Genomic DNA, 280583 nt, shown 5'->3' on the forward strand with positions numbered 1-280583 from the left:
ACAGATCATCTTGTTAGCATTCGACAATCAGGAGAACTGGTAGGTCTAGCAAGAACTGGTAGGTCCTGAGCTTTAAAGGAGATCCGCAAGGGATATCTTTGCATTACTAGGAAGTTCAGAGCTTGAATGTCTGCTTTGTCTGTGTTATTAAAAATCCCACAAGTTTTGCAAAGGTGAGGTAGCTATCCTACATATTGAAGACATTCATAAAGACCTTGGTAATCATGTTTTGTCTCTATAAACAGCAAGTTTGTTTCTGAGTCACGTTTACTGCTTTTTATCCTAAACTGATTTCACCAGAAATCTACATCAGCACGAGCAAAGTGAATTTCTGTGCATGTAAGAAGTGGTTTCATGCTTGCGCTCCTTTTTTAGGCAAGAGCAAGTGACTTCTGTTTACTGGGAAACATAGTTGTCTGTGTTCTCGTTCGCTTGTGCTGCTGGAAGAGCGCAATGGAACTGGAAGCAGGGGAATTTTCAGCTGGCACTGCTCCTGCGAAGGCAGCTCCCACTTGTCCCTGCGGTAGAGAAGGACTGGCTAGAATAGGCTGCACATGGAGTTCCTCAAGAGCAGGAGCTTGCTGCCTCTGCTGCAAATTAAAATACCCTCTGTTCTCCACCCGGGCATCAGCACAGCGCAGGCCTGCCGGCGGAGCGATGGAGCTTTGGCCTCCCTCGGCATACGCAGGAGCGTGGTGAAGACTCGAAAGACCTGTGAGTTAGTTCCTCTTCAGGAGCCCGTGACGTGGCCTGGCGTATTCAGTGCGTAACCGTGGTCTGCATGACAGCGGGAGACCCACCTGGAGAAAAGTAAGAGAGGGCGAGCAGGCAGACAGTGGGGATCAACACCTGTCCAAAAGGAAAAAAAACCCAACAATTTGCCAAATTCTGCCCTGAGCGTACCTATGACCTGGTACTTGAAGTTCAAACCCATGATGCTAAAATCACTTAAGATTTGACCTTCTTGTTATATTGTGTTCTTTGTGTGGTGGAAATACGAAAACAACAGATAGTGCAGAGTAACTGGCTCACGAGACCCGTTCGTAGCCTTTTAGGTCTTGTTCAGTAACACACAAAGCCCTGGAGACTGAGGGGTGGAAAGGACCGAGGAGCGAGGCGATGCAAGCTGGCTCGCTCTGAGGGGAGGAAGGTTGGTAAGCACGAGCAGGAAGCGCGGCTGGCGCGGGCAGAGCCATTGCAAGGAAGACAACAGGTATGGCACAGGGACCACCAACGCAGCAGACAAAGGAAAGAAAATACCGCAGGAATAAAAGTGGAAAGGATGTTTTTGTAGCTACTGAGTTAGAAATCGATCTAAAAAGGCACACGGCTTCCCATAACTTCAGTTACCGACTTCTTGGCCGGAGGGGGTGGGGGGAATGCGCCTGCTACCTCAGAGACGAGCTAAATCCCCCCGCAAACCCAAGAGGAGACGCTGCCAGGAGTCGGGAAACACGAGGCGGCCAAACGCCCCTTCCCACGCTGCCCGCCCCGGGGGCGCTCGGGGAGAGCCCCCCGCACTGCCGGCAAGGTGTCGGGGCGGCCTCCCGGGCCTCGGCCGCCTCCGCCGGCGAGATATGCTCCCTCCCGCGGGAGGAGGCGGCGGCGGCGGCCGCGCAGGACCGCTGAGGCCCCGGCCGCAGCGCCCCCCTCGGCTCGGCTCGGCTCGGCTCGGCCCGGCTCGGCTCGGCTCGGCTCGGCCGGGCTGGCTTCCCCCTGCCGGGAGAGAAGGCGGCCTGGGGCAGGGCTGCGGCGGGAGCCCCCCCTCCGCCGCCCGGGGCATTCCCGCGCTCCGCCCTCAGCCCCCCCCGCCGCCCCGCTCCCCGTGCGGCCACCGGCTCAGCCGGCGTCTGGCCCGCCGCGGCCGCTAGGTGTCGCCGGCGCCCGGGCCTCCCCCGCGGCCCCTCCTGCGCCCCCGGCTGCCGGCGGGGCCGTCTCATCGCCAGGCTCCGCGCTGCAAGCGGGCGGAGGCGGCAGCCCGCAGCGGGGACGCGCAGCCCGGCTCTGCTCGCCCCTTCCCCGCGCAGCCCCCGCGGCCCGGCTCGGCTGACGCGAGGCCGCTCGGGCCGCTCTCGGTACCGCCGGCGGCCGGCTCCCGAGCACGGCCTGCGGCCGCTTTCCAGCGGCGGGGAGCCGCGGCAAGGCGAAGGCTGCGGCAGCGGCGGGGGGAGCAGCCATGTTGGAGCGGGGAATAAAGTGACTTTCCTCGGGGAGGGAGCGCGGCCGGCGGCCCGGCGGAGGCTCTCGGGGCAGCGAGGGGAGGGGGGGCTCGTCTCCCGGCGGCCGGACACCGCTCCTGGGCGGAGGAGGAGGGGAAGGCAAAGGGGGAGAGGAACCGCCCCGGTCCCGCGGAGCTCCGGCGCTGCTGGTGAGTTGCGACTGCTCATTGTCTCCCGGTCCCGGGGTGCGGGTCCGGCTCGCCGGGTTGGGGCCCGGCCCGCGGGGGCCGCAGCGGGCCCTCGGCCTGCGTGTGCGTGGGACGTCGCGGGGGGGGGGGGGGGGGAGGCGAAGACGCGGCCCTGGGGGAAGGGGGACGGTGGTGGGAGCCGGGGTGGGGCGGGGGGGGTGTCCCGGGAGAGGGCCGAGGGGCTGCTCGGGGAGCCCGCCGCGGCGGGGGCCGACGCCGGCAGGGCCGCTCCGCGCCTCCGGGCAGGGCCGGGCCGGGCCGGGGAGGGCTGCGGGGGATTTCCGCTGCCCGTTGGCGGCTGGGAGCGGCTCGGCGGGGCTGAGCCCCGGCTGCGGCGGGAGCCGAGGGAAGCCGGGCCTGAGGGGGGAGCCGGGGCTTGCAGCCCGTGGGCACCGCGGGGTTCTGTGGCGATCCCGTGTTCCCAGCCGCCCTCTCCCCGCCGCCCCCGCCGCTGCAGCCGAGGCTGCTGTCGCCTGACAGCCCTTCTCCTCGCAGCCTCCGCGCCTATGACACATTCGCTCCTATTGCAGGTCTCCCCCCCCCCGCACACCCAGAATATCTGGGCTTGCTGCGCCTGGCGTAGGGGTTTTTGTGCCCGGAGCCTGGAGTTCGTAGGTGACAGCACACGGGAGCGTTTGCTGACCCTGAACTTCTGCGAACTCCTCCCTCCCCTTCCTCTCTCGGATGTGTAATGGCTTAGGGCCGGTGAGGGCAAGATGGTTCTTCTCTCGCAAGGACGGGGGAAATTGGGTGCCGTTAGGTGTGTTTGATGTTTCATGGAAATTTACTGCGCCCGCCGGTTCCAGGACCGTGTTGAGAGGAGCGGAGTAGCTGCTGCGTTAGGGTGCTGACCTTGATCCCCTTTGTCTCCGTCTTCTGCAACAATTTCGGTGGCTGGCTGGAGTGGTGTTCAACTCCTCGCTGTCTTTGGCACCTGGCTAACGGCGGGTAGCAGTGTTACGGGTGTTCTGAGGGAAACAGGGTTGAGGTGTATCATAATCCAAACTAAATAATTCAGAAACCATCTGTTTCCTTGTGTTTTTTTAATTTCGGTGTATATATGTGTTTTTCTCTTTTTGTAATTTAACAGAAGATCAATAGGAATTTTTCTTGCAGCTATCATGGCATAGCTATGAGGAGAGGAAGCCTGGCTTGACATTCCCCCCCCCTTTTAATTGTATTAATTGAGCAGGAAGCAGGTGACCAAAGGTTAAATACTCAGAAGATGTGGGGCAGAAGAAAACATTTATGGAATTAGACTTAGTACCAAATTCAGGTTTGTTTTCGTATTAGAACTGGGTAAAAGTGAAGTAGGCAGTCTGGTATTTTATGTGCTGAAGATGTTAAATAAATTGCCATATTACTTTGTTCTAGGAATTCTGTATCCTCATACACAGGTCTTGTTATTTATATCTGCACTTTAATAAGTGATGTGAGAAAGACTTGTTTTGAATAATTAACACAAAGTAACAGATATGAAAACATGAAATCGTATGTTTGAAATGCACACTGAAAAATTTCCTTAAAAATTATGTATACTTGAAAGAACAAACTGAATTTACTTCTCCAACATAGAGAAACCATTATAATGTTAACTTGGCATTAAAAGGGCCACTTAATTTTGAAAGATGAAAGTGTCTTTTCTGATGGCGTTATTTAAATACTGCTTTGACAATAATAAGCCTGGCTTACAAAAATCTTTAGTAAGGATAACGCAGTGAAGTTCATACCTTGTGTTTGCATACTGTGTGGTGCAGCCGGTGTTTACCTGGGATGGAGCTCTACACAAATCAGTAGGTGGGGTCTGCCTACATCCATTCCGAAGAGTTTGCAAATTGGAGCCTGTGTTGTCTGAAGCAAATTACAGTTTGAAAGTGGAGACTCATTTATTTTAAGCTTGGCTAAGGATGCAGTGCATTAATTGATCATTTTAATATGTAAAATGCCACTAACATGTAGTAAAATACTTGATTTAGAATTGCAAATATAATTAGATTGAGAATAGCTGAAAACCAGAACAGGGCTGTGTTTTCCCCCTGAATGGCTCTGGCTTCAATTTCTGCCTACCACTACAGAGTGAAAATATGATACAGCTTCTGACATGGAAATGAAGATGTCCTGTGTGCCTGTGTTATTGTTACGATGTGAAGCTCTTACAGGAAAACTATGCAGAATTTTTTGAATGGCTTACTAACATGTAAACTCTTCTATTTTCTTAAATGACTACCTGCTGCCAGAAGAAACAAAAAGAAGGTTTCACTACTCTTAATAAGTTTTGTTCAATACAGTATATTCGAGTAGACCAACCTAAAAAGTGCGATCAGGAAAGGCTTTGTTGGGGACTGATTTAACAAACAGTCTGCATTAAAACCTTTCCGGGAATCTGCTCTTTACCTTCTTTTCACATTTAATAGAAGCCCTTGATATTTCATGTACTTTTCAGCTTTTATGTGTTGGACAAGAAATCTAATCAGCTGGTTTTTAAAAAGGCATATATACTAGTTGTGTCCTTAATGAATGCGTAACTTGGTGCGATGTGAAAATGGACAACATGAAGGCTAAAAATCAAACTCAATAATAATAAAGCTTTTCTACCGTAAACTCACTAGATGTTGCTTATAGTTCTAATGTTATGAGTATTTTAGGTTCTTAGCTGCATGCTTTTTAATGCTTTTTTATTTTTACAGCAAGCTCTGAATATGTGTCTGCTGAGGCAGCTGGACACCACTGTAATCAGTGGCACCTCAGAATTTGGTATAAAACACTGCTCCACAACTTTACCTTGTAAAATGCTTTTAAAATGCCAAATGTTTGCTTGACGGTTATGCTTCACATCTAAAGAACAAACTAAGCCAGTGTACCGCTAGTGATCATTGTCTTTTTTGCAATGCACGTACTTGTGTCAATGACTTTTTCCTTCTCAGTGTAAGAACTGCAGGGTTTTTTTGTGCCTGTTCATGTGCTGATGTAGATCATATATTACCTGGATGTTAGAGATAAAAGCATTTTATATTTAAATATTTTGATCACTAGACAGTATGAAGTCTTAAGATCAGGGGTTTTTTAAATAAACTTAGCAAATGTTTTCTGCTCTGCTGTGTATACGTTTTGTGGCCTAGTAACGTTTTTCCCCATTAAGCGGGGAAGAACAGATACTGCTTTGTCTAGAAATACTGGATTCCCAGAAATGCCAGCTAATGGCGTGGGATGCTTTTTTTTTCCTATGTGTTTTATGAAGAGTTGTGAGTTACTTTTGACAGCTTTCTCTGAAGTTAGTGCTTTTTTGACTTAATGAGTAGGTACAATTCTGTATCCAACACAAATCCATACATGCGAATTCTTAACTAACCTGATGGATGGCAGTTCTTCCAGAGTTGTTGGTTTCCTGAACTGCTTTTAGTGGTGATGTCAACTCTGGGGTTCACATCTGCAAGCAGCAGCTTAAACCTCAAGCATTGAGCCACGGATGTCGATAGTCACAAGGAATAAACAAAACTTGAATTTGAGCTAGTTTGCTGACTTGGAGCACAAGGGGGGGGGAGGGGCGGGGGAGGAGGAGTTCTCCAGTTCTGTGATCCAGTTATATGGAAATCAATAACATTAATGCATAGATCAGGTAATTTACATCAGACCAGCTTTTGATACATCAGTCCTCAGATAATCAGGCTTTTGCCACCTCTTGGAGATCGTTATACTCTATTTCTGACAGTATTATAAAATACCATAGACTCACTGATACTGGAAATCATCATAACTCTGTGTTTTCCTGGCATATTTTGGCTTTTGTGGTCTAGCACCTGTTTTTAAAGGATTAGAAATTTCTTTCAGTAGGGAGCATCAGATTATCACAGGGTGCTGTGTACAAGCACAAAGGTTGTAAGGAGAGAAAAAAGAAATGTGTGAGTAGCATCGTTAAAAATGCAGCAGCAGGAATAACTGTCAAATCACATTTTCATTTTTCATGTGGTAGGGCAGAATTAGACATAGTGATTTTAAGGAAAAGGAAAATAGCAACTATGTAACATTTTAAAATAAATGCTCAAAGGCTTCTGTGAATTTCAGGACAGTTTTCTGCTTGCTTACTTCTGTAATACCTGGAAAATACGGTAAGCTGGAGAACAGTTTTATCCTAGGTTTTGATGATGGCTTTTTTTCCCTTATTTTTTAATTTCTCTGCTCAGGAACAATGAGTTGTGCGTATATAATGATGAACGAGACTGTGTTATTATACCAGAACAAAGAAACTGTATGTCTTTCATTTGCACTCCTAGCTACAGTTCATGCCTGTCTTTATATTTTAGGTTGGACTCGCTAGGTATCTTGCGTAAGTGAATGTTACTCTGTGCCCTCTAATCATATTTCATTTAATTATAATTCTACCTCATAATTGTACTCCTTTCTCTGACTGCTTCTGTTTTCAAGGCTTGGTAGAGTTGCATGATAGTCTCTGATTTTTAACATCTGCACTTGGTCAGCTTCACTAAGGATGCTTGCATGCTTTCGGTTTGTGTTTAAGTTGGCAGGATCACGACTTTCTGTGCTCAGTGGACTAGGGCGTTTTGCAGGCATGTAGCTGTACTGATACGCTTGTATCATAGTGAACTGCCATAACCTGCAGAGTCTTCTTTTAGAAATGTCTCTTTCCAAGTATTTCCGACTTCATACTCTTACCTTACTCATATGGAAGTATCATGATTTGTTTGCATTTTGTTCAGGTACGTGCAAGATATTTTATACAGCAATCGTTAAAGGTAGCATCTAATGAGGTTTACAGTAATGGGTGCTGTTTAGTGTTCACTGAGGTAAAGATCTTTGGGAAACAGGGATTACCAAGAATTATCAAAGAACATTATTTATCAGCAAACCCATTGTCCTGTAATTGGGAGAAAACTGAGTTAAAAAGTTACAGTGGCCTGTAGGACTAAAGAAGCCAGTTTACAGAAATGTGAAGAAGTTGAATTAAGTGAATATGATTGATAAGGGAAGCCAAAGACAGTGATGAGGAAAACCCATGCTGTCACAGACTATGACAATAAGGCAGAGTCTGTTTTAGGAGGAAAACAAATTTGTACAAAGCCATTAGCCTGTTACAAATGCTAAAGCAAATGTTAGGATTTAATGATTTTCAGAAGAGGTTGATGGTCATTAAATACTGCTATATACGGAAGTAAAACCAGGTGATAGTCATATGTGATGCTCTGAAACGCTTGCTAGGAGAACCTGAGGGTGTTAAGCAGCAGCCTCTGAAGTTGTGTGGCAAGAATTGTAGAAGTTGATAGGGCGCTTTCTGGAGCGTTAGTGCTGATCACGTTTTTCAGTGTATCTCAGAACATTGGGAAGTTGCGTAATTTTAGCACAACTTAAGGCTTCTTTCAGTGGTTTTAGAAGTTATGCATAGTAATGGATATTGCTTGAACATGAGTTTAGAGGGAATAACTGTTGTTCAGCATATATTTATAGAAGACTGATCTTGTGAAATTAACTTCTTGTTCTCTTGATAAGATGGAAAACTGTATGGTATAACAACGTTGATGTTGCAGACAGGCTTCTCTGAAACCTTTTACTCGTTTGTTATGTGACATTTTATTTAAGGAACTAAAATGATGAGATCAAGTGTCTGCATATGAAATGATTTAAAACCTGGCGGGTAATGCGAATCAAGTCATTAACTATAAATAGTTGCCATTACGTAACTGCATGTGATGAGGGCTCCTCATCGTCGAAGCACGATCGTGAAGGAGCAGTGGGAAACCTGCTCAGTGCCTGCTCTTGGGCATTGCCACTAATGAAGTGAAAGCCAGTGAAAATTGCTGGTTGTTTTTGTAGCTCACAGAAAATTGGGAAGACAATAGAGACTGCAAAATGGGTCATTAGCGCAGGGTGGATGCTTGGAAAAATGGCAGTTTCTGGATTGTTTACTTGATGTGGTGTTTTATATCAGGCTTTAAAAGACTGAATGCAGTATATTAACTTATTAAATACATAAGTGAAATTTTGTAACTCAATGAAATTATAAGCAGCTATTAATATTAGCTTCGTTTGGGAATTTATTATGTAAAGCTTTAGAATAGGTTTTCACGTATGATACAGAACAGATTATGTTTTGATCTGCATTCAGTTTTAAAAGATATTAATAACATAATATTATACAATAGGAGATGAATCAGTTATGAAGTAATAGATTACATTTTATTATATTTCCACCAGTTTTCTGTGTATCTTGAAGCAAAGTTGAATTTCTAAATGTAGAATTCATAAACATTCTGTGTAGGCCAAAGAAAGTTGTGGTCATATGTATGTTTAACTGGGGGAAATGAAAAGCCATTTTTTTAGTCTGACCTTAGTTTATTGCCAGAGCAGCTTCTTCTCCTCTTTCTCTCTTCGTCAAGATCTGGTTGTCATAAGCAGCAGTAGAGTATTTACATGTGCAAGAGGCTTGTTTCCTTCTTAAGTACTATTCAGTCTTAAAGCTCTGTCATAAATGTCTTGCTAAATTGTTTAAGTGTCTGCTTGTAAAATGTGAAACTATTTCATAATTTGCCTTATTTATGCTTGCTCTAAAACTAAATATAAAACTTTAATCTTCCTGTGGGAGACTAAGCTTGGGCTGGTGCTGCCTGTGAATAACTTTGTTGCTCCACAAACAGTTTAAACTGACGTAACTTTGGGACTGTTGCTTAAAGCTGTGGTTGCTTTCCCCTTTGCTGGCTGCTGCTCTCATCCCCATGCTCCTGCCTTTGTACCAGCTTTTGTGACCGTTGGACTATGTCAAGGAACTGATGAGGGTTAAAACAGGTATTTGGGTTCAACTTCACTTTTGTTTTTACACGTAAATAATAGTCACTTTCTACAGAATCAGTGGAAAAACAACAGTTTGTATTTATTTATTTTTTTAAAATATCCTGAGCAGATGGGAGGGGAAACTTCCTGTCGTACAGAGAGGAAAGGAGGTCCTCAGCTGCTAAATATAACAGACATATGTGCTGAATTGAAGTCTTTTAATAATGATGTGCAAAACAGCAGCTCGGAAACTTATTTTGGTACTGAACAAGAAGGGACAGTGGGGAAATAATTACTGATAAATCTTATTAAATATATTCTTAATTTTAAATATGAGTACATCTTTGAGGTGGGAGTTACGAAAATAGTATTTTTGGGGTGGAAATTGTTAGTGTTGGAGGAAAGAAATCTAAGGAAGCTGAAAATATTTTTTTCCTTGAAAATAATATTTTAAAACTGAACTAAATAAGCTGAAATTGAGCTATGGTGGGAGTTTATTTTTTTTTTTAGTAGACAACAATTAAAAAAAAATCAGTTAATAACTGTAGTGGTCATATGTTAAAGGGGTCCAGTAGGGGAGTTGTGCAGGGTCCTTGTTTTTTCTGAAGAGGTGGTCACCTCAGGAGAGACAAGATGAGATCTTTGGCTTTATTGAAGCTACAGTTTGGATGTAAATCGCTGAAATTTACACCCAGTGTTCTAGAGAATGATGTCATGTACAATGCTCAGATAAAGGAATTTCAGAGGTAATTCCAGAAGTTTAAGATTCTACCTAATATTTCATTACCTTTCTCAATATGTTTCAGTAAGCTATGGCAAAGCAGCAAAATATTTTGAAGCTTATGCTACTTACCTTCAGGATTAAACAAGATAAACAGCTTACAGTGTTCCCATTTGCACAAGTCACAGTATTTTTAAACCTTCTGCTTATAATTCTAGGTTGTTTGTCAGGGAATGCAGTTAACCTAAATGTTTTATTGTACCTTGTTTCTGATTCATCTCAATATAATTCTCAAAAGCAAAATGCTTGATCCATAAGCCAAAAAAATACCTTTAAAATATGCTTACACAGAAGAAGGCCTCTTGTTATTAAGCACACTCCTTCTCTTTCTGGACAGCACAGGAGAAACAACATGGTGGTGTATAGTAATTAGTTTGCTCAGTAGGTGTATGCTTTTCTTCTGGAGTTATACAACTTCACTATTTCAGGAACAATACCAAGTAGATTATGTGTTCTGAAGGTATGGAGTTGATACACTTTGGTAGTAAGCTTGGTTACTGCATTTTAAAATGTGTTTGGTTATATTTTGTGTATAAAATCCAAAGTGTTGAGTGTTGTTAACAGTGTTCTGAACCTGCTTCCTTTAAAATGGACTTTTTTTTTTCTTTTGGTGGTCTTACATAATAGGAGTTGTGGTTTCCTGGTATTTTTGAATATTTCTGGTAGTGGAAGAAGTAGGCATTAGTTGAAGGATTTAAGTCCTAAGTTGTTTGTCATTGTTAAAAATTATTTTGGGGATGACTGGATTGCTAGTGAGGATTTGCACTTGTAGCGGCATCTTAACAAAATACCTACATTCTTTTTAATCATCTTTTTCTAGGAGTGGGTAGGTAAAACCTGGATTTTTTTTCAACAAAGAAGTTATTTGTGTCTGAAATACGAATTGTGCCAGGTTGACTGATTTGGGTTTTGCTTTTTTTTTTTTTAAGATGCTCATCTCTAATCAGTAGAGAGAAACAGGTTCAGAGAATAATCCAAGGACATTAATACAGAGCTGCCTCTCTTTCCACACTTACCTTGCAGGGAGCCCATCACAGTCATTGTTTTTGTATTACAACATTACAGTTTGAGCTGAATTAAGAGCTTGCTTCAGAATAATTTTTGCTGCATCAGTAAACTGAATCGGTTTCCACTGCTATCTGGAAAGTACTGGGGGGAAGGGAAAGGGCAGGAATTGCATGGTTGACAGTGAAGAAGGAAGAGAGGGTGGCTGAGGGAGGGAGCCAAGCATTTTCTTACCGGTTGTGAGAAACTGTTACTTGACCCCAGAACCGGTATGAAACTTTCTCCTAAGTGCCTTAGGTCCCTAAAGATGAACAGTGGGAACCCCCCCCACCCCGCAGTTTATGTGATTGGGTCTGTATTATGTAAGCAAGAAAATGTGCAGAGTTTTCTTTATTCCTCCCTTCCACTTGCAGCTGTTTAGCATGAATTAAAATTTCAGTCATGTGAGTAGTAGTGATAGTTTATTTTAATATTGAAATAGGTTGTTGAATGATGTTTTTATTTTGTGTCTCGTGGCAGTTTCAGAAGCAAGGACAAATAAAAATTACCTGTGTTTTTGTGTTATGAGAACCTGGTTCTTAGAATATATATGCTCCATGATAAAATAAGCCTAGTGAAGGTTTGAGCATATGCTACACCTACAGTTGATGTTTATTATTGACTTTTTTACATTACACGGCATGAAGTTTGTTGTAAATTTACATCTTTACGTGATTGGATTTTCATATCTGCTCTTGGTAACTGAAATTGTATCAGAGTTTGTTTTTTGGTTTTGCTTAGAAGATAGGATAAAAAGTCCGTGTTTTACTTGTGTATGGAGAATTACTTGCTTGGGTTGGTTGACATTATTTGCCAAGTTTTATGCTAGTTTAGATAACCTGTTGAAGATGTTAGTTTAGGATATAACTGCAACAGGTTTTGTGTAGTGACACTGGCCGTTTTTATGGAAAGTAGTGCATCACTAAAGTAGTGTGCAGGGATGGATTATGTCGATTTTTCATTGCTTAACTTGAGACTTGTTTAAGATACTAATATTCAGGGTGCGAGTGCTGAGGGTGTTTTGAAAATCAGCCTTAACGGTGTCAGCTGCAGAGATGTGTGAACAGAAGTAGTACTCTGACAGTGTCTGAAAACCTACTGGTATAGATTCTGGTAAACATTTCTAAGAAACAACTGGAGGAGAAGCGAAGATGGTGTATCTGTAAAAAACTGATGAGCCAGCTTTATGCTAACACAGTAGGGTAGCTTTCCCTTTTCTATGACTTGGTAGTATCATCCTCTCAGTCCTTTTATACCAGTGTAAATGAATCTGTCCTGGACTATTTAACCTACATTAATGCCATACGTCTCAGTCTAGATAGTTAATTGCACTGGTGCCTTGTCTGTCCGTACGTCAGGCAGAGCGCATATGTAACCTCACTGCTTCCAGACAGGCCTGAGACACAGACTTGGGAAGCAGTCCTGTTGACTATTTCCTACAGCGAATATTCTCTCTTAACTTTATTGGGTATACAGAGCTTCCAGGAGTAGACTATCAAAAAAGAAAAAAAGCTCTTTGTCACTCGAGGAGGAAAAAAACCTCAAACCTCTGATAAAGCACAGGAAGCAAAATTGTTGACAGAGAAAATTCCTTTTCCGTATAGTCACTTTTATGAGAAGAGCCACACCCCACAGGTAATATATTTAACTGCTAGTGGATTCTAGCGACGTAATAGAATTTTTTTCCCTTGTATTCAGAGGTTTAAAAGGGATAAAGAAAATTATGTGGGTTAATATCCTTTCAAAGTTATTTGTGGTAGTTGCCACGTTATTTGTGTTATCTTCTAGTTTAAACATATTTATCTCTGTCGCATATGTTTACAGTGGTCCTTTCATCTTGGTTAACTCTTGACAAAGCTCCTTCCACAGTGTGCACGAGCCTTGCTTTTTCTCCTTGGTAGTAATATTATTACAGTTAGATTGAGTTGTCATGGCTCCTTGTGATAACGGCTAGGAAGCTTTTTGATTAAGCAGCCTGAAATACAGAAGACCTGCACCCTGCCTTACAGCATAGAGGCGAACTTTTGTTTTTAATAGTAATGTGTGTTTGTTCTCCTTGGATGAGTAGCTTTGCTGTGTTTTTGAACCAAACATAGAGTTAGCAGTGGTTTTGTTGTTAGCCAAAGGGGCAAATTTGGGTGCCAGAAGTGAGGGAAGGAGCATGTAGCTAGGACCAAAGGAGAGCTTTACAGGTAGGGCATGGTATTCTGCCACACTACATCCGGAATCGGGTATTACTGGAGTCTGTTCTTGTGAAATATTGGGAATCTGATGGGTTTTTTGTTTTTCTTTCGTTTTTAAGCCAGAGGAAGGCCTGGGGGTTGTCTTAGGGCTTTGCTGTCTGTGCTGTCAACAATATTTTGATCTATAAAGTCAGACATCTGTGTTTATGTAGTGAAACACTGTGTATGTAAATCTGCTCTTAGATCCCTGTACTGCAGGTTTTGAGAGATGCTGTGTACAATATTATTCAATATACATGCGGATTATGTGTTCTAAGGATAATTAAACGTTTTGAACTGTAGTGGGCCATAGGGATGTATCCAGGTATCCTTTTTTTTTTTTAATTCCAGTCATGAAATGCTGTACATTAAATAATGTAGAAAATGCTAGAGGTGATTACTGGATGGTGCTGTTCATTGCTCTCAAACACACACTCTGCAGCATCAAAAGTTTCATGACAGAGGAGATTGTATTGAAGCTAAGAAATGTTTTGGGTGTCCTTATGTGTTGTCTTGTAGTGATAGTAGTTTAATCTTATCCATAGTTCCGACACAATTTTTTATTGACCAGTCTTTCTATGGAACACAGTTTGCTGCTCCTCTGTACCCGTGAGTGGAGTGCTGGTCTCAGAATCATGCTATGAAATGCCTTGTACTACCTTTTTACTACGTTTGTTTTTTGGGGTTTTTTTTTAGATGCCTTGAAGTTTTAAGTGTATGAAAGATACCGGGAATTCCATTAATAACGTTTACACTTCTACAGGCAAAAAGCAGCTTTTCTCCTTCATTTCCAGTGTAGTTTTGTTATCTTTTTTGTCCATCAGTGTTTTGGGAAGTGCTGTGTTTCCTAAAAAATGTCGGTAGGGAACATCACAAGAGGCATGCTATGTTGTTGAACATTTTTATAAGCTTGAATATTTGCAGCTTATCTGATTTTTGTCCTTGTCTTTTTTAGTAATTTAGATGCTTCCAGAAGTGATTAATACTGAATTTGAATTTTAGGCTTTTTTTAAATTGAATTTTAGAGATATATATATATATATATATATATATAAATTTGTTTTTTTTAGGAGCCCTTAGAATAATTTTTATCTGCCTTGCTCATCAGATGGCAAAGCTGATGTTTTTGGTGTTACTTCAAGTATCCAAGACCACTGAGTGGCAAAGTTAGGCATAGGATCTTATTCTCAGCCTAGGTTTTCCTTGCTCTTTTCTCTTTCGTACATATGTCGTGCAGATATTTGTTTACTCAAGTAGTTCCATGAGATTAGCTGTAAGAATTTGAGTTGCTGTAATAAAGATTGAAACTTGTAGCTTCTGATCTCTGAAGTTTTGGCTTATTTCTTTGTTTGATTTATTTTGATTCATTTTGAATGGATACTGATGTTTCAGTATACAATAGTACAATACTTAGGGCTATCCATTTTTCTACGGTATGACACAATGTATAACATGGGCTTTAATTTTTTTCATAGATGCTGTTTGGAGCTCTGCTGGTGTGTATACTTTTAATAGTATTGATTAAGGATGGAGTCTTCCTCTGAAAATTATGTATTTAAGTTTAAAATTGATTATTTGTATTTCTTCCACCTTACATAATTTCCTAGAATGCGAAAGCTATGTTTGAAAACAATAGAGGATGGCCCTGTAGAATGACGTAATTCTGTGATGTTCGGAAACAGGACTTAGAAGACAGCCTATCTGTTATATTGAAGTTCTTTTAAATGTTGGGTTTTGTTTTAGAAGTGGTATGCAATCTAACTCTAAATTCAAATAAAAAAGAGAAAACATAATCTATATTAAATGTTACTTCAATTCACAGAAAATAGAGAGGCAGCTGATGGGTAGAAGGACTTTAGGACCTTGTAGAAAATGGAAGGTATTTAGGATTGTAATAAGCATTAGGAGGCTTTCTGTAGCGTAGGCCTTTGTATATTTTGTTTAAGAGATCTGGAAGTAACGTTAATAAGCGTGACCTATTTTTAGATTTAGTTTGTCTTTTGGACTATTGAAAATCCTGCTTACAATGTATTTGGAACCGTTTTTACTTGAAAGATGCAGTGAAAGTTTCAGATCTTTCTTTAGTGAAACATTCATATATTGAGAGGAGGAAATGAAAATCGCAATTTTCTGGCTGGGTGAAATTTGTGTATAGCAAATGAGATGTAAAGAAATGCAACCACATTTTATTCACACATGCAAGAGCATGTTCTGTAAGCAATTTCTGCAGTTGCCTGTGTTGCGCACTTCATGATTAGTTAATGTACATTAGGCATGTTATAAATGCATGTCTGGCATATCAGAATATGATTTATACTCTGTAAATCATAAATACTTTATTCAGTATTTTCACTGCTCATTACACAGAATTGTCTAGCAGCACTTCAGAGAGTAAATGAATTCTCTTAAGACCTAAATGCTGTCATCAGCAATAGCTACGTGTTTACATTCTTGACTGCATGGGCTGTACATGGACCACTTTTTGAAATAATCCACTGTGCGAATAAAGAATACTCAGGCCTTTGTCATGCTGAAGTAGAAGCTTAATACAAACACTAAATCAATTAAAAATACTGTTCTTTTCTGATAGTGAAACTGTCTTTCAAATTTAGACATCCTGTCTCAAAACAGCAGTAGTCATTTAGTAGGGTTAAAAGAGAAAGTTGCTTTTTAACAGCTCTTTGTAATTATTCATAGTTGTTTATTTTAAAGGGGGAAATCAACTTTATATGAAATGGTGTACAAAATGCTAAAATTAATCTGATCTGTAGCATGTGATGCACTGTTTATCAAAATGAGGCACTGTGATTTAGGATCGTTTAATGAAAATAACTTCAAGGTGTTTTTAATTATACAGCCAGATCACCATAAATAATTTGAATTAAAAACAAAGTTTGAGGCTTTTTTACAAAAGGTTGTGCCTCTCTAGGAGTACAGGTAGCTGGGAGTGGCATTCCCGTCCCAGGGAGTGTAAGGCTGACAAGGGTCAGGGTATGGCGGGGACCGGGCTCTTCGTAGCCTGGCTGTGCCAGGGAGAGTGACGTGGCCACCATTGCTCCCCTTCTGGTGTCTCTAGCAGATGCATTCTTTAATGATGAAATCAGCTTGCTACCTCAGAGCTCAGAAGAGCATCTTAAATTGCTGCATGAATCCTCTTCTTTGTAAGAGCAATATTTGATAAATTCCCTTGTTCTCATTCTTGTCTGTATTCTCACTGACTTGGTCATTTGGTCTTCCTAGTCACGAGACATACACTATAGAAAAACGTAATGTTGGTACCAAGATAAAGGTTTCTGTCTTTCGGGAAGAGATTAGGTTGAGAATATTGTGAGCTACGGGGGAATGAACATTCTTTTGTAGGGTGAATATTTTGCCTTTTTGTGCCATATCTGTTTTAAGGATCAAAAGAAGTTGCAGTTTAAGAATAAAAAAGCTTTGAAGTGAATATGTATTTACTGTCACCTCCAAAAGTCATTACTGACTAGATTATATGTCAATATGGATGGGATCCTTTTGTGGTAAGATGTTTCCTTAGTTAACTCTACCTGTCCATATAAATGCTAGTAAATCTGTGTGTTTTTCTGACATTTGTTTTTCATTCATTGAGTTGTAATGCGAGGCACAATGAAAAATTTTGCTTTGATACTCTAAAAAGGGTTCTTGAACTGAGGATTTGTGCCTGGAATTATCCCCTCCTGCTCTACAGATCCAGTGGAAAAACTGGTTGTAAGCCAGCTCTGGTGGCACTGGTAAATATCTTTATATATAAAGTCTGGATAGATTCCTGTGTGTTCAGTACCAGACTGTTCTGAGGCTGAACCAGCTTGAGTAAATTCTTTTCTTCTGCTGTTGCACTGTACATAAGGTCGAAAATAAAGGCAGGCTTTTGAGAAAGTGAACTGGAAGTGGTCGTGCATAACACTAACTCCACTTGCTTTAGCCTTGGCCCCATGCTGTGTTTTCCATGCAACGTGGTGGTCATGAGGCTGGAGTAGAAAGATGGTCCTTTCCATCGCCTGGTGCTCCAGGACAGCTTTCCTGCTCTGCAGACTTTACAAAAGGAGGATTCCCACAATAGATCTGCAAACAGGGTGGTAAATGCATGGTGCTTTTCTCTCTGGGTGGTAGCTTAATTTAATGCCATTCAGAGGAGGTCATGATTAGTCATCTCTTTCTCTTACCTCTGTTATTTGCTGTGAAGCTATCTGCTGTATGTGCTCGTTGACCTAAGCATTAAAGTGTTGAACTGCTGTTCATCAAGCATGTATGTTCCAAAAAATCGCACATTTTCAGTTTGTCCTCCAAGATGGTCTGCAAAATATGTGTCATGTTTACATAATGAAAGGACATGGCTAGGTCTTTCAGTTGATTTGGTGACTAAATTAGGTAATTCTCACAGAGGATACTTTGACCCTGGTCATAAATTAAGTGATCACATGAAACCTCTTCATTCCAAGCCTAATTAATAAGAAACATTTATTCTATGCTTACCTCTGATATCCTCATCGTGTTTTACTAAGTGTCAGTAAGGATAACACATAATTAAAACATTTCGAACAGTTTCTCAAGTATCATAATAAATTGTGAAACAAACGATGTCAATTCTGTAAGTCATAACATAACAAGCTGCTTTTTGAGCTTATTGTGCTGTCTTAAGGAAATACATTCAATAAGATTTTATGCTGGTGGTTTGCAAAATGTGAACTGCAGTAGAAATGAAGTTTGAGAAGAAGTTTGAGTAGTAGATAGATGATAGTGTTTTGATAGTAGTAGAAAGACTTTGATCCTTATTTCTGCCATTATTTTATTGTGAAGACTTAGTGTTTGAGTATGAAGGGTTCAGCATAGTACTTAAAACTGGATACATTTTTGCTACATTTGAGAATGGAAAGTTTAGCAAAGCTTCTGGCTAGTATGAAAGGGAGTATCTGTTTTGATCTTTGCCTCCCCTTATTTTTTTTGATGTCCAGTTTGCCCTGTATTACTGTAGAGACGATGCATGATGTGGAGTATGTTTCAGGTATTCAGAAATAATCAGATCTGGCTTAAAAAGTGTACTTGGCCTGTGCTTATACCAACTGCATTGGGATGCCACATGTAAGTAGCTTAGTTTAATAGTCTTTAGATTCCAGTTTGCTTTTTCTCTCAAAAGCTCTGTTCTTTCTACCAAATAAAAGAGTTTAGTTTGACCTACTCTATTGTGATGTTTTACATCACCTTGCTGGGATACACGAGCCTTTAAAAGGCTAATTTTCTTTATATTGGAATTTCTAGTCAGCTAAAAGTCTCTTCTGCTTGGCTTTCTCACTTGTCTCTCATGCTGTTCTGTTTGAATGGTAAGCAAGAACTAACCTAGTATGGAAAAAAGCAGGACACCTGATTTACGTAACTGTTGTAATAGATTTGTGCAACATGCAGAGAGTATGCGTAGCATGAATAGGCTTAAAAAGTGTTGGTCCCAACCTTTCTTTCTTTTGTAAATCAGATTTCAATGTTTACCATACAAATTTAATGATATATTGATTTTTTTTTTCAAAGATATATTTTAATTTTATTAGCCCTGTAGATAGGATATTGTTTAATGGGATGATAGAGATTTTTATTGTGGGGTCTGGTTAGAGTGATGAGAAGTGTGGAAGATGGATGTGGGAAAAAGGACAACTCGCACAGAGTCAGGATGCCACAGGGATGTATGTCTGACATTCAGCGTGTGAACGCTGCTTTTTTTTCCCTCTGTCTAATGTAGGACAATTAGTAAATTTCATGCTAATTTAAAAATCTTTCAAATGCAAAATTTAGAGCTTTTCTAGCAGGTTGTCAGGTAGTTGTATATTTAGTCACTTCAACTCAGAAGTTAAATGTGCAAATATGTTAATTTGTTCCTTGTTGAAGGGAGAACGTGCTCTTCAGGCATCACTTTTATCAGGTGCAGTATAAATGTGTTGGCATGATTCCTGTTCTCTACATGAGTTTAAGAACTTGTAGGTGTGTTTGCGTGTTCAGGTTTTTGGTGGGGATTTTTTGTTATTGGGCTTTTTGTTTTGTTTTTGTTTTTTCATAATCTCTTAACATTTCGTGAAGCGCTTCAAGCTTATTCCGGGTACAGACTGATTCTTGGGAAGATAGTTAATCTGTACCTACAGAATTTATGTTGCATGTGGGAAGCATGTGATCTTTGTTAAGGAGCTGATTAGAGTTCATGGCAGCATGTCGCAGGGAATCAGGTGTTGGGAAAAGAGGTACCTCCATGCTTGGTTTGTTCTGGATTTGCCTTGGTAATGTTTGAATGCCTTGGCTTTTTTTCTGTCAAAATGTCATTACTTGGATCTTTCCCAATGTTTTTGTTCAAGTGATAGGAAACAGAAGGGAAGGAACTAATTGGTATGAGTCTGGAAAACATGCTCTGAATACACGTACAAGCATTTGTGCTTGCTTATCCAGATTTTCGGCATGTGAGATGTGTGACAGCAGAAGCATCGTTCTGGGAATGTAGTTAGAGCTCTTGGGGAGTCCAAAATGTATTTTCATCCTTAGTGCCGCTGAAGGAAAGTGTGGGTATTTCTCTTCTTATTCAGATTCTTTTAAATTCTTGCCTTATAATGAAGAGCTTGTCTCACGAATTCATTAGTAATTGCTACCTCCTACCATCCCTTTTGTCAGTGGGGGGTAGGATTTCCTCCTACACGCGGGAAAAAAGAAGAGAAAATTAGATAGTGATAGAGGCTAAAGTTAAAAGAAATTTGGGAAGAAATAGGCCTGGTTAATCTCTAATTCTGTAAGTCAGCTATTCTTTCATTAGATTTTAGGTGAAAAAAGCATTCTTTTCTTGATAGTGGTATCTTTAGGGCGCAGGGCAACACTGACATTGCTGGGCAAAGAATATTTCCACATAGGTCATCTGCTTGTACTTGAACTAGCTAGCGTGTATTGATGTTACACATTTGATTAAGGCATTTCTAAGTGGAAAGCGATCTGCAGTTCAGAAACAGTTGCCTCGTGATACCCTGGTTGCCTCATAGCAAGAGGCCAAGGCACTTTTAAAACTTAGTAAAAACCTAAGCTATGAAAGCTTATAATTCTGTTTGTGCTTCAGCATATCGTGAGGACAGTATAGGTAGCAACACTTCAGACAAAAACATGAGAGGAAGTAGTTTGTCACAACTCTAATGTGGTGGCTTGCGTGTCTATTTTGTTGTCTCAGCTTCTGTCTGGCAGTCACAGCAGCAGCGATACCTGAGCTGGCTATAATGTAATTGGTTTGTATACTGCTACCGACAGCAGCAGTTTGTTGGAATTAGTTACAAAAAATCTTTTAAAACTCTGTATGAAGTCTTGCAGTCACCTCCCTCCATGACTTGTAGCTTTTTATTCCCTGCAGGTTAAAAATAATTCCCTTTCGCTCTTCCACGTTCCACTTAACTTCAGTGTTCGGCGACTGGAATAAATGTTTTTCAACAATTCCTCTGTTTCTCAGTCTGTGATTGCAAGTGATCAGTGAATGCTTATTTCCACCTTGGCCCAAGAGTTTGGCTACACAATTTGAAAATACGATCTAAATAAGCAGAATAAAAATAGTCTGTGTCGTGCTGAAGTTGAGATGTTTGCTGAGGCTGTGTGAGGCAGGAGCATGTTTGGAAACAGTCTGGTTTGTTGGATTGTCATCACCTGTTGTCATGTAAAGAGTTTTCAAAACTAAAGTGAAAGTATTTCACTGTCAGTACTGAAATACGCAATAGCAAAATGTTTTATGGGAAATAATATTTGACACTCCTTGTAATATTCCTTTCCCTCTGGTGTTGTCATGCTGGTAGTTTTTTTTTCTCGTGGGGGTAGACAGCTTATACCTTCCTTACGTGTTCAGAGAAGTATGTGAGCTGAAGTGGTCACGATCTTTGTTTGAATCATCAATAAGAGTTATGTTATAAAATAGGTTATGTGGCATTACTGACACTTTATTCGACTGAACTAGAAAATTGCTTGCAACATCTTGCATTTAGACCAAGCCTTCTTTTTTTTTTCCCACATCTGGAAAGTCAGGTGGTTGACTTTCAGGAAGTCACTTTTGCCTTTTTTCTGCTTTATTTCTTTAATAGCTTGATTTCACCTGTTCCGCAGACAACAGACGTCCACAAGCATGATGACCGTTAGCACTAATTGACTTTCATATTGTTAATCTGATGCCAAGATTAAGATACAAGTTCATATGGAAAAGACAAATAATACTCATTAAAATAGAGAGGGGAAAAAAAAGCAATGTATTTTTAAGTGTGAAGAATATGAAGTTTATTTGTTTAGTTTCAGACAACTCCTAAGATTTTTAAGGTTGAGGGGTCACATTAATACATTTATGTTGATTCTCCAGGTAATATAATAGAGAAGTATTGATTCTTGGGGATCAGTACTTGGGGTGAATATTTTGATGGTTGATACAGAAATTGATTCAGTATTTCAGAATGCTGTTGATGTGCAAATTATAGAGTATAGCCTGAAAAGCTAAAGCAAATGTGATCTTTATTTTTCAAAGGACTTGATTGTGTATATCTTTGCTATGATCCCTGTTCATTTCTTCAGCTTTTTTTTTTCACTTGACTCAAGTTTGGGAACTTCAGAAAAATGGTGTGATTTCTTACGCATTTCTTACGTATCCTGAAAAGGATAGGATTTCCTACGTAATTCACTCAGCATCTCTCAACATTAAAAATAGATCTGTGAAATTCTTTCAATTTTTTGGCAATTCCTCATTGTAAACGTGCAATGTTGGATATTTTAATTTCTAATAAAAATTGCAGCTGATGTTTAAACACACTTTAGCCTAGCTTGAAAGTGGAAATTTTTAAAATCAATACTAGAAGAGGAAGAAATCAGTATTAAAAATATTTGTCAAGATTTCAGCCTTGTAGTAGGTCTTTTCTGATGCTTTCGGTAGAAGCCTCAGGCCCAAAGTACTATTTTTTTCTTTAGATTTCAAATCTTCATTGTAGCTTTGCTTATTTGGCTCTGTGTGTGTCTTTACATGCAGAAAGCTGACCTTCGGCAGAGCAGGAGAACTTATGTCTCGCTTTATGTAGTGCAATCAAGAATAAGCTGTGACACACATGAGTAAACTGAAGAGCAGAAATGCATCTTAAAGTACACTTATATAAAGAGAATATTTTCAAATTGGCTTAGTGCTGTGGATTCTGTAAAGGCACTCTCATATGGTCTTGTAAACACGTGCAGTTAAAAACCAAGATGGTCTTATCTTAAGCATGAGACTTTGGATTCTGTGGAGATCATGGAGGGTTGAGAGACTAAATCTGTTGTCAGTGCTTTTTATTATTTTGTGTGAAAGGTTTGCAGGTTATTTACTGGGGGTTTTTTGTTGTTTTTACTTCAGAGCCAGATTCAACTTGCATGCAGTTTGCAAGAGCTTTCACGTTTTCCTTGCTTAGTGCTTTTATTAAGAAAAAAAAAAAGAAGAGTGAAAAAAGGAGAGAGGAAGATAGACACATGCACAAAAGAATCCTTCTACCTCTAAGGCATACTCAGGATTCTGAAAATGCTTTTCTGAGTGGTGTCCATCATGATGGAAACTGGATCAGACCAGAAGCAACTGTAAAATGCATTTGCTTCCATCCATTGTTAGAATATCAAGATGTGAATTTCTAAATATGGCTTTAGTATTTGATTATACTATTATGTAAGATAAAATAATCATAGATTAGATAATGGGGAAAAAGATGCAAAAATGGATTTTGAAGTCACATTCATATGTTATGCTTTGATGCCAGGATTTTTGTTGCATTTGTAGTAAGGTAAACTGTCCTGATAATCATTAAGAAAAATGGGTATATTTCTGTAGTATTGACTTACTGACCACTTTTTACTGTCCCTTGTTGGTTTTGATGCTTGCCTATTGTGAAAGTGTTTCATGTTTCAGCTCCTTGAAAACTTTTCATCCCAGCATTGAATCCAAATTTGTCTACTGCACGACTTAAATGATCCCTACAGAGAACTGAAGATTGTGACATACATTTCCCTACAGCAAATCTTTCTTTGAAGATGAGTATATAAGTATATTGTTTACATTATTTTCTTTCCAGAAGTACTGTTTTTGATTACATACTTTTTAACAGTAGCCATGCAAATACAATGAAGGAAGTTGTGATTTTTTTCAAGTTCATGTTAATATTGTTCTTGCTAAATTTATTCACTTGGGGCAAACTGGTGAGACTATGCACCTTCAGCGATGGAAGCATCAAGTAGCTGGTTAATATGAGTGTCTGTATCTCTATGTATTTTTTCCATTCTATTAGATATCTATTCTTTAGCCATACCTGCTCTTACATGTAGTCAAATACTGCAAATGTTTTAAATAACTGTACCTTCAGTGATAATATGTTTATTCCCATGCGGTCTGTTTTTGTGTCTTGCTGTTCACTAAAGTGAAAATAGTTAAAAAAAAGTTAAGTATTGAGGAAACAAACAGAAAAATCAACACTAATCGCCATATAGCCTTTAACTGTAGCATATAGCATTTTCATAGTAAAGAAGAATCTCCCAAGAAATCAATTCTGTCATTAATATTTAGGCTTAAGGATGTTCTGTTGTACAGCTGCTAGTGTATTTCCCTTATTTTAAGAATTTTAAAAAGATTGTTACAGGTGAGTAGTTTATTGTATTGGAAATTTTAGTTGTGATTGCTTCAAAACCAGATATGAATATGCATTGTGACAACTCTGAATTATGTAAAATATCAAACCTTCTTGTCAAATTGGCTGAGTCACCTATTTCTCTCAACTTTCCTTATTTTTTGAAACAGCTATGCAGAGTACAAGATAATTAGAAATAATAGCACACTTCAGTATTTTCACTTGAATAGTTTCAGCTGCCTGAAATTTAAATTGGCCATCTAGGCTAAGGGGCTGAACACAGATGGCAGAGTAATGGCTGGCTAGTGATCTACTTCATAGTTGAAAGGACTGCCTTAGTTTTATGGGCAAGGAAATACAGTTTTAAAAACATGGACTAGAACAATTTAAATTTTTTGGAGCAAGCTGTATTCTGTACTACAGGAGCAGTAGAATACATGATATTAAAACTGAAGTAATAACTTTTCCGTGGTTTGTCTTTGCTTTAAGATAAATCTGATTTGATAAAAACAGTAAATTTTTTTGCAGCACATTGAAAATGTTAGCTAGACTATGTAAGTAAAGTTTGTGTACTGCTCTGTTTCTTATTGTGTGTAACAGTTGTCATTTTGTCATTTGTTTTTATGCTAGTGTCCTCACGTATATCATGGCATGTGTCTTTTGCTGTTTCTGAAAGGAGAGAAATTGTTGTTAAGTTTACCTGCGGGGGATGAGTTACAATTCATTCTGTTAAAGAACCATTTTGAATATTACCTCATTTCTGAATAAAATAAGATTTCTTTTGGGGGTTTGATGAATTGATAAATCTGTTCTTAGACTTTATTCTGTACTTCAGTTTCTCATGGCCTGACTTCTGGTTTCATCGTACTTTTGGTCTTTCCACCTTCTTTGAGGATGAGATAAGTAAAGAGAGTGCCAAAATAGAGCTTGCATAATATATTTGTCTCTGAGGAATTAGACCAATTCCTGTGGTATCATAAGCCATCATTCCTTTGACTAAATGTTCAAATGATTTTCAGATAGTAACGCTACATTGACTTAAGGCTTCCTGTGTCCAGTAAAAGAAACCAGAGATCTTTGAAGCTCTGAAGATCTTGTGTCTCAGTCCCTTTAAAGATTAAAACCTGCCATAGGCTCTTAAGGGTTCACTAACTGGATGTGGTGAATCATTAGCATATTTTATGATAGAGCAAAAGTGTGAGAAAGTGATGATAAATTTTCAGTCTTCTTGCATTATTTCCGTAAGAAGACTTTACAACTAAAAACTAGCCCAAACTTTGTCCTTTACTCTTGTGTATCCTTAGGAGTAATTTCTGAAGGAACAACCCCTTGAGACTAGATGCTTTACAGACATCTGGCTAATTTTGCTAGGTTAAGTAAAAAGTAATAATCGTGGCATTGAGTAAAGAGGAGAATGGTATCTTGTCTGAATGCTTCAATTCTTGCACCTGTGAAGACAAAGCCTTAGTTTCAAGATGGTCCTGTGGAATAATAGCTGTGTTTTTTAAACTTTTTTTTTCTCAAAAACAATTGATTGGGAAATATAAGGTGAAAATATTAACCTGTAACTGGACTTCTTGAAAACACTGGTTTCTTTGATGCCTGGAATAGGATTGTTTAGAGGGCCATAGGGTTTTTTGGTTGCTGTTTTGCTCTGGAAAGCTGTTTGTACGGCTAGGTTTTTCAGGCTCCTGTACCTCAGATCGCAGCTTCACCTCTAGCAATAGCGGATAGGTTCGTTACTCTCACTGTGGGATCACCCATCAGTACAAACTTGATCCAGATGAAGTATAAGCAAATAATAACACTTCTATTGACTTATTGGAACATGCGACAATGCTGCTTTTCAGCTGGGCGGTGGCTGTGTCAGGACAGCTGATCCTCTGTTCAGTGTAGGTTTGGAACAGAATTACACTTAGAAAATGTTTTCGACAGATTCGTGCAGAGAAGCCGTAGCGCTTTAGTACTCTGCATCATGTGAATGTGTGGGTTTTTCATCTAGTAATTAGGCAGCCTAATACCCAATTTGCTGTTTTGAGATGTAGAATAAGTCTCTGTCATTGTTTCCCTTTTTATCGGTGAGAGAACTTGTTGCATACAGCTTACTCCAGTCCTTTCTCTTGATTTGTTGAAGTACTTTGTGAGTCTCTTCTTTACTTCAGTTTCTCCTCTCTTGTCGTACCATAGTTTACATCTGATTGCCCATTGCAATTCCTTGCTGATGCCTCATTCTCCAGTGGCTCTAGTTGCTTTATCATGGAAACATCGATGTATTTTCAGCCTTAAAAATTGTTTTGTTGTAACTTTTAAAATTATATGTTCTGGAGTAACTTCCCTAACAAGAGCAAGCTTGTATGTACTACTTCTGACATGTAATTTGCTAACAGTATTTTTTTGTAGACATTTAAATATTGGTAGGACAGTAGCAATGAAAATAGCTGATACTTTTTTTTTTTTTCTGTAGGGCTGCATGGTGATAGAACATAATTTCTCTTCCGTAGCTCATACCCTTTAATGTAATTGAAGGCTGATAAGCTGAACAGACAATTGAAGCAGCTTTTATATAAATTATAATGTGAACAGCAAAATACAGGTTGAGCTGTTAAACAATAATGATCAAAATTAGTTTAGGGTTATGTTTTGATCTTTATAACCTGTGCAGTTCTTATATGTTGAGCTGGTTGCCTGCCACCATCAAAGATTTCTGTATGAGATATTGATACCAGTTTCTTTTATGTCTGTTTGGTTTTGGTAACAATATACCAAGATAATATGTATTTTTACTTGTTACTTCTCTGAAAATTGAAACTGATCTTTTTAGCAACTCCTCTTTAATTTAGAAAATTCAGTTTTTATTTTTGGAAATCACTTTTGCTTTCATTAACTTATGTTTTATATTTTTTGTGTAAAGCAAAAGTGAATGTGCTTCTACTGCAATTTTAGTCAGACAGAAGGCACTTCATGCCTACCGCATTTGCTGCCATCATCAAGTTTCTCCTACAGCTCTTTTCTCAATAAAGTTAATGAATTCAGAAGGGAAATTTTCATAATCACAGAACAATTTGTATCTGTTTCTTCTTTTTTCACGGCCTGTAACTACGTTTGGACTACATTTCTGAACAATTTTGTAAACGTCCATCATCTTACTGTGTTATGACAATGTTTTAGTTCTGTGGTGGATTCTATTCTCTACTTTCAGGTTTTCATAATTCCTTTGATGTCCTGAGCACTTCATCTGCATTTGCTTGGAGCCTCTCCTCTCCAGTAAGAATGCATTCATAGAGGTGGAAAGTATAGTTGTTGAGATAGTCTTAAGAATTCACAGAACTGACTATAGAAGTATGTGTAGTACCTCCTTAGAGCTGTTGAAGTTGTCTCGCTTGTGTTGTGTGTGCAGCACAGAAGATAAGGTGATCCTGAGGAAATTCCAAGCTAAGGAGTTACTGACTGGAGCAGAGGAAGGAAGGAAATTTAAAAAAAAACAACAACAGTGGTGGTTCTTTATTATGCAAAAGGCAAGTTTATGCATGCCTGACCAGGTAAAGGCAAGAGGAGAGTGTCAGCCTATAATCCTTCTTTGGCAAGGAATCAAAGTGTATGGTCACCATAGCATTATAGTGAAAGAAGAACCTGAGCTACTGGACTGCTGAGGCAGTGAAGATCATCTAGAAGAGCTAAGAAATCCCCAGATTATGTCAGAAGTGCTTATTTAAATACCATCTCCATGATACCCTGGTAAAAATCCCTTCAAAAAGTGTTCATTGTGGTCTCGACTAGGGACATACCTGGATCAGAGATGGACAGGAGAGGAATAGTGTCGTAAGTCTCACCAGCTGTGGGGAATAGGAGATACGAATATCCCAAAAGGCTGTTGGACCAATGAGATGGTCCCAATTGTTTGAAATTACAATTTGAAAAAAAAAAAAAGAGTCCATGAGAATAATCCAGTCAGCTGGTATCTGACTAGTATTTTTTAAGTGATCTTGTTTTAGTGACTCATTCTGATGCAAGAAAAGGTATTGTCTACGGTATTAGTGTTAGAGAAAGCACCTATGTTACATGTACCATGTTGGGAGAAAAAAGATGCAAGTTTATTATGCAGTATAAATATACAATATATGTTTAGGTGGGATAGCAGCTGGACTGCAATCCGACTGCTTGTTTTGTATGATTAACATCAGAAAAGGCAGGAATGAGAATGCTTCTGAACAGTTCACTTGAAGGAAGCATACACAGTTCAGTAGACAGAAATAAATCACTTTTCTGTTTCTCTTTTGTATGATGGCTATAACCAGGCCTTCGTTAAAATTACAGTTTCTTTACTACTACCAAAGTTTGCATATTCTTGTTGAACACAAACATAAAGTTATCTAATTGTGTGTGTATATCTTGTTTCTATGTGAAGTAAACCTGTAGTTTACTACAGTGAGTAGTAATAGTGAAAGCCTTTGCCATTCTGGTTTACCGTTCAGCTGATGAGAAGTTTCATTCTCAAGTCTTGTTATGAAGGTGTACTAAAAACATAGCATCCAGGGAGATAAAAAAAATCAAGGCTCACTTCGTGGCAACAGTCTGGCAGATTTTTATTCTGAAGTTTTTACCAGAATGTAGGAGTGAAATAATTGTGTAAGGAGAATCTTGAAGGGGATTTTTTTTCAGTTACTTCATTTAAAAATAAACTTTGTAAAAAGCAAATGTAGTTTGGGTTTCAGAATAAAAGCAATTGAAGAGCTCATTTTACTTACTTCACAGACAGATCTGGTTACCAGGTGTTGTGCCGAAACTTGCATTCAAGATGCACAACGTAAATTTCAGTATGACAGTACTTGATTATTTTGTGCTTTTACAAATTAATAAGGAGGCATAGCTGACTAGTCCTTGTGAAGATGTTCTTGGGTTCTGTTATATTAAACAGAAGTGTAGACTTATTTTAAAGAAAGCAAAGCAATAGGTCTGAGTTACAAGCACTGCAAGTGAAAACCAGAAGCTTCTTGGGCTGTTTAATTTCAGGCTTATGGATCGGTAGTTATCAAAAGGAAATAAACTGCAGTGAGAGGATTCTTTTGATTACGCTTCAGCATACTTGGGTATGTTGAAAAGTAGCATACTTGGGTGATAAAACAGATAGAAGCTTCCCTTAGAGTGCAGAAAAATTTATTTTAAAGAATATTTTGCCAAAAGGATACTGTTTTCCAGGACACTTGAACTGGGTAATTCAAGAAAAGCTCAAGTACTTGACATAGAAACAGTAGTTTGGTGAAAGAAAAGCATATCCTAAAATTTTAGAGAAATAGTCCTCAGGGTATATTGATCAAAGCGTAATCTTTTACTCTTTCAGATGACAGATGACATCAGTTGGACTTTGTATCTCAAAGGCTGAATGCATGTTAGAGCAGGGTTTTCCAGAGGAGGTTACGAAACAAAGATCCAAGTAGCTAGTGAGAAAAATAAAAAAATAAGCCAAATGAATTACTAAGATAACATCTGTTGCCCTTAAACTTTGCATACTAATTTTGAATGTTAGTACTGCTTTAACTTGCATTTTCTGATATGTGTATCTTCATCCCAGCACATAGATTGCAGAAGAAAAAAACATTATGGAAACCCAGTTACTGAAAGACTGTAATGGATGAGGTAGGAAGGAAGGAATTAGAGGAGCTTGGATGGCTCTTTCACTGTAGAGCAATAGGGGTCCCACATATGCACAAGGACAAGGGATCCTTGAGCAACTCGGTTCGGCCTGTAGCAATAGGACAAGGGGTGATGGTTTTAAACTGAAAGAGGGTAGATGCAGAGTAGATCTAAGGAAGAAATTTTTTATGGTGAGGGTGGTGAAACAGCAGAACAGGTTGCCAAGAGAGGTTGTAGATGCCCCATCCCTGGAAACATTGAAGGCCAGGCTGGACAGGGCTCTGAGCAACCTTATTCAGTTGAAGATGGTTCTGCTCATTGCAGGTGGATTGGACTCAGTGACCTTTAAAGGTCCCTTCCAACCCGAACTGTTCTGTGATTGTAACTCTTCTGGACTGTTTTCAAGGTTATCTCATCTGGTGACATATTAACAGATAGGGCTTTTTTTTTCCCTCCCCGGGAGTTTTACAGCAAAACTGTTTCAGTACTTCTCTAAATGAAAAAATTATTTTCAATACAGATCTACATTAGACTGCAATATTAAACGTTGCTGAAGTGAGATGTTTTAGGGAATGTTGAGTCTCTGTAGAGGCAGTGATTGAAATTTACCTTTTCCTAAAACATTTTCTGTTTGTGAGACAAATCTTACAGTTTGGCAGCTTTATCCAGGTCACTGACAGCAGTAGCAGTATCAGCCTCTGCAATGCAATTAAGATCCAGAATGGGAATTAGTTTCCTATGGAAGGGATTGGCCCACTGTTTAGTGCTTGACAGGATGAGCCTGCGTAAGCTTTTGTCTCTAACAGGAGACGAATGGTAGTGTTTGTCATTCAGAAGAAATTATTTTAAAGACAAACATAAAATTTCACTTCTTGCTTCTGCCAGAGAAACAAAAGAGAGCAAGTGGGTCTGCTCTGCTGAAGTATGTATTTGGGAACAGTGCTCTGTACACATTGTGTGATCCTTTCGTTGCTTCTGTACAGAGATTTGTGTAGTAAAATATCCGGCTGTCCTTGCTGCCTATAAGCTGTAGCTTCCAGGATCCTAGAGAAATTCTGCTTTGCCATGTGTCTGTGCCTGCTTTTGTCTACAGTATCAGGGTTGCTTGCCTGCTGTTAGTCACAGTTATATTACATTTTTTAATTCTGTTAAAAAAATTCTGCAGACTACTTGTGTTTCAGGTTTTGTTTGCTAATTATTCATGCCTGGTTTAATGTCATGGACTGATATTAATAGTTGTTACTTTCCCAGGTTTCCTATATACTAATGCTGTCTTACTGATCTGTGATTTACTTACAGATAAGTGTTTTTCCACTTTTATTGATTGTCATCTGTCTGCTCTTCACTGAGCCTAGCTGACATCTTGTCACTGTCACTGTCTCACTGGTTCTGTATAACCTTTGGTTTTGTTGTTGTTCCTTAATCTTCCACTGGTCTCTGTTCAAGGTCCAGAGAACTTGGATACCTTCAGGTGGAGAATTGGTTATACTAGCAGAAAGTAACGTAAAGTTCAAGTGGTGTCCTTTGTGCTAGACTGTTTGCTCGGTCTGGGAGGGGAGTGGCTGCTTAAACTGATTAACCTGACTGGCCCAAATTACACATTTGTTATCTAGTTGTTCTGCTTAGTTTCAGAATGTGGGAACCCTTTTCTGGACAGTCTCAGTTACCTGGAGGAAGAGCAATACGTAAGATTGTGTGTAAAAGACATACAGGGAAGAATTAGCTGCACAGGCAACGAAAAGGAACATCCAGTGATACAGAAAGACCTTCAGTCTCCAAATGTGTTAGTCTCCATGTAGGGTTCTTGTTTTTTAGCCAACAGTGACAGCTGTGACAGCTTGATGCATGGCAGTTGCCTTATTTTGTATGTTTAAATTAAGACATACTTCCCCTCCCCCCTCCCCCCGCTCCTTGAAAGTACCCTGAAAAATACCTTTTGTGTGGCTTGGCAGGATGACGTAATTTGGGAGTGGGATGTTGCTGCAGGAGAAGTATAGAGAGAGAAAAACAAGAATCTGCATGTGGTTATTGTGTGGTGAGAATTGTAATGGCCTGAACCTGTTGCAGAGGGTGAAGGCGTTTGTGCTGAGTGCTTTTACTTTATTTCATATCCATTTGTTCTTGTTGTCCCATGTCATCTTCCCTTAACAGCATTTGCTGTTGTCCTTTATTTTGTTCACAGATTGTGTTTATTTCAGATCTCAGCTTTTGTTTAGCTAGGCTAAATAAGCTTTAAGGCAAAACTGCAGTTTTCCAGGCTACTTCTCCTGTACACAACAGTTACGTGACACTGCTCCCAGTGAGGACAGTCTTACTTTGCATTTGGTGTGCACTAGTGATCGGTGCTCTACTTCCATAAAGGTTATTAAATTGGCTTTAGCAGGCTTATACTTTCCTCTCTGCCTTGTAGGGGCATATTGCCACCACCTTTTTGTTGCCAACATAACTATTTGCGAAGCCACTCGGCAAACATATGTCAGAACTCTTCTTTCTTTCCCAGGTTGTCAGCTAGATCATCAGTTGCATTAGGAGTTGTGTCTTTTGCCTATGTGTTTAGTATCCTTGGCAATGGATACTGAAATGATCCATGTGTGCATGACCAGTTGACTGTTAAATGGCAGCATGAACACTTCAGAGAGACGTAGCAACATTTGTCTGAATGTTGTAACAGAACAAATTGGTCCCATGCTGGGACATCTTGACTGCTATGTAAAAATTAATACAGCAGAAAAATTTCTAATTGACTTATTGTTCAGGTATTTTCTGTTAGTGAGAGAGAGAGGATCCTGTACCAATTACAGGACTGGAGAAGGGAAGACAAGACAATAATTTGTGAGGTTTTAGAAAATACTGAATCATAGCATTTTTTAAGTTTAGGTAAAAGACGTTCATTAATTCAAACAAATTTTTGAACCATAGTTCAAAGATTGTGTATTGCAAGAACAAGTTTATTTACTGCCTCTTTGGAATTATCTTTAAAATATCTCCGTGAGGTACTACACGTACTCAGCCTGAGTGAGAAACTTGTTTAGGCTGTTGTTTCTGTTAATAGATATGTTCTTAGTTGTAGCCATGGTATTCCATCTGTCTATTATTTCAGAAATAGTAATTGTACCACAGCTTATTATTGTCAGAAATACCTAGAAAAATACAGACTGATAAATCTTATCCATTAAATGTCTCCAAAGAGTTTGTTTTATCATACAATTTTTTTCTTAATGTCTTGTTTTGTGTCTCAATATAATACTGTCTGTATATCAGATCTTAAATGTGGCCTGTTACTTATAGGAAGAATACACAGTCGGTACTGTATAACATGATTTATATCATGCTGTTTACTTTTACTGTCTCTTCTTTGCTAATTGGAAGTTCTTCCTGTGTTGCTATATTGTGCTTTCTTCCAGAAAAAAACAACAAAACAAAACCTGCAACTGCTGTGAAACAGCTTTGTTTGCTTTTTTCTTTGTCTTCTGCATGCGCATAGAAGTGTAAGAGAAATGCATCCAAAGCTGTCTGTTTCTAAGCCTTTCCTGACTTTGATATTACCATATGCACAGACATACATGCATATAATAGTTATGGAAGGGTTTGGTTTTACTTTTGCCTTGTATGTTTTAATGTAAGGCCTTTCTGGGTTGTTTGGTGGGGTTTCTTTTGTGTTTGCACTGTACAGAACGTGTATTGAGGTTCAACAAATAATGAACCCAAAAATACGACATTTGGAGGAAAAATTGTGAGCTGTAAATTTACAGTGATTGTACCAGTTAATCATAGTATATATTTTTTTTTTTATGATGGCCTTTGTTTTGTCTGCAGTTTTAATAATTACAAAGCTTTTTTTCCTGGGTTGAGCTCTCTTATAGCTCTCACTTGGTGGTTAATTTCCAGGCAGGCCATGATAAGGTTTCCTCAGCAGCTTCCCTGTGTAATTAACTTCGGTTTTGAGAGAGGGAAGCCAAAACCTTTTTTTATTTTGTTTAGAAACTTGTACCACTGTTCTTTGTTTATCCAAATCAGGAGTGTCTTTAGTTTTTATCTTAGTTTATATTGCTGTGGTGTATTTGTTGTGTCTCTTGGTACTTGATTCAAGAATATCAAAATAGGTTTTCATTGCCTTAGGTCTTGGATTGTAAATAGAACTTTATTGTGAGCACAAGGAGCAAATGTTGAAGGCTCTGGGCGTGGAAGTTCAGGTGCTTACAAGACGGGTGGTGCTGGGCTGAGAGCTACTGGAGGTTCAGAGAAGGTTCTTCAGTATGAGATTCTTTGATCTGGTGCCTGAATTGGGGGGGGGGGGGAGCAAGCCTTTGATTTTTGAAAGTCCGTGCCTTTTATTGACAAAATTGCTTATGCTCTCAGAAGATTGCAGGTGCTCTTCAGTCTTAGAACTAACATTGTCTTCTTGAGCCTAGAAGAGGTTTTCCACTCCACTGTTTTCAAAAGACTGGCTCATTTGCAAGACTGAGGAAGATGGTCCCAGAAGTGACAACTGCAGTGTTGTAAATCTTTCCCTAAAATATTCTCAGGATTAGGGAGCACCAACCTTTGTGTGCACAACATTTTTTTTTTTTTTGAGAATTTTTTTTCTGAACGCTGTATTAGGGTTTTATGCTTATTAACCAAAGCTAGTAAAATTACAGATGTTGTTTTTGATTTCCAGTGCTAATTATAGCTTTTGAGATGGAAAGTTCCAGGGCTCGTTGACAGTATATATGCTACATTCATGTAACCTTCTGGTTTTTGCCTTCCCCTTCAAGAGGAAAAAGACTTTCAGTTTATGGGTCTGATAGCAAATGCAAGAAGCTTTGCCAGTCAGCTCGTTTGTTTTGTTGGCTTAAATGTCAGCCAATTTAACCAGACTCATACTGTGTTTTTTCAGTTGACTGTTGAGAGAACAGAACCTTTGATAATTAATGTGAAGCTATTCATCAGTAAAATCTATCTAATCTAGGGAGATCTATCAAATAGAATGCCTCTATTGATTTTTCTATTTGATATTGTTTGTATCTGTATGGAGAGAACACGTGTACATTTTGAAGAATGTAAACTTCCTGCAGTTACATAAGTAAAACTTTTTGAGTCCAAGAGAAAGAAGATAAGCATAGGATATGAAAAAAGGACTGCAAGATTTGACCCTTTTGGCAGTTTTGGTGTTTTTCTTTTAGATTCTGTACCAGTAGTATACTTAAATATGCCTGTGGTAAAACTTAAAGGATTATTTTTTTAAGAAAACCTTATTTTGATTTCTGTGCTGCATTACTCTTTAAAGGCAAAGGGATTGGGGGAAGAAGATAAGGAAAAGTATTCACAATCCAAATTAAATTAGGACAGGCTAATTTCCATATATTTTGTCTATTCGCAGAGGTTCTTCCAGTAGATGATCTAGATCAGGAGCTGAATATAGATGCTCTTATTCACTTTGGGAGGAGTCGCTTTGCCTGTATTAACTAGGAAAACTAGCCTCAGATAAGAAATTAATCAGTGTGAATGCTTTTCTACCTCCAGTTTTCAGTAATTATTTAGCTATGACTCTATAAATATGTAAAAAGGGGATTCACCTAAAAAGGTTTAATTTCATATTTAATTTTGTTGTATTCGTAAGGAAAAGGTGGTGAGGGTCCTCTTGCCCTGTTTTCACTGGGAGGTCAAACTGGGCTGTGAGATTTGACTTCATAATTATTTTTCTTTCATCAGTAACGAAAGCCTTGTTTGTCAGTTGTCGCTTATATCTGGGCGGTGTAATTTCTTTGACCGAATGCAGCATAAAAGATAATAACTTTTTGAGTTTTCTGTTCCTGACGAGAGTCTAGTTGGCTAGAGTCTTGCTTCTAAAGACAAAGCGTGGAAAAATGCAATAGAAAAGTTTTTCACTGATGTGAACAAATGTGAGTTGAAACAAAGAACAGATGCAATGAGTAAGATGTCATATTTATAATCCATTCTTGTAGAGTAGAATTGTAAGGAAATGCATCTGTATTAGATGTGAATTTTACAAGTGTAAACTGGTGGTTTATGATTTTAGCTAAATTATCCATATATTTCTCATTAATGTAATTAATAGTTTGCTCTGTACTTGATCTGCAAATGTTTGTGATCAATAGCTTTTTTCTTTTTTTTTAATTCAGATAGATTTGAGAACAGTTTAATAAACATAAACTCTATGGAAAGCTGGTTTTCTTTTTAGATTAAGAGGACAATATCCTTGACAGGTGTTTCCTGTTTCTGTTTTGAATTAATATTGTTTGCAGTACTCGAAGTTTTTCAGACCTCCCTTTCTGACACAAACTTGGATTATCACCTTCAGAAATACTTAATTTAGATGCATCTAAAACCATTAATGCAGCCAGACAAATGAGTGATGCAGGGTCTATTAAGTGCTTGAAAATATTTAACAGACCTGTAACTGGTGTAATTGAAGTGCTAGTGGAAGGTTAAATGATCATCTGTTCAGATTTGAATGACACAGTGAATGACACCATGGATTTTGAGAATCATTAACAGCTGTAATGCTAAGGACCATATGAGAGAGAATTTCATTATTCTTGCTACTCTTGTTTCTTGTTGTGTGGACTGTTTTTATTCTTCATTCGATAATACCTTGATTTTCCATCTTAGTTCCTGAGAAATGTAAGCCTCTAGACAGAATCTTCAGATCTCTGCAAAGCTCTGACACAGTGTACTTTTTTTGCAATTTTTTTAATGATCTTTACACAGGTTGGCCCACTGCTGTGTAAATACCCCTTTTTGGTTGTAGCGATTTTATGAAATCAGACTGAGTGTTCCATATGTGTTTACACCTCCTCCTATCCTAGAAGTTCATATGGAGTGCTGTTATCTGCTTTCTTGGATGTCTTAGCCTGTGGCTTTGGTTTGTTAACTCATCCTTAAGGGCCATGCTGTGTCCACGCAGTTGATCACGTGCTGCTCTGACATAGGGTTTCTGTTCCTGTCCTTTCCTCACACTTTAGCTGCAGTCTTCAGATAATGAGTTTTTCAGAACAGAATTGCCTTTAGATGTTTGCAAAACACCTACTGCCTTGTAAAACGGCTTGTAAAAACAGTCAAATAGCAACTTCAGTGTGTATCTTAAGTGGAAAAGTAATTTTAAAATGCTTATTCTCTGTGTAAATGCATCTTAATGCAATAGGACATCGGGAAACAGAAGAGTCAGCACTTAGTCTGATCCAAAGCTTATTGAAGGACAGGTTCCCATTGACTTCAAAGGGCTTTGAATCAGCAAAATCTTAGTGAGCTTTTGGTATTTGTGACCCTCCTGAAATAACCTGGCTAAAATGTAAGCTATTAAATAACTTCATTGTTTTTGGAAAATTTTAGCTAAATTTGTTTAAACTTAAAAAGATTAAACACAAAGCATATGTTAATTATGTGTAAAGATCTTATGCATTCCTTATTTCACTCTCAAGGTATCAAGGTACAAGAGACTTTGAGCTTTAAGGGAGTAGTGGGGTTTTTAGAGAATTTTGGCAGTCGACATAAGGCCTCTGATTTTTGGTGAATAGATGAGTGCAAAATCTAGTTGAGCTATTACTTGGTATCAGAATGCTTTAATGTCTGTCTGCGGTATATCCAGGGTGTTGTGGATGTCTGCATTTGCTATATGAGAAGTGGTCTACTGCAGACATTGTGGGAAGGACTGGTGTGATATAGGGAGAGACGGAACCCACTTATTTAAGTCTGATCTTAACTGGATGGTTTAAAAAGTGTGGAGTTTTTCAGAACTGTATCATAGAGATTGCTGTTAAATGACGTTGAGAGCAAAGCAGGAGTTGAAGACTGTTGAAGCAAATGGAGTTATGACAATGAATGTTGGAAAACACTTTTTCTGCAGATTTGAAGGAGAAAAATGTGTACAAAAGGTAAATTTTAGCATATTTTTAAAGGATTATCTTGTGTTGCTTTTAAAGACAAAAATATCAACTTTTCAGGGTTGGACTGGAGATCGTTTGGGAGAAGCAGCAGTTCTGTTAATATATTGTCACTTCCTTCATTCGTATCAGTAGAAGGATTGAACAAGTGTGTCTCTTCCAGCTTTTCTTGGTTGTATCAGATTGCTCGTCCTCATTCTGTCTGCAGAAGACTAGAATTTGCATTAGTTGCATTCAAGTGTATGCATTTATCTGCCATGACATCTAAAATATTTGATTTGGGTACAATTTATTCAAACTAGATAAATTTACAGAATAGAATAGTCAGGCCCTGGGCTCTGTTCTAAAGCTCAAAAATGTAAGTAACAGTGCATATTCTTCTCACGATTGCTAAGAATTTGGGGGAACCTCAAGAGTCTTGCTGCCTCTAATTAGCCACTAGATGTATATTACTAAGCAAGTAACTCTATTTTGGATTAAAATTTGGTTCACGGTTAAATGGAGAAAATAAGTATGTATCTGTTATGAACTGGTGAAAATGAGTATCAGACAATTTAATTTTGTTAAACTGAATTAAAAATAATTTTTCTGTGAAATTGCTGTCATTTTAGAGAGTCAGTGCTACGTTTGGATTGTATAGATCATATTTTCAAAGCTCTGTTCACTGAGATCCTGTCTGAAACTACAAAGATTTAACTGCAACTTGGTACAGAAGTGAGAATAAAGAAGTAAAAAAGATAGGACATTTCCAAGTGCTAGATACTGGCCACTCCTTCTCCTCCTTTTGTTTTTGTTTTTTTTTTTATGTATACATCCTTCACACATCTGAATTAAAAAGAGTACCGATGCTTTAAGCAAGGAAAATTTGGTTTCATATCCATAAGCATCTTTTCCTTTAAAAAAAACTGAATTACATTTCAATAGAAGTAAGCATTCATTCGCATATAGATTCCCACGGCTGATTCCTTTTTACTGTTAAATTCTTTCAAAATCAAGCCCCGAACTTAATTTAGGATCTTAGTAAAAATGGCGCTTCAGCACTCCATGAAAACCTCCTTTAACAGGAGGAATTCAGTAACTATAGTTAACAAAATATTTGCTTTTATATTAGCTTGAGATTTAGAATGTCTCTCAGATTTTCTAATCCATATATCTGTTAATTTAGATGTAATATTCTTCAGCAGTAGACTTTCTTTTTGATCAAAAAATTGTGTAGGCTTAAATATTTGCAAGATCAAAAGCCAGGAACAGCCTGTTTCTGTATAAAGGTGTCTGTTTTTTCAGTTACTGCCCAAGTGGAAAATTGGAAAGAAATTGTTGTGCTGTCAGGTAGCTTTAGGGCATTACATAGCTAAAAACTGCACAGGAAGATGCAGGTTTCAAGAAACACTGTAGGAGTATTGAGTAAAACCACATATAAATAATGTGTCCTTTCAATTTTTTTTTTTTTAAATGGTTTTGTAAGAGGAAACAGGCCATTGTTTTGGAAAAGTTAAACGCAGAAATAAAGCAGTTTCAAGTAAAGGTCTTTAAAGCAGGTCCTGAACAGGAAAAGTAAATGTTCCCCTTGGAATGTTCTCTGAATACAGTTTCTTAACAGTAAGAATATCCTGCTTTTGAGTGAGAGAGAGCAAAATTATTCATACTAAGGTGTGGCTTTATTGCACATACAGCAGCGCATTAAAATGGCCGTTTAGAAACTGCTGGCTTAATTATCTCCCGCAGTTACATTTTTATTTCCTCCATAGCTGTACCCAATGCCTAACTATTTCTGCTTATAGTAGCTGTTAAGATGTTACCCTGTTTTGTAAGGCACCTGTTTCCCCTTGGATGCAGTTGCCGCTTTGCCAGCGATTGTACAGTTCATCTCAGAGACTTTGGAACTCAAATCCCAAAGATCTCCTTTTATCCATCCTTATGTGTTACTTACTGTCCTGTGCAATCTAGTATTGTGATGGTTTACTCTGTGTATGCATTCTGCCACCAACAACCACTTCCAACTTGTTCCACTGATTTTTTTTTTCTCCTTTTTATTATGTAGCATCTAAATGAAGAGTAAGCTATATAGTTGAAATGTATGTGCTTGAAGGGACGATGTCAATATAAAAGTAATCATATTCACTGTTATTAAATGTAGATCTTTAGCGTACTACTTGTTGCATTTCTCTGTTTTTTTTTTTTTTAATTTTTGTATGTGAATTATGCATCTTGGAGTACAAAGAGGCTTATGCAGGAAAAAAATGTATGAGCAGCTCAGACTTGCAAGTATGCTGTGCTTGTGTTTGACACTGCCTATGTGATTCTTGGAGGCTATGAGCAGATGAACAAGTTATTGTGAAATAACATCTAGGGTGAATTGTCCATGTGGAGTAACAAAGGACAGAATTGTGCTTATTGTTGTGTAAGGGCAAAACATATGGCACACTGCAAAGTTCACTTACCAGCTTAGACTTGTGGCAGCATGTTTATCAGCCTGGACCTTTGTTGTTATTGCTTGTTTGCTTTCTGCTTTCCACGGAGAAACTGCCTCCTGCTTTGTTCCCAGTTCAGTCTTATTGCCTGACTGTAGAGAAACGTCCATTCTAGCTGTCGTTATCAGGCCCTGGCTGTCTATTTCCCTAGGTGGGATCGGGTTTGAGAATTAGCTTTTGTGTTTAAGGCTTTTGGTGTTGTCCCCTTCCTCCTTTTGTAAAAAGGGCAAAATATAGAGAAGTTCAGCAGCTTCTCATCTGTAAACAAATGGGCTGAAAGAGAGAAGGTTCCAGCCTGCTCCTTGGCAGTAGGTTTGGTGAAACAGGCTGTGGAGGAGGCAACAGAGCGCACACTCATAAAGTTTTCAGATGACTGTTTGGTTTACTATTGGATTGTAAAATTAGTGATCAAATTAGCTGTTTCGGTTTGTTGTTTTTTTAAAAAAAAACAAATAATATTATTTTCCCTAGGAGAAATGAAAATTACAGAAATGTATGGGCACCTACCTCTGAAGACATTGTTCTTCAGTCCAGTAATCTTGTTTTAAGGATATTGTTTGAAGGATAACTTGCATATTGACTAAATTTTCTGTAAGGCTTGCTGCATTTTTATGTGAAGTAATTAAATTTCATTTTCTGATGAACGAATTTTTTTTCACTTTTTGCTTTTTAATTTTTTTTTTTCAGGCTTCCTTAAGCCAGACTTAATATTGATAGAATGAAAAAGTTTAAGAGGAGACTTTCCTTAACCTTGCGTGGAAGCCAGACCATTGATGAATCGCTGTCTGAGCTAGCAGAACAAATGACAATTGAAGAAAACAGCAGTAAAGATAACGGTAAGCATGTCTTTCACTTTCCAGAAAATGTAAGAATTTTGTCAGGCCCTACTCACGTGAACGTGGTTGGATTTTATTTTGGTTTTCACAATTGCATGGACTTTGTACTAACCTTTTGTTTTGATTTACCTTGTGTTTGACTACCCTAGTTCTTTTAACAGATTAATATGTTGTTACATACTGGTTTGGTTTGCTTTGATATTGAACTGTTACACAACTATTTATGAGAAATTACCTAAACTGATACTTTAATGTGGTGTGCAGCAAGGATCGTAGATGCTCTTTCATTAAACAAACCCATTATTATATGATCTTAGTGGGTCCCACATCAACTTCGTATGGCTTCAAATGCAGTTTTTTCTCGAAATCGTTTTTCAGTAATATAATTGGTAATAATTGCTGAAGTATCGTAAATAAAACTGTTTGCCTTATCATTGGTGATGCAGTGCTCCAGTCTGAGAATTCTGTCACCTATTCATATCTCTGGAAACGTTCAGGATAACCAGCTTGCCTGTGTATTCTTATGCAAGTCTTTGGCTGATCTCATGAATGTACTGCCTGATGTAAAGTCCACATTAATGATGATACTGCCTTTGAACACAATCTGCAGTAATAATGATGTTGCTTCTGTTTCCTGGGCTGCAGCATTTAAGTCATATTTCATCTTCTATGCTGATTAGTGTTATTTCTTGCTCTGCTGACATCTAAGATTTTCTCAAGTTTCAAGTGATCTGATTTTTTTTTTCTTCCCCACTTTACACCAATAGATGATTCTGAATTTTCCCACTGAAAACTGACAGGGAGACTTACTGTGAAATTTGAGCAGAAGTAGAGGCAATGGAATTTGCCCTGCAGACTTCTAAAACCCTATCGAAGATCTGTTGCATACCAAGCTTCTGAAAGCTGAATTTACCTTTGGCAAAACAAAGCTATTGATATTTTCATTTTTACATGTAAACCCTGGTATATTCATTGCTATTGTCCTGTCTTCATCATGGGCCATGGCCAATAGTTTGGAACATGATGTTTGTTACAACTTCTTACGTGATTATACAATAAGTCTACTCTGAGACAATAATTGTAATATTTTTGCAATGATTTCTGCAAAGTACTTTGTGGGACACTGAGCAGTTGTCCCACGTGGCTTCACTTCTATTAGCCTTTGTTACTGATGCATATTTTCTTCAGATTTGTATATACTTCTGACAGATTGATTTCATTATGCAAATAAGTGGTAAGAATATTACTTTCACGCTGGGAGGTGAGCATGAAAAATTGTCACCAGCATCAGTGAATGTAGTGAACCGGGTCACTGAATTCATTCAGTTGAAAACTGGATCCAGGAAGAACAAAAAGATTATACTTTAAACTGGACCGTGTTCTGGGTGCCAGCTCAAGGGACAGAGGACACAATAACTTGTTTACAGAAGAAACCATGAATCTATTGGCAGTTTCTAATATTTATCTGAGAATTATTTCAAAGAGCAATACTTGGATACCTTCTGCGTGCTTGTCACCAAATTTTGACAAACAACTTCCCAGCAGATATTTAAAGTGATAAAAATACAAGAAAATATATCTAATTGCAAATTCATTATTTAGCTTTTAGTGCTCCTTTTATTTTGCTTTCCACATTATTTCATTGGCCAAAAGGAAGTTTATATGCTAATATGTGATACGATACATGCAGTGTTTACAACTGCGAAATGTTGTTAAAGCCTTAGTATCTTTGCATACACTGAGGTGTTGCTGATCCTTTTGAAAGAGGAAGAAGAATAAATATAAACAGTACTTTTGCTATGTGTAATCTTTAACTCATCATTGTTATGTCATTTTGAAAAGTTTTACTGATATTTGCTTCCTTTTTCTGATACTTTTAGGAGCAGATATTACTATCTGTCCTATCTTCAATGTTGCAGAGATGAACAGGGTACTACTTTGTGGATTTTTTGTTTTCTTTTTCCTTTCTAACCCTAGTTTTCTTAGAAAGTAGGGTTGGAAAATGCTTGCTACGTCAGCTGGTCCTACTTTTCTAAAGGAAGCTCTAACATTCCCACAGATCAAGATATTTTGGGAGGAGTAGTTTTCAGACAGACTGTAGGAATCAGGGTTTAGGCAACAACAATTGCTGGAAAAAACAGTCAGGAAACAAATTCTCTCTTTTGGTGAAGGACAGGTTTGGTAGAGAACATAGCCTGGAAAAAAATCCTTCAGTGGACATTATTTTAAAAAATGACTTAGAGGAGTGCTTAAATGAGAAAGGTTTGCCTTGGTGTCTTATAAAATCAGAGTGCTAAGAAGCCTATATAAACTGTAAATATCCAGCTGGGACACGTGAGAGGATGTAGCATCTTGAAGAATAGTTTACAAAGTGATATCTGCATTAAGATCTTGAAAGTACATCTTTTACTGCAGTGGTGCTGATCTCAGAAGGCATGAGTAACCATCTCCCTAGTTGTGCTTTTAAAAAGAATAAACAGCTCCTTTACCCTGTGGAACAGAGAAACACAAATGTGCCCAGTTTGCAGGCTTTGGATCTGTTCTTAAAGGAACTTAAAAAGCGCAGCCTAGTAAATCAAAGGCAAGCCAATATCTTGATCTACAGAGAATCAGTCAGGGATACAAAGACTCTTCAGAAACTGGTTCTTCATATGTGGTTTATTTGCAACCATCATGAACTTGAGAAATGAGAGTTGAAGGGCATTGCAACTGATCTTCTCATGCCAGAAGGCAAGGAGAGACCCTGAACGCCGAAGGCCTTTACAGCAGAATTTTCCTCCATTGTTGCTGTCCAGTTTTGTTTTATTTTTTCTTCCTAGCAAATTGCCTGTCTTGTCTCCTGTCATTCCATTCTGATGGCTGTGTTCACTGAAGGATATAATTTTATACATGCTAGCTTTTTTGCTTCCTGGAGAACGGCTGTGTTACTGGGCCATAGAAGTTGTAGAGGCTACATCCATAGAAAACCACATCTGTGCTGACCTAGGGTCCATGCTCATCTCTGATTTTTACATACGTGTCCTGTATAATCTGTATTATAAAGTTCCAGTTCAGCACTGCGATTCCAGATGTAGATCACATGCACATCGTGCCAGGGATCTTTCCTCCTGATCACCTCTTTGCAATAACTTGTCTCGTTCAGCCCCCTGCCAAATGTTTCCTCTCCCTGAACAATTGCCTCTGATTTGGAGTAACTGCTGCTCCAATCCCACCTTGTCATTAGCTCCAGATCCAAGTGGGTTGTTTGAAGGTTTACTTTTAAAGAACAGCACTCCTAATGCAGAACAAATTGTCCTACTTGTAGTTCACAGACGTGAAAATGGATACGTAACTTTGGATTTCTTTGCAGTGCATTGATACCACTGAATCAGCTAACTTTTTGTATGCAGTCTCATTTCATACGCAGCTTCCTTCATCGCGTGATGTCAGTACGATCTCAGTATGCAGCCCTCATCTGTCAGCAGCAAAATGCGATTAGCAGGGATCAGCCCATGTTGGTCAGTGCAGTAGCACAGAGCTGTTGCACTGAACGTAGAAGAACTGACAGTTTTGGGTTTTTTTGGAACACCATCAAATTATTTAGTGACCAGAAACCTATATATAATTAAATTTGCTTTACAAATTACAGTCATCATAATTGGTTTCTGAGTGAGGAAGCATCACCAAATCAGATGCATAAACCATAAAAACAGACGGACCAGTGAAATGCCTGATATAGATCTGAAGCCTTATGAGCTGTGGACTGTATGAAGTATACTTTGGACTATTCTTTTATCTAAGTAAGCTTTTTGTGGTCTCTAATGTTTCAACATATAAAACAAATTAGTTGGATTCATTGTTTATTTTTCAGTCTGTCTTGATTCAAGCACACTAACAATGTGGTGGCTTGCTTTTTTAGTTCTAAGTTCTACCTTAATATATGTATTCAGATTAATATTAAAAATACTAAATGGTAATTTGTAGCAGTTGACAACTAAATTTGCTCCTGAAATTTTTCATTGCCAATGACATACTAATGAAATTAGGCTAGAAGTAACATCTAAATCATGCATATTTAAAGCCCAATGAACTGTAAAATTTATGCAAATACTTTAAATGCATGCTCTCTAATGAAAGTGAAAAATGTGGCTGTATTGTCTAATATTATTAAATACATTATCACAAACTCCAAGCATGCTTTTAAGAATAATTACAAGATATGTTCAGAAATACGTCCACAGCTCTTGCATTAATGTATAAGTAACTTGGAAAGCCATTCTCTATTGCCAGGGGTTTTTTTATATATAGATATGTACACACATACCTACTAAACCAAAACAAGTGAGGTTCTGATAGAAATAGCTTCATGAATTTCTAGAATAATATTCATCTCCATTTGGTGTGCTTTAGCTCAGTGTTGTGATCATAGGGTCCAGTCTCACAAACACTTGCATAATTTTTTTGTAATTTTACAGGTGTGAGTAATAATGGAAGGATCAGCTACAGTAAAGTGCGTAAGTGTTTTTTAGGTTTAAGGCCTTACTGACTAGTTAATGCTGTGATAAGAGGAATGAATGTTTATAAAAATTGACACATTGCAGTGCACATCTGAATGCCTTTGTAGTTGTAGTCATTTCCTATCATCTTCAGTGCATCTGAGAAACTCCCATTCCATCTGCTATGTGTGATTCCTTGAGTATGGAAGGAAAACAGTGTGTTGCAATGTATTTTCAAGATAATGTTCTTCAATTGAAAATATGAGCACAGAGATACTTACTGTTAATAAATCAATAAAATTTCTCTGTTGATGCTGGAACAAAGTATCAATGTAAAAATACTGGGAAGGGGGTCAAAATCCCCAGAAGTGCTAGAGCTCACTCTGTAGCTACAGATTACTGCAAATAACTGGCAGCTGTCACAGCTAGATACTGTACCTTGTACTGTCCCTTACACCGTACTGGCAATGTTTTTGTTAGAGCCTGTATGTACCGTTCTGTGCTGTGTTTTTGTTATTACTGTTCAGTATGGCTTCTCCATCCCACGTACACTGCACAACATAGTGTTCTTTCTTCCCTTCTGTTTTAATTTGCTTCTTCCCGCAAAACCTGGAGGCTCTATTTGTGTATGGAAGTGCTTATAAAGTGAAATGAGCATGAAAAATCAGTGCATGAAAGTATGCTGCAGAGAGCCATAGTCTTGGGGGGGCAAGTTGTCCACTGAAAAGTGTTCTCCTTCACAAGCAGAACGTAGCTTTGGCAGGAGAACATGATGCTTGCGTGCAGAAGTAGGCTCTGTAAATACACCAAATTTCTGCTAGCATAGTCTTGCTGATGAATATGTAGAGATTTGTTCTTAAATAGCATTCAGATGTACTTGTTAAGTACAGAAAAGCAAAATACAAGTAACTAGCCAACACAGTTATTTCTGAAGGTAGGGCAAAAAGAAGCCAGATCCGCTGTTTCCTGATGTGGTTGGTAATGTGGCCTCACAGATGCTTGCAGTGGGGAGCCTACAGGGTGGTTGTGTTTGGGGACACAGGGATGGAGGCCAGGGATACTCATATCTTGGCTACAGTGCTGACTCAGGTTGATTTAAGTTATGCCTGAAACAGTGTTCTGAAGGATTTGGTGTAGTTAAGCCTTATAAAGCGAAGAACTGGTGGTGTGTCACGCGTATATGATTAGAGGTACGGGACTACCATGCTTATGTTCCAGTGTGTGTTCTGATGACCAAAAGTACTATATTGAGAATTAACTTTTTAAAAAGTATGAAATACATAAATCTCAAAGGCAGGTTTTTGGCTTTGAATATATTTTATTTGATTCTGATCTTATTTGTCTTGGTAGTTAAACTGAAGGCAAAACCTCATTGTATGTGAAGCCAACTTTGAAAGGCGTTTTGTAGTGGTCTTTTAGACATCTTGACCTCATTTTTTTGCTTTGTGTATTATCTCTTGGTTTTGTAGTTTAAACAGACACTTTGGAAAAGTTTCTGTCCTTTTTGTCCCAAATTAAAAAAAAAAAAGTTTAGAGGATGTTACAGTGCCATTTTAAACATTGAGTTACTAAATTTCTGGGAGAAACTTGAAGACTGTGTTTCTTTAGGTTTCTGTCGGCATATTTCTTCAAACATGCTACCAATATTTTTTTGCCCTGTGTCTTCCAAGTGAAGAATGTTTGCTCTGGTCATGACTGCTATACTGAAATGGATTAATTTTGAGCAATGGGAGGAATCCCTTGAGGTTCTGCAAAGTTTTACTATTGTAATAGTCAATAGTTTGAAGGTTTCATCTTATTATTTAATGAATAAATAGTTTTAAGTGGTATTGAGTGGTTGCTCTGTTTTTAGAGTGACTTGATGTATTCCTGGGTATCACATAACGAATCCAAGGAAACAACTCTATAAAATAATGTAGAAATACATAGTATTTTACACAGTGCTCCTCATGCAGCTTCCTGAGAGCACAGATAATAGCAAACTTATAGGTGCTTTGGGTTATTTAAATATTTCTTCTATGGGAGCCATTACCTGCAGTCACCTTATTTTACTGAGTGGGTCTGACAGAATTACAGCAGTGTAATTAAATATTGTACAGTGCAGCATGCCAGGTCTAAAGTGTCAGAAATTCACCTGCTTACATTCTACAATTTCTGAAGAAATAAAGGGCTTCTTGACAATAGCTTCTTCAGGAAAGCAGTTTGTTCAAAATATTTTGTATTGCAAGTCCAAAAAAAAAATCAGTCTTTATTGCCAATAGACATGCAAAAATTGAGTAATCATTAATAGAGCGTACATTCAGATATTAGATAAATGCGTGTGTAGTAGATGAGGCCAAAATACGATTAAGCTATATGACAGTAGCATTTGAGACAGTCGATGCAAATAATTTTAAAAGATTATTGTAATGCATCGCAAGCTTCATCATTGCAAGGCTGTTTAGAGAATGAATATTTAGTTTCATATATGTAGAGTTTTGACACTTCCCCATTCTCTATCAAAATGGAAAAGAAAACAAGCCTAAACAACTTTGGAAGTGTTCTGGAGCAAGGGTGAGGTCAAGGTGGGTGGAAAAGAAACTGTGTAGAGTCCTGTTGTGTAAAAACCAATAGCTGATGCTCAGGGTGTTTAGTGAGGTTTTGTTATAGTTGAGCCGGTCCAAAGTCAAGCTGCAGCTAAAAGTGGCGAGTGAGGTTCTGCCTCCACCCTTCTATCAGCACTTGCACTCTGCATGCCCTGCGATGATCTAGTTCAAAAACCTGAATCAAAATTACACTTCTTTTTTGCTAGAGGAGGACCTTGAGCCACCTTTTTGGTAGCAGCAGTGAATTGCGGCAGGCTTGCTGTCACACAGAAGTTCATACTTACTTAGAATATGCAGTGTGCCTGGGTTCAATCACCATTATATACCCAAATCAGAGAGATAAATGCTGTGTCTCCGCTATCTGTCTTACTTTGATCAGAGAAAACTCCTCTTCTGTACTTCATTAGTATGAAATCAAAATATATATTTATGTATTTGTGTGGTTTCCATGTCCAGAATGGGTAGTGGTTATTGAATAGTACTTTTCCTTGCAGACTTACTCAGCTCTATCAGAGATGCTTGATTTAGGGGAAAATGTCACCATGTATGACAAGTGATTTTGATTCTTTATTAAAGCTAGCTGAAGCAAATACCATTCCAAAATTTAGGCAGTGAAATCTGAAAGCCAGCTTGGTCTTTTTTTCATGTAATAGAGGTGCTCATGGGACATCAAAAAAGAAAAAGAGGTTGTTTAATAAGTGGTATTAGATATTCATAAAATGTGTTTTAAAATACATTTACATTCCTAATGCAAACACTTTCTGACTGACTTGTGACAGTATGTCAGTTGCTGAGGCCTTGCATAGAAATGCCAGGCAATTCTGCAGGCTCTCTGGAACTCAGATTAAGTAAATCCAGTTAAGTAAATCCAGCACAGGAAAGTAAGTGGTAGTGTGGCTCTTTGTTAAGATAAATGGACAAGCAGAAGAAACATTGGGAATTTATTGAAAAATTGCTCAACTTGGGAGTAATTTCAGGTCAGGGTTTGTGGTTAATTTAAATTGCAGTTAATGGAAAAAGAGGAGACATCTTTATAACCTCATATAATAGTTGGTTTTAACTAATTCCTCGGGAAGCCTTCTTGGTTATATAGGCTATTGTTCTACTCGACTCTGGCATTTGTCATAATTATGAAATAAAAAAATCAGTTCCACTTACATTCAAGCATAAATTTCTGTCACTTCACAATCAAATTATTTCAGTGGCTCATTGGAGTTATTTTCTGTTCTTGTATGTTTGTTGGCATTGGTGTTGGCGTTATTTCAAATTTAGCAAAGCAGTGGTACCTTACTGGGTACTGTATTTTCTTAAAATACATGTGTGTGTTCTAAAACAGATCAGCAACATGATCTAGCAACTCTTAGAAAATTAATAAGCCAGGCTGGCTGTATTTTAAACAATATTTTCTTTGCATGGTGCTGTTCTAGTTATTTTGTATTGTGCCAGTAATAACTGAAGTTTAAGTGATAGGATGTAACAAATACAAGAAAATGATCCAAATGAAATAAACCAGCAGCTCAGCACTTGCCAAACTTGAAAATCAAGTACTACAACAGTGCAGTCACCATGCATTGCCCAGTTTTAAACCTTACTGAAGATGCACACTTAGCAAGATAACATGGATGTGGCATTAAAAAAACAGTGTGTGTATATGTGTGTGTGTATGTTTGTGTGTATATATAAAAAATTTTTTTTAAAACAAGCAGAACACATTCATATTTCAAGAAGTGTTCAGGGACATTGAGAAGAAAACCATGTGTTCTTCCAGCATGCCAATATTTCTAAATATTCTCATTCAGAATGTTTCAGTTAACTTTTTTTGCATTTGAAGACTAGATATGCATGGTATCTTAGTAGGTTTAATAAGAGATTTAAGAATTGAGCTGACTTTCCTTGAAAGAGGAGTGAAAGATTAAGTGATTTGTAGCCAAAATAAGAATACTATGTAACAACAACTGACCAAACACAAGTGAGGAAGAACCACCAAGAAGTCTCTCTTCCAGCTCGCTTTCCATGTTTACAAATTTTATCGGTTTGGAGTTATAGATAACAGAGCAGAGTGAGGAAGGAGAGCTAGAGTTGTGTAATCATTGAGGCCCTCGCTGGTATGGCTGTGCCAGCAGGAGCCAACACGAGCCCAGGTGCTGCAGAAGTTTTGCACCGTAAGGAGGGCTGGAGTTCTGCCTGGCTGTTCTCTGGACTCCGAAGATGACAATTAAGGGCAAGTCTAAGATTAGAGCCCATGGTATAACAGCATTCCCCCAGAGTACTGTGCCGGTTTCTAGTTCAGAGACTTCCTGAACTAGGCAAGTTTCTGTGCAGTCAGTAATCATGAGCAGATTTCTCGTTCGGTCTCCCCTTTTAGTCTTGCAAGCGTCTGACAGTCGTGACATCCTGTGGTGAGGCGTTGCCACAGACCGCACAGTGTGAAGAACGGCTTCAGTGACCCTCACTCTTGTGCAGGAGAAGGTGGTGGGTGCAGCTCATTCCAGGGTGCCCTCTTCAGCCCTCCTGCAAGTCTGTGGGTTCTGTCATGCTTCTCCAGTTTTGACCTATTTGAGAGAGGAAGACCAGAACTGTGCATGATGCTCAAAATGCAGTAGATCCATACACTTGCGTAGTGGTGTAGTGATTTTCTGGAGGTTTTTCTACTCCCCCCGTAATTTCTATCATCCACTTTGGCTGTGGCTGAATATTAAACCAATAGCACCGTGAAAATACCTACTGTGCTACCTGAAAAACCTCCAACACGTTAGCTAAGCCTTGGAGTGGTTACTGAGTTATATTTACCAAATACAGTGACACTAACATAAGGAATGTTTGTGAGTTTTATACAGGGAAACATTTTTTTTTAAAGACAAGCCAAACCTATAATCACAGAGATAAAATTGTAAGAAGTAATTTATAGATGTATGTAGTAAAGCATTTTACAGTTTTGACTTCTCTCATTCAAGACCAGGCAGCTGCACTAAATTCACACCTTAAAAATTGCAGCGTTACGCTTTGATTGTAGTGATTCAACATATTAATAATCCTGAAAAAAATTCATTCTTTAGGATAATTAAATGAAATTGTAACTTTGGAAGAAGTACTTGGGGATCTTCGGACAGAAGGAGTTAAATACTTTTTTCAAAAGCACTTTCTTTAAAACTTGTATCTCGTAAATGCACAAAAATAACAGTCTTGTAAATTCATTTCCAGCAAAAGTTTGCTTCATCATTTTCAATATTTGTTCCAGCTCTTAGCTGTTACTGTCATGTTTGCAGGGAGGAGGTAGTGCAGAATGCAGAATTCATGTGAACATTTCTTTAAAGTTTCTAGCGTACAACAGTGCAAACTTAACTGTACAAGACAAAAATACTTTTCCAGACCATAAATCTGTATGTTATATTATCATAAAATGTCATATGATCCCTTCTTTTTGTAAATTAATGTGTACTAGAATTAAAAAAACCCCACATTTGTAAGCAAGTAGTATTAATACGTCTCTTGCTCAGAAGTATGCTAGTGATCTGAGAGTGTTTATAACCTTCATTTCATTCTCTGTCAGTGGTTATACCTGTCCTACTACATGACCTAAATTATTGCTGCTACATTTTATAATGGGCTCCATAATTTAGAACAGTGCTTACGACAGTGCAGGAAGGTAATAGTTTCCCATGATGGAAAAAGTTATTTCTATATAATTGGATCTTATTATGGCAACCATCTGTTTCTCACTTTTGTATAAATTTGCTGTTTGCTTATTAATGTTATCTGCGTTTATCCTTGTAATTGAGCTGAACTTTTTGTGTGTTCGGATATTTTAGTGATTTTGTTTGTCCACGTGTGTGCGTACACCCTGGTGTGGTTAATGGTGCTGGAAGCCCGGCAACTGCGGACGCGTAGCGGTGGGTGCGGGTGCGCGGGGGGCTGAGGCGATGCGCTGGCCCAGGCGTGGGCAGAGTTCTGCTTTGGCCACAGGGCCCAGCCCCATCCTGCTGCTGGCTACGCTGCTTCTCCGACCCTGGTGGAGATGCACCCCGGCATCTGCTGTTTCTCAGTAGGATGAAAAAAGTAATGTATGCTTTGATGCGGGATTTGCCTGTTTGTGTGGGAGAATAATCTTGCCGTGGGAGATCAATTTTCAGGCATCAGTCTGTCTCGGCACTTTGCTCAGGCTTCAAGTTACCCCCAAAAGCACAGGGCTATTGACACTAGTAACAGAGCTAAAAAATATTTGAGTGATTTTTAGCAGTAAACAAATAGCGGGGTTTTTTGTTTTGGTTTGGGTTTTTTTGGCGGTACATTTCCACACTAAAAAAGAGAACTTTCTTCCTAGGTTTGTTATCAGGACTTAAAAAAAAAAACAAGCCAAGACAAAAAGAACAAAAACCCAGCTGAAGGAGTTTTGCTTTGCTTGGTATAGCAAGGCTTGATCAAAGGCAGGAGAGTTATTTCCCAGATTTTCCCAGAAAGAAATATCTCTGGGTTTGCTCTATTTTTTTCCTTAGAAATTAGTTTTTGGAACAATTAAAATGAAGTAGAATTGTATGCTTAATATACATTACTTATTGCCTATATAATAGTAAAAGTGAAGTAGTAATTTCAAAGTTATGCAAATTAGCAACTAAACCCCACCGAGCAGCATAGTTACAACCGGTGATGACTGTCTCAACAGAACAAACTATTTACTCATCAGGTATTTGGATTTTCAGAGTTACAGTTCGTTTGTTCAGCACTGTGTGTAAACTCAGCATGAGGTTTTTAGTCTAGAAGCTAGATGATATTCAAACCAAAGATTAGTAAGAAAGATAGAAAGTAGAAAGCAAATTTTAATCTATAAAAAAAATCAAAGCAGTAGTTGTGCTGTATGTGAACCTGTGTGTTTTCTGTCATATGATAGTAGTAGATTTTATTCAAAAATTGATGAGGAAGGAATTACTGCCTGCTGCCCTAGGATAAATCTGCTTTTAAAAGCACAGAACAAGGAAACTGATACCACTCTTAAATTGAAAGGGATGATGCAGTGTGTTAGAAACAGAAGTAAGGATTTGGGATAGAGATTTGCAGAGTTTTGGAGGTGAAGACACCGATTGTACTCCAGAAACGTATACAGAGATATATCGTGTATTTGTCCTCATATTCACACACTTTGTTTATGCAGGATGCTAATTGAAAGATGTAGGCAGGATTGTAGCTGTGCTGTTATGTCCTTTCACATTCTGTTGTCTGCCTGAAGCGTTTTTACGGCTTTTTTTTTCCTGCAGCAGTGGAGTTGAAGTGACTTTTTTGTCTTAATGTATTATTCATGTTTATATGTAAACATCTATTGTGTAATTATTTTTTTAAAGTCACTGACCTGTCCTTGGGTAGTTCTGGCTGTGTACTTGTGTCCCTTTGCTTTAGGCCAATCATAATAATATAGGCAAAGGGGTTTTGTACATGTGGGGAGGCAGGGAGGTTCTTTTCAGGAGCCTATTTTCCTTAGGCTATTAGGTATTTCTTGCTGTTATATTCCTTCACCACTGAAATTCTGCTTTCCATAAAATAAGTTCTCCTAGTGATACTATTCTTCATATCTTACTTTGGAAGGGGAAGAGAGATTTTGGGGTCCCTGCATGTGAGAATATGAGTCGGCATCCAAGGTTGCTCGCTGTCCCCGTAGGCATGGGTGAAGCTCGGAGCAGGTCCTCGCTGCATTGCGCCCTGAGAGCAGTGGCTCCAGAAACGCCTCAGAGGTGCCACTTGGCTCAGCAGCCCTCGCACTGCACCTGCTCAGTGCGTGAGCTGCTGCCTTTGCTGTCTTCTGAATAATACCAAGTAACGCGTATCTGTAACGGTAATAAGAGTCAAGTGATGGGAAAATAAAATTACTTGAATCTGAAATGTTCATTGGGCACATGTCCTGGGCTTTTTCCTAGTATGGGGACGGTGCCTGTGCATAGCTGCTGGGTGGCTCTCACCTCTGGGTACTTTTTCTGTAGTGATAGGATTTCTTCTTTAATTTCTTGAATGAGTGACTTCATCGGTGGTTCTGGTAAGTCCAGTTTAGTGACAATCAATACAAGCTGCCAACCTATTCTGCATCTTGTCGGGGTAAAAAATCCTCTTTGCTTTTAGAACTAGGCTGCTTCTAGTACCATGGCAGTCCTTGAGTGATAGTTCACGTGTGCGGAGTCAGGCTCGCTGAGAGAACACAAACACTCAGTTTCTGTGCACAGTAGCGTATAAGATTTTAAAATTTCTAATATTTCATCCTTTTTAGAAAGTGTTTATCAATAATAATAATAATAATTTAAAAAAATATCTTGCAATCCTTGTTTTAAGTACAGCGAACTATCTGAGACACAATCCAATAGGAAGTCAAAATAACTCATTGAATACTCAATTATTCTGATATCCTTTGAGTTAATAACCTTAATTGTGGCATGACAGCTCTGGTCGGTATAGACAGGTACGTTTCCTTGTAAGGACTGCCGGTAGTGAAGCCTTGGTACTGGTGACCCTCAAGAATTTTGAAAGGGAGAATATTTGCAAAGGCTTGCGGTTGAATTTGCTCATCATGCGAGTGATCCAACAGCTGGTCTGTTTAAATTGTAGTAAAGATGAAACACAGTGCAATAAGACAAATCATTAGTTCAGAAGCAAAAAAATATACTGATATTAAAAGCTATGTTCCGGTTTTATTCACATTTCTAGACTGTATATTCAGGCCATTTACTGATCGAGCAGCAGAGGGACAGAATTTGATAAAATGAAATTTGGGTAATAATTAATGCCATATTTTGTATTAATTGATTAATAGAGAAATGGCAGTAATATTATGGTCTGCTGTTAGTATGAAAGAGAATCTTACCAGAGTGGTGATTTCCTGTCTAGTAACTGTTTTTTTTCTTTTTCTTTTTTTTTTTTTTTTTCCTTCTGGCATGTTCCTGACACTCCTACTTGCTTGTGGGAATGAATATTTTGATCCTTGTGAATTGTAGAGCCTATTGTGAAGAATGGCAGGCCTCCAACGTCTCACAGCATGCACTCATTTCTCCACCAATACACAGGATCTTTCAAGAAGCCCCCTTTACGGAGACCACATAGCGTCATAGGGGGCAGCCTCGGCTCTTTCATGGCAATGCCCCGAAATGGGAGCAGATTAGGTAATTTACTACATTGTTTGTTTAAGTTCATTTTTCTGTGAAGAATATTGTCTGTATTGATTCTTAGTGAGAGATACGGTTATTCTAATGCTTTAATACATCTCTGGGATTGTTGTAGTCTTTTTCTAGGGTTGTTAGAGAAACTTGTTTATAAGGTACTGAATGTCTCTTAAAATTTTCAGGAAGAAAGTGATTGCGTGAATACACAGAAGTCACCCATGAATTTTTGACAAGTTGCAAAGTTACAAAATATTCTTTCTGAATACTTTGCAAGAAACTTGTGTGTCTCATCACAGTTAAGCATTGGTGAGAACTACAATAAATTGAATATGATAAAAACAGAGGATGAAAATCCAATATGTGGAATTTAAAAAGAACTGGTGTATGATGTAGACTTTTCATTATTGCTTTTTTCAGTGATAAATTAAGGTCACTCGACTATAATTATATTCTTGTTGTGGTCGCGAGCTATATTTTTGGTTCTGTGGGGCAAATAAGTTACGAAATTTTTTTTTCTTCTCCTTCAAGTAATTTGACAGGTTGCTGCCTCCAGTCACCATTAATGTTTCACCCTGCTTTTATGTTATTTTAATTTATGCTTAATTAATTAATACTACAAAATGAGAGCACGTCACAGTTTAATTTGAAGTTTATGAATTTTTCAATCTTCTGCCCTTCTTTAGAAGTATGTGATAAACTGATCTTCAAGATTAAGCAATGAGTCTTCAGGATAGTAGTCAAGCCACTTATATCCTCCTTTGCTGTAATATCACTCATCATGTTCAAAACCTTGCCTTTTCACTGTTTGTGCTACCATTCAAACTGAAAAAAGATTTCTGTCCTCTGGAATGGAATTTAGCAGCTGTTGTTGTGACAGAAGAAAACAGGTTTTAGTGTGCACACTTTGACTACTATATCAATTCCTGATTTCATTCAAGTCATGTACACTTTATTTTTTTTTCTTTTTTGCCTAGCCAAGCTTTGCTAAAGTTGCCAAGAATCCAACAGGAAGACAAAGATTTTGGGTTTTTTTAAAAATAATTTTATACCTAATGAAATTTCTGGCTAGGAATATTTAGTCTTTTATGGATTATTTGTCAAATCAGATGTATATGAACTGTGTACAGGAACAGCAGAGATGTATAGTTCTATATGCTTGTTCTTGAATGTTGCCTTTAAAAACATTCTATAGCATTTTTAAATGTAAATTTACCAATAACTTGTTCCTTTTCAAAATTTCAGTATGAACTTCAAATCAGCTTTGCAAAAGGAAAATTTATAAACAGTTTTTTGTTTCTGTTAATGATTTTCCAATTTTCTCAAGGCTTTACTTTTCTACCTGAAAAAAATACTAATATGTAAGTATTGCAGAAGAATGCCATTAGTTTTATTTTTCTCAGGTGATCAAGTTTTGCAGGTAATCGAGTGTTTAAATAGCACTCACAATTTTAATATGTTAGTCTGTAGGAAGTGTTATAATAACATATTTTAAATAGCTATAGATTCATGTAGAATTTGTAATTTTGTTGAATTAGTATGGAATAGATTTACTGAGTGTATGTACGTGTATGTTAAACATCTTTTTCCTTTGGATCCAATGATACTATTAACGATGCCTTTTTCACTCATTTGATGAAAATTTAAGCACTTGTACTGTTATCTAGTGGTAGATATCACAATTACAAGCATGTACAAACATAATTACTAATGTTCTTTCTGCTCCTTCATCATATCTTTCCTCCTGTTGTTCTTGCGATACGATAATGGTTATTACTCATCAGGATACTGAGGATTTCTCCATTGGGTAACAGCAGAAATGAAATGGTCCAACATGCTACACTCCAGTAGACTTTTAACTTTCTTTGTTCTCTTCATTCTCTTTTCTTTCCACTTTCTCCTCTATTCCAATGGTGGAAAAATGCTGTCAGAGGGATATGCTTGAAATACCACAAAATGATGGTAGTTAAATTATGGTTGTCTAGTTAAAAAAACGATTTAAATGAGACTTGCCACAGGTGCATCTTCATGCTGCTTGCTTTTGAATGAGATTGTCAGTATAGAAATTGGTTGAGAAGCCTGGGAGGGTTTTGAAGTTTTGTTTGCTTTCTGAGCACTGAATATGAGTTCCTGCTGTTGTGGTAACGTGTAAAATCCTAAAATATATTTAAAAGAATATGTGCTTGGAAACATCTCTGTTAAACTTCAGGTTTTGTAAAATGTATTGTAAAGACAGAAGTTCTGAACTGATCTCCAGAAAGTGTGCCTTTGTTTAAAATTTTGTAGTAATTTTTGATTTAGTATTTAGTTATCATGATGGTTTAAAATAACAGATGATTCTCAGGCCAGATTGTGAATCAGCCATGCCACTGATGCATTTGAAGGCTAGCTGAGGGTTTTTTAGCTCGTGTATATTGATACAGCTTCTGAAGTCTTGCACCTCCAGAAAGGTTTAACTGCTGCAGTCCACGATGGAGCCAGAGCTAGTAAAACCCATTTTGGACCTAACCTGGCTGAATGCAGAGCCACGTTACTTGTCCTTGTTCCATATTTATATTACTGGGAACACTGCAGAGGCGCTTGGAATGTGCAAAGCCAACTGAAGCCGACCCTCCTGGTGAACCTCAGTAGCAGCTGGGTGAGAGTTGATCCCTGCTTTTGCCAGTTGTGTTGATATAGTGATGGAGAGGTTTTGTTTCTTTGTTGTAAATATTGGAATTGAGGGAATGATGTTTCCATACAGCTTTAATAGATTAGTAACGTTAACAACAAAGGCAATTTCTCACTATTGCCTTCCTCAATTTGAATTGTTATTAGTGAAACGAACCATAAAATTCAGCCACTTCATGGAAAAGTAATCTTTGGAAAAGTGCACCTTGGAAGGAATCCAATATGCAAGTCACATGATCATTGTTTGTAATCATTTGAAATAAGATGGAACGATCATGCAGTCTGACTCACTACTAACTAATCAGTGCATGTTATTTTAGCTCACTTGGAGGAGTTCTCATTTGCTGCACTGTAGGTTCCCTGTATTAATTTCTTCTGTGGTGCATTCCCCACAGCTGAAAAGAGGACAGCCTTTTCTTTTAAATGCACTTCCATGGTTTTCCTGTTATATTGTAGTCATCTACAGCTTTTCATTAAGTGGCCACACTAGATAATTAATTAGATATGTAGATTACATTAAAATAACCATCTGTGTAAGAGAATGGCTTGGGTATTCAGTGAAAGCAATTCAATGAATTATTGGACAACTAAAACCTCTGAAGACCATGAAGGCTGGCTTTGGTGCAGGTAAACTTGCCTGTAGAAAAGCTTGGTGAAACTAAGGAAATATTTGCGTGATTTTCGTCATTGCTTAATCAAATATTATCATCATGCACCTATGTAAAATGATTATAACAGCTAGGTTAATACCTTATTCCTGGGTTCATGTTATTAAAATAATGAACATAAGAGACTACTAATGTCTTTTTAACTGAATAAAATAAAAGGACACATTTATATGAGATGATAACACAGCCAAGAAATTTTTAAAAAGCTTAGAAGTATCCCTGTTTAGAATATAATTAAAACATCTGGAAACCCTTATAGTCAAGGAGCAGTTGGGTATTTAGCCCATCACAAATTCAGGCATGTGCTTAATGATAGATTTTTGGATGCTACAGCCAGTATCCTGCTTAAAGCCTTTGGGGTATGGGTGTTAAGCTTACCCAGACTTACCAGAATTAATCGTATCGCAGCAGTATTTGAAGTAGACTGACCATCATCTTGTTTAAGTCTGAGATACTGTATTTTTAGACTTGAGTGGTACAGACCTACTTTCTCTTCGCATTCCTGATTTATGAAGAGCGGAATCTCCTTACAGCTACGTTATCTGCCCCAAATATATGGATTTGTGTTACTACTTCTTGAAATAGGCCTTAGTGTGTATCATCGCATAGGTGGTGTTCTTGTGGAAGAGTTATCTTAGTCAGCTAGGATGCTCTTCGTAGTTCTGAACATTGCATTTCAAAGTGTCATTTTTTTATAGTAGTTTCGTAACAAGTACGCTTTTGTGAACTGAACGTTGTATTTCAAGATAAAAGTATGACAGTATCAATCACATGATTACTTTAAAAAGTGTCAGTCTTTTTTAAAAAGAGCTTATGTAATGGCTCCATGGCTTAAAACATAATACTTAGTTAATTTTGGCAGTTCTATTTTGTGAGGTTGCCTAGATAACTGTTTCTTGTCTAGCTTGTCTAAAGAAAATAGACTTTGGGGACCAGTTGATGAGCTGGTACTAACATGAGGATAAACAGATTGGGGAACAATTGTCAGTAGCCGTTACACTTATTTTTACAAACAGAATCTTGAGAGCTATAATTGCTAAAATGGTTTACATCTCCTCTCAAAAATATTTTAAAAGAGGATCTTTATTAAAGAACTGATATGATGAACGTGCTGTTTATCAGATACAATAATGCTGGCATAACAGCTTTGTTGCAAATAGTGTTTTCAATAATGCTTTTATATTATTAAAAATTATTTCCTACAGTTTGTTAGAGATTTTTTTTTTTAAATGACAGCTATGAAGTCGCTACAGAGAATAACATAGATTTCTTAGAGACTTGGCAAAAGAGAGTCACGTTTTGTCCACTTGGCTTAAGGTTGAGGCTGATCTTTAAGGGATCACTTTCTGAAAATCTTCGCCTCTGGCTCAAACTACCATGCCTTTAGAAGCACTGATGAGTATTTACCTTGTTAGAAACCAGAAGATTGCATCTTATTAGGCAAGGAGTGCAGCTTGTTTTTTTCTCATTCAGTCCAAATCTGAGCACGACTTGGAGGGAAAATTCTGATATAATGTGGGTTTTCAATCGAAATCCAATTTAGATCCACATTGCTGCTGGAAAATTTGCTCTGTGCATGAGATGCATGCTTAGTTTTTGTGTTTAACTACAGTACTTTGAGTTAAAATACGTGGTGCCAGTGCCTTAAGAGTTAATCTTTTTATATCCATTCTATTTTGCATAAAAGGAAATTCTTTGTGCTGAGGAAGATTTTGGTCCTTTGAAGTCTACATGATCTTATGTGAGCCAAACGAGACAAACATTTTGGAAGATGTGCTGATAACCAAACATTGGCCTAAAGGCTTTTTTTTCTAGAAAATCCAGCTTTCTGGCTTGTTGATAGTAATAAAATTTGCGTTTGCTCTTTTGGATTTTTAATTGATGTAATGCTGTGCAAATGATAAATATTTTCAGGTGTGTTGGTAGTAAGGCTGAATTGAGCTTTGTGTGTTTGCTAATATTAGCATTTTTTAGGAGTAGAGTTCTGAGATTTTGAGTTGTTCATCAGGTTCTCTTTTCTAACCTGTACAATATCATGCTTAATACTAAAGATCAGGGAAGTTGGTGTCTTTTGAAGCACCTCTTTTATGTGTGTAAGTGTTTAATCTCCATAGTAATTTGGAGTTCAATTATTTCGGAGGTGATGATGGAGCATTACTCATAGTGAATTGCTTGTATGACCAATTTCCCATTGTGTGTCCTTTTGCAAGTCATCTGGCTCTTTATGCTATTAATGACACCACCCTGATCTTCATTCAGTACGGCGTTTGTCTTCCAAAGTCTGGAAGATCCTGTGGTGCTGATGAGTAATGTATATGTATATGCATAATGTACATAAACTCTTTTGTGTGGATGAATCTCCAGAACTGTGTTAAAAGTACTGGTTTCAGTTGACATGGAGATCCTGCAACATCATACAACTCGGGCAGTCTGTAACCTGAATTGCTCCATAAGATCACAGATTTCACTTAATTGCTTCTAAATACCAGGTCCTCTGCTGACCGCTTGTGCATTGTAGGCCTCTGTTTAGGCAGTTAGAACACATCCCCTTCCTCCACACACACCCCCTAAGTGGTTTTTATACCCAAAGTTTCCATATTTCACATTTCTGAAAATAATGCCAATACCTTTCAGGATTTTTTTTAAGCTTTCTGAAGATACATTTAAGTGGCTAACATCAGGTAGCCTGATTTGAGTATCTTAGATATTCTTTGTGATGTTTTATATCAAAGAGCAGCAAAAAGAGAAGAGGTAGTGAGGGAGTTCAGGAACTGAAGCTGTGAGGGGAAGGTGGAATTATAGGAATTAAAATTGGGATTGGACTGTCTGTCTTTTGTTTTGGAAAATCGAGTTCTGCTGCAAACCAAATAAGAAAAGTAATTATAAAGTTTGTGTAGAAGTCCTATTAAATAATCCTGTTCATTTTGTGATTCCTGAGCCATAAAAAGTAGATCAAAGACTGCCATGACTGTGATGCGTCTTTGACTCTGCCATATAACCCAATGCACAGTAATGATACAGTTGTTTTCCATCTGTACAAGAGAGATGTTTGGTGGAATACTGATTAACTGTTTTCAATTCTTTGGATTATTTTTAAGATATTGTTCATGAAAATCTGAAAATGGGGTCCGATGGTGAGAGTGACCAAGCTTCTGGAACATCATCTGATGAAGTTCAGTCTCCCACAGGTGTTTGTCTCAGAAACCGGATACACAGACGAATCTCAATGGAGGTAATTTGCTTTTCATATAAGGATCATTTAAATTGACAAGAGAGTTTGGGGTGGCTTTAATTGTTTGTTATAACTGGGTGTCTTCTCAATTAACTGTAACCTCTCTGACACACATTTCTTGCAGAGAGCACTATTTTAATATTACTTAAATTTTCGTCTCCATTTGTCACACAGAAATCAGTTATCTTACATTGTTTATGAGCTGTTAATTTTGAAAATGAAGTATGTTCTGAAACTTGGATTTTTGGGAAGAATTTGAGTGTAGCATTTGCATATCTTTCTGTCACATTCTGTGTGATTCACTGAGTGTTTTTCCTTAAGAATGTTTTCTGATCTTTGTAAAACTAATACTATGGCAGCGGTGGTCCTGACTGCTTTAGCCTTTCCCTCTCTTCCTGTTTTTTAATGAACGGAACTTTACAGGATGGTAAACAAAAGGAGGAAAAGTACCTTATGAATAACTGTGCACATAATTTCCTTTATTTATGAGTCTCATTATGAATACTAGCCACCCTTGTGCTTGCTTTGTTGTCATTTCCCTGGATGAAGAAAAACAGAAGACTTCCCTGTTTCTTGAGTGTATAAAATTTACAGTTATAATGATGCCTTTGTTACAGAAGCATGTAAAATTTTGTAGTTACTGCTTTGTAGCATACATACCAATATGCATAGTTTGCGAGATTTTAAATCTTCATTCAAAGCCTGATATCAAATACAGAATTGGGGAAACAAATCTGGAAAAGTTACAGTAGGGTTTACGTGCCAAAAATTTTTTGTTTGTGAGGCGTTCCATTATGCTTGGAATTCCAAGACTCCAAGCATGTAATGCTGATATGATTCCAAGAACTTGTGAATTAGCTGTATTAATTACTTGTATAATTTCTTGCACCTGGGCAGTTTCTCTTCAAATTCCTGAATTTGTATGTTAATCTCAGGTTTGATCCTAAACACTTTTAAACCATTTACTTGGGAAAACTAAAGTGGGTATCAAGGACATTATTTAAAAGGATTATTTGCTTTTTGTTAGTTGTCTGTTTTCTCTGCATTTTGAAATGCGCATTTAGAACAGGAAAGAAATAAGGAAATTAATGATACGTAGTGAAATTAACAAACTGAAATGGAAATGTGTCAAGTCTTCCAGAGAGGGCTACGTAGTTACAAGGTTCTCTTTTAGATAGGGATTCAAGAAACTCGAAAGGAAATTACAGAAGAACTCAGGAATAGTCGTTAAGAAGTTCAGGAAATTCCTGTGCAACTTCTCAGAAGGTATCAGATGAAAGCATCTTTTCATTGGCCTCTTTGATTGTGAAGTAATTCTAATGTTACTGTTTAAGAGGCTTTGGGAAGCTTTTATTTGTTTTGTTTGTCCAATGTTAATTTTCTAATTTTTCTCCAAATTCCAAATTATTGTTTCTGACTGTTGAAATTAACATTATTTCTTCATTGACTGGCTCAGTCAATGAGAGCACTAACATTTTGGCAGCTATTCAAGTATATTCTGTGAGAGTTGTAACATTTCCCCAAATCGCTTCGTTATTCGTATGGTGACTTTTCTGGTAAGGTTTCAAGCCAATGTCTGCAAACACTCTCACTGCTGAATGGTGAGAATGCTGTCATTGAGTGGTATTTTTAGTGGACTCTACTTTACTTCTTAGAAGTGTTTTGTAGCAGAGTAGGTGGGGGTTTTACCTGTCTGTGCATTCCAGAGGAAAAAAAAATAGTAAGAAAATAAATAAAATAAAATAAATATCTAAATCTATCTAAATATATGAAATAATAAATAAATAATAAAATAATAGCTAAAGTATCTTTTGAATCAGAATCTTTTCAGTCATTTTTCTGGTGGGCCATTTTCTGTCAGTTTTGACAGATGGATAGAAATCTCAGATGCTAATTTTCTATTAATTTCTGTGAAAACAACTCTCACAGAGAGCATCAGGAGTGATTGCTAATGTGTCCACTGCTAGGAAAGATGCAAACTTTATTAAACAGTCCACATATGAGTCTAAAGACATGCATCCATAGAAAACCGGATTTTAATGGTTTTGCTGTTTGTGTAACAGGATCACTCGCTTCCTTGGCCTTTGAGGGAACCACATAAAGGTTTCCCCTTGTACCAAATCTTGCCTGCATGCGTTGAGTGATTTGTGCCTTGGAGCTGGATGGTTCAATAGTAGTAATTTGATTATATAAAGAGAAGGAAACAGTCTTTGTTGGGAAGTAAGTTTCTGTTACTTCAGTTTTATTTTGCTGGTTTGTGGGGATCTGTCATCTCTAGACATCATTGGGTAGCCTGAGGCCATATTCCCTTTATAGTCATTTAGGATGAGTTATAGCTGTATGTATGCTATGTACAGGTTGAAGTAAATTAGTATGTGTGTGATGTTATGTTTTTGCTGTAGCCTGCTGAAGTCATTAGCCAGATTCTACAATGGATTTCAAGTGTATTTGATTAAATACACAAAGTTGGATAAACTCAATATTAAGCAATATTCCTCATTCCTCTGCGTGAAGGTGAATGTGCCTGTCATGCTATCACTATATCCTTTTTTGTGTTTAGTTTGGTCAATATTCACTGTATTTCTAATATTTTTATACGTAATGTCTTTGTTACATATGTTTGTTTCTCTCGGCTGAATTGACAGGAGTCCTGATTTGTTTTGTAGGTAACTAATCGGGTAAAGCTGAAACCTTGGAACAGGCCTTTTTACTTGTAAGACCTTTGTGTATAGAACCAAATTTTTCATGCTCAGCTTGAACTTCCTTTAGAATTCTGAAAACTAGCAGCCCATCAAAAAAAACAACCAGTTTTTTTAAGATGCTTGCTAAAAACATGCATATTGTAATCAAAGTGCTAATTACCAATACTGAGTATTAGAATTCCTGGGATGTTTTGTACATTAGAATACACATTTTGCTTCTTAGTGTCCATTCCCACTGCATTGAATCATATAATAAAGCCACTTTCTCTGTAATCATTAAATAATTCAGCGCTACAAATAAAGTTGCAACGTTATCGAAGAGCAGGGAGATCCTCTTGTCCAGAGTATATGAAAGATTTTGTTGGGAAAGAAGACTTGATTTCACTAAAATTTTCATACAGACATATCCTGGAAGATAGAGACGTCCAAAATAGACAATGGAGATACAACCACAAAATGTGTTTGTTGTAGAAGAATCTCCATAGCAATAGCAAGCTGAAATTTCATAACCTTAAATTGACCTGGTTTAGGCAGGAACTCATCACACTGCAATATAACCTGAACATGAAGCATTTTGGTTACAAAGTGGTGATACTGCAATGAGAAACAATCCTGATGCGCAGTGAAAAAATCTGCTGGGGTGAAAACTTTCCATCCACAGTAGCAGCCATGGAGAATACCAGCTTTCCATCAGTCATCCCTCTCAAATGACATAAAATGTAGGGCAGCGTGACTGTTGCAGACGGGGACATGATACACATTTGCTTCTGAATTCGACAACACTGCAGTTGTGGGACTAGATTTTTTTTTTTTTTAACGATTGTTCATTGTTACTGTGTGCTTAGAAAACAAAGAGAACATACCAGAATTTCATTGTGTTGCCTAGATAAAGTTTATTTTGCCTGTAATCCACAGGCTACAAATGGTCCATAAAGCAGTTGCCCTTTTTTTTTTTTTTTTTAATTTCTCCTTCCTTCCCCTCATTCAGGCCCCATGCTGACAGTAGATGTGAACATCTATTGTGTGAGGAACTTGGCTTCAAACAGCTGTTAGGTTTTAATTAAAATGTCTACTAATCTCATACTAATATTAATGATTACTTAGTAGATCAGTGAAACTGTTTATCAAAACAGATGTATGGAATAATTTTTTTTTTCCAAGCACCAGAAGCAATATAGCCTAGGAAGGAATACATGCGTGTCTGTATTTTAAGTGTAGGTGCTTATATCATGTAATGAGAAACACTTCTTCAGATCATGGAGTTACAGCTTAAAGCATTTTCATGTTGATTTGCTGGAAAAGATGACATGGGCAGTAATACATTAATATAAATTCGTGTTTCAAGCCTAAGTGTTCACTGGGGGCCCTGTGCCTGTGCACTGGATAGTGAATGCTTCATTAAGAACTGTGGTGGATAAAAAATAGGGAGATACAGTCTGTGCAAATTGAAACATCTGTTTCCCTTTCCCAGAAGTCCCAGGTCTGTAAGCTGTCTTGGCATGTGAACTGGCGGAGGGCCATAACCCACTGTTCACCAGCCTGTTTCCCAGATATTTTATCCTGAGAAACAGTTCTTATCCATCTGACTGCCGCATTAGGGTCAGGGAGCATGTTCTGGATCAGGCTGGTCCTACCACACTGGTGTATGGGAGAATTCTCCCCTGGGAGGATTAGCTGCAAGGTTAGTGCTTTTGGCTGAACAGAAATACAAAGGCTGCGAAGTGATCCTGTAGTCATTTCTGTGTTGTACTGGTCACCATCCAAAGGAAAGAAAGTAGATGAGAAATAAGTTTTTGATGAGCTCCACACTTTACCAGGGGTGTGACTGCTTCAGGGGTCTTGACACAGCTCGAGTAACTGGATCTGCTGTTGGTCCAGCTGGACAAGCACACGTTCTCCAGAGAAAAACCCACAAAATGAATTGGTGTTTCAGCTGACGTAGTGTTAAGGTTTTCTGTTTGTAGGCTTCAAATTAGAATGTGGTTTGTAGGTCCCCATTCACGTGTGCAAATAGGGCACTCTTGGCTTTATTGTTGTAAGTTCTTGAGCAGCAGACTGGATGGCAGTACCGATCCCGGCTTTCGGTAAACAGCAGCACAGTATTTGCTCCCATCGTTAGTTTTGGAGACAGGAAGCGCTGTATCAAAGACAGCCTGAACTCTCAGCCTTACATCTCTTGCCGCTCAAGAGGCTCCCTTGGATCCCCAGCAGGCATTACTACACAGTGCCTTCTCTGTGCAAACCTTCTTCCTTCCCCCTTCCTTCTGTGCTTGGCAGCCATGTATATAACTTATTCTGTCTTATTTACTGGATCTTGTCTAATCTCCTTCTCTGCACCTCCCGAGAATGCATAGCTTTTCTTCTGATTGTCTCTTCTGCAAATCTCAGCATGTCGTCACCTACCGGAAGGTTTCAGTACTAGACAGAAAAAAAATGAAGCTGAATACAATCAAGACTTTTTGATTTTCAGTAGTCACTATATTCTCTCCATTCAGCCATACTTGGCAGCTGTCTCAACCTCTTGCAAGGTTGCACTAGAAAATATGCTGTTATTTTTGTAGACTCCTGCTTTCAAGTTCACATGAGCCTTGATGTTGTTGAAATCCCTTTTCTGAAAACACAAGTGCATCTTCTAAATTGCTCATATGGTTTTGACAAAACTGATGGAGCTCCTTTTGATCTAGTCTAGCAGACTTTCATTTCTTCTACAGAAGAAAACTGACACTGCAACAAGAAAAATAGTTCAGACAGACGACTTTAACCTGCCTTTCATTAGATTTTCTAGGGGTAACTGTTATCAGCAGTTGATGCTTTTCTGCCCTTCTGGCAGGAACCTGCGTAATCCTGATGCTGATGTTTCTGCATTCCACTTGCTGATGCTACTTCCCTTAGAGAAGTTACTGCATGAGGCAGTACCCTATCTATAAGTGTGGAATATCTGCTTTTTGGTTTTGCTTTTTCATAACTGGGTTTTCCTTTTAAGTTCCATTTAAAAGTAGTCTGCTATCATATTGGATGTGTTCAGCCATCTAAAAAACACATCTCTAGTAATTACTGGAATGCAGCAGATGAGAAGTCAGTACTTGGATGCAGTTTCACACCCTGCACTTCAGCCTTGCTGTCCTGTCCAGGAAGTTCAGATTTCCAGTTTCTGTATTCAAGAAGTTGGTTTATTTTAAATTAGCCAGATTCTCCGTGGGACTTTCCCTCTGGTAGTTGCAGCTTTGTGTTGATGTGAACGTTTCATGTTAGTAATTAACATTAGAGAGCTATTGTAAGGGTCCAAGCCTGCATTTTTTGCAGTGATACAGTCTGTTTTGTTTCTCATGGTATTTTTTCCAGTTCCTTTCACCTCCACCTCATTCTCCTTGTAAGCTGATCAACTTACGTTACCTTTTCCTGTTGGGCGGTTTCTCCTACTAGTCTGTTCCAGAAACTGATGAAAACATACAGAAAACTGTGTTTAAAAATCAGGAAGGTGTAATGATAAATGAAGGATAGCTTGCCTTATTAACATCTGTTACTGCCTAGCACTTATCACCGAGTTAAACAGCCATCAAACCCCAGTTTTCGGCAGGGTTTATGTTCAGAGGCTAATGCCACACAGTGTTATCTTACTATAGTTTAGGCAGAAAAACAAAATCAGACATGATTTTTTTATGGTTGTTGTTGTTTTTCTGATTCTTCCTTATACTCTGGTAAGTTCACTTCCTTACAAGCTCTCTGAGGAGGAATAAAATAATAACAAAACAAAACCACTCAAGAAGAATTCTGAAGTATTTCTGGCATAATTTGTCACAGATTTCTTAAGTATTTATGCACTTGATGAAACGAAAGTAATGTCTCACACTTGAGTTTAATTTCTTCTTTCTCAGATTTTTCAAAAGTGGTTTTATGTGTCACATGGGTTTGGTTTGGTTTCATTGGTTGTGAGCAGAATCTTCTGGAGTGCCGTTTCCTGCATACTGTATGTGTGCTGAACAGTTTCAGGCTTTCACCTTAAAACTGCTGAGAGATATGAAGTAAATAAAAAAACTGACTGGGTTTTTTGAAAAAGAGTGAAAAACCAGCTTTTATTCAGCTTGTCAGTAGTCTAAACAGCATATCCATGAAAGGAAAATTCTTGTTAAAAGTATTTGGAAGAAGAAATTGTTCAGAATTTGTTTTTTTTTTTTTTTACTGCTTACATGAAAAAATCCTGTCTGTTGACCTCTCATTCCAATTTTGTGGCTTCAAAATTACTAATTGTTACAAATATGACAAGAAGTCTTCTCTTTTCAGTAATAAATTTTTCCTTGTGCTAAAGTAAATAAAAGCAAAGGTGTCTGCTTGCAATTCTGGTTTCTGTGCTTTTAAGAAAATTATTGTATGTATTTTTATTTGAGAAGCCATAGCTACAGTAGATATTGGTGATAGCTTTCTTGAACTTCTGGCAGTGAAGTCCTTGCTTTTTTGATTGATGATAATAGATGTGCTGGGAAAAACGTGAGTCCTAGTCCCAAATTAGACACTAAACCTTAGAATTCTTAAGAACATCAATATTTCACTGATTACACTTGACTCCTCATTTTTTCCTAGCATCTCCACATTGAATATGACAAACTGTTTATGCTGAGGAGGGAGAAGAGAAAATGGAATATCTGTGGTCATTGGTATTTCTCCAGGGTGTGAGACAGCCTGTGGGCTCAATTTCGTGATAAAATCCCTGAAAATATTTTGTGTACTTGATTTGATTAGAATATTGAAAAAAACCCTCTTGATGTAATTGCTGAATGAATTCCATATCTTGAGTCATTTCTGTCCCAAATATAAGCCACCTGATTCAGTGCTCAAAATTGATGTTTTTTTGAACTGTGTTGCATTTCAGTAGACTGGCTGAACACCATCATGGATTTGTGGAGTGAGAGGTAGCAGTGATCCTTTGCAGATGGGTCTTAAGGTTGTGTTTTCATTACTGCTTCTAACAGAAGAAGGGATTCCTTGAAGACCCCTTCTTCAAATTTAACAGAATAGTAGTTGGTTCATTGTGATTTAATGTTTTCAGTAAAACAATAACAACAGCAGCAACAACAACATTCAAGTATGAAGGAAGAATGTAGTATTCAGGTATGAACCATTCTGCAGAAGGCAGAAAAAAATGCACTTTCTGCATCACAATGAAATTATAGTTACATCTGTCAGGTGAGAAGGGGAATGATGGTGGGTTTATATACCTAACAGGAAAACTGGTATAGGTAAATTATACCAACTGTTAAAATAGTGGTTTGGGTTACAGTAATTGAGACTTATTTATAAAGATGTTCAAATAGCATGCTGTGAGGGTGCTATAGGTTTCTTCTGATGGATGTGCATGCTGGTGTTTTGCTTCAGGACCTTGGAGGTCTACAGGACTGTAACCGAACAACAAAATTATCTACAAATATATTCTCTGATTTGGAGTGGGGGTTTTTTTCTATTTGCTTTTGCCTCTGGCAGTCTTGTTGTATGTTGTAATTCTGTAGATGATCCAGTTGGCTTCATCTGTGCGAACTCGTGTCATTTGACAAAAATGCACTGAGATTTGATAAAGGAACCTTCAGAAAAAACTCCACATGGTATTTGATACTAAAATGGTACAGTAAGTATATGCTTATAAGATTGTATAAATCTGCATTGGCATAAGCAAATGTTTTTCAATTAACTTGTTTGTGTCATGAAGTAGCATGTAATACACATTTTTATTTAAAATATGCAAAGAAAGAATACTATAAAAAGTGGAATTTTTTTTTTTAACAGTAAGCATGCCATGAAGCTGAACTGTGTTGCATAGAGGGCTATATGATGTAGCATTTTATATCTCTTTAAGCATTCTCCAGTGAACAAAAGCACGATGACTTATTAGTGAACAGCTGACATGTCTCGCTGGTATTTGCTGAAACTGGTGAGAAGACTAATTCAGACCGATGCTTACACAAGAGAGCGAAGTGTTTGCATTTATCTATAGTGGATTGTTTGGGCTGTCAGACTGATGTCTGTAGACTTAGAAGAACATTTCTTTTTCTTTGTGAGACTGTAACAAAATTTTACTGATGGAATTTAACAATGTTAAGTCTTAAAAGATAAGCTAAAATTTCAGGAAGAGGTGGGGAGCTTGTTATCTGCTGCAGTATAGTAAGTACGTACCTTAAGTAATGGTTGGTCTGGAAATGTAACTTATCAATAAACTGAAGAACCAAAGCAGCAGGGATTGATATTAGTTTGTCTCGGCCACTGACTACCTGCTCCTGACAGAGCCAGCTTTCTTCTCCTCTCAGCTCCTAAACTTGCATCAGCAGATAATTACTCACTTTGTTTTGAAGGGCTAGTTTTCTGCCAGTTGACTTTCTTCCACCACACCACTGCGTCGTTAGCCGAGAGCCCGTTCTCTTCCAAGAAGCGATCGGAACATCTGGCCACAGGCGATGAAATACCTGTTTTGGAGGTAGTTGGCTGTTGGATTAGCTAAAAGAAACATTCAAGGAATAGTGGACTGAGGCTGATGCTATCATCAGACTGAGGCTGATGCTATCATGCCTTTCCATTCCAGTTTTTCTGACTAGTCATTTGGTGCTACAGAATTGCCCTGGGGTTTTTTGCCTCCTGCTGCTTCACTGCCGGAAGCGCAGATCTTCTCTTGCCACAGTTGAGAGTGCAGTAGCAGCCTGAAACAGCCTAGCGGTTCAAAGATCGATGGCATTTGTAGCCTAGTAGATTTGGGAAAGATTTATTGTTGCTACTCCAGCAAGAAACAAACAGTCTGCAAATTGGCCCATTTGCTAAAGAATAAAAATAAAAGTAGTCATAGTTTTTCTGGTTTTGGTGGGATTAGAGAGGATTGGATTTGGGAATACCTCAACAGATCCTCCCCTAGGGCAATTTTCTGGTAATTTTTTAAAGATTGTATTTTTTATTATTGTTACTCTGTTTTGTGTAAAATATTAGTGTTTATTATCTAAATGTGCTATAGAAGTCAAAGACGTAATAACTTGAGTCATCAGAAGACAGACTAGAGAGGTGTGAATATTTCAGATTGCTTCTTTCTAGAGCTTTTTTAACCTGAGGACTTCAAACATTGTATATCTAAAAAGCATCTTTATTTCACTTCAGTGAAATGTACCTTAATGTGTAGTGCATCTTGGCAAAATATAAATGGTGAGTTAAGGAAAAACAGAAGTTCCTGATTTTAATGTCTGATTTAAAGTTCGAAAAGCGAAGTGTTGCTTTCACAGATAGGCATAGGTTCATTATGTGGAAAAACGTACTTTTTTTGACAGGGTTTAAGAGAAGTGGAAATAGATCTGTTGACCAGGAACGAGACTTTCTTGAAAGTGTCATGCTGTGACACGAAGGAATATTATATGGGCCAAGGCAAGCAATTAGAAAGAGGAGTAGCTGGTAAGCTTGTATTATGGAGAATAGGAGATCAGAGTAGGACAGGTAGAAAAGGAATAGAGTTGTTTGAGGGTCAGATGGGAAAAGCAGAATGCGGTAACAAAATGCTAGGACTAAACTCTTGTGAATGGTTTACTGTGGGTGACAAGTGAAGAAGCTTGTATTTGCAGCAGTATTTTGGGACATCCAAAAGGGGACCAGAAGTAAAGATCTGCAAAAAGGTTGAGGTGTTTGTTTTTCACTTCCAAGGATGTGTGAAAAATAGGCAGTGTTTTGGTTTTTTTACTTGGAAGACATGTTTGTTCACTTACAATGTCAAATTACTCGGCTCACGGGACCTGCAGGATTTAGGTTGAAACATCCGCCTCCTTGTGCCCAAGCATAAGTAGCTGGTAGTAGACAGAACATATACCTGAAGTTACAGCAACGCAGTTGGATACTAGCCAGACGAAAGAAGAGGCTCGACAAAGTGTAGCTCTTTGCAGAACATTTGCTGTAGCTGGCATTAGAAATAGATGGTAGAGTTGAGCATGAGTTGGGGTAGTTTATCTCCACAGAAAACAAAGTGATACTAGTGTCACAAGTGCTTACATGTTTATCTGCCATCAAGCAGAGTAGGACAAATGTGATTCTCATTTCAGGCAAATTACAAAAATAGTATGCATTGCTCAGCCAGTAATAAAGCAGGACTGAGAATAATCATTGCACATGAAGATAAAAAATGTGGTTTTAAGATGTAGGGGAGGGGGAAAATACCACGAGCATTCTGGCTACTCTAGCAAAGCAACTGGTGCCTGAATATGGTATCCAGAATATATTCTGGAACTGGATCAAAAACTAGCTCATTAAGCAACATACAGTTAACTGTAGGCATTTGAGCATTTAACAGTACTGTGTTTACTCAACACTGATATATTCTGTTGCAAGTTGACCCTAAAGATAACCATAAAAGACTCAAACTAGAAAATGTTACAAATCGACCTCATTTGGAAAAATAAATCATGACATACAAGAAAATACTATCTTTTTAATTTTCTAAAAGGTAGTTTGTTTTACCTGAAGTATTTTGTGGTCCTTGAAAGCTAAGGTTTTGCATTCCAGTAAACCTTTGCTTGTTAGAGTTACAAAGGAATGCACTCAGATTCCCTCTGCATAGTTGAGGGTCTATGTACACCACTTATACACCTGTTATGTTTAAAAAAGGATACATAACATAACATAGGGAGTTAACTGCAATTTACTACCTTTACAAATGAAATAAAAAATATTCATAAAGGGATGCAATATTAATTAGTATTAAAAATGGACATTTAACTCTGTAGTGTTGCCAAGCTCAGAATCTTAAGTGTCAAAAATTAAAGAGCATGGGGAAAATAATCAGTCCTGCCATTAATTTTGCATGCTTCCTTATTACTTCTTTAAAAAGCATTGTAGCAGAATCTTGTAACAGCCTGTGTTTTTAACAGCTTGCTAATAATTTCCATTATAAAAGGTTTCTTGGTTTTAGTTGTTTTCCATGGTTTAAGGGGTGGGGCTTTTTTCCTTTTCTTTTTGCTGAGAAATGCTAACGTGTCATTAGATGGAGTTGGTCGTTGAAATCAGTGTGGACAAAGTCCTCTGTCCCAGAAGTGTCTTTTTGATTGTTTCACAGAATTCCGCAGAGGTTTAAGAGAATTAGAAATTCTTAAAAATCACTGTTTCCTACTGTGGCTTATGCTCCAGCCTGGTGTCGTGCCAAAATAGCAGCAGGCTGTGGGGTTCAGGGAAGCAGGTTTTGCCGCTACCGAAGCAGCACTAGTGAGATTGCAGTGGGACGGCTGCGCTAGCAGCACGGGGAAGCAGAGATGGCGACTGCGTCGGACATGTGACTCCAGGCTTCGTACGCAAAGGCCAGCGCTCGGACTGGGCGTCCTCTCCATTAACACAGTTCAGCCCCAGTGGGGAGGTGGGTCGCTTCCCCGGGGCTCAACAGCCGACCCGCGCTGGCCAAAGGGCTATTCTGTACCATCTGGCGTGGTGCTCAGCAATAAAAGCTGGGGGGAAGGAGGAAAAGGGGGGACATATGTGGCTGTAGCATTTATCTTCCACTTCCCAAGCCACTACCCAGCTTTCCGGGAAGCTGCTGGACACCTGCCTGCCGATGGGAAGCGGTGAATCAGTTCCTTTCTCCACTCTGCTTGGGCACGCAGCTTTTGCTTTTGCTATTAATCTGTCATTACCTCCACCCACGAGTCTCCTCACCATCCTTCTGTCTCCTCGGCATCCCGCAGGAGCAGGGAGCGAGTGCACTGCTGGGTGCGGGCTCGGCTGCTCGCTGGCGTCAGCCCACAGCGGGGGAGGAAGTCTCTTGCTGCCGTCAGCTCAACAGGTTGCCTGAGCGTCAGCAGACTGCCCGGTCTTGAACACTCGAGGCCCAAAATTGATTGGTGTGTGGTAGGGTTCTTGCTTTTCTTTTTAACATAATCTCAGTTTAATTAGCTGGGTTTTTCAACTGTGTTAAACTCATGCAATTTTAGTTTCCAGTTTTTCTATTTAGCCACTAGGAAACTTGCTTATTTCTCTCGTGCGCGTCTGATGAACCCCGTTTCATGTTGCAGTATAGCATTTAATTATGATTGCTTTCTTTTCCCAAGAGGTGGTTGCTTCAATTATTGCAAAAACTGGGAGGAATTAAGGTGTTACAGGCAAACAGAACATAATAATTCTGCCTTTCAGGTATATGGGTTTGCAGTCTAAATGACTGACTTTAATTTTGCCTATTTTAGGCAGTTAGGTGAAGGATAACTGTAATATAAATAAGACTTTATATATGTGACTATATATGTAACTTTATATATGATCTTTCAAATATTGGTGTCATAGAAGGCTTCTAACTAGTAGTTAACAATTTTAGTACATGATTTTAAAAAAGATATCTTGCCTTGTTTGAAATTCAACACAGCCAAATATACCTGTGTATTGCAAACAGAGTAGTAGCATAGATCTATAGGAGGAAAAAAAAATCTATAAAGTACTTGCTGAAGTTTCCATGAATTCATAATTTTTTCCTCTCAGAAAAGAAACTTTTTTTCAGCTGTTCAGAGGTTGAGAATGGATAGTGTTTTGACTTTATTTACCACATGATGAAAATTTAAGCTTCCAGTTTAAATACTCATGTTTTGAGAGGGGGGAAAAAAAGAGTGATTGCTGTCATGTATTGTCATTGTATTACAAATGTAAGTAGAGAAATTATATTAAAACAGATATTACAATTCTGAAAATATTTTCTCCCTACTTTGCCCCTCAGGTTGTGATGTATGGTTTGGTTTGGTTTTTTTTTTTTAAAACAGACATTGCAGGGGGATGGGGATGGGAGTTATTGTTATATACTTAAAGTAGACTATTGTTTGTGGGTGTTTTCCCCAAACCGCAGTAGATTTTGGCCTTTGCATCAGTGAGTACTTGCATTCAAACAGTATCTGTACTGAGCACCGTGGAGCACCAAACGTAAGCTTGCAGCTGAAGCTCAGTTTAGAACCAAGGATGTCACATGGATCTCTGAAGTCAGTCATGGAGGATTTTACAATTGCCTATTGCAGAGCTTTTGAGAATGAAGGAAGGGGAATTCTGTAATAGAATTACAACTAGCTGCCATTGTAATATTTTCTGGAATGTAAAATACTGTTATCTCTAGTTTTTATGGTAGCTGGACTCCACAGTAATTCTTAGTAGCTGTAAAGCATCTTACGGGACTGTAAGTGGATGATCTTTAGGGTCCCTTCCAACCCAACCATTCTGTGATTCTGTGATGTTAGACTTGCTTTGTTTCTCTTCCTCTTCATTTGAAAAGGTACGTGTTTATTGATGGCAGGCACTGCGCACAGTTAATGGCATAGTTTTCAAGTTACCATGACAGCTTAAAGGCTGCCTTTGGTTCCTTCTGCCTACATACCCATCAACTTTATATGCTTGGAAATGCTTCTTCAAGGCTGTGGAGCTCAGTGTGAAGCACCACTTCAGCTGCCCCAAGGATGAGAGCTTTGGGAGGAGACAACATACAGATGGAGAACCTTGGAGTACCATCAACTCAGTATTTCATGAGGCCTTTGAGTTGTGGTCCATGATTTCGGTATCCCTGTGAACAGACTCTGAAAATACTTACTGTCAAGCAAGCACTGTGGGACATTAAGAAAAGAGCACTACAGTGGGTTTCTGTGTCACAGAGTTAATAGACGGGTGTAGGAGAAGGCTATTTCACTGCAGGGTATGTAGGATAATGATGATACCTGCTGTGTCCAGGAAGTTATACAGAAAAACTCAGCTCGGTACTGTTTTCTTCTGCTGTCTTGGAATTTGTCAAATTTCTGCTTTATTGTATGTTCTTGAGCAACGGAAGAAAGAAAATCAGGAGATTGCCCCACTGTTGTCTTGGATTACAATAGGAAAATGGAGTAGAGACTGATGCTGGTCCTTTTCCTGCCATCCGTGTCTTGTTCCAGTAGTTCCGCGGTTTCCTGCTGCGATGAGGTGACAAAGCTGCTTTCTTGAAGGCAACATGGAGCCCTTTCCTTTGTGCTCATCTGCACATTGATGAGCTACTTGAATTTTCTGAAGAATGCAATAAATTATAGGGTGATTTTATTTATTTATTTTTAATATTCTGAAGCCCTCTGCAGTAGGGGAGAGCCATTTCTCTTTTCAGCTGACTAGGTTCACTTAATTTTAGCTGCCTGTTACAAAAATGGCATTGGCAGAGCCTGTCGAAGGAGAATTCTTTAGTAGAAAATACTGTTCTACTGTAGGAATTGCTGCTAGCTCCCATTATAATTAATTAGTTCCTCTGCTCTCCCAAAAACCACAAAGGCAGTTTTAAAATTGGCAGTGTTTTGAAAAATTTGAAATACCAAAGTTGAAAATTAGTGAAGAAATTTGCAGCTGCCAAAACTGAGGCATCCATTTGTTTTCTTTTAGTTTAATTTCAAAATGTTGGTCAAAGCTGCCATTCTGTGAACAGTACTACTTCTGTTTAAAGACAAAGATAATTTAAAAATTCTGTACAGAATAAGAAATACAGACGCTGACTTTTATGCAAAGAAGCAGATGTTAGGCAGCAAAGTAGAAGCTAACAGACTTTGTGCTCTGTGCCTAAGGAGGTGTGAGGAGGGAAAGGAAAACAGGAAGGTCAGCTGCCAGAAGTTAAAGCTCTGTGGACATCTCTGCAAAATCTGCTGCCTGTATCCGCTGGTCGCAGTGCATAGCATATGTAGATCAATCAACTGGAGGATGTACGTTAGTGCTCCGGTCCTACCTGAAATTCAACTAATTGCCAAATTGCATACTTTTTTTTTTTTAATATATATATTTTTAACTGGTATTTTTTGCTTAGCTCTTGCTCCAGGTACGTGTATAGATCATGTGTGTAAGTGGTTCAAATACATTACCAGCACTGAAACCTTAGCAAGTTGTCCACCAAGATCTCGAGCCTGGAAAGTCTGATGATCCAGTTCTTTGGCAGCCTAAGCCAATTTAGCTGCCGGCTTCCCAGGCTTGCTCTGCTGCCTCTCTTGCCCTCTGTTCAGGCTGTGAGCTTGTCTGACCTTAGGCTGAACCTGTTGGGAGCACAAAGCTGGCAGCAAGCTGTGCCCTTCGCCCGAGATAGTTTGTCGATGATTTAGCATGTTGAAATAGTTCAAAGCTGCTGCAAAGACACGAGTAGAAACACATGGCGAAGCCTGGGGGGAACCGAATGGGGATGTAGCTGCCAGCGTGTAGGTTAGCTCGGGATGCCCAGGCTTCAGAGCTGGAGGTGATGGGCAGGATCAAATAGAGTAACATCAAGAAGAGCTTACTGCCCTCAGGTCAGTATTGATTAAATCTGAGGTCCACCAGCAGAAATCTGGAGTTTCCCTCTTCTGCTGAAGAAAAGTGTGAAAACAGTGGTGGTTCCAGAGATGTCTTTAACTTCAGGGTAGAATCCGTGGGAGTGAATTGTATTGTTTGATGCCGAGCATGATTTTCTGTGCTTGGATAAACTACATTTACTGAAAAACAGTTCCTGCTGTTTGGGAAATTACTTCCCATTTTTCATGAGTCTGGATTTGTCTCCCTTTTATCTCTGTGATGGTGACTGGCCACTTCAAGAGAATATTTGATATTTTATTTTCTGGCATGTTTGAGATTAAAGCCAAACTGAAAATAAAAAAATTATAAAAATATGCAGTTCCCCCCCCCCAATTTTTTTTTTTTTTCTTCACATGTGCTGGAAGGTGAAATCATTTTGTTTCCCTCTTGTTTAGAAACAATACATGTTGTTGCTGGAAAAACTTAGTGATGAAAAACAGAGTCTGATGTAGAGAAAACTGCTTTAGTATAATGGCACTTTGGTTTTCTAAAAATCCTATAGTAAAGAGTTTGTAGAAAAATGTATTAGCACTTCTAATAGTTTGGCTCTAATAATGAAGTGATTCTGTTTTGTAAGACTGGAAAAATGGAAACTGAAGTTTATAACTTTTAGTAGTCAAAGAAAGAGAGGGTGATACATTTTGAACCGTGGAAGTCTTGTTATTCTAATGTAATAACGATATGAAAAGAAATGTATTTACTAGCCTCTGAGTTCTCAGGTATGTATAAGTGTTCAAGTAAATGCAATAGATTTATCCACAATGTAATTAATTACAAGTTAATATTTCATTCCTCTTGTTAGAGTAATGAGTTTCTAAAGCACTGGATTTTTTAACCTAAGCAATTTGAAGTACTATTATAAGAGTATGTTTTAAAAACAATTTCTGTGAGATTATGTATCTTTCCTTCATATAAATATTTCAGTTTTAAATAGTACCACTGTAAAACCACTAACACTACAGGTGTTAAAAGATGTTTTAGGAAATTCCGAGTTATACTTCACCCTTCTCTTTTTAACGTTATTCACTGCAGGATTTGAACAAGCGCTTGTCCCTGCCTGCTGACATCAGGATACCCGATGGCTATCTTGAAAAGTTGCAGATTAACAGCCCACCGTTTGATCAGCCAATGAGTCGACGTTCTCGTAGAGCATCACTAGTAAGTGCAATGCATCTGCCTTGCTAAACCAGCCTCTCGGGTCTTCACAGTCCAGTTAATGCAGAAGTCTGTATACCATAGACGATTCAGCTTCATTGACGCCTTGGCTTTTGTGTCCTGAACTTCCGTGTGTACCTGTCAAAATCCATTGAAGAATTTCACTATTTCCTTCATTTTTCTTCTGTGAACATGGCCCTGTCATTTCTAAGTGAAGATCTTGACCCACTGAAATCGGTGGCTAAACTCAACTCCCAACAAAGCGCATACTTAAATCCTTTTTCTTTTTAGAGCAGGGGTAATCTGTTTGAGCAAATAGGCCACGTAGTCATAGGTGAAGGCTAGGCCTCTCATGGTAGGAAGGTCTTAAAGCAGCATAATATGAAGGCAGGTCCTCCTCACTCTTCTTTTTTGTATTTGATAAGAAATTTTCTTTCTCAGAATTGTCTTTGAGATGATAGATGTGGTTTTTTTTAAAGCATATGTGAATTCCTAAGAGAATGAATGAATAAATTTACATACACCTTTTTAGATTGAGTTATTTCAAAGAATAAGTCTTTTCCTTGGAGATGACAGAATGTGGATTCCTATACTGTAATTAAAGTGTAAATGCTAGAAATCTTGGATACACATATAATATATACGCATCCCTGAAATAGTCCAAAAAAAATTATTGTCGTATTTTTACAAAAATTGCTGTGTTTCAGCCGTAATTTGGTCTATCAGCTTCCTTAATGTTAATCGAGGTCTTAAAGAATTGCTAGACTATTACTGACTTCCTGTTACACTTCCTAAGTGTAACAAGATGTTACACTTACTTCAGATGTATTTTCATGCATATGTTCTGAAAATTATGAATCCAACTTTTCTTAGTATAGCTTCATATTATATTGTTGTCAAATCTTAATACAGTTGGCAGTATTTATGTTACACTGTGTTACAATGAAATAATATACAACTTTAATATCCATCAGATTGTAGGAGCAAATCAACATATTCTGGCTTGTGGACATAGGCTTGTGGACTTCCTGAGCAAATTCATGAGCGAGAAATTCTTTACAGAGAAAAACTGGATAGGTTTATGAAATCCACATTTTTCTTTGTTTTCTTGATTTAATGGCTTATTTTCTGAAAAGTAAATCTGAAAATACATGTAGTGAATTAGTTTTATTAACTGTGAAATATCTTTTATTCTTTGTGAATTAATAATGTCTATAGCAAAGCAATGGTTGAGTTTTATCATCTATTTTTCCCCTGAAAAATGCAATTTATTATGCTAGATTAAAGCTCTGATCTGCATGTCGCCTTCTACAAGAACAATATCAAAGCACTGGAAGTAATAATAATGTAGCAAGCTTAAATATTTGTGCCAGAATTTTGTAGCTCGTTAACCACTTAGTTACTGATGTAGTGCTGAACTGAGGAATAGACTTCCCCAAACCTTCTTTTTTCAGACGCTTGTGAAGTACCTTTGCAGTAGAACGTTTTCAGTGGAATACAGTATTGGAGGCTCCGAGGATTTTCGTGTATATCTAAGTCCTCTTACTCATTGAACGTTGAGCCCTGAGAGCAGTTGAAGTTCTCTCCTCTTTACCTTCTAGAAGACAAACAGAAAAACAGTGCCCTCTAATGAATATGGTGTGCGTATGGCATCAGCTTCCTGTCACAAGGTTGTTTTCTTTTGCCTTAGAAAAGTGCTTTCAGGGCTTAAAAGTCCAAAATCAAACCTGCTGGCAAGGCTGTGGTATGTAGACATGCATTTGCTGCATTGTCCTCTCATGATTTCAAGCCAACCTTTAAAATAAAGAAATTTAAGGACTCATTATTGTGAGATTGCCATTGAAAGCTTGCTAGCAGACTGTTAATTACGATATATGAATACTGTGCTCTGCTTCAAAGGCATGTCTCTTTTCAAGGCTTAGTAAGAATCAAAGGAAAAAGGCTATAAAAAGTATCAAGTGAGGACTTGTTATACTTCAGGTCTGATATTTTTCTTGGAAATACAAAAAAAAAATAGCTTTTAGGGTAATTGTATTTTGTGTATACATGTACAGTATTGCATGCACAGTAGCATAGGTGTAACTCTTATGCACCAGCCATTAGAAGTAAGAGACCATAAATACAGTGCATCAGTGTTTCTGTGCAAGTCAAGATAGACAGATGTGTATTGTAGAAAAAAATCAAATAATTCAGAGATTATTTTGAAGGAAATATGAAATTGATCTTACTTTGAAGAATGTAAAAATTAGTTTTTCTTAGGAGTGGTAGGCAACCAAAATGTGATTAAAAAAATTAAACACAGTGAAAGGCAGGTCTTGAAGAATATCTGTCCTCTGTATGTAGGAAATACTGTATGATTTTATTGTCTAAAGAACATATTATTAGTTTCAATTAAATATAGCAGGGTTTCTTGGAAATTGGACTTTCAAGTTGTATTCCAGACTGTCTGCCAATAACAAGGCCAATGGCTATGAGTTCTCCTTTAGTTTCTCCTGTAAACTAAGCAGCCTATCCTTTTAATTCTAATACCATCTAATGCTCACTTCAAGATATGTTTAAGTAGGTCAAAATGCACTTTGGGAACAACATTTATTTTACGAACATTGTAGCTGTGTCAATGGTATGTTTAAAATCTCACTGGAGTTATAACGGTTGTCAAATACCAACTTTGCTTTTATTTTGGGATAAATGGCTTGTGGCGTCAGTAAGCTCCTAAGTATGCTTGATGCTAAACTATTCTTACGCAGTTTTAAAACATTTCAATTCTAACACTGATTTAATAAAGCAGAATTACTCTTAATAGTATATGAACATAATTATGTGCCCATTTTTTCTCTTAGATATGTCAAATGTTTACAGACAAGATGTTACACTTACTTCAGATGTATTTTCATGCATATGTTCTGAAAATTATGAATCCAACTTTTCTTAGTATAGCTTCATATTATATTGTTGTCAAATCTTAATACAGTTGGCAGTATTTATGTTACACTGTGTTACAATGAATTAATATACAACTTTAATATCCATCAGATTGTAGGAGCAAATCAACATATTCTGGCTTGTGGACATAGGTGCTAAAGCCAGTCCAGTGTCAAAGTATCATTCCTCAAGAAGAAATAGCAAGTGGAGAGCTGTGTATGGAAGTGGAGTGAGTAGGTGATGCTAGGGAGAAAACCTGACTTTTTTGTCTTAGGGTCTGTTCAGTTGTCAGTAAAGCAAAACCCCACGAAGTCCATGGATTTTGGGTTTTGACAGGGTGCAGCCTATATGCACTTGGTAAATTGTTTTAAAAATTGACATGTTTCACATGTCTATTTTCAGCATTCTTTACACTGTAAGAACAACAGAAAACCTTGGTGTAATTGACAGTGGTCTTACATGAAAATAACTGTAAGAGGTAGCCGTATTAAATGTGAGAGTAGCAGTGGATTTGAACGGGAAAGAGTAACGATCTTGCAGTCTCCAGAAAAAGGTGTTACACAGGCAGGCAAACCCTCCCGCATTGCACTGCATGGCTAAGCTGGTGACGAAAAAAGGGAAGGTGAATAGATCCGAGTAAAATACACAAAGACTTGAAGTTATGAGCCATGAAACATAAATTGTGGAGACAAAACTGAAGCTTGTGGAGGAATGATGTTTAGGGATTTTACTGGCAGAATTTTAGACTGAAAAGCATTGAGAAGTCAGAATGGGAGAGGAAACCTCTTGACCATAGCAAATAGGTAAAGTTATTTTGAAAGAGGCAGCAGCATATGATTATCCTGACTGAGAGGAAGGATTGGAATAGTTAGAGATGACTTCTGTTCTTTGGGCTATAACAACCTCATTAGTAGTAATCAGATCAGAAGAGTGGAGAAGACCTAAGTAGGAGGTAGGATAAAGTGTAGTTTTTGTGTATCTCCCTATATAGTCCTTCCAGGAGACACAATAGACTGGCCATGAGGCTGAGCATTAGACTTGGATGCTGAGACACATGTATATCATAATATGCTACACTGTTTTTAAAATAGCGAAATTGTGCAGTGTTTGGTCAAGTACTATCAGGTTTTTTTCTGAAACAAAATTTAGCTTGCTGAATAATGATGTGTAAATAAAGTGTTCAGTTTTAGTGATCAATTTTCCATTTCTTTTCATTGCAGTCAGAAATTGGCTTTGGAAAAATGGAAACCTATATCAAGTTAGAAAAGCTTGGAGAGGTATGTATAGCTTTTTTTTGAAATTATTGCTGCTTTGATGACAATGTCTTGTGTGCAATTTTACATAAATGTTAACTGAAAATATCTATATCCTTCAAAATACCCATTGAATTTATCTTTTCAGTAAACCAAACATATTCAACATGTATGACAGCGTCACAACAACACAAATGTTCTATGCTTGTATATATAAAATAAGGACAAAAAAAAAAAAGGCAGGAGAACCATCACAGAGCTAGGGAAGAGCAACACCCCCCTAACAAATGATCTGTGACCTTCTTACAGAGGCTGGCTTTGTGTGCAGGCACACAAAATTATTCTGTCAATAATAAAACTAGTAAAGTGTGGTGTCCTCCTGCCGTGAGTTCAGTGTTAGGGAATGCTGATGCTGGAGAAGAAGCCAGCACTTGCAGGGAGCAGGCAGTAGCTGTGTGTGTTCTGGCCGAGCAGCCTGCACGCCTGGGCTGGGCAGCCGGTGAGGTACGTAGCGCTGGGTTTGCCTTTCCTGCTGGGAGGGCAGCCGTACAGCTTTCTGCCTCCACCCAGCCTTTGGCTTCCTGAGAAACAGTAGAATTTGGGAGGGGCCAGGTGTCAGTCCTGTCCAATTTGATTGATGTTGGCCGACAGGATCAAAAACAGACAGGGAGCACTGGAATGGGACGCGCCCAGCGTTGCAGACGGAGGCAGGGCTGGTCAGCATCTCTGCTGTGAATGTTGCAGCTAGTCCTCCGTTTGCAATGTTTTCATTTCCAAACGCATTTATTTTTCACTTTGCCTTTAGTACTTGTTAGGTATGTCACTAGACATGACGTAACACTGCATATCTTTGGAGGAATGTTAATCTAGTAGCTATCCAAGTCACAGTAGCCAGTGTGCATGATCTGACTTGCTTACAAAGCATAGTGGACAACACCAGGTATGTACTGTAACCTAGGGCAGTTTCTGAACTTTGTTGCTTCCTTTTTGCAGTTGCTGGGTTTAGTTGTAGCTACTTGCTGTTCTGTCAGAATTACTTGTCCTTACGTAACATGCCTTGAGAGTTCTGAATCTCTTATTGTCTAAGCAAAAAAAAAAAAAATTTGAGAAAGATAAGCTTCATAATATTCACTGTTCAACAGCCAGAATGAAACTTTGACAACTTCCCCCATGCCCTCCCCCCAAAATTCTCGTGTAAAATATGTAACAAAGACAAGAAGCTATCAAAAGGAGTTACATGTTTTCGTAAACGTAATGGAAGAGTATGTCTGCAGACTTTGGAAACTTAACTGCAGCATAGTGTGAAGATACCTGAGCTAGTTCTAGTCAGAGACTTTCAAGAGGGTAAATGATCCCAGCAGTGAACTTACTGAACTTAACGCTACCTGATCTGATTTCTTTGGTAGCTGTATGGTGTGTAGCTTTCCATGTAGTTTCCAGAGTCGTTAAGCGTATGCAACCCTTGTGTCTCCTGTGTGTTCAGACCTGTGCTTACAAAATATTTGTGTAGTTTTACATATATCAAAAGAAGACAGTGTAAAAACTATTCATACCCAAAATGAAACCTTTTAGAACCTCAGAAGTTTATATTTTCTTTTTTAACTTGACTTTCAATGAAGGAACAATTTGTAAGAGTTTCCTTCTTCTGTTTTGTAGGGTACTTACGCAACAGTTTATAAGGGGAGGAGTAAATTAACAGAGAACCTGGTAGCTCTGAAAGAAATCCGCCTGGAACATGAAGAGGGAGCACCATGCACGGCCATAAGAGAAGGTGATAACTTTTTTTTTTGCTTCTAGATTTCTTTTTGCCCAAAGTACTGTTGGTACTTGGAAATACATAGGCTACAGGAGAGATTAATGAAGTTGGTATTAGTTTTGATGAGGAAAATTTTAGTCTAGGCGTTTGAAGAGTTAGTGTTTCAAATTTATTTACTTTAGGGTGGGGTGGTTCTCAACTGCAGTATTAAAAATGGGTGATTTTATACTGAATTGGACTATCATTAGTGACTAACTGTCAGGGATTCAGAATACATTTTACTAAATGACTGCTACTGCCTGAAATGTGTAATTTAGGAAATACTTACAGTTTGTTACTCAAAATATGTGTTCGGTGTTTTGATTAAATACCTTTCTTAACTTTATGTGAGTATTATGTTCTTACAAATAGCTTTTTAATTTAAAAAAATAGCATGTATGTATGAACTTGCTAAAAATGCATTTACTGCTTGTGTGTTTTGGGTTTATTTTATACTTACAATTCTCTCTTGCAGTGTCATTATTAAAAGATCTGAAGCATGCAAATATTGTTACATTACATGATATTGTGCACACAGACAAGTCTTTGACTCTGGTTTTTGAATATCTGGTAAGTGCTTAAACAACTAGTGAGCTTCACATTCGATTTATTGTTTCTAAGTAACACAGATATAACAAGATTCTGTACTCTTCAAAAATACTGGGAGTGTTACAGTTTACTCCTACATTTAGAATCATTCAGCTGAAAGTGAGAAAAATGTATTCAGTTCTTAAATTGCTGTAAATTAGTAAGTACTGTTCTGATAATTTCAGAGTTTCATTAATAGCAGTTAGTGGTGATCTACCTGAGCAAACTGTCTACTTGTACCAAACTCATTAACTATAAAAAAAGGATAATCATGCTATTATTCAAAGGATACTTTTCTGTTATGATGCAACTCTCACAAGTTAGCTAAGGAAAGAAGTATATTTTGAAGTAAATAACACATTCCATCTTTTTGTAACAACCTTTTCAAGCAAGTGTCTGCAATTGCTTGTCTGTCTTGCTCGCCTCTTCCATTGTAGACTTTTCACTTTCTCACTGAAGCTTTACCTAGTGATATTTTTTGTTTAATATGCTGGAATATATAAGCGTAATAATAGGGTTGAAGAAAAACTCTTTACTTCCAGTGTAACTGGAGAATGTAGCAATTTCATAAAGTACTGTGGCGCATACAAGATGGAGGAGAAGGCAACAACAAATTATGTTGACTAAGATGATACAGCTAGCCAGAAAATGGTGATTTATATCCTCTGGAAAGCCAGTTTTCTCTGCATGTTCAGGCTTGTAGGGTTTTTATAATTGAAAAGCTTCTGCAGAAAACTCAGTTTTCTGAATAATTATTTGAGTTCTAACAATAAATGATATTCACGTAATCTGTTGTCCACAATTTTACTGAACAATTGATTGTGGTGTTTTGACAGGACAAGGATCTGAAGCAGTACATGGATGACTGTGGTAACATCATGAGTATGCACAATGTAAAGGTGAGTGTTTTCAGTGGCATTGACCATCTTCCAGCTTTCTCTGTTCTAAGAATTTCAGAGAACTTACTAATCAGGAACTATATGGTTTAGGGCTTTTAAAAAAAAAAAATGAAAAAATTGAGAAACTTAACTCAGTTTTTGACCTTTGGGCCTGGCTTAACTACATTTTATGTCAGGTGGAGTCTTTCTTTTTGGTTTTGATGGCTTTTAGGTGTTTAAAGCACTAAAAACAGGAGGTTATATCAATTTATATGTTTTCATTCTCTTTGAAGTTAAATATTTAAAATTAAAAACTTCCTAAAAAATAATACATTCATACCTCTTTTGACCTCTTCTTGTCCTTCCATTATTTTATACACGCTTATTACTTTAAATCTGTAGCTTGGTATATCCTCAAATAAAATTTATATACGCACACTGAGGACAATGTTGCCTCAATCATGAATGTGGGTCTGGTTGCCACTGCCTACCACACAAATAAGAAATTAATAATACATATTTAAGAATGAGTGAAGTTCATCTTTCCATTAGTAATAAAATGGAAATTATTGTCTTTTAAAGTTTAATTGTCTGTTGCTTTTAACTATGGCTGTGGGCAGGTCAAGTGACTCAGTTTCCGATCTGGCCTGCTGAAACTAACTGAAGTTCAAGTGTTACCTCTCTCATAGCAAGCAGGTTTCGATTTGGAAAACTGGAATAACTTTTTTTTGTTCTTTAATACTTACGGCTTTATAAACAAGATTCCAAACAGGAGACAGTACTGTTTTGAAGTGAGTGAATTTGTCTGAGGAGGCCTGAGTTACCAGTATCACCCTGCTGTGTTGCAGCCTGTGCTGGACTGTACCTTCAAAACCTATTCATTAGGCCTTATATAATTCATATAAAGGATGTTATTTATATGGTAGAGGTGATTGAGAAACTAATCTTGAAAAAAATTTAAGTTGTGATCCTAAAGAGCAAAGCCATGAGCTGCACGCATGGTAAGAAAATTGCTTTTATTCTTATACAGTAGCACATGGCACAAGTGAGGGTGACAACACAATATGCTAAATACTGTGAAGTGATGGGGTTTGTGTGCATTCCAGTAGCGATGTCAGCCTTGTTTGTTGGCTTAGTTGCATGTTGAGAAATCTGGTTTTAGTTGAATTGCGTATGGGGATCAGTCTAGGTCTTGGTTACTGTCTGGATAGCTTTTGCTTTTACTCTGTTGTCACATTGCATTAAGTGTCTCTAGGCAAAGACATCTGCCCTTAACCTAATCTTTGGCTTCCTTTGAGAGTCTGCAAAGGGAAATTCTTTAATTTATATCTGTTTCAGAGAGACAACAAAAAGCATAATTACGCTTGTGTTTTTAATTAACTACAAGTTAATAAGTAGTGCTTTAAGCTTAAAAAAAAAAAAAAAGTTGTAAGTGGGAAGCTGACTCCTGTAATAAGTTCAGTTGGAGAACAAGCAGAATCTGCCTGTGGTAATCCAAGCTAAGCAGGGAAACTGTTTTTCCTTGTTTGTCTATGCTTTAAGCTATACTTTAAGAGCAGACTTATGTGGTCAGTACCTTTGGCACTGGGAAACCAGAACAGCTGCTTCACTGTAGTAGCTGTAAGTGCTCACCTTACAATAACTGTGGGAGTTTGGGTCATCACTAACATTTGAGAGACCTCCCTGTCATCATTCCCCTCACATTCAATTCAGCTGATTTTAGTTTTTTGAGTTTTAACAAAATGAAGATGTATAATATAAAGATGTGTGTGATCTATGCAGGTATTATTGTTTCTAACAAGATTACAAGCTAATACATGTTGTCCCGTGCATTTCCAGAAGGATCCATGCCATCTGTGGTGAAGATCCACTATTTCTGTAGAACAATCTGCTTTGCCTTCTTGACTAATCCTTGCAGTCCCAGTGCACACTAAAAATGGCTACCCATTTCCACAGCAGTCCTGTTAACATTTCTTGGGACTGACTACCCCTGCAACAGCATGGGCATGAGTAGACAGAACAAAACTTGTTAATTCTGATTCTGCTCTTCGAAAAGAAGAGAGAAAAAGAAAAAAATCGATGTCAATTCCTTTTTTTTTTTATAGAACAGATAAATCCCACATAAGCAGACTGAGAACAGATGGATGTAAACTACACCTGCTGTGTATTTGTCCAGTTTAGGAAAAAGAATCTGGTGGTGTCACCTGGTACAAAAATAAACTGACGTGTTAGAAAATGATCATATAAAAACATACCAGGGTTCCTTCTCAAAAGTCCTGTTACATGCTGAATTTGTCACATTGGTTGACATTGCTTTCTGTAATGCTCTATATTTTTTCATTGCACATTTGGTCAGCTATACTGACTGAGGACTATTGTGTGGTAAACGCCAGCAATGGCTACCCAGAATTCCCATGTTTAAGATCAGACCGTTTATAGGTACAGAACCTGCGAAATAGCAGTTCTTAATGCAGTGATGTAGTGAACTTGCTTGGCTGCCCTCTGATAAACCTTCCTGCTTCTGTGTCTATATATGTGTAGTATTAACATGTATGACTGAAGTTGCTTGCTTGGCTTGCTGTTCCAAAGGACTAAAATAAACCTGTGTGTGTCAAGATGAGGGGATGCCAGAGGCAATTGGCTGTTTTAGTAAATCCTCATTTCCCTATTTCTCCACGTTTTGTGAGCTTGTGAATCCAAGTGTATTTTTCCAATAGCATGCCAAAACGTTCTTTACGTAGTTTAGCACAATTGGATAGAAAGGATGCTGAGCTGCATTTTGCAGAAGGGATTCTGTGGCAGAAGGGAGCCTCGGGTATAGTCAGAGACAGTTACGTTGAAAGACATTAGTGTGGGGAAGAACATTGGTAAATGCCTACTTAAAAATCAACAGCCCTATGATTCTCTTCAGTTAAGCACAACAAATTGCTCTTAAGATCTTTGTTGTAAAGTGTCTTGTTAAAGCAGTGCATTAGCATAAAGGGACTTTAAATCCGCAAACAATAATGATGATGTTCAGAACGTGTTCATATGGGAGAGTAACTTACTTTTTGAGAAGTATTTTTGTCCTGCTTACAGTACAGAGACTTAACTTTACAGTGCCCAAATGGGCTGGTTTAGTTGTGTAAACTGTAGATTAAGATTTGGAGTCTAATTTATATAAATGTTCTGTTTTGTAGCTATTTTTATACCAGATTCTTCGTGGTTTGGCATACTGTCATAGGAGAAAGGTACTGCATCGAGATCTGAAGCCACAAAATCTACTAATTAATGAGAAAGGAGAACTGAAGCTTGCAGACTTCGGTATGGCCTGAAATTATTCTGTAACACGAATGTTTTCTTCACTCAGCAACAGAGAGGCATCTTTCCTTATAAAGCAAAGTTGCGAACATCCGGTCTGTAGTGAATTTGTGCGTTCTCAGATGGAAAAGGAAAGTCAGCCTTTTACAGGATATTAGTAATCAAAGTAATATATATAGATAATATTGTCACTTGACTTGTGGTTTGAAAGTAGTCTTACAGCTTCCTTTGAGATTGGCACTTAGTCAAATCCTTAAGGTGGAGCTCAAGTTGCTTTTCCTACCGCTCCGCCGTCGCTCCAAAGCAGAGTAACCATGATGGGAGAGAGAGAAAGGGTCTGTCCACGTGCTAAATTGTCAGGTGTTACTCCATCACCCATACACCAGGTTCCACTGGGATTTCCAGCAGAGTGGGGCATTCACAGTTTCCAGTTATCTTCTGTGTCAGGAAGGTCCTTTGAAAGTTGTGCTGCCACTGGTTTTTCCCCTTGTGTGTGAAAGTTACTCAGAAGATTGCATCTAACACAATAGACCTGCATTTTATTGAAGATATTACTGACAAACTGACAGTGTTAGGGTGGAAAACCCCTGCTGATCCAGTGCTGATTTGGTCTGTTTCCACTGTTTCATTATTTGTTTGTTACCTTCTGCCTCTTGCAAGGTAATTCTGAAATGGAAATAGTGCTGAAGGGTTTTCACAGGGGAAAGTTGTCATATTGATCTAATGCTTTGTTGTTTTCATGAAATTTCCAGGATTACTTTGTGTTTTGTTCTTTTTACCTGTCTGCTATATGCTGATCATGAGATTACTGTAAATACTAAGAGGCAGATCACAAGTTGTAGAAATGTATTTATTAGGGCTTTTTAATGAACATAATTGGGAAGGTATTTAGCAGGTATAAGAAGGTTGATTTAGCTCTTAAAAATTCTTTGTCAATTCCATGGAAAAGAAGATTTCAGCAAGCTGCATGTGACTGTTTCTCTTTTTATCAAGGATTGGCTAGAGCAAAGTCTGTTCCTACAAAGACCTATTCCAATGAAGTTGTCACGTTATGGTACAGACCACCCGATGTTCTCCTCGGATCTTCAGAGTATTCAACTCAAATCGACATGTGGTTTGTATAACTGTCTTAATTTAAGTTTTTGTTCTCAGTCAAGTTGAAAAAGCTATTTGTTATTATGTAGTAGCATTCCAATACTCATCATTTGAATTTTTGAAGGCTACAACCGAGTTAGATTTTTAGAGAATGGATTGGCAAACAGGGAATATGCTATTATTTCTCTCTGAAAAATGCAGAGTACCTTTTTATTGGTTAGTCAGCAGCCTTTAGGCCCACGGTGTTAGGGGAAAAAAAACCCCAAACATGTTGTCCTAGTGACATGATAACATGGTATTTTAGTGTGAACTTTAATACAATTGATAAACTTGATGTCTGAAGGAAGAGAATGTAATACAGCTGTGACATAGGTTTTGTTTAGTCTTTGACAGTTCTTTTGTTGCTACATATCTTTCAAAACAATATTTTTAATAGCAACATGTGGCTAACAACTAATTTAATAATTTGTTTTAATTGAAGAGAGATCACAGAAGTCTTAAAGAGCTGAAAGCTTAAATTGTTGGATTGTTTGTGATTTATCTTTTTCTCTGTTTTTGTTAAAGGGGCGTTGGATGCATATTTTTTGAAATGGCTTCAGGAAGGCCTCTTTTTCCTGGTTCGACTGTTGAAGATGAACTGCACTTAATTTTCAGACTTTTGGGTAAATGAATACTTTTAGCAGTAATGTTAACACGATACATTTATTCCTCTAAATACTTTTTCCACAAGAACTGCAGATCTTCATCTATAAACAGTGATATTTTATATTGCATTGTAATTAAGGTGAATGAGTGTATTCTTGATCAGAAATGATTGAGCGGAGTGCACAGCTGACTTTGTACAACATAGGCTCTTTGACTAATTTTTTTTGTTCTTTCCTGTTTAAATTACAGGATTCAATGCTTATTTATGTCAAAGTTATTTCTTTACATTTTTTTCAAGTTGAATTTTTTGCTTTTTTTAAATGCAGGAACCCCATGTCAAGAAACATGGCCGGGCATTTCTTCCAGTGATGAATTTAGAAACTACAACTTTCCCAAGTATAAACCACAACCCCTCATCAACCATGCACCAAGGTACTTTGTGTTTTATTAATAGAAAATATGCATCCCTGTGGCTTTGCGTGTTTGTAAATGTGAACACGTTTCCAAGTACGGTCTGCAACTAAATTCTGGAAGACTGTACCTCAGTTGTGTTACTGTGGGCAGATACTAATGCACAGCGTAATCCTGGTACTATGTGATTACTCTGTCTAATATCATGCAAGGTACCACAGCTCCGTAATGACCTACAGAACTGTAAGCTCCCAGTTAATAATGCCTGGATAGTAGAAGTATTCACACAGCACTTTCTAAATAACCCAGATTCTCTTGTAATAAACCCATTGTTAAAATGGTAAGGTTTCCTTGAGCAGTCCCTCATCATGATTTCAGAATGATTTCAAGAAATTGAAGGGTCTGCACAGTTACTGTAAATAAACTTTTTAACAAAGACTACCACATCTTTCATCAACTCTGAAGAAAAACATCTAACATTGTGGCCTTCTAGTAAATGAGTAGTGTTAGGCTTTTTTATTTTTTTTTTAAATAAATTCTGAAATAAATTATTTGGGTCAACCTAGTAAATCACAATCCAAAGCTCAGGGTTTGTCTGTCCCCAGTGTTTTTCAGATAGTCTTGTTGTGAGATATGGTACTTGTATATATATGCACATTAACATGCAGAAAAGTTGTTTAGGTGAAAGCATTTCAGTGTTTAAATTAAATTTTCAGGTTTGATATCATTTAACGAAGTCAGTTCCCTTGCAGTTTTGCTTTTGTAAATATAGTTCAGTAACTGTTTTAATTTTACTTCCAGGCTAGACACAGAAGGAATTGAATTGATAGCAAAGTTTCTTCAAGTAAGATGTGTTTTTTTGCTTTACTTTATAAAATTGCAAATTTAGAGTTTTAATATATCATTGACAAAATGTATTAGAAGCTATAGTATCTGTTAGATCTATCTCAAAATGGAATATGCTGCTGAATCTGTAGTGGATGACAGATATGGGAAAAATCACAGTTTTGGGAGCCTATGTACTGTAAGAATTTAAAACCTGATGTTTAATATTTTTTTTTCCCCAGAAGTGATTTCTTCTCTTACCTGTAAAAACAGAATTGATTCTGTGTTAGTAATTCCCTGAAAAAACTAACTCTCCTGTGAAATACTGTATTAAAACACAACTTGTAAATACAAATACTAAATTTCTACAATGGTGAACTTAGCTTAGTACTAGAGAAGCGTTTACTAAGGTGTAATATTACTCTTTGACCTTGTAAACTGTATTCAAAAGGTGAAGTGGTATGTGGGTTTAATCTTTTAAACTATGTTAAAAATGAGCCAGAAGCAAGAAGAGGGGAAGCAAGATGGAAGGCCAACTCTTAAGGCTTTGAGTAGCTGCAGAAGCACTGTAACTTCACAGTGTTAAAAATTCTTAGTACATGGAGTGCAATTACTCTCCTTTGCAGCCTATGATTTAAATTCTGCATCAGGTCTTAATCTGTTTACATATTGTGTCAGAACAGTGCTTGCAATCCTTGTCTGGATTTTGTTCTTGTTAGTACGCAGCTTTTTAGATGTCTGTATCTTTGTCCAAAAGTCCACATATGCCAGGCAGGAGACTTTTGAGCACAGATTGAAGACCATGTTGCCTAAAGTTCCATTTTATGCAAAACGCTGCAGCCTAGTCCCATCGCATTAGAAAATTTTTTGTGATCTCATGTAATAGCTTTTCATTGCAATTTAATCTTAGAACATAATGTAGACAGAAGTCTGTCATCTAATCATTGTTACATCTATAAATAAAATATATTTTTGACTTGCATCCATTTGCAGTAGTTATTTTGATTATTTTAGCAGTCTTGTTATATGTTGATAGTACTGATTTAGATAACATATGTTAGATTTTCATGTGTGAAATAAAAGTAATGAAAACAAATTTGTCCTAGCGAGTTGGTGGGAAGTACTGAGCAAGTAGAACTCTATTTCTCCCTTTGATGAAATCACTTGATGCAAAGAGTTTTTTACTGAAAACCAACACACTTGTATCCTTTTATGTTAATAGTATGAATCAAAGAAGAGAATTTCGGCAGAAGAGGCCATGAAACATGCGTACTTCAGAAGTCTTGGAACAAGGATACACACTCTGCCCGAAAGTAAGATGAACACTAGTAAAGCACAGAGTGTTGTTCAGATAGTATGATAAAGCCAAGTACACTGCTTAAGAAAAAACTCTCAAATCTAACCTATTGAAGAAGTCTTGTGTATATTGACTTAAATATTTGGGAATAGGAGACTTTTTTTTATCTAAACTGTATAATTAAGGATAGAACTTTATTCAATAAAGCGTTGTTATGTTTGGATATGAATTAATTTCTTTGTTACATTCCAGGTGTTTCAATATTCAGTCTAAAAGAGATTCAGTTGCAAAAAGACCCTGGCTTTCGAAATTCCACCTACCCAGAGACAGGTATGGAAAGCTGAATATTTTCTCGTATCTGCAGATGGAATGCTGTGGCAGAGACATTCAGAAATGAAAAATACTTTGTTAAATTGGTCTGTGTGGATGTACTCAAACAAATGTCAAGAATGATTTGCTCAGGTTCCTGTAGAGACATGTAAGCTAAATGCACAGGAGGAGGTGAGTTTTACTAGGGGTGGGCAAGAGGGGCTGTTAATACGAGAACGTCTTGGAGTTCCAGACCGTTACTGTGTGGGTGTTGAATGGTGGCAAAGTGGAAAAAAAAGAAAAGGGCAACAAGTGCAGCTGAAAGAGACCCTGATACTGGTTTAAGCACAAAGGATATTCTCTCAAAATAAAGACAGAGGATGTGGATACCCTGTTGTGCAAATGCTTCGGTTTCTTACCATGGTCTGTGTTCTGTTGTAGGACATGGGAAGAACAGAAGGCAGAGCATGCTTTTTTGAAGTGGGCGATGCAGACTCAACCCAAGCCTATGCTGTCGGCCAAGGACTCGGATCTGAAGGCAGTGCGCTCTGTTGGTGGACTTGGAATCGCAGTTTGTCTACACTGTCCTCTTCACAGTGGAGTCTTTTTATTTCCAACCTGCAGATTATGTTTTTATATTTGTTGTCACAGTGTGACAATTTTTTGTACAGTTGGTTTTAAGGTCTCCTCTGCCACTAGAGCCAGTAGGTTACAGCTGTTGATGTAACTGTAGCTGCAATTTTTGTGCAGGACTGAGAAACACAGTGCATTATTTATTGCGGAATCATTGCTGCTAAATAACTACTGTCTGTATAGTTAACACAACAGTTCCATGCCTGAAGAAGTTGCAATGGCTTTATAATATGTGAATGCATCTGTTTCTCTTCATAAAATGTTCTACTGCTGCGGGGTTATTTTGTATTTCTTGAACTGCAGTGTTTCCTGGAATGTAAGCATAGCTTTGCTTGGCTATAGGTGAACCATCTTTAATGCTCTAAGTTCATGGCACTTAATTCCTTATTTAACATTGGAAGTATGTCTTGGAATAGTTGAAAAATTATAATGCATATTATGTTTTTGAAAAGCACATGGTGTGAAAGTTGATTCGAACAAGTGAACAGTAACTATTATTTGCTCTCAGATCCTACGTTAGTTCTTGATAAACTAGAGCATGGGCACTGGGTGATAAATTTTGTCAGGCTTATTCCAGCAGAAGATATTTGCACGTTGTTGTGCATATGGGGCCTGCAGAAGCAATGACTTTTTTACCTTGTTTTTAACCTAGAAATACAAATAGTAAAAAGAGGATTCATAATACGTTGGACCCTGGCTTACTTTTAGAATTTTACTACAGAGGAACAGGAAAACTAATTACAAGAACATGGGAATAATGTCACACTTTTCCCACCTTGTTGCTCTCTCATTTGTGCATTATTCACTTGAAATCAACTGGAAAGATGCAAGTTTGTACTTGATAAGAGCTCACTATACTATCGAGCTTTTACAGTGGGAACTTAGAGAGTTTTTCAGATCTTAGATGTTGTCTGTTTACCAGAGATAGTAAACATGTTACTACTATGCTTATGCATCTCAGTGAGTATCATAAGTACACCCTTGGTGATGGTTACAGTATTTTTAAGCATCTGTGTTCACCTTTATGAACCTATTTGTTTAGTGCATCTTAAAGAGACTGTAAATCTTTATTGGTATATTTTGAAATGGTCATGTAAATCTTGGCTGGTATATCATGAAAATAGTCATAGGTAACTTAATTTTTCCTGACGTTCACTGTAAAACATTCAGGGGTCCTACCATTTCTGTTCAGGAAATCTTGTAGTTTTATTGTTATTTAACAGTATTAAGTGAATTTTTGTATATTTCATTTTAACTTTATTTGTGAATAGTGATTGTGGCATGTTGGGGGGTGTTTTATTAATATTTCATTGATACTGGTAAATTTGAATTGGGTTTTTTTTTTTTTTTTTAATTTTCTGGAAGAGAGAAATTCATGTGTAATGGTGACTATCGGACCACTACTGCTTTTCAGCATTTGTTAGCCGGTTTTACGTTAAATCTTGTAGACCTAACAAACTGCTGTTATTTCTAACTGACCGACCTGTATTAATATTGTACTTTTGAAAGTATAAATATTATGTGGAATTCTTTGGTTTTGTTTTGAAATTTATAATAACAGAGGCCCTGTGTTGTTAAAAATACAGCCAAAGTGAACTTGCGGTTCTTGGGGCATTGCTGGAAACGTTCAGCCAGAGCTGTGTGTTGTGGGAGCCGTCAGTTGTCACTTCGGCTGCTTCTTCATTCGCGCGACGCAGACGCAGTGTCAGAGACCAGTCGTGAGGCTGCTCTGCGGCTGGGCCGCTCGGGCTCTTACCGTAAGCGCGGTCCATAGCCCGAGCGTTAGCAACTCCCGCAGGTCGCGTGGCATCGGAAGCCTTGCCTGGGGCTAGGAGCATGATTCGCGTCTCGGATACTTGCGTGGGTCTCCCACTGGTACCAGCGGGAGCGGGGGGTGCGAGTGTCAGAGGCGGGTTTGGCGCTGATGTAAAACCTTTGTCCTGAAATAGCTGTTATTTATTTTTTTACAGTTGCTACGGGTCTGATCTAGATTTTATACTGATTAACTTTGTAGGAAAAGGTTGTAGACGTGACGGTGTTGAAGAAAGAAGTATCAGAAAAACATCTTTTTTTACAGAAGTAGTGAAGCTAGAGAGTAAGTGTTCACTGTGGGTAAATGTTGGACTTAGCATTTCTAGAACAGTAATATTTTATAGGCTGTAAAAGAACAAGGAATAATGTGACTAATGAGTAAAGGACTTAAAGGTTTAACTGGTAAAATGAAGTGCATTAACAACTTTAGAAAGGGATCAAACAACAGCTAACAAAAGGAGGTTTCCGCTTTAAGTGGGAATTCAGCTTTTTTGTTACAGGTGAAAAGATCTTCCATAAAATGAAAGCACTCTGTTTATAAAGAGATTTTTCGGAGGACCTGCAAGTGAATCAGTTTGCATCATTACGAGGTAGCTTTAAAGAATGTATTTCTTAAGGAACTTGGCATCTGTGGTCAAGCCAGTTTCTTTGTTTGGGTTGGCTTTTTTTTTTAATTGTCTGTAATTGAAGTTCCTGCATCAGCAGAGGCGGGTCTGTGGCAGCTGCCTGCCTGGGGCGGCAGTCAGCGAGTCCGAAGTCGTGGGCGTTTCTCTGACACCTTTTCGTGCAGTGCAGCGTTCTGCCTCCTGTCTGACAGCGTCTGGCGCTACGGACTTGAGGCCGCTGTCCCCAAGAGCGGTAGGGACTGTCGGCCTGGTCGGGAGAAGACCTCAACCATGATGCAAACTAGGCAGATAGTCGCTAAAAATGGATGACTGTCAAGATTCGGTGTGACAAACTTTGCTTGAAGATGAGCGATCCGTTCATGAGAAACAGCCTGCAGGTTGTAGCTGATTTTAAGCGGTTATTTTCAGAAGACAGACAGTGTGCACAACCTGCCCCGGGGCAGGAATGCCAGGGCGCGCGGGAGCAAGGTGGGCTGGCAGGCAGGCAGGATGGAGGCAGGCGGTGGCGAGGCCGCGCACGGATGCGGGTGAAGGCTGCGGGGGAGAGGGTGGCTGGAGGACGGGAGCTGGCAGGGCAGGATGGAGCGGGGGACGGAAGGGGCAAACCGGCGGCTCGGCCATGCTCTGGTGGAACGCGCGTCTCAACGCGGCGGTGTGACTGTTGTGCTGCTTTACCACAGCATGGAGTGGCCAGAGTGTATCCCTCAATTGGGCAATAAAAGTTTAAATAAACGATTATTAAAGAATCAGCATACTTTGTATTTGCAAATCATTTGTAAAACTGCGAGGTGGTGTTCTTTGGGCTGCTTGCTTGTTGTTTGCGTGAGAGTTTTTCAGTGTAATAAAGGTACATTGTTTCTGGTTTTCAGTGTTAAGATGGAATTAAGGTTAAGAATACATTCAGTTATTGAGGACAAAATGTATGAGAGTTGTGTTCTAAATATCCCCAGGCTAAGTATTACAAACCCAGGAAATACCCAGAATGAGGGTCAGACTTGAAAGAAATCCAAGCAAATTAGGGTATGGAAATGCACAGCGAGACCTTACCCTGTCAGTGACAACACGTGCCCACAGACGTGGGGTCGGTTGGTCTGGTCACCAGCGGGCAGAGCTGCGTTAATTTGTGCACTCGTTAGCACGTTTCAGTACCTTTTGTCCCATAGTAAAGTTTGGCTTTGAAACAAATGCAATGTTTCTGTGAAATTTCTGAATTTTGGAGAGGAACTTGAATGCTTACTCTTTACAGATTCTTTTTTTTTCATTTCGGATCCTGGCTTGTTAGAGATTTAATGCTGAGGTCTGGCCTGCGTGTGGGGCAGCAGCATCCCTTTATCCCACCAGCATCCGTGCCGGAGCACTTGGAGAGACTGACAAGTTAGCAGGTATAGATTATAAAACCGAAAGGAAGCTCTGTGCAAGTGTTCAGCTGATTGGTGCGTTGTAAAGTGAGCTCTGGCCCTACAGGTAGGATGATTTTGAAAAGTGTAGAAGCCAAGTGGGTACATGGGCTTTGTCGTTCATACCATACGGCCTTTTCATCTGCGGAGTTCAGCCACACAGGAATCACGCTCTCATTCTAGGCCACAGTGGGAACTCATGTTGTCAGAACTACTAAGAGTTTAGCTATTCTAGATTTTTTTTTTTTAGTCTTTTGTGTGTGATTTTCACCGCGCTGTACTGGGCCCCTCGTGTTAACTGGGAGACAAAGATTGGTGTCAGTGGAAAAACGCGTACATTACAATTTTCCATTATTTTCACATTTCCTAAAATCCCTTTAGCTCTTTTAAGTTCTCTCATTTTTGAGCCAACTTAAACTGCGAATGCACACATATGTACACACTTACCGTCGTGAGTAACTGCTTCGTTTGTTGTCCTGGCTGCATCCCCCAGAACCACCTCAGAAGCGGGCCTGCCCGAGCGGGTTGCTTTCATGGCCGGCCATGAAACGCGAGCCTCGCTCAGCGCAGATGCCTTACCCTGAAACACGTTTTTCACCTGAGAGCTATGAAGTTCCTTCATTTGTTGCACTGGGATCTTCTTGCTGGTGGAAATGCCATCGCTGCGGCTTCCAGACTGGGGAGAATGCTCTTCCCCGTCCCCGCATGCTCTTGCAGGTCAGGTCCTTCGGCGGCAGCGCTGCCTGCTCCTGCTTTTTCACCCTCTGAGCTTGTTTTTTCAAAGACTTCCCCCCCCCTCCTTGTCTTCCACGTCCTTTTCCTTAATTTGCAGGAGGAGGCAGCTGGCCTGGAGCCCCGCTAGGAATAACGAAGGTTATGTTTATCCATTCGCACTTCTTGCAGAGTGAACACGAACTGATGGGAATCTTCCAAGAAAAAAATCAACATATCCTAGAGTCCTCTCCCCTAGGACGCTGTTCTGCAGATACCCGCCAAGGTAGGCCATGATGCTGGTGGCTCCAGAGTCCTTGCTGAGGTTCATTCTTTTTTCTTCTAAATAAATCTATTCTCCTCCTCACTAATGCTGTCAATCTCTTTGCCCTCGAGAAATAGGTTTGTACTGCATCTGTGTAGGCAGAGCACTCGTGTCTTAAGTGGGAAGAGCAGTCACAGCTTGGGACTAAAAGGGTTTTTGAAAGTTGCAGTTTTCTGATGACCTGGTAGAGGTATTCTTAAATCTGAGTGAGCTGTGTTTCTTTATCCTGCAGGATACAGAGACAGTCTTGGGACCAGAAGGGAACAGCGATGCCCTTAGTTAAAAGACTACCTGTAGTTACTGTGCCTTTCCTAAATTTATTTGGTGGCCACGATGGCTTCTAAAGATGCTTCCTGTAGGCACAAGACCACGCAGCCTCTTAATGCAGAGGCTCGTTCTGCTAAAATGAAGTGCTGTCATCTGTTTTAAAGGACGATCTCTCCTTTGAACAGTCATCTTGGTGACAATGCGTGACGTCTTCAGTAGGTATTTCCAGATTGGCAAGTGCCTGTCTGATGAGACTACTTCTCTTCAGACAAAACAAATTGTTCTTTGTTGACGTAATGGATGTGTGTCAAATCTTTCTTCTTCTGTCGCTGTTCAGCACCCATCACTGTTTTCCCCACCTCAAAAGTTTGCTTTCGAACCGTACCTGTGCCAGGGCAGAAGATGTGTGCAATCTCTTGGCAAAGCTACCCAGTAGCTGCGGCCCTGCTGCTGGATCCTTGCTCTTCTGGAAAAACAATGTAAAGGTAAGCCAAGGATAGCGTAATTGTGCACCCAGCCTATGTAACATCGAAAGCTTTCTGGATTGCTGAAGCATGAATACCCTGTAAACCTATCCAAAAACTCCTGAAGTGTGATCAAATTGCAATTGCTACCAAGAATGCTGAAGAGAGAGTAACTCCCGTTCTGCTCCCCAGGATTTTCCTCCTGGAGCTCTCCATGCCACAGAAATATTGACGCTGTCACAGTATTTATTTTACAAACATTTATTTGCTTTTTCTCTACAGTTAAAAAGACACCTGTTAATAAAATTCAATAGAAAATTACCAATAGAATATTTTCTTGGAAGCATAAGGCATAATAATCTAGTGTTTTAGGGAAGGGGTACACTTGAGGGGCTGGATGTTATTTGTACTAATCCTTCCCAGTAGGAAGAATTTTGGTTCCACATCATTGACCAATTTGGAAGGCAGATTTGACAACCTTTTTTTTTTTTCTTCATTGAAAAGTCAACCAGCAAAAGAGGATCTGTTGTTCTGTTGCTATTTTTTATTGTCTCCAAGAGAAGACAGCACTACTTTCCTGTTTCTAGCTAGGTGTCTTCCCTGAAGTTTTACTGAATTCTCTCGGATACTTTACGGCAATTTGTTCAAACAGATTTTGTCCTAGAATTGCTATTTTCTGTTACCTTTAAAAGAAAATCACAGTAACTGGGGGGGAGGTGTAGCTGTGAAACCTTGGAAGAAGCAAACTTTGGAAGAAACAAACTCATGATAATCCGGATGCTTTTTGTTTTAAGAATCTCGTCTCTGCCACACGCTCCCTCCTCTCATGTTCATCTGGGGTTTTTTGCCGTGTGGTATTCAATACTTCTTCCTAGGTCAAAGAGTGAAGAAACACTTCATCTCTGTGCCTTGTTCTCCCATTAGCTATACTGGCGTGTACAAGGCGAGACTTTACTGAAGTGGACATTGATACTTAAAAATGAGACCAGATTTGGCTCTAGAGTGGGAATAATTGCCTCTCTGTAACTTAGTCACTGAAAAATATTGCGTGTACCTGGGAGGAATCCGTTGAAAGGGAAATGTTTGACCTGTGAGCCCTTGTGATCTAATCTCCGCTGGACTAGTCAATCCCGTCAGTCACACGCTGCCTTTTCTTCTGACCTGTTCTGATTTTACGTGGTATGAAATTTCCCTTCTCTCGTAAATTTTGCATAGGTCCATCTTCTGGTTTTGACTCCGCGGGGTGGTACCTCTTGGAGCTCCTGAAATGCTGCGTCAGGCGAATGACTTCCCGTGTGCTTCAGTGTTCTTCGTTATGTCTTGTGCCTAATTGCTCTGTTTATCAGCACTGGTGCTTCATACAGATACAGCAGGTTTTTATCCCGTTAATTACTCCGAGTGAAACCGAGGAGTCATTTTTGGTTGTGCAACCCAGAAGCCTGAGGAAAATTCCTGCTGTCTTTTGTCAGACTACCTCTGCCCCAAAAATGGCTTTTCAACATCAGAACTGCATTAATAAAATGTTTATTTAGCACCTTTCAGGTTGAAGGATCCAAAAGCGCTTTACAATTAACTACACACACCATCACTGAAATGCATCCAAACAGAGAATCGGCGGACAACTCACTGCATAGATTTCAAAAAGAACAGACTTGACCAGCCGCTGGGCCAGAAAGCAAATTAGAAGTTCTAATGACCTGTAGCAAACAGGGTTCTGATTTTGGTTTGGTTTTTGAAGGTCTCATCTGAAAAACCTACATGGTAAAGCTGCGTTCAGCCCAAATTTAGCCACCTCAGAAAACTGAAGATTCGCATCAGCCCTGCCAAGATTAGAATCTGCGGTGCCAGGGAGTCTGGCCTAATCCTAACCTGGCATTTAGATGACTAAGCCATCGCCTCAAGGTAAAGGACATGCCCAGTAAATTCAAGTTGCAAGTATATAGTAACACAGTGCTGGTTTTTAATCCAGAATTCAGATGTTTATACATAAACATCCCACACGTACAGTATGCCTCTTTACAAGCACCAGGCATTAATTTACAGTTCTGTAACTTCTCCAGCTCTGGGGGATGGGGAAACGCGACCTTCTGAGCTTTCGTAGCTAGAATAAATAGTCTTTCCAGGGAAATAGTAGAAGGCACTTGGCACGACTGAACAAAGCACCTGGAAATTCTCTATTGGGAATGATCCTCATTCCCTGGGAGGACAGAGATACCTGCAGCCTTCCCAGCTGTGACGCTGGCAGCTCGTAAGCAGTACAGGCCAAGCAGCCTCCGAGCACCGTCGCCTTTTCCGCAGAAGTATTCTCCAATTCTGGAAAGGTCTCGTGAATGTACACGGCCCAGTTCCTCCCTGTTGCACCTCCACAGAAGAACCTGGGGCATAAATGTGTAAATGTGGCTTTGTTACTCCTAAATGCGTCTCCTGACTGTAAGGTTGAGTACGTTTTTCACTTCAGCAAAGAAAAATTGTAAGGCTATTTTTATACAATTTGAAAGCACTTAATACAAAGTTACATGAATACACTGCATCATATGGCCTATCCGTGGAGAAAATACTGAAATACTACCCTAGGGCTGTTCAATACTAGTTTTGTCTTTCAACTTTTCATCTTAATACTAGAAAATATATAAATCATTTACATGACATTATGCAAAAGAAGGCACAGCCGGTTACAGTTTACACAAGCACAACGCATAATATGCGGAAAAAGGGATTAAAAAGAAGCTTCACATCCTTATTAGATACATTGTTGCGATCCATTACCAAAAGTACTTCATCAACAACAGAAGTGTTCAACACTTGAGAGCTATGATATAAAAAAATTATAATTCATTTAATGCAAAACAGATTTATATATACTTTTATATATAAACACTGTTTAAAAATGCTAACATAATAAAAGTAGATTATCCATGTAATGAAAAGTGCAAACCAAAGTAACAGAGGGTTTCACAACGTCCTTCTCATGACACAGGAAAAACTAGCCCATAGGAATGAAGTGTTAAATCCGCCAATAAGTCCTTGGCGTGATGAGGCGTCATCAGGATTTCTGAGCGTTCGGAGAAAGCAGTACGGGAGAAGAGGCTCCGTCCAGACTGGGCAGCGGCACTGGTATGTGACCATTTAGCAGAGTCGGAAACTGTAACGGGCCAAAAGGCAGAAATCACGTTTTATCTCAAAGCACTCAGCCCAGCAGCACACGCGTTTGGCGTTAGCAACCGACTCCAGATGGTCTCAAGAGCTGTCATTGTCATACAGGAAGATACATACCAAATGCCTACATCAGCCCTCAGGAATGTGAAACAGAGGATGAAACCTGAATAATCTGTAAATGTACGGGCATGTGTAAATCTATTGTTGGCTATATTTAATATAAAAGTTCCCATAACCATACAGCTGTCATCACCCTGGGAAAATGAATGCTATAAAGCGATGTTTGCCATCCATTCTGCTTCCAAAAATGTTTTTCCACCTACAAAACATTAATTAAAATCCAGGCTTTTCATCTGCCCTTCCTAAAAGCTAAGTGGGAAAGAGCGTTGCAAAAGTGAAAGTTGAGGTGTAGTTTTAGGGCAGAAAAGCACAACTGTGACTACAAAACTGGGGAAAATTACCCTCAAGTAATTGCAGCTTTTCTCTGTATTCACTAAGAAGCTGTAAACTAGGTGTGCCAGATCATACAATATGTGAAGCAGAATACATTGTCATTTAGTATTAACCTTCTGCTTCTGAAATACTGCACAAAAAATACTCCTTCAATACATAAGCCGTATATTCCCAGCTCATGACAGCATCTCGACTGTAACTCGCCGGCAGTGACATGTACTGACAGCTGACCTGTGAAAAGGCAGAGCAAGGGGGTGGAATAAACTCGTTGCAGCACGAGGCAGGAATTATCCCAGTGGCAGACACCGACCTGGCCTCGTGGTTCCACGAGCACACTGCACTGGGCTTCTGTGGGCTTCAGAAAGACCGAGCCCCATGACAGAGCTCCTGACTTCAACTGTACGGTGTATTTCTACCATTTACCAGATCAGCCCTCCAACAGCCAACTGCGGCGTCATCAACCTCTACACGTGCATACAATCCCCTTGCAACAGGATTACTCTCCCACTAAGATGTTAGTTCATAGCATCATAGAATCATAGGTTGGAAAAGCCCTCTAAGATCATCAAGTCCAACCATGATCCCAACACCACCATGCCTGCTAAACCATATCCCAAAGTGCCGCATCTACATGTTTTTTGAACACCTCCAGGGATGGTGACTCCACCACCTCCCTGGGCAGCCTGTCCCAGTGCCTGACCACTCTTTCAGTAAAGAAATTTTTCCTAATATCCAATCTAAATCTCCCCTGATGCAACTTGAGGCCATTGCCTCTTGTCCTATGGCTAGTTACCTGGGAGAAGAGACCAAAACCCACCTCACTACAACCTCCTTTTCAGGCAGCTGTAGAGAGTGATAAGGTCCCCCCTCAGCCTCCTCTTCTCCAGACTAAACACCCCCAGCTCCTTCAACCGCTCCTCATAAGACTTGTTCTCCAGACCCCTCACCAGCCTCTGGACACGCTCCAGCAACTCAATGTCCTTCTTGTAGTGAGGGGCCCAAAACTGCACACAGTACTCGAGGTGCGGCCTCACCAGTGCTGAGTACAGGGGGAGAATCACCTTCCTACTCCTGCTGGCCACACTATTCCTGATACAGGCCAGGATGCTGTTGGCTTTCTTGGCCACCTGGGCACACTGCTGGCTCATGTTCAACTGGCTGCTGACCAGCACCCCAAGGTCCTTTTCTGCCAGGCAGCTTTCCAGCCACTCCTCCCCAAGCCTGTAGCATTGCGTGGGGTTGTTGTGACCCAAGTGCAGGACCCAGCATTTGGCCTTGTTGAACATCATACAGTTGGCCTTGCCCCATCGATCCAGCCTCTCCAGATCCCTCTGCAGAGCCACAGTCAATGGTATCAATCTCCCAACGTTCAGCTGGAAATCACACCGAGCAGCACAGGCTGAGCAGCGTGCTGCAGGGGGCTGGCACTGCCCTCCTCCTGTGGCCAGGACTGCCCTGTACCTTTATTTTGACCAAACCAGACCACAGGAAATATGTCTATCGCTTCTGCCAAGATTCATTAAAACACAGAACTTGATTTCAAGCTCTTGTTTTTCTAGTCTCAGTTTCCAAAGTGAGACATGTAAATTACAACGTGATTTCTAAAGATAACAAAAAGAGGGTTATGTGATCTCTGGTGCTGGTCGAGGCGGGTGGCACGCTGGCACTACAGCCTGGGACACAAGCAATGCTAGTGTCACAAGTTCATCCGTCCCCTGGTCTCCACCCCAACCCAGCTCTCGCGTTCTTCTTCCCATTCTCCCTGTAGGCTCTGGGGCTGCGGCAACGCGCTTCGCTCACACGCATAGGGATCGGGGGCTTGACTACGCCTTCTCGGTGCTACCGTCTATACAGGAGTAACAGAGAAAATACGCTTCATTTAGGTAGCCCTTAATCCAGGCTAATTTGATAGTCCTTAAATTTGGCTACATTTCCTTGAATTAACCAATTCCGTGCAAGTCTTTCGCTGTTTCCAGTTATGTGGTAATTATTTCATGGCAGAACATCAAAATAAGTTTAATTACACAGCAGTGTGGCTTCAAAGGGAAGACTTTCCAGGTAGGTCAATATATCAAGGTAAATTCTGTGAAAGGAGGCAGCAGATTTCAGTGATGCTCTACATAGGCTGCAAGGGTGTACGGGCGTAGGTGTATGCGAGTTGCTGTCATAACCATCAAAGGAGAGGGTTTTACCAGTTAATAAGCATCTCCATGCTTTGTGAGGGAGTATGCACGTCATCATGTCCAGCAGTGCCAGAACAGCACTCGCACCCGGGAAGACCATGGAACAGATCCTCCTAGAACCTTTGCTAAGGCATATAGAGGACAGAGAGGTGATTCGAGACAGCCAGCACGGTTTTACCAAGGGAAAGTCCTGCCTGACCAACCTTTTGGCCTTCTTTGATGTAGTCACTACATCAGTGGACAAGGGAAGAGCTATCAATGTCATCTATCTGGGCTTCTGTAAGGCCTTTGACACGGTCCCCCACAACACCCTTCTCTCTAAATTGGAGACAGATGGATTTGAATGGGTGGACTGTTCGTGGATGAGGAACTGGTGGGATGGTCACATCCAGAGCGTAGTGGTCAATGGCTCTGTGTCCAGATGGAGGTCGGTGGCAAGTGGTGTCCCTCAGGGGTCTGTACTGGGACCAGTACTGCTTAATATCTTCAGGAATGACAGAGACAGCGGGATTGAGTGCACCCTCAGCAAGTTTGCAGACAACACCAAGCTGTAGTGAACATGCTGGAGGGAAGGGATGCCAGCCAGAGGGACCTGGACAGGCTTGAGGAGTGGGCCTGGGTGAACCTCATAAGGTTCAACAAGGCCGAGTGCAAGGTCCTGCACCTGGGCCAGGGCAACTCCCGGCATCAGCACAGGCTGGGGGATGAAGGGATTGAGAGCAGCCCTGCTGAGAAGGAGTTGGGGGTGCCAGTGGATGAAAAGCTGGACATGAGCCACCAAAGTGCGCTCACAGCCCAGGCAGCCAACCGTATCCTGGGCTGCATCAAAAGCAGTGTGGCCAGCAGGGCAAGGGAGGGGATTCTGCCCCTCTGCTCTGCTCTGGTGAGACCCCACCTGGAGTCCTGCATCCACCTCTGGAGCCCTCAGCACAGGAAAGACATGGAGCTGTCGGAGCAGATACAGAGGAGGGCCATAAAAATGATCCGAGGGCTGGAGCACCTCTCCTGTGAGGAAAGGCTGAGAGAGTTGGGGCTGTTCAGCCTGGAGAAGAGAAGGCTCTGGGGTGACCTTATTATGGCCTTTCAGTACTTGAAGGGGGCTTACAAGAAAGATGGAGACAGACTTTTTAGCAGGGCCTGTAGTGATAGGGCAAGGAGTAATGGCTTTAAACTAAGGGCAGGGAGATTTAGACTAGATATAAGGAAGAAATTTTTTACAATGAGGGTGGTGAAACACTGGAGCAGGTTGCCCAGAGAGGTGGTAGGTGCCCCATCCCTGGAAACATTCCAGGCCAGGTTGTGTGGGGCTCTGAGCAACCTGATCTGGTTGAAGATGTCCCTACTCATTGCAGGGGGGTTGGGGTTGGACTAGATGACCTCTAAAGGTCCTTTCCAACCCAAACTATTCTATGAACAGGCTCCTGGTTTGTTAAGGGAGGGGCCATACTTTCCTATAGGCTTGTCCAGGGCTTAGTTGGACTGTGGGCGTGCATGGATGGATCCCATCCTGGTCCTTCTACTTACACAAACAGTAGTACTGAACAACTATAGGCAGTGCCAAGCAGAGTGCTATTGTGAAAAGCAGCACACCCCTGAAAGAAAAATAAATATAGGAGCCTGATCTCTCCTCCATGCAAGGCAGCAGGCGAGGGTGCAGAGGCAGGCAGCAGAGCTGGCCTGGCCTCCAGCTGCTGGCAGGACTTGGGCTGTTCTAACAACGACAAAATGTTTTTCCCAATGCCCTGTGTCAATGACCAGGTGAAAGCAAACTCAATTTGTGAAGCAGCTCCAGCTCTTTCCTCCCGTCCCTGAGGAGCTGTGTGGAGCGTGGCCTGGCTTGTGCAGGCAGCCCAGGGCCAGCTCTGCCCCGATGCCTATGTGGGATGACCCAGCAGTTCTCGGCGGGGTTGGCCAGGCTTCAGCTGCCACTCTCATTTCCTATTTGGCTGTTAAAATAAAGCTTTGTGCTCTGCAGACCTGTCGCGGTGGCCTTCGCCTGAATCAGACCTAATTTATAGCAGGCTGTCCGGGTCTCAGAGGGGGCAGAGCCAAGGCCGCTCTCCACTTCGGCTTCCGCAGGGGGTGGCCAGTGTTTGTCCGTACAAGCTCATTCCAGGCCACAGCTCAGCCATCTCCCTCTCAAATGCAGCGTCTGGGTGTTTTAAACCACATGTACAAAACCCACCTCCAATAGGGATGATTTAATTTATCTGAAACACAGATAAGGAGCCCCGGGGCTCCAGGTTCAGCTGTCCCACTGGCGGTAGAGGGTCCCCGGTGAGGACCATCCCACAGCAGAGCGCCTGAGCTGAGGCCCAGCCCTGGAGCTGGGCGGTCAGTCTCCCCGAAGGTTCGGAGACGAACACAGGGTCCCTGCCCAGCAGCAGCCCCCTCTTCTGTCAGTGCTGGCCCTCCACAGCAGTCGGGGAGTTCATTCCAGGGGTGCCCCTTCATTCTTCAGCTGCTGGGATGGCCACCAGCTGCTTGTGCCTCTTGCCAACCAGCTGATCAGCGTAATTTCTTCCTTGACTTACTGAATCTGCTGTTTCGCAGCAGCTACAGCTGGTGCTGCCAATACCATCCCCACTATCCTCTTCCTTAGCCTCAAGCGAATGCTGCAGCTGAGTGCTGGGGCCATTGCGGTTTACTTTGTATCTATCCTATCTCTAAAAAACTTTTGAGATTTTTACTCTCCCAGTACCCATGAGAGAAAGGGGACAATGCTGCCTTCCTCCTGTTACATACAGAGAGGTCGAGCTCGGAGGTGTGAAGTAACTTGGCTGAGGACACACAGATAATCTGCAGGAGAACTGGAAATGGAGCCTTCAGGTTCAGAGTGCCCTTACTGTAAATACAACTGCCCCATCCTTCTGAGTGAGAAGTAGCTCGTTAAGACAGAAGCATAAACCTACACCCACCTTACTGCGTGAGACCCAAACTGGTCTTGGTTTTCCCAGAGTCCACGTTCCACTACTCTCCTGGCTGGTCCCTGACTAGTCTGCCCCCTCTTCCTGAAGCTCTCAGAGCTCCGTTACCAACTCTTACTGGGGTCCAGCATTTATTTCTGCTTCCTTCATACAATATGTGTCTGCTTGCTGCAGTAGACACTGCCCTGTATCTCCTGACTGTGCTGGCAAGGGTTTGAAGAAGTTACGAGTAAGCAGGCCTCTCTTTAAAAGGGCCTGTTAACGGCTGTATTTTTGTAAACTATTTGAAAAGCTCCAGACTGATGCAAGGAGATGCTCCCCTGGTGTTTCTTCCACACGTGCACTTTCAGCATTGACACCTGTGCATTTGAAGACCTACCTGGAACAGAGTGTTTGGTCCCTGCAGCCTGGCAGGACTCAGAGGAGCGACAGGACTGAGACTGCTCCAGAAATGAATGCTAGACAGCAGCGGGCTCGGGGTCAGCAATAATCCATTTGGGGTCTGCAAGACAGAAAAAAACCACCCCATGATGCATGCGTCGGGAGTTACAGCTCCATGCAGCAGTCACAACCTCTAGCATCTTCCGCTTTACCCACTGGCTTTTTTTCCCAGTGAATTTGGACACACAGCAACTGCCCACCCAGCCCTGCAACCCCTCTCCGCAGTGGTCAACACTGGATACTGGCACATTTAATATTCCTTCATATACAAATTGATTTAATTTCTATTGTGATTTGCTTAAAGAGAAGCACAGTTATTATTTATCTGAACCACGCTCATGCGACTGTATAAAATATCACGCGTGCCCCAATGTCCGTAAACACAGCCTAGTCTTCCTCAGAATAATTTTTTACCTTTTGAAGGGCAGCAATTGCTCGCCCTGACTGCAGCTTTTGAAGCATTAATGCAACTGTATCTGGAGCCAAAAGAGCCACTGCCAGTCTTTGAAGTTTACTCCTCTGACGGCGCCTGTTCAAAATGGAAGGAGCTTCAAGAAACTGGCAGGGCACCCGCTGACGCCGGGGGAGGCAGGTGTACGCCTTGGGTGCCCAGAGGGACGGCGGAGAGCACAGCTAACTGTTCGAAAAGAACCAAAATTGCAGGAACTATGAATCCAAGGCTTTTCCCAACTCGGGGGTGGCTCCTTCCAGTGCCATGGCACACAAGGATTGCTGGAAATGCTCGCAGCACTTCTAAAGTACGATTGGAGGGGAGGTAGAGCTAAAGCAGATGCAAATCTCCATTCGGAGGAAGAATCACATGAATTATTCTGTATCCAGAGTAAGAACATGAAAGTGATGTGACAGTTTTAAACGAAGTATTTGGCATAATGAGTTAATCTCATTAGTAATCTTGATGCCAATTATCAAAATCAGTCCTATTTAGAAAAACACTTAATGGAATTTGAGTGCACACTTAGCAAGTAAGTAGGTGTTTCGCTGTGTAGGACAAGAGCCTCAGTGCTCTGCTGAACTGGGCCATCAGTTTGTCCAGACTTTAAAACACATAAAGAGAAGACAGAAGATAAAGAGTATCTCCCCCTAGTAACCAGCACATCATGCAGTCTGGTACCTGCTAGCTTCCCACCAGGCCAGAAATACAAACTCCACATATGGCAACTGCAACAAGGGGTCTCACCGAACAACTGCTTACCCCAAGGGCTGCCCCATCCCATTGCCAGGACTCTGCGGTGAGCAGGCTCAGAAAGGCAGGCACCACAGGTCGTACGGATTTCTGAATACGACGAAGATATTATTTGCAAAGCAGTACCTGAGGGATCAGCTGCGGTGTTCGAGGCTCTGTGCAACGCACAGGAATACAAACCTGCTCTGACGTGCTCGCACTGGAGTTCACAACAGGGTCAAACAATTAGTTCAACACCAGCAGAAGAGATGGGAGAGACAAGCAGCAGCAAACATTAAGGTCCTCCCAGTGGTTCTGTCCCAAGGTGTCTGAAAGGCTATTTAATACAAAGAGCTTGGCTGCTCTTGAAGGGGATGATTTCTCTAAGGAATCTCAAAAGCAGGGGGTTCACGGAGAAATGCAAGGGCAAAGGGCGCTGCTGTCTCTCTCAGAAACACTGAACCCCGTGGAAGAAACCACAGTTATGTCCCAAGGAGCAGTAAGCATGTGGCATTGCTGGGAAAGCAAAAACTGTTCATGCAGTAAAACAGCAGGTTTGGTGGTCACAGGAGTACCAACGAGGTCAGGGTTTGGATATACCTGGATTACAACAAAAGGGGCAAACAGTGGGTGGAGGCCTGGCAAGGAGAAAACTTCTGTTTTGATCTCATCAAATGGCAGCTCTTGTCAAGATATCTGAGAAAAAATCCTTGACAAGCAGGCACTTGTGACTAGCTTCTTCACAAACACCCTCTTCCCAGGACCACGGTGCTTTCATGGGGCAGGAAAACAGCAGCACCAGTGAGAGCACATCTCCTGTGCCCCACCGCAGGCTGATGCTCCATGGGCAGGCGGCTGTTGATGGGGATTTATGCAACTGACAAGGAACACACCAAATTAGGTCAGGATAAATACTCAGAGATCTACTTACCGAAGAGCCTACTAACCTTAAAACCAAAGATGTAAGCAGCAAGACCCAACAACATTCAACTAAGGACACAGTATTGTGCCAACTGTACTGAGCTCCAATGAGCTATGCCTCGGTTCTTTATTTTTCCCCTAAGAAGCTGCAGATATACAGAATTGAAAATGCAGTTCTCAAGAGGGTCTTTTGAAAATAAAGAAGAAAACTTGGAGGTGTTTATTCCTACTTAGGTACAACCAGAGCAAGTCTTCAGGGAGAGAGGAGACTGGAAACTGAGCTGTCCTCCATTCATCTCTGGAAGGATGTTAGCATGCCTAACAACAGCGCTAAGCAAAAGCTCATGTCCTTTGATGCTCAGAGCACTAACGTCTCCAAGTCCTTCCAGAACCAAGAGCCAGCCAAAGCAAGCCTCCAAATCTGTTAATGTTTAATGCAAAAAGAGCACAGGTTCCCCCCAGGCTTGGTCTCAGTAACACCATCAGCCAAGCATCAAAACCACCAGAGGAAATGTAAGCATAAACAACACCACAGCACAGGCTATCCTTAAATTACACGCAGAAATTGATGTGTCACTTCATTTTCTGCCCTCATGCAGCTGTACATCTGGTATTAGACGTGGAACCCGGTGGGAAGTTCCTACTTAAAAGACGTCATTATAACCTAAGCATAGGAACAGTTTAAATAGACATAATTCACTGCACAGAGAAGACTGTGTTAAGCAACGCTGCTCATGGCTCCTGACTTCTCTGACAAAGAATGCGTGTAAGCACAATCTTTCTTGTCTCTTCTAGGTGCCAGATAACAGACAAGCGCTGTCACACGTACATTACCTCCCAGGTCATTAGGCACGTGCTGGAGCCTGTATGGTGCATGTGGATACAATACAGACACTGCACGTGCTGGCTGCAGGCACGCCACTTTGTCCGTAAGGAAACAGCATGTTGTAAATGTTACAAATGCTAAAACAGAGGCCAGAAGAAAAAAAGTGAGTCAAAATTACATATCCACACTGGCCAAGGGAGAGCCAAAAAAAAATAACAAGCAGAAGTAATCTGTAAAAGAAGCAAGTAATGAACAAGATTTAAATATCTCCCTTTGAAGCTAACCAAATGGAAAGTTGACATTTCTCTACCACAGTATGGTACTGTATGCACCGACATCTTCAAATCCACTTTTCTTGTGCATACCACGTGCCCTTTCGCAGGGCTTCACCCAAGGGTATTCCTCCTGACCGGCAGGTACAATGGAAAGCCACCTGAAACACCCTCTCAGCCAGCAGGACCTTGTCCGAACCTGCAACACTCCTGGAGCAGGAGCCAGTGTTTGACATCCTGTTCTGCGCCTGCCCCACAGCAGCAAGCGGCTGCCACTGGGATCTGATAAATCAAGAGATCATTTGAGATATGATGCATGCTTTTCCTAGGATGAACAGCAGATTTCCAGCCTAAATTACGGCTTTAGTTATTTTAGCTATTTTGCATTGCGGTATTACAGTTATCTGAACACAGTTGTTGTTACATAGTTTTAATTTTATATTCACTAGGTCAAGTATGCAGGATGCAGGGTGCTGCTTCTCCACACTAGAAACAGAAGACTAAAAGAGAGGGAAAAAGCTGTGTTGCTGTATAGCCAGAAGCTTAAATAAATGGACCCAGGAACTACCCTACATGGGTGCCATCTGCCTCGTCTGTGATAGGATAACCTGTAAAAAAAAGATTTGCAGTGACGTTAAGTTGGACAACAGTCATCACAGCCTTAGCCAGCCATCCTGCTAAAGGAGGGCCACAAGCATCTACCTAATGCCCTTCTACATCTTTCAGGGGCAGTAAGTACACCAGTTTATAGATGAATGAGAAAATCAAACATTCAAAGAAATAACTGCAAAATGAGGAAAGAAATCTCTGTTCACACTGAGTTTTAGGACAGCAGTAGATTAAAGTGAGCTTGTAATAACTCGTGCTGTCATTGTGTCTGGTTGGCATCTTGATATGATTTACTTGTCATATTTGCTCCCTTCAAGCAAAATACGTACTGTGGTTATACCACAGTTAGAGGTTACAGGAGTCTGTCAATGCACCTCAATTTTGGTTTGCCACACTTCTGTTCCTCCTGCCAAACATAATTTCACTTACAGGCTTTACAGCGTCAAAAACGACAGATAATGGCCCACAAAATCCTCTTTCTTTGCAACACAACCTCGTACCTCAGTGGCTTACAGGTGTGTGTGAACTGCAGTGGCTTTGCACAAACTTGCTCTGCCGCCAGCTGAAAAGCTCAGTAAGAGCCAGTGCTGCGCTGGCCGGGAGCACTCGCCGACGCTCTCACCTCCGCCAGGCCTTCGTGCTGTGCAGGCCAGCTCAAACACCTCTAATACCCGGCTGCACTGCAGCATCACTCGTAAAACCTCTTCAAACAGGGAAGAGGTAAGGGGATTCCGGACAAAACATGACCCCTAGACCGCCCAAAGTGAATGAGAGCTTGTAACACACACGTTTCTATTTATTTATTTATTGTTCAGCTTGTTTCATTCAATGCTAGCGTTTGCATCAACCTTTATTTCTGGGGGGTGGGGGGGGGGAATGTTCCCCATTGGGATAATTTTACTCTTGGAATTTTTTGTCTGATTTTGCAGTGGTAGCGTAAGACAAAACTCACCAATGAACACACCGGGTCATTATCTACATGACTTTCCTCTTCTCCTCTGAACTCCCAGGTTTTTTCATAGACTTGCTTGAAAATGAGAACTCGGCATTGATATTGCCACGAATGTGTGATTAAAACAAACAAAATAACCTACTGGTTGTTCAGTAGGTCTGTGCTGAAAGGAAGCTATGACAAGTACTCTGTGGATCTGTCAATCTTCGGAAATCGAAACTGGCTTAAGAGCCTTGTCTTACAGACCACTCAGTTTGCTCCGTATTCAAAAACTAATGCAAAGGTCACACAGTTTGAATGGTTACAACATCTAGTTCTAGGGGAGAAATCTAACCAAGCATCCCACAACACACATGCTCAAGTCCTGACCCACAAAAAACCTGTATTTTTCTTGTTGTTGTTTTCCTGCTTGTTTTGTAGACCTGGAGGCTGGCTGGAACTGATAAGCGATTCACTCATGCTAACTAACGGCTGCCCATCTCATTATCCTTCCAGGCAGTCCGTGAACTGTGATGGCTTTTCCCACACTCACGCAGGAACCCCAGGAGGAACCTACTTTCCACCCTTTGTTCAGACCTCTGCCACGTTTCCCTCTTCCCCATGTATTTGGGGTTTTTTTCCATCGGATGATGACAGACCCACAGAGCCAACACTCCTGGCCACGTGAGAGGAACACCTGGCTAAAGGCAGAGTACAGGAGACAGGCAAGTCTTACCTGCGCAGTGAAGAAAGCTGGAGTCAGGGACCCCGACGGAAGTGCGGGGCTGTTGAGGGCGATGGAACCGATGTCAGTGCTGGAGAGAACCATAGGTGGGGCGGAGATTTCCAAGCCTTTGGGTTTTTTAGCCTTTGGGGGAAGAGATGGAGATTTTGCCTTGGAGCCTGAGGAGAGGTTCAGAGGCTCAAGGGAATCTGAGTCGTGGCAACTGGACTCAAGGAAGAGGCTCCTGTGTTCTGCAGGGAGGGGTGAGGTGGGAGACAGAGACGGCGACCTGGAGGAAGATGACGATGGAGATGAAATGCTGGCACTGTTGGGTAGCATTAAGGAAGATATTTTAGCTGATACTGATGAGCTGAGAAAAGCAGAGGCAGCTGCTGTTTCGGAAGTGGAAGGCAACGACACCATGGGCCTCATAACTTGTTTGTCTGTTTTGTTTGTCACAAATCTTATAACAGTCCGAACTTCTTCGACTGGTGTGTTTCCTTCTGATTTCTCCTCCAGTTTTTCTGTTTTGATTGGCTTGTAAGGGTCTGGCTGGTTCTGCAGAGAGTTGATAGTGAAAGAGGAGTACAGGCCAGAGTGGATATATTCATTTCGGCTTGTGCTTTTCAGTGCTGACAAGCTGTGCTTGTGCTGATCCCTGCTCTCGGAAGGCATCTTACAGTCGCTGTCCTGCAGCAAAAGTCTCTCTCTGCTGATTTCCACAGCATGTGGATCCATTTTTAAAATCTCAGGAAAGGAGACAAACTTGTACACAAATTTTTGTCCAATCACTTTCTTAATGATGTTCTGCAAATACAAAAGCAGATGCTAGAAAGATCAGCGTTTCAGAGGCACTGAGTACAGCAAACAGAAGGGGGTTCACAAGGGTAGGGGGGCACTGCTCCCTCCTCAAGCCGAGCAGGTCATTTCAGCTAAGGCAGCTCATCCTTGGCTCACTCCCACACCTCTGCTCAGCCAGGGAGACCACCCCTTGCTTCGCATGGTGCCTAACAATATCACCATCACCAGGTGACAAAGACCTACTGGTGGGCTGTTGTCCTCCCGCTTCCTCTGAGGCAGCTTGGGAATATTTTCTTGCCATGAAAACAATTCTGCCGCCTTGCAGACTCAAACCACGCCACCATTTGCATTTCATAACAAAGGCAGTATCTCCTTCATTTACACCTCCTAAAACTGACACCAACTACCCTGAGTATGAAATACTCTTGGACTGTCACCCCAGCCTCCCTGCTCCAGTCATTTACCCTCTTTTCCTGACCGCGTCCAGAAGGACTGACCTAGGCTGATGATGACTGTCCTTTCAACAGTCATGAACTACGTCTGTGACAGGTGCAATCACCTGCACGGGTTGGAAAAGTACTGCTGTGTCCCCTGTGCTATCTCCAGGTTTGCATTAGGCTCAGCATGCTCACTGGTGCAGGCAGAAAGCTTTCATCAGTCTAAACTGACTACTGAAACTAGTTATTGAAAAAAATCCCAAACCTCTCAAAGGTTTGTAGAACTGTTCTTTTTTTCTTTATATTTGCCATAATAAAAGTGTCCCCTTTATGGAAAGAACTGACTCCCTTTGAAATTGCAGTCTTTCATGAGGGTGCCATTTCCAGTCCTGGCTCTTACTGCAAACCTGGGTACACTGTCTGCTCCGACAGACCGCGCGGTGTCCCCAAGGATGCGACGTGAGCTCCTCCGCAGAGGCACTTTATGACACCAGGTGCTGGCCTGGCCTAGGAAAAGGACTGCAACATTTACCACCCTAAGCCAGGTGCTGTGGAAGACAAAAAGCAGTATTTCCTGAGATTTCCACAGCGATTTCTCTCTTCTTGAAGCCCTTGGTGGAGAGTCTGTCTTTAAGTCACCTCCGAAAAACCCTTTCCAAGAAGCTTCCCTTTAGCGCATCACGTCTGCTGCACCGCCAGCTGATACTCTGCAAACAGACATTTGCTTTGCTGTACATATGGGAATGTAAATATTTATAATATTCCTAAAAATCTAATTTGTTTTTCATTCTACCACAGATTCTGAGACCAGCAGAGAAAACGTTTGTTAAATTGACTGAAAATGGAAAAAAAAAAGAAAGAAAAAGGAATACAAACATCATCCCTATTTACATATGGACAGTACCTAGTGCTGGGTGTTCGCAGTGCCCGCACTACCCCTTTTTTTGTCACAAAAGCAAGGCTCATTGTGCGAAAGAGGGGTCTGCACTTGGGTATCGGAACCTCTTCTGTCTTTCAGCTGAACTACTGCACCCTGTAATTCATCTGTCCGAACGTCCTGGCATTTCATTCAGGCACCTTCTTGAATACAAAATTAATCCTACAAAGAGCCCTGGGGATGTCGCTTTGCTTCACAGGTCAGGAGCTGTGGCACAAACAGAGAAATTTGTTTCCCAAGCTGGTAACAGGGATCTGTAGCAAGGAGGAGAATTAAACTCAGCAAGCTCAGACTGAAGGCACAAACTGCCCTCTTCCATGCCAAACTGTACGCATGTCAACCCACCTGGCACCTGGCAGATCCTGCAATGCCATTTCTGTCCTCCAAAAGTTCAGGAGATACAGTTAGTCCACAGGATCTCAGTCTGTATAAGCTTTAATTCCCATGGCTTTGGGCTTGGCTTAGATTTCTCTTTTTTTGTGTGCTAATTAGGTGAAACACTGGATGGATGCACTTTTTCTGCACTCTCAATGTTGCATTCTTCTTGAAAAAGTCAAAACCTCCAAACTATTCACACAGAGAAAGAAATACCCCAACTGGATTTTTTTTTTTTTTAAATACATATATTTTAATCTAAAATAATCCTTCCCCTTTGCTCCTGGCAGCTTTGGGTTATTGTTACATCAAGCACTGGCAACTGAGATCCTACTTGGAAAATGTGACTCCCAGCAGGAAAAGATTAAATGTATTTAAAGGTAGCACTTTTACACTGGTGCTGGCTTGAAACGGGAACATTGCTATAAAAAGCAACCGAACGGGCTGGTTGAGTTTATGCTTCCTCTGTTATTATTAAATATAGTCATATTTTAAGAAGGTCTTTCAGTGCAGCTCTTCTGACTCTATAAGCCTGCAGCAGTGGCCCACTTAACGCCAGCTGGAGACAAAAAGGATTGAAGTGCAGAACCCTCAAGCACTTCACAGGCTTCTCTTAAATGCAGAGCCTGAGGAAATCTCCATCAGTGTGTAAGAGAAAACAAGGATGCAAATTAATTAAGTGCCTCCAAAATGGCACTGACTTTTCTAATTTTTTTTGACAAATAATTGAAGTGAAGGTAAAAAGCAGCTTTTTTTCACCATCACCTCAGTGATCTGTCAGAATCATTCTGAGCTGTGGATGATCGTTCAAACCCCAGAAGACAGTGACAGGCATCTGACAATCAGGGCTTCTCCACGCTCACTTTGAAAGGGCAAAGGCGGCTCCCTTGTATTAAGGACTGCATGTGCAGGGAGACTACACCACTTGCTTGGCAGCAGGACAGTAAGTATATGTGCACATTCAGCCCTTTTTTTTTGTTGCCGTTTGAATTTTCTAGGTAAATTCCCTCGTGAGCAGGCTTGCAATGAGTGCTAGTGGCTGCCAGCCAGGGCTGCAAGGAGCTCTGGGGCTGCGCTGCCGGGGAAGGCAACTGCTGGGCCAGTGCAGCTGCTGGGGAGGAGAACTGGGCAGTCAGGCCAGCAGCAGGGGCCCCAGTCCAACAGCTTGAAAAAAAAAAACACAAAAATTCTTATCAAGAGACAGCACTCTCCGACATTTAAAAAGGCAGCAGGGAGCTGGGAATGCCCCTCTTCTGTTGGCTTCTTGACTGTTCCAACACTTCACACCTCCCTTCCTGTGTCCCCAGTCTATAAAACAGCGGCCGCAGCAAACGTGACCATCCCCCACTGCAAAGCGCTTTTGAAAGCTGCTGATACAAACTGGGCACAGCACTGCCAGACGCCTGCTCCAGCCCATCAGCCATGTGAGGGAGATCAGGCTTATTCACACTCCATCGCTGCAGACACTCACTTCACAGCCACCTCCAAAACCAGCCATACCCAAGCACTCTGAATCACCAGCTGGAGGGATGGGTCTCTCCCCCTGCCCTTCTCCACAGACCAGCTGGGTGAGCTAGATGCCAAAAGCTCAGCGGCCTGGTTCCTCCTGCAGCTTAAACTGGGCTATAATGCGGTTGGGGATTTTTTGTGTCGACTATGCATATGTGCTACGGCTTTTGGAAGCCCTCCCAAAACACACAGGAGCTCGTTGCCCTTCTCAACAGCACATGACCTCTGGGTTTCTTACCATTTTTTTTCCTTCCTCACAGAAGCTTCCCTGTGCATTGGTGCAACTCAGACTTCATTTCTTTTATCATGTGTTTGTGTTTTACTTCCATCAGTTCTGACTCTTACTCCCCGTCTGAGCCATTTAGAGCTAAGGTGTAACTATACTACCAGTGTGACACATGGATTTTAGTGGCTTGGCTCAAACCTGTGAGCTAGCAGGTTGCAGGAGCCATCTGGGAGACTGAGCTGGGGAATGGGACCCAGCTCCCAGCTGGACTTCAGACTAATGAGGGGCCTCAGGGGCAGGAAGACCAGATCAGGACTTTCTTCCTCCTCCCAGGAAGTGACCTATAATCAAGGTGCCCGAGACCTCAAAAACTAGGGCAGAACAGAATGAACTTGTCTATAGGTGGTAAACGTCCCTGCCTGGGACAGAAGGAGAAGGACCAGAGCTGTAGCTGCTGCGCTTAACTCCCATTTGGATGCATTGCAAGTTCCCTGGCTCTGAGAGTACCGAGGGTTACAAGTGTAGGGACATTTAGGCCACAAGTTCCTCACAGGACTCTGTGAGGAGGAAGCCGGGCTACCTCCAGCTATGGGGAGCCCTACCCAGAGAGGGCTGCTCATGCTCCAGTGCCTGAAGCACGTAAGCTGGCAGGAGGTACCTGTGGCTGCACAGTTTGCTCCAAAAAACAGGGTGTGTGTCCACATCAGCGTGTGCAGGCAGGCAGATTCTGTTACCATCATACTTTATGCACTTCTGCTTATTATACTGTGTGCGTAAAAGCTAGATTTTCTGAAATTTTTGATGGGGGCACACGTGCTACTAGATCGTGCACCCATACGGACCTGTGGAATCACAAGGCTCTCATTTAGCTGGATTTCCGCCTTTCCTCACCCACCTCCATCTGGAAGGCAGAGGCCATTTCTCTGGCTGGCACCTCTGGCCAGGTTCTCTGCCCTCTCTGCTGCAGTTCACTGGGCACTCCTTTCCTCTCACATCAAAAATTAACTGTTTGTCACTCCTTTCGGGGGGGTTCTAGGGTTTTCTCCTCTCCCCATCACCTCTTGCTGAGTGTCAAGTTCTTTACTCCCATCTTTCTGTAAGGACAGCGCTCAGCAACCACTTTTATGCCATTTCAGACAAGCGCTTTCTTGACTTCCACCCATCGCTCTTGAAAGATGCTCCTTCCATTCTCGATGAAGCTGTTTTCTCATGCTCCTTCCAGTACTTCCTTACAGCCCCTCTTACCTGTACCACTACAAAATGTATAGCTGGTACTCTAGCACCATTGTACCGCTACTGTTTCATTGTAATATTCTATTTTCCCTCAAGAGAAGACCTTCCCAAAAGTAAAATAATAGTCTCTGTTATCACTGTGTATCCTGCAGTTCTGGAAGCAGACCAAGCAAGGGACCCTCTTCCCAAAACAACTCTTCTGTGCTGCCACCCACAGTTGGGCATTAAAAATAGGAACTAGCAACAGGGCTACTTGGTCTGACCTGTTCTGGGAGGGGAGGGAACGCCATGGGCACATCTAAATCCTAAGAGCACCTGCGAAGCTCTGTCCCCTGCACTGCAACAAGCACAAAGAAGCCCGTATTATTTATGTACTACACATCACACTGCCAACCCATCTAAACAAGCGGGCAGCCATTAATTGAAACTAAAATGATTTATGCTGTCTTTAGAAGACAGATTGAATAGCACTTGCTGAGTAAAGCCTGGGGCCACACACTGTTCAGAGAGGATGTAAAAATATTAAATAGCTGCTCATCGCAACAGTATGTGACTGTGTAATTAAAGATGCAGCATAGCTCATGCAAACACTAATGTTACCCAGGGAACTGCAGTTCTTGCATTTCCTAACTTCTGAAGGCTTGACTTCCACAACTGTTACATCCTATTAACATCAGTATCTGCACGTAATTTCCTGGATTCGCCCTCCTTCCCTCAAAAACACCCTCATGGGGAAAAGCCACTATCTTCCCTCTTGTGGCGGCACCCTGAAATATTCATGGGGACCTTTAGTAGTCTCGAAAACTCGAGACTTCCAAAAGGTATCTGTCATTACAGCTATCAAAGAAACAAAGTAACTGCGCAACTTCAACAAAAAGAAACCTACTAATCCTACTTATAAAGGTATTTTAGTTCTACACATCAAGCTAAAGTGCTCTGCGTGGGAACAGATGTGCAGGGTTTCCTTGCTTGAAAGCATTACAAGAGATTTCTGACCGGCAGAAGTGTGTGACACGATGGACATGCTGCTCAAGCTGTAGGTAGAGATAGTGCGGGATGCCTTTCCTCAGCGCTATCTGTCATCTGTTCTGCCGCTCTGTTGAGGCAACAGGGGAAATGCATTAAATAAGAAGGGGGGAGGGGAATTCGGGTAACAAACGAAACAGGAAATGGAAAGTCTTCAGATTATCTACAAACCTTCAGCAACCAGAATCATGGTAGCAAATTACAATCAAGACATGTCACACTCTACATTTCCGGGGGTGCTTTATATGTGAATTTAACACAAATCTAGCCATCAGCCTCAACAGCACGTCATGCTCGCTTTCAAAGCCAGGCTAAGGAACTTGTCCTAATTGTGCTATTTTTCTCCAGTACTGGAATTAATTTACTTTTAAGTTCAGATGAATCAGATGATGAATTTTAACAAGCCAGTATTCCCCCCAAGCAAAATGGCAGAGCTCATAAACCCCCATTTATCCAGTGAGCAGGTTTTATTTCTCCACGGCGAATAATTTCAAAGACAAACCATGAAGCAGCAGCTCAGTTAGTGTCGGCTGTATGCAGCAGCAGCAGAGGGCAGCCCAAGAAAGGAAGGCCTGACCCATGTGCCACCTCCTTGTCTAAAAATATGACTGCCTTTTGCCTCAAACTCACATGCTGACAGATCATTTGGGTTGTAGGTAGAGAAGTCCCTGTTGATAAAACGAAGTCTTGTCCAGGGTTCTGCCTCTTGCCTTTCCTGCTGCCACTCCCTAGCCTGCAGCACAACGTTTATCCCATTTGCCCAGTGCGCATCCCATCTGCTCCAGCACATCCAGCTGCCAACAAATCCATCGCTGCCAACAAGGGAGGGGACAAGCATCTCAGAAGGCTCCTTAAGGCTACCTCATGGTCTAGACCACTCTTGGTTTATCCCACAAATTGATGAATGGTCCAGGTGAGAAGAGTGCAAAAATTTGCGAGAGGCTCTTTCACCTCACCAGCCGTTCCCCTTTTGTTTTGCAGAAGGGAAAGAAGAATGCCAAGGAACCTAGGAACCTTTCCTTCCCTCCTTGACTTCTTCCCTTTCTGTGCTGCGCAGCATAGACTGAACTGAAGGCAGAGGAAGAGTTTAGGGCCAAACCCACTGCTGAGCACTCCCTGCCAGCCTATGAGGATTCATTACCTGCTGTCTTACACCACTACCTCTCACACTTCAAAACCTGCAGCAAGTTCCCCTGTCCTTCTGCACTCTGCTAATAATCTGCCTTTCTCCACTGCCTGGGAACCATCAGGACACAACACACCATACCCACACAGAGAATGAGAAGCTCCCACTGTCTTCTGTTAAAGGAGTTACTCCGTCAATTTAAATAGCAATAGCCATGGATTTGGGTTGGGGTTCAAACCCTGATCACAATACCTGGGGAAGAAAGAGCTCATCCTTCTTTCCACCTAGGAGCTGCAACTCCATTGGGCTGCAGAACTCCTGGAAAAACAGCCAAAATCCTTGCGCCACACCAGATAAAATTTGCAGACAGAACAGAGCACACAGTCCAAGAAAGCAGCTGTAAGAACAGCAATCACCTCAGCCAGCGCCCTGGTGAAGAAACTGTACAGCCACTCCTCCGGCAGATGCTCTGCGAGTGGAGACCAAACAGATGACAAAGGGGGCGTGTGTGCTGGGGGGGCAACTGAAAACACTACAAGGGTAGAAAAAAAAAAGCAGTTAAGGGATAAAAGAAGAAAGGGAGCCTCAAATAAGGAGCCATTACATTCCACTGATTTGAAGAGATGAGACAGATCTCCAAGGACAAGTGCTACAAATATCCTGTCCCTTGTTTTTAAGCAATGTCTGCTCAGCCTCTAACCGTGTGTTTGGGCTCTGCCTGGATACGCTGTTCACTAACCAGCAGGCACTCTTGTCTCCACTGATACCAGTCAAGTTTATAATCAGAGGGGTTGGAGTCATATAATGAAGTGAGCTTCCCCATGCTGAGCAGAAGCTTTTTTAGCACTTAGTGAAGGGGAATTCATCACACCAACTGCTTGGAACAGCCGCTGCACTGTTCTCTGCAAATCCTTTTGTGCCTTCACAGTCAGGCCACCTTTGAAACACGTGAAGTGGAAAAATCTGACTTCTAGTGGACAAAATGCTAAAAACATTTAATTGCAGAACTTACAGCTCTAAATCTGAAACTAAAAAATTAAACAGGAGAAGGAAAAGTACTTCCAAATTCCAACGTGAGCAATGAAAAGTTCGACCATCAAATTGTGCACAGTTAAATTTGCCGTCAACGTGGTTTTTGACTGCTGTGTTAGACGGGCTGCGTAGCGCCCAGCCCCACTGTGCCCTTCAAGAATTAGTGCACTACAAGTAATACATGACAACAGTACTCTGAGCTCAGTTCAGCAACAATATCTAGTTTTCTCTGCCTTGTGCAGGCAGCAAGCTTGCCGTAACTGTGCTGGACACTGGTGTTAGCCACTGTATAATCTCATCTCACTGCTCTTTCTGAAAATCAACATGAGAACAGACCACTAAGTATGGCAATGAAGATTTACTTTTTCATCTACAAAATCTCTAACAGTCCTTCTTTTTAATATTTAACCTTCAAGAATATATGAAATAGTGAAACCTACTAATTTAGACTTATAAAAAATATCCATTTAAGGGGAACTAATCCTGAAAAGATTTAATATTGATTAGTAAAACCAATATAATGTTAATCCAAAAAATGCTGGAGAAACAATTTGGAAACTCTTTGAATTTGCTAGTCTAAAATTGAGAAAGGTGAATATGCCAGATATTTTAGCACCTTCATATTTGTGTTCTACAGTTTTTTCCTTCTAGTATCTTGACATATCTTAAGAGATTCCCTTCAAATATCTTTCTGTTACAGTAACCTAATACATATCCTGGTTACTCCCTGTTCTCATTTTTGCATTCTCTGTTGTACTGTTGCCACCTTGCTTCATGCTGAAGAACAGGACCAAGGACTAAATGTCAAAGTGAAGGGCGGTTTCATGAGAACAACAGTGATCTTATGAACACCCACTATACTGCAGGAATTTTATTTTCAGAGGTGCTAGGTACCAGTAACCTCTACCGACCCCTTCTAGATTGTGGGCATGCTCTTGATGTCTGAAAATCAGAAGCAAATCGAGTGATCTAAACAATTCCAGGTTACTATGTTCAATATATTATTATTTCAGATTTCAGTTTTCAATGAAGAGGCTGAAAGCTGAGCTCTTGACAGCCAACAGCTCTGCACTGAGTGCATGCCTACACTATCTGCCTGTAACCAGCTTCTGAGACCATGCAAATAATTACAGCTTGCCAGTTATAAGGTTGCTGCCTAAACTGTGCTGAATCCCTGGGTCTTACTAGTTCTATCAAACCTCAACAGATGCATCTGTGAAGGAGGGGCAAAATTCAGTGGGTCTTGCAAGGGCAAAATAATTGGATGAAGAAACCCCTGCGGAAGCACGTTCCACTATTTTGACTTGAGATACCCAGAAGGTAAGTTCCCAAGTGCGAGTAAATTTAACATTCTACAGTAAATGCAGTCTTCACCTGAGCTGAGCTCAGCATGAGACTACAACCTTGACTAACAGAGCCAAACATATCCCCGCTCTGACACCCACCATCTGACGAGCCGCTTTCACCTCTGTTTGTTACTCTTCTTCTGCACTGTCATTCACTAAGATATCACAGTAGTGCTCTCTCATATATATTGCTGCTAATTAAATGATAGCACCGTAATCTAGACTACTGTTGAAGGTAACACAGATTTTGTCCTAAAATGACATAGTGGAAAATTTCCAAACTCTTAAATGAGCATTAACAAAGAAATAGTTACAGTGAGATCCTGCTGAGGTAATACTGTGCTGTCATAACTGCAGAAGTGTTTCAGCATTATATTTCTAGCTAATACATTAGGACCCAAAACAACTGTAGAAAAGATTTATCAGAAAGCTCAGGCAAGGCCACCTAACGCACTGGCCAACAGGATCTATGGTCCAGAAGACGTGTCCCCCGCCCTCTATGCCGCTGGGTTGTTTGTCTTTTCCTCGTTCTGACATAGGCGATACCTGCTCGTAAAGCCGCCACTCTGCCTGCTGCATGGCAGTATCACTGCATTCTACCACCTCCCTGCATTCCAGAAGATCCTATGCAGGCTGCAATAATCAAACAGTTCTCTGTTATCAGCAGTTATTTTATTGTTGTCAAAAGCTACAGAAAATATTGGGTAGCCAAAGGCATAAACACATGAAAGCTTCAGGAAGTGTAAACCTAGGTCAAAACCTCCCCTCCTCAGGAAATGGGATGTGCAGTGTTTTCCTGAGCATCTTTTAGCTGCCCTCTTACCTCCACCGCGACTGCCTTCAATACTGTTGTCTGTTGTAAAAACTAGTTAGAGGAACTTTTGAATAGCTTCCACATAGAGGTGAAATATTAAATGGTAGTGTTTCTATTTTCTTACTCTGCATGAGAATAACAAAAGTTACCTTGTCATAATAGTATCTGAGCGCTCGGCTCAGCTTGTCATAATTCATATTAGTTTTGTTTTTTCTGAGTCCCCACAGCTTAGCCACTTCTTCTGCCTTGAGTAGCTTGAATTCGCCATCATTAGACGTCCAGCAAATCAGGTGCTCATGTTTCTGGTCTAGCAGCAACTGCAAAAGGAACTGCCACAGTGTGATTGCACTCTCCATACCTACAAGGGACAAAGGAGAGCAACAGTGTGAACAACATTTGAGAGCAGGTGTTCCACCCAACGCTCATTTGAGTAATAAGCTCTGTGTAGGAGTCATCCTACGTCACCCAGCAAACAAAGCTACTGTATCATTTACAACCAAACATCCACGGGACCTACAGGTCTTGCACTCCCATTTCAGTATTTTTTCCACTGCTGTTTTCTGAAGGGACACATAAAATAGAGTATTTAGGAAAACACTGCCCGCGTACTTGGTACAGGGTCATCTCCAGTCGGTGTCTTCAATTCAATGCATGCAACCAGCCTTTGAAGGAACATATAGGGGGGAAAAAAGGACTTGATGCAACTATCCACTGAAGTGAGCTGAAGAACTGCTGTTTACTGTCATGAGAAGTATACTGGACTCGCTTGGACACGTCACTGTGAAGCAGGGGAGGAAAAAGGGAAGACTGGAGCAGCTGCCTTTGGTTGGAGGACCAGAAACCACGCTCCTTCCCCCTCCCACCACACGCACCCACCTTCCTGGTGTCATACGGCCTTCGTGTATTTTGCTTCTTCCAGGGCCTGAAATGGTTCCTGCTGCTTCTGTTTGCCAATTCAAATAGCTCAAAAGATATTATCTATTTTGCAGAAACGCTGAAAGTTCAGTACACTTCCGCACAGTAAAGTAAGTGATGTTTACCCTGAACCCTTCTCTAACAGGGATCTTCCCTTTCGTTATCATATGTATGACTGAGAACCAGGAATATTTTTAGCAGGGCCCGAGTCTCACTTCGCAGGCTGTTTGAGTATTTTTTCTCTGCTAAAGTCTGTTTGTGTGCTTTTTCTCTGCTGACTGCCTGTGCTGCCAGGCCCTCTGTCGAACGAACCTCTTATTCAGGCACTGCGGTGGGAGGATGGACGTGAGGACGGCCGCACGCCAGCTCCGCACAGGCGCACGCACAGCTGAACACCTGGGAGCGTTACCACCGAGGACGATTTATTCTTCAGACGCGGCTCAAAGCGCCCTTTTAAACCACAGCACTGCACAACGGGCTTCCCTCCGCTTCCCACACCGCCGCCGCCTCAGGCCGCTGACGCCGCCCCACAGCGCTCCTTCCCGGCCCCTCCCGGTACTCCACCGGGAGGCGCCAGGGCGCAAGCAGGCACCGGGCTCACCGGCTGCGCTCGGTTCCGCCCTTGCCCAGACAACCCGGCGGCGCCGGCCCCCCCCCCCCCGCCCCCTAACGGGCCGCGGCACCGGAAGGCGGCCCCCCCCCCCCGCCCGCGGCGACCACCAGAGGGCACGCGACCTCCACCGCCCCGCACAGCGCGCGGCCGGCCCGAGCCCCGCGGGGACACCGGAGAGCCAGCCGCGCCCAACCGCCCGCACCGACCCCCGCCCAACCACGGCCGCCCAGGGCCGGCTGTCCCCAGGGAGGAGACGCCACAGCCCCCTGGGCAGCCTCTGCCAGGGCTCCGTCACCCTCAGAGGGAACAAGTTGTTACTGTTACAGTTTCTCTATTTGGTTCATTGCGCTTTTTATCACTTGATACAAATGCTTTTCCACACAGCGTAAGCAAAGAAAAAAATATATAGCTAGAATACAGCTAGAATCGCTTTACAGGCTTTAAAAGTTCCTTTAAACTACATCATCTGTGCAAGTATTAACGTCTTTAACAGATTATCTATAACAGCGCAGCTAATACAGTATCCCTATGAATCCGGCATCATACATAAATACTTTTTCATTAATGTTTATACATTTTGCACCTTCTTTCACTACACGGGTGTAGGTATATTTATATTTAAAGCTATATTGCTTTAAAAGTATCTTAGTTTGTTTATACAGCTGTACTTTACATAATTTCAGCTTGTATCCTACAACTCTTCCAAACAAGAAATCACAAACAGAACTTTTTATGCTCTGGAAAACTAAGCTCACAAACAGCTTTCTTCAAAATTGTATTACAACGCATACAGGTGTCCCATGCCAGAAGCACTTGCTGGTAGAACTTCAGCTGAGGCAATTGGAGACGGAAGGGAGTTACAGAAGCATCAACACAAACCCCACCACCATGCCATCAGCCAAAACAGCAGAACACCTCAGACATGCAGTTCTCTCCTCCAGACCTTAAATCTCGCCCTCCTTCAGACCATCGGCAATCAGGCCTCTTCACAGCGTTCAGGCGGAACTGAACGCACGGTGAAGCGCAGTCTGCTGCCACCTCCTCCATCCTCATTCCCCTCTGCCCAAGGATGCTCACAGGGTAACCAACAGCTAACATCGCGCTACACTTTCCATTATGAATCTGTTTTCTGACACCATTTGTAAAATGTGAACACCTTTGGATGCCATTTTACCTACCGAGCATGGGCCTCACGGTAACTCAGCCATAGGTGGAATGTGAAACGCATGAACAGTGCAATCCTGGGTGAGAACATCCCACAAGAGCACCAACTCTACACTGTCTGTCCCAGTGACTAAGGAGAGGCGGCTTTCATCAGGTTATTAGATAAAGGGTTACTGCCACCTTTCCCAAAGCGCTTTGGCTCTTGGTGACCAGTTCTCCAACCAGCTGACATATGCACAGTATCTCAGGGGGGTACTTCAGGTGCTGGATCCAGGGCAGATGGCTGCGGTGGGCTTAAAATCAGGCAGCTCCTCACCACCCTGCTTGCCTTACCATCAACTCTCGAAGTGCATAGCTCTTCACAGGCTTTATAAAGGACCTGTGCACCTCAGAAGTCAGCGCTGATGGGCTTAATTGGTACATGCATAAATCTTCTGCTGGGTCTGACCCAAGTCTGCCCGTACAGAAATGAGATTAAAACAGCTCAATGCTGCATTGTACTCCATCCCTCCATCTGCTGCTGAGTTCCCGTATAAAGCTTCCCATACTGCTCGTGTAACAACTCTATGTATATGATTCCTGCATCAGGCAAACCATGCAAATTACATTTCCAGCTGATCGTTAATTGCATGGTCCTTTTCTTCTAAGCACCCAACTTGAGCCATTCAGGTCTGAGTTGCTCTGAATATTCACAGCTGTAACTACCTTTAACAGAAGCTTTGTGCTCAGCATATATGGTGATGTAAAATCTTAAATACCTTCAACTCGGTAAACTGGTGTTAACCTTTGCATCTCATTTCCATTCTCTACAATGGGATTTGCAGGGGAATAGTAAAAATCTAAGACCCTGCACTGACAGGATTTTTAAACTGATGCAAAATATTTCACTTCCAATCAGGTCAACAGCAGTATTAACATGCCTTTCTCTACGGGCATCATTTTGGGGTTCCACAAAGTATTAACTATCCTCTTGGGAGGACAACGAGGCCACACAGTGTACAGAGCCTTAACTTGTGCCTCATTTGAGTGGTGGAGCAAAAGAATCACGACAGACATTTTACAAGACGTGCAAAAAACGTGCTACCTGCATTAAAAGTTATTATAAATTATGACTGGAAAGAGTCGGAAATCTTCACAAAACATTGTATTTCATTTATGTATTTTCTAATTCTTTTGAATTTTTCCTGATTCAAAGGGAATTCACTGTCTTGACTGAATTTGACAGAAATGTGTGTTATGATGTGGTCACTTCCTACAGGGCATATATTTCACATTTCATTCAACTCTTTATTAATATTAAACAGTAATAATAAATATTCCTGTTACTTCTGTGCTCAGTATAGGATTTGAATGCTGGGCAATAAATAATACATGGAACCACATACTGAATTACATGGATTAGAAGAAAAGTAGCTTTAAAAAAAATCACTTAGTGACATCCATCTACGGTACAGAATGAGACAGGCAACCTATGTAAGAAACACACCTTCTGCATCATGGAAAGCCTAATCAAAATCCATATAGACAAAAGGGCCGATTAATTTTTTGATCCATTAACTTTAACACATTTGATTTTGCCATCTTACCATTTTTTAAATATTTATATAACATAATTTGACAAAGATATTTTCCAAGCCATGAAACAAAATTTGCTAGGTTGACCCGACCTAAATAGCCTAGTAATTTTACTTTGTGATCAGTTCCGCTACTGCTGATGCAAATAATCACTGGCATTGCCAGAAGGAATTATACTTGGAAATGCTGTGTTAGACAGCAAAAGCATATTTCAGAGCCAAGTTTTCTGCAAGTCCATTTCTCATGCAGCTGTGACAGGTAACCACACTACCACCCTCTGTATTACCAGTTCACATTCTTCCAAATGTGTGCCCTCCTATACAAAGCCATCTCCACACACCACGTTTTAAGTTCAGAACTGACGTGGGAAGGAAGCAACTCAGAGTATCTGTGCAGGTAATACTTCCCCCATTCATTTCAAACAAATTAAGGGTCTAACCAAAATGTCTAAACTTGGAGCGGCAACAAAGTCAACACCATAAGCTCTCCCTCAAGAGAATAATAGAAAAGGACAGAGACGTCCATGGGCCAAAGCATCCCATCTAAGAGACGATTTTCCTGTAAAGGGGGTGCCCAAATTCCTCACTCAGTGAAGGGCCTAAATGCCAAACACTGGCTCTCCCCTTTGTGCATGGAAACTGACTTCCACCAGCATGAGCAAGCGTTACACAAACATTACGCAAGTTACACTAGGAACAGTTACAATGTATCAATGCATGTACAGATGAGCTGCATTACCTTTTTTTTTTTTTTTTTTACAAAGACAATGCATACGAAATTCCGTACGACAAAATGTCAGTAAAGTGGCATTAAGTTCCAAAAAAAAGTCTTCCAGCTGCTGGGCAAAATAAAACAAATAAGCAAGCCATCTTAAATCCAGGCAGTAGAAAACCAGAAGGCTCAGAGACAAAGCTAGCAAAATAAAAAGCTCAGTATCAGCAAGATTTATGACATGAACTGTGAGATAAGTAGGATAATTTTTTCGGGCAGTAAGTTTTGTAGGACTCTTGCACACGAAAAGCTAGAAGAAAAGGGCAGAAAGCTGGAAAGCAGCTGCATTCTTATCTTCTGTTCTCCTACATACTCCAGGTTCCTCACCTGGATTCTTTTTCCCAGTTCTATGCTAGCTCCCCCACAGGCCTTCTAAAATAAAGAGATACACTGCTGATCCTGGACAACCAACATGAACAAGTTCCGACGGCTAAAACTCAGGATCCCTCCAGGCATTTAGGATCAAAACCAGCCCCTCGTTGCTTTAGTGTCTGCAGAGGAACATCTGGGACTCTGAGCTATAAACCAAGTCTTGGGACCTGGGGCAGAGGAGGGACAGCTGAGTGGGACAGACTTGGCTTTGGAGCCCAGAGGCTGAAAGAATCAGCTGGAGATCAATTAAATCTGGAAGATATAAAAGGTGTTAGCCAGCACTATGCATTATAGGTAGTCACAGAGAGATGGCGATCAGACATGTGCATGAAAAGGATTAGAGGCAGAGTCAGGGCAGGAAAATTAATTTCCCTTTGCGTATGAAGAAACTGCTGATTACTTCTGTAGCCAAAGCAGCTGCAAAAGATTCAGCTCCTTTTCATACGCCCCACCACAGCAAGCACACACCTCCACTTACATTTCCCTTACAGGCAAGTGTGCGCTTTTGCAAGCACACAGCATTTCTCTGTAACAGATGCCTGCCTTCCCCCACTGCCTCCTTTTCGACTACTCTGGAAAGCATGTGTATATTTTTTGTATGTTCATTTACTGCTTTTGTATCCTAATTCTGGCCAACAGCACGTTTCTCTGAGCAGCGTGACATGGGGCATTGTTAGCTTCTCATTCACGTTAGCATTCGGCTTCCTTTATTTCTGCAGGTTGCAGCCAGGAAACTGGAAAATGGGCCACAGGAAACCTGGCCTCCTACATCTGTCCCAGTTTGTAATAGCAGCTCTGGTTTTATTTTTCTAAGTGTCTCAGGTTCATTTTAACCCTTGAGATGACTGCTGCAATAACATGTGAAAGAACATGACTGTTTCGTCCTTTTTTTTTTTAACCAACATTTCTCAATACTAGGAACTGAGATTTTGCTAAACCATACTCATTTTTAAAGTATACGAATACTTCTAAAAGAAACAGTTCTGTGAGTTTTAAAAACTTTTGTTGGAAATTACCAAAACAATTCCATTCCATCATGCCAAATATCAAAGAGTACATTTCGAGAAAAATACGGAATAAGGCAGTCTCTAGCTGTTTCAGCTATACACATTTTTAACATAGTTCTAAAGTGAAGATCAGTATGGAAAGTTGAACAGCTTACAAAGCCTCCAGGCCAATTTTTCTCTTTTACATTTTAGTTTCTATAAAAAAATTGAAGCACACTTGTTTTGCATTTGATTACAGAAGCAAAATAGTGCTGATCAAGAAAAGAAACTTTTCTAGAATAATCTAAAAATCAGTCAGCCACAACATTTTCCACTGAAAATTCATCTGTATAACAATGAGTATACCATGAGAGCTTAAAGACAACTGCCAAATCCACCCAAATGTTTGCTCAGAAACATTTGAAAGAACAAGGCACAAGTCTGAGTCAGTCCTCACACTTTATTTCTCAACAGAGATGCTTCAAGGGTGATAAATAGGATGTGGTTGGCGAAAAGTTACTGATTCTGCCAGAAAGGAGGAAAAACAAATATCAATTTGTTTACTCAGAAAGTTTTCAAAATACGCATCAAAGGAGAACTTACTGCTATTTTAATAGGCCTTGAAAAAATAAGCTCGCAACTAAGTGTGTAAATATACCTGTTTTAACTCGATGCAGAACTTTCTCTGTTAAAGGTAATAAATCAAACTAATGGTGCAATCCATACCCAGGGCACTTCAGGGAACGGACTGTGTGTATGATACAGAACGCTGGTAATTTTTCCACATCCAGCAACCAGGACATTTCCTGCCAGAGCATCCTCCGAGTTCTTCCATTGTGTTGAAACTGCAAAAACCTTCTAAATCAGGACTTCCTCCTATTATATTTTAGAGGCGTCTTTCTGGGAAATGCAGATTCAAGCGAAAAAAAAAAAAAAAAAAAAGGAATTCCTGCAGCACCACCCAGTGGAAACATTAGAAATTCTAAAGTTACAGCGTGCCCCAGCACACACGTTCCGATTTGCTGCAAAACTACAGTAATATTGCCACAGAAACCCAGTCTGGTTTACGGATGTGCCAAAAAAGCACAGAGGGTTTTGCTGGCCGATGTGCTTGACAGAGTCACATGAAGTATGCCTACTCTGCCGCTCCTGTCTAACAGCCTTCTCTTCACTTTATATTCTAATTTAAAAGATTATTTACAGTAACAATTTACAAGGTCTCCTTCTCAAGCAAGAATACCCACTGCTCTGGCCCAGCACATGTAAAAAAAATAAACAGACTCCTGTGGTTAAGAGCAACACAAAAGAGACAGCAGCAAGATCTAGCAAAATATTATAGGACAGTATCAAGTTCCACTGTAGAAAAGAAAGCACTCACACACATGTCCAGCAATGTTTCCAGTAGGCACTTTTGGTAATACAGTGTTTGCAGTTTTTAATTTTTTTAACTAAGTCAGAGAAAGGCTGAGGCAGATGTCCAAAGGAAGAAAGTTCTGCAACCTCCAAATTAATACAACAAAGGACTGGTTGCCTGCCAAGCAGAGGTGTGATGACACCGCCTCTTGAACACGAGTGTTTTCAGATTCTCCGTAAGGATGCAGTTCAAGAAACAGTTTTAATCCAGCTGGAGTAAAAGTCCTCAGCAGGAGGGAATATAGCTAGTTGCCTCCCCGCAACAGGCTTAAAAAAATAACCTGCTCAACTTCTTCCAAAGCTAGCCGTAAACAAAACTACATAAATCCATAATGGCTCCAACCGTTCATCTTGGGACAGACACAAAATGAATGCAGACTCCTCACACCGCTTTCTGTCTGCTCATGTGGTGCACATCTGTGGCATGCTGGCAGCACGCTACACTGCAATCTGAGGGACTTCTGCTTTCAAAGCCAGCCCTACATGTTTATTTTTCCCATATGACTTTCTATTACATTTTTGTCGGCATCAGGAGGACACAGATCACGATTATTTGACCGTCCTATATAAAAATTCTGCTAGTCCCTTTGACAAATTCAGAGAAAATACTCATGAAAACAAAAAACTGGCTGGAGAAGGCAGAGGATACAGCCTCCAGAAACAGTGGCTATTCTGAAAGTTTACTTGACATACCAAGCGATGATTACTCCCCAATGTAAGTGCTTGTTTCTTATCTGTACTCCCCTCTTAAAAACGAAATATTAACATTTCCAGTTTTGCAACAGCAGACCGAATGCTTTGTAACTTCTGCTGGTGGCTCTAATATTTTAAATGGCATATTAATACTATCAACTGTCTCAAATGTTGCTTTAATACAATTCATATTCAGATTTTTAAGCTAATCCTCCCCTCTTGACTGATTTTTCCCAGACTAGAAATTTAGATCAACAAGCAGGTCTTTTTAACACCGTGAGCAGAGAGGAACCTGGCCAGAAGGCCAGGAAATGCTGTCTCGGGAGTTCTGCTCAGGCAAGGTGGCTAGCAATTTCCACGAGACCTGAAGCACAGCAGGATCATCGCAGCTTACACTGGCAGTCAGAGCTCGCCTTTATATGCACACCGAATTTTCAGAATTTGCTGGATTAGAAAAATGAGCCATTAAACTATTAAATAACTTACAGGCTGACCTGTATATTCTCAGGTTGCAAGAGGGGTCACTCACAGCATTATACTGAAAATGGTGTAACACAATTCAGCAGATGGTAACCTACCTACATCTAGAGACATTCTACCTGGAAAATTTCTTCCCAAAACATCAGTGCTATTGCAATAGTTCTTGGAGCATGAGCCAGGGTGTAAGTTCCTTAGTCATAAAAAATGTGCAACTAGTCACAGCACTAGTCAAGGTCCGTATTTTTCACTTTAAATGCTATTATTTCTGTGTGTAATGGTCGCACAGTAAAAACCTAAATTATGAATCACTCTTACATGTTAAAATCTCAAAACTCTGCTATTCTCCTCCTTTCTTGGTATTAATCAAAGTTCTGATATGCATGTTTATCATGTGCTAAGCTGAACTGAAACCCAGTTAAAAGATTCTTATCGTCTGACATTATTCACTTGCCTACTACACCAACAAGAACCTGAAGGTCACACCTACACACTTCCCTTAACATCATTCATTAAACACTGGAATACCCAACAGAATGTATCTTCAAACACATGAGATATCAGCCAACAGAAGATCTGGCTGATACCCTCCTGTACTGTGTCCTGCATACTTAAAGCAATTCTCATGGCTGGCGTGAACTACGAAGGAGAGGTAAACGGGACACTGTTGCAATGATTACAGCAAACTTTGCTGTATACAAAGCACCCAGATTGCCTGTGTTTAGAAGTGACAACAATATACCAACCGCTCAGGACCCACAACAGCCACTATTTTGATTTGTATGTGGAATCCTGGATAAGGTCCCATATTCAAATAAAACATACAGACCCTATCGCCTCTCTTTGACTTGGATGAGACTGCACAGTCACTTTTACTATACCCTGCTCCCAGAGAATCAAACCAGCCTTAGTACTGCTCTGTTTTGGAAGTATTTGCATGGCAGAGCTTCAGTACTGAAGCAGCAATACTTATGGAGAGCTGCAGTCAGGCTTTCTACACCAGCCCTATTCCACGCTCGCAGTTTGCTAAACTAACCACACACGCCAGTTGCTCTGAGGCTGCTCTGAGTCACCAGACTTCACAGAGGTCTATATCTAGAATCTAAACCCACATTCTTGTCTCAGCTATATTAGTACAGCATGGAAGAAATTCCCTGAAGGTAGTCAACTTTCTCTAGATTTCGCTAACTGAGCTGCAGTAGGAATTTCTTCTTACTTTCTAAATGCTTTTTAAAGATTGCTTCTTCTCATGAATTACTGTTAATTGCTGGGAAGAGATAATCTTGGTACTCGAGTCCATAAAGTTTTTGTTTGTGCTGTACTGTGACTTGATACAACAGGCCACTCAACGTTACCACAATATAAACATTTAAAAACAATAACAGTCATTAGCATCCTTCCCAAAAAGCTTAAACTGAAACGCATCTGATCAATTTTCTTCATATCTAAAAAACAATTTTAAAAAAGAAGAAATATACAGAGATACAGTAAAGAGGTGCTGTCACCACATTAGAGGCAAATGGATGCATAACAGAAATCTGTTTTCCAGATGAACTGTCAGCTGTTCTGCAAAATGAGGATGGGAAAACTTATAGGAGGACATTTGATTAAAAACATTTAGAGTCTTCAGATGAAGTATATAATCCAAGTCTACTCTTTTTTGTACAACTGCAAAGGCGTATTTTACACAAACTTCTCTGCCTGTTCACTAATATTTTCACAGAAAGACATCTTGTAAAATTGTATTAACAGGACTTAATAGTTAGGTTAGTGCTTAGACAGCTTTTGCCAATTTTGAATGATTGGTAAGAATCATAAAAATTACAACCCAACAGCTCATTACGTAATTGAACAACAGCTGAAATTAAAGACAATATGTAAGATATAAGTTTTCATCTCCTAGTACCTCAAGTGATCCTCAAGTTAGGAATCACAAAATTAAAATTCGTGTACTTTTAAAGCTGAAGAAACTAAGACAGGGTTGTTTGCATGGGAGCCAAATACAGTAACAGGTAGTAATCCGTATTTGCAAAGATTATCCAAGCTCAATCTTCAAATACTGAGTAGTAAATTGACAAGCAGAGACACAGTCATGTTTGAAATGACTCTCTGAAATGGGTCTGGGGGAAGCCATAGAATGGGCAGCATCCTTCGCAGACTCAGTACATCCTGACGCTCTAAAATGTAGAGCAAAGCTCTGGAAGACTAGGAGGACACTTGCACAGAGCAAGCAAGGGCTACTCTACTGCCCTAGTTACATTCAAGGCCTAAGCTAGCATTTAAATGTTTGCAACATGCAGTTAGTCTCCGTGCATTAACAGAAGTGCCGACACACTCAAAAATAAATACATGCTTAAGTGCTTTAAAAGATCAAAACAAAGTGAGTTTGTGGCTGCCTACAGAAATTCTTCTCCTGAAGACCCTGAGCTGTATCTAACCGCCCAGGAGTAGACAGAGCACAGAGCACACAGTACAGTCTTTAGAAACCTTTCTTTGCACAGTTAATTGATATTTATCTTCAGAGTTCACAGGTGTCATCATACAGTTTTCAACATGTGGCCCAGGCATGCAGAGGTCAACAGATTCCTCCTGGAGGAGAGGCGAAAGGACCACAGCACTACTACAGAAGGCTCAACTGCTCAAAAATAATTACGATCCACAGATACGAACAGGACAAACCCCACTGCTCTAAATAGTCTAATAGGAATGCTATTTGAGCAAGAAGGCCAAAATCAGACATGGTCTTAGTAACTGTAACTCCATAGGAGTAAAAAAAGTTTAATTTTCAGCCGGGTTGTATCTGCTTAGGGCATGGCAAAACTTGGCCTCCGATGTTCTCAACTGTAATATAACTTTAAAATAATTACCTAAGTATTTAGTTATTCAGTACACTGTGAGATACCGACTATGAATTACACTGATTAAGCAGATCAACAATTCCAGGGTACTTCTCGGGACTGCAAAAACTACCGCAGTACTCATACAAAATTAAAAATGCAGAATGACTATACAGCTACTAATTGGCATTGAAAAAGCTAGCAGGTAATGCCTTAGTGAAATTTTCATATCAATGCTTATGGCAGGTATTTTCTTTAGTTTTTGCTTTTAGAGAAGCAGCAAGTCTCCTTCAAAGAGCTTTTGAATTAAAATCCACTCTTGACAGCAAATCCTTAAGAACTCAAATATATAATTATTGGCATATAAAACCACAATGAGTTAAAGAAGGTTTTAAGGACAAAGTTGCATTTTCTTTTTGTGAAGCGCACAGATAAGAGGTACTTTGTGCTTCATCTGCTTTGTTTCCATACACGCAGCCCCGTATTTTGCAGTGCGGTGAGCTGGACTTCCTGTGCCTACACCTTGACATTCTCCCCAAAATCGTGACTAATTCTTTAATCATTCGTTATTCAACAAAATGCTTCAACATGAGAAGAGACGTATTCAGTCTTTCAAGAGCTTTCAACAGCCTCCAGATTATTAGTTGATTCATTTAACAAGTCACAGACGAAGTAAACATCTGTCTAATGATTCAAGACTGCGAGATTCCCTATTGTCGGAAACACCGAGGAGAAAGCGATGGTGAATCAACCCCGGGACACACAGCACAACACGATTTTTCAAAGGCCCGTCAGTGACAGCCTGTCGCATGAACCATCGGGTGCGGCTGCAAAGATACACAGCAGCTCAAAACCAACAGCACTCTTTGAAACTGGCCCAGGCTAACAGCGTCCTACAATCAGTGTCACAGCTCTAAGATGGATTCAAGCAGCAGCGTCCGGGCATGCCGCACATCGGAGCCACCACCACCAGAAGAAAACCCTGGACTGATAAACAGTCAAAACATTGCACAAATGAGTCCAACCTGCCGTATCTGTGAGAAGCGCTAGCTATTTTATCAGTTCCTTGCTCTCTTATTTAGTACTATGACAGAGAACAACTCAGAGAGATAACTGTAACTATGTAAGCATATAAATTTTATACGATGTCACCAAGATAAACCAGCTAAAATTAATTTTTATAAATACACGCATCACAGATCACAGTGTGTTGGTTCTCCCAGCCTTATCCCACTCTCCCTTATCTTTAGTAGCCAAAGGACCTTTTATTTCGGCATCTATTTCTTTTCTTTCATTTTCTGAAGCAACATGTTGTCATATGATTGCATTCCCAAGGCAAAGATTTGCTGTAACAGTTGACGGACCTCAGCGCCCAGAAGTATTATATATAGCTATCTTCTTACATGTAAACATATGACCCTCACAGCAAGCAAGAAGCTCTGTGCACCTTGGTGAACCTGCAAAATTACTTTCGTTCTGTGCGAGGTCCTCCAGAACAGATTTTTAAACAAAGGTACATTTCAGCTTCAGTTACACTAAGTCACTCTATCAGTAACGCCTTCCCGTAAGCACACCTCTGTCTTAACACACCCTGAAGCTGGCCTCCAGCCCAAGCAGGGCGTTACGACGAGAAGGTAAAGTTGACATAACTGGACCACACGCACAGCAAAGGGGAACACTTCAGTCCTCGGAGTGAGACACTTGAATTGTTTTCACGATTTAAGTTTAATGAAATAACATTAAGCAACAGGAGCAAAGAACCATTGTGGATCAGTAAGCAGTGAGAACTGCTAATGAATAAAACAAAATAGATATTTGTTTCTAGATGTGAAAGCATCCATGTGCACAGCGGTTTATAAATACATTTACAAAGAAGGCTGTAGCTGAGTTTCTCCCCCTGAGATTCTGTTGCTTGTTTCAGCTGTCGCATCTAGGTGGAGTTGGTGATATCAGAAACGGTATCAGCCTGAAGGTTTTTTCTTTTTAGGAACAACTCCCGGAGGTGATTTGGAACACTGAGATATAAGCAATTATGGTAATATCTCATCCCTTAGCAGACAGTATATATTCTTCTCACACAATTCTATACTTTGTAAATTAAAACAGGTAAAGAATAAAGTCATGCTTACAGTGAAAACACCTTTAAGACACTTTTATTATTTCAGTGGAAACCATCATGCACTAGTTGCTATTTGGATTTTTTTTCTGTTCCAAAAAGAACCGCTGTATTTTTAACGCATCTATGGATTACTTCTCATTCACTTTCAAATATATAGAACACACCACCGCCACACTACTACTACATCTGTTTTTCTATGAGGACATCAAGATGTCTTTACTTATGCTGAGTGAATACAATATATGAAATTTATATAGTGTAGATAGACTCTACATATATCTGTATGTATGAACGTGTGTGCTTCATCTACATTGATTCAGCAGATGGCACACTGAAATTCCAGCAATATATAATTCAGTGAGTGGACAATTTAATGTCCGTATTTCGAAGACAGATACCAAACACCAGGGAACGCTCTTCAGGAAGACTTTTGGTGTTTGTACGCCACACTAACTGTTCCATAACATATTCAACAGATTTTTGAACATTATGCCCAGTAATGCATGCTCTCTAAAACTCAGAATTTCACAAAAGAAATAGAACTCCAAAACCAGAAAACAGCTCTCACTACCCGATGACTACATTTGACTGAAACAGAGACGAGGCATTTTTTGTTTTACAAACTATTCTAAAAACTCTTCTCTGCTCAACTAGGAAATCAAGTGGCATCTGTGTCTGGAGCTTGTGTCACTAAGCCACTAATAAAAGTCCTCTGTAAAGTGATATTAATGAAGAACTTTTCTGTGCAGCTTGGACATTGGAAGTGTGGGAAACACTGAAGATCCTCAAAGGTAAACACGTGGTATACTGCAATTAGTTCTCCATCCAAGTACAACTTTTTTCCACAGTATTTGCTAGTTTAATGCTATCACATGACAATTCAAGTAGCTAAGCATTATTTCCTATTACATGCAACTCTATGAATATTTTTTTGTCGTTTCTTTAAGTTAGAACCCACTTGCAAGCAAGACTCCATTTTCTTTGTTTGCTCCAGACTTATTTTGCAAAAAGTTGTTAACTTCTAATTTAAGTTAAACATCATTGGGGCATGGCAAAAATTTTTCTAATTCTGAACATAGACTTTTTCCATGACTGCTGTGAAAATAAACCATCACGAAACAATTACACAAACCACCAAGTCAAAAGCGACATGTACAAAAATCACTTGAAAATTAGGTATGTAAATCACCAATACAGGAAGGTTATGTGAGTGAATACACTTTTCAAACGTGCCCATCACCTCAGCATCTTGGCACAAGAGTCGTTTGATGATGCAACGTCGCAGCTACAATCATCACAGATGCACAGAACACGCTTATCACAACACAGCCTTCTGTGTACCCCATTTCCGCACTTCACCCTACTCAACTGTTTATGCACAAATTACATCTAATCTGAAATAATCGAAAAGTCGGTACAAGCAAAATACGAAATGAACCACGGCTTTCTGCTTGAAATTAAATGAGACCGTTAGCTTTTGGAGTCCTCACGACGGAAAAGATGCAGCATTGTATAAACTTGTTTTAGCGCTGCATCCCTAAGTAAATAAAGATGTAAGTTGTCTCCCTTTCAACTGCAATGTCAGAAAGGCTGACAGCGCTTCACAAAACCCTCCTGTGTTAGGGAACGGAAACTCCTAATGAGATTAGTTGGTGTGTGTGCAGACATTACTTAGCCATGACTAAATGGGCTCTCTTCCTGCAGCCAGTGGAAAATTCAGGGAACTTTTTCCCCCTGCAGCATCTGAGTCCCTCTAACCTTCAGCAAAGCCAGATCCAAAAACAACTCTCCACTTTCTCTCCCTTTCTCTCCCTCTCTCTGGGTTGTTTTTTTTTTTTCATTCCCTTACAAACATTTTTAGTGTTTTTTCGGTCAGTCGTGGAAACTATCCACGTCGGCCGAGGGGTCTTGGGGCACGGGGTGGCTGAGAAAAGCGGGGAGGGGGAGGGCCGGGTAGAACGCTGAAGACTACAAAGGAAACCGTAAAAAGGAGCAAATACATAAACCTGAGAGGGAGCAAACCACAGAGTTTCTTTGTGAGCTGCAGTGACTCATTTTCAAGATGTTGTCTGCTGCCAGTTTCAGACCGGAAGCGCATGGCAATTAGTCTTGCTGTTTCCAGACAAGCCAGAAACTCTCCCGACACTTCCCCCCCCCCCCCCCCCCTCTCTTTTTTTAAAGCCCCTTCTGCAGTTTGCGCAGGAGCCCATCCCTCCCCTCCCGCCCCCCGGGCACCCCCCACCGCCCCCCGCCGCTGTGACAGGCACCCGGGCTGCCCCCCCCGCCGCCTCCAACGCCGGTACCGCGATGCTGCCCGTACGGGGCCGGCAGCCGGACACCGCCGGGGAACGGGGCAGGGCAGGGCCCGGCGACGCCGAGGGGGCTGCGAGGGGTCCCGGGGCTCCCCCGCCGGCTCCTCACAGCCCGGCCCCGGCCCCCGCCCCGCGCACACGCGCCGTCCCCTCACCTGCCCCCGCGGCAGCCCTCGAGCGGCGCGAGGGGCCCCTCAGGCGGCGGCAGCCACGCGCCCCCCGCCCGCCGCCCCCGTTACCGCCGAGCTGGCCGGGCCCGGCCCCGGGGCAGGACCCCCCGGCCCCGTGTGGGGCCCCCTCCGAGCCCCCCCGGCGCTCCTCACCTCCAGCCCGCGGTCTGCCCAGCGGTGTCTCCCCCCCACCCCCCGCTGCCCCACCGGCGAGGGGGGTGCCGGCCCCCGCAGCAGCCGCCGGCCTCCCCGAAGCCCCCCGCAACTTTGCGGGAGTCGCGGCCGGCGCGGCAGCACCCGTACCTACCCAGAGGCTGAGGGACTTCTCCGCTCTCTCCCGGTAGTTTAGAGGAAGCCGGGCAAAACCCCCCGGTTCTCCATGCTGACAGCCTCTTGCAAACGCTCTGTCGCTCTTGTAACGAGATCCTGATTTCCCCCGCACACACTTTTTTTTTTCCTTTCCTTTTCTTCACTCCCCCCCACCCCCCGGCCGGGCTCCGTGTGTGTGTGCGTGTGCCTGTGCGAGGGGAGCGAGCAGGAAGTCGGGGCAGGCAGACAGCGCCGGCTCACTTCCTCTCCCGCATTATTCCCCAGGCGGTTTGCAGGCTGTGTAAACAGCCTTTTCCTCCCCTCTCCCCTCGCTCTGCCCGCCGGTGCGCGCCATGCCTGCAGCACCGCACCCGCGCGTCGTACCGCGCGTAACGGGACCTCCCTCCACGGGCTCGCAAGGGAGCTCCGCCGCCACCCCGACCTCCCCCTTCCTGTGCTACACCCCCGGGGAGGAGCGTCCCGCCCGCCGGCGCTGGGCCCGGCCGCCCCCGGCTGCCCGCCGGCCCCCGGCTGCCCGCCGGCCCCGCGTGTCCCCGGGTGGGGGGCGGGGGGCGGCGTGGGGCGCTGGCGAGCGGCGCTTCGCCCTCCCGGGGCAGGCCCTGGCCCCGGGACCGCCGGCCGGCCTTGCCCCACGGAACCGAACCGGGCCGGGCCGGGGGCTGAGGGCGCAGTGGGCCCCTCCGCGTCGGGGCGGCGGAGGTTGAGGACTTGGCGGCATGCGGTGGCTGGCAGCGAGGCAAGCTGAGGGACAGGGCGGCATCTGAAAAGTCAAGGGGCACCCAGATCGCCAAACCCGAGGTGGATCGTCCAGCTCCGGGTCGTATCTCGGAGACAGACCTCTGGTTTCTCTGTGTGCTGATTTAGGGGTTCTACCCTCAAGCTGTAGACCGTAGGTCTAAACTGTTGGTTTGGTTTTATGAAAAGGAACACATTTCCAGTACTTGGAGTTTACGTCCCTTATGTCTTCTCCAGTGTCGGGTATGTGTTGCATCAGGGGAGGCTGAGGTTGGATACTCAGAAAAGTTTTTTCACTGAAAGAGTGGTCAGGCATTGGGACAGGCTGCCCAGGGAGGTGGTGGAGTCACCATCCCTGGAGGTGTTCAAAAAACGTGTAGATATGGCACTTCAGGACATGGTTTGGCAGGCGTAGTGGTGTTGGGTTGATGGTTGGGCTTGATGATCTTGAAGGGCTTTTCCAACCTTAATGACTCTATGGTTCTATCATTATATATATATATATATCTGCATTGTACTGTCTATTTCTAACTTTATTTGGAAGTTCTCAGAGGAAGTGACGTTCTCTTCTGTCTGCCCAGTGCATCAGTGACAGTGTATAGTACTTTAAAACCAATACTGCGCTGCTATTCCTTTTAGCAGTCACCAGATTTATCATTCCAGCACAATGACTGCAGTTCAGAATGTTCTTGACGTGCGATGACACAGAAGCTATGACTATTTTTTATCACTGTTGTGTTGTCGCTTACGACGTCATCGGGAGCAAAAGTATGCCTTGATGGAATTAAAAAGACCGTCACAGTTGGCCACTAAGCATTAGTCAATAGCATCTGAACAGCCGGCAGTGAGCAAATTGCAAGTCTCCTGTGGAAGCCCATCAGGTTTCCTTCTTCTCGTCTTCTAACATGCCATGGGGGAGCAAAAACTAACATGGTACTGGCACACCAAATTATGTACCTTTGTTGTTTTCCTTAAACAATTCCCTTTTAGAAGTCATTCTGAGTTTTAAAATACAGATGTGAGGTCTGTGAAATCCTCATTTTATGCTTCCCAAATAAAGAAGCATTAAAATGTTCAGTTTGAGATAGCGTGTTTCCCAGATCAAAATGCACAGTGCGTGAAGTCCTTGCTGTAAGCATTAGTTTAAGTCATGAGGGTGCAGGAATCAATCTTTCTTTGGGAACTACAGCCGAAGACCCAGGTTTGCAAAACCAGGGCTGCCAGAGAAGTTTTTATGGTGCCAATATGCAATGTTGGACTGACAGCTGGGGGTACCAGCATTCATCGTCTGTTTGTCTTTCATCGATTTTGTGAACAAGGGATGAAGCAGAGATATTCCAGAGTTGCCTTGACCGGTTTTTGGCGCAGAGATCTGAGAGAACAAACTCTCAAAACCAGTGCAACTTCTTTTCTTTTACAAAAAGGAAATAACACTATGTCTTTAGAAAAAACTTTTAAAATTAAAATGATTCTTGTATTTATTGTGCTGTAACTTGGTTGACAGCACTAGAATTTTTTTTTTACAGCACCAGTCCTTTTTTTGTCTAGATACTGAGGTAGAAACCTGAATAAAGCTGCCGTGCTGGTGGTTGGATGACCACTGGATGAGGGGTCTTCATATTACCCAGCGGATGCTGGAGAAGAAAGTGCGGAACTTGTTTAATGGAATAAAGCCACCAGGGTATGTTGGAAACACAAGGAATTCAGAAAGCTCTGCTGGAAGTGGAAGAAAATAGGAGCTTTTGGCCAGGGCTACTGATTCTAGCACTATGGATGTAATTCGGAAAATATTATTTGAAACTACATCTATGTGCGTCGTAAAAACACTGTGCTTTACAGAATGGTTGACAAAGCTCTGTCATCCACAATGTCTGCCTGCCTAAATTAATCTAGGCTTACAGTTATCCTGAAGGATTATCTGACGCGAAAATACAAGATGACGAATGAGGAAAATTACAGGTTTGTGTTGTGTAGGAGCCTTTTTCTTCCGCAAAAGCAATTCCACTCAGAAAACCTGTTTGTTTATGCAGACATAAAAACGCTAGTTGTGTCTTTAGTAGAGTCACTAATCAAACCGCGTGTCTCGATTCTCATCCATTCACCAGCGCATATTATCATTACAACTGTTCATTATAAAGCCTGAGACCTGTCCTCAAACTGTGAAGATCTGGGGGTTTAGGTTTGGAAGTTGTTGTTCCTTGCTCAGAGCTGGTCCAGACAGCAGCTGCCACACTCGTAAAGGACTGAGTGTAACTAGAGCCAGCTCTCCTCTGACCAGTAAGGCAGGTTACCGCTGCTGAAAGTCCTAATCTGATGGGTTCAGGCGATCCTTGAACAAACATATGCACACAGGATGTCTCCCTGTCCTGTTTATCTAGGGCTAGTGCAGTTCGTAAAAGAGCCTGTATTTATAAACCTGTCTTTCTGTTGAAAAAATTGCCCCGAAGCATTCCTAAGTATAGTGACTATAATTCTGCCTCATTTTTATTAGATTACATCAATTAAGAAACCAGGCTTTGTCTGTCCTTTCAGATTGTTTCTACTGTATTTTTCAACTATTCATAAATCTCATGTGCTGCTGTAATTAAGCAATCTAAGAGAAGAAAACAAAAAAACAAAGGTAGATTTGCTGTGCTCCAGATCTCTGTTTAAGCTCTTCAGGCTGCGGCTTAGGTCTGTGTTGGTCTAGGTTTTAGTGTAATTTCACTCCGAGCCTTGAGTCCCACTGTAATTAAATTATTAAATTAAATTAAATAATTGTAATGTCACTTTGCAGTGCACAATTTTCCTTAAGTGTACATAGATGCTTATAATCACGTATAATTATCAAGAACAAAGTTGAAAGCAGTTGGAAATAATTGTAGCTTCATTTAGTATTTTGACTGCGAATATATTTAATGAATGTGTACATAGTTTCACCCTCTCTAAACATTTTGTGTTTTTTTCTAGATTACAGGCTCTGTAGTAAAGAGGCTTCAAATTTGTGTCTGCCTTTATGACAACTAACACAATAGGTTCTGTGGGAGAATCACTCATAACCATTCTTCTCTCGTATTTTCTAGTAATTCTAGCTTGAATAACCACCTGTCAGGTTACAGCGGGATTTCCAGGGAATTTTGGAAAGTGGTTATATAGAAACTAATTACCTGAGTTGAAATGGCAGCCTGATTCATGCAAGATTCTTGGTTGCCCGTCACAACATACGATTTAAATGCCTTGCAAATGTTGCTTCAGTGCTGATGAACGTTCCTTTAGCGGGTTTGGCTTTGCTCTTTCACTCTTTCCTGTAGCTGGACAAACATGGGCTTCGGAAACAACAACTTCATTATTGCAAGAAGTTCCGGGGGAATCCATACCACTCACAAAGTGGTCAGGTCCTCAGTTCTATCCCACCTCACAGGCAGCTTCACTGGCAAGAAAAGTGCTGTCTGTAATACTGTCCAGTGCTGCCTCCAGGGTGTAACACTGACTCCAAACACATGGAAACTCAAGAGACTGGACAGCACATTGTTCCTCGGCAAGCATTATTTCTTCCTGGGCTTTTCGCTGAGCTGCCTAGGGTGAAATTGTGGGCTTCAGAAAATGGTTGGCATGGCAGGCATCGACAGAGCTGCATGTGCTGCTGAGAAACCTCTTGTTCGAAGTTGGAAGAGGTTAGTGGGAAAAACAGTTGCGTGTCATCATCAAAAGGTTCAAAACCTCATGCCACATTTTCTGGAACAGAGAAATTCTGCAATTTTTAACATAAAATGTTTCCTGTCAGAGGCAGGAGAAGCACTAAGTGCTTCTCCACACCCTGAAACAAGTATACTGTGCAGATGGTAGGATCTCAGCAAGGAAGCGGGGGCCTCTTCCATCCTCCCAGGGACTTCTTTTTCCCTCAGGGAGATTGTTCCAGTCCCTTGTAACAGAGGCTGTGAATGGCAGTTACTGTTAGGCTGCAATTAGAAATCTGCCTTCAGTCTTGAGGGAACAGTGTTTTGGAGACCTGAAGGTTTTCCTCTTCTCCTCTACCCGCCCCCGGAAGGCTGCGGTGCTTGATCAGGAAGGAGTGTTTGGGGGAAATTGCTGCTTTTACACTCCTCCTCCTCTGGCACATTTTTGCTTTCCTGAATGTTTTGCACAATGTAGTTGTGGAAGAAAGCACATGACCCAACATGTTTCGAGTAAAAGCATCACTTGTGTGTGCAATTTCGTTAGCTTTGCCTTCTTAGTGAAAGATTTATAAGGAACTGCCTCCTGTGTGCCATGTAATTGCCTATGATTTTTTTGTCATTTCAGGAATGTCGTGTCGCTGCGTGTTGAAGGAGCCTGTAGCACCTGAGTGAGCAACCCATGAAAACAGGGATTCCGAGAATCTTTGAATAACTGTGGGGTCTAATCTATCTGCAAAGATAAACTATTAGAGGTCACTGTGCTTCTCTTAAATCTTTCAGTCTGTTCTACTGCAATTTCTTTTCCAGGCTAATTAATTAAAGGTCTGAACTAGAACTTTAGTTGTATTTTATCAGTCTCTTTCCCCCCCTCCCGTCTCCAATCTGTCTGTCTTATTCTAACCTAATCTCTAAATATAACTTAACCAAGGTATTTCTGCTGCCGAGTATCACCATAGCATCTGAATATAATTAAACTGCTTTCACTGTTCTCAAATGCTTTTGGTCAAATGGAGCACAGCTCACTGCCACTTCTGTTCAGCCCACACTAATGCAAAGATTTTTAGATGACGAATGAAATTGTGCAGATTTTATCTTCAACATGTGACCTTGTAGCTTGTATGTTTCCCAGTATAACACACACACTTTGAGAGACATTTCTACTGAACAATTTTCACTTAGGTGCAAATGATGATTTTTTTTGTCTTCTAATTACCGTGTGTTTGATTATGATGTCCCAATGATTTATTATCATGTGTGTAGTTACAAAGTTACTGATGCATGTTCTTGGCGATGCACATTTTCTACTAAAATAATCAATGTTTTCTTAAAGCCTTCCCTGTTCTCATACTCCATAGCCATAATTTTAAACCTCATATAAAAGACACTTTGGAAAAGCAAATAAATCTTCAAAATATCTTTGGGTTTTTAAAGTCAAAACTAACCACTTAAACAGTCATTGGTGCAGACCATAAAGTACATGCATTATGTGTTTCTTTTGGGAAATGGCTGCTAGTAGCATAATTGTAGCTGCCTTTTCCTGGACAGAAAATCCTTTCTCTAAGTCACATTACACAAAAAAAGTTAACAAATGAAAGTGTCTTAATACCTTTACCTTACATCTGCATGTGCACTCATTTTTTTTTGATGTATGGTAACAGGGAGAGACTTCAGAAAACAGTTCAAAGCATGTAAGTTAGGACCCTGGTATGAATGATCTGGAGGTGCCTGCTTCTCTCCGTTGACTATGCAGAGTCCTGGGAAGCCTCCCCAGCTAACTCAGCCACCCAGATCAGATGCTTAGAGTTAGAAGGCACGGATATCCCTTAGGTTCATAGTCTACCTTCAGTGCAGCTGAAATGTGGAATCCCTTTTCAGCTGCCTATAGGGGGATTTTATTCAGAGTTTTTTTGCTATACATTTGAACTACAAGTATGAAAAGCTTTCAGTGTAGACATACTCACATCGAAGTTATTTAAAAGTGACAGCGTTTTGATCCTCCTAAAAACTCAAGTAATGTAGGCTTGCAATGTAAACTTGATCTATTTCTCCAAAAATTCCTGGTTTGTACATCTTTCTTATATCGGTTTGCTCTATATTAGATCAGGACTGCTATCCTGCCAGTACCTTAAATGTACACACATTGAAAATCTGATACCGGTTTGCCCATCTGATAATTTTTTATCACATACTAGTGATAGTCACAGTTCGAAGAAGATTGCCAATGTGCAGCCAAAACTACAGTTATATGAATAGTGCTTTGGCTGTTGTTGTGTGCTGTCCACTGGGTGTTATCAAGAGATGCCACATTTACACGGAAAGCTTTTTTGATGCAAACTGTAGGCTCATTCATAACCAGACTTAGCAAAAGGCCATAAACACAAGCCTAAGTCCATACTTACTAGACAAGTCCTTGAAAGTTAACCACATGCTCTCATGCTCTCAAAATAAATTCAGGCAACCACACACCTGTGGGAACGGCTAACATGGCTGTAGCCACCATTAGCATCATCCAGTGAAGCATGGCTGCTCCAGGTGAGAGAACGGGGCATCAGCTATAACCCTCTCATCCACAGTGCAGCTGCGTGAAACATCAGATTTAAGCATGATCTTAAGCTTTGCTGAAGCAAGATTTACATCCTTAGGTAAAAGGTGTTAAGGTTATAGCGAGTTTCTTCTGACTTCAGTGGGTTTCAGTCCGGGGGTTTATCGTGGAAGTGGTCTTCAGGGGGACTTTGCGTAAATACCAAGTTTTTTCAAAACCTTCCACAGATTGTAGTATGAAACTGTTAGTCTGACACTTGCTCGTTCTGCTAACAGGAGGATGCTATACCAAATAGATTACTGCTTACATTACTCCATGTAATATAGCTCGCACAGTTCATGTTAAAAATTGCTTTGAGGTATTATTGCAAGAGAAATTGCAAAAACGTATACCCAAAGAAATGTATAGTAAACTACGCTGTAATGTAAGTGTCTTTAAACTTTTAAAGAGAAAAAGGAAATGTTATAAACTGTTGGTAAATTTTTTGGATGCTGTTTATGTTTGAACTTTTCTCCGTTTTCCTGTAGAAACTTCCGTATCCTCTTCCTGTGTCCCTACAAAGTTTCGCACAATGCAGAACAAGCAATGCCACAGGGATTGTGCTCCACCTTTCTCCTTCCTGCTGGGATATCCTTTCTGTAGAGAGATGTAAAGTATGTAATATTCAAGTAAAAATGTTATAGTATTCTCTATCATCTCAGCCATTTTCTGTTATCTACAACATATCAAGCTGAGTGTACGCTGGTTGCAGAAGTACACCACTATTTTTTACATTTTTATGACATACAAGTTTCTCAGTCAAAGGTACCTAAAATCCATTACAAAGTTTCTTGTTTTCCAGAGTCTTATCAAGGGTTCATGTCTAAGCCAAACAAGACAAGGGTGGGTTGGGTTTTTCTCTTCATTGTTTCGACTGAATTAACAGGAAGGGGGGAGTGCTTTACCTGTCTGACACTAGAGCAACATTCATTAGCTCCCAGTTTTCACTTGTCTGTCTGTCCAGACTCTGCATCCTTGTGGGAATTGTACAGGAATTTCTTAACTCCCAGTAATAAATAAGGAAATTAGTAAGGGCCTTTGATCTGAGTTCCGGTCTTAATTCATTCAAAAAGTCAATACTTGCAATAAAATAAAGGACTAGGACTTCAAAAGCTTAGTTAATGTTAATGGACCATGTTCCTGATCAGTCGGTGTAGGCTTTTACCGTTGTACTGTTCCTCTGAATGTTGGAAGCCTGTTTTATAACCCTACAGACATATAAATGCAGATGTGTATATGTATATGTATGTTTCTCGTTTAGATTATTTAGCAGTTCTTCCCTAGCAATAGCAATAAGGCATGATGGTGGTCAAGATGGAAGAGAAGTATTCTGTAGTCTGGTAGGCAGGGAAGAGCAGAAAACAAACTGATTATTCATTTCAAATGAAGTTCATGTATGTAAAATAAGAAATGATCCATGGCGCTGCCAAATTAAAATAATGTAAAAAGGCAGAGACTTTTAAAAATATGCAGAGGTTTCAGACAATTTGTTGAAACACATAGCAAATAGAAAATAGAGGTTTTAAAATTTACCTTTAAAATAACAGAGAACAAAACTCCTCCCTCTGCCTGGATGAAATCTGCTAAGTTAAATGTTTCTTATAGTTATCACTCTTTTCTTTTCCCCTCCACCTTTTCTGATAATGTATACATTTTATTGGGTTGTTTATCTTTCTTTTTGTGCTAAATAAAACAGGCAAACAGAATAAGGGGAAATGTTTTGACTTGTAGGAAATTAATAGTGTGAAGAATAAAATAAGGATGTAGCCAACAAAATTAATTATTTAAAATTTGTGCCTTTGCTGATTACCAAACTGATTAAGTATGTATCGATTTAGCCTTTATTTTAGTTACATTTTATTTATCATACCTATTTATACTATGTTCTTGCCTGACCTTTATTAAAATTATTTATTTAATAACAAGCAATTTAGCACAAGGCTAACACGTGACAAGGAATGGTCCCTGAAAAACCCCATGTTTAAAACGGACACAATGACACTGTAAACTGATGAGAGTGCTTTTTCTAAGCAAATCACAAAATCTCAGTTTGCAGTGAGAACTATACCTCTGCATGTCGCAAACATTTGTGATTATGTTAGAGCATTCTGCTTTTGTGGTTAAGAGATTTGTCTCCAATTCCTGTTCTGCTCAAGCTCCCTCATGTCTAAATTAACAGAACTGTACTGAGATCATTGGTGTTACTCTGAATTTTCATTGGGCTAATTGTAAATAATTTTAGACCCTTGTTGGTGTTTGTTTCAGAAATAAATATTGACTTTCCAATCCTAGAGAGACAGAAATAACTTTAGCCCATTTTTTTTTTAAATGAATCTTTTGTGGTCACACACCATGTGAGTGCAGGTGAGAGAACCTGTGTCTGTGCAGCTGTAGATTTGCACACTCTGACGTGTTTTCATGGTGGCTGCCAGTTCTCCCTGATAACAGGTAACCCAGCTTTCCTGTTTGAGCCAAACTGACAAGAACAGTCTCAAAGGTCCAACCACCATTACTTTAAGTTCCATGAAATTTCTGTGAAAATTAGCTCTTGATAAGAAGACCCTGTTAATGCTTCATCAGGAGGAAGTGTAACTGAACTTAATGCATCACAGACAGCAGTGAGTCCACATGATGACATGCTATAAATGCCTTAATCACGTGATTAGAGTTGATTGGAGTTTGCACTTACCAGGCATCAAAAAACCCAGTCAAAATATGTGAAGCCATATGAAACCAGACTTCATTAGCTCTTCTTTTTGGGAGCAACTTGGGGTTTTGCACAGCTCTACAGAAATACAATTTCTTCTCTTCTTGTCCAACATGCACAAGAGGTTACTAGGAAAGACGGGACTGTCTTGGGGGCCAGTGTTATGCCAGGTAAACATAGATTACTTAACAGTCTTTGATGTGCTCCTCCTTCTTTGTATCTTTCTTCTTTGGTCTTTCTGGTTCTCTTGATAATTTTGGTTTGCCTATCAGAGCCTCATGAAACCACATTTCAGAAGGTATAGGTAACTCGGTTCTGCTCTCAGTGGAATTAACCACAAAAGCAGTGCAAACTGTTCAACACCTTCCCTCAGAGGTTGCAGGAGTCTTCTTTCCTGGAGGGCATCAGTGTAAAATTACACATGTGCTAGTGATCATAACAAGAACATTTGTTAAAAGCAAGGTGAAAACTCTACGAAAGCAAAAGAAATGTGTATTTTACCCTAATTCATCAGTTACACTTCTGATCAGCTATATTAGGTAAGACAGTTTCAGCTGAGGTTTACAGAGGAAAAAGAATACAAACAAGTAGCTTGGTGAACAGCTTGCTTCAGTCTCCAGAGGGTTCTTGTGTTGCACAGACAGACAATTTTGAACCAGTGGCTTTCTAAACTAGTTTCCCCAGTTACCTATGTGCAAAAGGCTCTAAACTCATTGCTCCCTCTAGGATAAATGGAAACCTTTATGTGTCCAAACCAGCATTAGTATAAGTGGGGTTATGAGACACAGAGGTGGGTGGTTTCATGTGATGCTTTGGTTAGCACATTTTTGTCACTAAGCTATTGCTCAGTGGTGTCACAAGGGGAACCTGGGCTCTGTGTATGTGGGCAGAGGATGTTCTAGTCTTTTTACTGAAGGTAAAGAACAGCCTCTTGAAAGTTTAGCAACTATTTCAGAGACTGCTTTTCAGGTTTGTTTGTTTAAACCTCATCACAGGCAGCTCCAAACAATTATTTATTCACTCCAGAAAAACTGTTTCATAATTCGATTAAATTAAAAAAAAAATCTACGTGTGTGTTTCTATGAGGATTTTATTGAAGTAAAGACGTCAAAAAGATGAGTGCTTTGTGTAATTCTGAAAACAGCGAAGCCAGAATCATGGCTTGCGTCTCCTGTGGGAGGTAACCAAGTTGGGCATTTACCACGATGCTGAAAGGGTTTCCTTCCTCTTCCCCATACTTCCCCAATTAGCATGGTCTGCAAGACCTCCATGCACTCAAGGGCCGCATCACTAGATCACGGCTATAAGTCATATTTAGAGCAGGGCTGCATCTGCCCCTGCAGGTTCCAGTCTCCACTTCCATTTCTCTCCCACATGCAAAACCCTTCCTTTGGGGCCTGATACGTTCCTCAGTCGAGCAGAACAGCTGTCAAGGGAGTTTATGTTTGTGAAGAAACAAAAATGAGTCACAGGCTAAAGATTAATTTAATAATCTAGGAACAGATGCCCTTGAGGATGTGTGGTGCAGTTGAGGAAACAGCAACTTCTATCCTGCCTGTCTTTCTCCCAGCAAGAATCACCTCTGTCTTGCCTCACTGCAGCCTTGCCAGCTTCTTTTAAGGTAGGTCTGCCGGTTTAGAGACCTCTAGGCACAAAGAAAATCTGGAATTGTAGCATGTCAGTCCTTTTTATTGAGTTCTGCTCACAAAACTGCTTAATTTCCATGGAGCTCTATCAAAATAGAGTCAGCGCCTTTTTTCCAAGACGCATGTTGTTTTATCACCTCCCTTCAAGGTTCTGCGTAGCTGTTGAGTGGGGTGAAACAGGGAACTGAGACGTTCTGGGTCTCATGGCAAGGGTGCTGGGAAGTGATGAGCAGTTATTGATAACGGTCCTTTGCTTCAGGAATGGAGAGCTTACTTAGCTTTTTGAAGGTCTTTGCTGAACTATGAGAGTATTTTATACCTTTAAGGGAATGTGAGCTTGCAGTGATTTGCAAACTGCTGTATTGTCACCCTTCTCAGGTCTGGAGAAAAAAGGAGGTCATCTACCTGGAAAATATGTTTTTGTACTTACATGAGAGGAGGGCTAGCCCCACGCGTTGAAGTCAAGGCCTCTGGCATTACCTGCTAACCTTTTCAATTAAATTGCTTAGAAAGGGGAGGGCAATCTCTGCTGGTAAGGTATCGATCAGCCTGTCACTCTGTAACAGGTGTATGTTATTCGAATGACTTCATGCAAGACTTGCACGGAGTCTTGTCATCTGTCTGTGGGATGAGGATGGGATTCTTCCAGGGTGTAGGAAAGAAAATATCAAAGATGGGAAGGACACAAAAAACATTTAATCTACTATCTCTAGCTTTCTTCTATGCAGCATGTAAAAAATCTACTCTGAGAGCTGTAAAACGAACAGCACATTCTATGAAAGAAGAGAGGATGAAAAAAGAAGAGAAGAGAAGAGAAGAGAAGAGAAGAGAAGAGAAGAGAAGAGAAGAGAAGAGAAGAGAAGAGAAGAGAAGAGAAGAGAAGAGAAGAGAAGAGAAGAGGATTTAGACTGTGTTCAGCTATATCTGACTACTATATGAGATTACAGTACATTACTGGGTCCAACATTAGGGGTTGCAGAGAATTATTGATCTGTAAGATACGAACTGAAGAAAGTTTAGAAGTGGCTGCTTTGGGCTGTCATCATTGCTTAAGAAGCTTCAGAAAGACCTTGCACTGATGTCCTAATTAAATAATTCACTTTTTTTGGTCAACGACACCAATGACATCTCTGCAAAAAAAAATCAAAACTGTTGTCACATGTTCTTTCCAATATTTTGGCTGTTGACATATTGCATATTGTAAGCCAAATTCATCGAAGAATTAGAATCTGTACCTGTGTGTGCAACATTTTACATCTCTTAAAATTGCAAAGAAGAAACTCAACAGCCAAAACCCTGTTTTTAGCCAGATACATACTTGGAATTTTTTGAGTGAGCCTGTGTTTTGAACATCAAAGTTCACTGAGAATGAGGATTAATTTCCTAGTGGGAATAAGGATTGTAGCTGTGTGTGCTAAGTGTTCAACAGACAAGGACAAAGCCTCTAAACCCACATTTTTAATGTGTGTTTTCAGGTGTGGCTTTTATCATGTTCTTCCTCAAAATAGTGAGAAAAAAACAGTTTATGTTATGTAAGTTAAGTTTATTAACTTACAGATCTCATTGGGATGAATTTTATCCTTTACAGATCAGTTGTACATTTTTCTAAACCTTTCAGCCTGGAAACAACACTGTGGTGGAGTGTATGTGATGTTAATAACTGGAAACTTCAAAGTAGCCTTAGTTTCTGATTTATAAAAAACAAACAAACATCCTTGTAAACAGCATGATGATCAACTGCAGAAATGTTATACTACAGCCTCATTAGGGTCAGAATTCATAAGAAAATTATTAATGAAGACAACAGAACGTCTTTCGAAGTGTCATCTCTCCAATTTTTTTTTTCAGCTATGATGCAGAGACTTTCTTTTGCTAGGTAGGATTATTTTGTTTGCTCTCTTCAAGTCATGTCAGCATTTACTTGGCTTCTGCAAATCCTCACTCACTTTGTTCTTTTCATTGATTTGTTCAGGCCTCCGATGCTGTATTTTCAGCTTATTCTTCACTTTTTCAAATATGTTGTTTCCATATTTTGAGGCTATATCGATAAATCTGACTTTCTTTGCAAAAAATATTGGTTTTACAGGTCTGGATTTTATTTTATATTCACATTTAGATTTTTTCCCCATCTGTTTCTTTTTTGCAAGTATTCTGAGGGAATGACTTTGCCTGCATTTTTTTTTCCTTTATAAAACCACTCAAATTCTATTCCTGTTTTTTTCAAATGTTGTCATGTTCAGCTATCTGCAAAATAAAATTCATCTTTAGCTCACTCTTGTTTCAAATTAGAAAAAACTATGGTTTTAGGAGGCAGACAGGAAGTTATGCCCTTTTGACCCAAAGAACTAAGAGGAAAGTTGGGAGGAAGATGATAAAGAAAAAGCAAAGGAGGATACGATTTGTGTGCACTGGTCATAGATCTTCAAAGTTTTAAATTATCCCAGTAGGAGGCATTTGGGGAGTGATCCCAGGCAGAATGTGGAAGCATGCCATAGTCCACCACTCTGCATTGACTTTTTCTCCCTGTCCCCTGGAATAGTGACTTGGATATAGCTATTCCAGCACATTTCATAAAAGATTGGCTTTCTGTGATCCTTTCAACAGGTTCTGTGTGCAAGTAGTGTTTCCGAGCACAAAGTGTTCCTGAAGAGTTCTGTCAATCTAGGAAGTGCACGTTATCGGGGAATTGGAAGCCTCAGCTACAAAGATACTTGGGGCCATGATTTCTTTTCCGCACCTTCCTCTTCTTCACTCTTTCTCGTTTCATCATTTTCTTCCTTTTACTTATATACATCTCCATCTTGCAGCTTCTTCTCTTTTTCCTTAATATTTATGCTTTTTACACCTCCTAGCCCTCTCAGTAATTTTTCTGTGCCTGTTGGAAAGAAAAATGGGGCAAAGCTTATCTGTTTCCATTCTGCAGATGAAAATCCAGAGGACGTATGCAGAGAGATGCAGAGAGATAGAAGGAAGGAGTGCTGTTGCTATGGGAGTCTTGTCTGCTTCCTCTCTTCTGCAAGAGCTTATCCTTGGAGAGCCCTGCAGGATCCTGGGGACTCGGGACAGGAAAGGGCTCTGAAACTCTTGCCTGAAATAGAAAACAGGTAACTTAATCCTCCTTTTATCCCACAGGAACCTGAGGATGAATGGGTGCCCTCAGCAAGACAAGAAATTAGAAACAGTCCCATGGAGGAGGAGGCTAAAAGACAAAAATGGGCAGATGTCAGGACTGTGCTTTATACATCTCCTTGGCATGTGGAAGGGCAGGGAAAGGCAAGGAATGGTGCTGACCCCCTCTTGCACTGGCCAGAAGATGCAGCTGGACGGTGGGTGAAGTCACTCCCACCACTGTCATTTCCCCAAGGGGATGAGGACCTGGGGAAGGAGTTCCACTGCCACCGTGTCCCAGTGCTCCTCCTGGCCTGGGACAGCTGAGCCCAAAGTCCTCCTGTGACCTTGGAGCAGGCAGAAAGGCCCAGCTAGTAGGGCAAAAGGACGAATGTTTAGAGGAGTTTCTCGTAAACTTAGCAAGGTTTTCAAAGTCTACATTGTGACATTTTGTGCCTTGCCATAGATTTTTCTTGATGCCAGACACCTTGTAGAAGAAAATCATTAGCTGCTGCAGTGAGCAAAACTTGTCTTTAATTAAAACTTCTTCCAAACATCTCAGACATTTGAGTTTGCCACCCTTATATTTATTAAACCAAACTTCCACACATCTGTTGAAGTGTTATTTGAGCTGACATTTTCAGGCACTTACACCAGACAAATATGAGCTTAATAAATGTCTGAAGAGTGTGATGAAACTGTGGTAGAGAAGAATTTGGTCCAGTCTCTTCAGAATCAGGAAATATATAGCCAGGTGTAATAACCCCACTTCATACTTGCATGGGGAGATGCACATGAGTTTCTCATAAATTCAGTGGTTTTGTTCCTGTTGATCCTATCTGACAGCTTTTACATATACTCATCCACTTAATATCTTCCCAATATATTTGACTATGAATAAAATGTAAAGTTGCTGATAAGCTGAATTGCATGTTTCCACTTAAATCTGTATTCCTTGTTGGGTTCTTTTGTTGGTTTTCTTTAGAAATGTCCCAGTATTTTGCCTACCATGTTTGCAGTATACCTGTACTTAATGCTCTTTCATTTCCTTTGTCTAGCACAAGATGCTGTTATTCCACAACGTCCCAGGAGAGTGAAAAAAAGAGAAAAAAATGTTAATTTAGGAAGTAAATCTGCTCAGTGTTTTTTCCCAGCATCCTGTCCTCCTGCTGCTTTTTATATGACCTTTTGCACTGCACAGAATTCATTACTATTGTAAAAACCATGATTTTGTTTCTTACCAAATTTCAAGAAACTCATGGCCTGTTTTAAATTAGGTGGGATTCACAAATGGCAAAAACATGCCTTCTTCCAAATCTTTTTCATTCAGTAGCAACTCTGCAAGTTTGCTAATTAGACCAACTAAACAAAAGCATCCCAGCAATAATACCATGCAGAAGGAAAGGAGAAAACATCATCATTCCTATTTTATTTACCATTTCACTGCAGGTCAGCACAGGAACCCTAACCAGGTCAGGACTGCATTGTGTCAGGTGCTGTACACAGTAAATAGCAGTTCCTGCTTCAGGAAACCTGAAATTTGTGCACATATTTATAGCCAGGTTGGTGGCCGCATGGTAACTCATTTTTTGACTCCCTCTGCAAATACTGGTGTAGACACCCAGAAACGTTTGTTGCAGGACACAGACACCCGTGGTTTTCCTCAGGCTGAAGCCCAGTATAGTTTCACCTCCACAGAAGGGTAATAGCACCTTAGTGTAAATGGAGTGGAAGAAGACCCAAAATGCTTCATCTTCTTTAACTGAAAGGTACTTTATACACATATATACTTACTGAGAGGCCTGGCAAAGAGGCATAATTATGCAGGCATCTCTGTGTAATTCACCCGGGTCAATGCTAATATTAGAAAGTACTTCTTCTGTGGGTCAGACATATTGCTGCAATGTGCGGTCCCTGGCCTGCGCGTCTGTAATAAATCACACTATAGAAGAACTAGACTAACATGTATATGTCCCAGCTCTTTAATTGCAGACCACAAACACTGATAGAACCTAAAATGTTTGCTCGGTCTAGACCAAGTGGAGAAATGGAGGCGCACATCGAATTTGCTCGTTAGGGAGCACTTTCTGCTCCTTCTAAGGAGGCAAAGCCTACGCATGACGCCCGAAATGTCCGACTGTGTACAAAAGCAACAAATGCTAATAGTCCCAAGTGGATCATTTAGGTTTGTACAAAATAACCAGGTTTGCATATAGACTTTTAGAGTTTGGGAGTGCATTTAGTGTCTCTGCTAGGTGCTGGGTCGACTGTCCACCCACACACAGGAGCAGCAGGTGGAACGCTGCCACCTTCCCCACCCCATCCTAGAGGGGACCAGTCCCTCCCTGGCTGAAATGGGCCAGGGAGCTGCAAAGGCTGGCATCGGGATGTGCCGAGCCATGCCTGGCAGCACCCAGCCCTGGCGTCCCTTCCCGCGCCCCCAGCTCCGGCAAGGGCAGGCGTGCAGGAAAAGCCGCCCCAGCCGGCTGGCTGACGCGGGGGAACCTGCGACCTGAACCAACGGCCTTGGCCAAGGCCAAGCGCTGGGGTATTCGCCATCTGAAAGCCCCACGGTGCCCAAAGCGCTCGGCTTTGCCTGGGGGGAAGGGGCACGCTGGGCCGTCAGTCAGCCTCGCTGTCCTCGGCAGGCCCACAGCCGCCATTTGGGTGGGACAGTCTCCATCTTGAGCCCCGGCGCAGGCCTCTGGGCCATGGCCAACGCATGGCTCGCGCCTGTGGTTTTACTGGCTGGTGCGTTTGTCACGCTTCTTTGTGGAAATCGCACCTTCCATTGAAAAGAAAAAGTCACTTTCTGTCTCTGATGGGGGCAGAGAAAAGCCCAGTGTGACTAAAAAGCTCAGGAGCAGGAAGGCAAATAAAAACAACTCCAAACACCATTATTATTTTTTTTTTCCCTAAGAAATTTCCAGCCCAGAGAAGCCAGATTCATGATTTCTCCAAAGGTGGGGTGGGCCATGGAGACGCTCCTCTGGCTGACTGTCCCTTTTCCTGCGAATTCCACCCAGGGGGCCCTGAAGGCTTTTCTAAGAGTCCCCAAAGCAGTCGGTTAAGGGCAGTGCCAGTAACTGTGGGGAAGTGCCCCGATGGGAGAGATCCACCCAGAATGGGACCCCCAAAGCGGCGTCCTTGCAGCCCCAGTGCTCCCGCTTGTGCCGGCCACCAATGCCGGCCACGGTGCCACCAGCCGCCGTGGGGCCCCTCACACCGCAGCGGAGCTGGAAGCCAGAGGCAGGAACTCCTGACTTGGCTGACCCGAATCCATAGATCTGAGACTGAGCATGAAAAAAAGAAATAAGTAAAAAAGCATTTAACTCTTTTCAACTGAGTTAGTAATTGATGTATTTTCCAGGCTTGCCTCTTGTCTGTCCGGGAGCAGGAAGCAATGCCCCTGAACACCCTCGGAGACATCGTTTTCACGTGCTGCCTTAGCCCACGAGGGTCACAGAAACATCCTACCGCCTGGGATGCTTGGGGCTGCTCAGCCTGTAACAACACAAGCTCCAGATGGCCCCGCGTCCCTCCTCAGAGCCCGGGATCGACAGGCATCAGCCTGGAGAAGGCTTTAAAGGGTTACCGGGCTGCGAGAGGGAAGGGTGGGGAGCGGAAGGTGCAGGGGGAACTGCGGTTCTCTTACAATCGTCAGATCAAGTCACAGGGTGGAGGAGGATTTTCCAGATCCTCTGACCTTAAGGTTGGGGAGTGAAAGGAAGAGGAAGCACATTTGCACAGATCCTCTGTCAGAGCTTCCTCAGGGAGGGGCTCCGTCCTTCTCGCCCTTCGCTGCATGTGGGGCCGTGCACACACATATGCGCAGCTAAATAAACATGGGAATGAAGTTCAAAGTAGACCCACAGGAGAAAACCTAATCTGTGGGAACCTGTTATTAACACTTGTGTTCACCAGACCCTCATATCTTAAATATTTAAGTGTTTAACCAGCCATAAAAGAAAATATTTGCTGGGTACCAGGAATACCTTGCAGTCCTATAGCACTTTCTCAGATTTTTGAATCACCTTATGAGCCATTAAGCCTGATTATGCCTTTGGGTAGGCACTTTAGAAGACTCGGAAAAGTAGGGAAACTGAGGAATAAAACATAAGTTTGTTGGTGTGGTGACTTGGGAACCCTGTGCTAGTGCTGGGGAGGGAGCAGAGACCCCATAGGTCCCCATCACTTACTCTGCATCTGATCCAAAGCCCACTGAAAACACCAGGAGATTTTTATTGACTTTAACAGACTTCGACTTAACCTCTTCTGCCACTGAGACAGCATCATTTGTATTTTATAGCACATCTGTCCTGCAGAACAGATGTCTGAATCCTCAGCATAGATTTCTGAGACAGTAAGATATATTAGAATAAGGCATGAGAGAATCTCATTTCCCCATTTTACTTTTTTCTCAAAAAGTGGTCGTCAAAAGTAGCCCTTCAAAGGTTCCTTAACAATAAAACCAAATTTCTCCTATGTTTTTCTCCTTCTGCCTTGTTTCTCCTCTTGGCCTTTTTTTTTTCTTTTTTTTTTTCCCCCTCCTCATTTTGTTTTCAAGCTACAGGAAATGTTAGCGTGGGCCATTTTAGATTAGGCACAGCATTCAGTGGGTGAGACCCTCCCTACAGTAGATTTCGAAGAACAGTTAGGACGTTATAAGTGTGAAGAGGCACTCAGACTTGCAAATTTTCTCAGTAGTTTATGTTTCCTAATCCTGAATAATTTGCCTCCTGCAGAACATTAAAAATAATAACCTAGCATGCAAGCAATTCACCTCCTGACAGTAGCAGAACAACTGCCTCAGCCTACGTGTCAAATTCAGTAAGTGCTCTTTTCAACAAACATTTTTGTCCGTTGCACACATTGTAATTATGCGTGTGAGTGCCTGCAGCAGTGTAGCCTCCTGGCAGATGAGCCAGATGAAGGTAACCGTGACTTTGTCTTGAGTCACTAAGCTCATTTGGGGAGGATAGAAGCCATGTTCACATCTCCATCGCAGCTGGATCGTCACCTCCAGAGGGAAGGCAGTTCGGTCTCCTCAGCTGTTGGTCTGATCATTTCTTAGCATTTGCCCGTTGTTGGTTTGTCAGTCTTGTTTTTAACATATCTAAGTCATTCTACTTCATTTTCTTTTCTATCCACCTGTACTCCTACAACTTTTCCTTTTATTCCTTCCATGATGCTGATACACAGAAAAGGTATAGCTCTTCAAGTGACTGCATGTTTAATCTTTTGACACGAAGTGATGTGTATACAGAGTTCTGTTCATTACAGCATGGAAGAAACAGACACTTTAAGCAGTGATTTACAAAACCTTCAATCTGACATGTTCATATCAGAGAACCACATGTTCTGACAGATGAGCCAGCGCAGCTGAACATTGGTATGCTCCATCTTTTTTAATGTTTCTTTGCTCCCAGTCATCAGCTTTGGTTTAGTCTATGTATTTCTTCCTCTTACTTCTAAGTACTTTACTCCCGTGAAAGAGATAATGATATTTATTGGCTATTACCTTCTGGAGGCCTACATTTTATTCCAACCAGATAACAAATACAGCAATAGACCATTTCTGATTAGGTTTTATCTCTATCCATTGGGGGGGGGGGGGGGGGGGGAAGCCCAGTTTGCACAGATAAGACCTAGACAGAATAAGAGCATTAAATGCCCTCTCCTTCAGAGACAACTAAAATCCATTGCATTTCTGGTTTCCAACTGCCTGTGAAAGGGCTTTGCCATCAAGAGCTCTGCCAGTAGCAAAACCCAGCCTCCAGCACATCCTGCTCACTGCTGGATTCCTACCAGCCGGATCATGGCGCGAGGCAGTGCTTGTAAAGCCGGTGAGCAGCCTCTTCCAGGTCATCTCCATACGGCTCCACCCTGCAGAAAGTCTCCAGGATGTTCAGTACAGGTCTTCTGCAATACGCTCCGGGGTGAGGAGAAATGGCAGGAATTGGCCACCGTCTGAGGCTGAAGTTGATGCATGAGCTCTGGCAATCAGTCGATGTTGCTGATGTACACAGCACAAAAATTCAGCCTCGTCTCCCAGTTCTCGATAAATGTCTGCCTGCACCAATGCCATCTTGATAAATACTGTGCTTATAACCAAAACATTTACTGACTTTTGACCTGTTTATTGACTTCTGACCTATTTAGACTCCTGAATGTTTCTGAATAACCCTAATATTTAGGACTGCTAAAACTTCATCTTCGCTTTATGGCTACTGAGAAAATCGCAACCATGTAATAGCCTGCAGGCTGACCTGCTGGACGCAGTGTCAGAGCATCTTTAGCATCAGTGATTCATCCAGGAGCTGCAATTTGTTGTAGCTGTACCTGTACTTGTAAAGTGGGAAAAAGCTCCTTTCAGCACAAATTCCACTTGCTCCATTCTCTATTTGCTGAGCGAGGCTGCACAGCCACATCACACTGACGCTGGTCTTAGCACTGGTCACCAACAAATGCAAAGTCCAGCTCCAGGTCTCCAGACAAGAAAGTCCTTTCTGAGATGGCTCAGTCCCTTCTTTCCAAGGCGGCACTTTCCTTTATCATTTGCATCCGCTTGCAGCAGCAACGTTATTACCATTAGAAGGAAATCCACAGAAATGGATTAAACCGTACCCCTTACTCGCATAAGAGACAGGAATGGCTGCAGGCTTTGTGGGTGGAAACCAAAGGCAAATCTCATTTCTTCAACTCAGCATTTCTTAAGCAGCTCTTCATGCATATGCAGGGAGTCTTAAGCAGTAATATCTCATTGACTGTTCCAAAGTTTAGTGATGTGTGTGAGGAGAGGAGAAGAACAGACAGACTTTCCCCTGAGGCGGCTGTTCCTCCTGCCTGATTCTGAGGAGGCACTCCCGGACCTGGTGTCGCAGGGTCTCCCGTCGGCAGCCTCTGCAATGATGCTGGTGACTGCTTCCCTTCCCCGCTCCAGAGCCACCGGGAATGGATCACGGCTGGACAGGGTTCCCTCAGGAGGACTTTGTGATGTGAACAACTGCTGTGAAAACTGAAAACCAGCGCAAAGCTGAAAGGAGCTTGGAGTCGCCTCTCTGAGGTCAGGAAGAACAGCTTCCAACTTTTCAGTCGTGCGTTTTTGTTCTGCCTTGTGCGGACAGAGTAGTCCTATTTGTCGTGTTTCAAGGCTCCCAAGAGAGGCCAAAACTAAGCTACAACAGATTTCTACACTTCAGCAAGGACACATTGTGGTCTTTCAAGGAAAAGAAAAATAAGTGTTGCTGTTCACAGCTCAAGCTGCTGCTGGAGCAACACGGCAATGTCTCTCTCATCAGCCAGCCTGTGTTTGCTTGCAAACTGGGCCAGTGCTCTCACATGAAATCAGACAGCTTGTGCATCATGCTCTGTGGAGCCTGCCCAACTATCCCATCTTGCCACCTGTAACAAGTGCTCCACCACCTTGGTTATGGTTCCTCTGTGTGGGGTCCTCTACTTTCTGCCGTTTTGTGAGACTTTTAATGCTGCGCAGGCAGAAATTAGAGGCAAAATCCCAGATCACGTTTTAGAAATACTTTCTCTACAACTCCAGGGTCTGCTGCCTACACTAGCTGAGCATTTTGAGTTACAGAAAATAGTGGACATTGTTTACAGGGCTTATGTTCTTTAACAATTTGCAAAAAAATTATTATAGTGTTACATTAATTTTTGCAATGCTTTCTGTTTTATACCTGATTTCCACATGGCCACATTTACAGGGGTTCAGAGGCGACGTTTGGGAAGCACTGAACTCATGCAGCAGTGTGCAGTGCAGAACTGTCCAGTGAATTATCCTCTTCTCTGAATGCCCTGATGTGACTTTTCCCAGGTAGTGATGTTGATAGGACAGAGCCCAGGAGAACCCACCTGCAAAGCAGCAAGTCTCATCCCCATCAGCAGGCGGTGAGACTGCACCTTGCCACGATACGGTCAAACCTTGTAGTAGTGAGGGCCAAGTCCCAGCTCTGAGACAGTGCTGTTCAGTCAGTTACAGCTATCAAACGTCTGGAAATCTGAGAGAAGTGTGAAAAAGCCTCATAATTTGTTTGGGCATAATTTCTGAGCAGAAGAGGGAAGTGTCTGGGGAAATCCAGCTGTATGAATCCTCATTCCTCCTGACTTTTAAGCTCTTCCAGTACAAAACTGTTGCGACCCAGAGTTTGCTAAAGTTTTAATTTTCATATTTCTAGTCCTGGAGTAGAGCACCTAGTTAGCTGTTGACTTCTCAGGAATGGGTTGAAGGAGTTTAAAGCACAGGCAGAGGCAGCTCAAGGTGTGCCAGGAGGAGCGCAGAGGTGGGATACAGGCCAGTGGCATGGCTCAGGCGCGCTGCCAAGTAGGCTTGCACCCAGGCAGGAGAAGGCAGCGATAGCCCCGCGCTGGACGTGCTGGCAGGCTGCTTTCCTCCCGGGCCACTGGAAAGGTGGATGGGGTTACGCCAACTGCCCTGGCCCTTAAAACCACTGGAACAGTAATTGCAGAGTGAAACTGAGCCTGAGCTCCGAGTGCAGGGATGCACGGATGTGATGGATTTGTTGGACTTGTCACAGAAATGGAGGCTGATGTCAAAATTTGAAGTGTACTGACCTCCGCAAATGTCATGGTTTTTAGCTTGTGATTTCCTTTAAAAAGCCTCTCTCTTTCATGCCCTGATTATTTTTTTTTTCAAAAAGATAAGGACACCTGGATACTGACACTGGAAAAGGGAGTAAATTATTCTGCAGCAGGAGCCAATAATGAATGAATCGATCAATTTTTCTTTCAGAGAGGAGGGAACAGAGGGCAGAGAGTCAGGGGAGGAAGTGCTAACTGTTCAATTAACCAAATGAACTAGCAGGCTAAACTTTGGGGAATGCTTTATATATTACCATGCAATTAAACAGCAGTATAGTATTGCAGCGTCACATTAAATTCCACTTAATTTCCTGCAAACTCTTATCATGAAAATGCAGGCAAAAGCTGATTTTATTGATCTCTCATGCTCTAACCTACTGAACAGCTCTCCCGTGGCCAAGTGACTGTTTTCCGCAGGTTGGTGACATGAGCTGCATCTGGCCTTACACACTGTGAGGTAATGATTTGCTCCTGTAAATGGCTTCACTGAGGAAACTTCACGTTTGCCTGCTTCCCTCCTGGGGCATATTTGGAATGTCATCTTAGCGAACGTAGAGTGTGGGTAGCTTGCTATGTGATGTTAATTTTTTGTTGTTCTTTTCTTTCAGTGTTGCCAAAATCCATGATGATGACTTATATTTTTCTCAGTGCAGAAGTGAGTCACTTTTTTAAGTGGTTAACAGCCAAAGATTGATGTATGTGTATGTAATTAGTACTGCAGGTTTAAACAGCGTCATTTTGCCACCTTGCATCAGTCTTCAATCGCTAACACTCTCTTCATCTAAGGACCAAATCTTACAATCACATTCAAGATCAATGATTCACTTAAAGCATAAACAAAGGCAACCAACAGGTTTCTGCAAATGAGAGAGGTTAAACTAACAGAGGAGCATATTGCAAAGTAGAGGTGTAGCTAAGTATATTCTTAAATGCTCAAGGCTTTAAGGAAAATCTTGGTTATTGGTCAGTTACCACAGCACTGAAGTATTATTATTTCATATTCCTCTCATTACAGGGAACTTCACTGGGTTTCACGCTGGTCTCAAACTACATAAAGTTTGTTGTCCTCCTTTGGTTCTCTTAGCATCTGTAGTTTCTATGGTGCCCCGCCGGCGTCAGTCTTGAAAGGAGAGTGACTTGGAGAAAGGAAGGAGCACGGCAGGTCAGGACTGAGCTGAGCAGAACAGCCACGGCAGAGATTGCCCAAGATACGCTGAGACCATGTCAGCTCCTGCTTACTGATGTTAATTTGTAATTTTCATGAGTGCCATGATCAAATAAACTTACAAAAACGTAATCCAGATTGCAGAGGCAGAGGAACACTGCACACACGGCTGCTATAACATCCTGTGTATTGTTGGCCCAGAGCCATGGCCAGCTGCAACATTTTTCTGTTAGAGAGATGAAATTGCTGCTCCTGAATGCACAGAAATGTTTAAACAACTGACACAATATAAAACAATGGATATAAGGACATAAGAAATAAAACAGCCTTTTGGCAATAAATCTTGTTGATAGAGCAACAGCCTAGTAAATGCTATCTAACATTTAGCAGAGCCTTAGACCTAACGCTGACCTCTGCCAATACATTTGTGTGTGGATTCAATAGGAATCCCGGCAGTTCGGGGTCTTGGTTTTCCTTTCACCCATCTGTTACTAACGCTGCACATATTTGACATGACTGTTTCACTTCATCTGAGACCTGTCGAATAAAAATTCTCTTTTACTTGAGTAATAACTACTAATAATTTACACTTCCAGCACATTGCACCTTCTCTTGAAAACTCAGAGCACTTCGTAAATAAGAGGAACAGAGCTTTTTAATAATTCTCAGAGGCGGTGTGTTATTTTCCGTATTCAAAACTACAGAAGCTATCGCAGAGAAAGTGTCACATTCAGTGTTATGGCTGAAAGGGAAAGGCAGAGCCTTGAGGAGACTGCAAGACTCTTGAGTGCTTTTGCCACAAAACCACCCAGCAGTAAATGAGAAAAACTGCATGCACTATAGAAAGGGTAGTCGCAATGAATTACGTCAGTAGCACTACCTATGAAACACTAAGCCAGTTTAGAGTCAAAGAATTTTTATGAAACCTGTTCATTTGAAGCATTTCCCATGGGGCATTTTGAGTCAGCTTCAACCTGCCAAATTGAGGGAAAAAGTATGAACTTGCATTAAGGGAAAGGTCAAATCTACACTGATTAACAAATGTGGGAAATAACCAGGCTGTCTGTGGTTCAACCTGAGGGATGCTGATAACCAGAGACCTTGGTCCTCCCACCCCGCATGCCTCAGCAGGCTCCAGCTGACTTGATGCTCCTCGTGGTGTCCAAGATCTTCTTGCACAAAGGCACTTTATGGCGCTGAAGTGTTCAGCCCACTCCCTCTTCCGCACTGCAAGGCTGGAGGGAGCTCGGCTGATACGAAGCCGGGTCTGTACCCTCTCAGCGCCTTGTGACGGGAACTACAGCAATGTGTTGCCTAGTAATGATCTTTCTAGGGACTCAAAAGGCTTTATAAATTTTTAATGCTCCAAATTCGTTTTCTGATAGCCTTAATACAGGTTTAAGATTTCAGTCTGTGAAACGATAGCTGTTGCATGTTCCCAGTTATTAAGGTCCTACTACATTTTTTTGTTTAAATTTCAGTACTATCCCAGTTTCGTTTGAGATCACTTTTTTAACAACAGCCACGGCAACAGTTTTATCAATCTCAGCTCACCGTTCTGGGTTGGGCACAAGACGGGGTGATCCAGGTCTCATGCAAATCAGTTTTAGAGTGGGTTTAACTCCCTGAGCTCCTTGTGCAGCTGCTGCTCCTTTACACCAGGGTAAGTGCAGGATAAGGATCGGGCTATTGGCATTCGTAGCTTCCCAAGGATCCATGCAGCAGAGTCTGCCTCTGTGATATGGGTAGTGAATGTATCCATTCTGCTCCACTTCCAGGCATTCATTTCCTGTAACGTAATTTTTAAGGAGTCTCTGGCAGTTCAGTGGAAAGAGATTTTTTTTCATTTTAATCTCTCTTAAAGTCCTATTACCACTTTTAATTGTGGCTGCTTAATTTTTAAGGACAAAAAATCTGGCAGACTTGTTGAGCTGCTGAAGTTTCTCATTAATCGCTCTGACTTAACACGGCCACTGTGTCAGCCGCAAGCTAAATGAAGGAAAGGGCAGCAGAGGCAGGGACCATGCACCTGCCCACTTGTGTGCCTTCATGGCATGTTTGTACCTGTGCTTCTCTGTTTTTTTTCTCTTAGTAGTCCTCTGCCAGTTGCATCATGGACACATTGGCACCATAAGGTCTGCAGGACCAAGACAGTCTTTGTGTCTGCTGGTGGCATGCTGAGACCCCAGGCCCCCACCATGGCAAGCTGTGTTGCCCCTTGCTACCTGTGATCCTCGCGCTGCCACGGTCGCCAGCACAGCTCAGAGCCACCCTTGCTGCCCCTCCCGGGTGGTGAAGGACCCAGTGTGTCTCCTCTCCTGTCTCCGAGCAGGGCTGGTGCTGCTGGGAATGCCCAGCCTGGGCAATGAGGCTGACCCAGTCCAGGCTACGGATGTCCCAGCCATCTCATGTCCCTGATGGATGAGGGGCCAGGTGAGCAAAATTAGACGTGGTTCCAGAGCACACAGCAAGAGGAGAGAGAGGGGAACAAAGGTCCGATTTCCACACCGCCCAGCTGCAGCAAGCTGTGAAGCAGGTGAGAACACTGGGAGAGCGTGTGCTCGGTGCTGCTTGTCTGCAACACAGCAGGTTTGCTCCTGCCCCCTACACAAATCATCTGTGGTGATAGCTTGCCTGCTGTCACCAACAGACAACCTCTGATCATCATGGATATAACCTCCTTTTGTCCCCCAAGGAAGGGCAGGATGAATACGTTGGCACGGGCGGGGAAGTGCTTGTGGATATGTTTGGTGCGTGGCGTATTCTGCTGTCTGAAGGTCACAGGTAGGGGTCCTCTGTCTGCAGCTTTACTCTCCCTTTACGCTGCTTGCTTTCTCAAGAAAACTTTATGGAAGGAAATTTCTGTGTTTCAGGCAATAGCTCACTTCTGTCAGTGCTTCTTGGAGAGCTCATGATTCCTGGTTATTTATCTGATGTGTATAAATGAGAATGTATCACTTAGGTTGTGTTTGAATGGAGAGAACAAAATAAGTGATGGTATGATGTGTTAGGCAGCTTTTCCTCTTGAAGACGTAATGAGGCTGTTTACTGCTGTATCATTTTTTTCTGCAAACTGTTGTAAAATCTCCTACTGCCACCATCAGGACGTCAAAATATAAAATACAGAACATAACATCAAAGTCAAAGAAGTCAGTACATCCAATAAAAAAGTGGCTAGAATATAAATCTTTTGGATGTACATAACAATATGTATTGAATTGGAAATTATAATAGTATGTGTCTCCAGAGAGACGTCCATAAGGAACAGTATGGGGGGAGGGGGTGTCCTGTAATTTGTGCAATAGTCATGCAATATGTTAAAAAATCTAAATAAAATAACTTGCATTGCCCATATTCATGAACACGAATTAAAGGGGCATCTAATAATAACACTGTAAAGACATTAAGAATATTTTTGCCCTTACTTCAGTGCAAGATGTGTGGCTCACTGAAGACTCTTCCTTCCACATAAATGCCGACTGTATTTATGGATTCTCACAGAATCACAGAATCACAGAATCACAGAATAGTAGGGGTTGGAAGGGACCTCTGTGGGTCATCTAGTCCAACCCTCCTGCCGAAGCAGGGTCACCTACAGTAGGCTGCACAGGATCTTGTCCAGGCGGGTCTTGAATATCTCCAGAGAAGGAGACTCCACAACCTCCCTGGGCAGCCTGTTCCAGTGCTCCGTCACCCTCAGAGGGAAGAAGTTCTTCCTCATGTTCAGACGGAACTTCCTGTGCCTCAGTTTGTGCCCATTGCCCCTTGTCCTGTCGCTGGGCACCACTGAAAAGAGCTTGGCCCCATCCTCCTGACACCCACCCTTCAGATATTTGTAAGCATTTATAAGGTCCCCTCGCAGCCTTCTCTTCTTCAGGCTGAACAAGCCCAGTTCCCTCAACCTCTCCTCGTAGGGGAGATGTTCCAGTCCCCTCATCATCCTCGTAGCCCTCCGCTGGACTCTCTCCAGTAGCTCTTCATCTTTCTTGAACTGGGGAGCCCAGAACTGGACAGAGTACTCCAGATGAGGCCTCACCAGGGCAGTGTAGAGGGGAAGGAGAACCTCCCTCGTCCTGCTGGCCACACTCTTCTTGATGCACCCCAGGATCAGTCAGCTTTTGTGTATAACCTTGCAACTTAATTTCTTAAAAAGTTCTTTCAGACACTTTGCAAATGCAGTCGCATTTTTCTGCGAAATATTCAACTATCTAACATCGAATGTAGCCAGAAAGTACCACATCTACATGGTATCACTTGGCTATCATCAGGAAGTCTTGGCTGAGGCTGGACTGGGCAGAGTGGCAATAAATGGAAATGCTCACCTTCTGACATGATTTCTACTAGCAGAGAATTTGGTCTTATCCGTATAGTTTTGTGTAGTAGCTTTGTGTAGTCTAAATAAAGAATCACTAATGCAACAATAAATAATAAAGACATTTCTGAGTACATTGCGATGCAACACACCATGCTTTTATAACCAAGCATGCCAGAAAAGCATGTGCTCTATGACCTCAGCTGCATTAAGTTATTGCTTACTTTTATTCACTAATAAATAATGTCCCATTCCAGGTGAATATGTTTTGTATGTTTTGGATTAAAATAATAGCAGCCTTGAATTGAACTGTTTTCCTTGAAGAAGGTAAGCTACCCTCCTTTAGTATTTAGAGCTTTAGTATAGCTCTGCACCTACTGCGCAGTTGCTCCAACCTGCTGCTCTGCTGTCACTGCCATGGCTAATCATACCAGAACATACAGTGGGTGTGCGGGCAAAGCAAATACATACATATTTTTAAGGCACACTATCAGTAAGTAGACATTTACTGTCAGCAATTATGTGCATATCTGGGTCCTTATTGTCCAATGACATCATATATGATCTAAGGAAAGCACTCATGGCTTTACCATATTCACCCAAATATCCATGTAACCAAGCACTAAAAAATCTCTAGGAAGAACCTTTGCTGCCCTGAATCAACAGGGCCTCGTCTTTGATAGCAAGTTGTTTTGGGACATGTTTGTCATTGCTGGTTGTATGAAAAAGACTTTCCATAATTCCCAGCAATGAATTTAAAAGAAGAGGCTCATTACAGTGGAAAGCAGTGGGAGTGGGGGTGCCGGGGAGCGAGTAGTCATTTGTTATGGCCGTTTATGGGAACAGTTTTCAGACTGGGTGGGGGTTTCTCCACAGCTCAGTAAAGGGAAGCATTTGGCCCTGACAGGGTTACAGAAAAGATCACAGAGAAGCCTGTGGAAGAAGAGGCCATGGGAAACGAAAAGAGACGCGGAGTGAGGGCAGGCAGCCTGGAGTTCTGCGCCGTACAGATGGCAGTCTGTTGTAGCAAGGATGGGGATTTCTTCTGGACTACATTTCTTGGAAGTGCTGGGGAAATACCCTGGGTCAGCAAGGAGGCTGGAAAAGGAGGAGAGTACAGGGTACAGGAGGGCTGGTAGGTTTTGGGTCTAGGTCTGAGGTTGGCAGAGGTCTTCCAGCCCTGGGAATGCGACAGGAGGGTTCCCAGGAGGGGAACTCCCTGTAACTGAATTTTAACTTTGGAAGAGCTTTAGACCAAAGGACCAAAAAGCACAACAGCAGCTTCCCAGCCTGCTTAGGGCAGCTGATTCAGAAGGGGAACCAAGGCACGGTATCAGCTAGGTAAGAATTACCACAGACCAGTAAGGTCCAGCAGGCTGCTGGGTGGACGGTGCTGCACAGCTGAGGTCCTTCTGCTGAAAATGACTCGTGTCCTGGGCACACATTTATAGACTTCCAGGAAAAATGCTGCCAATTATCTGAGTTTCCATGGAGGTCCATGGAGGGAGATGTGGTCCTTCAGGACCAGCGTCTAAACCACTTACCATCCAGTTTTACACAGCGCTAACAGCCCGGATGATGACATCCAGATGGGAAAACGCCGTGGCTGTGTCACTCCCGCAGCCACTCTCCCCACCGTGGAAACAGTCTGCCCATGCTCTGCTAGCTGGAACGGACTACTGGCTTAATTGCATTGCCGTATTGCCACTTGCACTTGAAGTAGCCACAATCTCTTAACTAACTATAAGCAGGAGTGGGTTTGTGTGAGGTAGAACTAGGAAGGCCCAGTAGCATCTCACGTTTGAGCTATCTGGCATCTAAGGAGGTGTGAACTCTAGCAGATCATTTTCCTCTTGTTGAGAAGAAATGGTTCATTATGGCTTTCCTTCATGATGCCTAAAGAGGGCAAAATGTCACAGCCTCCCCCTCAATACAGGCACTAGTAGGGTTTTTCTTCCCTTCCCAGTCACTTATTTGCATTTCATTTTACTGAGCATGATTTCTTCAGCTCTTAGTAGCTGGACCAAGCACAGCTGGCTGTTACCTCCCTATTTGAGACTAGTCTCAGGCACACTGAGAGTGATTTTGTTTTGTAGATGCTCACCTCCAAGCCAAACCAGCCTGTCTGCCTGCACCAGCATACTGACCACCTGCTAACCTTCCAGCAAAGAGCCAGAAGAAGCCAAAGTTAGAAGGCAGCTGTATTCCTGACACAGCAGAGTAAAAGAGCCATAAGTGGGTGTTTGTGATCCTCTAGGGATGCTCTCTCAGCTCTGGAAGACAAGCTGGGATCATACAGAGAGTAGGACTGCAGAAAGCTGCTATTCTCTGCACTGAGAGGAATACAGGGCAATCTGAAACGAAAGTTAAGTGGGAACAGCCACCCTTGCTTTGTGCTTTCCAGAACCAGAGGCAAAATACCTTCTCTGTGTATTAACACACCGGATATGTGAATGGATCCCTCTGCTCTCTTTCCACATTTCAGCTATGTTTGCATGCTGTATTATAATTATCTCCAAACGGGTTTTACAGGGACAGATTCCAATCCTGGATATTTAAATAGATTGGATTGCTTTATCTCATTTTACAGAAATTAGATTCTCTTTGTTTCCATACAAAGGCATGAAAGGGGGGTGGAGGGAGGCAAAGGGGAATGTGGGAAGGGTGTGGAAAGATGAGGAAAAAGCCACCTGGAAAGGGCAAAGGGAAATGGAGAGTGCTCCACACACAAGGCTACATTGGCTCATGAATTTAACATGTGTGTAATGTTTCTTATGAGAAGTCATGTGAGCAATTTAAACTAGCCCCTAGGCAAGTCTAATCTGAACAAGCTGCTCTGAGACAAGCTACAAATTGCAGGGTTTAATAAAAAGAGTAGGCCAGAGTCAGCAGAGCAGAGGATAACAGAAAAGGGGGAAAGGGCTAGGATGATATCACAATGTGAAATGAAGTCTCCATGAGTAAATCTTAATAGTACATTACACTGAGGCAGCAAAGACTGAAAAGGAGGCATTGCATTAAAATTCTGCACAGTTGGAGGTGGAAGTCGTATAAGATATCCCAACATTTACTTCATATCCATGAAGAGCGGTTTGGACTACATGACCTCTGCAGGTCCCTTCCAACCCAAAGCATTCTATGATTCTGTGATTATATGAAGAGTGACACAGTTCTCTTAGCTCATTTGCACCACTGCTGTGTCCGTGTCTTGCATGGTGTCCCTGCCATTAGGTGTCACCACTCCACAGCAGTAGATTTCGGAGGAGCTAAGTCTAGAAAGTCTGGTCTAATGTTGCAAATGCAATATTTCTTCACTAAGGGTTCTGAGGCTACTCCTAGAAAAGGATCTTCCTGGGTCACAAGCCAAGCCTCTGCAGTGGAGAGCAAACGGTACTGGACGAGACTGGGCAGATCCCAAAAACCTCTGGAACGGTTTGGTTTCAGGCTCTTATTCTGGGTGCGTCCAGCCTCGACACTGCAAAGCAAGGTTCTTGCCTGGCCTTCAGGGTGCCTCGCTTGCCTTGCTTCTTGTGTCATCCTTCACTGGCAGCTGGGACTGAGCCTTTGCTGCTGCTCCTGATGGGCAATCAGCCTGCAGATAGCACAACTTGGCTTCACAGCATCTGCACTTGTCCAACAGACCACTAGTCTAGTTGTGGATTCGCAGGGCCCAAAATGAGTGGAGTTAACACAGCTAGTTTTGTTTCATGGGGAAAACACAGCTTGAATTGTGTTCTCTCTTCTCTGTCTCATGTACTGTAACGCTCTACAGCTTCCCCATGAGAGGAGACTACACTACAGGGAGTTAAACACTGTTAGTAGAAAACCACTTTCGGGAAAAGCAAATGTCATCTGCTTGGCCAAACAGATCTTGGAAATTACAGTAGTATTTTTTAACTCCCCTCCAACATTATGGGGATGACTAGTAATCCTCACTGCAGTTTTCATGGAGTTAAATAACTCTTTACATAAAAGTTTTCATCATAAACTGGAAACAATGGCCAGATAAGGTCTCTGCAAGCTTGGTTTCCTAACAAAACCTCAAGCAAATCCTGTAAGTCATAGGCTCCTGGTGCCACTGCCTGACCCCGCTCCCTGAAGACTGGGAGAGCTCCAGCCCCCTGAGCACAGTGGCCGGGGCAGGGGCATGAATTGCCAGACTGCAACTGGCAATGCCTTTTCAATTAATTCAACACTTTCAAAAAATAAGAATTCTTCCTAAATTCAAGGCAAAAATTTCCTCTTGTAACCAATATTTACTTAGCAACATAAACAAGTGACTGAAGGACAGAATGTGAGTCATAATTCGGAATTAAAAATATTTGTGATCTTTGCTGCTGGGCGAGCACTCTGTCATGCTAGCTGCTGGCAACGAGCTCATTTTGGCCTGAGACTGTGCAGACTCGTTTCTCTGGTGTGGCAACTTCTTCCACGCTGTTGGGAAAGCAACACCGACCTAACAAAGTGTGAGGGCCCTGCAGTAACAGTCTTCTCTTCCTACCTTCCGCCCTCCTCCCACCAGGGGAGGAAGCTAGAGTGGTTTCTCTCCTTTCAATGTTCTCTTGCCTCTTAAATTAATTGTATCCAAAGAGGCTGCAGAGGTCCCACAATGCTAGGTTCTGCGTATAGTCAATGTGCCTCCCCCAAAAACCTTTGTAGTCAAAATCACAGGAAAGACAAAGGGGAAACCACTCTCATTTAGCAAAAAATTTCAAAATGAGCCACATAAGGAGTCTGTGGCAAAGCCTGGATGTGCACAACGGTCTCCGAAATCCCTGTCAGTGTCTGTGACAAGACCCACGCTGAGCAGCCCTGTGTCCTTCCAGCCAGACACTACACTTCTGAGTCCGAACGAGCACCTCATAGGATGTAGGGTCTGCCAGGGACAAAACCAGTGTATCTAATTAAGAACAGAATGGATTAACAGCCTCCAGAAGCAATGCCAAAACAAGCACCCACCTCACTCAGTATCTCCTCCCTGTTTAAGGAGAGCAGCGTAAGAAAGATGAAGTATGGAATGATTTTTCCCCTGATATAATCTCCCAGGTTATACAAATCCAAACTTTATAGATTTCAGGAATTGGAAGCTGTGCATCCACTCAAAAATGTTTTAAAGGCATCGTTGGATCTAGGCTTCATGACTGTTTAACTCTTTTGAACCTGTTTATACTCCCAGTGTCCGCCACATCCTGTGACAATGAGTTCCATAGTTTACATGGCTGCATTTAACTCATTTAACTGCATTAAAAAGTGCTTTCGTTTGCTTGCCTGCTGGCCAAAAATTTCATTGGGTGCCTCCTAGCTCTCCTTTTACAAGGAACAATAAAAACCCATTCCTAGTCATCTTCTCCAGACCACTTGTGATTTTATAGACATCTGTATTTAAAAAATGTTTAATAATACATTCCCTGAGCTTTTATCAATGTCTTCACATAAACATACAACCTGTTTCGTACTAATCTTGTTGAAGCCTGCTATGGCTATTGTCCAGCTATGTATTTTAGCAGCAAAAGTAAATATGTCCAGCCAAGCCTCTTGCATTTTTCTGCGTATTTGTCTGGCAATATTGCTTCCTCCTTTTTAGGGTTTGGTAGGAAGCATTTATTTAAAAGCAAACTTCCCTCACTGGACCGTCTCAGACACTCAGCATGTCCCACAGCTTAACTGGGGGAAAATCTGGGGCAGGGGGATCCTGCTGGATATTGGCAGCGCAGTGTGCCCTGTTACTGCTGGTGTTGTGAAAAGCTGACTACGCCTGTGGTAATCGTCTCTGGTTGTTGTCCGGCTTGGTGCATCCCCATTACAGACAAATAGGGAAGTCTGCGAGTACGTCCATTTGGGGAGTCTTCCCTTTATAGCAAGAACACTCTGTGGGTGTTCCTTACAAGATGCCGAGGTGCAATTCAGTAGCCCTCCTACCCCTCAAATAATAGTTCGAGTTTATCCAGAGGTCAGTTTGTGTTGATCTCTGGGCAGAATGTCACTTCAAGATGAAAATACAGAAAGTATCCAATCACCCAGAAGCAGATGTTTTTAAAATTGATAATTGAGAAGATTATGAAGCTAATAATAGCTATAGCTGCATAGAAAACACAGATTATTTCTTCGTATACTGCAATTCTGTCTGTATAATAAAGTTTTGTGCGTGCTGGGGTTCTCAGATGGAGAAGGATGCTGCAACCCACTGTTGGCAAATGTAAAGCAGAAGACCAAAAAGAGGAAATGTTGTCATCCAGGAGGTTTCAAAAGCTTTAACGGAGGAAATATCTGAGGACAAACAAAATGCTGAGCAGGCTAAGTGGTGTAATAGATGTTTAGCATCAAATTAACAGAAGAGTTAACTGTACATCATCTGGATTTTTGTTTTTGAGGCAGGAATTGTCCTTGCCTGAGTCTGTCATGACGACACCCTGAGGCTGCCAGATCTCTGAATACAGTTAAACAACATCCTCTGAAGAAAACACACTGTCCACTGTGAAGTGGTAAAAATAAATTGTGTCGTAACTGTGTGGAAATACAAATATGGGCAGTTCAAGTGGCAATTTTAAAGCTAGTTACTTCATAGTGTATTGCAAAGTTGTAGGTTAACATTTTCAAATGTGTATTGTGTTTTTTGATCCTTTAATTTTGAAATAATGAGAGTGACTCTATGGTACCTTAAACATAACACCTAAAAGCTGAGGCTAATCATTCTGGTGATGTAAGCTGTGTGCGTGTCTAGCAACATGGAAGTTAAAAAAAAAGATGACTGCCTGTGCAAAATTATTTTAAAAATCAGAAGTAAGGAGGAACTGAAAAAAATTACAAAACAGATTCCCTCCAAATAAAAAAAAGGATGATGGAAATTACATTTAACAGACCATCTGACATGTAGAAAAACAGCAGTGTGAAATGATTGTTGGTTTGTGCAGGGAAGACAGGACTGAGAAACCGTCTTTCTCAGGAAAATAGAAATGGAATAGATGCTCTAAAGTTGCTAAGAAATAAATGCAGGATAACTATTAAGAAGATATAGCTTTAAAATATTTTTCCACCCTATCTGTCCCAGGAAAATGGATCCATTACTGGTCGTTCATGTACAAAACTGAACAGTTCCTTGTAAATCATTATGATTGAGTATTAAAGTGCACAACATGTTAAGAGCTAGTGAAGAAAGAGTGGACATCTAATATACCCTTATTATCAGCTAATGTAGAAAGATGCCAGGCTAGTCTGGAGGAGTCATAAAACCACAGCACGCAATGCCTGATGGTGGCCTGGGTATTTTTTAATTGGTGTGTGTGTCGGCGTCCCATCTGGCTTAGATTAGCCTTGCTCCAATGACCCAAGTGGGGCTGCAGCAATGTGCAGCACCTGAAGACCCAGACCTGCGTAAAGAGATTGGAAATTTTCAATGAGAGGGCTCCACCTCCATCTCCTCGGTGATATGCGGTGCTCATGGACCCACGCCTTGCTCCATGCGGGGAGCTGGCTGCTCCCCAAGGGCTGGCGGTGCTGTGCTGACACCAAGGGCACGAGGCGAGCAGGACAGGGACAGTGGCAGCGACCCGGGACAGCCGTGGCCCTGCTGTCATCTGCACACAGTTCGTTTGCCAGGAGCTGATCCAAGGCTGGCACCATCACAGAGCTGTTCAGGGGCATCAGCAGCCAGACTCCTCAGTGCAGGGAGAAGACTGCAGAGCTCGTTGGGGTCCCCGGGGCCAACACTTAGTGGATACTAACGATGACAAGGTAAAACCTCTCAAATGAAGATTAAATTTTTCCAGGGTGCTTTTTTTTATTTATGTGATCAGCTGGTTCACCATGTGTAGGGATCAGAAGCCTGTAGCAGCTACTGGTGCAAATTGTTTCAGCACCTTCTGAGGGGCAACCACATTCCCCTCTCCTCTTATCAGCCAAAAGCTTTAGCACCAGGGGTCTCTGTAGAATAATCAAGGTGGAGTAGAGGGCTTGTATTCTCCTAAATTGTCAGCTCATCAGGCTTACGCTGGATGTCCTGACTTGCAAGAAAGCTTGTGAACAATTTTCCATCATCTCTTCCTGCTATTAGCCCTTGCTGAGCACTTACAACGACATTTTGTACTCTGCTCTACCTGATCTTCCTATTTATTGATTAGTTTGTTTTTAAGTGAGAACACAATTGGCATATTTTCAGTAGCTACTTCTGTTTAAGTTTCACTATTGGGACTGCACAGAACAATTGCTGAGAACTTATTTTTAACTAGTGTCAAAACATGAAGTTATTGCTATAGTTACTAAGAAGGGGGTACTCTCTTCTTTTCCTTGCCCTTAGAGTAACCAATAATGTAAAACTTCCAAGGATCTCAGTGCTCATAAGTTTGTGTTTCATCATTAATAATGACATAAAGCAGTTCACAATGTTCACAAGAAATCTTTTGCCTTCCTTGTCAAATCTTCTTGACAAAGGTTAATTAAAACATTTGGCAGAGTTAGGCATATATAAAACACACTTGATTAAATACACATATGGATACAACACACAGAGGACAGAATACAGAGTTACACAGTACCCAGGACCTGAACATGCTTAAACAAGATGCTTTAACAAGGTGCTGTTAACATGCTCAGGCTGAACCTCCAGCCCCGACCTCCCCTGGGGTCTGCTTTGCTGCCACGCTGTGCAATCAGCAAGGCTGCAAGCGGTAGTTTAAAGCCTGCTCTCGTCTTGCTGGTTTGGCCACAGCCTTCTCTCCCAGCTGTAAGGCTGATACCGGCTCTCCTTCAGCTTTTAATAAAGGATTAATAAATCACGCATGTGATGGCAAGTTGAATGGGATGACTAGAAACATCAAAAGAGTTGCTGATGAAAGCTGTACATGGATAATTCAATAGACATTTGAAGAAGAAATCAAGGCAAGATTTCTAGTAGCAATACGGCAGCATTTGCTCCTCCAGATTCCATTAGTGATGGCCCTTATTCAAGCTTTCCTTCCACAAACACTGCAGGAGGCTTCCTGCCGGGTCTCCCTTGCCTTGTGCCTCCTGTGGCCTTTGCCCACGGGGAAGCCAGACTGGACCACGCTGGAATTCTCACAGCAGTCCCAGGCGATGTGGGCAGCTGGGGCTGGGCTTGCCGCAGCATTGCCGCTGGCCTTCCAGCAGTGCCAGCTCCACGCTGCCAGGTGGGGTGAGGCGGCACTGTGGGGTGCATGGGAAGGACCCAGCACCTCAGGGGAGGGGGAAGAGGTTGAGCTGACCTGGGGGAGACTTAGGCAAGAACAAAATGGCCCATGGGGGGAAAAAGGCTGAGCTTGTAAAACCCCACTCAGCTCCCTGAGCTCCTTGTTTCTCTTCCTTTTAGCTTTGCCCACACACAAAGGAGGACGATGTTCTGGGACTCTAGGAGCTGCACATCTATAGCAAAACTTTGCCTCTTGGGTAGCTTGCTTGTGCACCGTGAAAACTTAATCTGCAAACAGGAATCCCGACTAAGAGGTATGGAGTTGCTTGCAAGACTCTTTTTTATGCCTGCAAAGCACTGTCAGCGCATTTCTGTTTTTAATTAATTGCTTTTCTAATCCCTTATTGTTTTATGACAGCTGAAATTGCCTAACTGGATGCCCAACACATATGAACTACTAAATGGTTCTTACATCTTATCTTGTGGCCCATCCTCTGTGTTGAAATAAACTGCCTACTAAACAAAATCAGTTTCCTTGTGTTTCTGATGACATACATATGTGGATTTTGAGAAAGGGAAGTGGGCATGGGAGAAAATTCAAAAATTGCAAAAGGAAAAACATTGTGGTTGTTTCTTCTTTCTGAAATACACCCAGCAATAGACCTACTGAAACTCCCTTGCTCTCCTATCTGGGCTTGTCTGCGCATGGCTCCAATCCAGCTCGTTTATACAAAGCTCCAGGATGTCACTATGGACGACACTCCATGTCACATCCCATCTTCCTCACGTGCTTCTCATGTTCCCACCTCAGGGCCACATCCAGATGGGACAGCTGGGACAGTGGGATGCTCCTGAGAGTCCCACTGGCTTTGCCGCCAGCTGGAGAGCCCACAGAAAGTACCTTTTGGCCTGGCACTGTACCTCTTAGCCTTGCATCCCTCCTGTGCCTGCAACTCCCTGCAGCTGCTGGTGTGCTGCTCCTGCGGCTGTGTGCACATGGGCTGCAGACATGCCGTTTCAGGAACTGATTTCTAAGGGCAACAAAAGTTAGGTTCTGCATTCGGTATTCCATGCCCATGGCTTCTGGCAATGTTTTGTCAATAGTGATCACCCTTTGTTGCCAAACCTTTTTGTTAAATTGGATCTTAGCTCTTATTACAAAGAGATAATTTTTCTTGTGTATGTATGTCCTCACTTGAGTGCTTGCTGTTGTGTTTCTGTGGTTGATGCGAGGTCGCTCATGGTTACAGCGCAATTCACTCTCAGTGCCCGGGTCAGGGCACCCAAACTGTCTGAGTGCACAAAGCCCTCCAGGCCTCCTGCGCTGGACACCAGGCACACAGAGCCCGCACCCCTTGCAGTCGGGTGCCTTGGCCTCCTGTCTCCGGTCCTCATTCCTTACCCCTCCTACATGTGATCAGCTACGGGGCTCTTTTCTGTCTCGGAGAATGAGAAATTTGGGAGATCACATTTCTGCTCGGCACCTCCCACAGAAGGGAAGAGATCTCTTTCAGTATCCTTGTGCAAAGGTGTTAATAAATAAATAATGCCTTTTGGCAGAAGGATTGAAGAAAAAAACCAAAGGGCGTGTTGGTGGTGCCTAAAAACGCCTTTCTGGCGACACTTTACACCAAGTAAATGCAAGGAGGGAAGCTGGAGTCTCACCTTGCTCCCACTGGCTGGAAGCACGGGCTCGGGCTGGGGCCTGGCACAGCCCCAGGGCCTCCCGGTCTCCAAAGTTCTCGCTCTGAGGATTAAAACGCGGGACTGCATTACCACAGGCCGGGAGACGGCCTGCTGCCTTCCGCCACCTCCGTCTGACCTGTCCCCTTCCCCTTGTTGCTACCTCACAGCTTTAGGTGAGGCTGGGGGGGGGGGGGGGGCGGGTGTCCCATCTTGATGTAAGAAAAAGGGCGAATGTTTTTGGAAAGCTTCATTCACCCCCCCGTCCAGCTGTTTGAGCTATTTAAATATTAAAAACACTTTCCCCACACGCTCGCGCAGTTAAGCAGCTGGGCTCGTACAACCCCACAGCCGCCCCGCCGGCCCCCAGCCTGCAGCAGGTGGGCAGCCAGGCCCCGGAGGGGTTCTCTTCCCACGGCTGTCTGGCTGCAGCTTTGATTTCCCTAAGAATCGGTTTTCTCGCCTCTGGGAGGGAGCCCATACCGAGGAAACAAAAATTCCTACTACCTCCCCGTCGGGGAATCGAACCCCGGTCTCCCGCGTGACAGGCGGGGATACTTACCACTATACTAACGAGGAAGTGTACAAGCACCACTTGTGGCGCAGCCCTCACAAGGTTTCTGCACGCTCTCAGCCCGGGGATGCGCCAGCCCCTCGCGGCCAACCACGCTTCCCGCCGCGCCCCGCGCCACCTTCCCCCCCCTCCCGCAATGCACCACGGGGGTTGTAGTTCCCCGCGCGCTGCCTTTGCCCCGTCCCGCGGGGGGGCGGAACTACGCCTCCCAGAGGCCGGCGCGCGGGCAGCCCCTCCCCGCGGCTGGCGGGGCGGCCGCGGCGCTGCCCGCCGCCGCGCGGCAGAGGGCAAACGGCGCGCGAGCGATGGCGGCGGACCCCAGCTCCTTCGCCTCGCCCTCCTGCTGCCTCACGCGCCACCTCTACCTGCGCTGCCGCGCGGACTTCGGCGCGCGGGCGCTGCGGGGCACGGCGGCTTTCACCGCGCGCGCCGAGCGCGAGGGGCTGCGTTGTCTGGTAACGGCGGGGCGGGGGCGGGTGGAGGCGCGACCCTCGCGCTGCCCGCGGATGCTGAGGGGGAGCGGCGGGGCGCTGCGCGCGAGGGCGCCCCGTGTCCTCCCGCCTCGGCGTCGCCACCCCTCAGCTGCCTCCCCCGGCCGCCGTCCCCGTCCTGTCTCCACTCCCGGCCGCCCCCCCGGCCGCCGTCCCCGTCCTGTCTCCCCTCCCGCCGCAGCCGCCGCCGGCCGCCGCCTCGCCCTCTCAGGCCCCTCCGCCCCCGCGGGCGGCTCGGCTGCAGGCTCCGCGCCGGCCGGGCACGTCAGCCCCGGGCTGGCAGCGCCTTGTTGCCCGTGGGCGGCCCAGGTATCCCCGCTTGTCCCGCCCGGAGCCGGCGCCTTGTGCAAGGGAAGGGTAGAAACAGGAATTTTTACTGTTAAAATGGCGAAGAGCCCGTTGCTGAAAAGATGGGAACAAACCGCTGGAAAGCTACGTTCGTGGCTTTTTCTCATGTGCGTTTTATTACGGCAGATACTTGCTCGGTTAGCTGTGCGAGTAAACGTACAGACCTCTTCAGCTGTGCGCTATATCCAAAGTGAAGTTTGGGTTATGTGGGATTTTTCTGATAGCTTCATAAAATCCTTTTGTGATTGGCAACTTTTTTTTTTTTATCCATCCTCTTAATAACAAAGCCCAGAACTTTGCTGATGCTGCACAGGGGGATGTTGCATTACTTAATTCGTCTTCTGTTGCATGAAAGTCTTGATTCACGGCAGCAGTTACAGGTTGATAGCCTTGTAAGGGGCTTTTCTTCCATTCTCCTTATTTCATAGCAGCCCTGTGAAGTCTTTTACCTTTGTAGCTTGCTTAGTAAACTCCTGTTTCCACTTTCATGGTCAGAAGCTGTTTTTCTTCCTCTTTTCCCCCCAGTTTTGTGAGTTCAGTGCTGCTATATTAAAAATCTGGTTCCCAGTACTCAACATAGTTACTCAATTTTTCTGGTCTTAGTAAGCGTAAATGCTTATATCTTCACCGATATTTGTGTTTAAGAGTTGACAAGTGCTATGTTATTTATTTACTATTTAACAAATATGTAATACTTGCTTCATTACAGGTCTTGGATTCAAAAGACCTACAGGTATTTAAAGTGACTGTAAATGGACAGGATGCTAAATTTGGCTTTGGAGAGAAGCACAGGTTCAAGGGGACCCCCCTGGAAATCACGTTTCCTTTTGAACTAAGAAGGTACGTGCTTTTGCCGGCTCCTTTAAGTAGTTTCCGAAATGCACAGTGTAACCTTCTTGTCTGCCTGCAGGGTCGTTGTGTAAAGCTTGCAAAGGGATTTGTAAATTAGAGTGTTGCATTTATTTGGTGTATGGTCTTGTAGATTATTTTAATATTCGGCTTTCATTAGACAGCCACAACTTTGGGGGTCTTTGTACCCGTTTCTAGGTCTTACGTCATGTACAAAATGACTTGACGAAGTAGGTAGCAAAATGGTGTGTAATGTATCACAGTTTTTCCAGTGCTTCGGATCAGTAACATTCTGCTTCAACTACCTGAATGTTGTCATGTTCAGAATTGCTACAGTATGTCGCATATGGAATTACAGACCCTGTTGTCCTTTCTTTTATGCAAGGGCTGATGCTGCATTGCTGTAGAACTGCAGGTTACCACTGTGATTAGATAGAAACATGTTCTCAAATAATAAAAGTTTTATTGTATTGACTATGCAAAGCCCAAGTCCCTAAAAACTGGAACTTGAGTTTTGGCAGCATGATGGGGAATGAACTAACCATGGTCTCCTCTTAAGTTGCATGAATTAAAAAGTTTTTGCCAAATTACAATACATTTTTTGGCAGCTTGCTTTGTGTGTTGTAACTCCAAGGTATCTCACCTGCCAAAGCTAAAATCTGTGATTGTATAAGGAGGTTCCCGTGTTTGAATAGAATTGTATACTAAGTTGCTTCTCACTGTTTTGTTTTCAAAACTGGTTGCTACCTCTACAAACTCATATCTGGTTTCTAATCGCTTGGGTTTTTTTGCTGTTCTCTCAATTAGTGCAATTTAGAAACACACATAATGTGGAAGAGAAAGGAATGTCACACGATAGCTGTCCCTTCTCGGGAAATGCTTATGATCTGATATGAAACTGAACAAATGTAATGCTTGAACAAACAGTCCACAGCAGAAACATAGGCCTGTTTCTTTTGTTAGACTTTCACCTTTTTTTGTATTGCTAGATTTCCTTGTACGAAAAAAAATAGAAAAAGGGAGTTCAGGGTTGCGATCGTAAGAATTTATAGTCTTGTGTGAGATATAGTCCCCCGTGTAAATCTCAATAAAACACTGATAGGAAAGGATAGGAGTCAGAAATGAAAGTCTGACTGTTCAGTAGGCAATGTGCCTTATGGTAATACAAATTGTTTTCTCTTTTCTTGCCAAATGTGTACTTTGGAATTCTGGTTATAAACTAGATATGTACACCTGGTCAGCTTATCTAGTGGCCAGCTCTTCTGACTAGCTGAAGTTTGTTCTGATTTATGGTTAGATTGTGAATTCCAGAGAGCTGCATGTGTAACCTGAAACTTTCAGATAACAGAAGCAAATACTTCTATGTTTTCTGGTGTCAGTGATGGTTTTGATACGTTTTTAAAGAATTAAAGTATCAATGTGTCAGGTTTGTGTGTGTTCTGTTGTTAGCAAGCTGGTACCTGTCTTGGACAGAGCTGTTAGTTTTTACTTTACACCAATTCTGAAACTTGGAATAAAATGTGAACATTTTTATTTTTTCTTGTTAGCCCTACTATTCATAGGGTTTTCCAGTAATTACTGTTTTCGGTATTTTTTTTTTTTTCTGCTTAAGGATCATACTTACAGAATATAACATCAGCTGCAAAATGTAATTTTTTTTATTTACAGAATACAAAAATCCTATGTCATTAAGGCATGTATGTTCTTATATAGATTTTATACACTTTTTAGTTTGCTTATTGCAGTGGGGTTTTTATATCTATGTGTACAATGTTAGATAGTTGTGGCAAAACTATATGTACGTGGCTAGTCCAAATAGTTTAAAGAAAAAGTCCATGTTCTCCTTGAGGAGAGGGAAAGTTTCTGGTTAGTAAAAACAGTAATAGAAGTGTCTTGGGACATTAAAAAGGAAATAAACCAGCTAATTTTTGCTATCATAACTGAAAGGGAAAAGTTGTTTTTAATATGCTGCTTGTTCTTATCTTTAATGCTTTTGAGACAGTGCTGCAGACCTGTTTTCCGGAAATCTTTGTAGAGGAATTTTGGTAGTGATCAGGAGCTGTGTCAAAACAGTCTGACTATATTCTTTATTACACAGGGGACAAGAAGCAATTGTCGAAATCTCTTTTGAAAGCTCTCCAAAGTCTTCAGCTCTCCAATGGTTTTCTCCAGAGCAAACTTCTGGAAAGAAACTCCCGTTTCTCTTCAGCCAGTGTCAGGTTGAGTGGATTAATTTTTTCCTTTTTTGAACTTGTTGTTTACATACCACTGTAATTCCCCCTGGTTTCCGAAGAGGTGGAGAGGAAGGCTAGTAGGGGGAAGTACAGTAGCCCATAACTTCTAATTGCGTGTCTCGAAGGTCCCAAATGAAAAGAAACACTTAATAAGTCAGGACATCGAGATTTTATTATATGTTTGCAATTCAATAATTCCAGAACTGCTTTACTCTCTCCAATGTTCCTGCTGAAGAACATGTAGTCCTTTGCAGTCAATATCTATGACTATTGATTTGTCTTACCATTATTTCTTTTGGAGAAGCCTTAAGTATGAAAACTACTGTAAGTGATAGGAAGTACTGGTTTGTAGATAATGAATTCTCTGGAGGAGCAAGAATGATTGTTATGTTTTGACTTTTTTTTCACTTTTTCCTGTATCCAGGCTACCCACTGCAGAGCCATCTTTCCGTGCCAAGACACACCTGCTGTGAAATTAACGTACTATGCAGAGGTAGATGAACCTAAGTCATGTCTAGCTAAAGGCAACTACAACAATGGGTGAATTTTTTTTTTGGTAGCTGCTGGCATGTGGCCTAAAATAAAGACAGAGAGTATTGACGTTTAGCTAAACGTAAGAGCCAAAAAGCACTTATCTTCCCTGTGGCACTTCTCTAGCTTTATAATTTTCTTTTATATATATATATATATAAAATATCTCTTTTTTCATGCACATGTATCTTTACTTCCAAAATTTAAAAAGAAAAAAAAAAAAAAGTGCTGTAGTGGGAGAGAAATATGTACATAGATCAGGAGAAGCTGACAGTAAAACAACAAAGAGTTCTGTAAAGTAAAAATACCTGAAGTGACTGTTATATGTGCCTTAAGTAATACGTTCTGGTACAAAGTTCAGAGATCTTGCAGTCCTGGCATAGATAGTCTGATTGTTTTAAGGAAGCAGAAAGCGGGTTGTGCAGTGTGACATTAAAATTCAGTAGTCTGAAGAAAATGAAACTTTTAACTTCTGTCAGAGGTAACCCTTTTGGTTAGTTAAATATTGCCAGGCTGTAAGACAAAATTTTCTATATGCTTTATATTCTACTTGACGGAGAGGACTTAGCAACAGAACGAATCTGGACTACTCTTTTTGCTGTCGCGGCTTCTAGTATGTGATACAATCCTGTGTGCCAACTGAGTTCCTCATAGTCAGGTGATCTTTCAGATATCTGTTCCTAAAGAGTTGGTGGCTCTTATGAGTGCAAATCGCGATGGAGAGATGCCTGACCCAGAGGACAGCAGTCGGAAGATATACTGTTTCAGTCAGAATGTAAGTGCTCCAGGCTAGTGAACAGACGCCTAATGTCTTATTCCTAACTCTTGCAGTTCACAATTGCTTCAGGTGTGGTTTTGATGTCATCAGTAAATCACATGACGTATGACGGGTCTTTGCAACTATAGAAATACGAGGTACTATGAATCTCCAGCTCTGAAAAGTCAACCAGTAGATGCTGGTGATGTTTACTGGTCGTTTGGGCATTCCCAGAAAAGCCAAATTCGAGCTTTGAAAACGTTTAGTATACTGAAAGCTGGTACTGTCAAAACCCTTTCTGTCTGCACCGATTCTTGGGAAATAATGCACGGGGTTGGATAACATGGGAGTTGAATAACATGGGAGTGAGTTTTGGCAAACAGATCCTGCAAATTTTAAGTTTACCGAGACCTTGGCAGTGAAGCTGAGCGTTGGAACCAATTTTTAATTTCAAGTTAGGCAAATTCTGACAGTGGAGACTTTTTTTTTTTTTTTGAATGGTGAAAACTTTGGCTTTTGTGGAAAGTACCTCCAGCTAATTAAAGATTACTGTTCTCAGCATGAAGTTTTATTAAGTGGTGCAGCTAGTTTAATGATTCCACTGCTCCTGAAGTGCAGTCTCAATTTACTCTCCTGGCTTTTTTGTTCTCACAGCTTTTTGGGTTATGGTTTTGATGTTTATAGGATCTCTTGATGAGCCTAGTTCATTTTGCTGAACAAGCAGCCAAAAATTAACATAAGCCTTTGAAAAAGAAATTTAGTAAGCTGATCTGGGCTGCTGAGGGATTGACTGAATGCAAGGAGGGGTGGAAATGTGCGACTAGGGGAGAGAGGAGGGGAACCTGCTCTGAACTGCAGCAGCTGTTGGGTTGATTTGGCTGCTGTATGAAACCTAAGAGAGGCAGGAGGGGAGAGAGAGAAAAAAAAAAATGTCACCTTTTCTGTGATCTGTTCAATATGCAGTGTTCTGCCTTCTCTGTGAAGCAAAAACATTTGCCACTCTTGGTCTAGAGTGTGTAACTTCTGTGCACTATGTTATCCAGAGCTGTATGTTGTCTGGAAATACACTGTTGATAAGTTTGGTGAACCTGTACAAGGAATAACATTTAGTCTAATGGAAATTTTACTACACTTTCTTATATAGAAAACCATTAGACTGATTTGTTAGAAAAGGCATGTATTTCTTTAGACAAGAGAGTCAAATGCATTAAACACAAAATACACAGACAAAAGAAGACAAGTGCATTAAAAAAGACGTATGCGTCATCTCACATACAAAACCATGAGACTGATTTGTTAGAAATGGCATGTGTTTCATTAGATGAGAGACAAATGCATCAAACTCTGGGATATGTGTGTGCTGAGCTTTCCTAAAACTACTTTATTTGCTCCTGCATGGCCAGGCTGGTAAGAAGTGCAGTGGAGAGCAGCCTCTGGAAAAATTAATTTATAACCCAACAAGAATTGAGATTTAAAATAATTTCAAAGTTTCAGATTTGCAAATTGGACATTAAAACATAGGGATATATTGACAAGCTTTTAATAACCTCTCTATAACACAAGTCAATGGATGTAAATCTTTTCGAGAATATATTCTGTGGATTAATATATAAAATTAAAACACCCATGATATGGGTATTTTAATAAATGGTATTGAAATGGTTTGGGGATAATAAATGATGGAATGAAATTTTCTGAGATGTTGTCTCCAAGTAATTATGATTTGAAGTCTTACTTATTTAACATTGTTTAGTCAGATAAAATGGAACTTTTACAGGGACAGCTGTATTATTCCCTTTTGTTTCCAGAGCACTGGGAGAAAGCATTTCTCTATAAAGATACTGTGGTCTTGGATTTTTTTTTTTATTAAAATAAAAATATTTAGAATTTATTTTAATACCAAGCATGGAAATCAAATACATATATTTTGAATTTGCTGAATCTTTTGTTTCCACAAATATTCTTGTTTACTTGAATTCATTAAACCTCTTCCTGCATCTTTGTTTGATACAGCTGCCCTTTATCTGAGCAGTATCTCTTAACTTCTCCTTCCATAAAATTTAATGGAACTGGAACGAATATAGAAAACTGACTGTCTTTTGAACAGTAACCAAACCAGTGGCGTTTTTGTATGCTCTTACATATGTAGATTTTTTTTGAACAGAGATGACACTTACGCTTTTGTGGCCTTTCCATGAAATGTGTGAAGCAAATACTTCTTGGGGATAAAGGAATATCATTTGGTGAGGAAAAACAGTGCCTTTATTATAACATAGGGCAGGAAACTATGGAGGAAATATGCGTGTCTCTTTATTTCCATACCTTTGTTTTTCTTTAACTGAATCGGTGGTGATGATAGTTCACGTTACGGATAAGATTTCTTTTTTTCTCATGTTCTCCATTAGGTTCCCATACCTTGCTACTTGGTTGCTTTAGTGGTTGGAGCTTTAGAAAGCAGGTGAGTGAATCTGCACAAAGTATATATATTAATCATAATAAATCTTCAGAGTTATGTCTTTTTTGTTTCTTGGTCTTGTTTCTAGTTTTAAAAAGTCTTAGAGGTTCAGTGAACCTGTTTATTTGTATCAAACTGCAGGTCTTTTGATTCACTCTTGCATCATTTTTTCTCTAGGATATACTTTAGCTGTAATTTAAAGTAATACCATGAAGAGTTTGGAACTGATTGGAACCACTAAGGGCTTTTTCCAGCTCAGGGAATAGTATCTTTTTCCTGTGGTAACAGATAAGCATTGTCATGTACAAAGGGCAGCAAATGATAGCTTCAGCCTCCGTGCTCGTGTGTGCAAGGGCGTGTTAGTCTAGCCCATAATAATGCTTTCGCAATAGAGCTTTACTGCATTCTAAAATCTGTAAATGTGCTTCCTAATTATTTGTCCTGAACAGTGAATGTGTGTGGTTTGTTTTGTTTTCTAAAGCTATTTCTAGTGTTACATTAGCAGTGGAGATGGAAGAGAGGAGGAAGACTCTCTGTTTAGAGTTTCTGCAGTAACTTGGGTTACTCATGAGCACAGTTCATCATATATTCTCTCAATGAGTTTCCCATAGAATTATTTCCATTTCATGGTGCCTTAGTGGCATTCTTACTTTCAACAGGAAGATTGGCCCAAGGACACTGGTGTGGGCTGAAAAGGAGCTAGTGGATAAATCGGCCTATGAATTTGCTGAGGTGGGTAATTAACAAAAAACGTTTTGTAAACTAACTGTTTCACATAGTATTGGAAAAGGTTCAGTGTGTTGTTGTTCATCTGTAGCCCTTCTTTCTCTACCTCCTACCTGAAAAAATGCTGTTCAATACAAAACTACTACTGAGCATAAATTCTGATAGTGTCTTGTACTCGTGTTGCATGTGGGACATACCAAAGTGAAAGAGAATGAAGTGTGGGATCAATACCTTATTACTTGTTTGGTGTTTGTAGTCAGAAGTCATGTTAGAAACTAAAGTGAATTCTTCTTTCAGGCTGAAGCTATGCTGAAAACGGCAGAAGATTTAGCAGGACCCTATGTATGGGGACAATATGATTTGTTAGTCTTACCACCTTCTTTTCCTTATGGTGGTATGGAAAATCCTTGTCTTACTTTTGTAACTCCAACGCTATTGGTAAGTGTAACGCTGATAAAAGTCAGCTTTTTCTTAGGGCTTGCTTATCCATCAAGTGATAGATATTAATCCATAAATTGGATTAATCTTCCCGCTAGAAAGAACCGTAAATGTTCCTACCTCCTTTGGAGTTAGGGATCATACATGAAACTGCATTAAGTGGTGTATTTTGTGGTTTACTTGAACTGATAACTGCCTTGTCTTTTTTGTTTGTTTGTTTTAGGCAGGTGATCGATCGCTATCAAACGTAAGTACAAAACAGGTTTATGTCTTCAAGTAGAACATAACTTGAAGTTGTATCTTAACTTCCTTTGTAATAGATACCTGAAAACTTGGTCTCTTGTTTATTGCAGGAATTAAAAGTTAGGGCAGTAACTCAAGAAGTCTTAGAAAGTGAGTTTTGGTCCTAAGTAAACTGTAGACAAGTGGAGACGTACCTATTTTGTATAACAAACAGGTGAAAATAACATGGATGCCTGTATGCATAGGGGACTGACTGAAGTTAGCTACTCAATAGCTCTTCCTGTCTTGTGTAATGATATGTTTAAAAAACAAGTGAATTGATCCCATGAAAACTGCTTGTAGGAACTTCTTCCTCTATATGTCTGTCTATGCACTAGAACTCACATTGTGTACAGTTTTCTTCTAAAGTGGAAAGCATGAGTACGATTTGAGTAAATTCTGTTTTTTCTGGAAAGTTGAGTACTCTGGATGCTGTTTTAACTCACACTTTCTACTAGACTGATACACTGGTAAGAAAAAAGGTGATTGTCATATCCCAAGAATAACGAAATACTTGACACGAATACTTTTTAATATATAATGAATCATTATCCTTCTAGAGGTGACTGTTTTCTTCCTGTTTGATATTTTAGAACATCCCAACGCTGCAGCAGTTCCTTAGCTGAGAAAGTAGTACTAGCCCATCACTTGACATGGATCCAGTATTCTGAAATATGATTTCATAAACAAGTACCTGCACTGTTCTACCAGAGGATTTATTTTTGTTGATCAGTGTGGCTCTATGACTTGCAGCCTGGACATTCAAAATTACTTCTAGAGAAGGCTCTGTAGGATAGTGTTAGTCCTCTAAGTAAAACTTATATGGAAAAGTTTACAGAGCTGTGAATACTAACTGGCTTTGGGAATGTAGTGTGGTAAATGAGATCCCATTAGTATTTTTTTTCTTTCTGTTGGGATTTGATGTTCATTTTCCAGAGGAGTCTAAACAGTAGATCTGTCATTGTCTTCCGTGTTTTAGGTTATTGCTCATGAAATCTCTCACAGCTGGACAGGAAACTTGGTAACAAACAGAACATGGGAGCATTTTTGGTAGGTGTGATGTTCAATGCAATGCAAATTGTATTTTAAAATTAATCTGTAAAGAGACCAACTAAATTCATTTTGCCATCCTACTAGTGCTGACTTTACCAATGTATTTCCAGGCTGAATGAGGGACATACTGTATACCTGGAACGCAGGATTGGTGGTCGGTTGTTTGGTGAGCAGTTCAGGCACTTTCAAGCCCTAGGAGGTTGGAGGGAACTGCAGAATACGGTAAATATTTTTGAAGTTATGATAACTTTGTTTAAGCATATATCTAAATAAAATAAAGCTGATTCATGTGCTTCCCACAAATAAGCTTATCTGACACTTTCTTATTAGAGGATGAACAACTTTGATTCCAAGGTATATGATCTCTTCCCAAGGTAATAGCTTAATATACTCAGATTAGATTAGATAAAGCTTCTTGAACTGTTTTAAGATGTTTGGTAAGGATGAACATCTTTACAGACTCTCTTGGTTGTTCTGGGTATTCCTGATTTGCTCTGTTACCTGTTAACATACTGGTAAGTAGCCGAGAGCTTGTCAGAATTATCTGCAAGCATGACCATCAGAATTTTCAATGCCTTGTGCAAGTAACTGATTTCTTTTTTTTTCCTGTGTACTGCATTATAACTGAGCATATTTCTTATCTGTTACTGTCTGGGAGGGTTGTTCAGTATTGTGTTTGGGTAGCGTAGTTAAACTCTAGTTTTCAGATTTCCAGTCTGTGATATTTCCAGCCCTCTCATTCAGTTTGGTGATGCAGTTTACCTGGTTCATTATGAATATTTCTTCATTGTATTTCATGCTTCATACCACTTATCTAAATCAAGTAGTTTAAATAATTTGTTAATAAAGGGATACATACAGGTAGTTTATTAGGTGCTCGTGATTATGACAGACGTGACAGTAATTAACTGCTCTGAGACAGCTGGAGCACAGGGTGATTGATGCTAACATTTTTCTATTTGATACACTGTCAGGTACTGCTAAAACTAAATGAGAAGAAAGTTTAGTGAACTGTTCTGTGCAGATTCAGAACTTCAGGAAAAAGAAAGAATATTTTGCAATGAGGCCATATTATTTTTAAATGAATTATACCTCTATCAATAGGATTATAGTGATTTGCAAGAGTGCTAGTTTTCCTAGATGAATATATTTTCTTGTGTCTTTGTCACAGATAAATACTTTTGGAGATAAAAATCTTCTAACTAACCTTGTCCCTGATCTGAATGAAGTAGATCTTGATGCTGTCTATTCATCTGTTCCATATGAGAAAGGCTTTGCTTTGCTTTTTTACCTCGAACAACTTCTTGGAGGACCAGGTAAGTGTTAGTCAGACTTTATATATTTTTGTTTTCTATTTTAATTTCAAACACTGAAACAATTTGTTTTTTAACTCAGATGTCTTCATTGGCTTCTTGAAGGCTTACGTTCAGCAGTTTGCTTATAAGAGCGTAGTGACTGAGGACTGGAAGAAGTTCTTGTACTCCTACTTCAACGATAAGGTTGGGTAGTATTTAAAACTAATTGCTTGAAATGTTTTAGTTAGTGAAACTATGGCATAGCTCAGGAATTACCTTCTTTAAGGGGCAGTTCTTTATCTTTCTCTTCTTTATCTCAGGATCTTAATATGGTGTATTCTGGCATCTTAAGAAGATGGGTTTGCATTATGATGCACTTTTTTTTTTTTTCCCCCTAGAAGGGAGTATGTGTTTTGAAGTAATCTGTATAGGATTCTCCAGGTTAATTGGAGGGATGTTAAAAAAAAAATGTAATTGAAACTAGTTTTCATAGGGTATGCTTTTCTCTAAAAATAACATTGTAAATTGAATAAGAATTTGTGTTGCTTTGTAGGTAGAAGTTCTTGATAAAGTTGATTGGAACTCGTGGTTTCATGCTCCAGGAATGCCACCAGTGAAACCTGCGTAAGCTGCACTCTTTTATAGTTCATCTCTTCTTTCTCCAGGTTGTGCATGATTTTCCAAACAGTCATGAAGTAGTTTGTAAACAGGGTGAAAGTCTTCCCATAAATGTTTTACTAGAAATTGTCCTAGTACTATGCAGAAATTGATATATGTACGTATAGGAGGAAAAAATGTCACTGTTAATATTTATAATTTTTATTCTGGTGGAAATTCATTTTGCTTTGAAAGTTACCAAGAAAGGCTCTTTTTTCTGACAGCTTGTTACAACGTTATTCTGTTTTCAGGTATGAGTTATAATATATGTACAAGCATATATGCTCAGAAGTATTGAGCATTTTAGGAGTGTATGGGATCAAGGAATAGTGTTACCTACACACAAAGTGCTTCTAGCTAAAACTGAAATGTATTTCATTGTGATAGATCTTTTGTAAATTGTATTGCAATATTGAGTTGGAGCTTACAACAAACAAATGTGGAGCCATTTGAAAATAATTTCTAAGTATTCTTGTAAAAATATTACAGGAGCTTTTTGTGTTTCCAAAGTGTGATCCTTTGTTTTTAATACTTGACAGGTATGATACGACACTAGCAAATGCTTGTGTTGCCTTGAGCCAAAGATGGATCAACGTGAGTAGTTAGAGAACGCTGAGGTGTCTGTATCTTGAAAAGCCTAGTTCTCTTTACACAAAGTGAGCCATTCTCTTCTGAAATCTATCATTTGCTGAGAGAGAAGGTATTTATAGTGATAGTATGGCTGCCAGGGATTTTGCATTTTGTACTCTAGCCTTTCATCACAGAATCTGTGGATTTGCTGTGACTTCTGTACGTGAAGTGCAGTACATATATTAACAAGGCACACAGCCGGCTTTTTTTTTTACATGTATGTAGTGACTAGGCTGAGAATACTGTTTTTGAAAACCTGATATTACGGCTTGATTTAAAAACAAATGCCAAGGTATATCTACGTTACTGATTATATTGTATTAGCAATGATTCCCCTATATTATACTGGAGCTAGTACCCTACATTATACTGGAGCTAGTATTCATTTCTCATCAAAAACTGAAATATGTAAATCATAATGAGGAACTAATACCATACCATTTTCTCATAATTTTAACCAGAAAACTCATACAACTAGTGGAGAATTCGGCATACCTTCCTTTTGCTAGCTCTGTGGCTTTTCACTGTACTTGTATGTTGCTTATAAATATCTGAAGGGTGGGTGTCCGGAGGATGGGGCCAAACTCTTTTCAGTGGTGCCCAGCGACAGCACAAGGAGCAACAGGCACAAACTGAAGCACAGGAAGTTCCGTCTGAACATGAGGAAGAACTTCTTCTCTCTGAGGGTGATGGAGCACTGGAACAGGCTTCCCAGGGAGGTTGTGGAGTCTCCCTCTCTGGAGATATTGAAGACCCGCCTGGACAAGTTCCTGTGCAGCCTGCTGTAGGTGACCCTGCTTCGGCAGGAGGGTTGGACTAGGTGACCCACAGAGGTCCCTTCCAACCCCTACCATTCTGTGATTCTGTGATTTGATTTTTCGCTTAGGGTTAACAGAAAGACAGTGGCGATAAAAAGATTAGTGGAGAGAAAACAAGTGAAAATTGAAGTGAAGAATACCAAACATTAGACAATAGCCTAAGTTCCTCCCTTCCCCGACTTGTAACATCCTGCACAAATACAAATCAGTATCTTTTTTTTTATGTGGACTGGCTCAGGTGTCCAAACAAAAAATTACACTTGATTGTACTTTGAAATGCCTATTAAAAACTTAAGTACCCACTCTCTTTTAGGCAAAAGAGAGTGATTTGTGCTCATTCAGCTCAGCAGACCTCAAGGAAATGTCATCGCATCAATTGATTGAGTTCCTGGCACTGTTGCTTCTGGAGGTAAATGCATGCCTGGGGTAACTTGATTCTGGTGTCACAAAAGCAGGCACAAGCCCGGGTGTGCTTTGGTATTAAATTGTCCATTTGCTTTTAAGTTTTGCTAAAATAACCCGCTCTCACCATACATAGTTACTAAAACATTCAGCCGTGCCTCCCTGATTATTTCTGACTCTTCAGCTAACATGCAACGTATAGATTATTTTGATTGAAAGGTAAAAACAAAACTGTAAGGTGCCTGAGTTTGTATTTGATGTTATAGCAAATAAGCTATAAATAAAACAGAATAAAAATACTTCAAATTTTGAACGTTTTGGTAGTAGTGGTTGTGGGAATTTGCTAACATTTATTCCTTGTCCCTTCCCTCATACTATGAGAAGGTGAAAGGAACAAATGCAAGTATTTGTCATGGTAAGCTTTTAATTCCTTTGTAGCATCAATCTTCTTGAACGAACCTGTTTATTTTTGAAGTATGTGGCTTGAAGTGTGTCTCTGGCTTATTCTGACTGTGTAATTTCCTTTTTCAGGCTCCTCTTCCAGTGTCACATGTCCAACGTATGCAGCAAGTGTATGACTTCAATGCTATAAACAATTCTGAAATAAGATTCAGGTTTGTTCTAGTATGGGTGTTTTTCTAGTCTTAAATGCTTTCATAAAGCAAACAGTCTTGTTTCCTAAGTGGTCTGAGACATACTGTTGTTTAGAACTGGTGCACAGTTTCAGGGGTGTTTTTGTTGTTGCTGTTGTGGAATTTTTTTGTAAGTGTGTGAGCAAGCATACTTACCAGAGTTGATAGTCTGTTATTTATGAATTGGATAAATATAGTCTAGTAGAAGAACTAGAAGTGATCAGTGGATTAGCTGTCCCTTATTTTCATCTGTCATGTTAGCAAAGGAACGCGATGACCTGATAACTTTTATTTTGGGGTGGTACTGTATAATAAAATAGCGAGCCTTTCTGTGACTCAAACATACTTGAAAAAGTCTTTCAAAAGATTTAGTCAGGATCAGGTCTTCTGGACTTAGTTAATCAGCTTCTGCTGATGTGCCAGTGTTTTCTTCAACACAACTTGGAAACTTTTTTGTCACACTTTAATGCTCGCTGTCACAAAGCTTTTGTCTCGTCAAAAAAGCAGTAAATATCAAAGGAAGTTTCTAAACAAGTAGGAAATGCTTTCTAGCTAAATGGCTTGATTCTACTGCCATCTTAATTTCTTCTGTTTTGTGTTTGCACATGTCACTTGTTAGAAAAAGGTGGTGTTGAAGACACAAGTAATCTTTACAAATACCTTGAAGTATTGCATATTTTGCTACTGTTATGTACTTGGGTACATTTGCAATAGTGATGGTTATTCTGCCTTAACTAACTTACAGTTCTTTTGTTTCTTATTAACAAAACTAAATGTTTTAAACATGCAACATAGTTCCTACTTCTTATAACAAGATCAGTTTCTTCTTATTTTTAAAACAAGTGCGTGCCTGTTGCTGATGATGTTTTGTTTGAGTTTTTTGTTGGGGTTTTTTTAATCACTTGGTGAAATGTGACAAGTGCTATATAATCAGCTCTAAGTCTACATGATGCGACTGGACACTACTGTAATATAAAAGAAATACAAAGCTGCAGAAAATAATCAGACCATTGTGGAGAAACTTTGAAAAACATTTTTCCTATTTTATGGAAAAGTCTGGTTTTGTAATGTTCTAGTCAGACACTGAATATTTTATGTTGAACTTAGCTAGGGTCTCATTCCCGTGATGACACAGCACTGCCCAGAGTGTTTATGGGAATAGAATCATAAGGTAACTAACCACCACAAATGTAAATAAAAGTGTAAATTTTTTTTTTCCTAGGTGGCTGCGTCTCTGCATCAAGTCCAGGTGGGAAGAAGCTATTCCTCTGGCTCTAAAAATGGCAACAGATCAGGGCAGGATGAAGTTTACTCGACCCTTGTTCAGGTAAAAGTAATCTCCAAGTTGTAGGACCTCATGTGTTCGGCATTTTTAGTATAACGGAATATATAATACTTGACAATTGTATATGTATTTATGTTATGCTTCAAAGTGATATAATACAGAATTTTCTGTATACTGTGAGCAAGCTTATCTTCAGAGTTACTTTCCACTTGCTGACTTTTTTTGATAGAGGAAAGCTTAATCTCCTAGTACGCACCTTAATGTGAGGCTTTCAAGAGAAAAGTAAAACCTTGAGAAAATCCCAGTTGTACTATTTTCATAGATTTTTGTAATGGTGCTTTGTTTGTTTGTCTGTTTCTTTCCTTCTCCAGGGATCTTTACAGTTTTGAGAAGTGTCGAGATCTGACTGTCAAAACATTTCTGGAGCATAGAGCCTCTATGCACCCAGTCACTTCAATGCTTGTGGGCAAAGACTTGAACCTGGATCAGTGACGAAGTTACTGATGGCTTTGAAATTTCCTTGTTGTGGAGAGACTGCTTCCACAAACTGCTGATATATGTGCTTGATTATGCCATAAGATGCTCTCCTGCTTTGGTGCTAATTTAGTTTAAAATGAACTTTCCAGATCAAGTTCAGTACTTTCTATTTTGCACTTCCAAGTAAAACAGCAAAATTGCTAAATCATTGGAATTGGGAGAATGTTTTTTTTTACAAGCAATTTTTAGAACACATGAAAAATTGTTCTGAGATGTAGTCATTTTTCAGTCATGGAATTTAAAAACATGGAATATTAATTGGTGGATAGTATGGCTCTGTGCACAGCTTTCCTCTTCATAGCAACGTGGTTGGAACTTCAAGTATCTGAAGACTGAAAAATAAAATTTTGTCTTTGTCATTGTCTGCTTGTCTGTGTATGATCTGTATGAAAAGCTTTGAAATAATAGTTCTATTTACTCTTCTTTGTTGTGGGAGAAATGTTTATTGTGGGTGTGGGAGGACTACAAAGACCGAAATGGATCCCAGCATTCTTTTGTTAGAGCAGAATTTCCATCTTGGGCTGTTTGTCGTGGTATTGTTACATCAGTTAATTCTTCATGTTAATCACAATATGATGGTTTTACTTAGTTATTCCTATTGGATCCTATGCTGTGCACTGATAGTTATCTGCATAGAGTTGTCTGAAATACTTCCTTGTTTTCTTTTTTTAGCAAACCTGGGATTTTTACTAAATGTCAGATTTAATATCTTGCTATACTTTTAGTAATTTACTTCAATTATTTTAACCCACGGTATATTTTCAAAACTTCTAATTATTGCAGGGGGTACTAAAGCCCAAGTCTTTCCTTCCCCGATATGAATTCTTGAATATTTGCATTCTTTAACCAGTTCTGGGCACTACCACTTAGGCTGATGTAACAACTTCGGGATAAGGTAAAGAACAGCCGGAGGGCTGTTCCGTGTAGTTGCTGCTGCGCTTCATTCGGGTCTAGTCTGGTTTCGGTGACGTAGGTGTGAATGCTGCCTTCTACAGGTGGACTTTTGAAGTGAGTTTGAGAACTGCTTTTCCTGGAAATGATCAGATAGCGTAAATTTGTTGACATAGAGCTAACCCCATATCGGAGTAACAAAAACCAAACCAAAACCAAAAAGCGTGCTATTTTAAAGGACGAAGATACCGAATGTAGGTCATTGCAAAAGATTTGGATTTAATAATAGCACGTAGAGTGGAAGGGGAGAGTCTGATCAGTTTGTTTCTGATCTGAATTTTGATCAGTATAAGCTTTCAAGTAAATGATGTTACTTACTTTGCTGGGAGATTCATCTTTTCCTGCTGGCAGCTCTAATATAAATTAAGGCATGAACAGGTCTTGTTATATTTTACAGGTTTAAGGCACCCTGAGTTCCTCCATTCAACTTTAACCTGCATATGCATAAGTAGTTTAAAAAAAAAAAGAAAAATTAACTCCTAGGTGATTGAGGCTCAAAAATCAGTTTATATTATTTCTGTGAATGTTGTGCCACTCAGCTTTTAATAACAATAAAATACTGGCTTTTTTTGGAACCAGGATAGTGTAATGTCCTTGTGTGTAGAGAACTTACAGGCTTTCTTGTGTCAAGGTCCTAATGAGCCATTCATTCTCTTCTTGCTGCTCCTCTGAATGAGTGTTAACTTCTGCTGGAAAACTCACTGAGTGTTTCTGTTTCAGATCAGAAATTTAAGCAGTTCATTTTGTTCACTCCCGAAATCTAATGAGGCTTCTGCTGCAGCATCACCTGAATGAAGAGGGGTTCTCTCGGGCACGGCTCTGGTAGGAGGAAGAGGGGGTACCTGGTGGTAACAGATTCTGGTTCAAGCTACCAGATTGCAATGAAAACTCCTGTTCTTTCTTTTAGAAATGTTCTATGTTACTCATTTTGGGGTAACATTTTGTTGTAAAAGCCCATATATCCTATATTGTGGTTTGGCAGTTGGAGTTCACGCTGCCAGCTAATCATGATTTCTTGCTATTAGAGCTAGGGAAAAAAATGTGGTGGCAGGCATGGTTTTTGCTAGCGTTGTCCTGCTGTGCTGGGGCAGTGTCTCCGACGCAGAGACTTCCACTGATAGGTCCCAAGTTAAAATTCCCTGTAATAATTCATCCCGGGTAAACACACTTTATAGTAGTGCCTGTGTCTGGGAACACTGTTGTGGGTAGCTTGGACCAGGAGCATTGTTTTGTCTTTAAAGACAAAGGTATTTTCAGCTTCTATCACAATGACCATGTTGACAAACATTATTTCCACACCATCTTAACAGGTGTTTCTCCACATCTGTTCCTCTTGGCACCCACCTGCAGGAGCACCATGGTGTAGCAGCACCAGGCTGGGTAGCATGCAGCTGTGGCCTAGTATTTGTTGCTACCTGTTCTAGCAACATCTTCCAGAGCCTCAGTGAAAGGGTAACGGAGGGAAACTCATTGATCTTCTCCTCCCCTGTGATACAAAATTATGTTCTCTAGCTTCAGCGTGGAACTGAGCAGAGGAGGCTTACTGCTGACACTGCCGGCTCTCCTCTGGGGCCAGGCAGAGATGTACGGGTATAATCAGGTCTCCTTCCAATCCCAGCAGCCGTGACCAACCCGTAACGGGCTGACGCTCTTCCAGCACCATCCCCAGCAGAGGTTTCCATTCATGTGAGCTACTGCCAGGTGACATCTCTGTTAACTCTTCTTGTTAAACCCTTCATTTTTTAGAACAGTTGCATTCCAGCTTATTCTGATTTATTTATCTATTCTTGCTACATAAACTCCAGTTCCTAGATTTTCGCTTCTGTGTTCCTGACGTGATCTCTGGAAAAAAAATTCCTGTGGTGATAGGGTTGTTTGCTTTTTTTTTACCTTTCTGTGAAAAGGGTGTGCTCCCTGGGTTTGGTTTGATTGGATGAAGTCAGCTGAGCTCATCGGTCTTGCATATTTACAAAGGTGGGGATTTTGAGGGTGGATTTTTGCCTCTATCCGATTGCAACACTGAACTCCAGCTAGACACTGCTCCTCAGGCCATCACGTGGCAAATGTGAGGCCACTGCACGCTGCAGCCCTCCTTGGCCAAGGGACAGCTTTGGGGAGAAAGCATGCCGAGATACACAGTGCACGTCCGAGGAGAATGGCTGGCAGTGCCGTGCCTGAACTGTACGAACACGATCGGGTGGCTGGGAAGGGAAGCCGTCAGACGGTACATGAAAAACAAACCCGACAACGGGGGATTCGCCTCGGTGGAAGAAGTGAAATTTTACATTCGGAGGTGCAAGGGACTTGGCTTGCTGGATCTTGACGATACAGTGGAGGATGCTCTAGAGGACAATGAATTTGTTGAAGTTGGTAAGCAGAACCTTAAGCAACGCCTCACAGAGTGACTGCAGTGGCATCTGAGTCAGCAAACTGTTACTCAGTTTATCTAAAATTGCGTCTGAGTGATTTCTATGGAAAAATACTCAAATGCACCCTTAGTTTTTAAGTGTAGAACTGTATAAGATATAGAAGCTACAGGATTCTATATACATCATTTGTATATGATATCATACGTGCTATATGATTGTATGGGATGAGGAGCATGTGTCCAAGGGTTGGGCGCCTCTCTTGCCTTTAGAATACCTTAAATAAACTACATAGTCCCTTGTTATTTTCCTAGAAATGTACAAATGTATTTGGGGCTGATAACTGCAAATTAGAACTTGTGTATATTGCAATGAATAAAAAATTCATTTACATATAGAAAACAATCCTGTTCATGTTTATTTGCATATTCCTTCTAGTTATAGAAGGAGATATAATGTCTCCAGATTTCATACCATCTCAGCCAGAAGGAGTTCATTTGTATCCTTTTTTGGGCATTTTGTGAACTTTTTATAATACCAGATTTATAATTTCTGAGATTTCCCTGTTCTTTTAGTGTTTCTTCATTTTTAAAACACATTGCCAGCTGTAGTCGAATGATTGCTCCCTGTGAAATCCTGTCTGCCTTTTATTTTCCTTTACAGACCTTTCAGATACAGCAAATACCGAGAACCGGAACAGGTAGGAATCGCCAGCGGTTTTACGACTCGGTAACAAATCCCGCTGTTCGCCAGAACATGCGGAGAGTTGAGCCACTGCAGCGCTCATGAGAGCAGGGGCTGTTAGATTGGCTGGGTCTGGGAATCTGAATCGTAAAGTGCTTGTTATGTTTCTGTTCATGAGTTCTGTCTTATGAATCAGTGGGAGGGAACTTCCTATCATTGCTGAGTTTTGACTGTTTGGGGTTTTTTTTAAAACATTCTGATAACTAAGATATCTTGTACATATATGTATCCGAAACTAAAAGGTGGTTCTTTGGCGTAGTATATTTCCTTAGATGGCAACAGCTTAACAACGGAGGACTTGGTCAATTTAGGAAAGGGGCTCTACAAGATAAAGGTAAAGATCCTGAACAAACACAGCTAAAAGTTACATCTTTAGCTTTCTACAATTAAACTTCAGTAATGATAGATAAACTTCAATTTAAACTATGTTGTAGCTCACACCTGAAGCTGAAGCTAAAGTCAAACAATCACGAGAAGTGATTGAACGGATTGTAAAGGAACAAACAGGTAAATATTTTTCCCTAGCTATTAATTGTTAAGAAAACCTGATCTCGAGTTCCCTCCTTAACCAGCAGTGTACATTTTTTGCAGTTGTTTATGGAATCACCACCGGCTTTGGAAAGTTTGCCAGGACTGTCATCCCGAACAGTAAGCTGAGGCAAGTTGTGCCTGCGGCTTTCTCCATCCCTGCTTTTCAGGAAAGGAAGAGGAGGGAGCAGTTCGACGCTGTACATTTATACTCTGTGGTTGGATGAGAGGGCTGCTTCAGTATTTCCCTTTGATTTGTGCAAAATTAAACCTGTCAAGACTTATTTGGGTTTTTACATACATTTTTTTTTTCCCCCATAGAGAGCTTCAAGTGAACTTGGTTCGTTCGCATTCTGCAGGTAACAAGAAATTGCTTTGTGTTTTCCCTTTCCTGTTGCTGTTGGTAGCAGGTTAGTAACCGAGAGGGTTACTGTTTCAGGTGTGGGGAAACCTTTGAGCCCAGAGAGATCTCGCATGCTGTTGGCGCTGAGGATCAATGTCCTAGCAAAAGGATACAGTGGAATATCCCTAGAAACGCTCCAGCAAGTTATTGAAGCATTTAATGGTAAAAAGATGTTTAAAGAAAATCCCCTTTTCCCTTTTTTTTTTTTTCCCTTAACTGTTTTGTCAAAGCATGTAGCTCAGTGGATGGAGCTTTGGACTTGGTGGTTGTGAGAGATCAGGACCAAAGCTTGGCTGCGACCAGTCCTGTAGAAGATCATGGCTAGAGATCGTTCCTCTGTTGAAGAACGTGGGGTGTGAGCAGAATTGACAGGAAAGGCTGAGAGAAAGGGATGCAAGAGGTAGAAGTTTGGGAAATGAGCTTCTGAGAGGTCAAGTAATTAGTTTGAGACTAAGCTTAACTGAGAGCGTGACGGACTCTGGGCGAGCTCTTCTACAAAGGCTCAAGTCTCTGACTTTTGTCCTGTTGCATGTGCATCTTATGGGCCAGGATTTTTGGGTGGGGCTATTACCACATTAAAAAACTGCACGTGTTGATGTTTGTCAGGCAGACCTGCCTGAGCAGCACCTATTTTTGTGAGCAGACCTCCTGAGACCTACACAAGTGTTCATGAGCAAGGGTTACAAGGCAGCTGCGCAGAAGCACATGGCTGGTCAGCAGCTCACGTGGCCACGGCTGTCAAAGCTGTAAAAGCTGGGTGGCCTTGCCGGACACTGCGGCAGGGAAACCACAGGGGTGGCTGTGCTGTTTGTTAGCTGGTGTCTGTTAATGGTCCCTCTGATGAGGCATGTCAGTGTGGCTCTGGTGAGTGAAAAGCACCTTCTCTCTCTGTGCGGTGCTGCTCTCCGTTGCACCCTCTGCTTTCTCTCCGCACAGTCGGTGAAGGAGCTGCAAAGCAGTGTTAAACTCTGCAAAAGAAAAGAAAAACTGGTCCCTTTCCTGTTTTTTCCACAGTTCCCTGGGCTCCATTTCTTCATTTCCACATGTTCAGTGCTCAGAGGGCTCAGAGATGTTTTGTAGGAGTTACCCAGTGTTTAATGGAGTGAGAACTGAAGAGGTAGATTTGTCCACAGCAGGTGGTCACCTTGGAATGGAGATGAGGCGAGTGATGTGCTACCCACCTGGCTGTGACTGTAGATGCAATCACTCTGGGCTGTGGTCCCCCCACTCCAAAACTAAATGCAGAAGGGAATTGATTTCTTTATAAACTGCAGCTAGCCTGCGAGCAGGGGCGAATCCCAGGCTGCAATGAGAGTAGTCCTGTTGGTGCCATTAACTGTGATTGCCGGGTGGGGGTTACTGTGACCACACTTGTGCTGGCTTCTTCATTTTCCGAGAAGTATATCAAGGGCAAGCTCTAACAGGAGTCATTTGTTTTTTTCTTTCCAGTGTCCTGCCTTCCTTATATCCCTGAGAAAGGGACAGTTGGAGCCAGCGGAGACTTGGCCCCCCTCTCTCATCTTGCCCTGGGATTAATTGGAGAGGGAAAGATGTGGTCCCCAAAGAGTGGCTGGGCTGATGCTAAATATGTAAGACTCGCGCAGCTGATTGCGCTTTTTTCTGCTTGCTGACTCAATTGCCAAATTGCATGTGGCTTTGAGAGGAAGTGAGCTTTTGCTCAGATTAGTAACAGGTAAAAGTCTTTGGATTTTTTGTACCACTTTGAATTGGGACTAGGTTGCCGTTAGCAACTCATCCTCTACCTTGAGGAAGATGGAACTAGGATAATGGAATAACTGACCCACACATCACTGGAACAGATAGGAATATGGAGCACATTGTCAAGTCCTAAAGAAATATCATAGTATTGCAATACAAGATACTGCAGTGACGTTAGTTGGGACCTGGAGAGAGAGACAAGATGTGATATCAGCTGTGAAAGAACTGTTCCTACATCTTCGGCTCCATATACATCAACACTGTTCCAACAAACCCAAAATCACCTCTCGAATTCAACACTTCAAATGCTGAGAGTAACTGGAGATTTATTGGAGGCAGGAACTTATCAGTAAAATTTCTACTGATTTTATAATGGCTTTAAGTGAATACATAGGTTTGGATATCTCATTTTTGATAAATTAACTAGGGTTACAGGAAACTTTTATAGCATCCTCCTTTATGGGATAGAAGCTTTACAATTTTTAATTAATTTTTATTCTGTCACTAACACTTCAGCAGATTGATTTAGTGTTGAATATTGCCAAGTCTGGCCCTTCTAGAGTCTTTCATGGAAGTTTGTTCTGCTACACCTATAACTCCAATGCATGAATATTTGAACACCAGATGTATTCATGGATTGATAACTGTACCATCACTGGAGAACTACTGAGAACTACACAGGGAGAGGAGTAGGAAGAAGCATACCAGTGTGTTGATGACCTTTGGGACCAGAAGTTACAGTTGTACACCTCTGAGATGTGTTACCTCTTCGGTTGGAAAGGTTGAGAGGACTCTAATCAGAATCAAGGTTTTAGCTTTCCTCCATTTCCCACAAGAGTGAATACCCTATGGAATAGACACGTATAGAATAAACTGAGTAGAACTCTTCCTGTCATTGGAGATTCTTTATAAAAAGGGTTAGGGAATCATTTATGAAGGAATAGTTTATACCAAGCCAAACCTGCTATGAGGCAGGGCGTAGGCAGAACTGCCTTCACAGGATGTTTCCAGCCTTCTCCCTTTACTCTCTCCCACCAGCTAACACATGGTAGATGCTAATGGGCTATGACAGTATCTCACATCAGTGCTCTGTGTTACCTTCTTTTACCTGCACTGGGAAATGAGGTACTAGCTTGGAAGTCCAAAAATGCTGTCCTTTATTTAGCCCAACAGAAAAAAATATTATAAATGTTTGTGATATAAAGCTGTTTTTCTCCCTTCACTTAAGGAATTTGTTAATATTTTTATTTGTGGAAACATTCAAGATTTAAAAGTTTGATGGTTGCATTACCAAAAAACATTTTTCATTAATTACCTTGTCATTAAACTCCTTCACAGGTCCTGGAAGCCCATGGTCTGAGACCAATTACCTTGAAACCAAAAGAGGTAATAAAGTATAGTGACGCCAGCTGATGAAAAACAAGCACAGTCAGTCACTAGCTTCTTTTTTACCTAACAATTCAAGCCTGAAATAAATTAACATTTATTTTAAATCAATCTCCAGAATTATATTAATGAAGTATTATCAAGAGTGGAATTCCAGTGTCTCCTAAAGGCAAATAGCAGGCTCCCATGGGTCTCAAGTTTGTTTAGAACAAAGATGAAGCTAGTTTGAACTCAACAATTCTTTTAAAGCGGTTATAATTTCCAATGCTGTTTTCATTCTCCACTTCCTTATTGTGCTTGGTTTTCAAACCCCCCCATGCTCAAACTTCTTTGGTTTCACTAATAACTTAAGATGAAATGAATAAAAATAGCATTTAACTTCTGAAGAACTGGAAAAGAACACAGATTTCCTGTACCCCTCTTGCTTAAGCTTGAAATAACATGAAATAAACCTCTTGCTTGGAACTACTGGCGCTCCAAGAGTGTCTATAATGACTTAGTAGTGTCTATAATGACTTTGTAGGGTCATGACCTACAATTTATGTGGCAAAGATGCCCAGTCAAGCTGTGCATTTTATGATTTCAGGATGATCCAGGAAGCTAAGCAAAGGTGTTTAACCCGTTTATCTGAGAAGGAGAATTATCGCAGAGATGGGGGATGATCACAGTGTGTGAAATAGCTGCAATGAATTTGCTTAACATCTGCTCTCTCTTTGAAGGGTCTGGCTCTCATTAATGGGACGCAAATGATCACCTCGCTGGGATGTGAAGCGGTTGAAAGAGCTGGTGCTATTGCTAGGCAAGCTGATATAATCGCTGCCCTTACACTTGAAGTCTTGAAGGGTACAACAAGGGCCTTTGACACTGGTGGGTACTGGGCCTTTCCTGTCCATTTGCTTAACAGCCATTGACAACAGGAGCAAAACCTAATAGTCTAACTTTTTTTACTAGATATCCACGCAGTGCGCCCACATCGAGGGCAGGCTGAAGTGGCATTTCGATTCAGGTCCCTTCTAGATTCTGACCATCATCCATCAGAAATAGCAGGTGAATGATCTTAACCTTCACCCTTTCAGGTTACACAGGTCCAGCTGGGTCTTTCAACAGCAGCCCATATTCTTTTGTGTGAGGAATATTTGGGTTTTTCTTCCCTTGTTCCTTCTAGAGAGCCATAGATTCTGTGACCGAGTTCAGGACGCATACACAATGCGCTGCTGTCCTCAGGTAAAAACTGACTTTTATTTCCTTTCATAGCACTAGATAAATGATGATGAAGTTCCCACATCAGAAATATTGTCAATGATGCACTATCTTATTCCCTTAGAGGAAGCAGTTTTATTTTGCTTCTCCTTTACTTCAAAGCTTGTATTAATGGAGACGTCATTCATTGATGCCATGCACCCATCAGGCAGCATGTAACAAAGCTGTGTTCAGATCTGAAAGAGGCCAAGTGTTGGAAGCAGGGGGAAGGTGCTGGTTTCTGCTCTTGCAGGCTTTGTAGGGCATCAGTTCTGCACTGATGCTAAGACCATGAACTTTCCAGAAGCAGCCAGAGTGATAGGCTGTTCATCTACCTGTAGTACTCTAACTTGCTGGAAGAACTCAACCCTGTGAGTTTTAACATGAGCAAAGCTATTAAATCATTGGAATTAATGAAAGTTAATTAATGAGAATTTTTGTTTTCTGTGGGGGCTTTTTAAGGTTACTTCTCTCCTAATAATACTTCTGTCACTGAGTTAGTATCTTATCTTCCTTTTAGGGTAAACCAAACCAAACAAGTAAAGAACGACATATTTGGATTACCCTTTTAGCAATACTGTCATAATAATGGTAAACAGTTTTTTTTGGTATCTAGGATGGGCAGTGTCCCATAACGATGGTCCTGATTTTAAGAGCCAAATACAAGACCATCTTCATGTGTGGATGTAGCAGCTGGGATGATGGGAAAGAGGGTGCCTGCAGCTCGATCAGCATCCTGAACGTGAACTAAGTGTAGAAACTAAGCTGAGGTGCTAATCTCTTTTGTTCTAGGTCCACGGAGTTGTAAATGATACAATTGCTTTTGTGAAGGACATCATGACAACTGAAATTAATAGTGCCACGGACAACCCTGTATCTTTTTCGTTACTTTATTTCTATGTAAAATTTTGCTTGGCCTTTTTTATGCTTTTCTTCTATATAATTATTTGCATAGGAGGCAAAAAAGCCATAACTGGGTTCAGTCAATAACTACCATTGGTTGCAACAGCAACCTCTCTTCCCTTCCCCATGTTTGCATTGGTGCGTGCAATTGTGTCTGGGCAAGGAAACCACGCGCGCGTGCAGTTTAGCGCATGTTAAATGTTTCCTAGGCGAGATTCTGTACTCTTATATTGAATATGTCGATAGACGGGACTTGACTTGTCACGTGAAACATCTGTTGGTGCAGCGTGAGTGAAACCTGCACTATAGATCAAGATTTGCCCTCAGGCAGGGCAGGCAGACAAAGCGCGTGTGGCTGGTAAGCCTCATCGTGGCCCACCCTGGTAATCTCTGCATGGCCCTTGCACTGGCGCTGGGCAAGGCTGGATTCCCCTCAGCAGTATAATGGTGCCACACATAACATCACATCCATAGCTGATAAGCATTGCTGCTTGTAACCCATCTAAAATTTTATCTGCCATGGACAAAATCCACCAAGGAACTGAGAAACTGTGCTAGGATCAGAACGTGTGTTTCTTTGCGCCCCTCCCGACCCCCGATCAAAAACCTCATTTTATGTAGTCTATTTGAAAAAAATAGGAGAGCTGAGATTGGGTCTTCATTTTCTGAAAAGTGAGCATGCAGATGTAACATAATGTGCTTGCAAATGAAAGCTTCTTAGCACAAACATTCCTTCAGTTAAGATACTCTGATTACTGACAGATATGTCATGTGAACTGTATTTCGCTCATGTTTGTGCCTTAACTTCTCCTTAAAGATGGTGTTTGCTGAAAGAGCAGAGACCATTTCTGGAGGAAATTTTCATGGTGAATATCCTGCAAAGGTAATGAAGCATTTGGAGAAAGAAAAAACCAGTTTCTGGTTTGGTTTGTTTGTTTGTTTCTGTCATATGATTTAATGAGAACTTCTTTTACAGGCTTTAGACTATTTGGCAATTGGTGTGCATGAACTCGCTGCAATTAGCGAAAGAAGAATTGAGAGGCTCTGCAATCCCTCGCTCAGCGAACTGCCTGCATTTTTAGTCACTGAAGGAGGTCTGAACTCTGGCTTCATGATTGCACACTGCACAGCAGCTGCCCTGGGTGAGTGCTTGAGCAATATCATCAAGAGAGCAAGCTAGAAAGACCAATTTATATTGCAGCAGTTGTAATTTGACAGTAGATACAAAGGGATCTCACTCCTGTTTTCCATCTCTTCCCCACGTGCTTTGTGCTGTCTGAGAGCAGTTTGAGTGTTGAGTGCAGCTGCAATTATTCCAGCTCGGGATTCTTTATTCTGCACTGATCCACAGGCAAGTTTAGCACTCTGAGCGTGCTAACCCTTAGGTGGACTTTGGTGGGAATGCTTGCCTGCTCGCATCTTCATGGGGTTGGCAGGGAGTGCTTTGATCTACAATCACCAACACAAGAGCTCCAGTTGAAATCAGTGACACTTCCGTACCCCAGACCCTGCAAATCAGCTCAGACAGGGCTGGAATGAGCGGCAAACACTGCAGGCAACAAACATACGTCTGTCTGAGCCACTCTGCTGAACCTGGAGCCTCTGCCTGAGTAGTTACGGTCTGTAGGCAGGGGATACTTCTGTTCCTCACTTCTCACTAGCTTCTCACAGGACACCACTTGTCTCAAAGCTGGGCCCGATACCCTTAGTACTCGGTGTCTCCATTTGACAGCCAGGTCAGTACATCAATATCAGACTCCACAGTCCTCAGGAGACTGGAGTTCCCAGGGCTGGTTATCGGAGGAGCACAATGAAAATAAGCATTAGTACGTTTTTCCTCTAGTTCTTATGACTAAGGCAGCAAGGACCCTGCTGGCCGCTGAGATATTACAGTTCATGGGTTCAGGAAAGCACGAGACACCATAAAGATAAACATGCTATGACTAGAGGGTAAATTAGAAGAGATGCAAACGCACAAAGGAACAGAGGATGTCAGATAAATGTGTAGATAAACATCCTGCAGGAAAAAAGTCAGTGAACTAAATCAATGTAATAAAGGAACTGTGCTGAGAGGCGGTTTTGGGAAGTGGGGCTGGAAAAGGAGCTGAAGTGCTCATCCTGTTGTTTGAAGGCTGGAAACTTTTCCTTTGGGCTGGGCAGAGTTTAGGATGGCTCCAGGCCTGAGCAGTTGCTTGGCTTCAGGTTTTGCAGCTCAATTCTGTAATCTGGAGCGCGAGATTCTGGGGTGTTCATGGTCTCTGCTGCGTGGAATGAAAATGACAGCCCTGCCTCCTGACCCGTTGCTGCGCTGGCACCAGTACTCGATGGGTTAAAACCATCTTTCTCTGGCCAAAATAGTCAGGAATTTTTCTAAAAGTAGCTTCTTTTTTTTAAGAAGATATTACTAATATTTTTAAAGTCTCTCTGATCGTTTCTAAGGTGTTGTGTACCAGCTAATGTTGTTCACTCCCAGGGTTAACAACAGATAAAGCTGCAAAAAATTTGCAGATGTTTTGCAACGCCGCTGGATGCATCTCTCCCTTCCTCTCTGGTTGTGCTGTGCCTGCCAGACCGAACTGTTTGCAGTAGCCACGCGTAGCCTCTCTAGGACCTGCTGTTGCCTGCCTGAAGGTGCCAGCTGGGCTCCGGCCCTGGACTGTGTCACTCCAGCCTATTTGCAATTGGTGTCACCACCCCTCTGTTGTTGTTGCTTTTCTGAAGCCCCTGATTTGGCAGGGCATTACGCAGCATCCTGCTGGGCTTCGGAAAGAAAAGGTCTGCGTGCAGCCAGAGCACTGTGAATGCAGACTTCGGTTCTTCTCTTCTCGAGAGCAATTCTCAACCTCACATTGTCGCTGGATGGTGCCTACAGCCCCTCCTGCAGCCAAATTCCCCTCGCTTTTGGGTGCAGCTTGAAAGACTTACTCCAGGTCGTGCACCCGGCTTTCAAAGCCGGAGCACTCCCACTCCTGGGGTTGTGCGTGCCCGGAGGAGGGGTGTGGGCAGCCCCACAGTGAGGTGAGGTGGGTGGGAGAGGGTTTGTGTTCCCGCTCCTGCATCTTCCTGGAGCAAGTTCTGCAAGTGCCTGAGCTCCAATGAGAAGAGACCAGATGCTGATCGTAGCTCTCATCTTGAAACCAGGGCGGGGTGGTATCTGTGACCGAAAACAGAGGGAACCAATGCTCTTTACAAAGAGTTGCCTTGGAGTAACAGGCAAGACCAGGCTGTTTCAGTTATGCTGTCCACTCTTTTTCTTCAGTTTCCGTCAGGCCTTCGAACCAGAGCAACCCAACCCCGGAGGAGAGGAGCGAGCAGTCTTTCTATATTTGGTTAATATTTGCATCTGAAGACTGATATTGGTTGCTGTTTTCAATGGTAGTTTTCAAGGTGTTCATTACAAATTACTCAGTACAGGTGAAACATCTATGTGTCCTCAGAAGAGGAACAGTAGTTGGACCTGACATGGTGGACAGGCTCTTTGCTACAGGCTGGCCATTGCTTCTGCTGTCTTGTGCCCATTCTGTCCTACATTCATTGCGCTGGATTTTTGCAGTTTCTGAGAACAAAGCCTTGTGCCACCCCTCCTCTGTGGATTCTCTCTCAACCAGTGCTGCTACAGAGGATCACGTGTCCATGGGAGGATGGGCTGCCAGAAAAGCTTTGAGAGTTATTGAACATGTGGAACAAGGTAAAATTACAATGCTGATTTCCAGAGAGACCTTATGTATGCCACTAGATTAAGATATTAGTGCCATTCTTTTCAGATATAATTTAAGAAAAAAGAGTTAATGCATCTGCAAGAGCTATCTAAAAGTATTAGATTAAATACATGTTTTGCAAGCATTTGGATCTTTCTAGCAGAGATGAGGTAAATCCAGCACTGTTTCTTGTGAAACAAAACTGTTTACTCGAGGACACTCAGCAAAACTTTCCTCTCTTGCTTACAAGGACAGATGGCTCTCTTGCTTTGTATTTATTTACTTGGCAGATGGTGTGCTTAGATACAGATGTCAGCTGTTGGTGGAAAAGCAGAGTCATACACAGCACACAAATACTGAACTCACTTGCCCACTTAAGTTTATACATTTGAGTGCTCTGAAGATTTAGTTTTATAGAAGTACATTTTTTGTGTGCAGAGAAATGAGTTTGAGAAACTGTGTTTCAACAACCTGTTAGGAAACGGTGTGTCCTAGATCCACTTGGTTCTCCCAGTTCTTTGGGTGAATTGGCTCTTGAAAATGAGAAGCTAATGCCAATGATAATCAGGTGTGACGTGGGCAGATATGGTGCAAACTTCTCCAGACAGAAGACCGCCTTCCGAAGCTCTGTAATATTAGTGGTGCTTTTCACATGGGCTCTTGCAAGCTTCATGGGCAGAAACTTCTTTCATAGCTCAGGCCCCTTTCTTCTCAGTCCAAAAGAAGTTTTCTGATTTATGATACCCATTACTTTGGGTCTTTGAGATGCCCTGGAAGAGATTTTTATCGACTTAAGACTGTGATAACTAGGAGTTCCTGGCACACTGAAAAGTCTGTATGGCAGACTGCGTAAAATCTGCTTGCTGAAATGCTGGATGCTACCCCCAGCACCATCCATAAAACAATCCTGCCGCTGGGCTGCCTATCTGGGGTGTGTGGATCCACTGGTCTTTTCACGTTACCTGAAACCATATCACGTTAGCCGGAACAAACACCAAGGATGGCTTTATAAGGGAAACCTCGCCTTGGGCTGCCAAAAATCCCTTTGCTGTTTTGATTTCCTAGTTCTGGCTATCGAGCTGCTCGCAGCCTGCCAGGGCATTGAATTCCTACGCCCTCTGAGAACAACAACCCCATTGGAGAAGGTCTACGACCTTGTGCGCTCCGTTGTGAGGTAAGATCAGATAAACACCTCCCCCAGAGGTTACCCGTCTGGAGACCGGCTGCCGGCGCTGGTGGTTAATGTTTGGCCAATGTTCGCAATGTGTCTCGTTACAGGCCGTGGATGAAGGATCGCTTCATGGCCCCAGACATTGAAGCAGCTCACAGGCTGCTCGTGGAGCAGAAGGTAAGTGTTGACTTTCAGCACATGCTGTAGGACTGCCCCGAGGAGCGCGCCGCAGCTCTGCTCTGGAAATACCCTCCCTGTGTTCATGGGCTGGCCTCGCTAAAAGTGCTCCTCCGCCTGGGGCGAACCCACCAGATTTTCCGAGATTTGGTTTTCCTTCATTTTAATGGGATAGATTTAGAAATCGATTCCTAAAGTTTTCCTGTGTAATAAATAGCTTACATTATTAATTCTGGCAGGAGTTTCACAGACGTAGGTCCAGCTTTGAAACATTTGAGGGCAGGGTCCTATACCCCCGCAGGTATCCAGAGAAATCCGTCGTCTCTCCAGACGGTGTTCCTCGCTCCTGGGGCAGTGAGTGCTCCCCAGCCTTGAGGCCCTTGGGCGTGGTAGACCCCTGGAAGCAATAAGAATCATGGAGAATAAGCAAATGGGAGAAGAAAATCCCAGTCCATCTGTGAAAGGCTTGTTTGCCCTGCAGCCCTTACAGCAGGAGAGGCAAAGGAGGCTGTAGAACATTTTCCTTTTCTGCTTTAAATCCCAGCCTTCCCTTTCTCTTTGTCCATGCCAGATGCCATTTTGCTCCCCCGGCCCCTTTGTCACCAAGTGATTTTTTTTGTATCAAGTGACAGCGATCCTCTCCCAACTGTTGCACACAGAGCATTAACCTGGTAACCAGAGAAGATGCAACATTTTCACCTTGAATCCTTTCACCTTGTCCCTCTGGAGCTGCATCTTTTCCCATCCCCTGTTAGCTCCATGCACATGCTCTTCCCTACACCTAACTCTGGCTGCCTCTCGGGTTCTGCTGATCGCACACAGCTTATCTACGTAGGTCTGTAATTCTCACCTGCACCCCAGTAACTCTTCCACGGGGTATCCTGGAACTGTGCGTTGATGTCTGACCTGACCTTCTGTTTTGCTTCTGACTCTGCTGTTTGACTTTCTCATTTTGCAGGTGTGGGAAGTGGCTAAACCTTACATTGAAAAGTACAGGAGGGAACACATCCCTGAATCAAGACCTGTTTCACCAACAGCCTTCTCCCTGGGATCACTGGAAATGGATACAAGTGTTGGTCATGACCACAGGCATCAGAATGAACTTTAAGAGTTGCGGTCCTCTGGTAGAGGGCAGATCAGGACCTTGCCTAAGGATGGCCACTCTACTAGAAGTCAACATGGTTTCTCCAAGTGACCCAAAGGACCAGACTGTCTATCTCAGGAGCACCTAGAGATAGTAGAGAAATGGCTCACTACTTTCCTCACATGTGAAAGACAGCTTTGTCATGATAGTCTGGTTTTGGATGAATTTCCTGAGCTTTCCAACACAAAACATTCGGACTCCTGCTGAAACCAGTGGATGTTTTATACAGGGCCTCCTGTATTTGTTTTGTCAGCTCTTCACTTGCTTTCTCTTCATCTGTGCCAATGATACTGAACAGCTTAGGTTTGATATTCTCACTTTATTTTTTTTTTTCCTTTGGGTAACTGCTGTGGTCCTCTTCATTCTGCCACAAGCAGAATTATCTTTACACTTAATTCTCCTCTCTTTTGGAGATCATACATGAGGCACGGGTTCTTCTACAACAAGAGCATGCTTAAAGCAGGTGCTTCACAAATCTAAAAATCAGTGTGCATAGAAATGCCCTATGGAGATCGTTGCTCCAGAACAAATATATTGTATTCTGGTGATGGACTACACCTGATGCAGCTTTCCAAGATCTGTAGGCTTACAACTGCAATAAATAAACTGAGGCTTCACATACAGCTGTAGCAATCTCTCTTCCTGTCATGTGTGATGATGAAAATGTTAAGCAAAAGCTTAGTTTAGAAATAAGGAGGACAGGTGGAACAGAGGCCAGGGAAGAGGGGGGCGGAAGAAGGAGGTGTAGGAGTGGTGGAGATGAACCAGTGCAAGACTTGCACTCCCATGGCTTACCAGGCCCCATCCCCATGAGGCGACTCGTGTCGTAGCATGCTTCTTGTTACAACATTGACCTCTGGCACAGGCTTTATTTTGCATGAAAGGGAAGAGTCAGGACTTAGACATCGCATCATGGTGCGGTGACAGCGTGTAAAGGCTGGTTAACAACCACCAGCCTTGGCACTGCTGGCCTGATAGCCACAGCTGCGAGGGCTTCAGCATGGGGTGGAAATCTTCCCAGGCTATCGGCTACGCTGGAAGGGGCAGCCAAAGTGCTGATGTGGGGCCACGCTTATGTGTCTGAGACCTGTGGTGTTACATGGGCCCTGAGGAGAGGACTCATGTCTGTTGGCAAGCTGGCCGGGAGACACCTAACCTGGCCAGAAGACCTGGGAACAAGGGTATCCATGGCGCATGAGCTCCCAGTACAGCTCCTACCTTCTGTGCCTGATTTGCAGCATCTCCAGCCTCTGACTCTCTCTCATGTGCCAAGTAAGTCCCTACCCTTTCAGCTTGAGGCTCTCTGCAGCGAGTATATCTCAATCTCCTCCTGAAGCTCTTCCATTTTGTATAAAATCGGGTATTAATTAAAATCAAGTGTAAGAATGAACAGCCGGGCTTCTATCTTGTAGTGTCAACCCTTTTCCTTCAGCCTCATGTTATGGCTGAACAATATGATTCCTTCAGCAGCAAAGAAGTAGAAGCAGAAGTTCCTACCTGCCACGCTGTTGCCAAAGTCCAGCTCCCAGCCACTGCACAAGCCAGCACGGTGAACCTCATCGCTGAAGTGAGCCACATTAAAAACAAGCAAACAAAATCTTCCTCCATTTGTGTGGTGCGCCTTCCCTGGCAAGGACCATGTAGTTGGTCATCAGGAACCACTTAAGCTAGCCCTGCCACTGAATTATAACTGCAGACTTGCTGCTAATTACAGCCCTGGGCCATACTCCCAAATGGCTACTGGATTCGGCCAAGCTGTTTGGGCAAGTACATGGTTTGATGTTCCCATCAGAGCTCATTTGCGAGAGCCGAATCCCCTCATGTCAGTAGTTTTAGGCCATGAATGCCTATTATTGTCCAGCAAGAGAATATTTGAGGTTTTCCTTACGAAATCATGGGCTCACAAATGCCTCGGGCACTTCGGAGCAGAGGTGCTGGGCATTGCTTCACACTCACCTCTGCTTGTGGCTGTCTGGGACCAAGGGACCTCCAGCGCCTGCTGCAGCACGGCGGCCTCAGCTTCACACCAGACCTATGCCGAGCCGAGAGGCACCGCGCTGGCTGCGTGCTGCATGTCAGGAATGCCCGTGCTCGTACCCTGACAGCTTTCCCCAACAGCCTGCAAAAACATTGAGTGCTGTCTTGGGCAGAATGGGCCCCGCAATCGCATACTTCAGATGTTCTTCCAAGCTCTGTAAAAACAAAGGTCCACACCCACATCTGGTGCGACATCTGCTTGCAGGAAAACACGTCTAGTGGTAGGAATGCCATTAAATTGTTTTGAAAACTGATTTAGTTGGCTTGCCTGACTTAAATAAAGCATGAAAAAAGATACTCTATGGGGTGGCTTACACATTTTGCATATTAACAGATGTGCCCAAGGCTCAGGGAGATCAGAAGGTTGTAATAAAACTCCTACATGTTTGCGATGGCCTTCAAGTATCTGTTAATCAGCAGGAGACTGTTGTCCTTCCTCAGGGGTCTGGTTCACTAAACAACTCCGCTCTGTACCACAGGTTATGTCACCTACTTACAGCAATAATTTGTTTTTTTATGCTAAGTTCTTCATGCTTGTCAGGTGTAGTTTTATGACTTCACCTTCAGAAAGTAAAGCCCTTTTGTCTCTGCAGCCCCCATCCATTTGGAAAGTTGAAGAAAAGCCTCAGCCAGTGCTCAGAGACCCTCCCTGCCCCAGACTCTCTGCTCAAACACTGCACCAGCTTCAACTCCAGAGCTGTATCATCCTTTTTTCTACATACCACATCCTCAAATTATGGGTCAAGCTCCAGAAAAAAAAAATAGTAGCTGAAAGACAGCTTTAAAAAATACAGGATCTTAAAATTTGAAATTGCTCCAAGTAGGAGTCATCATACTTATACTCAGCTTCTCATCAGAAGCACAACCTTACATGAACAAACATGTTTCATGTCATTTAAGATGCAGCCTAGAATAAATCAGATCATTTTGTTCTTCTTGGAACATCTTTATGAGACTGCAGGTGCTCTTCTTTTGGCTGCGGGGGGGTTGGACTAGATGACCTCTAGGGGTCCCTTCCAACCCAAAACTTTCTATGATTCTATGATTCTAAGTTTCAAGGTGATTGAAATTTTGAGAGGTTGGCTCTGCCCACCAGACTACCTCACCAGACTAACTGCTGCTAGGGGTGAACTGTTAAGGTTTTTGGCATCAACATAATCAATAATTCTATCATCAATAATTTCCAGCAGTAGGCCTAATTCAACCCCTAACCTACAGCGCACTCCCAACTTTCAGCAGCCCAGTGAGTGGTGTACCTGATTGCATTTTCCTTGCCTCCTTTTTCTTGCGCCCTTACAGCCCCAAAGGAGCTGCCAGACCCCCAGCAAGGGAAGCCGCTGCAGATCAGTCGCTGCTGGCTCCCACTGAGTTTCAAGCTTCAGTTCTTGCCTGGCAGAAACCAGGAGACCTAGCATTTCAGAGAGGTAAGGTACTGTGCCTCCCACCATGGCTGCGGTTCCTGGTGTCAGCCGCGTTTGAGACTGAGCAGACCCAGGAGCTGTGAATGTTCCCTGGGGATGCTGCGGCCTCCCAGCACCGCCAGGTGCCATTCCAAATGGGCATCCCTGAGCCCCTGGCCCTCCATCACAGGTTGCTTAACATCATTCTTCCCAATAAAACTTTCCTGGATCCACGCTTCTTCATTCATTAGTTTTTTTTTGTTTGGGTTTTTTTCCCAAGTGTAGTAATTTTATAGATTAAAATTGTATAGGAAAACATTTTTGGAAACTTATTCAAATAGAAACAATTTGAAATTGTTTTTTTGCAGTAGAGAGAAGGACAACAGACATGAAGATGCACCAGATGGGTAATGCTTAGTAAAGTTTATTTGAATAAGAGGGCTGGTAAGGTAAGCAAGCAAGCAATTTACCAGTAAATACCAATCTGATTTGTCTGTTGCTTTTGAAATACTCCACGCTAATTTGATTACAGTAGCTTCCTAAATTACTGTCTTCTCTCAGTAACTGCTGATCGTCCCACACCTCTCATTTTGATAGACGACTTTCCCTTTAACTATAACATAGTCAATCAACGCTTCGTGTCCCCCAAATTGGTAAATCAAGTGCTCCCACCTAAAAAGACAAGAAGAGGTTTAAGAATATCCACACATGCATAAAAGCAGGTCACATACCTAGTATACCTGGCAATTATAAAAGATTTGCTTGAACCATCAGAAAACACTATTCCATGTTTACATGTTGATCTCTTGTTGCATGAACACAGTGAGTTAACATACAAATCAGTAGAGAATTCCTTCCACAAAATAAACAGGTATTATTTTTCAATAATTTCTAATTAGGCATGGATTATTTGTAATATTAGCCCCCAAAGTTTTAAGCTTTATTTTCCACTGGTGTGATTAAGGAGAATGAAAGTGAGTCCAAAATGCTAGCAGTGTCCCTTTTTTTCAGATGAAAGTAACTTCTAAATCATGAGGAATTCACCAACACAATATGGTGAAAACCAAAATGTCCCTTATATTAAATCACATTTCAAACGACAATGGAAGAACAAACCTTGGTGAAGTTATGATAACAAGATCCCCCTGCTTGCCAGTCTCAATGGAGCCATGCGTGTCCGATTTTCCCAGAGCATAAGCTGCATTAATGGTGGCAGCTGCCAGTGCTTCATTCATTGACATCTTCATGTTTACGCAGGCCAGATGCATCACCATAGGCTAGCAGGCAAGTAAAGTGGAAAATGGGAGTTCCCAGTAACACAAATAGAAGTTCATGCCTCAAACCCCCAAGCACTCTCCTCCCTCCTCGTGCAACAGAAGGAGTTGTCCTGCCTAATGTAAATCTTGCCAACTCCAAAATGAGAACTCTAAAATCAGGAAATTTGAGAGCCTTCTTTACAAGCGTTTCAGCGTGTACGAAGAATAGAACCCCTTCTGGTTTCAAGAACTTCTGGTAAAAAGTACCAACCCACATAAACATGTGTGAGCAATTGTCTAAGCTGGGCATAGAGCTCTCTTTGCAGATACGAAGACTGTTTTAAGGGCACAAGATCTATACACAAGTTGTACTGGTAAGACATTTCATCATTTTGTGGTGTCATAAGTATTAGGAATAGCTTACCATTGAAAAACAGTATGCATTAGGATTAAAGTCACTGCCAAGCGCAACTATAACTCCTTCTTCTAACATTTTTCTAGCTTGAGGTTGCTTCAGTCTAGTGGGAAAAAGACGCTTGTCAGTACAATTTGCTTAGTTATTACATGATGGTTTACAAGAGCAAAAGTCAACACTCGGTTTGGCTACATTCATGCATTCAGTTACACTAATGCTTTTGGAGACGAAAGCCAAAATTCCCTTCTTGGCTCCCTGCCTATCACCCTACGGACAGCAGAAGTGGGAAGCGTGATCCACTGCTTCTGCTGTAACAGCCTGTGACAGCAGCCAGTATCGAGTGTCAGGCTCCAGACCACTGAAATTCTGGTATTTATCCAGACCTCAGCCACTTCAGGATTTACAAGGTTAAAACCTTCATCTCTCAAAAAAGTAATTTTCTAGTCCTTATAGGTTCAAAGACAGGCTCCCAAACACGAGCAACGGCATAAGCAATGCAGTAGTCCCTTCCCAATTCTGCCGGCAATTTGAAAGAGTAAGTTGGGGCTGGGAATTGAATTTGTGTACACTGGAGGTTTTTCTGACTTTGCAATGTTAATGCAAAAGACATATTCAATACCTTCAATATCTGGAATAGCCATTTCAAAATTGTTTGGTCGCTCGGTTAATCTTGGTGGGTGTTTGCAAGGGTGGGCACTGGGAAATGCGCTCTCTAAGTTTTAGCCACAGTTGCTGCAAAGCCAATAGCAGCAAACATCGTGTCCAAACCAGTGTAACAATAAAAATAAAACACTAGAGCATCTGCTGCTCAAAAAGTACTTTTAAAAGCACTGCAGTTAACAGAAAAGAATAAATCACATCTCGATTAAGTGCTTACATTTGGTATAAGACAACCCTCTCCCTATAGAAGACTCTTAGCAGATTTATGGGATAATACCACCTGCTCCTGCACAACACAATGCTCTGGGAGTTAACTGCATTTAAAAATATTGTCTCAAGACCCTTTCCCCATCCTTGCGTGTCCTTCCAGCCTCTGCATCCCCTGCTGTGCCCTGCTGCCAGACTCCTACTTGGGAGTACTGCAGGCAACGGTTAGCAAAATGCGAGTGTGCTTACCATTGTGCAGCTCTCCAGCTGCACTCTTTGGCCTGTTTCTGGCCATCAGGTGCAGCCCTGGCCGCTGCTGCTTTTCTTCAAACCAGGGGACAGTATAGGGGCAGGACCTCCCGAGGTCTGAGCTCTCCAGGTGGTACTGAAGGGGCTGGAGGAGGCCAGTGAAGGATGTACCACATCCACTCATAGCAGCTTCTCATACATTGCCCAGCTTTTGGCCCTCTAATACTCTTTGATGCAGTTCTCTGTTATAGCTCTTCTTCATTTTTAGAGTGTATTAGACTGGGAGGATGCGTTCAGTAAATAGTGCACCAGACACCGGAACAAATGAGGCTTCACGTCCTACAGCTTGTTATTATCTCCATCTGAGACTGGTCCTGAGGTTACAGACTTTCCACAGCACGGAGTCTCTGGAGTAACACGTGAGTTACAGCACAGCCTTTTCCACAGGTGGCTGTGTCTCTGTTGTCTCCTTTACTTCCCTGCCTGGGGTCAGTCTGCAGGACCACATGTCCTCCCAGAGATCTGTGCTCCAGCGGAGCATTTAGTTGCCATCAGCCAGCGGCTCAAAAGCACCCACACAGGACACGGACAGCTAACCACAAGCAGAGGCACAAGCATGGACAAAGAAGTGAGCACAGGTGGCAACGCCACAAGCCTCGATGCCTCGGAAAGTGGGCTGCTGAAAATAAACCAAAATCAGCTGAAGGATCTCTTCACAGTAGGGAAGGTATTATTGGGTCATTGTCCTCATCACCTAGTTGGCTTACTTTTGGCATTAGGGGTAAGCAGGTGATCCATCTACGCTTATCTGGAACATCTGCATATGGAAAATAGTGTTCTTGCTTAAGGCAGTTCTGCTCAGTGTCACCTGGGTAAAATCAGATGAGATTTTTAGAATGCTACCCGCAGTCTTTCAGCTCTTTGGATAACCAAAGGATTCACGTCACAGAAAAACCTTCTGCAAGAGAGCAAATACATATATTGCAGACATAATTTGCCTGAAAAGAAGCCAACTTGGTTTTCAAAGCATAAATGGATTAAAGAAAACCAGTCCAGTTTTCTTCTTAAATGAATCCCTGATTATTACCTTAGCCTGTCACAAGGGTTAAATTCCAGTGTTGTCTGAGCCCCTCTAAACCTACTGTGAGACTTCTCAGAAGTAGGGTATTGCCTCATTTTTGAGGATCTCCACCAGAAACAAGACATAAGGAGGCTCATTCAGCTCTTTGTATTTGTGACTGTCTTCACTGATCCGGCCTGATCCCTAAGGCACAGATGCGAGCTTACGCTTTTGTATTCAAAGACCCTAAAAGCACAGACACGGATTTGCTGTTACACAAGTTTCCCTCCAATCTAGTGGCCTTACCTTAGCATGTAGGCAGTCGTCGGTAAAAGGACAGCAGCGCAGTTGGCTCTTGCCATCGCTCTGATACCTTCCTCACTAACTTCTTCCAGGTGGCTGATGGCCCGGGCTCCTAGTTCAGCTCCAAGCTGAGCAAATTTTCAAGAAAATTACCCACCCTTCTCAATTAATTCAGTAAAGCAATGTTGTTTTCAAATGACTGGAGGAGACAATTCACTATTAATGTAAAATTTACTAAAAGAAAATTCATAAAGAGTGCTTGAATGAACAAATAGAATACAGAGGCAAAATATTTGCTGATTTACTGCAGGAAAAGTCGATCAACAAAAAGGTATTAACCATCCACCAAGTGGAAGTGTACCTTCAGTGGTGTTTTTAACAGATGAACATGCCAACTACGGGACAGCTATGAATAAAATCATTATCAAGTCCTGTTCACAAAGTATCCAGCAGAAAAGGATTGACAAAACTGACACTGGTTGCAGAACTAGTAGTGTAGCTGCTGCCTTTGATGGTGAAGCACCAAAAAGGCTTTTATGATCAGTCAAGTTTTTGATTTGGTTTGTTATTTTTTTTAAATACAGGAGAGAATAACCAGAGCAGACCTCACAGGAAGGAAGCAATGTTTAAATAATGGTGAAACACGGTCTCAGAGTGACTTTCTTTACCACGACATTTCAGAGCCTGTTCTTGACTAAACCACCCCTCTGAGTGTGCTCTCTGCACATCTGACCTGTTGCTGCTAACAGGACATTTAAAGGAAAGAGATTTTTCAAGTTGCATAGAAACCACGTTTCTATCATTCTTGGGTTCACGGATATCCACCTTCCCCATCTGCATCCCATGTGGAAGATAAACAAAGTCAATGTTAGATTAGGCAGTGCCCGTTAGTCCCAGAGGTCAAGGCTTCCTCCCGTGTCCTTAAGCCCAAAGCTGCACACGGGCTGCACGTTCTACCCTCTGACAGAAACAGATGTCTGTGAACGGGCTATTTTACAAGTCGGAGAAGAGAAAACCTCGATTTTGAAAACTGCAATTCTTTCACAGATTCAGCTCGCACAAGAGCAAAAATGGCTTAACTGAATGTTAAGGAAGACGTACCTCAGCAGCTTTCATCGGATGGAGTTCATCACCATGGAAGTTCATCTGTAACCCTGTATCTTTTCCAGCTTGAAGAATTCTCCGAGTAGTCTCCAGGTCAAAGACTCCCTTCTCACAGAACACATCTATATTGTCAACATCTATTTCACCACTGAGTTTGAGTTCTTTCAGTTTAGGGAGATGGTTATTGATAATGTCATCTGCGGCTTCAGTAGCAGTTTTCCCTCTAATGAAAAGAAAACATTACGGAGCCATAAGAATAACATCCTGGAAGTCTGGCAAACATTCAAATGATACACGCAATTACCAGATTATTTAGAAAATGATGCAAATACAAATCACTCAAAAACTCTTCAGATTAAAAAATTTATTCATGCACACTCAAACTTGAGTTACTTTCCATTCAGAGAATATTAGATTGTATTACTATGTACTTTTTATAAGGTTGGCATCTTGGATGCTAACCAAGATATGGGATATTTTAAAACAAATTCTTCTGCTTTCCTATTCACATATTCTGACCTCCTTATACTGCATTGTACTGCGCAACTATTTAAAATGTGTAAATGATTATTTAAATATGTTAAATGGTATTCATGCAATATTTTTCATGCAAACACCAATGCTCAAAGGGGATGTGCAGCACAAATCATTATTTTAAATTTAACTCTCCTCCCTTTATATCATTCAGCGTGATAGCTAGGTAACTCTTTCTAAACCAGACGGGCATCCTGAGGTTCGATTTGCTAAAGTCAGAACCATTTACGAACCTCCTATTACACAAAGATAACCCAGGAGAGATCAGTAAATGCCGCTGAAAGAGCGAACAATCCCAAAACATGCAGCTGAGTTAGTTTGCAATTTTAAGATCTAAAGACAAGTAATGTACTGCAGCTACACGTCTGTGACATCTCAGTCCTCATTTCAGGCACTGTAAAGCGTGCACAGACCGGCATTATACAAGTGCCACGTGTGGGCGAGTTGGGAGTTTTACAGTGGCAATAAATTCAAGAAGCCAAATTGTGCTCGGATTTATGAACGAGGTTGTGCGGTTATAAAGCGGAACAGAACCCGGCTTATGGTCCTTCTTTTGTTCACCTCTCACTGAAACAGTCGCTGGGGTTGCTCCGGCCTTTACCATGCCTTCTCCCTTTTCTTTTACTCTGCAGGCATTGGAGGAATTTGGATTGCAAGTCCAGAGTCAAGACAAAACAGAGAGAAACATAAGTCTGGGATATAATGTCCAAGATTCAAAACTGCCATTGTTCTAACGCAAGAGACTTCTGCTCAGGAAATCACTTTGAAAGTTTCTTCCTAAAGATGAAAAGGGCCCAGTGAATCTTTGCCAATTAAAAAAAAACATAAAAGCAATTAGAATCAGGCATCCTCAAAATCACGGATTTGATTCAACAGGATGACTGGAGGGATGACAGAGCAGTTATTTCTTTGCCTCCCCTGCTGTGAGCTTTTTAGGTTCATTTCCCACAGAACTGGAAGTTCTGAGGCTGGAAACATTTTAAAAAGCGATGGAGGGGAACAAGGATTACCAGTGGAGCTTTATTTTTGTCTTGGGTGGCTCAGACTAGAGCAGCCTGCACCGCCTGGCACATACTTCAGCGAGTGCTGCCTATTACTGACGCACTGCGCCATAGTCCCACAGAGTAACTGTGGTTGTAAGAACCTCCGGAGCTCATCTGATCCAACCCCTACTCTGGACCACAGGTTTGAATTGTGTCAATTTGAATCAATGGTGCCTTCTAGAAGCAGAAAATCGGGCTGCTACCTTCTACCTAGAAATCATGAGCAGATACATGCAGCGAGTCCTCAACACCTGCCCAAACCAGGTTTCCAGGTGGGGAAAAACGATCACCAGTGCTGGCAAGCCTGGAGGTAGGCTCCTCTTAAGGCTCCAGCACTTGAAGCTTTACAAGACTCGCCATGTATTGCAAGACTTGGCAAATTAGAAGACTTGACACCGTTACCAACTCAATGAACTTTCTGGTGATGCTTCTGCTGTAAGGGGCCAGGCTTGCTTGCAACAGTAAATTACGCCAAGTGTAAGAAGCAAGCAAGCAAGCAAATGGCTTAGCAAGAACTTAACAAAGCTCCACAGCAGCAGCCCCACGGCAGTCTAAGCAGCATTTTCCATGAGCAAGCATGACATTGCTCATTTCACATTAAATAGAATGACTTTAAATGGATTCAATGTTAGCAGATCAGCGGTAACAAATTTGCATAACTATGACCATTTCAAAACCATCAGAAGATTATTAGACTTTTAATGGCTATCTAGTCAAGAGTTGCCATTAAACACCTACAACAAAAAAGGGCATTACATTTTAAGACCTACATAAATCAAAAATATTTAAATAAAAATAGTTAAATCAATCTTACTCTTTCATTTCTTTGATTTATGCATAACTGAACTCCAGGGCAGTTTCATGGAATATAATGATGAAAGAAAACCTGCATGAGCTTAAGTGACTTGGAAGATGTCTGTTTAACAGCTTCTAGAATCCACAAGATCACCGTCTAATTTGCCTAAATAATATCAAAGAGCAATTCCCAGCCCCAAGCCTGCAGGCAACATGTTCCCCTCGCGATCCTCCTCTGTTACTGAAGCTGCAGGAAATTCAGAGTTTAAAACTGGAGCTCAACAAAGCAGGATGCTTCCCTCAGCATGTTACTGGCCCAGATGTTCAGGAGCCAGCCAAAGGCTGAGGACCACAGCTCTGAACATCAGGCCACGGATCAGGGAGGGACTGCGGAATTCCTCCTGGTCAAAATAAAAACCCGAGGCAAAGACTAAGTTTGAAGGATAGCAGAAAATTCAAGCAAAATATTCTAGACATGAACATTTGAATGAAAACAGAAGAGGATTTAAGTAGACTCAAACTGGAAAATACAGATAGTTCAGTATTTCCTCAGGAAATTTCATCAAATCCCCAACTATGTTTTCTCCTTACTTAAAATATAATATCATCACTACCTATATTTTGTTATGCTTGATGTGCATCAGTGGGGACAGAAACGTGCAGAGAGTGAGACGGTACACCTGTCTTTCTGACACAAAAGACTTGATATATCTGTTAAAACACTGGAATGTATTTCTTTAGTTCATAGAAATAATTGAAATCTTTTGGTGGGAAAGACTATTTATCGGGATTTTGACTGAAATCCTCCCAAAGCTTTTTAGAGGAGGACGAAAGGAAGGGCTAAGAAATACATATAGTTTGGGGTAAAAGCCCAATTTTATTTTACCATTAAGTCCTCCAAATTTTAGTAGAACTTCTTGAAAGAAATATTTGGTGTTTTCAGCAGATTTTAGTTACTTTATTCTTAACCACCTTCCAGTTACTGAAGATGATACAGGATTTCTTTTGAATAGTTACATTAATCAAAGACAATTTGCCATCCTGTCCCAAATACACAATAATTAGATTGCAAACAAATTTTTTCAGGTCATGTTTTCTTGAATGTTGGAAAAGGCAGATTTTTTTTAGTATTTTTTTCTTTTTTTTAATTAATATCTTTTAAGTATTGCCACAGTATCCATGCAATGCTAGGCCTGCCTCCATCTTACATGCCTTGTTTTGCAACAGCCTACTGCTTAGTCTGCCAAAATATATGTTACGCATACACCTACCTAGCTAAAACTCATTAATTCTTTCACACAATGAAATCTGGTAACTTGAAGAAGTTATTTTCATCATAGGGAAAAAAATGTCAATGTGAGAAAGCCTTGTTATGGTATGTCTACGTAAGCCATCAGAATAGTTGTGATTAAGCACATTTACTTTAATCTTCTACTCATCTCACACCCACAAGATGTCTGCAAATGTTCATTGCATGGAAGCATAATCAAGCTTTGTTTACTGAGGTATATAAGGATTAAATACAGTATTTTTTCCTGTTAGCTGGTCAAAATAAAAGCTCATGTCAGAGACTAGGCTTGAAGGGTAGCAGCAAACCCCAGCAGAAGAACTTTCTGCACAGAAACCCTGTCATCTGCGTGATGCTCAGTGCAAGCATCGGCTGGAGGCAGGGACTCTGTGCTAAGCTTACAGTGGCATTTAGTAGCCATAAAATAATGCTTCCCCATCTTCCTTCAGACTAAAAATTTAGGAGAGCCTTCTGTAAATACTGGCTCTTCTTTCAATATGTTGTATTTTAGGAGGGGTGGGCAGAAGAAACCTTTCTGAAAATAACAGGCAACCTTCAATGCAGAGCAGTAATACTTAACAAAGGCGAGAAAAGCCAAGTTGTATTACTTCGGCACAGAGTGAGCTCCACAGTACGTTGAAGAAATGCCAATATCCATGGATTGCTTAGCGCGTTCGATCACCCTGAGCATTTTAAGCTCTGTTTCTAAGTTTAAGCCATATCCACTCTTGCACTCCACCAACGTAGATCCTGCTCGGCGCATGCGTTCCAGTCGGTGTTTGAAAGTATTGAACAGCTCTTCTTCCGTGGCCTGACGAGTGTGTTCCACAGTAAAATGGATTCCTCCCCCAGCCTGGTGGATCTCCATGTAGGATGCACCTGCCAGCTTGGGGAAAAAAAGAAAACCAAAACCAACGCCCCCCCGGCCCATACAATTAGCTCCGAAATGTGCATTTTCTGTCCAAGGGATTCTGCAAAGTGCCTTGAGGTCTCTTTGCAGTGAGAGAGAAAAGGAGTGAGAGAAAAATCTCCATTAATTCTTCCTCCCTCCCTCTCCTCTTCTCCCTCACCTCCACTAAAGTGAAGAAAAGATGTAAGAAGTGACATAAAGAGAATTACCCTGAGGATTTGCTTCCCCCTGAGCCCAAGGGGAAAAAGTATCTCTAGCTCAAAAATTCACTCATGTGGAAAAAAAAAAAAAAAAAATCCAGATTTAGGTGGTAATAGAAGGTGGCCCTCCTGTATTGCTTCAGTTGATACATAAATATATCAAGGCTGGCTACAAAGGCTGCAGTGACACTCCTGTCTCAGCCTACCAGTATTCTAAAATCAACCCTCCTCCCTCAGTTAGCTTATCTGACAGAAACCATAATCTTCTCCAAATGAAAGGTGGGAGTCAATAGCAAGTAGAAAAAGTTGTGCGCAGAAAAAGAGGAAGAGAAACCCAGCTGTGTAATTTGATGTCATTACCTTCATCGCAAACTCATGAACCCTGTCACCAGCCCACACTGGGTGTGTATGTGCATCTACCAGGCCTAAAAGAAACAGAGTAAATTACATTCAGGTTATTTCTCTACGTAAAAGAAAAGCTTAGGAACATGAAAGCAAATGAAATGGACAGCAGAAGCTCCCCTATAAAGCCTCTGTTGCTTAGAGAAAAAGAAAAATGCAGCCAGCCAGAAAGCTAGGATTCTCTTCAAAGGCTATTAATTTTCTTTCAAATTTTTTAGGTGTACTGGTGGACACCTTACACAAAACACCTCTAAGTAAATGTTTCAGTTGCTCAGTTTCTCATGTTGTTCTCATGATGTTTTCAAAGCATGGAAGAAGTGATAAATTACAAACTTTGAAGTAGTTCATTACACTTTCAGCCTGTGTTCTCTAAAAAAAGCAAAGAGCTTAGGCTGGGCTTAGTACGCTAGCACTTCTTCTAGCAATCGTCCACTTACTTCAGCAGGAGCTTTTTTGATGAGCTGCAAAACCAACACTGCCGAATGCCCAAGGCCACTGCCAACGAAACAGCGATCTGATGGCTCGTGTGCTAACACCACTTGCAAAGTTTAACATGCAGTAGGCTGGCCCGGGTTTATTTTTTAATCAGGTAAAGTTGCAGAGTATGCAACTTAAAATCCTGCGCTGCCCTTTTGCCCCCAGCCGGCTGCGGGCAGGGCAGAGGGACCGAGCTCCACGGCTGGACAGCTGATGGGCAGGGACGGGACGGAAAATAGAGGTGAATCTGAAAAGTCACTCGGCAGGCCAGCCGTGTTACTGCTGTGATCTGTGATTCAGAGCAACAGAGGAAACACAAAACAAGAGCTTGAGACAGAGCTCTACCATGAAGGAAAAAAAAAACCAATCCCAAACATGCCAAACGCTGACATTTTCTCCTTGCAACGCTCCTGCTGAGGAAGCTGCCATAGTCTGCCCCTCAACACAAGATATCATCAAACCAGTACTCAATATAGTGGAAAAAAGATAGAGGGATGTTTAATAGACATTTACTTTGTCTCTAAGCACCCGCTGCCATTCGTCATTGTACCGTTATGAAAAAATACACCTACCTGGTAACACACACTTCCCGGAGCAGTCAATTACTCTTTCAAACGTTGCTCCTGAAAACTGACTGCGAATAGCATCTGCCTGGCCCACGGCTTTGATACAACCATCTCTGCGGGCAGCAGACAACGACCAAAGTAAGCGTGAGGCTGTGGAGAAGCCAAGTGCCCACCGACGGAGCTCCTGGAGCAGCAACTCCCCGCGAGCAGGGGCAGGGACCTTCACCCGGACCGAAGGTGCGGGCAGGAGGTGGTTCGCGCATCTCACAGACTCACAGAAAACGATGGGGTAATACCATGCACTGCAAGGGGTTTGCCGTAACGCTTGTCTCGCCCTCTGCCTAGATCCCTCAGCACGATGCCTGGTTACTCGCTTGCTCTAACTTCTGCTAGGCAACGTGGTTTTTCTCTGGTGGACCAGCAGATAGACAGCATGCCTCCAGCAAGCACCTGCAGGGCAACTCTTCCCCTCGCAGAAATCCGTCACGGCCAGCCTCCACCGCCTGGACCCGCACCCGTGTGCCCTCGGAAGCCGCGGGGACACATCTCCCTGGGGCCAGTCTTGGGTTCACCAGCATCGCTCCCGGTGTAGCTCGGGGATGGCCCTGGGAGCCCTGCGCTTCCCCCCGCCGGCCCCGCTCCCCCCGCCAGCCCCGCTCCCCCGCCGCCGCCTCAGCCCCGCCTCAGCCCCGCGGCCGCCCGCACTCACAGCCCCACCACCAGGCTGGCGCCCCGCAGCACGGCCGCGCTGCTGGCCGCCTCCCGCCGCAGGCACTCCTCGCCCCGGCCGCACACCAGCACCAGCTGCTGGGCGTTCTCCAGCAGCAACCGCTGCCGCACCGCCATGGGAGCGGGCGGCGGGGCAAATGGCGGGCGGGGGCCGCCGCTCCTCTCAGGGAGAGGCCCCCGGGGCGGCGCGGGGGAGGGCGCCCGGTGCCCCGCCTCGGGCCGGGGCCGGCCCTGGCTCTGGCCATGACCCTGGCTCTTGCCCTGGACTGGTGTCCATCACCTTCCCGGTGCCCATCACCTCCCCAGCGCCCATCACCTCCCCAGTGCCCATCACCTTACTGGTGCCCATCACCTCACTGGCATCCATCACCTCCCCAGCATCCATGACCTCGCCAGTGTCCATCACCTAGCCAGCGTCCATCACCTCCTCAGCGTCCCCACACCAGCCCCTGAGGGCCCGTAACACCTCCCACAGCACCGGATATTCAGGCAGACATTAATCTGTCCGGGCAGGTACTAACTTAGCCACTTCCACAATCGCAAAGCTGGTGCAATTCTGCTGCCCTCTGCAGAATCAGGGGTGGGAGAGTCAGGGAGCAAATATTTACTCTCAGCGTGGATTTTGGTTTACTTCTCTCTTCAAACATTCATAGCACGTGTAGGGCTCCAGCGAGTCCCAGCTGGAAAATGAAGTGGCTTTCTAAACAAGTGGTCCCTCAGACACCTTCCTGCTGGTGGTAATCTGCTTCAGACACCTTGTCTTTTAGAAAGACGATTGATTTAAAATGCTGGTAACACACCTATGTGCGTACATGTGTGTTCCTGTATTGTGCAGCAGAAACAAATGGGCAGGTTGGCACCCTTTGAAGGAGCCTTTCTGGTGAGGTCTTGTTTGCAAATGAGGCAAGGTACGTAGCTAAAACATAGCAATATGCATTTAATATCAAACCCGAAAAGTGAGTAAATCCGTGATATTGCCGGGTGTTGTCTCGCGATGCCGCTGCCTGGCTCAGTACCGCAGCACGACACCATCGTCACCTTCTTCCTAAACATTCCCTCTCACCATGCATGCAGAAGATTGACAGGAGAGGTGGTAGCTGGTGCTTTACTGCTTCCAGAAAGACACTCCGGGTGGGGGGGTGCATAAGCAGCAGTGGTGGGGTGTGAGCTGGTGCGTCGGGAATGACAGGCAGCTGCGGTGGAGCCCGGCGCTCACCGGGACAGTCCTGGCAATAAAAGCGGCGGGAGGAGGTGATTCAGCAGGAGCAGAAGGGAGCATCCCCCACCTGAGCAGCTCACCCCTCTGCGTGCGTGGGGTGGGGTGGGCAGGCAGGCAGAGACGTCCCGAACGAACAGACCCACTGTGGCGCTGTCCCATGGCAGTGTGAGTGCTGCAAAATCATCTTCCACATATTCACAAATATTTTAGGGTGCATGTTCAGTGAGCTGCTCTTTCTGCCCTTGGGAGGACCACCAGCAGGCATTCAACTCCTGCCTGTTCTTTGCACACCCCCCTGTTCAGTCGCACGCCTGGCTGTCTGGTGCCTCTGCGAGCAAGGGCTGGAAGTCAGGCAGAAACTGGCCTGAATGCTTCTTACGTTTACATTTCTTCCAGCTACACTTTTTTTTTTGTTTTTTCTCTCTTTCAGCAGTTCCAGAGAGAAATTCAAAGAGCGAAGGTGACATCTGCAGCTCTGTTCCTGGTGATCCAATCTCAGACTCCAGACACTCATCACCTAAGCTTTGGTAAAAGGGGGGAAAAAAAGGAAAGATCAGTTCTGTGTAAAGCTTTACGCCCGCAAGAAGTGTGTTGTTCTGTGTGTGCACCAGGCTTTTCCAAGAGCCAGGGGGAGACCCTAATTTAGATCCTTAGGTAAAGATTTTATGCCTGGTAAGATAGGAGTGTATTTCGATCTCAGACTTACGCTCTGCTTGCAGAAAACTTACAGCTGTGCTTGTGTATTTGTTTATGCCCTGGTTCGTTTCTGTTGAAGATTTTTCTCTGTGATAGACTGGCCTGTGAAGAAAAATCTCAATCCACTGCAAAGTCAGTGGCTTCTGACAGATTGTGCCTGATATACTCTTAAAAGTACTGCCCAGGAGGGTAAATGCAGGAGCAGTGTCTTGGGTGCATCCTCAGGAAATTCTTGAGTTTGGTACAAAAGTACAGATTCTAACGGTTGGGCTGAATTTTAAAAATGTTAATGTCAGAATTTGTTGGATGTAAACAGAGGACGGTAGGGTGCCAGAAGAACCCTGCCTAAATTCCTTAAACTTAAAGCCTTTAAACCACAGCCTTAATGTTCCAGTGAAAGTGCATTTCGGAAAGAATTTTAACATGCGTTATCTTCAATAGCGTCTGATATCAATTTATTTTTCTTCAAAATTTTGTAGCCCTTGATAAAAGCAATCAAAAGAAGAGAACTCCTTTCACAGTAAAAGATGGAAAGCCAGATTTTTACAGAGCTGGTGGGTCGTTGCCTGCTGAAAAGGTGTGCGTTCCTGGAACAGCTTGAGGATAATATCCTACACTCATTTTACTTGTGTTAATATCATTGAGTATTTAAAGTTCCTTGAGTTTGCCAGTTTGGGTTGCAAAATTACTCATTTCACAAAAAAATTAAACAAAGCAAGGTAGCAGAAAGAACAGAGAGGAAAAAAAAATAAAATTTAGAGATAAGTAAAAAAGTCAATTGAGTATTAGGTAATTGACTTGGGAGATTTCATCTCTTCTGTCTGGTGTCTCTGTGTGAGTGTACGATACGCTTGTTCTTCAAGGAACATCTTTTCAAATACACTGTCAGAGTTACTTTAGAATCTTTATTCTTGTAAACAACATGTAATTAAATACAGAAGACCCAGGGTTAGATAGGAGCCTTATTCTAAATATTGGCTAAATTTTCCTTAAATTTGTATGTTAGTTGTTTTCATCTCCTAAGTCATCCTTTACAACAATAGACATAGCATGATGAAATGTCCTGAAAGGAGACATTGCCTTAAGAAAAGTTAATTGCTCGTGGAATTTACTGAATGCTATTTCCCTGTTTACAAAAGCAGCAGAAGTTACTGGACCCTCCGGATCTTACACAGAGATTGGATCACATGGATGAAACTGACTTTGAAATGTGGAACTGACCCAGACTAAATTGCAAATTTGTCAGGTACTCTTGGGTCCTCTCGCACCAGACTGAGTTTTACTTCAGGTTTACAAATATTTTTGTAATATTGCTGTATGTCTTGTGTCTTGCTGTAAGTCATTCTAGGCTCTTTTTGGCTACAGCACTTCCCATATTTAGCAGGTAGTTTTGCAGGGTATAATCTTTTGCTGATTTAAGTGTCCTACTACTTTGTCTCCAATTTCTTTTATCCTACAAACTTAAACACATGAAAGCATTTGATTTTACAATGCTTTATGTACCTTGTATTTCAAAAGTAAAATCATGACCCCTTTTATTTGTCTCTTTAATACACACGTAATATAAGTGGGTGTTTGCCATTCTTCCACCTTTCGGACTTGCTCCAGAAGAAAGGAAAAATCCGTTTGTATTCATGGGGCTTACTCTGTACCAACTAAGGACCAGCTCCAGTTATGCTGATGTACTCTGGGTACCGGACCTTCATCTGTACAGCAATTCTTTTCACACCATTTCAGACCAAAATCTGAATCGGGACACGTCTTTGTCTCGCTTTACCTGCCTGGGTTCTCCCATTGAACTGAGTGGTGCCCGCTACAGCAGCAAAGATAAACACGCACACCCGTCTTTGCAGTGCGTGGGCGTAAGAACCAAGGTTAGCGACGAAGTTATACGCCAAGGTATTATTTAGTCCCTGAATCTGATGCCTGGTGCTACGCAAAAATAAAAGCATCTTTCTGAGTTTGAAGTCTAATGAATGTGCCTACCAAAAAAACCTGTAGATGCATAACAAAGAAATCTGAAAAGAAATTGAAGCTACATGAAAGGAGCACACTTCATTGAGAAGGAAAACTCAAAGACTCCACAAAGCAGGCGATCTCAGTCATTGAAAGAGGGAGACACATCACAAGAGAAGAATGTATGTTTTCTTAGTTCCGACTGGGCTCTTGCTTTTGCACAATCTAAGTCCACTTGCCTTCTCTTTCCTTCCATATTACTCATCATAGCCTAGATTTTCATAGAATTTTGACTTTTTTCATCTAAATATGTGTTTTAAGACCACAGTCTTTGTTTACAATGCTGTCCCTCCATGGAAAGCTACTGATTTTACTGGACCTTTTAGAAACACAGTAGTCCACACAGATTTCTCTTTCCAGTTTATCCTTCAGGGAATAGCGAAAAAAACATTTGGAACCATATCCACCTTTAAATGGACTGCTAAACTTTGTGACAAATGATTATTTTTCTTCCTATCTGTACACTACAGCTACTACAGTTTGCTACTAAGGAAACCTTGAATTTTAGCACTAAACCGAATGAATGAAAGCCAGAGCACTTGCAGGGTCCTACCGTGCTTGGTGGCCAGGCAGCAGAACCGAGACCTGCGTGCAGTGACTTCTGTGGGGTCACTGACTGGTAAATAGCCAGCACCAGCTGAGCCTCTGTGGGACGGCACTCATGACTGACTTCTCGGAGACTTTCCCTTTAAATAGCTCAAACCACCGATGGTGAGAAGCAACAGCGTTTAACCTGAAAGATGAACTCATTGGTGAACATGTTGAGGTAGGAGATTGAGTTCAGAGATGTCCTTCGTGTTGCCACCGTACTTCAGAAGCTTTTGCATCGCACTGCCGCTGGTGGCAAAGAGGAGATGGGGCTGGCGCCGAGCTCCCCACGGTGCCCCCAGGACGCCGGGGGCAGGACCCCCAACACCCTCTGCTTCGAGGGTGTGGGGGTGCTCAAACCCAAGATGGGAAGCTGGCCATAATGCTGGTTTTATTCCGGAATTAGGTTGCCATCACGTAGCTCCTCCCCTTACGCAAACCAAGTAAGCTAACGACACAACTGGTGGCATGCTGAAGGCTTCCGGAGTACCTTCTTTCCATATCATCTTGGGCGTCAGCGCAACGTGCCTGTACGAACCCTGTCAGGGAAGGGGCTGCAGTCTGCAAAGCGCAGAAAAGGGCCCCCTCCTCTCCCTTTTCCACCCTACAGCCATGTCCAAGGCAGGCCAGCACCACAGCAGAAGACCAGAGGAGTTTTTACCTTTTGTGAAACTCCATGACTGAGATCACAGCGGGATCAGGAGGAATTGTTTTCGCTGCGTGTAAAACAGGGATAATATTTCCCTATTTGACAGCAGCGCTACAGTCAGCGATCGCTGACGAGAGAAGGGTCAGAGTAACAAAATGGTTGTGATTTGTGTTAACAAACAACCCAATGGTTGCAACTCCCGTCCGTGAAGCGTGCCGCCGGCTGTCTGGGTTCCAGTGTGCAGAACAGCTCCCCAGGGCACATCTCACAGGCAGCGACTCTCCGCTCCGCCGCAGCCTCAAACAGGGAGGCTGGGACCGGCAGAGCAACGGCCTTTCCCTACGAGATGCTGGTAGGTAAGGGACATGCAGCTGACCTCAACGCTGCACAGCAAACGTTTGAAAACAGGGTTACTGTGTTCCTCCCAAACCTTTAACGTTCTGGACCCCCAGTAACAAAGAGACTTTTTAGGACAGGGACTGGGAAAGCACGCTCCCACCTTGCAGCGTGTTGTCTTGACTCTGCTGACGCCACTAAAGTCTATGAACCCTTGTAGCTGCCAGGAGGCTTTTGTTTGTGTGGGTATTAGCTACAAAGTCGGTACACGCCTGTCCTTCCTTAATAACAATTGTACAGCCACACTTCAAGCTTCATGACCCAAGCAGCAGGGTATTTCTTAGAGACACAGGTATAACACACCCCCACATCTCACCTGCAGCAAAGTCTTCGCAACAATTTCCAAGTATTTTACAAACAGGTTTAAAGACTGAGTGTATTTAAACAGCAACTACATACATACCATAAAATATACAGACTGCCGTGTTTTCCTATGTCTCAGATGGGAAGGTAACTTGTATTTTGTTCAGTGTCCAGCTGTTAAAGCTGAGAAGGCGGCTAAGAATGAGGTTCCTGCAAATACTGAAGACGACTTACAGTTTTTCACTTAGAGGTGAAACTTAATTTCTACTGAAATAAGGCTGCAAAGCGTTACAGCTGCGTCCTCTTAATCAACCACTTCAGAGCTGAAGGAATTGTTACCAAATCATCAATATGCTACAGCAAGAACTTCAGGATACTTTTTTTTAAGATTTCTGTGCTTATTCTACAGCCCACATTACCATCACTAGAGAAAAGGCTGTTCCTGCAGCTCCTTCAATCCACTCAGCGACACAGCTTAGAACGACAGCAGCAGAAGAGAAAGTCACATACACACCACAAGACATTCTTTGCCTTTCTATCACACGCTAGCCCGTGCTGGCAGACTACTCACGCTGCAGCACGGCTGCCTGACAGCAGAGCACTGACACTGACGCTAAACTGAGCTGAGACACACGAATGAACTATCTATTTTCTGTTACAGCACGCAGCTTTCTGGATCTAATTCATTCTGAGAAGCACTTAAATTCAGGTATTTCCCTTGACAGTAATGGCATTTGTTGGCACTGGTATTACTTAACAGTTGTGGATTTTATTTATTTTTTAAATACTTACTTAAGATTTTCAGTCTTAAATTGAAACAATTGCCTATTCCTCCAGTATTGATTTTTCAGATACCAATAAAAGATTAGAGACCATTTTAAGGGTAAACTTCCTCCATATTAAAATAGAATGGGAAAAAAGTAAACACTTTACTATGAAATTACGAAAAACAAGGAAAAAAAAAGTTTATTTCCAGATATACAAAACACCTATTCTCTCATTTCTCCATCTTCCTCTTCTTCTTCCACACCTCTGATGTACAAAACATTATTGCACCTGTAAACAGAAACAAACAGTTCCCTTAACTGCAAGTGTTTTAATTTTCCACCCCCTATATACACTACTTTAAGCATTCTCCTGCTTGACTGTAGCCTGGCAACAGCCAAATTCCACAGAACAAATTGCCACTGTTGACCTTGTACAGCTTTCCACAAAGTTCGTAACAACTGCAAAGCCACAAAGTTTACAGAAGCAGTAACTGGTTGACAATGTTGTACAAAATATTTTTGCTCCCAAGCATGCAAGATGTTTTCAGTAGCAATACACCAATACACTCTACCAATGAGCCAAGAGATCAACGCATCTACAATAATCTGGAAAACTAAGGCCTTCAATTACCTGAAATAGCAATTGCAAATACCAGTTTGCAAATATTTCAAAATTTGTTTTTTTTCCCCTCAGCAGGGATCTCATCGCCTTCATGTGAGAGTTAATACATTAACGCTCAGCATCTTAGAGCAGAGAGACAGCACCCACCGTTACCGAGCGCCAACGCGAGCGGTAAGCAGAGCGAGGGAAGCCCTGCCCCCGCCACGGGTACCCTCGTTACCTGATCAAAACTTCCCCCAGGTGTCCAGACAACGCGCCGTCAATGTACTCCTCTGTGTTCGCAAGCTGGAGAAGAAAACCGGCAACACTCAGCAGGGCTACGGCAGCCGCAGCTCCGCCAAGCCCACGCCGCCGAGTCCCGCTCCCGCCCGCCGAGCCCCGGGAAGCCCCGAGGCCCCGCGCCGGCCCCGGGAGCCTCAGCGGGAACCCCAGCGGCTCCCGCCCCCCGCCCCCCCCCCCCCCGCCGCCGGCGCCCACCTGCATGTTCATGTAGCCGTCGACGGAGACCAGGTAGCCCTTGTACTCCATCCCCCACTTCAGCTTCACCATCACCGGCTTCCCCGTCAGCCCGTTCAGGAACGGCTTCGGGTTGAGGGGCAGGCTCTGCGGGAGAGCGGCCGGTCAGTGCCGGCACGGCACGGCACGGCACGGCACGGCACGGCACGGCACGGCACGGCACGGCACGGCACGGCACGGCACGGCACGCCCCGCCCCGCCGCCTCAGCGCCGTTAACGGCCGCGGCTCCTGCCGCCCGCGCGCGCACCCCCCGCCCAGCCCCTTCCCGCCCTCACCATGGCGGCGCGGCGCGCGGCGGCGGACCGGGAAACACCGGCCCGCGCGGGAACACCTCGTGCGCGCCGCGGGCTGCAGCAGAATAGGAGGCAGCGCCGCTCCGGCTTCCACTTCCGGGGCGCGCCGCTCCCGCCTCTGACCCCGTGCGCCACTCCGCGCCGCGCTTCCCATTGGCTGCGGCGACCTCACGCGCGAAGCGAAAATCGGCGCTGCCCATTGGCTCGGCGGCGCTGGGGGAGCCTTTCTCATTGGCCGGGCTGGCTGCCCTCCCCCCTTCCCCAACCAACCGTTGCTCTCTGGGGCGGGAGTAGCGGTGCGTTGCCGCCGCCGGGCGCGTAGGGACGCCATGTCGGATACGGCGGTTCCTCCTTGCAGGCCGCGGGTTTGCTGGCCTCCCCCTCACTACCGGCTGGCGGCCTCCTCGCCACCCCTCAGGCCCCGGAGGGCCGGCAGCAGCCTCCTTTGCCTTGGGAGCCGGGCGGGCAGGGGAGCGATGGGGCGCTGGTTGCTGCTGGCCGCCGCAGTGGCCGGCCCGGAGGAGCGCGCTCCGCACGGCGGCGGTTACCGGGCCGCGGGCCCGTCCGGGTCTGTACCGGTGGGTCCCCACGAGGTGGCGGCGCTTCCCGCCTGTGCGGTGGCTGCGGCACAGCTGCCCCGGCGGTACCCGCCGGCCTGTGCTCGGAGCGGGTGCTGGGAGCGGGGCGTCTGCGTTACCCCGCCCGCACGGCTGGGAAGTCGCGGGGGCGGTGAGGCGGCTGAGCCGTGTGCTTGCCGCTGCGCAAGTGCTCTGCTCGGTCTCGTCTGGCTCCCAGGCGAGGAAGCTGCCGGGCTCGTCTTGGCTGTAGAGCGGCAGCCTGTGAAACGTCGGTCCTGCGCCAGCTATGCTTCGTGACCCTCGAGCTTCGAGAGGTAGATGCGTTGAGCCGACGTTGGTGCCGTTTCCTGATCTGTCACATCTGCGCTAGTTTCTTCAGCTGCTCTATGTCGAAAGCCGTCAAATGGCACAGTGTGTGTATATGTCACTTCATACAGCATGTTCCCTTCGTTGTGAATGCATTGGATGCTGAAGGTGGCATAGATACATTCAGGAACTAACCCTTCTGTAACAGAACTGTTACATTTTTTGTGCACTTCACCTTCCAAAGGTCCGTCTCCTGCCCTAGTGTTGAAAGCAAAACCATCATCTCCTGCTTAAACCTGTGTAACGCTGTTGACTCAACAGCCTGTCTTCTCCAGATCCAGACTGTCCTCACGCACAGTGCTTGCAATACCTTTATGGATGGGTAGGAGTGAATAAGAGTTAGAATTGTGGTTCTTTTGAACTAGCATGTATCAAAAGTGCGCTCAGATGCTGGTTTCCACGTTCATTAGAAATGAGTGTGTAGGGTGTATCAGGTGGACAACAGAGACAACATCAAAATGATGCTGATAGTCTTTCTGGTAGCAAGACTCACTGTGGGACGGCTGAAAGAGGAACCAAGTTACAAGATTTCTGTAAGGAAGTCTGTGTTGAGACTATAGGAAAAGCATGAATGCAACAGGAAGTGTTATATAGAGAAAAATTTTTCATGCCACTTGGAGTACAGAATAGCTGATTTGAAGTGATAACAAGTATAATGTGGCAGAACGCAGTGAGCTTAGAGTGAGTGTCTTGGGTAAAATCATACTGTGGGAGTAATTTTTGCACTTTTCTGACAATTGCCAAGGATAAATATCTGTGAATGGGAGAATAACAGGTTTGGTGTGTTATCTGTAAGCAGCGTTTCTTATTTTTACATATTAAACCAATTTCAGTCACAATGTCTTCTACTCATGTTGGGAAAGCCTCTGTGTACCAAGAAATACAGGAGCAATTACAGTCAGCTTTTAACACACTCTGTTCCTCTGGCAGATGAGTAAATATTCCAGCCGGGTTGTTATAAAGTTATCAAAACCCAGAAGAATTTCCCAGGGTCATAGATATCAGTGTAGAAGTCAGAGGACAGGAGTGCTTGACTTCTAGTTTCATAATTGGTGCATGAATTCACGCGTCAGTAATCTCATCAGCTGTAGACTGGGTCTGCAGCAATTTTGTGTGGTGGTAGAGTAGGAAGGAGTACTGAAAGCACAGAATGCATGACTACATCTGATGTAGTTAACTGGATAACTTGGTTAATCAGGAAACAAAATAGCTTTTGCTTCCCCCCCACCCCCCGGCCATGAGGAATTTGCTGTTTACCTTGTTGACTGAATCATTCTGACTCAGAGACATTTTGCTTATGTGAGTCTTCTCCAGACCTTCAGCACAGGGGTGAAGTTCAGCTTTTGTCTTCTCTGTATCTCCCCATGCAATAGGGGAAGTAATTGTGCGCATTCTTCTCTGCCTCTGGGTCAGGGTATTCAGGCTGCTCCTCAACAGTAAATGAACAGGAAAGAGTTTTTGTCGTAGATTAGTCCAAACCTTAGGTCTTGGGTGGATGGATAGGATTTTCTCTTACAGCTCAGGGGTGGAATTTAGTACGACTGCCTACACTCTGTTCCTAAGGAAACACATTAAGCAGCTGGACATCCGACAGCAGCAGCATTTCTGGTGGAGTGATTCATTAGATGGTGTTATCTGTGTAAGTGCAAATACTGACATCATTGACACGCCATGTCACCATAATGCCAGGCAGAGAGGGCTAGTCCCCGTACCCTCATGTCACTGAGGGAAAGCTGAGCTGCCCCGAAGTATTTCCTGACTGAGAAGAGTTTGCTCAGATAGGAGCTCCCCGCAATAACCGCCTCCTGCCTGCCATAAACACATTTCTTAAGGAAACTTTCAGAGCTGCCTCATGTTCCAGCTTCTGGGCTGCACACTCGGTGACCATCCCATGCCTTTTCCTAGCGATGTGCCCGTGTATCACAAAATCACAAAATGGTAGGGGTTGGAAGGGACCTCTGTGGGTCACCTAGTCCAACCCTCCTGCCAAAGCAGGGTCACCTACAGCAGGCTGCACAGGACCTTGTCCAGGCGGGTCTTGATCCAGAGAAGGAGACTCCACCACCTCCCTGGGCAGCCTGTTCCAGTGCTCCGTCACCCTCAGAGGGAAGAAGTTCTTCCTCATGTTCAGACGGAACTTCCTGTGCCTCAGTTTGTGCCCATTGCCCCTTGTCCTGTCGCTGGGCACTACTGAAAAGAGCTTGGCCCCATCCTCCTGACACCCACCCTTCAGATATTTGTAAGTATATATTAGGTCCCCTCTCAGCCTTCTCTTCTTCAGGCTGAACAAGCCCAGCTCCTTCAGCCTCATCTCGCAGGGGAGATGTTCCAGTCCCCTCACCATCCTGGTAGCCCTCCGCTGGACTCTCTCCAGTAGCTCCTCATCTTTCTTGAACTGGGGAGCCCAGAACTGGACGGAGTACTCCAAATGAGGCCTCACTAGGGCAGTGTAGGGGGGAAGGAGAACCTCCCTCAACCTGCTGGCCACACTCCTCTTGATACATCCCAGAATGCCATTGGCCTTCTTGGCAGCCAGGGCACACTGCTGGCTCATGGTTAACCTGTCGTCCATCCGTGTAAATGGGGTTTTGCTCTGCTGCACTCTTCTTCCCCATCAAGTGAGTTGCTTCTGATAGCACGCAGTTCATGTCTGCCAGAGTAACAGCAGCATCAACTTTGCCGTCACACCAAAGACACCATGAGATGGGCAGTGGTTGCAATCAGAGAACTTAAGGCAGCTGTGAAGGCACAGCCCTGCACTAAGAGTGGGGAGAGCTGAGTTAACAAAAGGAAGCTCCACCAGGAGACAGTACCTTCAAAGGACAGGTTTGCATCAAAACAAATCCAGCATTGCAGCACTGAGTTAGCCCACGCAACAGGTGAACCTCAGCTTCTGGTTCTGTTGGCTTCATAACTGACAAAGCTGTATAAGAACCTGCTGCTGTCCCCATAGGAACCTGTCCCAGGTGAAGAAGTGCCACCCTCCTTCCTCCTCCTGGACAGACTCCCAGACCGCAGTGTCTGGTTCTTGAAAATATTAGGTGATATGATGCCTCAGTCTAAGCTAGACAGTTGTTAAGTAGCCTTGTGCAGACCAGGAGTTGATTTCTGACAGGCTCTTTGTTCTGACTGCTTGAGGATGCAGTGGTTATGACTCTCACGGACCTGTAAGGATTTTGAGGCTGTGTGCACCCTTGTAGAGTTTTGCTGATGTAGCAATACTGCTAAAATGTGAAGAAGATCTAGGACTCAGGCCAAATCTTGCCATGAAATAAGTTTATTTCTCCTTCAGCAATAGGCATAATGGAAGATTTGCCATCATAAATCATACTGTAATGTAAATTTGGTCTTGCCCACCAATTTTCAGTAGAAAGTATCTGATGACATTTTGTCTAAATATCTTTTTAAATTAGAAATATGATTTTTTTATATGTGCAAAAAATCTGTGTCAATTACCAGCTCTTGGTGACCTGGGAACTGCTGTGGCAGTCTGTGTGGATTGTCGACAGCCCTCACATGAGGTATAATCCTGGCCTTCTGGGGCTTTGCCAGAATAAAATAGTTTCTCTTCGAGCAGTATTTTCAGAGAGATTTCTAGCAGTAAAACATCTTTTCTCTCTCAGTTGACGATTTGTCATTTTAGTAACACCATCTTTGATCAAATGGCTAGGAATGGAGATAACCGTCCACCAGAGACCATGGATGAGGACGGGGATCACTGGAGTTATTTAAAAGATGTGTAGATGTGGCGCTTAGGAACATGGTTTAGTGGTGGACTTGGTAGTGTTTGGTTAATGATTGGACTTGATGATCTGAAGGTTCTTTTCCAACCTAAGTGATTCCATTATTTTATCATCCAGAAGGTAGCGATATCAGGCTGCAGAAGAATAGAGGTCTTTAATTTCTCTCTGACATCCTAGGATCATCAACTGAACCAAAGCCGAGCTGTGCTGCAGAGGTGGGTGTGCAGAATCCAAGTGCCAGGAGCCACAATACTGGCTAACCTGTTTGAGGGTTGATCCAACTAACCTGCCTCTTTCCGCATGCTGTCACGTTCACATTTTGGTGCAAGACTGTAGCCTAGAATAGATGTTTGGGCTTGCTGAACAACACTTGGAGCCAGCTGAAGGGAAGGGCACAGGGGAGCCATAAAATCCAAGAGACTTGCCATCAGCCCTGCGTGCCCGACGGTGGCTGGCGTACCAGTGTGAGGAAACACAGGCAAGATGAGAAAGTCTGTTTGGGGTGGACTTGCCCGATGAGCCAAGATCGTGCTGTGAAGGACTCCTAGTGCGGGAGGCAGGAGTGAGCCTGGGAAGAAGGGAATGCGGTGTTTCTTCTCAGGTGGAGGATTTTATGTGCGGTTTCAGATCAACACAACGCCTTTTGCCCGCAGAGTGATGTCGGGATGAAATGAGATCTGGAGGCTAGTAGATGTATGCTAACAAAAGCCCAGATCTTGATGGAGTCACGAAAATTTTTTGTCCCCCCACCCTGAGGTTTGCTGGAGGGGCTCTGCCGTGAACCTGCCAGCAGGCGGGGCTGTGCCAGCGAGAAGCGGCATGAGATGGGTATTGTACAGAAATTACGGGAACAGTAAAGCCTCTTTTTATGCATATTGAAAACCTTTATTTGTTTGTGCAAATAGTATTCATGAAAATTATGCAGCTACACTAATGGGAGGCCCTTTAAGAATGTGTCTCTGAAAACACAAGCTCCTTTGCCAAGAAATAATAGGACTTCCTTAATTATCAGCTGTTATCTTCTAGTTTTGGCAAACTTTTGTTGCTTTATGTGCCATTGTTTCTTTTATGCTTTGACATTAATGAATCGGAATTGAAATTATGTGCTGAGGAAAACAAAATGATCTGTATAAATAATAAAATGGCATTCTTGTGTTTGTCAAAAAGGGGGAGGGGATCAAGAATTGTGCAGAAGGAATTTGGAAACCGTGCTTTCACACAAGCATCTTAATGGAAACTAATAGCTGACTCCAAATCACAGAAGTGGTTCAAGAGTTGATGTTTTGAGAAATCCATCGGAGCAAAGCTCAGAAAGTCTGGCTGGTGTTGGAGGCTTTCTGTGTTAAGTGGCAAGCTATATTTTAAGAGAGGAGCTCATCCGCTTCTTCTCCTGTCCTTCTGCTTCGAGCTGTGGCTGAAATTCCAGTGGTGGTGGGGCAAACCTAACAACAGTTTCTAATCCTTAATAGAATTCATAGAAGGGCAACAAGGCTGGAGAGGGGTCTAGAGAACAAGTCTTATGAGGAGTGGCTGAGGGAGCTGGGGCTGTTTAGTCTGGAGAAGAGGAGGCTGAGGGGGGCACCTTATTGCCCTCTACAACTGCCTGAAAGGAGGTTGCAGTGAGGCAGGTGTTGGTCTCTTCTCCCAGGTAACTAGCCACAGAATGAGAGGCAATGGCCTCAAGTTGCATCAGGGGGGGTTTAGATTAGATATTAGGAAAAATTTCTTTGCTGAATGAGTGTTCAGGCATTGGAACAGGCTGCCCAGGGAGGTGGTTGAGTCACCATCCCTGGAAGTGTTTAAAAAATGCATAGATGTGGCACTTTGGGATATGGTTTACTAGGCATGGTGTTGTTAGGCAGATGGTTGGTGGGATATGGTTTACTAGGCATGGTGTTGTTAGGCAGATGGTTGGACTTGATGATCTTAGAAGTCCTTTCCAACCTATGATTCTGTGATTCATACTGAAGCCTTCTTGGACAAACGGTTACCCTGACCAGCAGAGGAAAGTAAATTTTAACAGTGAATCCTGGGGGGGGAGAGGAGAAGGAAGGTTTAAGCAACGGGACAGTCAGATGGGTACATGGGTCACCAGGGGATTGGTGGTCAAGAGAAACTAGATGATTTACAAGAGGTTCCATCACTGTTTCAGAGAAAGAGCAGAAGGAAAGTAGCTGTAGGGGAGAAAGTAAGAGAGAGAAACACTGCTGGGTTAAAAGGAGGAGCTAAATCCAGGATTCCTGAACTTCTTAGAAAAGTCTGTCTGAGCCCAAGCAATATTATGGAGAGATGAGGCAGAGATGAGGCAGAGAAATAGGAGCCCAGGCCCCAAAGAAACCAGTGAGTCATCAAGGCTGACTGGCAGCTGTGTGTTCAGGACAAATGGAGGGAGTTCGTGACATATGTTCAGGATGTATCTGTCCTGAACTCCCTCCATTACACTGTGAGGCTCTGGATATGCTGTGGTTTTATTAATTTGGCCAGATACGTCTATTCTTGTCGTTGCTAAAGGGAAGAGTGATTTGGGGTTGGAGCCTCTGCAAAGTCTGCTGGGCTATTTGCCGTTTGCACCTCTCCCAGGGGAGCCAGAGCTGATCCTGGGGCAGCTGGGCCAGAAAGTCTCATTTTCAGGAAGGGGCTGCAGACAGAAAAAATCCCCAACCCCCTCTACTTTGAAAATGTTCCAGAGATGACGTCTGCATTCCGTGTTTGGCTTGAACCTGAGCCTAGGACCCACATCTCAGCTGGGAGGCAGCCATCACTGCCCTGCATCTGAGACCAGTGACTTCAGCCTCTCCGCTAAACTGGTGGCCCTTTTGCAAGGGCCTCTGCAGGGCCAGGGAGTGGCACAGGTCTGCTGTAAAGTCAAACCTGTGTGTACAAATCTTCCCCATGGAGCAGACTGGAAGAGAAGCTTTCATGCAGCCCATTTCTGGTCAGCTACCAGAACCTCTGAGCGCCTTACTGCCTGCCTGAAACAGCCAGGAGTCCAAGCTTGTGTAGGTGGGCGAGCTTTTCTCAGACCCCACAAACCCCATAGGCTTGGCCTACCTGAGATAGGAAAGGACCAGGAATTAACTGTGGGGATGGTCAGTGAATTGGGAGCAGATGCACAAGGCGGACAGCACAAAAGACCGCAGCGTGCTCAAGGCAAAAGTGACTCAAAATCCTGTGGTTCAACATGCATCATCTGGTATGAATCCAGGAGACAGAGCATGGCTGTAGCTGTTTATGCTGGGTTTATGCCAGCCATTCCCAACTTACCGGTGCCCTCCCTTTCATACTTCTCAGGGCAGTGCCCAGCCGTATGTGCTGGGTGCAGTGTGTCACCACAGAAATACCTTTCTTCGAAGTGCTTTAAGAGTTCAGTAAGTTGGAGTTTTGGCCAGCCAAGTTTCCACTGCACTGTGTCAGTGGCAACGGTGCTCGCTGAGAGCAGCTCTACCTGCTCCATTTCTAGCCAGGAGGCCACTGATGTGCTGGTGTTCCCTTGTTTGTCACAAGTGCTTTCTGTAATGCTTTAGGTTGCTATGTAGTTTGCCATTTCTGCCTTTGTTTTGCTGAGTACTCTGTTAGATTGCTTATAAAACTCTTACTTTTTTCCCCAAAGTGCACAGAGGATGGGAACTGGCTTCTCTGTTTGCCCAGCAGGTGTTTCTGAGGAGGCAGCTCAGGTGCCATGGGCTTTCCTGCTTGGACAACAAGAGCCTGAAGAGCCACAACGGGCAATCTCAGTGCTCCTGATAAAGCACTGGCGGTTTCAGATGCTCCTTGCCCATCCTAGGCGACCTGGCCCCACTGCTACGCCGCTCCTTTAGGCTCCTTTTCTGTTCTTTACAGTCTTATGGCAGCCCAGCCTATCCTGCATGGACATGTGCCTGCATTTGGTGCCTTCCTTCCCTGGAGCAATGTCTTCTCTGTGGCAATTTACACCACAGGTAATGGGAAGGGCCGAGGAGGTAAGCAGAGGGTGTTCTTGTAAAAGGACCCAGAGATGGTCGATAGAGGATCCACTCTTCTGCCCAGTCACAAACACACCTTCAAGGGTGGGTGCTGACCAGGCGGCTGAGGAGGAGAGCAGGCCCTGACCACATTATTTACTGCAATGCAGGATAGAGATACTTAAGCTAGTTTGGGTAATAAAAACAATTGAAAAAAAGCCTGCTTCTCTGCCAACAAACATATTCTGGTGCCTGAGCCGGCTCGCTGTGGCCAGCACATGCAAACTGCGATAACTTGGAGGATTAGGGTATGTTCGAGGGTTGGACGGTGGCCACATTTCAGCAGATTTTCACAAGCGTAACAGAAGGTGTACCCTTAACAAAGACCATTTAATGTGACACTCAAGTCTTTGCTCCAAAGCTCATTATTATTTTTTTCCAAGAAAAACGTTACATTTTTTCAAAAATATGGGAAAAGGGACCGATTTTTTTCCCAAGCAGCATTCTTGGAAAAGACTTTCTTGGCTGAAATTTTCTTGAAAAATATCAGCTTGGTGCAGATATTTCTTGCTTCCAGGAAAGCTTTTCTAGAGAACTGCCTCCTGTAAATGTTTGTAGAAACAGTTAAAGGCTGCCGAAGTTGTAAGTCGCTAAGAAAGAGGAGCTTAGAATGGAAAACAGTGAAACCTTAATAATGGCATTGCCAACTTCACTAGATAAACAGATGCATTTAGTATGGATTTTATATAATAAACGCTAGCTTAGATATGAAACTATTGTACCATTTTTTTGCTACACAATAAACACAGCTTTAGCATATCCATGCATGATGTTGAGTATTTTCTGGCAAACGTTATATTTCTAAAATTATCCTTAAGATTGTTTCATCAGTTGTAGGTTGCTATCTACTGATATTGATGTTCCTTTCATATGATGCTTCACGTAAGGCAAGTGACTACTTGTTTTGACAGATTGTAAAAGATATGTAATTAAAATGGGAAAAGGGCTAGTTCATACCTGTGACACTTTATGGATTACTTGCTTCTGTGAATAGGACATAAAACACTTCAGCTCATCTGCAGTTTTGTAGGTTCTTGCTTTAAATGCTCAAGAAGAAGCTCTTACAATTTTTCATCTCTGGGAAAGGACATCTAGAGGATTAAATAATACGATTAAAGATTTATTTAACAACAGGCATCAAATCCACAGCTAAACAGTCTTGTTTAAGTTTAATTCACAGTACTATCATGTTGAGACCCTGGCAATTTTAATGGAGGGATGACTTTACATCAAGTAGTTGATAAGATATTTCATGATAGAGTCAGGTGGATGGCAATTCCCATGCCCGTCTGAACCCTCTGAGGAGAAACACGGTCACAATGGTGGGGACATTGGGACACCAGCTCCCACCGGAAGACCTCAGCAGACACTTTACCCATCCAGAAGAGAGGAGAGGCTGGAAAGCTGTCTGCCAGGACGCTTGTTCACCATTTAATAATTAGCTGAATTTTGGTCTGCGGAGGGAGTTTCCCACAGGCCTTATTGACAATGACCTTTGTAATACGGCTCTGCTTTTTGTGGTGTTCAGGGAGCAACACTAACCAGACTGAAGAACCTATATTTTATGAGGTATCTTTGAAGGCTATATATAACCGACCTCCATTCCTCTAATACGCTATTCATACAATAGATTTTCTTTATGGGTCGATTACTTGCAGTGCTAAACTTGGCAGAATTTGAGGGAGTTTATTCTGAAGAGAAAAAGTTTACCAATCAGCATGAAATTGCATTTTTTTCCCCCGAATAGTCAACATCAGTAAATTAAGTACAGATAGAAAACATTGCAGACTAGTGTTTCTGACACTGAACAAATATATGAGTATATAATAACTTATACAAATGAAAAATACAACCTTTTTTTTATGTTACCAAGTTGACTCCAGCCTCAGATAACGGGCTCAAAATTGCAAACTAAGCACATTGATCGGAGCTGTAATGTCTTTAGCAAATGAGGGAAACTGAATACCCTTTGCCTACATAACCTTTGCCTTCACTAGTTTTGCTTTATTCACATTTGGAAGTACACATCATCTCCAAGTGTGTTTAAATAGCAGCAGGATGGAAGTAATGACTGCGCTTTCAAGGGCGGAATGCCCCTGAGTTCCATGGGAACTGGATGCTAAATTATACTAAAAATTCATAGAGCACACGTGACTCAGACTGGAGTTGTATGTCTGAAATGTTGTTGTAATGAGAAGCATTGGGGGTTTTTTTGTATTTATAGCAAAGTCAAATCCATTTTATATCATTTTAAAATATGTTTTGCTTTCCATATTTTGTCTGGTTTAATATTTGTATGTGTATTATATATATATGTGATATCACAAAACATTGCAGACAATACCATGCATATTAATCTGTATTTCTGTGCTACATATGTATGTATACTCTACATTATTTACTAACAACCATTTTATTTCAGACATCAGAAAAATGTGGGATTCCGCTGTGTCTGAGAGCACCGATTACATTCACAATGGTGAACAGATTAACCATTTAGTTGCAGGTATCAAGGTTGTCACTCAAACTGGCAGCACCTCAGAACAGCTAAAGCTTATCAAAAATTGTCTGGATTGGAAATGACAGCCATACATGCATGAATGCGTCTGTATGGCTGGAAGACTGTTGAAGTGTGAAGTGAAGAAGTTCACTTCAGTTTATTTTTTATCATAATTACTGTATTTCATGAGGGAACATTGACTTGCCACATGATAAATACAAGGGGAAACAGAAAGAAACTTCATTCTCTTATCATCTTTGTCTCCCAAAAGGTCACCACATTTGAACAAAGCGTATTTATTTCATTCCTTATGCAATGACGTAGTCATTTACTGTACTCTGTATAAGTGAAGCAGAATAATTTTTTGCGAGACTAATTAAAAGTTGCATGGTAGAAAATGTTTTTGTGATCACACCACCGTAACGAAATTGAGCTGTCTTTACTGACGTGTGCTCCATTTACTGCTTTTTTCTAAAAACATATTTCCCACACTTCCAGCAGATCATTTTTTTTTAAGAGTGAAAACATAGTACATTTTTTCATCCTAAGCAAAATAATATCCTTAATGAACATATTTAGAAAAAAAATCATGGCATTTTTTCTCATCTTTGTTCTATTTGTTGTGCAGCTTTATACTGCTTCCTAGTTCTAAAGCATCTTAGAAAACTTCCACATCAAATCAAGAACAATAAAATTGCCTCTGAGTTGATAGGGCTGCTGCATAAAGTTCATTTGTCTCCGTCCAGGTGGCACTACAATCTCCTTCAGTCCCAGCATAAAGTACCAACCAGGCAATTTTACCATGTTCTACATTTCAGATCCTGCATGGAATAAACATTTAGTGAATGGAGGAAACCATTAATTTAGTTACTTGATTTCATCATAGTCTGTTAGCGGATTTAAGGGTTGCACTGAGGAAGCCTGAAGGTTTTAGCATGACAAATGGACAAAACCGAGATTTTATAAAAAAAAAAAATTTAAAAAAATCCCCCAAGTTAGCCCAAACCACAGTTAATTCTTCCCAAAGACTGCCACAGTTAGGGACAGGACTTAGTTCTGTGACTGACATTTTTGAGGACAAAATGGTCTGCTGAAGAAAGGGGAAGGTCCAGTTTTAACTGGCAGAGCACTCCAAAGCGCCCATTTGGCTTCCAGAGAGAATCTGGGAAGTTTTCTTTTTCAGGTGTTATGTGGCTAAGTAAAATGGAAGAATTAATACTATCTGCGTGTATACTCAGAGGCAACTGCTGCATCTGAACCGGCCAGTGAATAAAGTGTTGATAATAACAGAGGTTCACGCTGTGCCTCAAAATGCTAAAACATGTGGCAGCTTTGATGCACTCTGTTGTTATAGGTGTGGGGTCGGGGCCCAGTCTTACCCGTGCTTCTGGTCCAGTAAGTGGCTTTCAGCAAGTCGTGAAACTCCTGTTTGCAAAGCGGAGACATGTTTTATTATTCTTGCCATCATCGCATTATTTTATTGATGTTACGATGGCACCTAGAAGACTTATGCAAGATCAAGGCTCTCCTGCGTGGGGCACCCAACAAGCATGAAGAGGGTGCCCTGCAGAGATGTCAAACCATGGGTGGGGAAAAGGAAGCATCACTGAAAAGGTGGAGAATGCGGGCAAAAAGGATAGCCCTTAATGTTCTACCTGGCATTCGGGAAGTGAACAAGGCAGTGCCAGGATAGATGAGTTTTTGTTGCAAAACTGTGATTGTCTGAAGCTCAAACCCATACATATATTTTTCCCTTCTTGGTGGCTGACCATAAGAGGGAAGACAAAATGCCTCCCTTTCCAAATGCGTGCAAATGGCTCTGAGATATGGACAGATATGGGATTGTCAACTCCAATTAGTTGGTGAAATGACCTACTGTACTTCTCTTCTATAGGTATTACAAAAGCCGTTCCGCCCATGAATTAGGCGTCGGTGAGAAGCTGAATTTAAGCTCACTATTGTATGGGAATGTCCACTCCGCTTTGCCACACTAAAGACATTCAGGCAGGCAGAACACCCTCCGCCGACTCATTAGGGCATACATTAGAGGCAAGCTCGCTGCGCTCGCCACGAACCCACAGCGCTCTCTTGAATGGTAGCCCTTGGTGGACGCTTGCAGCGCAGGCCGGTTCCCACAGCACCCCGCTGATCCCCTGTGAACAGATTCGCAGCTCCCCGCTGGCTGCAGGAATGGATTGCTTGCCCCATCCTCACCCGCCACTGACAGCCCTCATAATAATAACCTGCCCGGGAGGCGAGGGACGGCGACGGGTTTCTGACAACTCATTAGCCTGAGATACGGTCGGTTCCTGACAGGGATCGCCACCACCGCCGCAGAGAGGAGCGAGACGATGCCGGGCAACTCTGGTCGGACATTTTTGGGGCCATCATTTCCCAGAAAAGTTACCTTTGTCCTCAGGAAGGAGCGCCTGTGGAGGGTGGCTCCGTGAAGAATCCTGAGGGGGGGAAAACTAGAAAAATCGGCAGTGCAAGAAGTGCTGAGGAGAAAAATGAGGCCAGGAGGGGGTCGTATGATGCTACAGTGAGACCACAGCTGCTCAGAGGGACGGGACGGGAGGCTGCCCTCGGCTTGGGCACGCACATGCACATCGTCACCCTCCGGGCAGCAGTTCGGTTCTGAGGTCCTGGATCTGATTTCTGTAGTGCTGCCTCTCTTCCTCCTTTGGCTTCACCAGGACATCATGATGAAGGTATCAGTCTGGGAAAAGAAATCAAGAAAAGAACTGGAAAGAATCTATTAAATGTTGCTTTTCACTCTTCTCTGCAGTTGGTCATCTAAAACCCAGGTGCATTGAGCTACCCTGTGATTTTTTGGCCCAGTCAAGAACCGCATGTGAGTTTCTGCTCACTCCCCTGTGTCGCTGGCATGGTAGACAGGACACTGCTGACTCTGGTAGAAATGCCTTTGGCGTGTAACTGGTCTGTGAAAACCACCAACTCGAAGTTCCTCAGGCTGGTTCTGCAGGGGGGATATGGAGGGCTGTCCGTGAAGAGCCATTTTTTTCTGGCTGTCGTGGAATGTTGTTACCTTACTTCCAGCTTAGAGTGATGCTTGAAAAGGAGAGATCTTCACTCAAAGCAGCCAAAAAAAGCGATGTGGAGTAGGTTGATCACTACAGGCAAGAGAAGCTCTTGCTTCCGATGGGATGGGAGCAAGACATGGGGAATCTTAAAGGAGTTCGCATGTTTTGCCTTTGCTACATGTGTCTTGTGTGATAGCAGAGGCAATTTCCCATGCAAACTGAAACCTTGGACTGCACGTCTTCTAACTGATGTTTTCAAGTTTAATCATTAGACTCAGAAAGAGCAAAACAGTTGAGTTATAAGGTCTTTGTCTGTCTGCATACAGGTAGGCAATGAAAATTTAATGACTTTTCTACCAATTTTCGTGCAGAAACAAGAAATGGCTTCACTAAGAGGAGTCATTTTCAGCACTACTGCAGAGAAATGCTGTCTGCCAGGAATGGAGACAGTCATGCTAAAGCAAATGCCAGCGAGACTCAATTTGACAACAAAGAAAGTAAAAATCAATTCAGGCCATGAATAAGTAAATAAATAAAAAGAATCATCACAGTGTGCTTTTCCCATAGCTCAGCTGCTTTGAAAATAATAACAAAGACTTTCTTAACCACAGCTCTCAATGTACTCAAGCACTGTGGTCAGGGAAGGCTCACAGCTATTGCTGAAGTCTTGGGGGGATGTAAAATTGCAAAGAAATAACTGCTGTTTCCGAAGGGAGGGAAATGGGAAGGGATGAATCCACATGCAGTGGTCTAAAACTGTGTTATTTTATTGTTTCTGTCTTCTAAACAGCCTGTCTTGTGGGCAGGACTTCAGCTGTGGTGATATGGAGATATTCCAGGCACACTGGAGACATTCCAGAGCCGCTAATAGTCCCCTTTAGTCATGGGAGCAACAACACGTAGTAAATCATATTGAAGGCCAACGAAAGGTTTTTAACAACTTTATTAATGAACTGGAAAGGGAGGAGCACGCCAATGACATTAGCAGAAAATGTTAAATTTGGATATGCTGCAGGCAGAAAAATTGCTCAAAGACAAATGTGGACATTAAAATGATCAGGCAGAACTAATGTAAAGTCATTCAGTTTCAGGAACTGTAACTGTTGAAAAGGAAGCCAGATGTATAGGTCTAGGTTTTACATCGCTCCTCGCAACACAAGCAGTCTGTCCAGCAAGCCAGAGGAACTGACCTCCGGTAAAAATAGAGGCCCAGCAGATGTACATCAAGGTGACATCACCTGCAGGCAAGTGACAACTGGTACCGTCCTGCTGGCCTACAACATAGCTACTGATGGAAAAAGGTGCAAAGAGAGAGAAAGAAAACTAAATTAATCCTAATTAAAAGGCTGGCTGACATGGTCTAAGGCTATCGTGTGATACTGCTAAGTAAACAAGGCACATGTTCCCAGATTATCTTGAGAAAGGCATGAAAAACCCCCTAGATGCAGTTCGTCATGGGAGACTCAAACGGGAGAGGGATGAAATGGCTGTGGAAGTGGATACGTTCTTTGCCAAAGACAGGGGAAGTCAGACCCTGCTGTTGGGTTAATCCACAGAAGTGTCTTGTCCTTCCCACCGGGAAGGTTCAGTTGCTAGAGGGAGAAACTCTGCCTTTGTGAAGAAGGAATTCTGATCAGCGGTGTAGGCAGGAGTGCAGCTGAGGTTCTGTACACAGTGAAACAGTCTTGGGCGGGAGGCAGCCACATACAACTGAGGGACTTTCCTCTGGAAACCTTCCTCTGGGGGATTCACTGATGACACCGGGGCCAGTTTTCTGGAGTGGGTTCATATTCCTGAATTGCCTTTAAGCACACAGTACGAAGCATAGAACCAGCTTTATTATCTATTTCCAAGGACCTCTAGCTTACCAAACTATTATCAGGGACGCTTTCTTCACGTACTAGAAACTTGCTCATGCAGAAAAAAAAAAAAATTTACCTGACTGTGAAAATGCAGATTCTGTTGGATATATTTGTCTTTAAATGTTTTGTAAATAACAGTCTTCTTGGGTGTGGAAATTTCTTCTAGGATGGAAAATACTGATCTCCCTGGAGATGATTGTGTATCTTCGAGTTGCCTTCAAATTTGAAAGTGGTTGCACTCTTACTAAAGGCTGTTGTTTGAAGTGGTCGCTGCACTTGGACATGGGTGGACTCCAGCTGATGGTGCCACAACTTCTAACAGAACAGCCATAACTAGAAAAAAGGTGCTTTGCTTCAAAGTTCATTTTCAGCACTGATTTTGAAATAGGCTCAAAAAGACTGAGGAAAAAGGAAATACACGACTTGACTGGGCAAAAAGAGACATAGTCCAAACGAGCGAAGACTTTGGTGCTGCATCTCAGAGCCTCTAACAGAACTGTGCTGGTTGCAGCCCCTCAGTGACAAACACATCTTAAAATCTCAGATAAAAGATCTCTACCAATATTCTCCTCACTGTGATCCAGACCGCAGATTTGCAAGTGAGGTGGAGTCCAATGTTTGAAGCCAAAAGTGCCTGGTGAAATGCGGGAGTCTGGAGGGGAGCGAGTCAGCGGGAATCCTCAGAGGAGGAGAGTCCTGTAGAGGAGACTGATGCTAAGGGCCACTGCCTCTGTGAATGCGACAAACAGTGGCTCATCTGATATTCCTCAGGGCAAAGGAGGGAGTTGTTCTTACGTTTCCTAGTGTGTGAACAGCTCCACTTTCTGGGTGCGTGTTCATATGGAAGTACAGAAGACAAGGAAAAAATGGTTTCAGGAGGTGAGTCTTCGTGCTTTGTGATATGGAGGCTACGTATAAAATGTATTTTAATAATGTTTGGAAAGACTTCACAGTGAGCCATTTCGACATGTTCCACTGAGACTACTTTTCAATGGGAAAACACACATGTAAAGAAAAAAAAAAAGAGGATGTTTTTCAAACTGTCCAGGAGATGTTTTTGGCTTTCGTACACTTCCTTCTAGGGCCATTAAACACTCTTTCCCAAGGCACTTCTTTCACTGCAGCAGGCTGAATGAGTCCAGAAAAGAGGGTAGACCCAAGCTCTCGGTGCCATTTCTGACGTATAATATTTTAGATACCTCAGACATTTCTCCGTCAAGCTCTCTGAAGGCAAGAACTGTTAAATCACATCTGTAAACCGAAGCATGGAGAATTCTTTACATGTGTAAAATTCCTTCTCATTACGTAGAGAGAAATAGTTTACAGACTGCTCTAAGTACAAGGCAAATAACTCACCAGAACACTAGGAATAGTATATACAAGCCTCTTAGCCTTGATAATCTTGTTGGCAACAAATGTCTCAATGGCTTGACTGGATTACTTGAAATTAATTAAATTAAATACTGTGTTTTGTTCATCAGCTGAGAGATTTCTTCTAAGCATTCCAGTCCCGAAACATCTACATATAAAGAAGAGAAAGAAAAGAAGGCAAAATAGCACATAAAGGGGATTTAATTCTCTCTTAAACAGAAATGCAAATAAAGGGATTCTGGCTAGCTTGTGAGATCCCTGCTCAGCGAGATTAATGCTGGAGACTGGACAGGAATGATATGAGCACACATTTCTAAGAGCATCCATGTCACCCAGAGATGCAAAACTGGGGGACATCCATGGTCGTACTCAGAAGACACAATAAATTATTGTTTAGTACTTACATAGGGAAATGTCAAGAGATCAGATCAGATCAGAATCTGGATTCTCACATGCTAGGCTGAATTTACACATATGAAGACACCCTCTTGGAAAGCTACTCCCCTCTTGAAAACTTGAATTTCTCTCCTGAAAGAATACTTTTGAGATAGATGAAACATACTATGCTGTGTACATCCACTGGTGCATGAGTTTGAGTGCTGTCTGACATATTTTCAAACATATCAAGCTCCGTGTATTCTTTGTGCAGTCCTGCTGAGACAGCAAATCATAGAATCGTAGAATAGTTTGGGTTGGAAGGGACCTCTAAAGGTCATCTAGTCCAATCCCCCTGCAATGAGCAGGACCATCTTCAACCACATCTGGTTGCTCAGAGCCCTGTCCAACCTGATCAGTCCCTGGATAGATGCCTGCACTGCACCACGGAGTGGTAGGCTCCTGTATTTTATTTCCTCCAGTGTTCCCTGCATCATGTCCGTACCCTGGTCGGAGGCAGTGGTTGCCTGGTCCGTGATCACGGAAGTCCGACAGTAGAAGATTTTGATCCAGGGAGCAGCCAGAGTGCTGTGTCGCAGCCACAGGCTAAACCTCACAAGGTTTTTTTCCCTGGACACTACCTTTGTTTTCCACCCATAAGTTTTGCTCAGGTGGCTTTTGCAATCTCCATGTACAGGCCCTGGAGTTCCTGACCTTCCTCTCAGCAGGGAGGCCGGACCGTGCTGCACCTTCCCAGGCTGCTCTGTAGCACTGGTTGCTCCAGTCACTAGGCGCAGTGCGGCGCAGTCCCATGGGCACCTATTTCTGGACAGGATGGCCAGGCCTGTGCTCGGCAAGGCCATCGGTGGAATCCCTCCCCGCTGATGTCAGGTGCCACTGTCCTCCCAGACACATCGTCCCCCCTGCAAGTGCTGACGCCCGTCGTGGGACCCCAGGCATGCCGTGTTCTTACACGCTCAGAGACGGGTGTTGAAAGGCATGTTTTTAGAGTTACTAGCCATTTTTGTCTGAATCATCTGCTCTGCTGTGTGCTTTCTTCCTGTCTCTCGTTCTCACAAACAAGGAAGAAACCAAGGTTTTGCAAGCCAAGTCTAATCCTGTTTACCTGATGCTTTTAACTCCTGTATTACTAGTTCAAAGCATGTGTCCAAATTTAGAAGCAAGACTTATACAAGCTCAGGCTTAGCACTCATCAGATCTCACTAACTAAGCATGCTCAGGCCTGGTCAATACTGAGTGGAAAGTTGTCAAAAAATTATCTGCCTTAGCTAGGAGGGGTCTCCGAGACTTTGCTCAGTAATCAGCTGCTGTCCTGGCCACACTTCGCTTCACAGTCTTGAACGTCTGGAGCAGAGTTTGGTTTATTACATGCATAGTGCTTCAAACTCATTTTTCCGTGTGACAAGGGAAAGCCAGCCTGATTCTGAAGACCAGCACTGGGCTGCTTGGCATTTAAATCCCCAAATTCCCATCCAAAGGACAGAGAAGGACTTTGCTGCTGCAGAACATGCATGCTGGCCATCTGCACGGTGCCAGCTCCTAGTGCCCTCCCCTGAATATGCAATGGAAGTGCTGATGGTTCAGGCTGGGCTGTTGCAGATGCGTATTTATCATTGGTAAAATACCGAAATATTTTTTGCTAGAGGAAGAACTCTGACTGAGGTATCAGGCTCCAAAGAGGAGAGTGATCTCTTCTTTTCTGTATTGTTTCTCCTGCTTATCCATCGGATCCCTACGGTCATCTGGGCGTGCTGCAGTTACACATTTCTCACGTCTGAGTGAAGCTCAGCCTCTGTTTAAATGGCCAGCGTGAGACCCACGAACGACCTCCGTAAGACTCCAGTGTGAACCAGATTTATCCCTGTATAGCTGATAGCTGACTTGGGCCCTAAAGAAGGTTTTGCAAACAGCTTAGGGTTGGTGATTACAACACAAGTGGTTGTAATAAAGCATTTTGCATAAAAGACACTATTTTGCCAACGACAAAACCCTCTGCAGTTGTAGAAAGGTAAGTACATGTACATGCAACACTTGCCAGCAGACTTTCTGCTACGAAATTTTAACAACTCTGTAACTCCCTAACTATGTTGCAAACACAAAGCTCAGCCCATCAGGTGACAGAAATGCCCACCAGGTTCATCATCTTTGCCACAGAATTGATGTCTGGTCCAAAGCAAGCCAGGATCAACGTCTTGAAGTCATGAAGTGCTTCTGGTTTCACCCGAATTGTCAGAAAGAGACAGAAGGTAAAGGGGCAATTTACAGGTCTGAACCAAAGGCAGATTCCTGCCTACAACGTGGTACTATCTTTTAATTCTTTGTTGAGAAACGTTGTCACATTCATCACACCTTTAGAGAGTGTCACCCAGTTTGGCTTTTCAATAGCCACTAAAGAGCAAAAAATACAAAGTGAAAATCAAGGTTTTTGCAAACACGGTCTAATTCTGTTTATATAATGCTGTCAGATTTAGAACACATTGGTGTTCCCCTCGCAGCTAATTGCTAATTCCAGGTAGGTAGAAATTATCAATAGGTTTTAATTTGAACATAGAAAATCTGTCTCTTCTCTGTTAGTAATGTGCATGATCAGCACAGCTTTGCTTATGTTTTCCATTGCCTGACTTCTGGGACATCTGATTGAACAAGATGGTGTGCTAGTGGTGGAGCATAATGACAGCCACTTATTATGCAGTAGTCTAGTATTTGTCTGCTATTTCCATTTCTATTCTCCCTGGTAAGAAAGTACTCATCCAAAACATGAGTGCCTTTGCAATTTTGTCAGTGATCAATTAACAATTAACACTTTAAATGCCCAATCTTTCTTAGGGATTATAGCTCTGGGAGCAAAGGGCCTTTTCAGTGTCTAGAGTGAGTACTTTTATAACCCTGGTGGGAAAGCAAGCAAAGGAAGGAGAAGGTCTTAGTGGTATTGGGAGTTTGCCTCTGCAGTTGTAAACTAGCTTGGCTATTTCCCTGGCATACCGGGAGTTCAGCAGTAACCCTGTACAAACATGTGTCGAGACATCTTCACTGCTGCAGGGGAAGAAAGTCTTGGCTAGGGCAGGCACCGTCCACCTTCAGTCTTTCGAAACAGAGACATCATCCTGTTTCTGGTAAGGTTTCAAACTATCACTCTTACAGAGGGTTGGGCTTGGGGGCAACTCTTCCGGTATGGATTCTTCCTTCTCCTCTGCTCTGGCCGTGCACCCTGCGGTCGAAAGTGCTTCATCTGATGAGCCTTGCTGTGCATCCTTGCTGCACTGGGGAAGCAGGAGCCCATCACTATGGGATGCCCCCAGCCCTGTGGGGTGCCCCCAGCACTGTGAGATGCCCCTGGCACCCTTCCAACCCACAGGAGGGAGGTGCACGCACGGGAAGATCCTCGCACCCCGCTTCCTGCGCCATCCCCTTGCCCCTCAGGTGGGCTCCCCCGTCCTCTCAGCCCGCCACACATGCCGTCTCCTTTTGTAGACCTGTCAGTCAGGATAACGTCCTCGACCAGGCAAATCACAGCCACTTTTCAGCTGGAAACAATGCTTGAGCCACAACACGGCTTTGTGCTCAAAGCGGATTACACAAGCAGGGCTGTCTGCCTGGCATGATATTATTATATCAATAGGACTTTTCTTTCTCCCGGAAAACGTAAGCTCTGTCATCTTTTAACAAAGAAACCCAATGCCAACCTGCTGCCAGCCAGCACTTTTAGCAAAACACTGCTGCTTTTCTTGGAAAGTGCTAACAACTATGGCTTGTTCGTGACAAAAGCGTCAGGGGCTCCGGCAGGGAGAGAGGGGAGAACTTCATCAGCGGTCCAAATTCCTCTTTCCAAATCTGGTGGTGAGCAAACCAAAGAAAGCGTTCACATAAGCAAACCCCTGCGCTGATGCAAAGTCCCTGTGTGTCAGCAGAAAGCCCCCAGTCAGTGGGTGCATGTAGCGGAGACGGCCCACGGACGGTGGGGTTCGTGTTCCTGCAGCATCAGCGAGGCCCGCGTCTGGCACTGACAGCGAGGCAGGAGGAGGAGGAGGAGGCAGCCAGCGGTTGTAGCAGCAAAAAAACAGCCCTTGCCGAGAAATATCTTTTACTTTTTCAGGGCTGGGTTTGATTACATGCATAGCCACTCTTGAATGCTGTGGAGGCCTTCACTGCTGGCGGACAGGGGGTCAGCGACAGCCAGAACGTCCCCCCAGGTCATCTTATTCCTCTCAGTCCTTGAGTTTGTTACTTTCAGCAACTTCTAGATGCATTTTTCCCCCTGAAGCAACGTTACACCGCCACTGCCTTGTACTGTCTGTTATCTCTGGCTTGATCTAGGCTATTTGTTTCTCATGACATAATTCCAATCAAGTTTCAGAGCACTCGATTCCTGTAAAGCAGCGTGAAAAGGCTGTCACTGCTGTGCCTACTGATTGTGGATTAAAACAAATGTGATTCCATCTGGTTACCTCAATCTGTCATGTTCGCCCATCTGTGGTTTTGCCTGCCAGTTTAATTCATTTATTATTAGAATAAATCCATTTCAAAAAAAGGGAGAAGGAAAGTGAGGCCATTTGTTGGGTTGAGTTTAGTTTATTTTGAGATGCCTGGCTGAATCTACCCAAGGAAATTTGTGAGTGGTGTTCCCAGGCCATGCTGGGAAGTGTGCCTTTCTTCACAGATATTGAATGTACCCGCTTGCAGAGGAGAACTGGAAGACAAGCCAGATGCATGCCCAGGTATTGCAGGAAGACTGTCCAAGGGACGGTCTGGTCACATTTGTGCGCGTCAAGAGAAACCTTATTGAAATCAGTGCAGGCATTGATATAAATCTAGCATATGCCTCATCAGGAGGCAGTGTGTTCAAAAATGCTAAGTAATCCTGGTTCCCATGTTCAAAGGTGACCCAGTAGAAGAGGCCAAGATTTACTGGTGCCTATAAACATCTGTAAATACATATGTTCACAGTATAGAATCTTAAGCATAGATTTTTCCCATCCTTCTCCATTGTTCATCTATGGGTTATATTTCCAGAGAATAATCCTCTTCCCAGTCTGAAATTATCTAATCCTAAATCTTGCAGTTGCTGCTGGCCTGTCAGTTTCTTCATCTCCTTCATCAACTTTAGTCTTCTCTGCACTGCTCCTTGTACAAGGTGAGGCCACTGACGTTTCCTAATTTAATGATCGGTTGCCACCTTCTGTGTGGTACCTACTGTCCCCAGGTCAGTGTTTGTGAAGCCGCTTGCACACTTTCCCTTGCAAACAGAAAGGGGCTTGGAGCCTTCACAGAAGCCAGAAGTTCTTGTTGCCTTGAGATGGACCATGTGCATGATGCAACCAAGCACAAGTACTCCTGTGGGTCCACATCCTTCAACGGTGTTTGTAGCATCCCCAGGCAACCACCACCTTCCATATGTGAGGAGGTGTCCCAGAACTGGGCCAGAGATGCTGGACGTAATGCTGGAATAAACCGCTGAGCCTCTAAACGTGAGTAAGCCAGTCAGCTGTAGTTCATTACCACCTTAGTCATTACTTTGCAAATATTTGGACTTTTGCCAGATTTCATCAACATATTTCTGGATTCCAGGAGTGTCAAGAATTCATACCAGCTGTTCATTAGTCACTGCTCAACACTTAACTTGCTCATGCTAGGAAACGTTGGTGTTTGCTTAGGGAATTGGAAATCACACTGGCTCACCTGCCAGCCACCCCTGTCACAAAGGTTCATTAGTGGAACACAGTAACCAACATTTTGTGGGACATCCGTAGATGGAAAATGATTTGCCCAGATAGTCAGCTAACGTTTAAAAAAAAATCCAAATTCTTCAGACTCATTTCCCAAAACAACACACTCTCTGCTGCATGACTGCCCTGAATGGCTCTGCCCAGGGGATCTGCAGAGGGCTGGTACTAAACTCCCGCCTGTCACTGAATTGCTGCTCAAAGCCTTTTTGAGCAGCTACACGGCATTTCAGGGGTACTTCAGGGCCTAAAATCCACACTGAACAAGGCTCTGGAGCAGAGCCCCAGAATCAGTTCCTGCTTCATTGCATTGCTGTGTCTGGCTCTGCCTCATGAGGTGACCTGACAGCCTCGCCCAAGTTCACTTGTCCCTCCCTGAAGATGTGTCTCATACGCTGAGGTGGCTTTGAGCGGGAGCCAGCTGCTTTTCAGTGGGGATTCACATTTGATCAATTAGCCTCGAAGCTTACCATCACCCAGTGACAGGGCCAGTGCTCTTTGAAAGGAGAAGGGAGAAGAAGTGAAGCAATGTGATCATAACAGGGCTCTTGGTCCACTGCAGAAGCACGTCAAAGTCTCCAGTATAGGACTCAACGTGCTAGCCTTGCACAGACATATTACCCAAGGACTTGCCTGCTCCTTCAAGGCTTTTCTTGCAACCGAAGAGGCTGCAGCAGCTACACCTTTTGTGTTTTGATCTGAAACAAGTAAATGGCCACCTCCCAGCAGCTCTGCTGTGAAGCTTAGCCAAAGTTGCTGCCCGCCTTGAGTCACCGCAGAGTGGTAACGTCAGCTGGGACACAGCCTCTCCCGTCAGCTGGTCCTGGATGGGTTCCCTCCTCAAAGACGGCCCTTCGCTGACTTTGTTTAGTGCCAACATCTCCTTTGTCCTGTTTCACATGCTCCTTTGGTCTTATGGACAAAAGTGCATGGCCCTGGCTTACCACTGAGCACTGCCCAGGGAGGTAAACTTCTGCAAATGGACATGTGGCCCAGCTCAGCTTCCTTACCTTTGCTCTGGGCATCCTCGTGCCAGAGGGATGGGACCTTCTGCCCTGAGGGTCCCGAGGATATACAAGAGGGATGGTGACTTCTAGGAGATCTCTTTATGTTAGGAGAATCTGCTCCAACAGGCAGCATTACCTGGGTCTGATGTTTTAGGTTGGATGTTTGTAGATGTCAGTCATCTGTGATTCATAAGAGGTGGGCTTGGCTCTGGAGCAAATGTCCCCAGCATCTAGAAGTCTCTTCCATAAGCTCACTCATGCCCATCTTTGGTGAAAGATCTCATGTGGGAAATTACTCGGGAGAAACTAAATGGCAAATGTGGAGTCCAGTGTTCTAAATATTTGTGCAGATGAAAGGAAATTGCCTCTATTACAGGGAGATAAAGAAGATACAAACATAGAATTTAACTAAATCGTTGATTTTCTCCAGTCAGTCAAAAGGAAAGCTTTAATTTCCCTAGAAAGGACAAAAGAAAGAAAAAAGCACAGCCCAAGGGAAGGGAGGAAAGAAAGACATTAAAAAACATAAGACAGTATTTCCCATTATGAAGGGGGCTTTTTGAAGACATAATCATCAGAACTACACTATTACAAGATTTCTTGTGATTTATTACAAATCTTATAGCTGACAGAAAATACTTGACATAATTCAGTTAATATTACAAAAGGTCTTTGGAACAAGCTAGCACAAGCTTTAAACTTTTAACTTAAGATAAATTAAAATTCTTACACCAAGAGCCCATAAAGACAGCGCATGTCCCAGCAGCATCGTGAATGTTACAGTTGTTATGAGGACATACGCAAACTGGTTGCTGGGTTTTGAGGATTGTGCTTTAGTCTTCATTTTTAGAACAATCTTGAAAATTAACTAGGGAAAAGAAAAACCCACACTGTGTTTCATATCCATTCTTGCTTTCAAAAATACAAGCCATCATTGCTGCTCACTGAACACGAAAATCTGCTGTCAGACAGTTCAGTGTCAATCCCACCGGACATTGCTTTTCAGAAAATACAGAGCTTCTGTGCCTAGGAGGCCACAGACAAACCCACATAATTACTCGCTGAAAAAAATGTTGTCCTAGGATAGAAAATATAAATCACTGCACTGAAGATGAAAACTGGGGACTAATCCTTCACAACTCCAATCTAATGAGTCAGTGTTGACTTTTCTCCAGGCTCTGTTTTCACGGAATCACAGAATCACAGAATAGTAAGGGTTTGGAAGAGACCTCTGTGGATCACCTGGTCCAACCCCCCTGCCAAAGCAGGGTCACCCAGAGCAGGCTGCACAGGACCTTGTCCAGGTGGGTTTTGAATATTTCCAGAGAAGGAGACTCCACAAGCCCTCTGGGCAGCCTGTTCCAGTCACCCTCAAAGCAATGAATTTCTTCCTCATGTTCATCTGGAACTTCCTGTGCTTCACTTTTTGCCCGTTGCTCCTTGTCCTGTCGCTGGGCACCACTGAAAAGAGTCTGGCCCCATCCTCTTGCACCCACCCTTGAGATATTTATAAGCATTTAGAAGATCCCCTCTCAGCCTACTCTATGCTCTTGTTTCTACCTCTGCCTTCCTTTGCAGTCTGGGATAATTTTATTACTTTCATTGTGTCTGCATTCCTGTTCGTGAAATGTATAAAAAGATAACATGTTCTACATCTCCTTGCCTTTCAAGGAATAGTGAAGTTTACTCAGATTTAGTAATGTATCGCTGCAGCAATGGGGAACGTGCTGTAAGTTCAGTAAAGCAGCAGATCAAAAATGATATTGCTTTCTGTTGGAACACTTTAGAACAGAATATTTAGTGAAATGGCTTAAAAAAGGAGTTTCAGACAAGTAAAAAACTTTTTTTATTTAAGCCCTTGTAGAAAAATACTACAGACATTCATTTTTGATTTTTCCTTTTCTCTGTTCTTTCTACACTAGAAAGGAGGAATAAAGACTACAGAGCAAGGGAGATACTTCAGTTTAGATCAGCAAACGTGAAGGCAATATTGCTTTATACATTGGAGGATGGGAGGAGAAAGAAAAATAACCTCTTTAATTCCTTTTAAACCATATCAGACCCCAAAACTTGTTCTGCTTCCATCCAATCTGGAAAGGGTATTCATGGCTTGAAATGTGTTTACAAATTAGAAATTATTTTCTTACTAAAATCAGAGACATTTCAAGCACACCAACATATTTTTATCAAACAAAAAAATCCTTTTTCCTCTGACCGCATTAGACACTAGTGCTGACATGGCCGTCCTCTGCTAGGTACACGTATTGAGCTGGTGGCTTCATGCTTTTTTCCATTCTCCCTTTCATCTCCTTCTTCTCTCCTTTGTTGTTTGCTGGGTTTCTGAACGGCAGCTTGTTTTTCTTGGCTGCCTCTCAGAAACATCAGTCGACATTGGATCACTGGATCTCATCTTCTCTGATTTCAAACCTATTTTAAACCCATTAAAAAATGGAGCTGTGGTGTTCCCACTCCTGCCTAGTTTCCAGAAACTCAGACATATTTAGGCAAGGGCAGTAAGGTGCCAAAATACCTCCCAGTTCATGGTCTGAGGTTTGTCCTGGCTGTCCCCTGCCTTGCGGGGTGCGGTGCTCTGAATGCTGCAGTTACACAAGGCTGCTGGAGCCCGTGGCTGGACACCAGGACACAAAAGGGACTTGGGTGCACTCTGTGTCCCTGCCAGGGTTGTTAGCAACCCCCTCCCCAATGCAGCAGGTTTCTGTGGAGGCATCAGGGCCGAATGGGGTTCAGAGCTGTTCTTTCAGTCCGTAGACTCCTGGAGACACTTCTGTGCCAGGTACCTACAGGGGCGTTAGGTTATCACCGGCCTACAGGAGCTACAGGAACTCAGTCCCGCCACTCAGATCTGCAGTGGTCCAGACGGGACACAGGGAGAGTTCTGTTAGCCCCTTGCACTTGGGAAATCCTCCCCTTGCCGATGGCGAGGTGAAGCCCTGGCCTCCAGCCTGGCTGCCAGACTCTTCCCCTGCTGAACTTCAGACAGCGTACATCCACAGCTCTGCGCAAGTCTCACAGTCACTCCAGCTGTTAGAAAAGTCTATATTTATCCTTTATGAAATGTGAATAAGTGGTTTCTTATCGGCTCGTATCTCTCCAGATGCGAGGGGATCTCATCTGTCAGGAATGTATTTAGAATTTTGTCCGATGCCAAAATTGCAAAGCTATAAAAAATATTCCCAGCCTTACTAATGCCTGCGTGATTCTGATTTTTCCTCTTAAGCTTTGCTTATCTCTCTTCATGCTTTTCCGGTGCTTTCTGTTTTTAAACTGAGGAAGAACATTATCTCACTCATAATTCAGTCATTCAGTGTCCCACCTCTGAGAGTGGCCGTGGCCTGGTGAAGAGCCAGGTAAGCCCGGAATGGAAAACTATGAAATGATTTGACCACAGTTAGAGATATTCCCCAGAGTTTAGTGTCTGCTCTGTGTCTTGAAAAAGCTTTAGATCCTGCCTGTTGCTACAGAGTGTTCATTCATATGCAACTATGTATGTGTTTATTTGCTTCCCTTAAAAATCTCAGCTCTGCAGATCAACACATTCTCTTTTACGGTCTGTAAAGACAAAGAAACTGGAAATGGAAAAATTAGTCTTTCATCTGTCTCACTCTCTCAGTGCTGTGATATTCCTATATAATCCATTATTATGTTTTTTACTGGAGCTGGAAATCCCCTAAACTTCTTTCATTTCTTCTTTCATTTCATTTTTCCTGGCATTCAGTTATGGTTTTCTTTTGCTCAGATACGCTGTGTGCTGTACTGCCTCGAACAACCACACCATGACTTGCATACCGTCAGCACTCCGTCAGTATTTCTCTTCACTTGTTGGTCAGCCAGATCAGACTCAGTTCTCTGTCTGTCTAGCAGAGGTCTGTCCTCACCGTTTCATTCCTCCTGCTCTCGTACGGATTCCATTCAGCGTGTCAGCATCTTTCCAACAGTGGGGTTCCCAAGGTGGTGAATAGCCCTCTGGGTTCTGTCTAAGGAGTTTTTCTACTACAGAAAAGGTCTTAGGGCATAAGGAACATTAATTCATTGCCTGTCTTGTTGGTGGGCAGTGAGCCCAATCCCCCTGGCATCATAAAACTCAAGCTAAAAGACTAGGGTTGAAAGGCTTAGCAGTGCTTCAGTGAGTAGGAATGCAATTTCCACTGGGACCGGGGCCACAAATAGACAGTAGTGTTGCAAATCTGAGCATCATGTCATCTGCTTTTTAGGCAACTTGCCACCTTCTTCTCCATATTTCCGAGTGAGCTGTCTGTGCTCCCTGTCAGGGGATGGAGAGCGCTGGGTGCCCAGTAATGGGACAATGGGGGTCAGAGCATTAGAGATCCAGGACACGAGCAGGCAATTCATCATGTTAGATGGATCGATAGATCAAAGCATCTATCCTACACATGTCCAAGGGTTTTCCTTTGGACTGTGGTGTTCCTGTCATGCATGTGGCTTGCTGCCCAGGGGACCGGTCATTCGTGTGATCCAGTATGTACTCCTGGGTGCTGGAGTGCTGCTGATGCTCACCTGGAGCAGAGCCTCCCATTTAGTGGCCTTCAAAAGAAAGCTCATTCTCACATGCCAGAACCGCTCTGCAAATCCAACCAGTGAGCAATAAGCGGAAATTATCAGGGAATTTGTTTACAAACTGCACTACTACTCCTGCAGTGCCAAGACTACTCCCATGTTTGTCTTTCAGAGATTTTAGGGGCACAACGGTGGAAACATGCCACTGAATTGCTGGTCTTGGTTGTTTTCAGATGCTAAGCACAACGGTTACTTTGTCGCTGCAGTTCTGTGCTTGTCCTGTGAAGGAAGGGTTTCAAGGCTATCAATGGACACTTTCCAAGAAGTCTAGACTCATTTTATAAAGGCAGAAAGCAATTGTCTCACATTTTGCTGTTCCACAGGTCACTTGGCTTTTGGAACTCATGCTTTATAGCACAAAGTAAGGAATGTTATAATGACCCAGACAAGTATGGGTTGTCATGCTTGAGCATTTCTTTTATTATTTGATTGTCTAATATTCTTTAGAGGTAATTTCTTACACACAGTCTTATACTAATTTGGTAAAAAAGATACCAGCAGAAGGGGAGTGAGGGAGGAGAAAGAAGTGGATGTGCAGAAGGTGGGTATGCATGACAGATCAGGGATGAGATGACATATTTTGTGTGTAGGCTACAGGGGTAGGACTGGTTTTGTGAACAGAAGGGAATTAAAGACCATAATGGCAGGAATTATCTAAGCTCCAGCACGGAAAAGCAGAGAAAGTCTGAGACTCAAGAAGAACTGATAGTAATGAAGAAAACAAGAAGAGGAGATCAAGCAAAGACACAATAGAAATGAAAGCTCATTTATTGTTATTTTCCAACCAAAACAGACCATTTTTTTTCTCCTTGAAGTATATGGTATGTGTTTCAGCTGATCAGTTCAGGACAAGGAGAAAAAAAATCACTGTCAAAGCTTTCATTCACTGAAAGATGTAGTTTAGAGTAGATGAAAATATGTGTGGATTAAGCACATAGATTTGTCTATAACAAGAAAAAAGTATTTAGAAGTGCTGGAATAAACATTTTCATAATATCCACAGCAACTTTCATTACTCATTTGAGATAAAGGCAAAAGTTTAAATTCAAGCAGTAAGAGTATCAACACTGACTGCTACTGGTGTCATCCCAGCTGAAATCCAGGATGCATCCTTCAGGATACAGGAGACCTTGGTTCAAGCCCTTTCTCTACATACAGACATTTGCACCCATATCTCCTACCATGCTGCTCTGGGCTTTCATGGGTGTGTTGGGGAGTGCTGCTTTTGCTTGCTTCTGCTGACACCGTGCCTTTTTCCATGTACATTTACTTTGCACGTGGATATATATTGTTGTAGAGATGGGCCATTCTTCCTAGTGTGGTGCTCAAGGCACCAGGTGATAAAGCCATCCTCTCATGCACAACCTCTCTGCTGCAGCAGGCTGCAAAATTTTCCAAGGAAATCTAAATGAGCAAGAAAAAACACTGAGAAACAATTCAGCCGACAATAGCTGGTTGGCTGGGATGCTTTCCTGAGAAGGAGGTGTAATTCTGCCCAGGACTCAAACCAATACTTGACTGTTCATGGGTGAAGGCATCTTTCACTCCTTCAGCTGCTTTGGGAACTGGGCATTTCAGTGTGCTGAAAATGGCAAATAGCAAAACTTCAGGGACCATAGGCAGTAACGACATCTAAGGATATGAAGAAAGGTGCTCCAAAAAGAAATGATTTTCAGATTTTCATTTAAGGAATGAGAAACTGGTACAATTAATGTTGTTCCTTTTGTTTAATGTGAGGTTGTCCAAGAAGAAAATAACCACATTTCTGATCAGATGATGTACTGAAAACACAGCTACTGACCCAGCCCTAGATAGTGATTTTCTTGAAAATGGTGCTTCCACAGCCTTGAAGTGCTACAGAAGCACTCTGACCCTCAGTGATTTCAGGGGCCCACCAATGAGACAACTTGCAAAATCATGAGGATTGACAGCGTAATGTCTGCCAAGGACATTCAGCAGTCTCAGTAAATGAATGAGCTGAGTCTCCTCTACCTCCCCATCAAAAGCCATCATACCCTAAAGGGCAGCTGTGCCAGCTGACCCCAAGCAGAGATTCCACCTCAGTCTTAACAGCAAACCTGGCAGGGAACCAAGTCAAGGGCAAAAGAGAGACCTCCCCCGCCTCCACATTGTGGCATGTCCCAGTCTAATTATACGTAGCAGCTCAAACTCCATCTTCAAAAATACTGTAAAAATGTCCCATTTCCCTGCTGAATTAACATACTTATGTGAGCAAGACTGTCAGGGCCCTTTGTAGAATGATACCTTTAGTACAAATGAAGTAGCGTCTGGATGGTATCTGTCCCTTTTTGTGTGCTTGTTCCTCCACTTCCAAGCAGTCACAGCATCAAGTAGTGGTACTTGAAGGAGGTGCCAGTTGCCCAGCAGAAGTGGTCTTCAGCCACCAGCTATCAAAATTACCCTGCAGATTTCAGGCAGAGTTTAAAGCAGTCGCTTCAAGAAGGCTTGCCTATTGATACGTCTTTATAAGAGTCCACAGGTCCTTGCTGAGAGACCTATATGAACCATTGCACCTGGCGGTGTGCAGATGCAGCAATCCCTTCTGCTCTTATGTGTGAGCCAGGCAAAATGGGTGACTTCTCAGTAGTGCCCAAAGCCCATTTGCAGAAGGGACTTGGACATTCAAGCCCTCCCAGCCCTGTAGCAGCTATATGCTCTGTTCCTCCTGTGAATTTACCAGGTGAACCTGGGTCTATGCCGGGTGAGAAGAGGCTGTGCAGAGTGAAGCTGGCTCAACTTGTCTTTCTTCTCAGAGAGGTACTCCTAAACTTCTTTGGCAAAGGCACGTGGCCAGCCTGTCCTCAGGTAGCAATCTGTCATTTTATTGGTATGTACTGCAAAATGTCTCCAGATCCCCATGTTCCTGCTGGATGTTGAGGAATCAGTGGCATGCACACCAGAGCCTGGAAATCCGAGCTGCTTTGAGGAGGATGGAGATCCCCCAGTGGACTCTCTCAGAGGAGATCGGTCTTTTTTTCTGGCCCTACTAATATTTCATGTCTTCACTGCTGCCTGTAGCATGGTTTAGGAGTACCAAAACTAGCTGTAAGCAAAAGCTTAATACCAGCTAATTTAGCTTAATTGCTCAATTTTCAACCAAAGCAAAAGTCTTGAGGCCTCTGGCATTGTTAACGTATGCTGGCGTAAGGCAGCTGGGAATAATGTTACTTAGGCTGGTTCCCTGGCTGTCTTCCCACTCCATACGTGTCCTACATCCACACACACACTGAACAACCAGGCCTGTCATATTTAACTACCTATAAAAAATTATGTTTAAAAGCTCCCTAGTGATCCAAGCTTGGAAGCAGCCAAAGGGTGACTAGACTAAATGCAGACTCACATGCACGAGCTACGTGAGTCCGTAGCTCTGCTACATTATGCTGCCACAACAGTACAGACAAAGCACATTCCACATTTATGGAGCTCTTTCAGTTTAAAGAGCTAAGTGGTATTCTATTTCCATGTATAAGAAGCTAATTCATTTGACTCTGTGATGTACTCCAGATAATTTGCTAGATGCATGTTAGATGTACAGAGGAAGAAATTCTCTTTTTAAAGTGTGTTTTCCACTATACATTATGCGAGCACTCAGTGATACTCCCATGCAGTAACCTACAGCATGAAGTCTGACTGTAAGGAGTGCACCTAGACTAGCACGAGCTCTTTCTGGCACCGAGTGTTTCTGCCGCATCCCAATGCGATGGGTGTTGCCATACACATTTTCCTGCACGTCAGTCTCATACGGGTCAAGGAACTGTAAATATGAAATTGTTTTGTCATCTGCCTGTCAAAAGAGAGGAGATTATTGTCACACTCAAAATAGCCATGATGTCACCCTGCGTGTACATCCAGCAGAAAGCAAAACAACGTTTAGAGCCGTGGAAGGGCTGCCAAGACCCCATAGCAAATGCAACATCTGAGCTGAGATTTTGATACCGAGGAAAGCGGCATGGGGGTAGACAGACTTCTCTAACATTCTGGAGCTCCAGATTTTAAAAATAGCCTCGTGGTTTGATCGAGAGTATCATCTCCTTACCCTGTATATTATTCACACTCTCCTTAGTATATACCAACTATCTTAGATGTTTAATTTTCTGGTTGGGATGCTAAAGTCCTCTCGGATGTAAAGACCATAGGAAGCACGGACGATACTACTGCATCACATGCACTATGTTTTGCAATTTACCTGCACAAATGTTGTTAATTTTGTGTGGGGAGAAATGAAAACGTAGCCAAATTCAGTCCCAGTCTGTGCCATAAGAGCTCTTGCTCTTAGACGCATAGCAGGACTTACCTGAACCCAAAGAGAGGCACGACCAGCAGCACATCAGGATTTCTCCGTGCCTCTGTGCCTGCGTGGGTATCCTCCTCGGTGCCTAAGAAGTTCCAGTACATCTCCAGGCTGCATTTTTCTGGTTCCCAGTATGCCCATTCTGCCTTGCAAATCCATAAATGCTGGCTGTAAATGTGGCGTTTTGGACCCTGAGCGAACAGAGCAAAAGATTACCTTGACCTAGCAGGACAAATTACACTTTTTTACATCTTCTGCCAGCTCAAAAGGCATAGCTTGAGCCCACCATCAGATCCAGTGCGTGGTGCTCCACCATATCTGTGCTGCCACCTTCCCGTTCTCTTAGCAACACTACATGGCACTTTCACTCACAAGTGGACAAAAAGACCAAGCTACACAACACTGAATGAAGACTTTGTGTGTCTGGGGATACTGCAGGGTTTGTTCGTGGGTCTCATGGAAAGGAGCAGCATTAGCAGGAAGCTCTCTAGCAATGGGCATCTTCCACCTTGCTGAGGCTCAGCAGACCGCACAGGTAACAATGCTGGGACTGGTAAAAGTGACTGTGTGGCCAAACTGATGCCCCAAAGAGAATTCAAAGCCAAAGAAATTATCACACAATTCTCACTAGTAAAAAAGTAAAGCACGCAAGAAGTGGACAAGGAGAAAGGCTGAGGTTTTCCGGCTCGGCTTGACTTTCAGCGGCTGGTTTTCGCATGCCTCACCAGACGTGCCAAGAGGGTGGGTGCAGATTGCGAGTATTTACACTGCATGTGCTCATTTTTGGTGCCTGATAATGGGGACACTGCAGTGTGACTGAAAGCCCCGACGGCAAGGTGCCACCGTCAACCACCATCAAACCTTTCTGCTGTTTCTGGCATGCTGAGATCAGCAATCCATGTGCAACGACTGCTATTACTGTCATGCCAGCGTCTTGTTCAACAGAGAAGTTTTTAGGCTGTTCTATGTTGTGTCCAGCACATGCCTGCTCCTCAGTGGTACTGGGAGGTATGAGTGATGTGCACTGGTTGGGTTGACATTCTGAGGGATGGCCTGGAGGCTTCCTCTGAACCAGATTAACCTGAAATCCATGTTGTGAGCCTGCAAATACTGCCTGCGAAACAGCCAGAGCAGGACACCAGTAGGACCCCACTTACCTAGCCACGCACTGCATCTCCCAGGAAGCCGTCACATGCATTCCCAGAGCATCTCTCCATGAAACAGCCACTGGCAAAGATGGTGGCAGGATGCAAAGTCCACTGTGCTTATGGCTACTCAGAGGCCAGACTTTCATGCCAGCATAGGTACAATTGTTAGAAGAAAAAACCTTTCTGTGACAGGACTGGTATCCTCCTCTGAGCCAGGGCTCTGGCTCCTTTGGGTTCTTCCTGGTATCCTAGCTGCAAATTCTGTGTTCTTCAAAGAAAGGAGGGAAAACAGACCTTCTGCAACACACTTCTCTGTCAGGAGAGCTTTCCCACTAGCACAGGCCAGACATCATTTTTGTCGTACTTTTGTGGAGTCTTCGCTACACAGGGGGGAAAGAGGAGGGCAGCTGGTTATGTCCCTGCCCTGTCTGGCCATGCTGTCACCCTCAGCACCATGGCTCCTTCCATCTTTGCTGCTGGTTTGCCAGCACAAACTCCCCATCACTTCTACGTGGGGCTCTGCCCGCCTTCAGAGGCTCCACATCACGCCCTGCAGCAAGTCTGGTGGGCAGGTGGGGTGGGAGCCCCTGCATTGCTTTCTAAAGGGTCTCAGGCTCAAGAGGGGACCAATGCTTACGGTACCTCTTAGACCCAGGGAGGAGCTTCCTATTCCAACAGCTCATTCGAGGTGCCATCATTTAGTTAAAGTTTTTCCACATGTTGTCTGAGAGCCATTTCTGTTTCTTTTTCAATGGAGTCCAATGAGATCACAAAACAATAGCCTACTTTCTCTAAATGGTGCCTTTATTGCCATGTTTGATAAAATGCCGTTATTTAAATTGACCTGTAACGCCTGAAGGGGGTGACTTAGAACCACCTAACTTTCTCCCAGTTTGCCGTGAAACCACTGCCAAATGCTTCTTTGAGCATTTCTAAACTCAGTTTGTCAGATTTTCATTGCTCATACTGTTGATCAGGCAGACAGAGGCACATTTTTCCAGTCTTGCTTTCTACTCATACCATCTTTCCTCTGCACGAGTAGTGATTGTAACTGAAGGCTATTAAACTTCAATTAATTCAAATGTAATGTGGTTCTCAAACAGTCACTGCTGGGGCGGCAGGTTCAGCAGCGAATCACTGTGTTGGAGGAAGCCCTGACTGTCCAGTGCCTACTCCTATCTTAGGAAGTCACATTTTAAGCCCATTTTCTAAATTCATTCTGTGTTTGCATGTGAGAATCCCTGTGACTGTCTCTGCTTAATCACCTTTCTGTGAGGTGCACTGCAATAGGCTTGTGCATGCACTTTGGCACCAAATTCCCATCGATCAGGTCACCGTGGAAGAGATGGATGCCGTGACAGTCCCCAGGGCACCCAGCATGGTTGGCAGCCCAGAGGTGAGGCAGATGATGGAAGGATGAGGCTCAGGGACTGAACCAAAAGGCAAAAAGCAGATGCCAAAGGGGATGACACAGCCCCAGCAACTTCTGTATACCCATAAACCTGAGGTCCTACAACTCGGCCCTGCTGGCAGATGCCCCATTGAGAGGCAGGAGCAAACACGACTGTCCTGCCCTCCTCTCCCACTGGAGAAGCCACGGAGGGGAGCACGGCAGGGCATTTTCTGTCTCCACACATGTATTAACACCAGCGGGCAGAGGACACCTCCCTTGGTCACCCTGAACCCCATCTTTGGGGATTTGGCTCACCTTACGTCCGTGGTAAGGCAGAGCAATGCTGAGAGTCATTCCCCCATCAGGAACTGAGAAACAGGCTGCAGTACTCCATGGCCGCCCCGGCGTTTCTCAGAAATGAAAGATGTGCTGACCCTGCTGATCTGGGTGGCTTTCCAGCACAGGGCAGCGTCCGGACAAGCTCCCCACATAGCTCGACAGGCAACGGAGAGGTGACAGCAGGCATCCTCACCTAGCCCTTCTCTCTCTGCCCCCCAGCTCACTCCTGCCAGCCCCACATCCCACCACTGCGGCCGCTGCCGGCTGCTGGGCTGCCCTCTGGCACCCTGCTCCCAGCTTTCGGGCCGGGCGCCAGGGCTGAAACAAGAGCCAGCGAGGGCCCGGGAGGGCTGTGCCCGGCCTCGTCCCACCGCCAGCCCCAACGCTGCTGGCCATGGATGGCTGCCTCACCGCCCGGCTGCCCCTCAACGCCCTGGCTGCTGTCCCTGGCTGCCAGGAGCGTTTCAGAGGCTTTCTGCCGACTACGTGATGGAGTTGGCAGAGGTGGCATTCAGGAAACAGCTGGCACGTTAATCCTCCTAGTAATTTGGAGCGTGCAGGATGGAGAGGAGAATTGATGTAGAAAGCGTCAATGCTGTGAGTTTCTATGGCATTTAAATTTCATCATTGTCTTAATATCTACATATCAATTACCCAGGAAAAGAGGGAAGGAGGAGGGGCAGAGGTTACGTGGGAACTAAGAAAATGGTGACAGCAATAATCCGGCAAGTGCATGTCCTATTGCAAGAAATTACGCTGACTGCCTGCCAACACTTTTCTTGCTTTGGCAAGTCCTCCCCATCTCTTTCTCTCTTTTGCTTCGCTTTTTTTCCCTCCTGAATCCCCAGTAAATGGAACATGGGCAGATTAGCTGGTTCCCCTTCATTCCTGCTTGTCCAAAGTGGATGGTAGGAAGTGAGGGAGAGAGAGGGAGGAAAAAAACCTCTCAAAATACCTGCAGCTATGGCTTGTGGATAAAAACCTGCTGCACGTGAAAAATAATTGATGTGGTTTTCGAGCTACTACGGTTTGGAGAATAAAATGCCAACTCACCCCTTACTTCCAGAAAGACAGCAGAACCTTTGAAAGGTATTGTTGTAAGTTGGGGTTTGGGTTGTTTTTTTAGCAGTGGATGCACAGAATCTAACGCACCTGGACCCAAGCCTGTGTGCTGCCAGGCAGTCCGCTGCGGCACTGGGCTCAGGGGCTGACCTTCCTTCCTGGAACAAATCCCCGTCAGAAGGCGTTTGGGTGCTGTTAGCCAGAGAAGTGCAGCAGGTAGTGGACCTCTTGGACACCAGAACAAGCCTTAACCCTCTCGTCCCTCCCACGAATCCCAAGAGAGGACTGTAAGTGGGAGCGATGCCTGACTTCATGACCAGGGGTTGAGCCCTTGCTGGAGCACAGGGGTCCCTTGGAGTCATGCGGGGAGACCCTTTTGTGCACTAAAAGGACCGATGCTATAACCAGAGGGAAAAGGATTCACATCTTTACCGGGTGACATAGTAAACAGGTTTGTCTGTGCTTAATAAAGGGATTTATCGCTAGACGCAAAGTGCAGAAGTCTGCCCAAAGACTGCGATGGCCTCAGCTTTGCCCCTGTATAAAATGAACCACAGTGAGCAGCTCCAGGGTTTCTTCTTCTGCTCTTTTTCGGGTTCCCTACTGACCTGTTACATTTTCCCCCACGGTGGGCAGAAATAGGGTCCTTTCCGTCTTCATTTCAGACTTCTGAAGAGCAGTGCTGTCATTGCCACAATGCTTCTGTGACTTGACTTCCAGTTACTAAATCCCGTGAAAGTGCTCTCATTCTTGTGTTCACGCTGGTCTGGCATGCAAAACACTTGGCTTCAGAAAGTTGATCGCTGGCTACAGGGAAAAGTCAGGGCACTTTGGTTGCCTTATTTTCTCCAGTTGTCTGTACAGTGCTGCCTTATCTCAGGACTCAGCTTTAACAGGAACTTAAACAAGGGAATATGAAGCTTTAATCAGTAATTATTGCTCTGGATTATCCTTTGGTTTATTTTCATACAGAAAACTTAGAAATCAAGATGTTTCAAAATACGATGAGCCAGGGAAATGTTTTAATTGCTCATTTGATGACTGTTGGAATATTTTCAGTCATTTGCAAAAAAGTGGGAAAGTGCAAGACTTAACAATGGGGTTTAATGGAAAGAATTAAAGATGTGGTGCCAAAACAGACAAGAGGGAGGTGGCTTCAGACCCCTTCCAAAATCCACTGATCAGATGTCAAGAGCCATTGATTTCCATGGACGTCGAATCAAGATTGTGTTTTTTCTGGAGACAAACAAATTTCAATTCTGTATAACAAAGCTCTTTTAACACGTTTAAATGCGTATGCAGTACGTTAACCTCTGTTTATGGCTAGAGGAGTGGATCATCTCTTGAAAACAGTAACAGCCACCAGAACTGGGCGAGTCGAATTGAAGTCAAAAGGGCTGCTAATCCAGCAGATCCCTGGTAGAGACAGTAGCATCACCATCTCCCGCGTGGTAGAGCCAAAGCCCAGCACCACGTCACTCCATACGTTATGCTGGTGACCCAAAACATTGGGAAAAGGCAAAACAGGTCAGTGAAAAAGGAGCAGCAAAAGGAAGGCTAGGGACAACGTGGGGCCGCTGCTGAATGAGGCGGGTGTCCTGGTGACGGAGGATGCGGAGAAGGCAGAGCTAATGAATGCCTTCTTCGCTTCAGTCTTCAGTGCTAAGACTGGCCCTCAGGAATCCCAGGCCCGGGAGGTAAGAGAAGAAGCCTACAGAGAGGACGACTTTCCCTTGGTCGAGGAGGACTGTGTGAGGGATCGCTTAAGCGATCTGGATGTCCACAAATCCATGGGCCCCGATGGAATGCACCCACGAGTGCTGAGGGAGCTGGCGGATGTCATTGCTGAGCCACTCTCCATCATCTTTGAGAGGTCCTGGAGGACTGGAGAGGTGCCCGAGGACTGGAGAAAGGCCAATGTCACTCCAATCTTCAAAAAGGGCAAGAAGGAGGACCCAGGGAACTACAGGCCGGTCAGCCTCACCTCCATCCCGGGAAAGGTGATGGAGCAGCTTATCCTGGAGGCCATCACCAAGCAAGTGGAGGAAAAGAAGGTTATCAGGAGTAGTCAGCATGGATTCACCAAGGGGAAATCATGCCTGACCAATCTGATAGCTTTCTACGATGACATGACTGGCTGGGTAGACGAAGGGAGAGCTGTGGATGTTATCTACCTTGACTTCAGCAAGGCTTTCGACACAGTCTCCCATGATATCCTCCTGGGGAAGCTGAGGAAGTGTGGGCTGGATGAGTGGTCGGTGAAGTGGATAGAGAACTGGCTGAATGGCAGAACTCAGAGGGTTGTCATCAGCGGCGCTGAGTCTAGTTGGAGGCTGGTGACAAGTGGTGTCCCCCAGGGGTCAGTACTGGGCCCAGTCTTGTTTAACTTCTTCATCAACGACCTGGATGAAGAGTTAGAATGTACCCTCAGCAAGTTTGCTGACGACACCAAACTGGGAGGTGTGGTAGATACACCAGAAGGCTGTGCTGCCATTCAGCGTGACCTGGATAGGCTGGAAAGCTGGGCAGAGAGGAACCTGATGAGGTTCAACAAGGGCAAGTGCAGGGTCCTGCACCTGGGGAGGAACAACCTCATGCACCAGTACAGGCTTGGGGTGGACCTGCTGGAGAGCAGCTCTGCGGAGAGGGACCTGGGTGTCCTGGTGGACGACAGGTTAACCATGAGCCAGCAGTGTGCCCTGGCTGCCAAGAAGGCCAATGGGATCCTGGGGTGCATCAAGAAGAGTGTGGCCAGCAGGACGAGGGAGGTTCTCCTTCCCCTCTACACTACCCTGGTGAGGCCTCATCTGGAGTACTGTGTCCAGTTCTGGGCTCCCCAGTTCAAGAAGGATGAAGAGCTACTGGAGAGAGTCCAGCGGAGGGCTACAAGGATGGTGAGGGGACTGGAACATCTCCACTACGAGGAGAGGTTGAGGGAACTGGGCTTGTTCAGCCTGAAGAAGAGAAGGCTGCGAGGGGACCTTATAAATGCCTACAAATATCTGAAGGGTGGGTGTCAGGAGGATGGGGCCAAGCTCTTTTCAGTGGTGCCCAGTGACAGGACAAGGGGTAATGGGCACAAACTGAGGCACAGGAAGTTCCGTCTGAACATGAGGAGGAACTTCTTCTCTCTGAGGGTGACGGAGCACTGGAACAGGCTGCCCAGGGAGGTTGTGGAGTCTCCTTCTCTGGAGATATTCAAGACCCGCCTGGACAAGGTCCTGTGCAACCTGCTGTAGGTGACCCTGCTTCGGCGGGGGGGTTGGACTAGATGACCCACAGAGGTCCCTTCCAACCCCTACTATTCTGTGATTCTGTGATTCTGTGATATGGAGGAGGCATAGCTGCCATGGGGAAGGACTCTGTACAGGAGCGTGGCGGTTCTTCTTGCGCAACACAATACACTTTGCACCAGCGTGAGCAGGGGATCCTTTTGCCGCCATCTGTCCCACCAGCAGCCTGTTGCTGAGCAGTGCGCGAGATACATCCAGTCCTGCCCGGAGGACACCTGAAAGGGCCTCTCCATGAAACCTAACAAACTAAAAAGAGGCATCCCTAGAGCTAAAGCGCGACGGTAACTGTTCAGCTGGAATTGCTGCCCTGCAGTGACGCTCCTCGTCGGAAAGCGCTCTGATCCGGCCTCTCACCTTCCCGTCGAGGGGCGATGCGCCCTTTGGGCACCACCTTCACCTTCACTCCCCACACAGAACCAAGCCCAGTCCATGGAGGAGCAGCGGGCGCACGGGCAGGCGCAAGATGGCACGTGTGGCACCACTTCAAATCGTCAGGCGTGTCTGAAGGACTGCGTCGGCCCCACGGGCCTCCTGTCAAACTGTAACGGGAGATCTGCGTACTCACACGGATGCCAGTAGAGAAAGTGGTGATCTTTGAACAAGCCTCTAGTTAAAAAGTAAATGTGATCTTCTGAATTTTTGAGATTTTTATGACAAAAGGCTAAGCCAGGCGGCTCTGACTGAGCGGTAGGTGAGGTATTCCCCCCATGGTCTGCTTCTAAAATCAGCTTCACACGCTGACATGAAAATGTTCATCTTGGCTCATCCCTACCTTGCCCGGGGGCTTGGGGGAAGAGATTCGCTGAGGATCCTCTCTCATCACCCGATTCAGGGGCCAGGATTTCACCCTGATGGAAAAGACTAAAGGGCTTCTGCTGCCTTTCCCCAGCGATGGCATCATGCCCTCGGGAACCTCTGCCAAGGCAGCAGGCTCTGCTCCTTCCTCCAGGTTCCCCCACACCTGTCACTCCTGCTTATTCCCCTCTGACTTAC

General features: G+C 42.4%; 6 protein-coding genes, 1 long non-coding RNA gene and 1 other non-coding gene across 20 annotated transcripts; 4 read left to right on the forward strand and 4 right to left on the reverse strand.

Annotated features, from left to right (window-relative positions):
* Window positions 1–1958: 1958 nt before the first annotated feature.
* CDK17 (cyclin dependent kinase 17) lies at window positions 1959–97838 on the forward strand. 4 transcript variants are annotated; one of them, XM_075428000.1, is made up of 18 exons: window positions 1959–2368; window positions 40541–40689; window positions 45144–45182; window positions 54718–54882; window positions 61316–61449; window positions 78474–78599; window positions 82739–82795; window positions 84428–84542; window positions 85042–85136; window positions 85991–86053; window positions 89212–89335; window positions 90326–90446; window positions 90992–91089; window positions 91399–91504; window positions 92285–92327; window positions 93531–93621; window positions 93858–93935; window positions 94356–97838. In XM_075428000.1, exons 2-18 carry the CDS (start codon window positions 40572–40574, stop codon window positions 94391–94393), a joined length of 1611 nt encoding a protein of 536 aa, XP_075284115.1. In that variant the 5' UTR covers window positions 1959–2368; window positions 40541–40571; the 3' UTR covers window positions 94394–97838. The 4 variants fall into 4 exon arrangements, with proteins under 4 accessions (XP_075284115.1, XP_075284118.1, XP_075284116.1 ...); XM_075428001.1 differs by lacking the exon at window positions 45144–45182 and having other exon boundaries at window positions 1963–2368; XM_075428003.1 differs by lacking the exons at window positions 45144–45182; window positions 54718–54882 and having other exon boundaries at window positions 1962–2368.
* A 3819-nt stretch (window positions 97839–101657) lies between these two features.
* Window positions 101658–142796, reverse strand: ELK3 (ETS transcription factor ELK3). The gene is made up of 5 exons (XM_075428660.1): window positions 142362–142796; window positions 125787–125995; window positions 114788–115582; window positions 109248–109370; window positions 101658–103291 (listed from the first exon to the last, which is right to left on the reverse strand). Exons 2-5 carry the CDS (start codon window positions 125991–125993, stop codon window positions 103193–103195), a joined length of 1224 nt encoding a protein of 407 aa, XP_075284775.1. The 5' UTR covers window positions 125994–125995; window positions 142362–142796; the 3' UTR covers window positions 101658–103192.
* Window positions 142797–178489: 35693 nt separating this feature from the next.
* LOC142362314 (uncharacterized) lies at window positions 178490–180540 on the forward strand. Its single transcript, XR_012764955.1, has 3 exons — window positions 178490–178641; window positions 180233–180366; window positions 180471–180540. It is a non-coding gene; the product is annotated as an uncharacterized LOC142362314 (long non-coding RNA).
* A 1702-nt stretch (window positions 180541–182242) lies between these two features.
* On the reverse strand, window positions 182243–182314 carry TRNAD-GUC (transfer RNA aspartic acid (anticodon GUC)). Its single transcript has one exon. It is a non-coding gene; the product is annotated as a tRNA-Asp (tRNA).
* A 257-nt stretch (window positions 182315–182571) lies between these two features.
* On the forward strand, window positions 182572–199091 carry LTA4H (leukotriene A4 hydrolase). Its single transcript, XM_075428470.1, has 19 exons — window positions 182572–182764; window positions 183858–183988; window positions 186096–186216; window positions 186656–186724; window positions 187433–187537; window positions 189925–189977; window positions 190634–190706; window positions 190998–191138; window positions 191362–191385; window positions 192400–192470; window positions 192584–192695; window positions 193645–193789; window positions 193869–193972; window positions 194322–194392; window positions 194965–195019; window positions 196187–196282; window positions 196807–196889; window positions 198130–198234; window positions 198564–199091. The coding sequence occupies exons 1-19, from the start codon at window positions 182615–182617 to the stop codon at window positions 198682–198684; spliced, it is 1830 nt and encodes a 609-aa protein (XP_075284585.1). The 5' UTR covers window positions 182572–182614; the 3' UTR covers window positions 198685–199091.
* A 103-nt stretch (window positions 199092–199194) lies between these two features.
* HAL (histidine ammonia-lyase) lies at window positions 199195–215781 on the forward strand. Of its 6 annotated transcripts, XM_009940110.2 has the most exons (20): window positions 199195–202050; window positions 202485–202545; window positions 202719–202746; window positions 203050–203124; window positions 203225–203297; window positions 203382–203452; window positions 203644–203677; window positions 203758–203883; window positions 205171–205310; window positions 206779–206826; window positions 207546–207693; window positions 207778–207873; window positions 207992–208050; window positions 208858–208938; window positions 209786–209851; window positions 209945–210110; window positions 212522–212656; window positions 213732–213840; window positions 213945–214014; window positions 214973–215781. In XM_009940110.2, exons 1-20 carry the CDS (start codon window positions 201804–201806, stop codon window positions 215120–215122), a joined length of 1983 nt encoding a protein of 660 aa, XP_009938412.2. In that variant the 5' UTR covers window positions 199195–201803; the 3' UTR covers window positions 215123–215781. The 6 variants fall into 6 exon arrangements, with proteins under 6 accessions (XP_009938412.2, XP_075284586.1, XP_075284589.1 ...); XM_075428471.1 differs by lacking the exons at window positions 202485–202545; window positions 203050–203124; window positions 203225–203297; window positions 203382–203452 and having other exon boundaries at window positions 202710–202746; window positions 203640–203677; XM_075428474.1 differs by lacking the exon at window positions 202485–202545 and having other exon boundaries at window positions 201998–202050; window positions 202710–202746; window positions 203050–203677.
* Window positions 215782–219003: 3222 nt separating this feature from the next.
* Window positions 219004–231171, reverse strand: AMDHD1 (amidohydrolase domain containing 1). Of its 5 annotated transcripts, none has more exons than XM_075428080.1 (9): window positions 231146–231171; window positions 230071–230177; window positions 228980–229044; window positions 228118–228395; window positions 223847–224072; window positions 222749–222873; window positions 220276–220369; window positions 219712–219872; window positions 219004–219267 (listed from the first exon to the last, which is right to left on the reverse strand). In XM_075428080.1, exons 1-9 carry the CDS (start codon window positions 231154–231156, stop codon window positions 219153–219155), a joined length of 1182 nt encoding a protein of 393 aa, XP_075284195.1. In that variant the 5' UTR covers window positions 231157–231171; the 3' UTR covers window positions 219004–219152. The 5 variants fall into 5 exon arrangements, with proteins under 5 accessions (XP_075284195.1, XP_075284196.1, XP_075284192.1 ...); XM_075428081.1 differs by lacking the exons at window positions 228118–228395; window positions 231146–231171 and adding exons at window positions 224945–225009; window positions 230774–230939; XM_075428077.1 differs by lacking the exon at window positions 231146–231171 and adding an exon at window positions 230774–230939.
* A 6429-nt stretch (window positions 231172–237600) lies between these two features.
* On the reverse strand, window positions 237601–238967 carry SNRPF (small nuclear ribonucleoprotein polypeptide F). Its single transcript, XM_075428558.1, has 4 exons — window positions 238842–238967; window positions 238527–238652; window positions 238270–238334; window positions 237601–237716 (listed from the first exon to the last, which is right to left on the reverse strand). Exons 1-4 carry the CDS (start codon window positions 238842–238844, stop codon window positions 237650–237652), a joined length of 261 nt encoding a protein of 86 aa, XP_075284673.1. The 5' UTR covers window positions 238845–238967; the 3' UTR covers window positions 237601–237649.
* Window positions 238968–280583: the final 41616 nt, after the last annotated feature.

The sequence above is a fragment of the Opisthocomus hoazin genome, chromosome 8, assembly GCF_030867145.1.
Source record: "Opisthocomus hoazin isolate bOpiHoa1 chromosome 8, bOpiHoa1.hap1, whole genome shotgun sequence".
Classification (NCBI taxonomy): Eukaryota; Metazoa; Chordata; class Aves; order Opisthocomiformes; family Opisthocomidae; genus Opisthocomus; species Opisthocomus hoazin.

Excerpts from the sequence above, each read along its gene's own strand:
- ELK3 (XM_075428660.1), bottom strand. The coding sequence starts at position 125,993 with ATGGAGAGTGCAATCACACTGTGGCAGTTCCTTTTGCAGTTGCTGCTA. Across the intron at positions 115,583-125,786 it reads TCAGATACTATTATGACAAG|AACATCATTAAGAAAGTGAT; the intron begins GTAACTTTTGTT and ends TTGTATTTGCAG. Across the intron at positions 103,292-109,247 it reads GACCAAACACTCTGTTCCAG|TTTCCGACTCTGCTAAATGG; the intron begins GTAGGTCTTCAA and ends GGCCCGTTACAG.
- SNRPF (XM_075428558.1), bottom strand. Across the intron at positions 238,335-238,526 it reads ACGGCTACATGAACATGCAG|CTTGCGAACACAGAGGAGTA; the intron begins GTGGGCGCCGGC and ends TTTCTTCTCCAG. Across the intron at positions 237,717-238,269 it reads CTGGGGGAAGTTTTGATCAG|GTGCAATAATGTTTTGTACA; the intron begins GTAACGAGGGTA and ends TTCTGTTTACAG.
- CDK17 (XM_075428000.1), top strand. The coding sequence starts at position 40,572 with ATGAAAAAGTTTAAGAGGAGACTTTCCTTAACCTTGCGTGGAAGCCAG. Across the intron at positions 54,883-61,315 it reads CCGAAATGGGAGCAGATTAG|ATATTGTTCATGAAAATCTG; the intron begins GTAATTTACTAC and ends ATTATTTTTAAG. Across the intron at positions 86,054-89,211 it reads TGAGTATGCACAATGTAAAG|CTATTTTTATACCAGATTCT; the intron begins GTGAGTGTTTTC and ends TCTGTTTTGTAG.
- LTA4H (XM_075428470.1), top strand. The coding sequence starts at position 182,615 with ATGGCGGCGGACCCCAGCTCCTTCGCCTCGCCCTCCTGCTGCCTCACG. Across the intron at positions 192,471-192,583 it reads AGAACATGGGAGCATTTTTG|GCTGAATGAGGGACATACTG; the intron begins GTAGGTGTGATG and ends ATGTATTTCCAG. Across the intron at positions 196,283-196,806 it reads TGGCACTGTTGCTTCTGGAG|GCTCCTCTTCCAGTGTCACA; the intron begins GTAAATGCATGC and ends TTCCTTTTTCAG.
- AMDHD1 (XM_075428077.1), bottom strand. The coding sequence starts at position 230,910 with ATGGCGGTGCGGCAGCGGTTGCTGCTGGAGAACGCCCAGCAGCTGGTG. Across the intron at positions 222,874-223,846 it reads ATCCGATGAAAGCTGCTGAG|CTTGGAGCTGAACTAGGAGC; the intron begins GTACGTCTTCCT and ends AAATTTGCTCAG. Across the intron at positions 219,873-220,275 it reads ATGCATACTGTTTTTCAATG|CCTATGGTGATGCATCTGGC; the intron begins GTAAGCTATTCC and ends CTTGCCTGCTAG.
- HAL (XM_009940110.2), top strand. The coding sequence starts at position 201,804 with ATGCCGAGATACACAGTGCACGTCCGAGGAGAATGGCTGGCAGTGCCG. Across the intron at positions 202,051-202,484 it reads CAATGAATTTGTTGAAGTTG|TTATAGAAGGAGATATAATG; the intron begins GTAAGCAGAACC and ends TATTCCTTCTAG. Across the intron at positions 203,678-203,757 it reads GGTTCGTTCGCATTCTGCAG|GTGTGGGGAAACCTTTGAGC; the intron begins GTAACAAGAAAT and ends TTACTGTTTCAG.